This window comes from Miniopterus natalensis, chromosome 4 (assembly GCF_054644295.1).
Source record: "Miniopterus natalensis isolate mMinNat1 chromosome 4, mMinNat1.hap1, whole genome shotgun sequence".
Classification (NCBI taxonomy): Eukaryota; Metazoa; Chordata; class Mammalia; order Chiroptera; family Miniopteridae; genus Miniopterus; species Miniopterus natalensis.
Window position 1 is genome coordinate 29,072,991 of NC_142084.1, and position 288,358 is coordinate 29,361,348.

The 288,358-nt window shown below is 38.0% G+C and overlaps 1 long non-coding RNA gene across 1 annotated transcript; it reads right to left on the reverse strand.

The window, feature by feature from the left end:
* Positions 1 to 47,379: 47,379 nt before the first annotated feature.
* On the reverse strand, positions 47,380 to 219,854 carry LOC107529762 (uncharacterized). The gene is made up of 4 exons (XR_015714362.1): positions 219,773 to 219,854; positions 120,227 to 120,313; positions 86,380 to 86,445; positions 47,380 to 47,520 (listed from the first exon to the last, which is right to left on the reverse strand). It is a non-coding gene; the product is annotated as an uncharacterized LOC107529762 (long non-coding RNA).
* Between the last annotated feature and the right edge of the window lie 68,504 nt (positions 219,855 to 288,358).

Here is a 288,358-nt window from a genome sequence, read left to right on the forward strand (position 1 = left end):
TGCTTTATTAAACATGTTTTCTACTTTTGGTGTTCAATATTGTATGTACAGGGTGGGGTGAAAGTAGGCTTACAGTTGTCTGTATGGAAAACAATACAATTATTAATAAACAATAATACAAGAATGAACTGTTTCATGTACTCACAACTGTAAACCTACTTTTGCCCCGCCCTGTATTTATCTTAATACTCTTTCTTTCTTAACTTAATGGCCCAGCTTGGCTTGTTTCACTCTCTCTATTCTGTTTCCAATTGATTTCATTTCTCTTTGTGTAACATCCATTTTTCTGCCTAGTTATGTCTCTGAGGGGATGCTTGTCAGATTCCTCTGCAAAGGTTATAGAATCCTGTGACACCCCAAATTGGAGGTTTGGACTGTTTCTCTTTGAAAACACTTTTTACCTCTAATTTGCATGTGGGGTTTTGTGAACAGCTTTCCTTCTGGGATTCTTCAAAACCCACATTTTCTCTGTGGTAGAAAACAACTGTTTACCACTTGTGCATGCACTGAATGTAGAATGAGCACTAGAACTATTTGATTTTTGTTAACAGAGTCTGACTCCTTTCTTTTGCGAGATATAACTTGGGAAAATACCAGATAAAAGAGGTTTTGGGGAAAGTGATCTGTAAAACTGTAACACATCTAAGATCAGAAACAGGAAAATCTTTTGGTCTAGGGGTATTTTTGTTTTACGTGTCTTTCCCTTCAACATATCTTCTTTCCTTGTGGATGTGCACTGCTCCCTGGCAGCTATGGTTGTCCGCCTTTGCAGGGAACCCTTTGGAGGGCTCACAGAGCTTTGCAAAATAATCTAAGTTGCTACTGATTTTCTACCTTTAAGGGAAAATGCATTTTGGAAACAATTTAAAAACGTGCTTAGCAAGATTACCTGATTGGTACAAAAACAGCATTTTAAAATACTTTCCTTGAAGAACAGATTTGTGGGTTCTAAGTAAAATGCTATGTCAAATATGACAATAGAATGGCAAGCTTGGGAAAAAGCTGATAGAAGAATGAAATGCCATCTTTCCGATTACTAAATCAACACCGTGTGCTAACAAATGTATGTTTACTTAACTTTCAACTACATGTTCTTTAAGTAAAATGGTTCCATTTTGTGTGTACACTTCAGTGTCAGAGGTACAAATTAAGGCTAAAGGTAGGTAACTTCCCTTTATAAAAAAGGAAGACAGATTTTAAGGGAAGAGAATGAATCTAGAAAATAAAGGGTATAATTAAAGAGCCAAACATTTTCAGCTCAAAGATACCATTAGCTTTTCAGAAGACATCACCAAAGTTGAGGAGAGTAGTGAGGTTGAAAGCATAGGCTTATACTTAACTGTGCTCTTGTTCAAAGCGCTAAGTGGCTGAGAAATTGCAGATCAAATCAGAGATGTCAAGTGCTGTTGTTGCATCTTATTGGGAGTGAATCAATTTTATTGATTTTCAAAGAAAAATTAAATGACATTTGGAGAAGCAGTATAATTAGTGTTGGTGTTTCTTTCTAAGGTGTCATCAACCACTGATTTAGACCTAAATTTGAGGCATTGCATTAGTTAGGTATACAATTAGTGCCTTGCAGAAGAACATATATGAGGATGCTGGATTTTCCCTTTCTTTCTTTATATTGATTAGCTCCTCTATTCCTTTCCCTGTGACTTTAAATGATAAAAATGAAGCGATGGCAGGGACTGTTGGGAAACCCTAAGAACTCTGTGTCGGTGTGTGGTGAGACTGAGAGTAGGTGGTCTACAGTGTCATTTGACCTTCCCAAGGGCCAGTGAAAGGAAAACAGTGTGTGAGCCATTAATCTCCAGCGTGTTTACACAACTGTAATTTTGCATGTTTACTGCCACTCTGAAGACAGAAAGAGTGAGGCCTTGACTGAACAGTAGGCTTCTGGTCACCTGCCCTAAAAAATAGTTCGTGATCACATACATGATCATGTTTAATGAAACCGTTACATAGAATCTGATACTTTTAAATAAGAATGACCTTTGACTATTAAAGTATTGACAGGTTACTCTACCAGGTATTATTGTTTTACTGCTTAGTTTTATATAAAAACAATTTAAATTTAATAAAAATGATATGTTTCTGTAATCTAGAAGTATTTCTGAAGAATAAGCTTAGTATCATACCAGATTATTGACTTAATATATAGTTTAAAGATATTTTATATGCATTTTATTTCTTATCAGTGTTATAAGACCTTTGGGTATTATCTTCATAAGATTTCCATTAGCTAGGTATCTCTTATTAGTTCTGTTTTTAAAATATATAATTAGGTTAAGTAGTTCTCCTGGGAAAGTTCCCAGAATTTCTGCATAATAAATGATTATTTTATAATGTAAAAACACCAAAAAACACACAACAAAAACCTGCAAAACAGTCAAGATCTCTCTTTCACCCAAAAAACATCTTTCATTTGAAAATTTCATTGTCCACAAGCACTGTGCAGAAGATGAACCACAAAACATACATAATCCTGACTCCTCAAATACACACTCTATGGTGAAGACTGGTTTTGAGCAAACAAATCATTCTATGAGTATGGCATATTCTGTTGAGAAGATAATATAAAATGTTTCAAATTCTAACAAAGATAATTCACTACTAAATATTGTTTGAAATATCCATGTACATGAATTAGATGAATACCAAGTTTGACGAAGACTACTGTACACAAGAAAATGTGTAGCAAATACAGAAGAAAATACCTGAATATTTTACTTATTAATAGTTAAACAGATAAGTTTGACTTAACACCTTTTCCTGATTTTATGGGTAGTTCTCAGTTTTTAGCCATCTGGACAACCTGAGGAATGAAACCTATTTTTCATTAAAGTGACTCATTGAGATAGTGACTCTCAAGGTATCAGAACTTTATATCAGAATCATGTCACTGCGTTTAAAGGAGGCATTTGTAGTTTGAAAAAGAAAATGTTTTTCAGTTGATTTTGGCACATCCCACCAATGGGTAGAACATCTTTGTCCCTTCTCCCTCCCTGCCATCCCCTCCACTAACTAATGATAGTCTCATAATTTTAGAAAACCTAGTATACGTGGTGGAGATTTCAGAGAACTCCCAGCTAATTAGGAAAGGTCCTCAGTGAAGCTGGCATGAAAGTCACGCCAAAAACTTTATAGTACTGAAAACACAATATGTATAAAGAATTAAAAATATTTATTCACATAATATTTGTTCACCAGGAATAATCCCTACTGCTTAAAAGAGTTAAAAATGCTTTTTCTCTGAAATTAAGACTTTTTTATGGAGAAATAATCATGAGCATAGTGCTTATCTGCTCTTTCACTAGCTGTATTTTCATATATGTAAAGATCTTGAAACAATCTTAAATAAGAATACCTATTATTGGTGAAAACGGTATGAGTCACCACCTTCAGAATTTCCATAACCTCAGTCAATACCTTGACAACGCAGAATTATATGTTAAGAATATAAATATTCTTTAAAAAATAAATCAGCTTTAGGAAATTGGATCAGTGCTACTTGAAAGGCATAGTTTACTTTTTTAAAAGTCATATTTTCCAACTCACGTGGACTAGAAAATTAGGTCACATTAGATGACGTTTCCATATCATACATAGTGTCTTACTGCTGTGTCCTTGCGTTGACGTGGAAAGAAAGAGCCCTGTGCAGAAAGGTGGAAGAAGCGAGGGAAGAGGGGAGCCGTGGGATCCACAATGTCTTGGCAGCGTAACAGAATTTCAGCGTCTAAAACACAAGGCTGCTCTCCTCTGCCTCCAAAGGGATCTCATTGAAAAACAAGAGCTACTTGAAATAATAATTAGTTCTTGAGTTCAAAAGATCAAGCCTTACGCCCAGATGTGAAATGATTTCCCACTCACAGAGCAGCTATTGGGAACTGAATGGGAATGTCTGCGACAGTGACCCCAGAGGACGGAGGGCGGGCAGGCGGCTTCGCAGAGCACTAGAGTGATGCGGGGTTGGGTGCGCGAGCTTACGACCAGCACCCCAGTATCAGGATCTCTCCCTTTAATTTGTTCTTCTATATTCCACTTCCATTCTTCGACATCCTTAGGACTGGGAAAAGCTAAACAGCTTTCTGTGAAAATGATAGCTGCTAATTTAAGTCCCTGGAGTAAAATTAAAATAACAGATTCTTCCTATATCTCAGTGCTTCTTTTCCTCTTTTAAAAGTGTTTTAATTTATCTTTATTGTTGAAAGTATTACAGATGCCCCCCTTTTTTCCTCCATTGGTCTCCTCCAACCTGCACCTGTCTCCTTCCCTCCAGGCCTTCACCTTGTTTTTATTATTCAGTTTCTATATCTATTTTGTTGATGAAAAGAAAACATTGCAAATATATATATATATACACACATATATATATTTAAATATGTCTTTATTGATTTCAGAGAGAGAAAGGGAGAGGGAGAGAGAGAGATAGAAACATCAATGATGAGAGAGTCATTGCCTGGCTGCCTCCTGCACGCCCCCACTGGGGATGGAGCCCGCAACCTGGGCCTGTGCCCTGACCGGGAATCGAACTATCATCTCCTGGATCCTAGGTCGATGCTCAACTGCTGAGCCATGCTGGCCAGGCATTGCCTATATTTTTTAAAATCAAAGGGTCTGTTGGATGCTTACCCTGGTAAAGAACCCTTCTTGAATTTATGTGTTGTAACTGTAGTGAAAGTATTTTAAGATTACTCTGCTCAGACACTTTTGTTTTGCCCCCCTGATGGAGTGGTTAGTTCTATAGCCCTGTTTCCCTGTGTCCACAACAATAACACTGGGAACATGGCCAAGCTGGCCGGAGAACTACATTCTCTGGTTCAGAGGTAAGCATGAGGCCTGTGCCCAGCCAATTAGTGTAGTGTTTGTTCTCAATTAAAAATAGTCCTGGGATTGTGTATGCATGTTCATTTTCTCATTGGAGGAACATTCCTTATGCCATTTTAAGCCTTACTTTAGTGACGGTTTAAATACAAATAAGCATAAGACTAGATCCTGAAAGGAATCAAAGTTTAAATTAAAAATCCACAAACTTCTTCTCCAATTGTCATGTAAGGAGCTTGAAATTTGCCATTCAGTCCTAACAACAAGTGAAAAGCTGAATGAAATAGCTCTTCGTGGATTCATCAGATAAGTGAGGTCAAAGGGAAAATCACTGTCACCAAAAGCTGAGAGAGAGGTGAACACACAGAATCCCCACTAGCCATAGCAGAAGCTGAGAGAAACCTCCACAGGAGCCAGTTGTAAACTGTGATGAGCTAATTGTGGGTGACTCAGTGTGGACAAGTCTGGGAGTTACAAACTCCAGGGTGACCCAGTCACGCAGGGCAGTGCTAGGGGGTATTCATACATTTGTGGATTTTAATTCCAGGAACCTGACCAGGTTTTCACAGTAATTATTTGAGAAAAAGATCTCTTCTAGCAATAAAGGTGAAAAGAAGTCAAGGCATTCTATTCTTTCAAAAACATTTTAAAAAATGTTTCTATTGATTTCAGAGAGGAAGAGAGAGGGAGAGATAGAAACATCAATGATGAATCATTGATCGGCTGCCTCCTGCACACCCCCTACTGAGGACTGAGCCTGAAACCCGGGCATGTGCCCTGACCAGGAATCGAACTTTGACCTCCTGGTTCATGGGTGGACATTCAACCACTGAGCCACACCAGCCAGGGCATTCTATTCTTGATAAGGCCTTCCCTCAAGAGAAACTATTTTACCAGAGCATAAACTAGGTTAATTCAGAACCCAGCCTATCTGGGGGAAGGGAAATAACAAAACAATTTGCCTGAAGCAAATGTTCCAAAACAGGAGTGCAAGAGAGGCAGGTGGGTCCAGATAGTGCAGTCCAAAAGAGAACCCCAAACGCTTTTCTCTATGTAATATGGAGCTAGTAAAAGAGTTACAGAAAATGAACCACATGGTCATAATTGAATTTCTGTAATCATTTTGACGGCAATGCAGAAGATGGATTTGAGGGAGTATGGATAGTGACTGGAGGTCATAATATCAGCTCATCAGTTTGCAGAAAAATTTCTATTTCAAGCTCAAAATCAATGTGTTCTAAATGGAGATTTTCTTTCTACCTTGTACTCTTTTCACACTCTGTATCTCAGTTAAGAGAACTACCCAATCTTTCAAGCAAGTAGGTATACTTGAAAAGATTCTTTCCACAACTTTCATGTCTTAGTTTGTCATCAAATGCTAGGGAATCTGCCTCAGCATTGTCTTAAAATTGGCTCATTTTTTTCTGTTCTTATTTCTACCACCTTTAGGTCCGAAACGCATACCCCTTACAAGGCCTATTTCAAATGCCTCTCCTCTGCTCAATGTTTCACCACCTACATTTCATCTCCACATTACCAAAAGTCTTGCCTGTCTACAAAATAAATCTGATTAGGTCATTTCCCAGTTTTACCCCTCGCTAGATGTCCTGCTGTCCACACACGAATGAGTCCTGCCCTCCACAGTCTGACTGAGGGCTGCTCCCCGAACCTCCTCTGCCTGCTTGAGCCATTTCTCAGGTCCAGTCACAGAATCTGCCATTCCCTGAGCACAGCAGGTTTTGCCACGGCTTCCTGTCATTTTGCAAATGTTCCCTGCCTGAAAATCCTATGTCCTTCTTTATCTCCAAGAGCCAACTCTTTTTCTTAAAAGACAGAAATTGTCAGTTCTTCTTGGAGGATCACCTCCCAGCCAATGCAGGGCGATGGGCTCCAGGTGTCCTGTGATCACAATTTGTTCTTACTTACCTTATGATTCTGTCTTTGCTGTGCTATAACTTTTTGTGTGTCTGTGTCTATCTCCACTGGATCTCCAGGGCCTAGCCTATTACTCGACACATTTTAAGCACTGAATTTATTATTCTTGAATGAATAGTTAGCCAAGATTATATCTCTGCTATGAGAATATGCCTGTTATGAGTGAGATAAACATGCTTGTCCTATAGCTGGGGCTCACTAATGCCATATTTTCTGTGAGCAACTGAGGCAGTCATAAAACATTCTTTTAATAACTTTTTTTTAATAATATCTTTAGGGGAAAGGAGAGGGAGAGAGAGATAGAAACATCAATGATGAGAGAGTTGTCATTGATCAGCTGCCTCCTGCACACCCCCTACTGGGGATGGAGCCCGCAACCCGGGCATGTGCCCTGACCGGGAATCGAACCACAATCTCCTGGATCCCAGGTTGATGCTCAACCGCTGAGCCACGCCCGGCCGGGCAGCAATTTGTTTTAAAATCTGGTTTGGTTATGTATATTGTTTGAAGAATTGTCAACTTTGATTGAATTTTCTTTTAATTTAAATTTGCTCTTGGTGTCAGCAGAGGACCTACTGCTGTGTCTGCAGCACATGTAAGTTATTTTAAAAGAAACTTACAGTTCACATGGTGTTTGAATGAAATCCTGATCTGACACATTGCTGAGGTTGTTAATGAAATGTTAGTGAAATTAAACTGTATGAAAATTTAGAAAGCCTACGATTAGGTGGCTCTACTGTTAATTTTTAGAACTCAATATAAATTAGCAGAAAAATGTACTTACTAGAATGAACGGAGACTTCAGATACCGGAAAAAAGTCTATAGATGCCTAGTGATGACATAAACCGTGTCCTCCTTAACTTTAAAGTGACGGCTGAATTTGTGTAGCATTTTATGACTTCCCACAGCCTGATTAAAAAGGGTCATTATGCTTTCAAAACACAGTGTGGCATTGAAGTATAAATAATAACGTTTTTTTTCTTGTTTAAATGATGTTAGTTTTCCAAGTGTTTCCTGTCTTTATGCCCATTATGCTATATCCCTACAGACCTCCAGCACATTTCGACAGCACTATCCAAAAAAGATTACCTAACAACCACATAAATAGAGTCAAAGCACACTTAAAAGTTCAATGTGTGTTTCAACGGCTTACTCCACTTTTGCATTGAAGTCTGTTTCTTCTTTTCTGCAAACCCATATGTGTTGAGTACAGAGAACCTTGTGTGTAATAAATTTAGCTTCCTGCTCTTTACATTTTTATCTCTGCCTCTCTCTTCCACTAGAATATAAACTCTCCAAGAGCCAGATTCTGTGAATTGTTTTTCCTCAGAAGTTTTAGCCTATTGCCTTACACAAGGCCAACATTTAAACAACATTACTTGAATGAGTGAGTATTAATGAATCATTGTATATCCTGCCTGGAAATAAATTTAGTTAGGAGAGAATAGGGGAATTTTTTTCTACTCATATATTCTTTGTGGGGCTTGAAACATACAATTTGGGGGGGGGAAAGGTGCTCCGTTAAGATGCGTAACTCACAAGAATGAATATGAAATTGCTGGGGCCGCTCTCTGCTAAGGAAGGGGTTCGTACGAGTGAGGGTCTCTGAAGTCTCAGCTTCATTATCTGTGTGAGTTTTGCCCCTGTGTGTGGCACTTTAATAATGTACAGTAAAAACTAGAGCAGCACAGGAGTCTTCTCTGTTGGCTGGATTGGAAATCTGTTTCAGGCCACTGTTATCTGATTAACTCTCCTTGGGCCTGACCGACTCCAGGGAGATGAGATCACAGGGTTCCGCGGAGGAGGTGCCCCGAAGGAGTTCTGCTCCATTAAATGCAATAGGACTTCGTGTGAAGGGTAATTTTACAACTTTATGAGAACTATTGTCCTTTTTAGGTAGGCTTTTTTCGTTTTCTTACATAAAATACATCTAGTTATTTAAGAAAGATATACTGATTATTAAAGATAATCTGAGAGTCAACTTGATGGATATACAGAAATCCGGATAAAATGAGAAAAATAGATGCACGAATCTATGTTGTTGGTGTGAACCTGGGAGACGTCAAATGTATCTATGTATCATATTTGCTCAGTGGCAAAATTTTTTAAAATTTTCCCCCACCTTCACACAACATGAGCTTTCCTCCATTTATTTCAGGGCAGAATGCCGATTTGAACTCTAGGGCCCATGATTACGTCTGGGAAATCTGGGTTCTCTCCGGATGGTTTCATAGGAGGTCCGGACGGTCCATTCACTCTTCTTAGTTCCAGCCTTGTTTATATCCGATTTAATGACTGTCTGGCCTCTGTTACTGGCAGAGGGTGTTACAAATCCCAGCGGTCACTGGCGCAGGTTTTAGCCCCAGCTCCAGGGAGGAGAGGGATGAGGGGCTGGATCTGGCTGCTGCTCGCGCTGTTTATATCTTCACTGTCTCCTAAGGTCCGACGCGCGCAAGGGCTGCTTCTGTTCTCGGCGGGCGGCTGCGGGCCCCGCGCCGCACTGCTCTCGGGCGCGGGTCCTCAGGTTCCCTCAGCACTCGGGACGCGCTTCCCCCGGAGGCGAGCGAATCGGACTGTCAGGTCAGGGTCACCAGCCCTCGAGAAGGGTGCTCGAACGAAGCAAGTGCAAGGTAAAGAAAAGGCTTAGTGGCCACTTGGGTCAAATAATTTTAGTGTCAACTGAGATCTCTGCGGACGTTTTTACCCTCATTGTATCTCCTTCTCCAGATGGGTCCCTCTTGCCGACTCTGGGGATAACAGTTGTGTGTGAATCAGTCCCTCTGGATTAGCTGTGCCTTGTAGTGTGAACGTAATCCTCCCCGCAATCTTCACATAGATGTATTCTGGTACCAAGGTAAATACAAATATTCAAAACTGAACACGCATTCATGCTTCTCATCATTGATCCGCTGTTCTGAAACTGAATTGTCACAAGTCGTTTGGCACTGAGAGCTCGATCTGATCCTCTCTTTCTTTATTTTCATTGTTGCTGTTTATCAGTTTGTTTTCACTTTTACTCCACGTAGATAAAAGTGGTGCCTCGTTCAGATTTGCATTTAAACACCTAACGCAGTTGATGCATTATGAATGAAAATAAATGATATCAAAGGTGTAAATCCACTTTGGAGGTCTGGCACCATAATGGGACATTGTTTTTCTTTTACTTTTAGAAATCATTGACAAATAGACTTGTAAAGTGAGAAGCATCCTAGATTTTAAATCAGTGTTTAACAAAGAAAGTACGAGATGAGCCTGGGAGGTTTGTAGTGTCAATAGTGGCTCAAAAAATGATGAATTCCCTCCTCCCCCAGAAGCCTGAGTGTGTGGGGTCCTGATGGCAAAATAAAGAATAATTTGATCATTAAAATAAATATTGATAATAATGAATGTAATCCATTGAATAAAATAGCAAATGATAAAACAATACGAATACATATAAAATAGCTAATGGGTATATTGAAAGTTTGATGAGTAGTGGGATATTTATCATTTCCAACTATCTTGTCACCAAGTATGTATTAATGACAAAGGGGCAGAGTATAACTGGACAGTAGAAAAGCTTGGCTGACATTGCCTTAGTGGAATGATCAAAGTAAACACCATCAGTACTGGAAGAGATGAAAATTCTGTGCCACTTTATAAGATGCAGTGAGAAAAAGATGATGTCACTTATTGCCCCAAATCTATAAGCTGAGTCTAACCAAATCTACTCCAGATTGGAATACACTGTGCAAAATAATTAGCTTATGATTGTAAAAATACCAAGATCATGAAAGTCAAGGAAAGAACAAGGAAATATTCCAGACTAAAGTAATATAAAGCAACATGGCAATTAAATGCAGCATGTGATTGTAAGTTGGATTTTTTTTTATTACACAAGTCATTATTAAGACAACTGAAAAAATCTAAATGGGATCTGAGGACTAAATGATATTAGTGGTAAATGTTCATATCATGATTTTGGTGGTATCTTGTTATACAGGATAATGGCCCTGTTTGTAGGAAATACACACTAAAATATTTGGGGGTGATGAGTATAAAGTTGGCAACTTATTCTCAAAAATATTCTTAGAACTTTCCTCCCAATAGTTTAGTAGAGCTTAGTAATATTTATCAAAATAAAAAAAATAAATACTAAAAATTAAGTTTAAGGTTATGATATGTTTGTAAGAAATTGCACCGCATTGTTTACATCCTCAATGTGCAAAACACCCAAGATCAACCTTAAAAACAACATGAAATCAATAGCTCTTTCTTTCTAATGCTGAAGAAAACATTTTTAGAAAATGGACATAAATTATGGAAGGGAGCTACTGATTTAATTAGGATGCCTAAGAAAGAATTAAATATATAAAGATGTAACTCCATGCACGGCATTGTTAGTGCCATTGTTCCTTCTCAGTCTCATAAATTTTTGTTTTTGCTACTGCTTTTATATACTGGAATGTACTTTGTGGCACTTAAAGTACATATATTTCTCTGGAAAAAATACTATGCAAGGCCCATAACATCTATGTTTATCGACCTCAGTAAAAATCTAGACTATAATTGGAAAATAGAAAATCCATCTGTTTTACTAGAGTGTAATAGATTTTGACTCCCAGACAGGGTAACTGAGTTATGTTTGGTATTGATATACATTAGTACCCGCTTGTTCTTTCTTTTTTTTTATTAGGTAATCTTTTCAAAACAGTTTCCCCAGTGTGAGTTGTAAGCATCTTGTAAAAACATGATCTACTCACTCAGATGTGGACTATACTATATATATATTTATACACACACACATATATATGTATATATATATATATGTATGTATTTTGGTAAGATAATGGAAAATCTGTTACTCATTAAACAATATATTTACTTATTAAATCATGCAAGCTGAACTCTAAAATTTTGTATTGGTTCTAATTATTTGGTTTGAGCTTATATTGATTAAAATATTAAAGTATTAAATTATTACTTTATCATTATTTTTCTTAAATAACATTTTGCCTAATTTTCAGTCTCCTATGGAAGAGAGTATTTCATGTTTTAAGATACAGTAACTGCTTTACATAATTATCACGTGATTATTAATGTGATCTAAGTTGAGGATGCAGTTTTCAGAGAAGATTATAGTTTTAATCATTCATGAAGAGAGAGAAGATCTTAATACCATGACAACTGATGATTAAAATGACCAAATCAGGGGGAAAAAAAAGATATGATGACTGTCCACCAAAGGACGCTCAGATTATCTAACTATTTCCAAAGTTCATCTAGCCCATGCGGAGGCAAGAGAGAACAGCCTCTCCACGGGATGCAGAGGTCAGAGATATAACAACAGAGAAGTGCTGCCAATAACTACAGACATTGGGAGAAGGCCACATCACACTGAGTCCTCCCAGCACGCTGTGCCGGTTGCTTGCCAGTAGACTGTTGAGTATAAATGGACTCAATTATTCTAGGCTGAACTAGTGGAAATGTTTTTTTGCTAACAGTGCACATGGACACTGATTTAAACAAACCCATATTAAATGTACATGTTGGCAACTAAAACACTTTAAATAATCGGGTATGTTTTCCTGTGCATTAATGATGATGTGAGCGTATAATAGGGCCCTTCATGCAAAGGCTCCAAAATGAAGGCAAATATTGTTCCCTTTGCATTTTATAAAAGGCTAGCAATGTTCAGTGATTATTTTTCCAAACATGACATACCAAATAAAGTGGTGTCAGTATCCAGTGAGTAAATCAGCTATAGCACAGCTGATATAGTTATTTCTGCCACGTCCAGTCTCTTCCCTGGATTGTTTCTAACGCCCTCTACTATTTTCTTTGCCTAAAATCTTCCCCTTAGTCTAAAGTTTTCCCACGTGTACAATCAAGAGAAGTGCAAGTTTTCTTGACCCTCTATGTTTTCTGAAGCTTAGCCTTTTACTCTTTTTACCTTGTGATGCTTAAACAGTGGAAGGAAAAGTAACTTACAATGACCTGGAAAGTAACTGATTTTCATTCTGTGCAGTCGTATAGCAAAGAACTTGATCCCTTCTCCCCATCTAGAAAGCTAACATACCACCCCACCAACCCATCCCTAAAACAAAACCATCAGTCTGAAAACTCTCAACGGAATAAGAAAGGAGGAAAATGAAGGAAAGAAGAGTCTTAGGTCAGGTTCCAGGATCAGAACCACTGGAGAGTCAGTCTTGAATTGGAAAGGTTGTGATTTAGAAATGACACCAGCCTCTTGAAGAGACACAGGAACTTTAGGTGTTCCCACTGCAGGCAAAGATAGCGATGGTAATAATTCAAACTAAAATAAAAGCCAGGGAGAGTTAGCAAGAAGTTACAAAGAGACACTAGAAGCTCAGGTACTGCAGAAAGAGACTCAGTTATCAGAACTGGTGGGTAAGGTAAGAATTGTGATTTGAACAATTTTGGAATGTACTTTTTAGACCTAAACTCAATGTAGGGAGAATATCAGCACCATTGTTTAGACTGGGTCACGTAAGCTCTTAACTTGGACATTTTAACACTGTCCCTGGGATAGGATTCTCTCTGGGGAAGGATACGTTCTGATACTATGAATGAAATAGAGTCTGGAGTTTAAGACTATGTACACTCAAAGGGATGGAAGATAGCTGTAAAGACAAGGAAATATGCTGGTTATTATAGAGTTAATGTATTATCGCAATACGTTTCTTATCCTCTGAAAAGTGATGGAATTAGATTTAGCTCTTGTGACAATCAAATAAATCCATGGAATGAATTTCTATTTTAAGATTTATTCTCGCTATATTTCATCTGGATTGGGTAAATTTCCAGTTTCTATTTCCAAAAATAATACCATCTCTTCTTGTTTCAAAATTCTCCTAGTATTTCTGGTGGTTGCCCAAGTCACTCTATTTCATACACAGTCTTCTTAAAAGGTATGGTCGATAGTCTGATCTTTACTACCTAAACAACTTTTTGCAATCTAATTGATATCACATAACTTTAGTAAAGTTCCTCATACTGATCTAACCACAGCCAGAACAACAGACCCTTTCTTACTTCTCATCTTATGTGATCTCTCTGCAACCTGACACTGAGGTCTCCCACTTCTTAAATTGCATGGTTATTATGGCATCAGTTTCCAGTTCTCTTCCTAGCCTTTTCCTATCTCCAGTCTCTCTGATCTGTTCTTCTCAGCCTCCTTTCCTAAATCTGCTCTTACCCCCTAGACTTCCATCCTGAGCCCTCCTTTTGTATAGCAAGTTTTTCTCTTGATGATATCATTTACTTGGTAGCTTAATAACCCACTTGTTCATCAATGGCATTTTCTACCTTTGTTATCACCTAATTTTTTACCACTGTCCTCTCTATTGAGCTTATTAGTGATTGAGTTCCTAAAGGCCAAATTTATATCTCTAGTAAGATATTAGGCAGGAAATATACATATTTAGGTCCCCAATTTCTTTCCTTCTCAGAAAAAATTGCTCTCTATCATCTTCTTCCTCTGTTTCCCATTATTAGTTAAAGGCATCACCATATGTTCAGTCCCATCAAAATGCCCTCTGGTTTCCTCTTCTCGATGTCCCATGGGCATAAGTTAACATCCCCCAACTGCCTCTAAATTATATCAGCCTGCTTGTTAGTGTTACTACTATCTTAGGTTTTCAAAATTTCAGAGGTCTTTCCTGACATTCCTGAACAACAAATGCGATGCTTTGTCTCTGTCCAATATCGTGACCTGTCTAGTCAAAGTCACTTTTATCTTGAGGCCTAAATTGAAATCAGTACAATCTGCTATCTAATATTCAGGAAGTTAACCATTGCTCCAGGCCCACCCTCCCTCAGTCTACCCCCATTATATTTGAGAGTATTCAGAATGAAGTGCTCAGATGGGTCCAGAAATAAGTCTGCTTGGTCCCCCTGTCACCCAGCCCCTAAGCTCTCCATGACAATGCTACTGTTCTCACTCAGCCACAGCTGGATGCTGTGTCTCTGTGCACGAATGTCTGCCACTGGGTTGGGTGACAGAGAAATTCTGGTTTCAATTTGAAGATAAGTAAAGGTCTTTCTTCTCTAATTTAGTGAGATGCCCTGATATCTTGGTGTTGCAGCGTCGCTGCTTGTGTCCCGATTCGCACAAATTTCTGAACATTAGCTCCTTTTTTTCGTGAGTAAATGTTCAAACCACACAGAGATATGCTCTTACAAAACTCCACTGAGGCAAGGTAGCGAAATTTTATTTCTAAATTGCTTTATGATTTTCTCTTTTGTTTGGCTTCGGCTTCCTCCTGTTTAACAAGATAGCAGGCCCTGCATTTTCTTTCTGCACGTTATGTTCCTGGGATAATGGACTGTTAGTATTTTAAATCTTAAGCGCACTGATGAGATTAAGTGAGATGCTCCTTAAATAAATGTCAAGAGAAGAGAATGTGTGCGTTTGGGAAATGATACTTGTAGAATCTGGGTAGTTGTGGAGGTAGAGAGCAGGGCTTTCTTCTAGACAGAAGGAAAAGAAAAATCTCCTCAGTCTATAGAGAAACAATGAGAAAGATGCTTGTGGTTTTGCAGGAGAGGAGACCCTGGTCCGGCCTGTGAGCTGTTGGCAGGGAGGCAGAGATGTGCTGGAGGAAACAGCTGTATAGCATTCCTGGGCCCTGCGAAGCATTGCCTCGCTCCAGTGGTGGGATGAATTCAATTCCAAGCAGTGGGAACTTGAAGGATTAGTCACATCTCAGGGGAAGCCTCTGACCCACCGAGACTAATGATCACAGTATGAGCCCCTGGCATGTAGGAGCAGAGGCACAAGCCCAGCCGGACGCCGGGGGGCTGGGGGTGAAGCTTTGTATCGTTATGACAGGATGTGGTCTTGGAGTCCAAGAGTAAACGAAATAATAAAAAGCAAATATTTATCCTGTATGTGAGTTTTGGACCATGAATCATATTTAATAACATGTAGAGGCTCATTAAAGATTGTTAAGTCTCTTGGGGAAAGTCATTTCTGAATGGGGAATGGATATAAACCCCAGAAATGAAAAGTATTAACTTTGGGAAAATGTAATGAAAGCTTTTGGAGAATCAGGACATACTGAGAAACATGGCCTTTCCATAGTCACTGTTGGTTTCAGGTGCCAGGAGTCTATGAGGAGACTTAGCTAAGAGAACACAACAGCATGATTTTTAACCTCAGGCACAGAAATTGCAGCAGGAAGCAGGGGCAAGTGTCAGGGTGTTGGAGTTTACTCACAACATTCAATTTTCTGATTCTCTGTAGAATGCTTTGAAAAAAGACATCAAAGCTGACTCTCAGAGACCCTTTCTCTACCCTGAATTTATAATAGCCCTGGCCTCTTCTTAAAGCAGGAAATAAAATTTCCGTAGAATCAGCTTCGTTCCTTCTAACTGGCGTGATTGAAAGTGTTAACCCCTGCAATGGAGGCATTTTGCAAATTAGGGGGCCTCCCTTGCTGTGTTTCAAGTACCCAGGCAAAGGGATCTTAGCTCACTGACAGATGGTGGGCCCCTCAGCGTCGTTCCCAGGATCGCTTGCTCGGAGGAGACATGACCACGCAGGAAAGCTAGAGGAGGCTGTGCCTGCCTTCAGAAGGGGAGCACTTCTAACACGTTCCAAATAGGAGAGGGAAGTGGGCCCTTCTTTGTTTCACTCACGGGCCCTCTGCTTTTGTACGTCTGGACCGAGCTGGAGCCCGTTTTCTCTAACACACAGCTGAGGTTAATTTGAGTAGGAAAAAGAGGTGCGGAGACCCCACCTTGCAGGTAATGGCGGGGTGTAGAGTGGCATCCCCGGGTCTACTTCCTCATGATGATCACCACGGTCAGGAGGTCAGCTCCCAACCCAGTGTCTAGGGACACTGTCCTGTTTCCGCTCCTCTCTCATGCAGGTGACCCACCTCCCTCCCACCCCACAGGTGAGCCCCGGATATCAGCACTGACAAGGATCCCAGAAAGAAGCTCAGTGTTGGGGGGAAAGCTCAACCAGAAACCGAAATATAACATTCTGACCTTCCAGCCCTAAAAGTCTGAAATGAGTATGAGTCCCAAAAATTAAAAGAAAAATTTGGACTGAGATTCACACTTCTTAAAAAAGCAACAGGTGAACTGTAATCCATACTGAGACAAACGTGTTTCATGAATAACTTCTGCCTTCCACGCAGACAGGCCATTTTCCAGTGAAATGCTCCTTTGATCTACAAAGTAGCAAACAACTGCATGACAGTTTGTGGCCTTGGCTTTTCATTTGCAGAACTAATGGCCCGATTAATTGATTTTACCACAAAGGAACGATATGTTCTAAGGGTGGAGACGAGTCTCTTCTTTCAAGAAATAAAACCAAACCAAAACCCTCTCATAGTTTCAAAGAAGTATTTTGATTTCGACTTTTCTACATTTTCAGACATTTTAGGGTCTAGGTTCTGTGAACACTCAAACTCCAAAAGTAGATTTTCTTAGGTACAAAGGTGAGGGATGGAAGCCAGAACTTAAATTGATGGCAAGACAACAAATGCCTTCTTGTGTCTTTCACACTCCTTTTCTGGTCTGTGATCTCTGGTGCATTAGTAGCCTCTACCAAGAAGGGTAATAACGAGACGTGAGAGAGCAGAAATATCAACTATAGAGCAGGCAAAATTCCACAAGCAGAATGTTCCAGAAGGGGAGAGTGAAGTACAGAAAACAAAGGTCTTAGGCGCCCAGGTTTCTCTTTCTGATGTGAAAGTTGTGACAGGTGGCTGATGGCACTCACTGCAGAATGAGCCCCCGCGAGATGCAAGTTGCCTGCCCAAGACAGGCATTCATAGGTGTGTATCAAAGGATAATCACTCTGCAAAAGCCAGGGAATGTCCAACCAACCCCAGGAAAAATCATGACAATAGAAACTTCTCTAACAGAGGTTTACTAATGCAAAATCGGCCTTTGGGTCCACTGTAGTGAGAGCCTCTACTGTCATTGGTACTATATTCACCTGGAATCTCTTACCCTTGTTTTAATGGAATAGATTTGTTAAAGTGGAAAAAAAAAAAGGGTGCCTCATTTAACTTTTCTTTTCTTTACCATTGTCACCCCTGCAAGCTTCCTCTGCACCTCCCACCCATGCTAAACATATTCAACACCCCTTCACGAGCCCCCTCTTCCAGGCCGACGCCTTTCTGCTTCTGTGCCTCCCGCTGCCTCCGGCCTTTCGCACGCCCACACCAATGCTCTCCACCAGCAGGACCTCTCTTTAGGCCCGAGAACCTCCCAAGGCTCTCCTTACCGCCCCAGGCAAAACGTGTGACCCTGTCTGCTGGAGTTGGTAAAACTTTCCATTGTCTGCATTACGGCACTTACGGCGGGGGCTGTAATTATTTATGTGTCTGCCTCTCAACAAACCATACACTTCTTAAGGAAAAGGGAATCGTTTGTTTTTCTTTACATTTTTAAAGCTTGCACGTGCTTGGCATAAGATAGGTGCTCAGTGTTGATGAACAGACCTGGCTGCATGAACTAGTACAAACTGCCATCCATTGCCCCATGATTGTTCTGAAGCCATTGTATTAGCTCAAGTCTTTGAGCATTTTAAAGCTCTGTGAGAAAAGAGTCACAGATATATTCATCATGCTCCACTAAAGAAAACATCTATATTTTTTTTTGGAGTTTCAGTGAACCAGCTTTTATAACAGACACTGAGTATTTTATCCCATAGAGGTACATAAATATTGTGTTGTCTACCTTTGGATTGAAACACAGTATAAAACTGTGGCATCAGGGAGGTGATTACAAGGTATGAATGACTACCCCGAGTGATAGTGGGACATTTGTTTGGTGGTCTGTTAGGTAATCTGACATTTTTAATGCAGGGGGGAAAAAAAGTGTTAGGAGAGGTCTGCCACTCCTGGAAATTGTCGGCAGGACTGGCTTCATTCACGTTATTGAAAATCCCATGGTTCTGAGCATACAAATTAGAGCATTTAGGCAGTTTCTCCTTAAAGCTCTTCTTGAAGATGTAGTTTACAATTGCTCATTTCCTGAAAAAATGCCTGCTGTTATAAGACAGATAGGCAGTTTATGGTGTAAACTGGTTAACTCAAATGACTAGCAGAGGTTGTGACTTGCCTAATTTAGGTTACAGTTGAATTACCAACTTTTATGGATTGGAAATAAATATGTATGTAAAAGAGAAAAAAGTGACGTTTAACTTCTAGCCTTAAAAGCTAGAAGAAGAAATATATTAAAAAGAAAAAGACCATGCTGACATAAGACAGTGGGAGAAGAGAGAGGAATATTCCTCATGTAAGAGAGTACATAAGACACTTTAAATAGTCTTATTTGGTTTCTGGATGTTAGGGGAAAAGTTTTATAGAGTCTGGGCTTCCTAGCTCTAATGAGGGATAATTTAGGAGGCGAGGCTAACCCCAGCCATCTCCCAACTTCACACTCCAAGAGCTGCCAACGTCCGTGGTTAATGAGGTGGACTTGGAGCCATGCCCTTAATTAGCTTGACCCCGTGAAACCCTGTTTCTCATACGTTTTAAACCCATGACCTTCTAAAGCTTTCATGTTCTGTGTGTGTAGACCAGCCAATTAGATTCTCTCCTGTTTTTTCTTTATGTACTTTGAATTATAAAAAGTAATAAGTGTGTTGTAGACACTTTTTCCATATAGTTGGCCTATTGGTGATTTTGACATGTGTCTTTAGTGTGAAATTTGTACCATGGGCCACCCTCTCCCTGTTGAAAATTGGACAACTTGCAAGTTAGGGATCTATATGATCTGGTGTATGTTATTCTATGACCTTCATGATCAGAGTCACATCATGAATGTTAACTGAGGGATTTCAGTGACATCAAATATACAAAATGCAGAAGGGAAGCTTGTAATATTACCTTCATATTCAATTTTGTCTATTACTTATACATTCATTGTATGTATTTTTCAAGTATCTCTCATTGAAATTTTAATAAGCAAACTTGTTATTTTTGTAGGCCTATCTATAACGGGAGAGAGAGTGCCTCTATTTACTGTGGAATACAATAAAAATTTGGACGTATGCACCCCACACCCCACCTCCAGAATGTAGTACAATAGGACTGAGTGTTGTACAGATTAGTTGCTCCATTATTACTAAAAAAGTATGTAAAATTGAAGAGAAAAATTTTAACTTGCCTACTTGGGAAATAGCACAGAATAAACTTTTCTTTTTTTTTTTTTTTAACCATACTCTAGGTTTTGGCTTCTATGCCATTAGAAGAGTCACCGGGATATATAACACTTTTCTTTAAAAATATAACCAATTTAAATGAGACACACCCAATGGAAGGTCTGGTTACAAATTTTAAAATTGAATTAAATTTACTGAATGCCTAACAAATTTTCTGAGCACGACTGGGTCAATTTTGAGAAGGCCTGTGGTTGATTGATTATTCGAGGTGGAAGCTACATAACCTCATGGTTCCCAATGGATTCAACTGGAAAAAAAGACACAGCCTATCAAGTCTACAAGTGTTTAGTTTCACAACTGAGAGTAATAGCCATGAACTAAGGTAATTCTTAAGTGAAACAGAAAAAAAAAGAAGAAAAATTATTTAAAATCTCAACTTATTTCAAATTTTGGACATTTGTAAAGTAAGAAATTTGATTTCACTTTGTTTCTACTTTGGCATTGAATAGACTCATTCATATACATTTGAGGACACACATTCTGAAATTATAATTTTGCTACCATCCCTTGTATGCTAGATGCAGGCAGTTCCTACATGTATAATCACACTTTGGATAGATAATAACAAACGTTTGTTGTATCACTTAAGCTTGTATGGAGTACTTGGCCTGAAACGTGTCAGGAACCGGGAAATATCTTTAGACCTTTCTTGGGACAAGATTTTAAAGTGTGTAAGAATTATCTGGGGAATTATTAAAATACAGATTTCTTCAGTTCACCTTCAAAGGTTCTGATGCAGTATTTTTAGGGTAGGACAGAGGAATCTGCACACTTAACTACTAACCCAAGACACCCTGGAGTAGGTGGATCCTTTGAATACATTTGAGAAGCTCTGCCTTTAGGGAAATTCTAGGCGCCAGATGCTTCCAGCTAATGGAAGAACCTCATAGAGTGGATCATGCATGGTACTGATGGTAGTGAAATAATGACATGGTTACTTTGTAAAAATTCAAATATCAACCAAAAAGATGTCAATTTCTGTTTTTATAAAATGATGGTGTCTTCCTGTGGAACAGTTATTTGGAGGATTGATGACAAGATTGAAAAATCAGAGCATTGTCACACCTTAGGCAAATATTAAGAACACTATACAGTAAGAATAAATTTGTCTCAATGTTTCTGAATACTTTTTCCCCCAAACCAGTGACCCCGTTCTTTTATATTTCTAGTACCAAGTGTCTAATTCCCTTTTCTATTAATTCAGCTCTTTAGGGATAGTATTTCAAGTCCATGGTAACTGCCAATCCATAGACTTCAGAACCAGGAAGAATGAATGGAATCTAACAAAATGTGGTCAGGAACAGAAGGTCTGTCCTGGTGTCTGCCTGCTGAAGATGAGCCCTGTGGTATCTCAACTATGCTAGCACACCTAAGCTCAAGAGTTTTTTGTTTTTTGTTTGTTCCTCTTGTTTACTTTCCAATGAATCAACCTTTTTTATTCTTTGTCAAGATGAATTGCAGCCATGAATTACACTCTTCCACTAACATATCTGCATTTTGATTGATGTGTCCATAGCATAAACAACCAAAATAAAGCTTAACTTAAAGAAGATGCTCTACTTGTTCAAGTTTTGAGTATTGTGTTATGCCAATGGAAAGATATCTTAGGGTAGATACTATTATTAGGTTTTCTCTAGGAATTATTTACTGAAAAAATTTTATTCGCCTATTTTATGCCCTAAACTGTATTAGAGATATAAATGTAATTATGAGCAATTTTGTATAAGTTATTTTGAGTAAATAAAATTTTGTATAAACAAAAACCTGCCTTTACCTAGTTGAGCTAGATGTTATTTGAGCAGGGATTATTTTGGGGGGTAAAGGAGTGAAATAAAAATTTTATCTCAGTGTTGTACCACCAACCAAGGAAGTCAAGAAAATATTTTGTTTCAAGAATGAGTATCCTCATAAAAAAGCTGTGTTATATATATACAATGGAATATTACTCAGCCATAAAAAAGAATGAAATCTTACCATTTGTGACAGCACAGATGGACTCAAAGGGTATTACGCTCAGTGAAATAAGTCACTCAGAGAAAGGCAAATATCGTGTGATTTCACTTATATGTGGAATCTAATGAACAAAATAAAGTAACAAACAAAAGTGAAACAGATGCATAGATACAGAGAACAGACTGATGGTTGTCAGAGGGGAGGGGGGTTGGAGGGCTGGGTGAAAGAGGTGACGGGATTAAGAAGAACAAGTCAGTAGTTACAAAATAGTCATGGGGATGTAAGTAAAGCATAGAGAATATAGTCAATAATATTGTGATAACTATGTATGGTGCCAGGTGGGGTAATGGAAATATCAAGGGGAACACTCTGTAAAGTGTATAAAGTATATGATTGTCTAACCACTAAGCTGTGCACCCGAAACCAATACAAAGTAAAATTGAAAGTAAAAAAAAAAAAAAGCAAGAAGAAATGAATGGGTATCCTTAGAGTAAAAGGTGTTCCTGAGTTTCTACATATGCCCCACCGATAGCCTATGTATTCATCACCAGTCGTACAGCCTGGCGAGCTTTAAAGACACAGTAGGATGTGCCAACCCTCTCCCCCTAGTAAACGCAGTGCAAAATCCCGATGTCCCAGGGGGCAGGACATGTAGCCGTGCAAAATATAACATGATGGCATGTGAAATTAGGCACTTATTTGTGAAATGTAAGTCACAGTTCTTTTTGCTCTTTTCCATGATAAATATCCTCTATATTTTCTTAGGATAAAAACAAAAACAATGCATGATAACCTCTTTTCATATTCCAGGGAGAGATCTATTACACAGAATGTGCCTCTACCCTGCAGACGTCCTGAGCACACCAAGGTGGGTGAACTGAAGAGCCCTGGGGAAGGGGGCCGTGAGGACCCTGCCTCCCCTGGAGTCAGGAGGCTGGAGAAAGCAGGGAGCGGGCGTGGTCATCAGGAAAGTGTGGTGGGAACTGAGCCGTGTCTGGAAATTGTTTTCTATGCCTCTTTTCTATCATCTATCAATCTTTCATCTAGATCAGATTTTCTGGCAGTCAAAAAAAAAAAAAAAGTAATTTCCTTGACAGTGGTAAATAATAGGAAATTTTTACTATTAATCATTAATGGGGTGGGAAAAATTAGGACCAATGAGAATATGTGCATAAATTATAGTAGAATGTCTATATGCTCACAATTATTTATCTCTATGACTCCAGGTAGAATTATATACATATATATATATATATATATATATATATATATATATATATATACACACATATATAGAGATAAATAAGTCAAGGTAGAAGTAGTTGAAAAGTTTAGAAAATAGCTCACAAATCCTGAATTAAATGTAAAAGTAGAAAATGTATGTGGATCTCCTGAGGTTAGAAATCAGCTGGCATAGTATTTGCACCTGACAAGGGTACAGTTCTGCGATTATTTTTCAAATGTCTCTTTCCTAATTCCAAACTGGCATGTCCCTTATTCTTACATATCCTGCCATATGAGCCTGTGGCCTAATGAGATGCTAAGTCATCCATGGGTTGAAACCTCAGTAATACTTTTCTGGAAGATGGGATTTCTCTAACTAAAAAAACTAATTGCCTTGCTGCATTAATGACAGACATGTTGACTTATTTCCTATCAATTAATATGTAGTTATTACTTTCAGGGCTAGAAAGATTGATCAAAAGTGGACTTAATTTTCAGCAACCAATAAGAAAAACTGCTGATTTATATGAAGCTAATAACATTAAATTAATTAAATTATCTTGGGAGCTAAGGTTGAACAGGCACATGAAGAAGGTAAACATTTTAGCACTTGCATGTTTAAACTGGCATAATTTCAGGAAGCATTAATATCTCTGATATTACACCTATATTTATACTTGTACATTTTCAAATGCTTTTTCACAGGGCAGTAGTTTTACCTATTGTGCTTGAGCAAATACTAGTATTTTTTTAACACTTTAAATATTTTATGTCAGATAGTACTTCTTGGAGTAAAGCATTATTCATGGTTAATATTACATTAAACTCATCACTAATGTGAGAAAGAAGTTCAATTTTAATAGAAAACATACTTTTAAAAAAAACAACAGCAGAGCTGCCTGATCCGATCCTGCATTTTTTCCTCAGGTTTTTAAAAACTCTTCGCCCCACTCCCCCCATCCATGCCTCATCCCCGCTCCACACACATAAGTGGAGTCATTTTCTTCCTGATCTTGGGTTGCCTGACTCACTAGTTAGCTTCTTTAGCAGCCTTCAGAGATTTTAATGCTAGATAAATGATATTGCTAACCTCCCATTAAACACCTCTGGGGGTTGATAGACCGAGATCTTTATTGTATTAAGTTATCAATTCTGGGGAAGCACACTGTTTCAATTTTCTATTATTTTTTAATTTATTTCACAAACATCTACCTGTATAAGATTTATATTTATATGAAATGCTTTTCTTTAATTTACATTACCTGAACCATCCCCATCTTCATTTTCAGGGTTACGCTCTGTGTATATTCACATTATTATTAGCCTGGAATCAGAGACCACAGTTGCTCCTTTAGGAGTTGAGCAGGACTGACTAGATTTGAATTCCAGCTCTATCAGCTTTAACCTGGGTAATCATGGGGAAATTACTTAAATTCTTATGACTCAGTGTCCTCATTTTGAAAACCTGGATAATAGTAACATGCCACATTAGGTAGTTGAAACATATTAAGAGATTAATAAAAAAATATGATGCTTTAGAAGAGTGCCTGGTACATAATTACTGTTTTTGCAGAGTAAGAGTATTGCTCACCTCACTTTCTGTTTAAAAGTAAAACAATCTTTATGTCATCATTGAATTTCCAGTACATAGAAAAAGAGAAAAGATTGGCATGTACTATTGGTAATGATAAAGTCAATTTTATCATTTTAGTGATAAATTTAATACAAAATTGGTATAATTGACTTAGGCTGACCTTATAAAACCTTAAATACTAATTCACACATTACAGAAACATTTATATTTTCTTACGTAGTAAAATTTTGGTATATGAAAAAGCATGTGTGAAGTTCATTATCAGTGTGAATGAAGAGGACAAGTTTTGATTTAAGAAATGAGGGGACTGCCTGGCCAGGCGTGGTTCAGCGGTTGAGCGTCGACGTAGGATCCAGGCGATCGGGGTTTGATTCCTGGTCAGGGCACATGCCTGGGTTGCAGGCTCGATCAATGACTCTCTCATCATTGATGTTTCTAGCTCTCCCTCTCTTTTCCTCTCTCTGAAATCAATAAAGATATATTTTAAAAAAAAAGAAAAGAAAAGAAATGAGGGGACTAAATATCAGACTAAAAATTCTCAATTTAGTGTCCATTGGTTTAAATATTGCTATGTGATAATGTCTCCAAGGCAACAGCTCAGCCTTTAGGAGTCTAATAGTTTTAAAATGTGTAATTAAGACTTTGTCTATGGCTTTATAGACTTGGTGAGCTAGTTATCAAATTCAGAAAGCTCAGCAGGCCTGTGGGTCAGTTCCATGGAAATTTCTCTTGAAGATAATTCAGAAACTCATAGGAAGGAACCACTAGAGGTCATTGGATCTAACTTTTTGGCTCTCCACATACATACACTTAAATTATGCCCAATTAGAGCACTTAATGCATAAAAGATATCAAACTGCTCTTGTAAGTTTGAGGATAACTTATACATTTGTTACCTCTACACAGAATATGTGAACTACTATTATCAATGCATATAGAAAAAATGTGTCATTCGGCTCACGGAAATCATTCAGACATGTTTTTCTTAGTACAAGCATAAACTTTTCAAACTCACTCCCAAATTATTCACACTGTAGTATTATAGGTCAGACAACATGAGAGCAGCTTTGCAGTCTTTCAGCAACCCTATCATACGTGTCATTACCTTTAGCAGATGATAGCTGTGAGGATCAGAAAGGTAAGTGATTTGATGACATCTACATCACAAATTAAGGGAGGGAGAGTGACTTGAACAAAAAGCTGTCAAGTTCTACAGGTCAAGTTCCTATTTTATCATTATGCTATCTTTTGCAAACTGCATTCCAAGTACCCCCTCAAGGTGTGTTGCTAAAATTATACTGGGTGCTGTAAGATATTTTTCACCTCTTGTTAAATGTACAGATGTCCCTATATTTCACTTTTTTAAATAAATAAAAAGCATACTCCCTATTTTCCTCTGTCTTACAGATTAACCTAGTAACGGTATTTATTGAGGGTGTACTACAAGCCAAGTATTGTGAGCGACCATTTCAAGCATGATTACACTCGATCTTTGCAATGGAACTGTCGAGGATCATTATCTCAATTCAATAGATGAAGAAAACATCGTGTATGGTGGTTAAGTAAATTGCAGAATTGGTGAAGAGTAAGAGATTTGAACCACGTTAGTCAGCTCCAAATTCCCTGTTCTCAAACATGCTGTTAAACATCTGGAAAAATGAAAATGGAAAGAAAGAAGCGTAAGGAAAAGACATGGGAAGGTAGTCTCTAGACAAGTGAATGAAACTAGGAGGGCTAAAATACATATTTGAAATATATTTTCAGATAGCTCCTAAAGACCATAAATAGGACAGAAGAAAGAAAAAATGTTAAAATAATATGTAAATAAAAAAATAAAGTTGTATAAGCAACTAAGCTAAAAGGAGAACATAAGGGAGTTAAAACTAAAATGTTGAAATCTTTTAAGAGGCGTAGTAACGGTTTGGAGATTAAGGCATGGGATGGGACAATACTGGAACTAAAAGACCAGAGGGTTTCATCGGAACACACACATTTTCCACATGAAGGTAACAAAGATCCTGGAAGACCCCTCGGCTGCTGGGAGGACAGCCTGGCGCGACCCAAGACACAAAGGAAGAAAGAGAGAGAGAGAGAAAGTGCCAGTGGGTTCTTGTTTCTTTTGGCAATAAGAAGCTTCAGAATTACATCTGTTTTTCCATTTCCCTTTAGTTCTAGTGCTGCTGGATTTGAAACTCCAAACCTCCAGTAAATCTACCCTACGCCTTGGTATTCTTGCATAAAACATGGAAAAGTGAGGGCATGATTATTTGAAAATAAAGTCATTCTACCCAGTTCTCCAAAATGGAGAAATTGTGTTGTTAGCATTTCATCATTTGGAAGAGTACAATGTGTCACCTCTTTCTCAAAAAACGAGAAGTGGAGATTTAGGAGCCAAAGGCAACAACATTGATTTGAAGGCAAGAACCCTTTAAGCTGGAATGGGTTATTTTCTATGTGTGTGTGTATTTGCACCTGGGAGTCTTAGGTGATAAATTTGGCGAGTAGAACTATGACTTCTAGAGAAAATCCTGGGGCCCTCCTTCACAGCACAAATGGGCACTGGGACAGTCACACCTGCATTTCGGTCTTTATATGAATATCTTTGGGTCAAGAGAACAGTACTTTTGGCCACAGCCTTTTCAACATTCTCCTGCATGGATGTGAACATCATGTGCAGAGAAGGTCTGCCACTCTAGAACAAAATAAATTAGAAAGGCCTCCCCTTATAAACTCCATTTATTTAATGCAACCGGTGCTCACTACCCTTGTGACTTGGGTGCAGGTCTCTTTCCATGGCCCTCTCTATTTTCAGTCTGTAGATGTAGCATCTAGGGCAAGATAATTTATGAATTTTCTTTCAGTCCTGGTTGTTACAATCACTCATAACAGCATGGCTGAGATGAATGGCGAAGGAACAGACATGAAGTAAACAGTAATAACCATACTGTTTAAAGAATAGGTGTACTTCAACCATTTAATAACTAGGCCCATGGCAGTTAAGTGTTAAATTGATTATGTTCAGTTCTTAACATGACAACCAAAATAAGTTATGAAGGATTTGCTTGTCTTTCTCTGCTGAATCCGGAATGCCTCCGATGTTGGTTTCACGCTTTGGTGAAGGACTTGGGACCCAGGTGTTTCTCCCCTTTCTCTACCCTTTTTCAGTAACTGCTGCCCCAGAGGACAGAGGGGCATGATGCTTACCACATTGCAATGTTTCATTGCACCCTGGAGTTTCCTTGCAATTTACACCTCAGAAAGCACAGGGCTCTTGTAAATCTTGGGACTTGCAAGTGTCTCTCTCCCCACAGGAGCCACTGATCCTGCAGGAAGGGAAGGGGGTGGAGTCTCACACAGTTCAGAGATTTACAAGTCTGTGGTGAAATTTGGGGTGTAAATTGCTGGGAAACCCAAGAGTATATTTAAATATTTAAAGGTAAGGGACACCTAGATATTCCTCCTGTTTGAAACCTAATCAGACTGGGAGCTAGAACAAGGAGTTGGAAGATGCCTGGTCTGATCCCAAAATTTCAGCCTTCTGCCAAAAGGAAGGGGACTTTGATTGAACTGCCCAAGTCCCATTTTGTAGCAAGCATTTAAGTTAAAGAGCCAGAAGGACCCCAGAGCAGGTGGAAGTTCTAAATTAGATGGGTGATTAGTAAGCATAAGTTAATATCTAAGTGTGATGATTGTGGTTTCCATAAATTATAGAGAGAGCTATCTAACTTATCATCTGTATTGGAAAATTTTGAGAATAAATGGAGATACCATCAATCCTTATGCTGGGACATCAAAATCATTATGCCAGGTAACAATATTGCCAGCATAAGAGGAATAACCTGGAACTACCCAGTGAAAATTGGGACATAATCAAGTTACCCTATGAGGTTACACTTAGGGATAAATAGAAAGAATATTTATTAGTTATGTTTTCTCTTTTCTAAGACAAAGAATGGTAATTAGGTATTGTAGAATCTCATACTCAATATATAATATACACTTCTAGGATAACCATGTAGTGCTTTAAAATTGTCCATCTGTATTGCCTGTTAACTGGGAATATCCTACTGGATATTTTAAGGTAAACTCCCTCCCCTTTAACCTAGTTGGAATAGGACAAAACAGAGGAACGTTTCGTCACGTAACCCAATCAGAATCACTGGGTTCAGGGGCCTCAGACAAAAGTTTTGGCTCCACAGTACGGTACAGTCTACCAATTAACAGGATTTGGAAGCAGAAAGCCTTAGGTGCGAATCTCATCTTTGTCACTTAAGAGCTGTGTTATCTGTGCAAATTATTCTGGCTCCTCTATAAAATAGAGATGATAATAACATCACCTAGTCTTGGGATTGTTGTGTCAATGAGTACTGTTATTAATTGCTATTTTGTATGTTTCAATGAGATTTAAAAAATCTGTCAATATTATTCACCATTCTAGTTTGAAAGTTAATACTATATGAGTTATAATTGAAAAATAAATTTAAAACATAATGTAAAACAATTAAATTATACTAATCAGCATAAAATGAAAAACTGCTTATCCCTTCCTCACCCTTGAGTCACCTCTCTTATTCTTTTGTGTGTTTTTTTCCTAATATGCAACATTCTAAAAAATGTGCTTATATTTCTATTTCTTGATTTGTAAATTTTAGACATGGCCTGTTTTCAGTCCCATAACTCACCTTAGGATCTGTAGTTTCTAGTTGCCCTATCCCATGATTTCTGGGGTTTTATGGAATGGCTTGGCTTGCTTCTCATTGTCATCTTTTGCTGCATATATTATAATGCTGTTACATTATTATCTATTCTTTACTGTCATTTATGGGAGTCATGAGGGACAGGAAACAATACATATGTTCATTTCCACCACATTTAATTAAGGATATCTCTATTGATATTATTCATTATTCTTCTCTAATATTAACTTTCTTATTTCCACAGGTAGTTAATGGTGTATACGTTTTAGGACATTAAAAAATGGCATTGCCCAGTCAGCATGGCTTAGTGGTTTAGCATCAACCCATGAACCAGGAGATCATGGTTCGATTCCTGGTCAGGGCACATGCCCGGGCTGCAGGCTCCATCCCCAGTGGGGGGGTGTGCAGAAGGCAGCCGATCAATGACTCTCTCATCATTGATGTCTCTCTCTCTCCCTCTCCCTTCCTCTCTCTGAAATCAATAAAAACATATTTTGAAAAAAATGGCATTTTGTATATATATTGGTGTCAACAAGACATATTTATGACTAGGCTGTGTTCCACACTTCTACTTTTCCCCCAATCTTTGTCACAAGTTTAGGACACATTCTTTATTTTCTATAATGGGTCACTCATCTTCAATTCATGTCCACTGGAATCTCAGAATGTGACTTCATTTAGTAATAGGATCTTTGCAAATGTACTTAAGGTAAGGGTAAAGAAGAGAGCACACTGGATTAGGGTGGGTCCTGAATCCATAGGGAGTGTCCTTGTAAGACACAAAAAGAAGCACAGAAGACACAGGAAGAAGGCCGAGTGAAGACCTAGGCAGGGACTGGAATTATGCTGCTACAAACGGAGGAAGCTGGGTGCAGCCACCAGGAGCTGAGAAAGGAAAGAATTATCTCCTAGTACTTGTGAGAGAGGGAGTATGGCCCAACCCACCCTTGGATTTTGGGCTTCTGACCTCCAGAACTGTGAAAGAATACATTCCTGTCAAGTTTGTGATAATTAGTTATGGCAGCTCTAGGAAAATAATATACTGTTCAATCCACAAAAATAGCATTGGTTCAAATACGACATTTTTGCTACTTTGTCATCTGTCTTTCACTGACCAGGCTAACAACATTCATGCTGACCTTCTCTTTTGCTAGCAGTCATTTAAAGCTGCCTTAGATTTAGATACTTATTCAAAATGACCCGCCTTCTGAATTCCCTCTCCCTTGAATTAACTGTGTTCTTTCTATTAATTATACTTCTCTTGAAGTTGTTTGATGCCTTAAGAAGTTGACTCAAATTATTAATGAGAGGAGATGGTATGTATCCAGTCTAAACATGAAATTGCTTATCATATCATAAAAGTTATATTTGGCTTACTTTTACACATAAGACAGATGCTTGTGTATTTTTCCATGTTAATATCTCTAGTTACCTTATATTAGTGCAATAATATCTATATTGTAAATATCTAGAGTAAAATTATCAGCTCCACATTTAAAATTCTTTCTAATATGCTAATAATAAATCATATGATGACTTGCTTTACAGATGCTTATAAAGAAAACATTGGAAAAGTACATATACTTTTATAGATATGTCTCACTTCTGTTTTTGCTTGTGACACCACAGACTGTAGCTAATGGCACAGAATAATTAAAGCAAGCAATTATAAATCACTTTAACAATAAAAGTGCCATGCAAATGTTCAGAAATAATAGCTCTCTGGGTACAAAAAATGTTACCTATATTTCAAAACTTTATTTCAGTGAAGCAAAGAGACACTTTATATTACTGAGGTTTATACTAGATTATTTGTGATTGCGTAGAGCTAGAAATAACTGGAATCACATTCTTTAATTCTCTAATTACTTTCAAGAGTAAGAGTTCTGAAATATTCCTGATGCTACTGAACAAAGAGATAGAGTTTTTTATAAGTGAGATTTTTGGAGAGCAAAATCCATTACATTGGGAAAAAAATCAATGATTCATGTTTTAAAAAATAAAATTGGTAATTAATGGGTAGGTTTTGTTGATCCTCAATGTCCAGATTAAACAATATAAAACAAATCTCATGTTATCCATATTTTTCTGCTAAGTCCAATCCAAAATTCTAGAAACCTTCAAGTTGAGGGAATTCTGGAACATATTATTTAACAATGGAGCATCTTGTACATAGAAAAATATTGGCAGAAAAATTTAAAAACCTAGTGTCTTAAGAGTATATGCTTTTGATATGCTCCTGAATTACAATGGGTTTATTACATATGTAAGTATGCTGAAGGTCTATACCTTTAACGTGTTTAAGAGTATTGTAGCATTCTAAAAAAATAATATTTTAGGAGAAAGAAGATCTTTCATGCTCCAACTTATCTGGAGGAAAAATTCTGATCAGTTTGGTGACTATGTCTGTTATGAAGTGAGTCAGATATTTAGATCAGAATTGCTATGATGTAGATTCTTTCATAATTTCATATCTAGTATTTTCATTATTTCTCTTACTACAAACAACCACTCACTTTCTAATGTTTAAAGCTGTTTTAGCTCATACTCGCGAAGCTGCTCCTGACCACCCTATCCCAGCCCCATTCCCTCTGTCACTAGTACGAGTACGGCCATGAAATTAAATACAAAGCAAAATAAGATACAGATGTTTGAAAGAACATTTATCAAATTGGTAAGAGAGAAAGGAACTGTAGAGCAGGAAGATGCCAAATCTCTTGTCTAAATTCCCATGCATACCAGTCTCCTTTTATTTCTTTTACTTTTCATTCTTTTTTCATGTAAAATTAGCCACATTCCTTGAAGTCCTACCATTTGAATTTTAATTTGGGATCAATAAGCTCTGCTTTGGAAAACGCAAATAGCATTAAAAGGAGGAAGGTGTTGAAAACTTTTCCCAGATTAATGCGATCTAATTTAGCCAGTCCCCAGTGTAGTCATTGAATACATGCTGGTTTACCTCCTGCTCTGCTCGGAGCACCTGAAGCAGTTAAGAGGCTTGAGAAGGCCTTGGACCTAGTCAGGACTGTAGCAGGGCGATGCGGACCTACAACAACACCTTGGCGCTTTGCACGTGCAAATATTTTGTTTCTCGGTTGCAATTTTCCAATATATTTAGGTTTGTGTCCATCATCATTTAGTTAAGATAATTAATATAAGTACAATTTATAAAACATTTTCAAACTTAGTTTCCCACTTGTGCTTCATGCCTTTATTTACAGAATAGAAAATGTTTTAATATTCCCTGTATTTCATAAATGGGCACTCCATGGCTCAGGAAAATTGTACAGCTGACACATTTGCGAGCCAGGTTTTCTCATGTCAGTTATCATTTTTCTCCGAGCTCTTCCAGTTCTAAGCTATGCCCTCATATTCTGAGCCTGATCCTGTTCCTGGGCATAGAGAATAATGAGCTTCCAGAGATAGTAGCTCAATAATTCCAATGAGTTGGCCTTGCCTTGTCAGCATCTAGTTCCTCCAAAGTTGAGTTCTCTTCTCTGTTCTTTGGCTTTTTAATGACTTGTCCCTAATATTTACCTCAAGTCTTCTGGTGCCTGGACTCCTGCCACTCAAATATGGATTCTACTACCATATTGCTCAACATTAATAATGCCATATTCCCTGTTGATCTCTCAGTATTTAAGTTGATTTCTTGCTCTTTTGATTGCTGGTGATTGCCCACTACTTCAATGCCTGGGTAGTCATGTTCATCTTGAACAGATATGTTTGGGTCAGAGCACTCACACATTCTTTTAGCCTTGGATTTTTCTCCTGGTATCTCGTTTGATAATCTTTAAAAGAGGCAATCTCCATTTTTCTCTAGCCTGAGACTCTTCGGTGCAGGAACTGTTCTTGTTATCTTGTGTGCTCGGCCTCCAACATAGTGTTTGGCACAAAATTGCTGCTCCAATACCTATTTTTCAATTAACAGTAATGACAACACAACAAATAATAACAGCTAAATTTTTATACTGTTTATATTCTGTCAGTCACCTTTCTAAGAGCTTGACATACATCATTCAATCCACCTTCATAAAAACATCGTGAGATAGTTCCTGGTGCTGTCCTCATTTTGCAGCTAAGTAGATGAAGACAGTGCGATCTAGTAAACTGCCCAAGGTCACAAAACTCATTAGTGGCAGGACCAAGATGTGGGCTCTAGAATTCTGGTTCCAGAATCTGTGATCGTTTGCGAAGAAGGAAAAGGTGTTCACATTTTATTCTGTCCTAAGACCCTGCCCTCACTCAATGGACCACTCCTGTGCATGGGAAGAGGTGTGCACCGGGTTGAAAAGGAGCGCAGAAAACACAGATGTCAACCTGGAGGAAAATCCCACCTGCCCAAATATGTTGACTAGTGTACTTGACGCTTACTTTCCCTTTCTTCCTTCCTCTTGGTTCTCGGACCCTAGATTCCCTTACATAGATTACATATTTCTATAACCCAGGAGGTATGTATTAGGCTTATGTAGAAATATAATATTGTTTTAAGGAAAAAAACTGATTTTGAGTTCAAAACAAAAACACTCATAAATACTCTTTTCAATGTCACATGTTCTAAAGTTAAGGTCCTGCCTCCATATATATTCACACACACCCAAACACACACACCCAAATATATACACACCCAAACACATATAAACACACACACACACACACACACACACACACACAATCTTATTTTGTTTCTTCCGAATTAGAAGTCCCTTTTTGCAATTTACAAACACAACTTCCCTTTCCTAAACAATAATGGCTACTATATAGTTTCACTCTCAACGTCTACAGGTAATAAATGGATTGATTACTGAGCTATTTATTTAGCATGGCCTGACTAAAATCCATCAAGAAAAAAGGAAGCAAAGGCTCTGAAAGTGAAATGAGATCTTGAATGTCCCCTTCACAGCCATTAATGAGGACAGTGAATGGGAATACAATATTTGAGCCATCTGGTGAAACACTGAGGACTTGTTATTAGATTTTTTTTCTTTGCTATCGCAGAGTTAAAACAACGTATATTGGCCCAAGTCTACTGGGCTCTGGAGGCTAACCTGGTTTTGTTAATTCTTCTTTTTTAAAATATAGCGATAATGTTGGTAATAATTTAATTTTGGTTTTTAAATCCTCATGGATTTATGTCATTTTATGTCGGATCTGTTTATTTACAGCAATCTGCACTCGAGAGAATGATACCAGAAACAGACTGGCAGCTCTTCATGTGTAGACATTGTTCTCTAAAATATATCAGGAATTAAAACATATCATGCATTGTGTATATTAACAGAGTCGTCTGTAACCAGTATGTTTAAGGATATATGCCATTAAACATACCACATCAGATACAAAAGCGGGGATCTTCAAAGGTCTATAAATCAATTGCATAGCTAGGCATTTAATAAGGAAGAAAGGCCATTTGGAGAGGGGAAAAATGCAAAAGGGAAACAGCTCATTCGTAACCATACGGAGACATGAAATCAGTCATTACCATATGGTATCTAATGATATCTGCTTTGAAAGTAAAACAAGCAAAGCTACATAGTATCTTTTTCTGGAGCCAGACTGCCAAGGATCAAAATGTGACTCTTTCATTGATTATGTGTCATGCTATCAGCAAGTAATTCTCTCTCTGTGCCTTTGCTTTTCTGAAAATAATGAAATAGTAACTACCTTCTAGGAAGTGTGAGGATTAATCAAGATAATATCTGTAAAATGCATAGATAGAACAGTGCTTGGGACAAAATAAGTCCTCCATAAGTGTAGTTATTGGGATATTTTATCTTAGAATTAGACACGGTAGAATAATAAGGTATTTCTTTTTGGGGGGTTCTTGATCAGAAGGACTTGGGCCCCCTAATTATGAGATATTTCTAATCCATATTTAAAGACACAGTCCCCTTAATGAATTTAATATTTCATTCTGGTATAACCAATGTGTTTGAAATTAAGAACACTGCGGGAATAAATCTGAAAGTCCTAACATGAGCAATAATCATCTAAGATCCAATAGTTTCTTAATACTGTGAAATTCTCTTACAGCAGCAAATAATTAGTGAAATTTCACACCAGGGAAGTAGAAACAAAAACTGTCGTCTTGAGTAAAGCATTTTTTCACCTTGTAAAATTGCCAGGTGGCCTTACTCAATTCCCAGCTTACAGAAATGTCGAACAGTTCAACGTGACTTCAAGGAGGCATTGTCTTTCAGCCTTGTATTTGTACTAGCTGCTAAGTTTGTAGAATGTGAAAATGTATGGTTAAGCTGCTAAGTTTGTAGAATGTGAAAATGTATGGTTAAGCTGACTGTGTGCATTTGGTATCACTCATGCCCTATGTATCGCTATAGCTTCTTTTTAAATTAAATTTATTGGGGTGACCTTGGTTAATAGGATCATATAGATTCTAACCTGATTAGTCTTCATAGGATGCATTCCATCCAAAAGGGTGAAAGCCCAGAGCTGCTCAAAGATTGCCTTAATCTCTGGTTCATTGTGGGGGTAACACATCAAAAATCTTTTTTTTTTCTTCTTTTTTAGATCAGAGCTTTGAGAACCTTTTGTTTTCCTTGGACAGTCTAATCCTGTCTTCAAAAGGCACCTACACCTAACTTGTTCATTATTTTGAGTAGTGCTAAGGTTTAGTGGGCTGGGCCTTCTGAGCAATTTTTTATAACGCTCTCCATTTGGCTAAAATACTGCTAGTTTTTGTTTTTTTTTACTCTTCCTTGCACAACAAGCAGTTATGCTCCTGAAATATAATTTAGATATTGTCATTTCTCCTCTTCAAAATTCTTCTGACTTCCCAGAAATAATTCCAAAATTTTCAGGACAGCAAAAAAGTAGGCTGTGATCTGGCAGCAATCAATCTTTTTTTTTTTTTCTTTTCATTTCCTGCCGCATATTTCCACCACCATCACCACCACCACACACTCCAGACCGAACCAATTTCATTTACATAATTGAAAAAACTCCTCGATTTCATTCTTCCTGCGTAACCTCTATCAGAAAGTAGCCCAGATGCTCTCTTAGTCCATCTTCCACGAGCTTCCAGGACCTTGAAATCACACATATTTGTTCTAACTTGTAAATGATCTCCGATTTGAGGTGAGAGGTTATTTTTCTTCCCATTCATTCTGGGGAATTATACAGGTTTTACCTACAGCAGGAACAGAGAATTTAAACTGTTTTTAATAACACCTTCATCAGACCTCAATCCCTGAATAAATTGAGAAATAAAAGATGCCGCTTCCAACTTTTGTCGCTAAAAACATACAGGCTTTTCCAAGCCTTTAACAGCAGCCAGCCTAGCAGAGCTGTCTCCACGCAGCTGGGTTCCGAGCAGTGTCATCTGCTGGATCTTGTCACTATACAATCAGGGTCAGCTCTTGAACCCCACCAGCCACCGTGTCCTTTAGGGCGTCTCGTCCCAATCGTCCCAATCCGTGGCAGTCGCTGAGTCCTACCAGCCACGGAGCAACTGGCGTCAAGGCCGCTGCTTCACTGTACGCCCCTGGCCTCAGAGGCAGAGTCCAGGCCGGCCCCACAGGAGCACGCAGACAGACAGACTCCCCCGGACGGGGCCGGGCCGGCAGAGGTGGACTCAGTGGATCGCGTTTTCAGAGGAGCACGTGTTCTGCAGCTGAGCCTCACGGGCGGCTTTAATGAAACGGTAGTGGCCGCGTCGTCTACAGTCCCCCTGCAGCAGCAAAGTGGTGGCACCGAAGGGAGGAAAATGCAACCTTTCACACCTTTTTTCGTTTTTAATATAAATGTAGTACTTTTTTGGGGGAAAGAAAAAAATTAAAAAGGAGTTGAGGAAATTATAATTCCCAAAAACCACTGTAAAAGGAGAAACAAGTGGAGTAATAAAATTATAGCTTCTACTTAATTCTCGAACACAGTGTGTCTCCATGTGAAATATATGATTTTTCATGAAATAACATGTACGTTTAGGCACAGGCCCCTCCTGTCTATTCCTAATGGTACTTCAGCAGCCCCTATATAAATAATGTCTGATTTCCTTGGGGACTAATTGGGTTGTGTCTACTTGTCTGGCTGCTGGAGAGCAGGCTACAGGTTCTGCTTCGAGCCTTTCTTTTGTAGTCTTTTTCGTGGAGGAATTTCACATTTTACTCCGGGTTTACTTATAGCAAGGCTGTAGACCAGCTAGTGAGGTCCCAGAACTCACGGGCAGAACAGCTGACGGGTTTAAGGAGGTCAAATTAAACTCACTTCCTCTCCCAAATGTAGTTGGGTATTTCTTTGTCAATTTGAAAAAAACATAAATAAATAAAAGAAGTAAAGAAGACCAGCTAAATCAATGGCTATCACTGCTCCCACTGTGTTTTTGTCCTTTCAAGGGTAAGCGGAGGGCACGTCGGGTCAGTATTTGGATTTTCTCTCAGTTTTAGAGCATGGCCTGCATGGACCAGTGTGTCTCTCTCTGTACAAGCGACTATTGCTCACAGCCATGTGACTTTATGTGACTCCATATGACTGGTAAACTTCCCAAATCAATAATTCTTTAGGTTTACATTTCAAAATTCTCCTCAATCATTCTTCAGGGCAAGAATACAAAAGCAACCGCATAGAACACATTGTTCCCATAGGTACCCTGGGTTTTGCCCTTTGCAGGTTGTTATATTTTTGTCTCATTCCCCGGCTGATTCGACGTGATAGGGTAGATCTTTGATAATGCCCTGGACAATGGGGAGAGCAATTATATATATAAATAATTGAGGTTTCCCCAAGTCATGGTCCAATTTACTCAATAAATAGTCTCACTTATTTCTTTCAATGTTAAGATTTATTGCTTAGCTATAAATGAGAAAACCCTTTGTTTATATGAAGTAAATTTGAATGTTAAAGTGAAAACTTTCAAGGAGGCACAGTGAGAATATAGAAAAAGTCACGCAAACGTGGCAAATAAAATACCTTTCCTCAAGGCAATATGGCATCACTGTTTCATTGACTGCCAAAACATATAAAAATACAACACAAAAATGAGAACAGGTCAATAATAACCAAGCTTGTCACATGAGTTACATCTATTTCCTGCAGCATTCTATTTTTAAGGAAAGTTACCTGAAAGTCAGAAAAAAGACGAGAGGAGAGGAGAGCATTGGGATATTGGTCAGTGTCTTAAAAGCGTGTCCTCTGGAATTATTTCATTCTCTAGGAACATTTGCTTGTGTCTGACTCTGTATCCACATGTTAATTGGAGTCAGGATATTATATAGTTATATATCCACCTCAAGACTTTTGTTGAGAAGAAAAGATAATCCCAAAGGTTAAGCTTTTGTTGTCCATAACTGGTTTAGTATCTGACAGAATCTTATTTTTACATTCTGTTTATTTAATGTCTACACACTCTCAGATTCTAACTTGCCCTTGGAATCTTATAACATTCTCTCTCTCTTTTTAAAACCCCTATAAACTCTCTGTTTCTAAAATTCCCTTGAAACCATTTTTACTACATAGTTTACTATTCCCTCATTCATGAGTTAAGTACAGTTTTGACACATGCTAGTCTTCTATCTGTGTGAAAGTATTGTTGTTAACTATTGGAAAATTATACCTTGACGCTATTAACAAATCTAGGATTCCAAAAAATATTAGATGCTAGCCTAAAAAAAAAAAAAAATTCTCAGACACCTAGTATATCACAAAATACTTAGTCAAAAATAAAAAGTCTTTGAAGAATGGCATTAGGTCCCATACACTTTTCAAAAAGAGAAACCAGATGGATCATATCAAGTAGAAGTGAAACCATATCTTAATAAAACCATGATTTATATGTTTGTAACAGTTTCATCTGGGGTAAGAAGGTTGTGCCCGAGGGGGCGCAGCTCATAGCCAGTTTATCTGCGTGCTATTGTTTCATTCTTCAGGATACACCGCTAGTCAGCGTCCTGCGTGACGGCCCAAACTAGACATAATCTAGATAGATAAACAAAATGTGTGGAATTTTATTTGGTAACAATAAGCACTGTATTGTAGATACGTTCCACAACATGAATGAAGCCTCAGAAAACTTTATGCTAATTGAAAGAACCAAGTGGCAGAAGACTGCCTATTATAAGATCCCATTGATGAGAAACGTCCAGAAGAGACACATATACAGACAGAAAGAAGGTTAGTATTTGCTGGGGGGTTGAGTGGGGTAGGAATGGAAGTGTCAGTTAATGGGTGTGAGGCTTCTTTGTGGGGTAAAGAAAATGTTTTGATATTCAACTTTGGTTGCATAGTTCTGTGAATATATTAAGTCATTGTTCAGCTAAATAGGTGAATATTATGGTACATAAATATATCTCAATAAAATGTTTTAAAAAATTAGATACACTATTGCTTGAGAGTTTTCAATATTCTCTCTTATTCCCCACTATAAATTTACTGTAAATTTGAGTTGTTTTTAGTATCATAATTAGAGCATTAAAAGAATGAATGGAGTATATACATGTGGTAGGGTCATCTCTATAGTCCCATGGACATGGAATGAGACTGAAACTAGCAATATTTAGGCTATTCAAGATAGATTTAAATGGTATGTGGATGTATGTCATCAGATTTGATCTTCAGTATTACCCAAGTTACATGATAACAAACTACACATTCATAGCGTCTGGTTTTACTTGCTAATTCAAGACATATTCAGCTTTTTTAAGAATATTTCCTGAAGTTTCAGGATTACCAGGTTACCCAGAAGCTGGAATGACCAGCGTCTAAAACAAAAAGATTTGTTGTTGATAATCCTGAAGGAAAAGGACCTCGTGTCAGTGAAGTTTGTTAGATGGAGGCAAGTGGTCCCCTTCGTTTTTTACTTCTCTCATTTCCTTTACTCTCCCTCTTCAAATCTCACTTTTCCGCTCCTGTTTGCCTCCGCTCCCGTCGTCTGCCCGAATCATCAGGACCTACCGGGGCGGACTTTCAGAGGCTGGCGACCGGTCCCATCAACTGAATACATAAATACTTTGAGATGGGAGGAAGAGGGATGCAGTTTCAACTTCAGAAAGGTTTCGTTAATCATGTGGCTGAGCAGCCTTTATCTACCTCTTAATCTCTACTCTAATCCTGCAAGACTTGTGAGATGTGATTTTTATACTCACAGAACTGGGGCCACGAGAGTGGAGAGAGAAGTAGTGGGTATGCGTTTATAAACCTCTCCTTTCCGAGGGAAAACCCGGGCTGTAGTTCTTCCAATGAATTAATTACCGCAAAAGGAAATAAAATAGATTCTAAAATCACTTCTAGAATTATGTAATAAGTGCTCAATACATACTTTAATAGAATCGATATCTATTTATACAGGAGGACTCTCTTTCATGCGCTGCTTGCCTCAGAGTTACAAACGATCAAGTTTCATGATTCCCAATGTTGCTGTTTCATGCCTTTTTAAAATTGCCTCACCTTGGCAGAAAAAAGCAGAGCCTCAATCAACAATAAACACACATTCTCTAGGCTCCAGAACTCAGAGGCTGAGAGGTACCTTTTCAGAGGCACAGTTTAGAGTGAGAACTTGCAGCCTATCCTGTATTCAGGAGGCTGTGCGATTTCCATGCTGCAATGCATATTTTGGCTATTGAAGAGTGTATAATAATGAAAAACCTGCAACTGCAACTTCTTTGCAGACAACCCACTCCCTTTCCTGCCTGGCTTTTTTTTTTTTTTTTTACTTTTTGTTTTTATTTTTAATCCTTGTGAAATCTTAGGCAATATTTGTCTTTCGAACGTGATTTCTGTGTCTGCTGGCATTTCCTTCCTTTAACTTCATGGATCAAAAATAACATATGTACCTTCATTTGTTCGGGGGCTATTCTCATATGTTGGAGTGCTATTTATTTATTTACTTATTTATTTCACAAGAGATTCCAGAGTGTTTTCATCTTCACGACACCAGACGATCTATCACTTTCTCATTCAGAAATGATAGACTAATGAAATGTTAACAAGCCTTCCATGTAAGTTTGTTTGAAATCTATTTCTTATACAGCAAAAAGGTGTATACTACGCAACATCTAAAAATACTCTACTGCAATGTATTTATCTATACTGATCACGTATTCACAAGCTTTGCCCTTTCAGTTTGTTTGTAATAGTTTCGACTTTTTAAAAAAGATCATGGATGACTAAAGCTCAAAATAAAAGCTAGATATTATAGATAGCCTTCTTTATCCTAGAGAAACTGCTTAGTTTAATATTTTTGCCCTAGAGAAAGTGGCCTGGCTGACAGTCAGGCTGACAGGCGGGGCTGACCTCGGCCCTGCCTCCTGGAGGCCCAAGTCTCAGCTCCTGACCTGCAGCAAGTGTGTTACACCCTTTAAAGAGAGCGGCACCAGGCATTACTGTGGGGCTGTGGGGAGGGCTTTTCTCCCAGCTCTTTATCCAAGACCCGGCCAGAAGTTTCAGCACGTGACACGCTATCAATTCATCAGCCTATTGTACTTTTTGAAGATGGAACTCTTTCTGTTTATTGTTTTCTACATGTTTTCCTTGCTTTTTACTCACTATATTTTCACCTGCTAGAGTTATTAGGCACTTACCACTGTGTGACTTTTTTCCCCCTAAGATTCTATAGATTTTCATTGTCTTTTTCTCTCTTTTCCCCTTCCTTCCCCTCCCTCCCTCCCTCCCTCCCTCCCTCCCTCCCTCCCTCCCTCCCTCCCTTTCTTCAAGTTTTGATATTAGATTCCAGTAGCTGTTTAAAATAACCAGTACCATTACTTGTCAATGACTCCAATTTGTTTTTAAAGTCTTTTCAATGTTTCTGGAGTCATTGCTTCATTTGTAATTTGCTTGCCACAGGCACTGAGTAATTATGATAATTTGCATTGCCAGTCCATGTAAAAACCACTGAGAATTAGTTTTTTCTTATTGTGAACCTTATCAGAGTCCTCCATCGTCCTGGACTTTGATTCTTTCCCGTCTATTTCCCATCTCTTCTTCAAAAATCATTACCATTAGACATGGTTGGAAAACACAAGTGCTAGCAAAATGCCGAACAAAAGTTTACATCTATGCAATGGGAAACAAAACGACTTCAACTTTACCCTCCAGAATTTACGTGAGAGAATTCTTCTCTAATGTATACATTCCTCTAATACATCTATCCCACTGAGAAGCCTCTTGCCAATACCTTTATCAAGATCATGGTTATATCATATTTGGATCACTTGATTTTCTAATTGATCTACCCTTCATGTTGCTACTAATTCAATTACTCCCTGCAATATAAAACAAAGAATTTATCTTTTGAAAATACAGTGGATAATTAGGTCCCCATTCTCCCTACACTACAGATACTTATTTGCACACCTGCTTTAAAAAGCACAATATTTATATTACATATAAAAAAAACCATTCTAATAATAAACAAGTTGTATGATAGACATCTGTTCCTTTTCCTGGTTAACTTGCGTTCATACTTCTTAAGAAAATGATAGTGGAAACTATAGACGCCAAATAATTCCAGCAATTTACCCTTATAAAATATGAAAATATCATTACACTAGAGGATTCCTACAGGAATTGATCACACATCAAATCATGTTGGACACTTACAGTTGCAAGCAGAGGGAAAAGTTGGGGAAGAGGGGAGCTTTCCTGTTTCTACCTCTTGGTATCACAATGGTGCTATTAACTTATTTTATATTATTGTATTATATTGTACTGTATTATTGATATGATAAGATATGATATGATGATACGATACGATACGATACGATACGATACGATACGATACGATACGATACGATACGATATGATACGATACGATACAGGCCGTTTTTGCACTGTGTTGTCCAGAGTGCTCCATCCCTTTCAGGAGAGAACTCATTCACCTAGTGGTCCAGAAAGTTGCTGGTGGACAGGTTACTCCAGAGAATGCCCTAGTCTAGAGAGAACAACCTTGCCCCAAGGCACAGCCTCTTCTTTTTTAAATCCTCACTGGAGGACATGCTTAGAGAGAGGGAGGAAGGAGGGAGAGAGGGAGGGAGGGAGAGACGGAGAGAGAGAAACATCGATTTGTTGCCTTCAGGCCGCTCCCTGACCAGGGATCAAACCCGAAACCCAGGCACGTGCCCTGACCGGGAATCGAACCCGCAGCCTTTGGGAGCACAGGACAAAGCTCAACCAGCTGAGCTACTCTGGCCAGGCCGCATCCGCCGCTTGAAGGCGGTCCGAGCCCAGTGCCAGGTGATGCCCGGGCAAGCGGCTCAAGCCCCTCGCCCTGCGTCTGCACTAGGCCACTCCAGAGCTCCCTGTGGACTCAGCTGAGGCTCTTCTGACGACTGGGTTACAGCCCAGCTTATGTCATTCACTCTTCCTTTACCCCCACGATGCTGACCACAGTGCTGAGACCCAGAGGACGCCTCATAAACTCCTTCCTCAAACCCTGTCCCAGCATCTCTTAGTTTAGTTTTATATGTGTTGTGTTTAAGGGAAACCTGGAACTTAACATAGTGTCCTGAAAGAGAGAAAGAATTTGTCACAGGGCTGTGCAACCGATGTCTGCAGCTTCTAATACCCAGTGACATGTCTACATAATTCCAATACATTCTGTGCAAAAGACCGAATATTTAGGGAAGTTTTTAAAATGACTTAAAATAAATGCTTTACCTTGTTTAAACAAAAGGTTTAAATTATTCGATTGCAATAATGAAATCAATTTTTTTTCTCTAGGCACGATCTAAGGAATCTAAGAAATAAGATTTTCATTAGCTATGTCATCCCAATTTACATGCTTCATAGCAGAAAATCCTTTTTTGTCTTTATCTGTACTTTGATGTTGCCATTTTATTTCATCTTACTAAATTCTATAAAAAGTCTTATCAAATATAAGCCTTGGGAAATATTATAAAACCCATTTCCATTTTTATCCTATTACTGGGGTCTTTCTCATTGAAAAAATCCCTAAGGTGGTTCTCATTTTGTATGCAGTTTGAAGATACAGTTTAATGCCTGCAAAGACACTTATTCATTTTACCTTTGATCATAGCTGAGAACTTAATAGTATTTTTTAAACATATTTTCCCCTTAGGTAATAAAATCTTTTTTTAATATGTTTTTTTAACCAAAAGATAACCTAATTTTGATGCTACATGTATAAATGTATATTTTCTCCAATAAGAGTTAGAAATCTCTTTATCACCTAAATATATACCTTATAGCAATGTATTTCTGTTTTAAAATATGGATTGTTAGCTGCATCATAAAGAATTTCACAATATATAGACAGTGATTTATTAAGAAATAATAGCTCTCTGACCTTTTTCTAGCAATCTCATTTTTGGTGTTTTAATATAAAACACATAGGTACATTCACCTATTTTACCTAAATGTAACAGAAATTATGAATTCAAGCCAGAGTTGGGTAATTCAAATATTCTTAGTCTAATATCATTATCTCCCTTTTGATAAAGAAAAATGTATTTACTTTTAAAAAAATCAACTGAGAAACTAACATGGATGCATTTAGCAGTCATTTCACTGTGAATGGACTGAAATAATTTTGGTAGGTTGAAAATATTATTAGATTTGTAAACATATATTTTATTTGTTAACAATTATATACTACCATCAGCCAAGCCTACACTCAGGGCTAGGGCCAGCCCTAGCTGTCCACATACGAAAATTACCTAGGGAATACTGAAAAACTGTGTAAGTCTTGGCCTGGCCTCCTACTGAGACAAAATGGGGAGTCTGTTCTATAATTCAGAGAGTGATATGACCAAATATATATATAAAAAAAAGGTCATTGGGGCATCAGAATGTAAACGGATGGGTGACACAGGAAGGAAGTGTACCATTGGGGAAACCCCGCAGTGATTTAGGTGATGATGGAGCATTAATTAAGGTTGTGGATGTGGAGATCAAAAGAATCAAGAGACAGTTCAGAGGATCGCAAGGAAATAGAGTATAAAAGGAAGAGAGATTTCACTGTGGTGGGGAAAAGAATTGTTTAGGAATCTGAAACACCGACATGTGCTGTCCAATGTGGTAACCAACCGAGCACAAGCAGTTACTGAGCACATGAAATGTTGACTACTCTGAACTGAGATGCGTTTTATGTGTAAAGTACATAGTAGATTTTGAAGATTTAGTAAGGAAAAAAGAATATAAAATATATTATTAGTTGTTTTGTAATGATTTACATGTTTAAATAACAAAATTTTGGACCTGTGCAGAAAATGCTATTAAAATAAATTTCACCTGTTTCTTAGAGATACGAAAGTTGGATAGTGAAGAAGACTGACAAGAAATGAAAATCAATCATTTGGTTTACAGTGTGGGAGGGGAGCTCTACAGATACGCTGACTGCCAGAAAGATGAACCAGCTGGTCCTCGACCAAATTAAGCCTGAAAACATCACTGGAGACAAGAAAATTACAAAACAGAAGCTGTCCTACTTAGAGCACATCATGAAAAGTCAGGATTCTTTGGGGAGGACAACAATGCTGAGAAAAATGAAAGGCAGAAGGAAAAGAGGAAAACCAAATATGACATGGACTGACTCCATAAAAGAAGCCATGGGATGAGTCTACGGGAGCTGAGCAGTGCTGTTGAGGACAGGACACTGTGGGCATTACTCACTCATAAGGTCACCAGGAGTCAGAGCCGACTCATATAACACACACGAGAAAATTTAAAATTGTACACGTGACTCACCCTTTGACTTGCATTGTGTATCCATTTGACAGTACTACTCTAGACAGTCATCTGACTTTCATTTTAAATGTCATTTAATCGTGCTATCACTGTTTTCTCCTTAGTAGAATGTGAATAATTATGCTCCCTGAAAAGCTCACAGGACTATTTGGAAGCTCAGTTGAAGTACTATGTAAAAGAAGTGTAAATAACAAAACATTTATAAATTAATTCAAAGACATTAAGTGAATAAATGAGTTTAACCTAATTTACTTTGAAAATAATTTTTATATCAGTATAACTTTCATGATCAGACAGCTAATTGATTATTATAAATAAGCATAGACTATGACCCAAGGAATCTCTTTGGAGGGGGGCAAATTTTTCACTGACATTACCTGAAGAAATTCAGAAGTATCCCACAATAACACATGTCTTCTATCTAATAATTTTGTAAAATGCCAATGTTCTCCATAACGTATGATAGTTTATTCTATTTAGCTTAAAACTACCCTCCTCCACATATCATTAAAGCCAGCATTGTACAGTCAAGAAGTCATTGAATGAGCGGTTGCCCAACCTAGAAAAATTAATTTTCATTATATTATATTTAGCTTCCTTCTTTTGCTTGGACCTCAGTTCTGAATTAATAATTAATACATACATAAGTGTATTCCTTGCACAATCATTTATTTGAATACTGTGAAAGAGTCTGGGCTGCGCTGGTGGTGATTTTCAAAGCCATCTTCAGCTGAAAGTAACTGTTTGCACCTCTCCCATTTGGCAGGATTTTGTTATTACACACAACACTCATAACTTGCTTTAGAGAATCGCCAAAGTGATTTTTCATGAAAAAATAAGTGAACATTTTCTTTTGGTTTTGTTTTTAAAATTAAGTCACAGTGGGAGTCGATTTCACTTTAAACTGCCCTACATCAAAGACTTCAAGGTTTGCATTCGGAGCCCATGGCGAGAAGGGAGCATGAAGCACTGGGTGTAATGTAAAAGTTATAAATGAAGTGGAGAATGTAAGGCACACACGGCTTCCCCTTCATGTGTTTACACTGTTAATTGGGGTACGAAGAGGGTGAAGATCATTTCATAATATTTTCATAATATGTGAAGTGTGATATATTTATGTCCGTTACACATAGGATTACATTATATAATCCTATATAAATGGTTGACTGTAGAGATTTTTGAAAGCCAGAAAATATAATTTAATATTAACATGTAATAAAGAAAAAAATTAGGACTCACACCTTTCCTACTGAATTCATGATCGTTATAAGAAATGTGTTCTCTTCAACAACTTACCATGTGTTTCTTTAAAATACATGGCAAATCATTTGTAAATATTTCTTACCTGCATGTTACAGGATGCCAGCAGTCTTCAGAGTGTCTCCTTCTCTGTCCAGTCTCCTCCCCCAAGCTCACCAACAAGCATAGCAAAAGGCTGTCTTCAGTTCTGCAGTTTAAAGAAGAAAATTCAGTCACGGTCACCACCATCTCCTGAATATTATGAGATAGTGGGGTTATGTTGTCTTTATAAAGAATGAAATGATGGCTTATAAGAGCAGCAGAGGTCACCGTCACGGGTACCTTAGAGGTTGATGCCTGGCTCTGTCCATACCGTCTCTTACTGTCCTTTTGAAAATTTCCCTTTTGGTGTTACATACCCTGTGTTTTCCATCAACACCAAAATTCAATCTTACCTCTCTTATGGAAGATTTGGGGGTGAATTTACAGTGTGCTGCGGACCCTGGGAAGGGGAGGGAGAACTGGAATACAATATTAACTAGTGAAACATAATATTTAAGATGATCTAGGGATAGACACCACATATTTACTTTAAGGGGCCATGGATGTTACCGAGGAAACATGCTATGGCAGGTAAAACATAGTTAACATCATTTTGTGAACAAGGCATTTAGATAGCTCTGTATTTCATTTAGCTATCCACCAATCATACATGAGCTCTGAGCAAGGCAATGAGAGCTGCAGTAGTGAATAAAATATTCTTGCATTTATGGACTTGAAAGTCTCTCTGTGAGAAACAGGCATATTTTAAAGGAAGTCCTGTTAAGGACATACTTATGACTGTGATAAGTATATGGAGGGAAAAGTTAAGGAACTAAGAGGAGGAAAGATGATAAGGAACTTTGACATGACTATGCAATTATACACAGGGTGTCTCAAGAAATGTATACACACTTTGAATGATTATAAACTCAGTGTTTATTAACATACAGTTCATTTTCCAAAGTGAAAAGAATCTACAGAAATGAATAATTTTTTTTGTAAATGCAGGTTTTCAAGCTGATGACTGTTCTGGTCCAGACACTGCTGATAACACAAAGCAATGGAATCACAAACATCAAGAGTCATTTCGTCGACTGTCACTGTTTTGTACCATAAACTTTATCTTTTATGTATCCCCCACTAAAAAAAAGTCTAGTGGCACTTTAGGACAAATTTTCTTTGTTCAAAGCTTACTCTGGTTTCACCCATTATTTCAAATCAGTTAAACCTGAAAAGGAGTGACAATTAGATGAGTTATCAGCTGTTAAAATGTGTATACATTTTGGGGGGGGGCACCCTATATATTAGTGAAAAAGCTGATGGAATTAGCAGGGTATGACCAATGACTATTGTCTGTAAATTGCCTTAATTATATGCAATTTTTCTCATAAGAGGAAAAAAAAAGAAAAGATGGCATTTGTAGAAAATCTTTGTAGATCTTGCTTGCTTATTTTCTATATTTTGATTAATGATTCAGAAAATAAACAAACAAACTTCTCCCTAGTGCCTAAAATGAAAGAAAAGAGATGCAATTAGATGTTACAATTCAATTTAGTTTAGATTACATGCAGGAGTTATATCTGAAGAGCTCCTATGAATGACAATGGAGTGACATGGTTACAGAAACCCCCTGGTAAAATGTTTACCACGAGAAAAACATTTAAAGGTATTAGAAAGTGTTCTAAGTCAGACTGAGAGCAGAGGGAAATTTATTCTTAAGTAAAACTATACCTGGAAGGGGTAATATCAACGTAAAATAATCATACAAAGATCTATATTGGCTACTCGTAATAGCGTTGTGTCCTAAACTGGAAATGACCAAATGTCTATCAACAGTGGTGTTATAGTCATTTGATGCAATAATACTCAGCAATACAAAGGAATAAATTATTATTAGATACAACAAAAATAAATGTTAATACCATTACGCTGAATGAAAGGAGCAAAACACAACATAGCACGTACTATGTGATTCCATTTATATGAAGTTCTGACTGCGCACACTGATCTGCACTGTGGGTGGCAGATGAGTGGTGGCATGGTTACCGACGACAGGGAGTGGGAACTTTTGGGAGGGAAGGACATGGTTTTGGTGGTGCTGATGTGTGCATAGGTTTGTCCAAACTCATTGAACCTCACTGTAACATATGTCCTATAATTTGTTCACATATTTTCTTGAACAATACTGATTTTAAGACAAGAGAAAGGATTAGAGACAGAATAGACTTCTACTTCCCATCAAGATGTTGTAAAAGGTACTGTATTTAGCCTTCTCCTTAAAATAACTAAGAAGATGGGCAAAATACATAAAATTCGAGTTAGCGAGTATTGGACAACAAAAGACAATGATCCCTGAGAAATGGAGAACAAAGACGGTGAGCTCTGACGCTGGCCCACTTACTGTCTAGAGAAAGTGTGCGGGCCACAGCACCCTGAGGGAAGGAGCCAGCTGCGTGCAGACTATCAGGCAGAAGAGAACCGAGCAGAGAAAGCTCTGGAGATCTACAGAGGGCCCCCTTCAGTATTCCGTTGAGTCTGATCAGCATTTATATGTGAGGAAACCACCCGAGGGACTGTTCCTGAGAGTCAGAGCGAAAGCTTTGTAATTACAAGGCACCGGGGTAGTGCATTAAGACGGGCCTCGCTTCGCGGTAGGAAAACATTTACCTGAGATGAAACCCTGCTCTGATACTGACTGACAAAGCTTGAAAGCAAGACCCACATAATACAAACTGTTTCCAAATAACTAAATTGCACCCAGGTACAATGCTCAACAAGGTTTATGGAAATACAAAACTAGACAGCGTCTGACAAAGTAACATGCACAGTGTCAGACACCCAACAATTATCGGGCACACAAAGAAGCAGGAAAATACAACACCGAATAAGAATAAAAATCCATCAACTGAGAAATAACAAAATTGATGGAATTGTTAGACAAGCACTTTAATATAATTATAACTGTGTTTCACATGTTTAAGAAGTCGTCACTGGTCCTGGGGAGCCGTCTGTGCCCTGTCCTCCGCATCGCTCCCCACACTGCCGTGTGCACAGAAGTCTACTGTTTCATTGCACAGACTCTGGAGCCGCTGTTTACATGTGTTGCACTCGGAAGACTGTCATCTCCTTGTGTATAGTACACTACGCAGCATATTTTAGGTACTCAATACATGTTTGTTAGATTGAATGTTTTGGAGTTAATTAAGTTGTGTAGAATCCAATTAGTTGGAGTGATATTTGAACAGAAAAGTGCAAAATGAAAACCAGTGTTCAGAAATGCAGATGGAGACAAAATAGATGTCAGAGGTGTCGCATTTGAAAAAATGGCAGTATTTGATAATTCGGGAGATGCGGACCCTCAGAAATTGAACTTGAGTGACCGACAACACATATATAATGTTAACAGAACTAAGAAAATCAGAAAGAAGAGCTAGATGTGAAAGCAAATGATGAATTCTGATTTGACTGGTTCTCTTTGAAAAGCTAGCTCAACAATTAACTTTTGGAAGAAAGTCGCATTTTAGATTTCAGGCTAGTTATAAAACAGAGTTTGCTTAATTCATTTATCTCAACAATGCGATGGTTAAGGCAATGATTAAGAAATAAGTGAAAGACTTAAAAACCAGGCAAATAAAATGAGAAAATATATAAACTTATACAAAAATGACGTTTGTTTCCATCTGTTCTCCTTTGGGAAGCCGTTAAGAACTACTAAGCAAGTGCTCTGAGGATGTCACATACGTGTGTGTGCTTATTAAGGCAGCAACGGAGCAGTATAATGCTTTGCATTATGCATTTGCTTTTTATAAATTTTCTTTATGCTTATTTAATGCATATGTTTTTATTCTTTCAGTGATCAAAACACTTTTGTGGTAATTAAGATCACCCCAGACTTTAGGCAGCACAAAATGAGGAAAGCTCTCAAAGCATGCTGTGATATTTGCTAAAAGGTAATTTTTCTTTTTCTGTACTGTCTCCACAGTTAGTAATGCATCACAGGGACATAAGAGTCTTTCTGTGCAAACAATTAGGCCTAGGGAGAGAGAGATTTGCAAATAAAATATTAATGGTAATTTATATCTATTCTTGATCTCTCTCTCTCTCTCTCACACACACACTTTCACCACCATAGTTCCTTACTAAGTTTCCTATTTAAAATGTTTTTTATTCAACAATTAGAAATAACAGGCACAAATACAAGTATATGAGCACTGAAATCCAAGCTGTAAAATCACTAGCTGTCTGTCCAAGGAGAGAGCTCTTTAACCTTTCCAAACTGCAGTAATCTAATCTGAAAGGTGGAAGTATTTATGTCACGGGATAGGTATGAAGCTAACTGAAGCTATGCAGTTTTGAAGATAAATCAAGGACATTTTATCACAGTTTTAGGGACATATCAGCCACCCTGATAGCTATGTGTTAAAATGAATAAATACAAATATGTGGTTATGGTGATTTCAGTGTTGGTACATTACAATAAAAGTGTCTTCAGTAAATTTCAGTTTATTAGTCCTGCACCAATAATTCAGTTTATTAATTTGCTCCAATTTTGAAAAGAGCTGATCAGTGAAAAAAAGAGGCAAGTGAGCAAAGGATGGTAATATTTGTTTTAGAAGCTCAGTTTTATTATGCTAAAAAGGCTTTTAAAAAGTTATGTGGAGCCCAGCCAGCGTGGCCCAGCAGTTCAACATCAACCTAGGATTCAGGAGATGGAGGTTCGATTCCCAGTCTGGGCACATGCCTGGGTTTCAGGCTCTATCCCCAGCAGGGGGACCTACAGGAGGTAATTTAATCATTAATTTTTTTTTTTCTCTCTCTCTCTCTCTCTCAAATCAATAAAGACATATATTTTTTAAAAAGCTGTGTGGAAAAATACTATACTTGAAGCTTTATAATTTACTTAAAGAAATGAACAGGAACAGGAGGAGTCTTTTTGAGGTTAAAAAAATATATGGAAAAGGTAGGTATTCAGAATTCAACATAATTCTTGTTGACCCTTGTGGTGTTTTGTTGTTGTTGTTTGCTTGTTTATTTGTTTTTTAATCTTATTAGGGACAAAGAGAAGGTATGCACTGAGCTATTTAGTTTTACTTTGCTTGATTTACAAAATCTTTTGTGGTTTTCATTTAACGTGGAGGATTTCTTGTTACATTTTCCCATAGAAATCATTAAGATAATGCTGTGTACTTGGAGTGAAATGGCAAAGGTTGTTAATTGGTCAATGTCGATCGTTTATTTTCATAAATCATGACCCCATTAACTAAATATTCTCTTCCTAAATACCAGCAATTTTAGAACTAAATTATCTAAATAATTGACTTAATTTTTCATTTTAGCTTGCCATTGTACACTCAACCTTTGCCTTAAAGATGAATATGAGCTTTTGTAAATTTAGCTGACATCACTAAATTACTTATTTTCTTAATGATTTTTATCTAATTAGAGTCTTAATCTGAAATAACTTTCTTCCCTTAACCCCAGGCAAGTCATTGCTGACTTTATGCTTTAAATTCCAAAATATACACGAGATATCAGTGAGATGTTGGCTGCCTTACTAGAATTCAATTGGAAAATGCAAAATGACTTTTTTCAAAAATAAAATAAGGTGGCTGAGAATCGTGTTCTCTTTGAATGGACTGGAATGCAAGGAAATTTCAAGAGTTTGTTTTCAATGGCCTTGTGTCCATGAGTTGGTTTATTACTTCAACATCATTGGTTCTTTAATAAATAGTATAAGAGCAAACAACCAAAATTATGCTTTTTATTAATTTATTTTTCAGAAACACACACACACACACACACACAAATACATGATCTTAGAATTTGTTTGCTGATTTCAGTTGATTTTTTTAAGTCTCTGCCTTAAGTGTTTTTTTCATACTCCAGTGGCATGGGAGGGGAGTGCCCTTACCTGCTGTTTTATGGCTGCGAGCATTCCCACTGACACAGACAGCAGTAATTAGTCAGAACAATACTTATACTGACCTGGGCTCACAGTAATCTCGACTTATGGCCCAAGGCCCCACCTGGACTCACAAGTTTGGGAAAAGAAATCAGCTAAAACTCTGTGATTAAGCTCTGACCTTTACACAAGGGAATGTTTTTTAAACTGCCCCCAGTTCTGGGAATGGAAACTTAAAATGGTGCCTGAGATAAATTAACTAAAGCTTGTTTCTGCTTCTGTGCCCAACCGCTTTCACAAGGCCATTAAAACAGCTCATCCCCCTCCAGCCAAGGAGGAGATGGTTTTTTGCTTTAACTACTGCTAGTGTAGGGGATGGGGAACGGCAGATTTGGGTGTGGTGCGCCTGTTGTCTGCTAGCGCAATAAACTTTGCTCCTACATTTGACTCTGAGTGTGGCGATCTTTGTCGTTCTTGCTATTAAGCTATAACATTTGGAGGCCCCAGTGAGATCTGGTGTTCCGTGTCCCCAGACGACAGATGCCTCTGGCTGACAACAGCGGTCCCTCCGGCCTGACCCCTAGACCCAGGGGGACTCCAGGGGAGGCGCCCCCGGGGACGTTCCAGGGCCTGGGAGACTGGCCCCGGGGCTCGGGAGAAGGTCCACTGAGAGCACTATCATGTCACCCAAACTTTTTGGAGCAACAGCCTGGAAATCCTCCGGAGGTGAGCCTGGTTTCTGTTTCTGTTCCGGTTAGCAGAGGAGCCAGATGCAACTTAGGTCTCTGCTGAGGTTGCCTTCCTCCAAGACGCTGGAGTGAAGCCTGGATTTCTTGTCTGTCGGCCCTTCCTGCATGCAGCCACGGTGTTTAATGTGTTCTTTTTGTGGATTCGTTCGCTCGATACTAGGGGACATCAATTGGTTTTATCCGACTTCTGCGACAGTTGATGGCATTTGTGAGTGGATAACTGACCTTTTCTCTCAGGGCACTTGGAGGAATGATTCCCCTCTTGGGATCACCTTGTTCACCTCCTTCCTTCCTTTCTGTCAGTTCTCTCTGCGATAAATCCGGTTTTCTTTTATTCCAGGGTCCGGCCACGCTCCTCGGAAGACTTTGGACAATAAAACCCAAGTGGCTATCCCTTTTCTGTCTTTTGTCCCTTGTCTTCGTCTCCCTCACCCTCATCATGGGGGGAGGCCCTAGTTCCCAGAAACACCCCCCATGTCTCCTCAGGCACTTCAAAGAAGGGTTTGAGGGGGAAGGAGGGTATAGTATAAAATGGTCGAACCCTGTGTGAGTTGGAATGTGAGAAGGAGGGTATAGTATAAAATGGTGCGAACCCTGTGTGAGTTGGAATGGCCAAAATTTGGAGTAGGGCGGCCAGACACTGGGTCCTTTGGCCCCAGGTTATTTCGAGCCGTGTGGGACGTAGTAACAGGGGAGCCCGGTGACCCAGACCAGTTTTCTTACACTGCCCAGTGGCCTAACCTGGTAGGACATGCACCCCAGTGGCTGCAGGCCTATGCTTTACAAACTGGGGCCTGAGTCCTTGTTCTCAGGGCAAAGGCACCGAGGGCAAAGGCAAGGACAGAGCACCCTGTCTTGTCCACTCCCCTGGAGGAGGCTGATCCCCCTCCGCCATACAATCCTAGTCGCCAAGGGCCCGGAGAACAAGAACCTGGGGCCCAAGACCAGGGACCCCCACTCTCACCACCACACACCAGGAGCGGGTCTGAATATGGTGAAGACACAGGGCCACGGGGGACTCCCGCTGTCCTCCCTCTTAGAGAGGCGCCTCCCATGGGTGCAGATCCTGGGGGGGCAGCCCTTCATGGTTTATGTCCCCTTTTCCACCAGTGATTTGTATAATTGGAAGGTCCAGAATCCCCCTTTCTCAGAAAAACCTCAGGCTCTGATCAGCCTGCTTGAATCAGTGTTTTGAACCCATAGACCAACATGGGATGATTGTCAGCAGCTCCTCCCCACCTTGTTTACCTCAGAGGAAAGAGATAGAATAAAACAGGAGGCAAAAAAAGCAGTCGAGGGGCCGGAGGGGGCAGGGGGGGTTCATTAGAAGAGAATCAGGACCCGATTTAGGAGGTCTTCCCTTTCCTCCAATCCTGCTGGGAATCCCAACACTGCGGGTGGGGAAAGTTCCCTGGACGCTTTTCACCGGTTTCTGCCCTCAGGGCTTAAGGCAGTGGCCCGAAAGCCCACAGATCTGTCCAAAGTTTCTGAAATCGTTCAGGAGCCTCAGGAATCGCCTGCTGCTTTCCTGGAGCGTTGGTGTGAAGTATACCGGGTTTACACCCCTATAGATCCAGACGCCCAAGAAAACCAGAGGGCAGTAAATGCGGCCTTTGTCACTCAGTCTGCCACAGACATCAGAAAGAAGCTTCAGAAGTTAGAGTGTTTTGAGGGGATGAACCATTCTCAGTAAGTGGAGATAACCCTTTAATAATAAGGATACCCCAGGAGAAAAGCAAGACAGGAGAATAGCTAAGGTGGTAGTAGCTGCACTTAGGAAAGCAGGACCCCCCCAAAATAGAGAGACCCAGGAGAGAAGGCCCAGGAAGGAACAAAGAAGGCAGACTCAGGCCCCAACTAGGCAAGAATCAATGTGCTTATTGCAAGGAAGAAGGGCACTGGAAACGGGAATGTCCGAATCGTCGGGAAAAAGGAGGGAAAAAAGGAGAAAGAACACTGGCCGTCCTTAACCTTGAGGACTGATGGGACAGGGGCTCCTTCCCACGGAGCCCCCAGGAGCCCAGGGTGACTGTGCAAGTAGGGGGCAAGCCAGTGAGCTTCCTGATGGACACCGGGGCAGCTCACTCTGTCCTGACCGACCCCTTAGGCCCGCTAACAGGAAAACGAACCCCAATACAGGGAGCAACAGGTCAAACAGCCCACTACCCGTGGACTACTCGCAGGACTGTTAATCTTGGCAAGGGCACGGTGACACATTCCTTCCTAGTCATCCCTGAGTGTCCATATCCTCTCCTCGGACGGGACCTTCTCCAGAAATTGCAGGCAGTCATATCTTTTGAAGGAGAAGAGGCCCATCTCTCTGTTGGCCCCCCAGTTACCCAAAGGACTCCGCCAGCCACTCCTTTCCCCAGCTCACCTCTTACCCACCTGTCCCCTGTCAGGAGAGTATCTCCTACAGGAAAGGAATGCTGAACCTCAGAGCCCGGATTCTACTGAGTCGAAGTACTTAAGGCACCTCCAGGAGCAGTTCCCAAAGGTCTGGGCGGAGAACAACCCTCCGGGGCTGGCGAGCCATCGACCCCCAGTTATAGTCCAGCTGACGGCGACTGCCACTCCAGCCGGGGTAAGACAGAACCCCGTGAGCCTAGGAGCTAGGAAGGGAGTTGCTAAACACATCTCCCGTCTTTGGGCGGCAGGAATCTTAGTTCCTTGCCAATCTCCCTGGAACACTCCTTTATTGCCCATCCTGAAACCAGGAACTAAGGACTATAGGCCAGTGCAGGATTTAAGGGAAGTGAATAAGCGGGTTGAGACTATCCACCCAACGGTCCCAAATCCTTATACCCTGTTGAGTCTCCTGCCCCCTGAACACCAGTTTTATACTGTACTGGATTTAAAGGACGCCTTCTTCAGTATCCTTCTGGCTCCTGTCAGCCAACCCATCTTTGCATTTGAATGGAATGACCCTGAAGAAGGGTCCTCTGGCCAGTTAACCTGGACCAGGCTGCCTCAGGGTTTTAAGAACTCTCCCACCCTGTTTGACGAGGCCCTGAGCTCGGACCTGAGGGGCCACCGGCAGGGAACCCCCGGCTGCACCCTGTTCCAGTACGCAGATGACCTACTTGCTGCAAGCAGTGAGGAGAAGTGCCGAGAAGCTACCAAGGGCCTGCTGAACACCTTACAAGCCCTGGGTTACCGCGTCTCAGCTCAAAAGGCTCAGCTGTGTTCCCCCAGCATCACATACCTAGGGTGCAACATCAATAAGGGCAGAAGGACGCTCTCCCTTAGCTGGGTGGAGGCAATCCTCTGAACACCCACGTCCAGGACAAAAAGCCAAGGTCAGGAATTCCTAGGGGCAGCAGGGTAGCACCGCCTGTGGCCTCCGGGTTCGCGGACATCGCCAAGCCTTTGTTTGCCAGCATGGGGGGAACACAGCCCTAGAACGGGCTGAAACTGAACAGCAGGCTTTGAGGCACTAAAAAGGGCTCTAGCCTCGGCACCAGCCTTGGCACTGCCAGATGTCACAAAGCCCTCCCACCTGTACGTAAGCGAGGCAAGAGGCATCGCCAAGGGGGTCCTCGCCCAGGCCCGTGGGCCCTGGACAAGGCCAGTGGCCTACTTGTCCAAAAGGCTTGATCCCACGGCGGCCGATGGCCTGCCTGTCTCCGGGCAGTAGTGGCTACGGCACTACTGGTAAAGGAGGCAGATAAGCTGACTCTGGGACAGGAATTAGTTGTGACTGCGCCCCACGCGGTTGAGACCCTTCTCCGGAGTGCCCCGGAGCGCTGGGTGTCAAATACCCGAGTCGCCCAGTTCCAGGCGCTGCTGCTAGACCAGCCCCGCATCGAGTTTCACAAGACCCTGGCCACCAACCCCGCCAGTCTGTTGCCAGACGATAACCCTGAGGAGCCGGTGCACGACTGCCTAGAGGTAATTCACCGCGTGCAAACCGCCCGCCCGGACCTCACTGACGTCCCGCCGCCGTCGCCGGGCGAGGTGTTGTTCACAGACGGGAGAGCGACGCTCAGGAAGGCGTCGGTGTGCTGGGGCAGCAGGACTGACTCTGGGCCGGGATGTCTGGTCTCAGTCCCTGGACCTCGGCACAGAAGGTGGAGCTAGCGGCCTGAATCCAGGCTCTCCCTTGGAGTAGGGGCAAGTCAGTGACCACCCACACTGACAGCGGGTACGCCTTACCTGCTGCCCAGGTACGCAGTGCCATCTACAGGGGACAGGGGTTATTGACCTTGGCCGGGAAGGACCTTAAAAATAAGGAAGAGATCTTAATTTTGCCGGAGGCTATCTGGTTGCCTAAGGCGGTGGCAATAGTGCCCCGTAAAGGGCATCAAAAGGGAAACTCAGCAGAGGCGAGGGGAAACCGGGCGGCGGGCCAAGCAGCCCGGGAAGTGGCCCTAAAACCAGTGGGGCCACTTAAAATTCTAGTGACTGTGCCTGACCCAGATTTGCCCTTGTGCCCCACTTACCCTGAATTAGAACAGAAGTGGGCCGAACAGAAACAGGCCACTCAAGAGGAAAACAGGTGGTGGATCCGACCAGACAGGAGGCTGTTAGTACCAGAAACCCTAGGCCCGACTTTAGTAACTCGCCTGCATCAGGCCACCCCCCTAGGCGGTACCAAGCTCACTGAGTTGATTAGAGGCAAGTGCTATGTTCCTAACCTAGGCCGCAGAGCAGACGGCAGGTCACGGGGCAGCCCCTGCGCCCAAGTGAACGCGGGGCGAGGGAGAAAGACCCCCGAGGGAATCAGAAGCAGGGGGGCTGCACCCAGGGAGCATCGGGGAATAGACTACACAGAAGTGAAACCCCCAGGCTCAGGCTACAGGTACTTATTAGTCGGTGTAGACACCTTCTCAGGGTGGGTAGAAGCCTATCCCGTCAGGACAGAAACGGCTTCCGTAGTAGTAAAAAAATTACTCCAGGAAATAATCCCCAGGTTCGGACTGCCAGTGACTATGGCCCAGCTTTTGTAGCTAGAATATCTCATGACATAGCAAAGGTTCTGAATATTAATTGGAAACTTCATTGTGCTTACCAACCCCAAAGCTCGGGACAGGTAGAGCTCATGAATAGAACTCTAAAAGAAACCCTAACTAAATCTGTCTTAGAGACCGGTGAAAACTGGACTACATTACTGCCCTTCGCCCTTCTGAGGTCTAGGTGCACCCCTTGTCAGGAAGGGTTCTTCCCTATGAAATCGTGTATGGTGGGCCGCCTCCACTCCTCCCCAAGCCCCAGGAGGAGATGAAGGCCGAAATCGAAAACCATTCCTTGCTCAAGTCCTTACAGGCCCTGCAGTCCGTCCAGCAGGCCGTGCATAAGCTTATCCGTGACGCCGCACCCGTTCCCTCGTAGGAGCCTGTGCACCCTTTCCAGCCTGGTGACTCCGTGTGGGTAAAGAAGTTCACTACCCAGGGACTAACCTCTGCCTGGAAGGGACCCTACACTGTCATCCTCACCACACCCACGGCTGTTAAAGTCAATGGCATCCTGACTTGGTTACATCATTTGCGGCTAAAGACAGAGAAGACAGGATGGACAGTCCAGACTTCTTCGGATCCTTTAAAGACAAGACTCGTATGAGTGCAGGACTCTTGACCCTACTAATACTCTGTACAAAGGTTAAATACTGTGCCTGCCCATTTCTGAGAAAGGGAGTGCTCCCCACTCTGTTAATAGGGAGCCTCCTCAACCTAGGAACACTAGCCCCGGGGGTGCAGGGTCCATGCCCATGTGCTTCCACCCCAGCCTCAGATTGGCTTCTGAAAAAGCGGGCTCCTGCACCTACCTTTATTGCATATACTTATTAACCAGCGGCATGTTAGGAATCAGCAACTCCTTGCACTTGGGGAGGGAAACCTCATTGGACGGAACAGTAAAGCCAACTTACCAATGGGCAGGCCACACTTGCTCAGGTCAAGGGGGTAGAGTAGCCCCTTGCAAACCCATCAGGGGTACTCTGCAAGGCAAGAGTACCCATCAGGGGCAAACCCATCAGGGGTACTCTGATGGCGGAGGGAGTTCAGGACCAGGCACGTAAGGAAGATACAGCCAAAGCAGTAAGGGAAATAATCAAACTAGAACTTAAGCCAAAAAAAGGTACAACTGTCCAAAGGCAGAAAAAGTATAACTTAGACTCTCAGTTTGAAACACTCCTAGATTCCGCGTATAATCTCTTAAAGACTACTAACCCTGCCCTAGCTAAGGATTGTTGGCTCTGTGTATCCTTGGGACCCCCAATGCTGACAGCATCTCCCACTACTGAGGAAGCCGCGGGAATACTCAGTAACACAGACCAGAAGAGCACAGACTATAATATAGAAGTCATTTCAACACGTATTCAATTAGTCGACCTCGCTCCACTGTGCTATTATAGTCCCAAAGGATCTCTACTAGTCGGGTCCTTAGAAAATAATCAGTGTAACAGAACTCAGGAAACCAAAAATCCTACCCCTTCTTGGTGCTTGCCAATAGGGGGAATCTTCTGGTCATGTGGAAACACCGCCTAGATGTGCCTGCCTGCAAATTGGACGGGACTTTGTACCCTGGCATACCTAACCCCCGATGTATACATTGTCCCTAATAACCAGACCCTGAAGGTACCCTCAGAGACCCCAATCAGACCAAAAAGGGTCATCCAATTTATCCCACTCCGGATAGGGCTAGGAATAACTGGAGGTATAGCCACAGGAGTAGGGCGCCTAACCCACTCTATTGAAAGCAGTAATCAATTCAAAGGCCAGATTCAGGAGGTAGCCAACACCCTGGTCGCCCTCCAAGATCAGGCAGACTCCCTGGCAGAACCAAAGAGGGTTAGATTTGCTAACAGCCGAAAAAGGAGGAATTGGTCTATTTCTAGGAGAAAAATACTGTGTGTACGCTAATAAGTCTGGCCTGGTATGCCAAAAGGCCAAGGAATTAATAGAGCAGGCCACTGGGCATGAGTATCGTCTACTAGGAAACTGGGCGATCTGGGGAGGAATAGGGAAATGGATCATCCTCCTCATAGGACCCCTCCTAATGATTCTAATGGCCCTGATCTTCGGGCCTTGCATAATGAATTGGCTCCTCCAGTTCATTCAGAGACGCATTAATTCGGTCAAGTTATTAGTTATAAAAGGAAGTTATAACCCCCTCCCCCAGGAAGATGAGTCTACGATTTGACTCAAAAGTCACAAAAACCAGTGGGGAATGATCTGGGCTCATAGTAATCTCGACTTATGGCCCAGTGCCCCACCTGGACTCACAAGCTTGGGAAGAGAAATCAGCTGAAACCCTGTGATTAAGCTCTGACCTTTACACAAGGGAATGTTTTTTAAACTGCCCCCGGTTCAGGGAATGGAAACTTAAGATGGTGCCTGAGATAAATTCACTAATGCTTGTTTGGGCTTCTGTACCCACCCGCTTTTGCAAGGCCATTAAAACAGCTCATCCCCCCTCCAGCCAAGGAGAAGATGGTTTTTTGCTTTAACTACTGCTAGTGTAGGGGATGGGGGATGGCAGATTTGGGTGTGGTGCGCCTGCTATCTGCTAGCGCAATAAACTTTGCTCCTACATTTGACTCTGAGTGTGGGGATCTTTGTCATTCTAGCTGTTAAGCTATAACAAAACTATGATGTGGACTTTCCCAGCCAACAAAAGAGGATTTGGAATTCTCAGTTATCTGGAGCTTGAGCTTGAGTTTCTGATTTTTCCCCTCACTGATTTTTCCGTTGTGGATAGATCCCTAGAAAATAATTTCTTATTTGATTAATTGCATCATTTTTGCATTTTTGGTATATGCCATACATTTTATTCTTATTTTTAAGTTAACTGACCTTATCTTGGGCTCTTCAGTTTCTTTGTCGCTGGTGGTTTGTGGATCACCTACCTATCACACAACTCTCTGGGGTGGTTGGAAATATGCAGATTCTATCCTGCCAGCCCCACGCTGCAAATTAAATTGTGGGGCCAATGAGAAATTTTCATTTATGAAGGTAATAATTCTCATTACCTTCTTTCAGTTTCTAAAGATTAAGAAAAGTTATATAGTTATACATGTATACATGACTTGTAGTTGAAGTTCACTTTGCATTTGAATTAACATGTATTACATAAGAATTTCAGTAATGTTTGTCATTTTCAGTTAACTTTATGTTAATCAAGAGACCTGAGAAGATTTCTCCTAATCACTGAAGTTCAAAGCCATTCATGAAGGGTAGCTGGAGTCTATATTTGTATCCTAGGGCTGCTGTAACAAAGTACCACAAAGTAGGAAAACAGAATAAGACAGAACAGATCAAGGCGGCTTAAACAACAGAAATTTATGCTTTCAGTTTTGTTGGATGGAAGTCCAAAATACAGGTGTTGTGGTTCAACGTTTGTGGCTGCCCCCCACCGCCAAATTCATATGGACAAACCCTACCACCCAATATGATGGTATTATTTCTTTTGGCAAGTAATTAGAGGAAGATGAGATCATGAGGGTGGAAACTTCATGAACCGAATTAGTGCCCTTATAAAACTCCTGAGGAGGTTGCTTCCTCTCTCTCTCTCTCTTTACTTCCCACTGAGACAATAAATATGTGTTGTTTTAAGCCATCCAGTTTATTACAGCAGTCCCAGAAAGTGAATACACTATTTTTTTTTTTTTAATTCTCAAAGTACTGATTGCCATCTCCTATCTTCTCTTTTCTTTCCACCAAAATAAATTAATTTCAAACAGAAATGTAAAAAAAGTGGTAATACAACTGTGAAGCCCTAATATAAGAAGCCACTGGTTGTTTTCAAGTGGGTGTTGTCATGATAAACGTGGAGTTTTAGATATATATTTGAAACTGATCATACTTTAAAACTGGATTCTTTAAGTAAAAGCAGATACATTGTGAAAGGAATGAAGGGAAGGTGGGAGAAAGGAAGGAAGACACAAGTGACAAAAAAGTGAAGCTTCCCAAACAAATAGTAATAACATATAAAGCAATGATGATGATAAAATTAGAAATAAGAATGGCATGAAATTGATTTGAGAAACATTTTAAAAGAATTTACAAAATTTGATCACAAAACAGACACGTTTGCAATAATCTAGGAAATAGAAGGGGCAAAGTTAACCATGGTACCCCAAATTTGAGTGAGAGAAAACAGCTCGGCTAATAATGTATGGAGCCATCTGCAAGGCGCTTATTTGGATGAGATACAATGGAGAAAATAAAAAGTCATATTTTGATTTAGAGGACTTAATATAAGCTGGGTGTATCAACTAGATTTTAAATTCAGAAAGTAGTTACACAGACCTGAAAATCAGAGGTAGGAGTGGAGCAGGGGTTGGCAGTCCCAGGCCACCTTGCAGAGCACAAACACTGTCATCCTGTCTCAACCAGCCCTTGGCTCTGCATCTTAGACTCTGACTCCCAACCTCATGCTCTTAAGGTGGCTTCCAGAGCCCCAGTCCTCACATCCCAATTCCAGGCAGGAAGGGTAAAAAGGAGGAAGCATCCTGGGCACTCAACTGTGGCAATATTTAAAAAGTTTTTTTCCAGGGATGGCATCCAGCCACTCCCCTTCATCTGATCTACCTGCCAAGAAGGAGGGAAAGCCTAGGTGTCCATGGGGCAGAACGGAGGAAGTAACTGGCGGCCTCCACTGCGGGGACATCCCTGCTTGTTCAGTTTATTTAATCACTGAAATATGATCTACTTCTGATTCCTTGCCAATGGACTAGCTCCAGCGCTTTAAATGTTTTCCTTTTCAGACATTTAGAGGAAGCCTGTAGATTCAACCTAGTAAATCATGAAGTACAGTAATTTTTTGTCTAAACATTTGCTTGTTTATATGCCTTTGTGTATATTTCTGCTTTCTGAAGAGTGATAGAAATCATTTCTGTCATCTGTTGTCATAGTCAGTCTACATTTCTCTCTATCTTACATTAACATGGAAAATTAAAAGTTGACTTTATCCTAAAGCTGTGAATAGTTATTTTGCTTGTGAACACGACATCGTCCCTTTACCTTTTCTATTCTGCTTGTAACCACACAACAATACAAGCAGTGACTTTTCAAATTGTGCATCATTTGCTTGTCTTGCTCATATTATGTGAGAGTAGAATACCCTAAATAATATGGCGATCGCAGTCAACTATTTAATTTCCCATTATACAGAAATATTTTATCTTTTACACATTTTCAAATAAAAGGAAACAGAATAGTTTATTCGACATTCACTCAAAAAATATTTACTTAATTCTTTCTGGGTGCCAGACATTATGCTCAACTATAAAAATGGATTCAGTGATCAATAAAACAAATTTAAATTCAAGACTTTTCAAGAAGTTTGCACCAGGGCAAGTTATCCACTGGGTCCTAACATATATATATATATTTGTTCACAATATTCTCAGGGCAACGTAAGCAGGTAGGAAGGTGGAGATGGCGTGGTGTGGAGGTAAAAGGTGCCGAGTGGTGCTAGCCCTGGGCCTGGACCACCCATTTAGCTTGTGATTTCAGACTGGGTGGCTGTGTGTGTCGGGAAGAATGGACCCTCCCACAGAAAGTGACTAAAACTTAAAAAAAAATAATAATAATAACAGTCAATTTGGAGAGTACTTTCAGCACTACTTTCTAATGCGAGGTCAGTGGCTTGCCCTGAAACTCATAATTCTTGATCTGTTTAAAATAACGTCCTGTCTGTTATCCCTCACATTGCCTCCCAGGAGCACTTTTAACTCTCATTCAGTTTTACTTGGTGTCATGGAGTTTCAAGGGGCATGTCAGCAAATGCTCGGAAACGTTACAACCGCGTGTGGGACCGACTGGGTTGGCGCAGGGGGCCGGGTAATCAGGCAAGCGCAGCGTCACGGCCCTCCGCCTCCGACCTCGGGCTCCTTGCGACTGAATTCAAGAGGGTAGTCTTGACATACCCATGTGTACAAATGTTCCTTTGTCAGAAGGTGAAGTCCTTAAAAATACATTTAAAATTTAAGCAATGAGGAGATCTATGTGAATGAAATGTAATGTATATGTCTTATACAGGGGAGGGCAAAATATATGTTTTATGTAAGTAAAAGGACAAGGGGATGCTAAGATTGTAACGTAGTTTCAATTCTTAAAAAACACTGACTGAAATCTTATTAAAGTTTCCAAATATAGGAAATATTGTTTTATCAGTTTTATAGTTAATGTCCTCATGTATTATAAGAGCACAGATTCAATGTGATAATATATATATATATAACAAAATGTTGTAATTCAAAGGTCCAGAACTTCTATTTCTAATCTGTCCACATGTAACAATTTGGATGCTTCAGTATATTAAATTGTAGGATTAGCAGTGTCCAATAGAGGCAGAACGTTTTCATGGATTATGTGTAACAAGGTCAGCCACTTAAGAAATTCCCAGAACACCAAAAGGCTTTGATGACACTGAATCATGTCAATCATCATCATCATGGGTGGGTAAACACAGGAGATATTATCAGATAGTAAAAATCAAAACAAAACAAAAAAAAACACAAACCAAAACCAAACATATAAAATGAAACTACAGTCTGGCCGGGCGTGGCTCAGCGGTTGAGCATCGACCTAGGATCCAGGCGACCCAGGTTCGATTCCCGGTCAGGGCACATGCCCGGGTTGTGGGCTCGATCCCCAGTCGGGGGCGTGCAGGAGGCAGCCGATCAATGACTCTCTCATCATTGATGTTTCTCTCTCTCCCTCTCCTTTCCTCTCTCTGAAATCAATAAAGATATATTTAAAAAAATAAAAAATAAATAAAATGAAGCTAGAGTGTTTCACTTAAGTTATAATTCAAAGAATTCTATCACTGTCACCACTAAATCAAATTAAACATTTGTCCTATTAATCAATTTATAGGCATGGCCAATATGAGGTATGGGTCAAGAAAACATGAATAAGACTAGAGGGTTTTCAAAGAGGTTCAAAGATTTCTCTTGTTCTCAACTGATTTTCATGACAAGATGTCACACTTTACATTCTGACCTAATGTGAACCAAAGTAAAATGAAAATTGCTCTTTCCAGGCAGCATGTGGAACACAACAGCTACATATGCCTTCGGTTATAAGACAAAGACCAAAAATATATACATTGCAAGTTTAAATTAATTGATAGAATATTGATTGATGGCAATTTCTCTTTCTTCCAGAAGAGCAGTGGTTATAGCATCTCAAAGGGTGAACATTAGGGATAAGAGCTTGGAGAAGCACAGCTCATATATCTTCCATGGGAAAAGGCTATGTGCTGATTAATATGCATAATCCACAGGATGAAATTTAGATTTAACAATAAAATAAAAGAGTACATTGCAACCCTTTGATTGTTTCTGTTCTAATATAAGCTCTAATGATAAAGACATTAGTTTGCAAATCTTATTGTTTTGCAAGATGTGAAAGAATCAGTCTTATTTGTTTGGTCAAAGTCTATCTAAATTCAGGGTCAATATTGTTTCCCACCATCTATTATGATCTTGTATAAAGACAACTATAAATAATTTCCTAGTCAATAACTAAAATTACAAAAATATATCCAAATAAATAGTTGTTATATAGTTTATATGAGGAAAAACTAGTTTATTTTAACTATTAAGTGTATTTGGTTTTTTGTGTGTGTGTGTGTGCTAAGTATTTAAAATACAGCAGGAAACATATATAATTATTGGGAATGACAAGCAAAAAACTCTGGAGAGAGAATGTAAGGTACAGAGTGGTAAAAAATGGGAAACAATAAGAAGACACAAGAGAGCATATTCCAGGTGAATTCAAAATAGACCTGCCAAATAAAAGAATAGATGCCCAGTTATATTTGAATTTCAGATAAACAAAAATACTTTTTATTATAAGAATGTCCCATGCAATATTTACGACACCCTTATACTGAAAAAACATTTTTTTTCCTGAAATGCAAATTTAATTAGGCATCTTGTATATTTCTTTTTATTAAAAAAGTTTAATGTTGACATTTTGTAGGCCTCCTGTATTTTTATTTGCTAAGTTGGACATTCATTCTAAAAACAATTTTAGAAATAAACAAAAATGAAAGTTAAACATGTTAAATAAATTAACAAACACAGGATGAATACTATGTGGGCAATTCAAATGCAATCATTTAAATTCATACTGTTATTTAAAAAAGAAAACTGTTTTCAAGGCAGAAACACAAGTGAGAAATAGTTATATTTTTAGTTCACCAAGAGATTATCATGATGTTGTATACAGAAAGATTTCTATATTTCCTGAATATTTCCTCATGTCAACCATTTATTTTATCAACAGTTTTAATGATGATGCAACAGGATTAATTGATTGGTAAAGTACAGGTGGGTTTTTTACTAAGAAGTTGTTTTCTAGAGAAGTCATTTTGCTTACAAATCGTAGGAGTCTCTTTTCCATTCAAATATTCTTTATGTAGTCACAGACCATTTTTCTCTATCGATTATGGCATTTGGAAATATGAATTGAATTGTTGTTTATCAATACAGATGCAAAAGCATGCCAAAGACTCCGAAATCGCTGACAGAGTTCACAAGTAATTATAAATATTTAAACAAAAGCGAAAAATACAGCTGCTATGTTTATTTGCTAATGCTCAAAAGGAAATATTTATATCAATTTTGTTGTAATCTAAAGCCACTGTACTCAGAAAGATATACAGAAAATTGGCTGTATTTTTTCAAAATTTAGGTATATTACTTTATTTGCAGTAGGCAACTTCTCTGGAATAAGTATGTAATGCATCTTAAAGCATTAAAAAGTTACAAATTAACATTTTTATTCAAACGCCCAAATGCCTTCTAAGGCTAATACACACACACAAAGAGACAAGATGGGGGGGAGAGGGGATGCTACTTCATTTACTTATGGTCTAAAGAAGGGTTTCACAAACTTGGTACTTGTGACATCCGGGGCCAGATAATTTGGGGGTGTAGAGGGTGGTTATGCCAAAAGGGTGGGGCAAAGTAGGTTTACATTTGTGAGTATTGAAAAACAAAACAATAATTAATAAATAATAATTCAAGAATAAACTCTGTGTTTCATTTACTCACAAATGTAAACCTGCTTTTGCCCCATCCTGTATACTATAGAATATTTCAGAGCATCCCTGGGTTCCACCCACGAGAGGTCAATAGCACCCTCCCAGCTATAAGGGTCAGAGATGTCAAGAACAAAAGTAGAATGTTGCCTGGCGCGGTCAAGTGTAGAAGACAAAATTGCCCATGGGGCCTAATATACCATTTTGACCATTTATTTAATCATTTCTAACACTGATAAATAACAACCCTATTTATTCAGGGCTCCTTATGTGCTAGTTATACACCATGTCTAATCATCATAATCACACTACATAAATGCCACTCGTCTTTTTTAAATGACTTCAGTTTTTAGAACATTTTAAGATTCACAACAAAACTGAGGGAAGATGCAGAGATGTCCCATATCCCCCCGCCCTCACACACGCATAGCCGTCCCCATTAGCAGCATCGCCCACCAGAGTGTCATTCGTTACAACTGAGGAACCGACATTGACGCATCATCATCACCCAGACTCAGTTGATACACTTTAAGGTTCCTTTGGTGTCTGAAAAATTTATAATGACATGTGTCCATCATTACGGAATCACACCGCCCTAAACATCCTCTGTGCTCTGCCTGCCCCAACCTCCAATCCCTGGCAACCACTGATCTTACTATATTTGTTTTTTCTTTTCGACAATGTTATGTAGTTGGAATCATACATTATGTAGCTTTTCATATTGGCTTCTTTCACTTAGCAATATGCATTTAAGGTTCCTTCGTGTCTTTTCATGGCTTGATAGCTTCTTTCTTTTTAGCACTGATAATATTCTGGTGTCTGATGTACCAGTTTTTATTCATTCACCTCCTGAGGGACATCTTAGTTACCTCCAAGTTTACGCAATTGTGAATAAAGTTCCTAGAAACTTCCATTTTAGTATGGGCATGTTTTTTGTACGGGCATGTTTTCTACTTCTCTAGGTAAAGAACAAGGATTGCAATTGCTGGATCATATGCTAAGAGTATGTTTAGTTTTGGAAGAAGTTGGTAAGACATTTTGTCAATTCTAAATGAACACTTGGAGTCCTTTTAAAATATTTTGTTTCATCAGGCAGTCATCCTCTTTAGATTTAATTCTCAGATCCTGGCCTTCTTTTGTGGGCTGTTTTAAGGGCAGCTAAAATTTTGGAAGTTTTGCAGTCGGATTTTGGTCTGCTTGGTCCCTCTGGTGCTGCTGGGATTCCCATTGTCCTCTGCCAGGGCTGGCTCAGGGGCATTCCTGTGCCTCAGTATCCCCTCCAATCAACATCTTGCAGAAAGGCATTCACACAAGGTACCCATAGAAGAGGTAAATGACATCATCTGCGGGTGGTGTGGGGGAGCAAAATGTGGTTTAAGGGGAAAATGTGTTTAAGTTTCTGTTTATATGATTAGAAAATATCATGATAAATTATATTCTGAAGACAAATATGTTACCAATTTTCTTTGGTTGTTAGGAATGGTGATGCTTAAGGGGACTTACTTTTTTTTATTACAAAATTGCACACAGGAAGAAGCTCAGTCACCAGTAATGGATCAACTAAAACCTGTCAGACAAATTTCTTGGGATTTTAAAAGCTTGTAGTTAGTGCATCAAATTACTATCACCCAATTACATGACTTTTTATTGCTTCATCAAAAGGAAAACTGATACTAAATAGTATAAAGGACATAGTAAGCCAAGTATAATGGTAATGGAATCTAAACACAAAACACAACTGCTTGGGTCTTTAAATTTCAAAACCAGAAAACTCCTCCATCTGCCTCTTTACCTCCTCTGCACAGAAATAAATAGCTCACATAATAAGTGGAGTCAAGTTATAATGTCATCTGTTAATTAGCATTTGTCTTTAGGTTAATTGTGCATTAAAAAAACAAATGAGTACGCTAATCTTCATAAGGTTTTAAAACATATTGACTAAATAATTTTCAAATTAAATTTTTAAACCACGTTAATCTAGAAAAGACCATTTCTTAATAGCACATATGTACTTGAAAGAATTTAATTAATATTGAATAGTATCTCAGGATAAGTTAATTGCTGTCTCTGAGGTCTTGAAACATAAAAGAAAAAACAGGAAATCCTTTGTCTAAAATTATATTTTAAAAATGCAGTGTTTTTTTTGTTGTTTAGAAATTGCCCGATTTAAAGGGTCCAGGAGAGTTTCTTCAGGTTAAATTACATGTTTGAACTTCTTTACATCACCCAGACTGAACTTATTCATATGAGATTTATTTGCAAAAGACTGATTAGGTAAAGTTGTTGTTAAAGGCAGCATTTACTTGTTACTCTCAGTTCATTTGAAGAAATTCAGCAGTGATGAGGTAAAACGGACAGTGCAGGAAACTCTCTGGGGATCTTCAGGCAATGAGCATGGGGAAGGAGCAGGTCAACACGGGGCCCGCAGGTCTGTGGTGAGAGGACTTCATGGCCTCAACAAAGGGGAGGGAGTGGGGGATGGGAAAACACAGAAACACACAAACACACACTCGGGGGAAACAACAGTATTGTGCAAAGCTTTCAGAAACAAAAATAATAAGTAAAATATACTTTAAAAATATGATAGGGCAATAGTTTTCTGTAATAGAAGAGAAAAGATCAGTGTAAAGATGAGAACAGGAAACACAGGGAGATGCAATCAGTTCAGTGGGAGTCAAACCAGGCAGCATTTATCCTGCTTGTCTGGAGCACAAAGACTGTTCTACAGGCACTGGCTTTGCGTCATGGGCCACGTGAAGTCCTAGAAGTGTAAAGTAAGATGATTTTTCCTTATTATATTTATCCAGGAGGTTCCATAGGCATCCTATTTTGGTCTACTTTTTAGGAACATATGTAATACATGGTACAAGATAAAAACAAAACAAAAAGAAATGAACAAGATGAAAAAGATCAGAGTTTCTTTTTTTGTTTTGTTTTTTTGCGTGTGAGCTTGTGCCATAATATAGCTGCCTCCCTCCAGGGTTACTTCCCAAATAAGGGGCAATAGTCAGAAACGTATCAAGAATATTGCAGACTGGCCGGGTGTGGCTCAGTGTCGGCCTAGGATCCAGGAGATCGGGGTTCGATTCCCGGTCAGGGCACATGCCCCGGCTGTGGACTCGATCAATGACTCTCTCATCATTGATGTTTCTCTCTCTCCCTCCTTCTCCCTTCCTCTCTCTGAAATCAATAAAGATATATTAAAAATAAAAGGAATACTGGAGAATAAACACTGCAGATAATGACCACTTAGTTGATAAATCTAATTACTAAGATGGATGGATGTAGGACTAAGAAATTGAGATTTATGTTTTAATAGAAGTAGGGGGTGTAAAGGATAAGCCAGACCCAAATGAAGTGACACGTTTATGCCTCAGGCACCTTATTCTCTGTGACTGGTTTTAGTTATGATTTCTTTGCTTCTTAAACTTCAAATAGAAAACCTGTTTCATTCAGAAAACAATTCTTAGAGCCTAACTGTCATGGGAGTTATATGTAAGATGACAAAAGGCAGTCAGAGAGAGCCATGATTGATACATGTCATTATAGATGAAGATGACAATGTCACGAAGAATGAAGTTTGCAGCACCTGACTTATTTAATACTAAATTATAAGTATAATTAACAGCTTCTAAGGAAGTAGGGGCCAGGAGATAAATCTTAATAATCTATTTTTCAAGTTATTGTTGGAACTTTCAAATTTTAGGAAACACTGATCTCTACAAATACTAAGGTGTAGATTTTAACTATTTTAAAGACACATTTTACTTTCAGTGAGAACTCTTTGTTAGTTGAAGTCACATCTATACAATAAAGGTAAAATTGAGATTTAGTAAATAATAGCTAACATCTATCAAATGTGCACTTGGTACCTGGTAGGGTTCTAAGTGTTTTAAATGTATTAACTCATTTAATCCTCATGACAAACATATGCATTTTAGGCTGAGGAAACCAGACAGACGGAGCAAGACAAAGTAACATACCTGAATCAGATAGTTAGAAAGACCTACTGTTGAGAAGGATGTAGCCAGAATGGCCCCAGGGTACTGCCATTAGAGGCAACATCAGTGTTAGACATTGCCTGATGTTGCCTCTCAAGTAATTAATTAATCTGATTTTTGTAGATAACCAGTTTATTTTCCACATCCATTTTTTATCACTGAAAAGCAGATGGATTTCCATTTTATAATGTTAAAGATATGTTTGAATCTAATGTAATCATTTTATTACTACAAGCTCAGTAATACAACATTTCCTAATTTCACTCATTTCACCTCTTCTATTTTACCAACTTTGTGACACGTGGTGATTAAATACAAGTCTTTTGTAGCTTTTCTCCCTTCTCTGTCCACTTAACAACATTCACTGGTACATTACTGAGAAAAATATTTTCCTAGTCTTGAGTTAGAGATATGGGTAGTTAAAACAGTTCCCCCTTGATTCTGATATTTTCCACCTCTTTACCTTTTGAGAAGCATTGGATTAATTCAACCATCTGCCTGCTCTGCTTCTGAACCTGCACCCTTGCTATTGTGCATCACTAGAGAAAACCAGATAATCCTGCAGATTAGCCTTGTAGCTAATTTACAACATCCAACTGCTTGGCAAGCCCATTACATTTTTCTTATCTTCCCTATTTCCCATTCCCCTCAGCAGTTATTCCCATTCTGTGCTCTATTTTTAACTTTCGCTAAGCACACGTATTCCACACAAGCACACCTACACCCATACAAACATATATCAAAAGTTGAATTCATACACATATACATAAGATGATGGGCTATTGTTCTGAAACTCGTTGCCTCTGCATTTTCATCTTGGCCTGTTCTAATCACTGCTGGCGTGTTGATGACTTCTAAATTTATTTTCCAACATGTACTTCTGTCCTGAGCTACACCTGTGGCAACTAAATATCTTCATCTCTACATCTCTTAGACACCTTAAACTGAGCAAGCCCCAAACTAAAGTTATTAATTTTATTAATGGACTTAGGAAGCGCTATACTCCTGGCTACTGAGTCACAAGATCGACTTGCCTTCACCTTGGGAGTGGGCAACAATGGACCTCTGACGTGCTTCCCCAAGGCCACCTGCACAGCCCCACCTTATGCCGTGGGGTGGTCGCCCTGCTCCTGCTTTCCTTCCCCACCCCGATGGAACGATGTTCACATATGAAGACCCCTCTGCTGCAGGGCATTCTACACAGGCTTTGCTGAAGACCTTCAAGAGAGGGGATGGGCAGTACACCCACAGGAAATTCAAGGCCCAGGCTCTACAGTTTCCGGGAGTCCTTTGGGTGTGTGGGGGGTAAGACGCCTGTCTCAGAAGCTGGGATTGATAAGGTTGCAAGCCTACCTAACCTGCAAGAACATGAAAGATGTACAAGCCTTTGTAGGGATTTGGGGGTTTGGGAAGACTTTTATTCTTCACCTGGCACAGTGCCTCTGTCCCTTATACCCCCTGGTAAAGAAAAGGCATATGTGGGACTGGGAATCAGAGCAGAAGGTGCCTTTGAAAAGGCAATATTACTAGCGAAGCAGATTAAAGCTCTGGGCATCTCCCAAGCAAAGCTACCATTTGAGTTAGATGTGTCTGTGATTCTGGAAGGTATGGTTTGGGCACTTGGCAGAGACAACAGAGGGAAAGTATCCAAAGGATTTTGGCCCCCGGACCCCCCATAAAGCAACAGCTCCTAGCCGTGTACACAGCACTCCTCCAGGTAGGGCCTCTCACAAAGGAACAGCATATGCTTGTATCACCAGGTGGATTGAGAATATATTCCTCTGCCAGACTCAAAGCCCACACTGCCCAAGTGGCATGCTTATCTGCTGCAGAGAAGCACCCTGTCCACCAGCCACAGTCTCTAAAATAGGGGTGCTACGACGTCCTGTAGAGAATGTGGATCCTCCAAATGCTCACACCCCTTATTCTGTGGTAGCCCCCGAGGCCTGCGGAGAGGGAGCAGGGGGAATTCCTGCAGATGTCTGGTATGTAGATGGGTCTAGTCCTGTAAATCCATCCACATGGACTACAGCCACTATTCAGCCCAACACTGACACCATCTGGATGGAAACAGGAAGGGACCACAGCAGCCAGTGGGCTGCACTCTGCAGTTCGGCTAGTGACCCACTCATGAGCCCCGGCCATGAATTCCTTACACAGACAGCAGAGCTGTCCGACGGGGATTGACCCTACAGCCTGGACAACGGGAAGCCAAGAAATGTATGACCATGAATAAGCCCTTCCATGGAGGCAGGATATGTGGGAAGACGTTCAGGTCCACCTGCAAGTACCCGAGACAGTCCTCACGGATTTCCATATCCCTGCTCACAAGGCGCTGACACCCCCGGCAATCAGGAAGCTCACGCCCTAGCCTGGGTACGGGACCTAGCAGCTGACCCTTCGGTAGATGCAGCTGGTTGGGCGCACAAAAGGAGTGGCCACCATGGCACCTGGATGGAACTGTGTATTACCAAGGATGCTGAAGTGCCCTTGAAATATAGTGACTTGCTAATGCCGAACAGCATGTCCTGTGTGTGCTAAACAATGCCCAAGGCAACTGCCAAAGGAGCCTGGGACCATCCACCAGAGTTCCCAGCAGGTGAGGGGTTGGCAGGTTCATTACACTGGTGCCTCCCTGCAAGTGAGGGTTCCAAGTATGCCGTGGTTTGTGCAGACCCCATGTCTGCTCAACCCAAGCTTTCCTGCTGCCATGCAAACCCGGCTGTCACCATTAGGGGTTAGAAAGACTGAGTGTATGGATATGGGGGGGGGGGTACACTTCATTGGTAATGATATGAAAGACTGGGCAGAAGAACATGACACTGGATGGAGGTTCCATCTTCTCTAAAACCCATCGGCAGCAAGGTTAGTAGAAAGAAAGAATAGAATATTAAAACCGCAGATTAATTTACTAACAAGTAAAACCATCTTAGCCTGGTGGACTAAAGTAGTGTCCCAGGATTTAATACATTTGAATGATCAACCAGTAGGGCCTACTGTCCCATAGTCCAGTCTAGGAACCCCTGCCGAGACACCCAAACTATGAAAGCATGGAAGTCACAGGAGACTGTCCCGATTCTCACTGTGGATCAACGTACTATACTGCCGAGAACACTGAGCCCTGGGGGAGTTATGCACTGGAATCTGCAATGGGATGTCCCACTGGGATGGTGAGTTACTTTGAACCCCGGGGTGAGGGGGAACTACTCAGTTTCCACTGGGATCCCACTTTCCTGATGCAAACTAATCCCTTTGAAACACACTACGCCTGGGGAACAAACATGCACCATTAAAAGAGGGGAAAAGGTAGGGGTCCTGGTCTGGCATATCCCATTCTCAGCCCATCTCCCCACATCTGACAGTGCTGCCAACATATATGGTACCCTAGACCTGGTCAGATTCTTAAAGTGCAGGAACATTCATATCTAAGGATCAGGCCACATGTGTAATTCTTACAGAAGGGAAAGAAAGACATTCCCATACTAGTTCCTAGTATATATCTGTTTTTTCAACTTCAGACTAACAATTAATGTTTATTCTATTGACAGTACATCAGAAACTTGTTACTAGATCTGTTCAATCACAGATTCAGCAATTATTTGACCATTGCATAGTAGAATGGATTCCAGCGTTGGCTAATTGGTAAAACTAAAAGACTGTCCCCTTACAAAACTAAAATTCTACATATCAAGCATTTCACATAAGAATGAAATTTAAGATTCTTTTTTTGGGGGGGGAATATGATTCAATTACCTTTCTTATATGTCTTTAATAAAAAAGAATTAATATGCACAATTAAAGGTACAGTGAATACTATTATTTTTGGGTTAGCATAATAAAAATTAGTAAAAAGACTTGTCCAAAGGTTCTTTTGTGTTTTTTTCTTTCTACTCCTGCCTTAACTACAGATTGAGAGAAGCCTCTGGCCCATTCACTAGGCAAACTAAAGCCATTTTAGAGGCAGTGTAAGTGCCAATTCAAACCAGAATTTGAGATCAATTTAAATGTATTTTCATCATTTTATTTTATCTTTCTCCTGTGAATTTTCAAGCTGTTACTTAACAGTTTCTTGAGTTTCACTAGCCTGTTTTAAAGTCTGAGGTAATACAGAAGACTAAAATTTTTAGAAGGGCCATGTGGGATGTTCCTTTTACTCTAAAGGGCTTTAATACTGTATCATATTTCACTTGAGATTTTTTTCCTTAAAAAACTGATAATCGACAATCAGAAAGTGGGGAAAAACTAATTTCCGTATCTATTTTGTTCAGGCACAGAATAAGAACAAGCTTCCTATGTCTAAGACATATAAACAAACAGGTCAATGATGGATTGTTAGTTTTAACTCTGTTTTCAGGTGATTTTACTAAGGATTTTCCAGGGTTTACTACAAATTTCTGATACAACATTTTTTGAATAAATACGATGCACCGAATCAATGGCTCGGGATTTAACAACCAAGTATCCTTTGGACAAACGCCATTCCTCCCTGGCCTGAGCCGTGTGGGTGCCTGGCTGCGGCGAGCGGGGGCGCGAGCAAGGCCGCGGGCAGCTGGGCCAGATGACCAAGGGCGGGCCTGGCCCAGAGGCCAGAGGCCAGGTTGCGGGTGGAGCTAAGGCAAACCGAGAGGCTATTGAGCTTCTATTTATGCTTCAGTCTCCTTTAGACTCTCTGAGAAGAAAACCTCTATTTAGAATGGTGGTTAAGAGCACAGATTTTGGTGTCCTAAAGACTCTTGTTACTTTTCTCTGTTTCTTGTCGCTGCTGCACAGTCCGGGGAGGTGCGGGTTCAAACGCAGCAATGCCTGTCTTCCGGTGATGTCTGATGGACTGCCTCCAGTGCCCAGGCACCAGGCACCGGTCACCTTTACCTGGGCATCTTCGCCTGCCTTCAGGGGACACTCTGTGCTCCTGTTCCCTTTCACTTCTTGCTGGGGCCACTGGGGACAAGCTGTTTTGATTTCCCATGTCCTCTTTGCCATCATGCAAACTTGGGTCTCACAGCAGTACTATTTGTGCTCTGGTAGCCTACCCGACATTGTTGCTAGTCATCTTTTTAATGTTTTTATTATCAGAAAAGTCTAAAGGGGACTGAACTCGAGGGTAAACGTGAGCCCAGAGAGTATGCTGGCCTAGCAGTCGCCTTGTTCTTTGAAACCGATGCAGCTGTGATGTTTGGCTACCAGGAGACATGTGAAACAGTCTGGAAATGCCGGTGGCTGCCACAGCTGGAAGAGAGATGCCACACTTTTCTAATGGGTGGAGTTTAGGGATGCTGCTGAGCACCTAACCATGCACAGGACAGCCCCCCACAACAACCAACGATGGTCGCACAACGTCAACGGCGCTGAGAGCCACAGACCCTGTTGTACAGGCACGTTTGCCTCATAAGCCTCTGGTTTCCCTCTATTTGTAAATGCTGTCACCGAAGGGAATTGAAGCCCAAGCTAGTGATGACTTTGAATCCGCTCCCATTCCAGCCAGATTCAGATACAGGCAGCCACTTATTATACAAACACAAACACAAACACGCACAGTAAAGTCACATACTATGCAGGTTCAGTTAACATGACTTTTAGAACAAATCAATTGACTCAGAGTAAATTGAACATTGAGGATTTGGACCTACTGAATACAAAAGGGTAATTACTAACAGAGAAAAAAAAACAATCCTTAAAATTTTCTTGGATACTCATTTCTACAGTGGGGTCCACTAGTGAACATGGCTTTCTTGCTGTTTTTAATACATTTGTGATTTTTATGTGAAACACCTTCTAATTTGGAAGTAAAAACAGTAGTGATAAGTCCCAAAATTTCAAAATTTAAAGTGTTATGTGGATTCTATAGTATATTCAATCATAGCTGAGTATATTTTCAGACTTATCAAAATAAGACACGAGTAAAATGTGGTAAAAAATGCTAAAACATCTACTTATCTAAAACAGTTTTCAGCAAGTGTTAATCCAAAGTCAACTTTTTTTATTGTAAGTAAGAATTTCAGTGAAAAAAGCTGAAATCTATTAAGTAAATTTAATGAACCATGTCACAATAACAACTCCTCATTAACCTTTTCACAGTCAGTGGGTAAGATGTGAAATGATTATATCTGATTATTAAAATATAATTAAAGAATTGGAGACATTCATTAAATGCAATTAAGAAAAATTGGGCTAATGCCTAAAATGAATTCAACATTTAAGTTACTTTCTAGGGAGTGACTGATCTATTTTCAAAGATTAATTTTCTTTATCACAAGGCAAATAGCTGAAGAACGTAGAATATGTGTTGGCCTCAGTAAATCGGTGACACTTTTTGAAAAATATTAATGGTTAAAAGGATGAATGGTCTGCTACAGCAGTTTCAGTGTCTACTTTCATTTTTCTTCTTTCTCATTAGTAATTGATAAAAATTCTCAAATAGCAGGAAATAACATAAAGCTCGAAAGACAAGGCATGTTGTCAAAAATAAGCAACAGCTTAAATGTCTGCATATTTTGCGGGATTTTTGTAATGACTCTGTGATAACATTAAAAAATAATTTTTCACTAGCTAATGATATAACTAGTAGATATAGAATAAATGGTAATATATCTAGGGAACACAATATATCTCCAGTATATTTTAGTGACTAAATAAATTTACATACATCCATATATATGAATGAATATTTACAGAGGTGTCTAAAAATACCATTATGCTCACTGATCATTTATAAATCTATAACATAAAACAATATAAATTTCCAAGGTGTGTATTCTGGCCCACTATGTGTTTTAGCTTGGTGAACACTGCCCGTGAGTTTCAGAAGACTGTGTATCCTGCTGGTGTTGGATGGTGTCATCTCTAACATTAACTAGATCAGGTTGATTGATTGGGCTGCTCATGTCATCTACATTTTAACTGACAGACAGGCTTTGAGGTCTTCAACTATACTAGTGGATTTGTCTACTTTTTGTCCTTCTTTCAGTTATAACTCATATATTTTGACACATTCTGACTAGGTATATACTCATTTAACATCTTTATTTTTCTTGGAGAATTGACTCCGATCATTGTGTAATTTCCCCTCTTTCCCTCATAATTTTCTTGTCCTGAACTGTGCTTTGTCTGGAATTAATGTAGCTACTCCAGCTTTCTTTTGATTAGAGATAGCACAGTTTATCTTTCCCCATCCCATTCTTTTTAATCTATGTGAGTTTAATATTTAAAGTGGGTTTGTTGAAAGTAAATATCATTTGTTCTTATTTTTTTCTTTACCCACTATGACACCCTGTCTTTTAATTCATGTATTTTGACCATTAACTCTTAAACTGGTTATTGACATAGTTAAATTAACACTATATTTGTAACTGTTTTCTACTCATTACATTTGTTCTTTGTCTCTTGGTTATTATTTTTTTCACCCTCTTATTTTGGGTTTTAATTGAGCATTTTATACGAGTTCATTTTCTTTCCACTGTCAGTATATCAATTACACTTGTCTTTAATTTCTTTAAGCGGTTTCCCTACAGTGTGCGATATACATACACAATTAATCCAAGTTCACCTTTATATAAACCGTACCCCTTCCTAGTTGTGCAGGTAACCTGGAGTATTCTCACTTCTCCCCTCACATTCTTTGTAACACTCCTGGCCTTCACTGTACTTTGCTATGTACTATAATCCCCTAATATATTCTCGCTACTATCGTTTTGAATAAATAGTCTATTAGAGCAGATAAGAATGAGAACAATAAAGATTTTATTTTCCCTTCATTTATTCCTTCTTTGGTGATCTTTTCTTCTGTAGATCAGAATTACTGAGCTATATTATTTTATATCAATATAATAACTACTGCAGCCAAGTTATATACCAAATATTATAGAAATACACTACAGTTTAACTTTGCATCAAAGAGTCAATGAAAGGTTTTCAAGAGAGAATCAATTTTATTGGAGCTCATCATCCTGAAATGACTTTTGCCTTATTTGTTTCCTACCCAAATCCTGCCTAGTCCCATGTTAATAATTATTTTTCGGGAAAACCAGCCTGTATTGAACTTCTCCCATCTTTGGGATATTATCATGTTTTCTGTTTATATCATCAATATGAATCCTTGCTCCTTGCTGATTATTTACTGTTTTACGGTCTACACCCAACATCTCTGGTAAATTTCAGTGTCCTAAGAGTAAGGGGTAGTAAATACAGATAACTTGGCAAGACCTATAAGTGCCTATCATCAAAATGTTCTTTCAAAGCAAAAACTCATAAAATTCTTTTTGAGAAAAAAATAAGTAAAATACTGCCTTTCTCATATCCTTTGAGGCAGGCGTATTTGGTGGTGGATTGAGAAAATCCTCTCTTAAAATTTATAAATATAGACAGGTTATATTCACATCAGGCATTCACCAGAAAAACATATTAATGAGAAAAATACCTGTGGTGAACTCCTCACTAGTTAATGTCCTCCTGGTTTTAATACGCCACAATTTAAAAGAACTTCAGTTCTGCAAACAAACCAGGGACAAAAATCCATTTCAGCTGTCGTTGGCTACAAAATCCAAATAGCAGCTCCAGCCATCAGGGTGTTTTTCTTAAGCTTTTATATTAACGAGCAATATCAGGCTATGTCTACATGAAAAATATTCTTGGAAAACGAAAGTAATCCTATAAGGAATATATCCATGCTGATTTATAACCCTTCAATCCCTCTCCCCACCACACATATATCAAAATCTCACATAAACCTAATTAAAGAAAGAAAAGGGAATACGTGAAATGTTACTCATATAGCTGGTGTTAATAAATTTCACCAGATTATTGGCCCCTACTAAGGCACTTGGAATTGCATTCCAAACATTTAGGGGTTATGTGTATGTTACATACAGGCTATATTTCTAAGTCAACTAGTACCAACTCTAAAGTAAAAAGCTAATGTTTACCCTCAATAAGTCACATGGGATTCTTATAACTTAGGCCTTTACCTGGAAATCGGTTCTCAAAAGACTAATTGAGATGAACGGAATTTCCATAAATTGAGGGCTGATTGAATAAGCCCAGGGCTATTTCCATGTATTAACCACAAGAAGCCCATGTCGCCGGGGTCGTCCTTCATAACACACTGTATATCCTGTTTTTGGAACCCTACTCTCAGGCTTGTTCAATTTCTGAGCCCTTCCACTGGGCTCCTCACCCAGCAACATCTCCCAGAGCCTGATCTTCTACCTGCACGCTCTCTTCTTCCATTTGCTCTAACTCAAACCTGGAGCTCCTCTAAAGGCCCTTACACAAAAGACACTCCTGTAGCTTTCTAGAGTGGGTTCTGTGTTACTCCCCATGCTTCTTCCTTTTCATTGCTGCTTTCAGACTATTCTTCTTTGCTTCTCACTAAAACCCTTAAATATTGGGTCTCTTCTCATCAGACAACACTCTTCACTGGTGCTCTTACTGTAATCATCAACTGAGCTTCACACCTCTTCCTGTAATTTCTTTCTTTTCTTTTTTAAAATATATCTTTATTGATTTCAGAGAGAGGAAAGGAGAGGGACAGAGAGATAGAAACATCAATGATGAGAGAGTCATTGATCGAGCCCGCAACCCGGGCATGTGCCCTGACCGGGAATCGAACTTCGATCGCCTGGATCCTAGGCCGAAGCTCAACTGCTGAGCCACGCCCGGCCGGGCTCTTCCTGTAATTTCTTAATTTTTGCTCCTGACTCACAATAACTCTCACCAAATTGTTCCTCAGGATTACTGGTGATTTCAAAATCCTGCCTGGGCCATGTTCTTCCCAACGCCCTTGCTTTTTAGTTGTCAACCTCAACTCTTCCATGGATATCAACTTCCAGACTCCTCAGTGACTCACTCACAGAACCCCTCCCCAGACCTTATCGTTACCAGTTAGTGTATCCGCTTCATCACCACCGTTTCTACGCTCCCATTCTCAGGTCATCTCCTCCTGTCTTCCCAGCTCAGTCCCTTTGGTGCTTCTCCTTCCATTTCACAGGGAGCATTAAGCCTCTCACCCATTTCATATGTTTACTTCCCTTTTCCCTGATGTTCAGTCCCATATTAATTTGGTTGTATCTTATTTACAACCTTCACTAGTGTTTTCTCAGTTCAAGCATTCTTATGGCAAAATAAAAGACCTGGTTATATTCAAACTACCATCTACTTTGTGCCTTCACCCTCACAACTTAGCGTTTTTAAAGAGAAATAAAAATAATTCTGATTTGCCTTACTTTAAGGTCATAATGACTAAATTCAGGCAGGCATATCACAGGTGCCCAGCTTTCAGCCTGACTTCCCTGGACAATCCACATGCTCAGTCTTTGACTATCTGGCACCCTCTCTCTCATCACACCTTTAAAACTTCCTCCCTTATCCTCTCTCTTAGTGGATCGCTTTGCTTTCTGTTTCACTGATTAATGGAAGCGAGCCAAGGTCATGTTCACAAGCACCCCCCTCACACCCACACACCTGTGAGCATCTGAGCCAAACATTAGGGCTCCATTCTTGTTACTTGTCCCTCTCACCTCTCTAGGTCACTGCTGCAGCAGTTTCCCCCTCTGTCCTTCACATTGAATAATTTTCCTCTAGTGGATCTTTTCGGTCAAAATAAAAACATCTGCCTCTTTTTTAAGAGAAACCCCTTTTAGTTTTAATCTCTCTTCTGCCTACTGCCCATTTTCTTCATATCTTTGGCAGCAAACCCCTCCAACAGTATATTCATTCTACTTCTAATCTATGTCATTATATTAGCCTAGTCTAACTGGGCTTCCACCCACACCATTCCACTGAAAGTGCTCAGTTCTCATTCTATTGAACATACCAGCAGTAGGTGTGATAGGGCTAATTTTTCTCCCTAAAATATTTTTTTTGCACAAGTACACACTATATTCTAGTTCTACTCCTATTTCATTTGCTGCTGCTGCTGCTGAGTCTTCACTGGACCCGTCTCATCTCATTGCTCAGACTTTTGACATTGGAATGTCTCCATGCTCAGTTCTTTCACCTCTTCTTGTTTTTATCTGAATTTCTTTCCTTGACTTTATTTAAAATCCTGGTTGTAAATGCCTGTTAGAGACTGACAAGAGAAGAATGTCTATCCCTCGCTTAGATCACTTCCCTAAATTCTGATTCCTATATTCATCTCCCTTTTTATATATGATAGATACGTCAAAATTAAGATGTCATTAAATCAGTTTGTCAACTTGTTTTGCTAAACTGGCTTCTCACAAGACTTCTTGATTTCAGTTTAAATCAGTATCATCTTTCTAATAAATACTAATGGTTCAAAAATAAGTTAATAAAAATAGAAAGCAAACATGCCATAGGATAGGAAAAGTCAAAATCTGGTCCTTTAAAAAGCACATATATTAATACATATAAATATGTGAGATTTATGTATGTAAAATAGTGTGTATACATGTAGATACATACACACTCAAATATCCAAAAATACATGAATACAATACCCTTGAATTAAAAAGAGGTGATCACAAAAGGCCCATAAGGCATTAAGCTCTTAATACAAAGATATTAAAAGAAACTTTATTCCAATTGGTTTAAAAAATGTACTATAGGTGCCTTTTTTTTTTTTTAAGAAAACCCAATTTAGAAAAACAGACACAAAATGAAGTGAAAACTCTGAACAGTGTTAAAACTATTAGAATGAATAAGAAAAAGTTCCAACCCCAATGCCAGAGGACTTTTCCTGAAATATACATTATCGCGGAATACCTGGTGACAGGAAGCGCCACAGACCATGTGAGAGAACAAATCATAGCACCACAGGCTTGTTTGTTTTCACTCTGCTCTATTTTCATTGATTTTTATCTCATTTAAATTTTTAGCAGATATGCACTATTTTTTTTATCATAGCCTAACTTTCTTTTTAACATTATTGATATTCTCAGAAGGAAGAAGATGATTGTACTGAATGGTAGGAGTGTTTCACATTTCAAAATAAGATGAAGAAGCATAAACTTAGAAATTCATTTCTCTTATGGAGCTATTACAGAGCAAGACGAATGTCTTTCCTTGTATTAATGTAAACCATACATATTGTGAGATAAACCTTTCCACATTTCAAGTTATTTTGTGGATAATCATTTATGTGAACTCTAATTAGGCAAGGAGTTTTAGGAAATTTGGAAATGAAACATATGTCAAGGTCTACATGATTACACAGATATAGCACTGCCTGCGTGTATTTCTATTACTATGTGCATATACATCTCTACATCCGTGGCAGCAAAGCATTTAATTTACTATCTTGATTTGTATTTTACTACAATGATCTGAATGGTGGCTGGGGGGAGAATCAAAAGGTAAGTCTCTTGGTCCAAAGGAAAAAAAATTCTTTATATCCCCACGTTATGTTGACCCAAGTTAGGATAACTTCAGTGAGAATATGTGGTCAAAAACCTGCAGTACTGTTGGTATGACTGGAAGTCATAAGTACTCTACGTGTTAGTATGACCTGCAATCTTTCTCTTCCACCTTCAGAAATGAAACATGATCAGATCTGGCTCAGTCTACTCTCAAATTCCAGATGTTCACAGAGTTAGTTTACTATCACCTTCTTAATCACCTTTCACTGGAGAAAGAAGTCAGAGATTGGTCACTTCAGGCAATTGCTGTCACCAAGGGTTACTTTCTCATGTAAGAAACTGGGTGTTTTTGACTGGTTGAAAGCTTGTCCCCTGTTTATATGGCATTGAAATCCTATGCAATGTCATCCATTCAAAGTTCTGACATTTGAAACAGCTTATACCACTCTGTTGGATTATGTTTTATTTTTGAATCAGCTGTAGAAAATATGTTATTTGTCTTCATTTTATAAGACAAATTCCAAGGGCCAAAAATGTAGGCCCCATCTGTTATCAACTATCCCACTATATCTGGATAATGGCTGAGAATAAATTTATACTGTGATCTGGTCAGAAAGGATGTCAAATAATCCAGTAAAGTGTGTGTGTGTGAGTGTGTGTAAAAGGAAACTATTTTTGTTTATGTTATTGATTATGTAATTCATTTCAAGTAGACAAATATGTTTGAATGAATACATCACCATCAAATATTTAGTACTTTGTCCCATACGTTGTTTGTACAGACTACAGTTTGTATATAATTGGCAAGAGTATAGCCTTTCTTTTGGCAATATGATAGTTTGGATGATCACAAAATATGAAAAAAAACTGTTGAATTTGAAATCATAAATTAAAGAAGGACATTATTACGAATTCTACAGAAATAGAAATGATTATACATGAGAACTATGAACAAGTGTAACCAAACAAATTGGTTACATTAATAATGAACAATCCAAAAAGAAAATTAGGAGAATAATTCCATTTACAATAGCATTAAAAAAAAAAAAAAAGACGTACGAATTAACCAATGAGGTGAAAGATTTGTATAATAAAAACTGAAAAACACTGTTAGTAGATTACAAATATATAGAAATTCATCATGTTTATGGATTGGAAGACAATATCATTAAGATGGGAATACTACTCAAGAGATCCAGAACCTAAATCTAATATCTATAAAAATCTGAATATATTTGGCAGAAATTAAAATATATATGTGCTAAAATGTATATGGAATCTCAAGAGAACCCAAACAAGATTTGAAAAAGATTTTAAAACAATCTTGAAAAAGATTGGAACTTTTTGACTTCTGACTTCAAACCTCACCACAAAGCTACAGTAATCAAAAGGATGTACTGGCATGAAGATAGACATACAGACCAATAGAATATAAAAATAACAGCCTAGAAATAAACTTTTATTTTTATGTTCAAATTATTTTTAACAAGGGAGCAAAGAACATTCAACGTGCAAAGGACAATCTCTTCAGTAAGTGGTGTTGGAAAAACTGGACATCAAAATGCAAAAGAATGAAGCTGGACTCTTACCCATTACTATACATAAATTAATTCAAAATGGAGCAAAGACTTAAATGTAATATCTAAAACTATAAAGCTCTTAGAAGAAAACAGTGCAAAGTCTTCACTACATTGGATTTGGCAATAATTTCTTGGATATAATACCAAAGAAACAAAAGACACAAGATTCAAAAATAAACAATTTGGACTTCATGAAATTTTTCCAATTGTGCACATAAAGAAAGCACTATCAACAAATTAAAAAGGCAACGCAGAATGAGAAAAAATTGCATATAAGTCTTATAAGGTATTAATATCCAGAATACATAAAGAACTTCAAAAAATCAAAAATAAAAACACATGGTATGATTTAAGGTTGGAGAATCAGTCAACATTTGTAAATAAACACAACTAAATTGAATTTCTCAGAAATTACTGCTCATATAAAATACAGTATTATACCACAGCAGGTGTCAGGAAATGCAAAGAGTTTGAGATTTTATCTTACCTGCAAACTAACAGGCAAGTTAGTGTGCCACTCTCTCATGGTTGTTGTTGACAGGACATGAGACTCCTGGAAAAGAGACAAAGGTCTTTATTACTTACAGCAATACCAGCAGTTAAGGTATGAGCATTTTCTTGTACTAGCTCCTTGAGCCTGAATCCCACAGCATGCCTGCCCTGTTGCTCAGAGGGTGACACCATTTCTATATCCCAAGGTTATACCAACATCCTTGAAAAGTTTGTTCAAAACAAAGGCAATCAGCACCTCTACTCATAAGAGGTGCAGAAATATGAGGCCCACAGAACACTGTCTCCCAACACATTATAGAACATAGGATCTCTCACTTGCTAACTCTGTGACCTTAGACAATTCTATTAACCTCTCCAAACCTGTGTTTCATCATCTCTAATCTAGTCATAATCACAGCTGGATGGAGTGGTTGTGAGGATTACATGGAGTCTACAATCTACATAACAGTGGAAAACAAGCGTGTGGCACAGTGGAAGCACTCAATGAAGTTTATCTAGTAGAATCACCAGGCCTAGAAAAACAGCTAAGTCTTTTGCATGCTGTGAGGTGTTTGGGCTTAGCCTCCAGGACCTAAATTTGAGAGAAATTTAAAGCTAACAATGCAGGAGGACCTCAACTGACAACAACTGCCAATTGCTAAATGAGTAGTGTGAAACAAACATCGCTGGAAATGTGGGAAAGTTGGTCATAATCAAGGGCATGAAAAGAAGACACTAGGCTTACATGAGTCCATTGACTGCATTATAACACCTGAAAGAGTGAAAAGGCTAGACAGAGGATGGATAAATGAATGGTAGAGACAGACAAACTGAGAAATTGCCACACAATAGATCATCGAAAAGTGATGGCTAGCCTAACCTGCATGGCTCAGCCGTTGAGCATCAACCTGGGATCCAGGAGATCATGGTTCAATTCCTGGTCAGGGCACATGCCCGGGGCACAGGCTCGATCCCCAGTAGGGGACGCAGCCGATCACTGATGTTTCTATCTCTCCCTTTCCCTTTCTTTCTCTAAAATCAATAAAAGATATATTTTTAAAAATAAATAAAGAAGAAAAAAGTGATGGATAGAATGCTGTTTAGTGGAAAATCAAGGAGAGACTTAGGATTTGTCTTTCACAATAAATCTTCTCTGGCTTCTCCCACACATATGGCTTGTCCCACTTTACTGGGGCATCTAGCATCTTTGTCCTGGGTTAAAATGCATTACTAAGTACAACTTTAACCTCCTGATGCAGGAGAAAATATCTAGGATGCATCAGGCTGAATGGCATGCACTTTTTCAGAGCAAGAGTGGTCTGAGTACCAAAGTCTCATGTCGTTAAGATATTCTCAGAAACAGATAGCCGGTGTCAAATCATTACATTTTAATTTCAGCAGGCAGAAACTGATCTTTACTACAGTGAACTGTATAGTTCACGTAGGAACCGCTACGTGAATTTGTAAACTGATTCAATCTTCCCCTTGTGTAATAATTTGATCTCATATATCTGTTTTCAGTATCTTAGCCTTTTCTCAATATAATTTTGGGCTTGAGCAGAGCACCTATAATTAGTAATCTTATTCTTAATTATAGGTTTCAATCAAAGTCCCAATTGTGTTCTAAGAACTGAACTCAGTATTTCACATATGTTTCATATATGTTAGCTCATAAAACTAAACTATTTAAAAAAATAACTCTATTGTACAGCTTTGGAAACCAAAATCTACAGAAGTGAATGAAGTAGCTCTGGTCACATTAGTAAAGCTGAATCTCAAAGCCATTTTTGCATGACAGTGAAGTCCATGATCTTATCTGTATAGTATGAGTGGCTGCTCAGAATTGGCTGGTAAGTAACCTTGACATGGCCATTCTTTGGGCAAATATTAGGAAGTTGATAATCTAGAAGAGAAGCTAGCTCACTTGCTAACCTCCTGAAGGTTCACTCGTAGCAGAGCCACTCCCTACAGTCCGGTTTTCAGTGGTGGCAGCCTGCTGAGACTTTCCATTGACTTTCTGGATGACTAGCCTTTAATTCTTCAGCTCAGAGATTTCCTCATCACTGCTAAAAGCATATTCTGGCAATATCTATCCATCTGTTGGTCTCTTCTGACATAAAGCTACAATAGGTCTTCACCTAATGGCATCAACAACTTAAAGTGAAATGACACATAATGAAGCTAGATATAAACAAGATTTAAGTACCTATGGTATCTAACTGACATAATGAAGAAAAGACATCAAACAAAATGAGCTATGTGAGGATCTGTTGCATTTTTAAAGCTTAAAAGAAAAGTTACTATGTGTTGCTCATTTAAAATATGTATTTTTTAATATTTGCAACTTGATATACCAACATTGATCTTTCCCCACATCATCACACACACAGGAAGCAGGTGAATTGTCTGAAGCTCTCTACTTTAAGAGACACTCTCTAAAGGCAAGAGAAAGGACACCTGCATGCTTGGTAGCCTCAGGAAGTACTCTGAAATTTGTGGGAGTTGATCCTATATTTCATATTTTTTATGGCCTTCAAGGGTCTTACAGAGTTGGTCTAAAGGTAGGCCTTAAAGAAACTCTTGTGCTGATTATATATGTAAGCAAAGTATTTTAATAGATCTGAGCCTCACCGCAAAATAATAAATAAAACATGTAATGCTGTCGAACTTCACTGTTGATAAGAAGCAGCTGAAGAAATGAGAAATATGAAAGCAGACAGAATTTTTGCTCCTTCTATATTTTTTTATATGCTCCATACAGCTCCTCATATCACAGGCTCATTTATTTGTTGAGAAGTTTTAAACCTATGTTAAACATGAACATGTGCCATATTAGAATTACGAGGGGGCTTCATGGATGCAGAATATTTCCATGAAACAGAAACGTTGCGGTTGAAGAAAAAGAAGAGAAGGGTACTTTTATGTAGTAAATTTAGATCTACTAACTAACGTTAAAGACATAAGTGTGCTAAACTGAAGTACATTGCTTTACATTTAGGAAGGAAAAAGAAATGAGTGAAAGTAGTGATGCAAAATAAGCATTTACTCAGAATAAAAATGAATCACTTGAGGTACTCAAAGGTTAGAATATTAGAGAGCATAAAGTACTTGTAAAATCCTCCTAAATTGTTGTTGTACTTCACTTCACAATGCTCACATAAAACTGATTATTTTATACATCCACAAATCCCCATCCCACTACACTTCATGACATTTCTAATTCCTCAATTCCTGTAAAAAAAAAAAAAGATATACTTAACATTTCCTATTCACTTGACTCAGAGGTTTTTATTCAAATTTGCTACCCTTGTCCAATTAATGCATTGGAAAATTTAGTTTTAAAAATATTTATTAACTCAGCTAATTCAGACTGCAGAATTAAAGAGAAAAACAATTTAAATGAGATAAATTGTAGGTGATAATTTGACAATTAAGTTTTAAAAACAGAAGTGGACTAGATAGCTCCCGAAATTTCCTGCGTCAGTCTCAGGTTGGCCGCGACCTGAGTAGACATTAACATCACGTGGTCACCTTCTGGGTCACAGGCAGACTGCCATCACCACAAAGCACTGGTCCATGTTTGAGAATTGCATTCATTCTGCCATTAAAACTAACTTTATTGCTAAAGGTGAACAGGTCTTAAAATCTTAGTGATTCTGAACTGTTCATAGGTTTAATTATGGCACTTCATATAGGCTATAATTAGCAAAGAGCCCTAAATTAATAGGAAAAATTTCTACACAAGTGTCTAGTTTTACATTGTAAACCATTTAGCAGTTACCTGGAGCCCTTTTAAAGGCAGCTTTAAATGATCCATGGCTGGTTTCCAAAATAAATAAATTAAATTTGGCTGTTAGAGAATGTTAAGAGTTAAAAACAATTTTAATGAAAAACAGTGGCGAACTCAGCATGGCTGTGGGCTTTTTGTTTGTTTGTTTGTTTATTAACTTTCTTTAGTGGCTTTGAATGGGACAATGCCTCGGTAATAATTGGAATGCTAGAAGCTGACAATTCTGGACGTGATTTAATTCCCATTTTTCCATCCCTTTATGTTCCTACGACTTTACAAAATCATAATCCAACAATAATATTACTGGGAACACAGATGGCAACAAAGAACCATTAGTGTCTCCGTTCTCCCGTTTCATTCCCTTTGGTTCCTTTTTCCCGTTTGCTTTGACCGATGTTCCTATTCCTGAGAGCTAAACGATGACAACTTTCTGTCATCTTGATTTACAACAAGGAATTGTTGAAAACATTAGAGTACCCAGCGAGTCGGTGGTAACAGAAAGCCATCAGAGCTCAGATGTTCTTGTCGCCCCGGCTCTGAGAGACAACCTATCTGAACCCGGCCAAAGTGTGTCCTTGAGGAAACTGGGGCCCTAAAATGTGCACAGGACCTGGGTTCAGCCCTGAAGTTACTGCTGCTTCCCCAGGAAGCTGTTTGCATGGTGGCTGCCGGCTTGTCTTCCATTGTATGGAAAATCAAGCAGCCCTGAGCCCTAATTTACTGCCAGGGCATTCAAGTTTCATAAAGAAATGGGTGTCTAAGAAAATGTGAAACACAAATTGATGTTTGAGCAGCTTACTGTGGAATATAAATTACTACTTTTGTGTGCTTCTTTATAATTGCTACCTAATTTTAAAAACCTAGATTATTCACATTTTACTATAGTTTTTATTTAATGTAAAACCAAAATTAACCGTATTAATTAAAATCCCGAATTCATCAATTTTACTATAAAAATAAATTAAGCACATTTCAATATAATTTAAAATATATTTATAATAACTATTACAAATATTTATTGACTGGAGAGGGTTGTTCAGAAAGTATGTACAAATTATTTTAAAATTGTGATTATTATTATCCAATATTAATGTAAAAGGATATTTTCTTTAATATGCAGAAAAACTTTGTATTGTAAATTAGAACCAGCCTAGATTTAGTCATTATATTAATTATTGGATATTCAATCTTGTCTTTTACTCACTTTTTAAAAAACTGGGTCACAGAAAATTACGGTAGTTTGACTGATACAGTTTTAAATAATGTCTTAATCAAACACCGCTCACTTTTGCATGTGGGATTGGGGGTGGGAAATCTTTGTTCAAAAACAGATGAATGACCTCATTTAAACCCTCACCAAATGTTTTTGGCTCTGCATTTCTTCATTAGATCCAGATGTTACAGTATTAACTGCCTGTAGCCATTTACACCAAGAATCCATGAATTGACATTTTTGCTAATAATATAGCAAGCTAAGGTTTTTCTTTGTCACTTTTACTTAAAATGGTGGGAGAGATGGATAGTGATGGCAATTCTCCATCCTCATAGTAGCCTATTTCCAAACCGCCCTTTTTGAATGATACTATCAATTAGGAAGTAATGGGCAACATGTTCTTTCAAAACTCCACCGAGTAATGGTCACATGATTTTAAATAAAGAATGAAGGACCTATTTTACTATGGATGCAATTGATCAACATGAGAGCAAATGACCAATGATTTATTACTTAGTCACAAGATTAAACAAAGCTTACATTATAATAGAGAACACTATTCATAGATATATTTATATATTTTCCATACATATATTTATGAGGAATTGTGGTATGACTTCTTACAGAAGACTGAAGTTACTATACTTCCTATGTTTGTATGGCTATTTAGATGACATTAGATGGAAAAAATACTCATTTATCAAAATCAGTAGTGTCTTATTTTTTAATACACGCTTTTTAAAAACGACAGCCACCTGTGGTCTCTACCATGATCTTTCCAAATCAAAAGCTACAATTTTTCTGAGACCTGCTGTTTCTATGGAGACTTTAATTGGCTAAGATATTTTCCGATTTCATATTAGTCTTAGTAATATTTATTTTTCTTTATTTTTGTTTTATTTTAATGACTAACATTCTTTAGTTTCTGGCTCGCTTATTCTTTTTGGAAGTTTGGCGCCAACTGTTCGCTCCACTTTTTTTATCCAAGTCAGAATGCACCAGTAATGAAAAGGCCTACATAGAAATTTTACCTTAAATAAAGTTATTAGTTTTGATGTTTATTTCCATGTGGGAAGACACTTCTTTAGAAATTCTGTAATGTTTACCTCAACAATCTATCCGCAGTACAGTAAAAAATACTATTATGTATGATAGAGTATTCGACATTCATATCTGGCCAGGATCATACCAGCGATACATTTTTAAAGACAGAAAGTGAATTATTGAGAAAGTTAAACATTAACATAGGGAGAAGGCTTAACAGAGAGCGCTGGGCAGCGGCAATGCGTTACATGAGAGGCTTTGCGGAGTAACAGACTCGGCTTCTGACCTGCTCTTCACAATGAATGGGTCCCGGCTTTATAACAGAAAGAGAGAAGTTTGAGATTGGGGATCGACTTCAAAAGTTTTGTGATTTAGTTACTTAAAAAACTCTTAACAATTTAAGAGAGAATGTAAAATAGTACAAGGTAACAAGTTCTCTAAGATTCATCACAAAGGAGATTACAATATACTAAAGTTGAAGAAGAGTCCATAAATTTTAAGTGCTGACCTAAGTAATATTTTGGAAATCAAAATAAAAATCTTCAAAGATGACAAATTGTTTTAAGAAAGCACAGAAAACACATGGCATGAGAAGAACCAGCGCATATATTCTCTAAAATGCTACTCCTTGTATTACCTTGAAATAATCAAAGGAAAGGGTCCAGCCGGGCGTGGCTCAGTGGTTGAGCGTCAACCTAGGATCTGGGAGATCGCGGTTCGATTCCCGGTCAGGGCACATGCCCGGGTTGTGGGCTGCAGCGATCAACGACTCTCTCATCATGGGTGTTTCTATCTCCCTTCCTCTCTCTGAATCAATAAAGATATATTTAAAAAAAAAAGGGAATGGTGTACATGGAAAGTATTGTTAAAAAGAAAAGACTCTTCCCAACAACTCATTTCTTTTAGGCTGACATTTATCAAGGTCTTACTATATGACCTTTATCAAGGCCTTACTATATGCTGTTCTAAGCATGTTAATGTACTAGCTGAATTAATATGCACCATAATTTATGAGGTAGGCATTATTTATATTCCCATTTTACAGATGAGAAAACTGAGCCATAAAAAGTTTAAGTACCTGGCCATAAACTATCCAGATAATTCTATCCCAGAAATGGTGACTCAGGAGCCCAGGCTCTTATTCACTGTGCTGCACTCACCCCATAGCCCTACTTCTGACCTCCCAACCACTGATTTTGGAATATTTCAGCTGGTTGGAATGAAATAACAATTTCTTATTAGAATACAACGTGAATGAGCGACAATACCCCAATTTCCATCTCTCTGCTTCATTTATTCCAGTTCATTTTATAGGTGGTAATATTTCTCAGTCTCACTTATATTAAACTTTGTTGGAACATTTGTTTGCTCACCTCTTTCTCTGAACTGGGTGACTTTTAGCCTCAAAATTAGTTTTGAAACATTCAGATATGTGTTTATCTTTCTAGTTATAAAATAAAAACATTCTTTTTTACCCGTTAGCCTCTTCTGTTTTATTATAAGTAGATCTACATGCACATCAGAAACCCTCACGTTTCAATTTATAATTCCCACACCTTGCATGTAAGGGTCTCAGCCGTATACCCCTCCTCACCAAATTACACACATGTCTGGCTACTGTCACCAATTGTATTTATTACTGGAGGCCTTAACATTGGCACAGAGTTTTAAAATTGATTATTCCCCAAAACTATATATTTAAGATTTTTAAAAATTCACAATCGCCTGGCCGGGCGTGGCTCAGTGGTTGAGCGTCGACCTAGGATCCAGGCGATCGGGGTTCGATTCCCGGTCAGGGCACATGCCCAGGTTGCGGGCTCGATCCCCAGTTGGGGGAGTGCAGGAGGCAGCCGATCAATGACTCTCTCATCATTGATGTTTCTCTCTCTCTCTCCCTCTCCTTTCCTCTCTGAAATCAATAAAGATATATTTAAAAAAAATAAAATGAATAAAAATTCACAATAATAAACTGGCAAGTTAAAAACACTTTAATTAATAGAATGTCACATATCGACATTAATAAAATTGTTAATTATAATTTGAGCTATAAATAAATATATTTTAATTTGAATTTCTATTGGAATATCTTATCACTTCTAAGTTTCTTTAAGGAAGAAAGTGTTTGACTTCCAAAGGGACAACATTTTATAATATAAGGGAATAGGTGTAAAAATCATGGAAAGGAAATCTTTTACTGTGAACATTTGGTTTTCTTTATGCATAATCAATGTAAATGTATACTGTTAAAAAAATTACATTAGTTAATTTGATATCAACAGTAAAAGAGGGAAGCTGCTTATTTAAAACCATGTTTTAAAAATGTATTATGTTAGTCATTAATAATAAAATATGTTGAGATCACTAACACTGGCTATTTTTGAAAGTACGAGTGTATATATACTATGTAGGCTCTAGGAGCATATATACTACGTGAGTTTAATATTTATTGTGGAAGCCTAATAATCACTTCCCCAATCTCAATCAACTAAAAAGAAAATAATGTACTAATGAAAGAAAAATAAATGTGTAAAAAGAAGATGAAAGGAAAAATTTATATGCATTTATTGTGCATCTACTTTATTTACAGCACCACGGTTGTAAAAAATAGGTATATATTTACATTATTTATACATTCATGTAGATCTCTCTATTTTTTCTAGCCCTAAACTGTCTACCAAATACAAGAGCTGTGTTTCTAAATTAGTTCCTGGTTGATATTTTCACCCAGGTTTCCTTTTGACCTACAACTAAATATTAAAATGATCTCCATAGTTTAGTTTAAAAATAAATAAATAAATAAAATAAAATGTTAAAAATAAGAATGATGAACTTGACCCTCTACTTCACTTTTCTGTGTCTTCTTCTTGTCACTAGTATTCTCCCATTCACTGTCTTTGTAAACATCCGATCCTCAGAATCACCCTTAATTTTTACTTTTCCTTCACTTCTTTCTGCTCATCAATTTTCAAGGCCTGCAAAGGCCTTGTCAGTTCCAGTTCCAATGTCATCACCCTAGTTAGAACTAAAACATATTAATGCCTAGATTGTTAGAATAGCATTCTAACAGGGTACCCTAAATTCAGCTTCTCTTTGCTTTGATTGATATGTCATAACACTCCCAAATTAGTTTTATAATCCAGGCATTTTTCTGCTCAAAAACTCTTTGTGCCTCCCCAAAGTCAAAATGATTAAATTTTCAGGCCCAGGGGCAAGTTTATCCCAAAGCTACTGAAAATTGAGCATCAGGGCCCCGTACTTGCAAGGTGTTCCCCCAAGGCTCTGTACTCAATTTCATAATTTTGTATTAGATTATATTTCATCTATTGGACTAACTGAAGTTCAAATATAGTTGCTTGACTACAAGAATGTGTTAACAGACAAACAACGGTTTAAATAGTATGGGGCATCCTATGGGCTGAGGAGTAAGCATGAGAGAAGTGCCTAAGTCTGCCCTTTCCTCAGTCTCATCCCTCTAGGCTGTCTTAATGTGAAACAGCTCAGCCTGGGAGTCTCTGTGTTATGGCTCAGTCTATGGAAATGACAAGGGGATAATTTTGTGATCACTGACAAAGCAGCAAAATGCATTACTCACAGGGTCAAGTATAAGGAATGATTCCATCTGTACTCTTTAGTACTACTGAATAGTTAATTGAGGGCCATGAGGAAACTGGAAAAAATTATCCTTATAAGACAACAATATCCAAAAGTTGGCTTACTGTCTTCCAAACTGGAAAATTCTTGAATGTTTCAATTTCTGAATCCTGTGTCTATGGTGAAAACAAAGGATTTCCAGGTGCAATTTTGACTGTACAGCAATTTTGTCTGACACGCTGACTGTGGAATTTGATGAGAGATTCCTACACTATAACACCTTAATTTCATTTCCAGGTATATATCCTATTGGTCTTAAACTTGAAGTATATGATACAAATAGGGTTTTGTAAAAATATTATCAAAACTTTGATGACCAAAATACGTTTCCGTAATTTTTCTGCCTTTGGTGTCAAGAAGACTAAGAGACTAAAGCTAACTATCCACAAAACTTAACAGAAGTCTGTTTAAATATCCTGTGAAATCACTGCTGTGACTACATCTCCCAGCTTCTTCCTTCAAGCCGGGTCCTGCCAAAGAGGTCTCCCCTGAACATTGAAGGGTTGGCATCAATTTCATGTGTAATTGCCTCCCCCTTCCTATTAGGTAACTCTCAAATGCCTGCCATGAGGTGTATTTTGTATTCTCTCTTTCCTGTACCTTATCAGTGGAGAATATCTGAAGTGCAGAAACAGGCAACCTGTGGGGTCAGCTTTTAAACATGGCCTCAGGGGAAAGTATAACTCATCATATACAATCTCTCTGGTCAGTTCCCTAGAACTGAATTTGTTTATGTTGTATTTAGTTCGTTAAGGGTATAGTTTGGCTAATTCTTATTGTATTTGGTTACTTTCAATGTGTATGGGACATTGCTGATACCATGCTTATGTCCCCTAAGCACTCACCATTCCAGTTTATGCCAGGTGCATCTTACTAAAAATACCTGCAACTCTCCAACTCAGGGCTTTCTGTTGACTAACAGGTGAGGGTGGGGGAGTCAGAAAGTGCTAAGAAGATACTTCCCTGAAACCAGCTTCTAGTCAATGAGAAATGTGAGTTAAAAGATAAATTGCCAAGTTTTCCAACTGTTACAAAACAAATAAATGCTTTTCAAAGCCAAAGAAAGATTTCTGAGTGAAGATGTTTTACTGTTAGCAGGGCATCCCTCTTGGGGTAGGGTGAATAATGGACTCTGAGATGTTCACATCCTAATCCCCAGAAACTGGGAATTTTACCTGATATGACAAAAGGGACTTTGTGGATGTGATCAAATTAAGGATCTTAATTTGCATGAGCACAGTATAATCCCAAAGGTCTCTATAAGAGGAACGCAGGGGGAGTCCAAATCAGAGAGGGTGATGTGATGATGGAAACCGAGACTTGAGTGATGCACTTTGGAGGTGGAGTAAAGGACTATAAGCCAAGGGACACAGGAGGCATATTAGATAGATGACAGATAAGTAAATGATAGATAGATGATAGATAGATAGATAGATAGATAGATAGATAGATAGATAGATGATAGATGATGATAGATAGATAGATGATATAGATAGATAGATAGATAGATAGATAGATAGATAGATAGATAGATGATAGATAGATAGATAGATAGATAGATAGATAGATAGATAGATATAGATGATAGATAGGTAGATAGATGATAGATAGGTAGATAGATGATAGAGATAGATAGATGATAGATAGATAGATAGATAGATAGATAGATAGATAGATAGATGATAGATGATAGATAGATAGATAGATAGATAGATAGATAGATATAGATGATAGATAGATAGATGATAGGTAGATAGATGATGATAGATAGATAGATAGATAGATAGATGATAGATAGACGATAGATAGATAGATAGATAGATAGATAGATAGATAGATAGATGATAGATAGATAGATAGATGATAGATAGATAGATAGATAGATAGATGATAGATAGACAGATAGATAGATAGATAGATAGATAGATAGATAGATGATAGATAGATAGATAGATAGATGATAGATAGATAGATAGATAGATAGATAGATAGATGATAGATAGACGATAGATAGATAGATGATAGATAGATAGATAGATAGATAGATAGATAGATAGATAGATGATAGATAGACGATAGATAGATAGATGATGATAGATAGATGATAGATAGATGATAGATAGATAGATAGATAGATAGATAGATAGATAGATAGATAGATAGATATAGATGATAGATAGATAGATGATAGATAGGTAGATAGATGATAGATAGATAGATAGATAGATAGATAGATAGATAGATAGATAGATAGATGATAGATAGATAGATAGATGATAGATAGATGATAGATAGATGATAGATAAGTATGTAGATAGATATAAGGAAAGAGATTTATTATGCAGGATTGATTTACATGATCATAGAGGCTAAGAAATATCATGATAAGCTGTCTGCAAGCTGGAGACCCAGGAAAATCCATTGCAAGCCTGAAAGCCTGAGAACCTGGGGAGCCAAGAGTGCAACCCCAGGCTGAGTCCAAAGTCCCAAGAACCAGGAGCACTGAAGTTTAAGGGCAGAAGATGATGAATGCTTCAGCTTAAGCAAAGATCAGATTTTCCCTTCCCCTGTCTTTTTGTTCTATTTGGGCCCTCAATAGATTGGATGAAGCCCACCCCTATTGGTGAGGGCGATCTGTACTTGGTCCACTGGTTCAAAAGCTCATCTCTTCTGGAAACACTCTCACAGACACACCCAGAATATATTTTGCCAGCCTTCCAGGCATCTTTTAGGCCAGTCAAGCTGACACAAGATAACCATCACAGGAAGCCACTAGAAGCGGAAAAGGCAAAGGAAACAGATTCTACCCTTGGACCTTCCATGGGAACCAGTACAATTGACACCTAGAAACTGTGGTGACATTGACTTTGGACTTCTGACCTCCAGATTTATAAGAGGATAAATGTGGCCCGGCCGGGCGTGGCTCAGCGGTTGAGCATCGACCTAGGATCCAGGAGATCAGGGTTCGATTCCCGGTCAGGGCACATGCTTGGGTTGCAGGCTAGGCAGCCGATCAATGACTCATCATTGATGTTTCTATCTCTCTCTCTCTCACCCTCCTTTCCTCTCTCTGAAATCAATAAAGGTATGTTTAAAAAAAAAAAAAAGGATAAATGTGTATTATTTTAAGCTACTAAATGTCTGGAAATTTGTTACAGTAGAAATTGCAAACTAATACACCATCCAAGTACAGAATCCCTACAGGCTCCTGAGAGTAAAGTCCAAGGAAGAAAAGGGGTACATCTCTGAATATGTTGATTAGGTATCAATATCTGGGCATACTGATTAGGTAAGGGCTAGGCTGGGTGGAGGGGAGCTGCTCTGCAGGTGTGCTGTCCCTCTTGGGACCCAGCTGTCTCTGCTGCACACATGAGCTTCCTGCCCCAGATGAGAAGAGGCTGATTGGCTGTATTAGGACTCATCACCTCCCCATGGGTGAAGAGGTGTGTTGTACGCATTCTCCCAGAGCTGTTGAAAACAATAATCTGCTCAATATGCACGATTTATTGGCTCTCCCCTTTCCTTCATTTCCCTACTCCCAAATTGGTGTTTCCTGGGATCACTTCCTAAATAAAATACTTGCTCAAATCTTTGTCTCTGGGTTTGCTTTTTGTAAACGCAATCTAAAACATCACAGTTTAAAAGAATATTCATATTAACTAGATATTTTGTCAGGCATGGTTATTAGTTTCTAGTAGAATAAACCAATTCTGGCTGAATGAATGAAGTAAGGAATTTATTAAATAGATACATAGGCACTCACAGAATCTTTGGAAGAACGAGAGAAGAAAGTTTTCAGTTAAGCACTCAGGAACAATTCCCCAAAACTGAACTACAGAACTGGTTTAGTCACAGAACACCTGAAATTTCCATTAGACAGTTTAACTGCTGTCCCTTGTGCCATTTCTTTGCCCTAGAAATTTAATTGAACTCTAACTACTAATGCTGCTAATATAAAAGCTATTTCTGTACTGAGAACATAATGTTACTTATCCAGATGCAACCCCCATGCTACCCAAGAGGAAAAGTATTCTACTATTTCCTGCTCTTTGTGACACTAGCTCTGGAGTCAAGTACGAAGCCAGTGCATATGATTTGTAGGACACAGACAACGTGTCTACTTTCTTGCTGCAAGGGAGGCTGGGAAAATGAGTATCTGCCATTCTTGACTCTTTAATAGTAAGAGGCAATTTCTACTTCCCACCAAAATTCAAAGGTGGAGGATTCCTCAACTACGAAAAGGATCCTGACACTGTTTGACCAAAAATAGTTAAATATAATGATCATTTTTATTTTGAAAATTCATATGACAGTTTCTGTCACCCTTCAAATTTTATAATTCTCAGAAACCAAACTCAAAGTTATTAGACACAATAGAAATTTTAATCAAAATACTAGACCTGGTCAGGGCTGCATCATCTTCCATAAAAGTAAATAGCTCCAACTTCATACGGCAGAGCTGGTGGTCCTACCACGCTTCCTACGAATGCCTCCTGAATCTACAAAGTTGGTCCAAGAACAACTTTCAGAGGGACTTTGGTTGGGCTCACTGAATCCTGACCCTTGCACATATAGAAACTTTAATTATCTGACCATTAAATAGGCTGCCATAGGTTGATTAATATACAAATTCCTAGAGCGTTAAGAGGCAGACATTTAGAACCCACCTCAGATTCCATTGCAAGTACACTCAGAAAGGCCGTGCTTCTAGAAACCACAGAGAATTCTGGCGAGTTTTTGCCAGGGGCACAGTCCCAAAAGACCAGATTTAAGGAAGTTTGGGAATAGTCAGCAGTCCCCAACCTAAGTCCAGACTAAACCCATGCCATGTAAAATCCAGATTTATATTTCATAGGAATCTTCAAGGAGGACATAGTTATTTTATTGATTTGTAATTTCCTCTTTTTTGTAGATTGACTGCTGGGAGCTCTGTGGCACCAAATTTTAATTCTCCTTATTTTTCTTTCAAACCTGAGAGTTTATTTTTCTTTTTAAAAATTTTTTATTAAATTTATTAGAGAGCCATGAGTTAATAAAGTTAAATAGGTTTCAGGTGTACAATTCTATAACACATCATCTGTTTATTGTATTGTGTGTTCACCACCTAAAGTCAAGCCTCCTGTCACCATGTAGACCCCACCCTCATTTATATGAGTAAAATCCAATGTTATTACAGAGATTTTGTAAATCAGTAAGAAACCCCTGAATTCAATTATTTCTTACTTCTTTAATCTTTATTTGTCTTTCATGTTCAACACCTCTTCTGCCTATATTAGGTAACCCAAATTAAAACCAGAGAAGTTATTACCATCTTATCGTATCTTACTGTTATCTCTTATCTTATTAGCACAGGATATGAGATGCACTTAGCACAAGTCCTTATAGGCTTTTGGAGCTGGTGTTTAAGTAGACGTTCAAAGGCAAGTGTTAGCTTTTCCATCTGACTTCTGGCCAGATTGCATTCCCAAATCTAGATGAGTGTCTTGCTGTTCCTCAAAGTGCCATTGTTTCCTGTCTTTATGTATTTGGGCACCCCATTTCCTTTACTTGTCATTCTTGTTACCTCTGTCTCTGTGCACTGCCCACACTCAAGGCCATCTCAAACCTCTCTGTTCCAGTATACCTTTGGTTCTCTCAACCTCTTTTAAGTCATCATAATACTTCATTGACCAACTTACTACATTCTGCCTTGAATTGTAGCTGCTTTGTACTTTTTATAGCCTCATTGCTGATCTGTGGATTACCTGAGGCCTGACACTTTGGGTTTATCTGAGCAGCAAATATCAAGTGAACCACATATTCAAAAGATATTTGCTGAAGAGATTTGAATTGTATGGATACTGAATCAGATACTAATAATAACAATTACATATTTTAAAAAGGAAATCCCACTTTCTATAGGATTCTATAGGGTAGTAATAAAAAAAATACTTTGGAATAAGGCATATAAGATTGAAATTTTGGCTCTAAAACTTACCACCTGTGTGATAAAACACCAATTATTAAAGTTCATTAGGCTTCAATTTCCTAATGTATAAAGCAAAAGTGGGAATGCCTGCTTTTCAGGGCTCCTGTTCCCCAAGTTAGGAGCTAGTATGAGGTAATATATGTCAATCACCAGTCATTTAATCTGGGTAGCTCAGAGATTATAACTATTATTTACATTAATATAAATTACATCCAATAGTTATTTGTGTAAATCCAGCTCAGCTTCCCTCTTCATTATTTAGAAAAGTGGACATAGTAAAAATGAAGTCAATTATTTGACCATTCAACATGCATCACACTGTTTTTGTTTGAAAACTATATAATGATAAACACGTTGTTTAATATAACATATATAATCAGTACAAAGGGTAACTAGACCATTAATTATTAGGTAACTGAAGCATATTTGAAATATGGGCAATTGCACTGTTCTTTAATCAAACACCTAGTTACTAAAGCTGTGCATCTATCTTTATTTTGTATGCCGCTGCTGATTAATGAAAGACAAAAAGCTGAAAAGACACAACAATTTTGCATAAGATTCCTAGAAGTATTCTTCCTTTATTTGGTTATCTCTGTGCTTCTGGAAGGGAAAAATTTTGGATATTACAGTGCCTTCAAATAGGCAAAGGACGGTCATTATACATGGAGAAAGTCAAGGTGAAGTAGCCTAATCCTGTTGGAGGAGAGCCAAAATTCTAAATCACTCCTGGCATTCACGACTCTGCTGTTCTCAGAGGCACCCACATGTGGTGAGTTGGTAAGGCTGCTGAAGACCAGTGGAGGGTGCCTCTGTGAGTGCCAGAAATATTTTTGTTTATGTTTTTAGAAATGTGTTTCCCAAAGCCCCCTGACTTGCCTGGCATATAGTAGAAACTTTAGAAGTATTGAATGTTTGTAGCACAATATTTTAAATATAAACAGTACTCATAAAACTAAAGTTATTGTGATTAAATCACCAGGTAGCTACTTACATACTTAGTTTAGATATTTTGCTACATATTAGTAAAAAGCACAATCAAAATAAATTAAAAACTGCTTATAAATGATACAATTAAACAATAACAGAGTCCTTTCCATTTATTTCTTTTTTGTCCTATACAGCTATTTGTGTTTGTTTGTTTTTAATTTGGTGGTATTAACATGGACTGACTAATCCAAAGAAGCAATTAATACAGCGGACTATCCTTAAGAAGCTTAGGCTGTCCGGCAGGCTAGCTTGGGTTAGAGCTGTGTGTCCTGTGATTTTAATCTGCATTAACGTCTGTGCATGACCATGATAACACTTGTATTACGTACTAATGCAAATTTTTTTGTTTGCCAATGTCTCCATATTTAGTCTTCAACAACCTATGCTCACATATTTAAAAATTCTTTTTCCTTCCTTAAAAGGTTAACAGAACAAAACAGTTCTCTGAAATGCCCTTTACGATTTGGGAAATGTGTTCTTGCTGCTCTGGTTTTCCAGGATGGATTTTTCCATCAGCTCAGATCATTACCACCGGTGTTTTCATTGTTACAGTTTAACAGCTTGTGACATTTGTGAGAAGGCATTTAGCAGTGAGCGGCTATAGTCTATTGCCTCTGATAGTTCCTAATTTGTTCATCTCTGGTCCCCTTCTCGTTGACATTGCTGCACACTACAGGGTTATTTGAAGTCTGTTGTAGAGTTTGTTGTACAAGTAAAATACTAATATGCTCTATGTATGTACAGGGTGTCCCAAAAAATGTATACACATTTTGAATGATTATAAAGTCAGTGTTTATTAACATACAGTTCACTTTCAAAACTGAAAAGAAACTACAGAAATGAATAATTATTCTTGTCAACGCCTGTTTTCAAACTGATGGCCGTTTCTGGTCCAGGCACTGCTGACAACTCGAAGCAATGGAATCGCAAACATCAAGAATCATTTAGCTTTTCTGTATCCCCATAAAAAAGTCTAATGGATAAATTTTCTTTGTTCAAAGCTTAGTCTGGCTTCACCCATTATTTCAAATCAGTTAAATCTGAAGAGTGAAAATTCAGTGAGTTGCCAGCTGTTAAAGTGTGTATACATATTTTGGAGAATACACATACACACACACACACACACACACACACACACACACACACACACAATGGTGACACTAATCTGGCTAGAGTTACTACCTTAGTCAGACTAGACTAGTTCTCATTTTGCAAATGAATACTTAAAGTATAATAGTATTGTTTCTGAAACTTGGTATATTTCCCAAGGTCCCCTGTAATGGTAAGATCTCTATTATGTGCCCAATATCCAAGTTTCCAAACGACAAAGGGTGGATTTATTTGAAAGTGGTTGGGGGTAGTTTTTCTGCCGTTGCTCTTTCTTTGATATCCACCTCATTAGTTACATACATTTCTATCTTCTTAAATTGCTCTTTAGTCTCATCTACATTTAAATTGGACACAGGAGAAATTATGGCAGCAACATCTGGCTTCAATGGCACAGAAACAGTTATATAACCAAAGGTCATAAATCACACTGCGTTTTGTTTTATTACACGTGCTATTTGAAGCGGTCGCACCAGATACACCCAACAGAAGGAACAGCAGTAGCAAACAAATTAGTCCACGCTGCAAAGAATTAGAACCAGAAATCCAAATAGCTTATCACGTTCACTTCAGTTACAGTCTGGCTGATTGAGAATTTAAACTACGAATTTATAATGATATGGGAGATCTCAACTGTTTTTCCTTTTTTAAAAAAAATACAGAAATAATATATGTACATGGCAAAAACATAATTCAAACAGTAAGAAAGGCTCAAAATGAAAAGTCTCTTCCTCTACCCTTGTCTCTTCCTAGAAAATACACCTGTGAGTTTCCAGGTTACTTTTAAAAAGACTGTGGTATGCACATACCTTTAATTATTGATGGGTCGTTTTTGACATACGATTATTTCCCCACTGTAAAGGAAGATACGTTTAACTCTTACTACCTCTGCCTCCCTTGTTTGCTCTAAAGGCTTCTGTCTTTCCTTTGCAGGGAACATTTCTCCTCAAGATGTGTTTGGAAGGCCTAACTCTATTATTTGACTCTTTATTGCAATTTATAAGGTAAGTCTGTAGGAAAATTTCCCCAACATCTATTAGACATGCACTTGATAGAATAACAAAATCATCAACATGCGTCGCATACAAACCAGTTCCTCATTTACTTGTCCCTCCGCCCTCAGTGGAGGGTGCAGATGTTGTGACTAAAGCAATGGGCAGCCTAAGTGATTACGTGAGTAATCCTTGGATATCAATTTATTCATATTACAAATAATTATAATAGGCTGAGTGATCTCTAAAATATCTAATCGCTTTCATGTTGAATTAGTGAAAATAAATTCATATGATAGACTTTGGTTTTCTAGCACTATTTTTAGGAATAAATACCCTAACCAGCTGTTCTATAAATCTGATTGAGTTAGACTGTATATTTCTCCAATGAAGTTAATTAATACTAGAGTTTATAGAGCAATGACAGTTGCCAGATTATCTAAACAATTTCTGTTTTTTCTCCCTTTCCCCGCCCCCTTACGAAGTTAACTTCTGGTCACAATTTAGCTTCTCATTAAGATTTTTTCACAGGAAATTGATATTGAAGAGACAATATTTTTTCCATAAGTAATAATAAAGTCAACAAATATTTTTTCAGGATCTATATTATCCAGGTATTGTACTAGATGATGGAGTTACAAAAATATAAATTAAAAAATTGAGAAAAGCTAACTTATTCCAAGGAATTATAATATAAAATGGCAAATACAAATAAAAATATGCACAGAGTTCTCTGGGACTGAAGAAAATGGACCTTGATCCAGACAATAGGAACAGAGTGAGCAAAAATGTGAAAAGGAAAGAATATTTTGCATTTGATTAGCTGCACGCTATTTGGTGTTGTTGGAACATACAGTTTGGCGTTGGGGATTAACATTGAGGCTAAAGGGCATGAGAAAGCATTCCAGTGCTTACAAAAAACCGTATGCTAGACATAAATGATTTTCCTACAACTTCTAATTTATAAAAAAGGTCTTGCTATTGATGTTTGGACAGGAGAAATGGTGATTGTGATTGGCATTTTCAAAGCAGTCTATGATAAATCCAGTAAAGATTTTACTCATTCAAAAAACTCAGCAATGTAAAATTTCCATAAGTTTTGGGTAGATGTTCAAATATGTAAAAATGACATCATGAGAAAGACATTTAAAAACCTCGCACACACAATAATTGATTCAAGAATAACTGAAGCTGTGCGAGCCAGCACAGCCATCATTTTTCTCTCTGAACTGCAAGATAGCAGTCGCAGCTGACCACCCACAAGTTTGATCAAGCTAACAACTGCCTCTAAATGTTTCCTGGAGTCCATGACTTTTCACGGGTAAACCTCGATCTTAATTTCTTGTCTGCAAAAATGGTCATTTGCATTTGATCAGACATTAAAAAGCAGTAAAAAAAAAAAAAAAAAAAAAAAAAAAAAAAGTCTCACCAGATTTAAAGTGGGCTTTAGCTCTATTCTAAAACTGGAAAAACTATGTTGTTTATTAAAACCATATTTTCCAATTAAGTTCTTGCAAGGGTTCAGATTGCATCCAGCCCTGTTGTGTAGGGTTATTTCAGGAGGTGCTATAACTTTAAGAAGTGGTGCATGCTCAGCTCCAGACATGAGTCTCTATGACAAATTCACATTTTCATTTGATCATGTAGTAAATAAGAACATAAAATCCTCCACAAATGGCTAGAATTAGAGTTATATAATCCTCTGGGTACTCTTAATTTGGAGAAGTGTGTCTTTTGATCATTTCTGGGGAATGAGTATATGATTTTTTTTGTGGTATTACTTATGAAAATATTTAGGACAAACCTCAGCTATATACATTTTCGATGTATGTAATATATATTTAGTGGGTTGTGCTCCACATTTAATTTTTGTTTTTCAGACTATACTATAAAAGCATCTATTGTTCTAAAGATGAAATTGGAATTTGGAAATATGATAATTCAGCAAAATTGAATAATATTCTTTTTCTGTTTCCAAATCTCCATCTTCTCTGCTATGCATTCTCATTTTTATAATGTAACCTCTCAATGACATAAACTGGGGTGATTACAATCCTTTTCTACGCCATTTTAAAGGATGTTTTTTCCTTCCTTGAGTGAGCTAACACAAGGATCTTTTGGCTTTCCTTCTACCTTTCTTACAATTTCTTCTGGTTTCCTCTTTTTCTCTAAGGACATGCTGGCATTCTTGACAGCTCAGTCCTGGGCCCTTAGCTATCTTATTTTCATGTGTGGTGTTAACGGCCACCTGGAGATAGATCATCTGTCTCTATGGAGACCTTCCCATACACCTCTTCACTTAACCTCCAATCTGCCTCCCAATCTGCTGCATGGTCTTCTTCCAATGTTTACTGTCTTAATGAGTAGTATCGCTATTAACTCCACTGCAAGAACAAAACATAGACATTTTTCTTGACGTGTTTCAAGTACGATCCATTAATCCAGTCCATCAAAAGTCCTACTGTAGTTGCTGCTTAGACATTTTCATTTTACTTCTGCATATTTGAAATTCCCAGTTACAATCATCTCCCTCTTGCCTTTCTTTATCTTCAGTCTGTCTGGTACACTTTTGGTTTCCAAATCACAAATGCATTCTCTGCATTTCTGCCAGAACAATATCGCCAAAATGTAAATCTGAATATCCTTCTTTGCTTAAAACCCTCCGATCAGTTCTCTCTGTCTTTTTGATAAGGGCAGACTTCTTCAACATGTCCTAAGAGTCCTCACCTGCTCTCCTCTCCACCTACTAATTTGGTCTCTTCTTAACTATATTTTCTGTAACCATTTTCTCTTCATACTTCATGACTCTGTTTCATTCTTCATAGCTGTGATGCTTCTATCCACCATGGGTATACTAAAAATGCTATTCCCTCTCCTTTATCAAAGTGCATTGGCTACAAGTAATGGACAAATCCAACTCTATTTGCTTATTCAACGGCAATTTATTATATTCTGTAACAAGTCAGGGGACATTCAGAAAGGGTTAATATTAAAGCTTGAGACTCTTCCAGGCTTTCTCCACTATCATTCTCACTTAATATGTCTCCTCTTGGGTAATCATCTCTCAGGAGTTAATGATGGATGTAGCAGCTCTGGGATTCATAATCTTACCACAGTACTAAAGATAAAAGTAGGTTTTTCTCTTCCCTGTGTCTCATTTTAAGATTCTGAAGTCTCCTGTATAATTTACCCACAAATGTAACTCGTCCAAAATTATCTTATATACCTATGAATGAAACATCAATACAAGTAATATGGGGTAGTCCAGGACCTTCCTTGATACTCCCAATCCAATAAAACTATATTACATTGTGTAAATGTACCACATCACACATACTGGAATACTATGAAGCTGTAAAAAAGAAGGATTTCTTACCCTTTGAGACAGCATGGAGGGACCTGGAGAGTATTATGTTAAGTGAAATAAGCCAGTCAGAGAAAGACAAACATCACATGATCTCACTTATATGTGAAATCTGATGAATAAAATTAAGTGATAAACAAAATAGATCCAAAGACATGGAAGCATGGAATAGGCTGAAGAAAGTCAGGGGGAAGCAGGGAGGCAAGAGATTAACCCAAGAATTTATATGCATATATGCATAACCCACGGACACAGACAATAATGCGGTGAAGGCCTGGGGAGGGGGCAGGTGCAGGGTGGAGGGGGTCAATGGAGGGGGAAAAGGGGACATGGGTAATATTTTCAACAATAAAGATAAATTTAAAAATAAAAACTAAAAAACCTCTATTACAGGTTCTGTGAAGCCTATTCCTATGTACTGAATTCAGTACGCTGTCCCTTGTACTGCCACTTACAATACTGGAGAAATGATCACTGCATTTAATTATACATATATAAAGCTATTAGAACACATCAAGTGAGGTTCTTAATGACTAATAAAAAAATAACATAAATATTATAGTTAGAGATCTAGGTTTAAATTCAGTTTCATAATCTTCAAATTGGCAAGAATCATGACTTCCAGGATAGCAGGTTCAGGGGGTCTACAAACCCACTCCCCAATCAAGCTGACTAAAACTGTGAAAGAATAATTTAAAGCATCTGATATTATACTAAGGGAACAATTATTCAAGAAAATTATTAACATTCAGTAAGAACACCAAGAGTCTGGGGTATCTGAGCCACAAATGATTCACAATTCCCCTTCCCCTCAACTCAACTTGATGGAAGCTATCCTCAGGGTTTGTGTGGCAAATAGATAGGCTCTCCTTCCTCTCGGCTCTCAGCTAAGGGCTACCTCATCTCAACCCTTCTAACTCCCATTTGAAGAAGCTAATTTCCTGGAGATCTTGGCTGATAGTCCAGGGGCTCCCTTACTCAACCTACCCCTATCCAGAGTATAGAGACTCTATCCTATTTGTCTATAGTGTATAGAGGCTATGCCATATCTATAAAAACTCCACCTGAGGCCCTACACAGATCCTTGGCATCCCAGGTATAATAAACCTTGATTGCCTTGTTCTAGATGGCTTAGGGTAGAGGTTCTATGCTGGGAGAGGCAAGAAAAAGATACCAGAGGCTACCACCCCACCCAATACCCAAAATAGTGGCTAAGAGATTTTGGTTAGTAAGGAGAGGCAGTCCATAAGAAAAGAAAGATCAAAACTCTCCTCAAAGAAACTGATTTCATGGAAAGTTCAAGCTTAAGGGTGCTCTCAAAAATAATAGCTCCTCCTAATTAAAATCCACAAGTGTAATCAAGTGGGTCACTCTTTCCATTTCCAGGTCAGGAGCAGTGGTTCAGACATTTTTCCCTGTGGGAAAGACAGTCCATAAGAACATAGGACTCTGAAACTCTCCACAAAGGAAATAACTTTATTTGTAACAGTGCGGAGAAGTTCAAGCCTAACAGTGCTCTTGAAAATAATAGAGATTTTGGTTGTAAGCAATTAAGAGGAAGGTGGCAGCATCATGAGAAAAACAAGCTAACCTCTAAGCAGGCTGGTTTACAAAAAGAGAACCAGGGAGCGGGTTTTGCTCAGTAGTTAGACCGTCAGCCTGCAGACAGAACGGTCTCGGGTTTGATTCTGGTCAAGGGCAACATACCTCGGTTGCAGGCTCGATCCCTGGCACTGGTAGGGGCGAGTGTGGGAGGCAACCAATGGATGTGTCTCTCTCACACTTATGTTTCTCTCTCTCTCTCTTCAACTCTCTCTGAAAAGCAATGGAAAAATATCCTCTGGTAAGGATTAAAAAAAGAGACAGGGAAAGGGACAGCTAAGTTGAGCCCATCTGGTATCAGAATAAACCTCTAAGACTGTCCTCAAAAACTACTCCTGCAAAGGGGCCAAATTTTAAATGGATCAATTTATGCTCCAAGGCATTGTCAAAAGCAGTAAAACAATCAACTCTTAAATAGAGGAGTTGGGTGTAACACCAAATGGGACAGACAGCTTAACAGAGAGAACAGAGAAAGAGACAGTAAAAATTAGCCCTGCTAAAACCATTGCCATCCTAAAGTGAATGTGCACATGCCTAAGACTTTGAGGATTAACACCAAATGATTCATTCAGCTAACTTTGAAGAAATTGACAACCTGATTTTAAAATTTCTATGGAAATTCAAGGAACCCAGAATAGTCAAAACAATCTTGAAGGGGAAAAGCAAAAACTCATACTTCCTAATTTCAAAACTGGTACAGTAATGATACAATAATCAAAACAGTATGGTGCTGGCATACTAGTCATATAGATCAGTGAAATAAAACTGAGAGCCCAGAAATAAACTATCATAGTTACATAATGCACATTCTGCTCAGGCACACAAGATAGATTATATGTTGTGCCACAAAACAAGTCTTAACAAATTTAAGAAGATTGAAATCATATCAAGTATCTTTTCTGGCCACAATGTAGTATAAAGCTAGATAGATATCAATAACAGAAGGAAAACTAGAATATTTACAAATATGTGAAAATTAAACAGCATATTCCGGAACAACCAATGGGTCAAAGGAGAAATGAAAAGTGAAATAAGGAAGTATCTTGAGATGGAGTTAAATGAAAACACAGTGTACTAAAACTTATGGGATGTATCAGAAGCATTTCTAAGAGGAAAGTTTATAGCAATAATGCCCACATTTAGACAAAAGAAATAGTTCAAATAAACAACATTACTTTACACCTCAGGGAACTGGAAAAAGAACATACTAGCATCAATAAGAATCAATATTTAGAAATAAATTTAACAAGGGAGATGAAAGATCTGTACACTGAAAAATATAAGACATTGTTGAAAGAAATTAAAGACACAAATGAAGTGAAAGATATTCCATGATCATGGATTAGAAGAATTAAAATTGTTAAAATGTCCTTACAACCCAAGAGTTACAGATTTTCAACAAATAGAAGAAAAAAAATCCTAAAATTCATAGGGCACCACAAAAGATTCCAAATAGCCAAATGAATCTTGAGAAAGAAGAACAACACTGGAGGAATTATATTATCTGATGTTAAGATATATTACAAAGAAATAGTAATCAAAACAGTACAGTACTGGCATAAAAATAGAATCACAGACCAGTGGCACAGAATAGAGAGCCTAGATATAAACACATGTATATTTAGTCAACTAATCTTAAAGTGTGTGCCAAGAATTCACAATGGGAAAGGACAGTCAAAGCTTCCACAGAGCTAAAGAAACAACAAAATGAAAGGGCAACCCACAAAGTGGGCAAAAATATATGCAAACCATGTACCTGATAAAGGGTTATCACCCAAAATACAGGAAAAAAAACCCCACAAACCCCCACAAGTAACTAATTAAAAAATGGGCAAAGGAACTGAATAATTTCTTTAAAGAAGACATACAAATGGCCAACAGGTACATGAAAAGGTGCTCAACATAACTAATAATCAAAGACATGCAAATGAAAACCACAATGATGTATCACCTCACTCATATTAATAAGGAGGATGGCTATTGTCAAAAAGACAAGAGAGAAGTGCTAACAAGGATATATAGGAAAGGGAATCCTTGAACACTCTTGGTGGGGAGGTAAATTGGCACAGACATATTGGAAACAGTACAGAGGTTCCTCACAAAATTAAAAATAGAACTATTGTATGATCCAGCAATCCCACTCTGAGTATACATCCAAAGGATATGAAATCAGTGTCCTGAAGAAATACCTGCACTTCCATATTCCTTGAAGCATTACCCACAGTAGCCAAGATATGGAAATAGTCTACATGTATGTTGATGGATAAATAAATAAATAAATTGTGAAATTAGATGTACGTATAGATATAGGTATATACACATATATGTATTACCCATATATTACAGATGTTATACAAAATTCTCTCTATATAATAAAATATTATTCAGCTTTAAAAAAGAAGGAAATTCTTCCATTTGGGAAATGTGGGTGAACTTGGAGAAGAGTATGCTAAAATGAAATAAGCCAGACACAGAAAGACAAATTTTCATGATATCACTTATATGTGGAATCCACAAAAGTCAAACACATAACATTAAAGACTAGAATGGTGGTTACCAGGTTGGAGAGGGGAAAATGGGGAGATGTTGGGCAAAGGTGCAAACTTTCAGTTAGAAAATAAATTCTAGAGGTATAACGTACAGCATGGTAACTATATTAATAATACTGTACTGTATACTTGAAATTTGCTAAGAGTAAATCTTGTGTCTTCATCACACACCCACACAAATACATACACACTAGCGGTAACTATGTGAGATAATACATATGTTAATTAGCTTGATTGTGGTAATCATTACACAAGTTATAATTTATCAAAACACACTGCACACCTTACATATATACAACTTTTCATTTGTTAATCACACCTCAATAAAACTTGGAAAAAATTAAGAAAAAACAAAATACAAAGTACAGTAACTGTACGCATTTTTAAAAAAGGGTTATAAATAGTGGGGAGTGCGGGCTAATATTAAATGACATTTGGGAGAAGTTCAACAACCAAATCCTGTCTGCCCTTACTCCCTACTCCTGAGGAGGTTCCTAAAAGCAGCTTCAATAAATGGAGAACAAATTCTGATAATCAGATATCTCCTGTGAAGTGTGTGGCCAAAGCCAAAGGTCTTAGTGGGACTGTCACCCTCTAATAAGCCCAAGCTAAAATCTTACCATCAGTCAACCTCGATTAGAGAAGCAAGGAACAGGCTGTGGCTGGGTGTGAGGAGAGGCAAAGAGAGGACCAGATGTCTGGCACTGCTCTTGGGGACTCATGAACCACACTGAACATTTTAGCACATCGTCATCTGCCATCTAATAAATGTAGACTCCCTCCTCTGAGCACAGAGCAAGCAGGGTGGTATACGATGGGAGTGAAGTCTTCTTCCCCTCTAAAATGGGACCTTGTTTGTAGTCCCAGGCTTGGGGACATCTGGGCCGCATATTATTTATTTGTATGTTTTATTTGTTTTTATTTGTTTGTCTTATGAATGTTCACACCCTTAAACTTGGGAACCAGTAAGTAGCGTGGTTAACAGTGTGTGTTTTAAAGAGAGAGTTCTGAATTCAAATCCTGACACTTCCATTCATTTGCTATATGAGCCAGGCCATGATCTAAACCTGCAAAAGCCACAGTTGCCTCCCCAGTAAAACAATGCTAATTCTTAGGAAAGTTCTATTGTTATCATTATTAACTATTATGACAGAAGGTGTTTATCACAATGTTTGGCACAAGAGTTCTCAGTACATTTAATAAATATTCAGAGAGAAATAAAATGAACTCATTCCCACTGAGAACTCACTTCCCACTGGTAACAATAGAAGGTTCCATGTGCTACAAAAGACCTAAACCCTTTTTAAAACTATGGGAAAAGGACAGCAATTCCTCAAAGGGAGGAAGCAGAGAAGCTGCAGATGCACTGAACTGGGTCAAGGGGAAAGTGCCCAGGGCAAAGATGTGAATGGGAGGAAAGTTAGCTGAGAACCAAACTGAACCTTAGATGAGGAGTTTGTATGCTACAGGAATGGTACATGGCAATGGCAGGCAGCAACGCTCCTGAGATCTCATTTTTTATGATATCTAATCTAGTAGATAGCAAGTCAATACTTGCAGTAAACTGTTAGTAAGAACATGACCTTAGGCAAACCTGAGAATATGGTTTAGTCTATCAGTGTATATACACAAGCTCTGCCTACAAACTGTTGTTCTAGGGAACAAATGACATTATGACCCATAAAATACAAAATGTAATACGGAGGAATATTTTATTGCGATTATTTGCTTTACTCTAATAATAAGAAAATATAGATATTTTTCAAGGGACATTTCATTCAAGGTAGATGAGCAAAGCTGAGAAGAGAATTAAGTTTTATTGGTCACAAAGAATTCATATGGTCTTATTTTCACCTTTCATCTATTTTCATTCTAGTTGTAATATTCCATATTTGCACATTCTAATGGCCAACAAGGGAGGAATGCACGGGAGACATGAAGTCTGATTCTACCTGATTTATATTCTAACCCTGGAAGTCAGGTTGGTCTGAGCAGATCGCAGATAAACATCTGAACCTGTGGACCTGGTTAAATGAATCAAATGTCCTGAGTTCTAAACGTAAGACAGATGTTTATTTTATGAATAGGCCAGATGCTCAATGAATAATGTTCCTGCACTTGCTGATATATTTGATAACCAAACACTAAATTCTTTCTCAAAATTAAAGATAGAGAACATGTTCAATAATAATGAATTAATCATAACAAAGCTAATGTAAATAATGTAGGTTTTAAAATAGAATGCAATTATTTTTACCTAAGTGATCCCTTTGTACTGAAATGAAATGTATGCTGCTAGTTTTCCCCACTTACAGTTTACACTCATCTAAGGAAAGACATAGTAGAGCAAATGATAAACTGAACATTTGCATGTGTCCAGCTCACACTGTTACTAGGCCAGATAGGGAGGTCTTTCTTTGTGTATACAAATAAAGACTATTTATTCTACAAAATGAGATCTATTCTGTCTAGTTTATTCTTATAAATGGAGAGAAATTCTATTTTTATTTATTTATTTAAGTATATCTTTATTGATTTCAGAGAGAGGAAGGGAAAGGGAGAGAGAGATAGAATCATCAATGATGAGAGTCATTGATTGGCTGCCTCCTGCATGCCCCCGATTGGGGATGGAGCCTGCAAACCGGGGCATGTGCCCTGATCGGGAATCGAATCTCGATCTCCCAGATCCTAGGTCAATAATGTTCAACCGCTGAGCCACGCCCAGCCAGGTGAGAAATTCTATTTTTGAAACTATGAAAAGCAGTTCATAGAACTGCTAAGAATAAGTAATCTAAATATTCCTATTCACTCAATTTATTAAGTAGGCCACTCTTAAGTGAATCGCATATCTATTATTCTTTACTTACTTCCTATTGCACTTAGTTTTCTAGTTGCATTAAATCTGTAAGGAAGCAACTTACAGACTCCATGATTACAAGTGTGATGGCCAGCTGTACTGAAGGAAGAGCTCTAGAATTATGCATTTTCATGCCAGTCTTTCATGCACGCATTACCTCAAAATCTAGTTTTTGTTTTTGCCATACTTTGTACTACAAGGTAGTTGACTCAAAGAGAGAAAAACTAATGTCTCCTTGCCTTCAAGAAACACAGTCACTTAGGCTGCAGACAGGCAATCTGACACATTATTGAGATCAAGCACATTAAATAGAGATGAACCCTGATGCTGTAGGGGGTGAGCTGAGGAAACTCTCCAGAGGTTCCAGCTCAACTGAGAATTTAAGAATGAAAAGGAATTACCCAGGAACTGACTTCGAGCCCTAATATCAAAGTTGTGACACCACTTCCATTGTTTTAGTTGTTTCAGTTGTTTCAGTCCTGGCTGCCTGAAAAATCTCTTATGCAGCTTCAAAAAACAAAGAAAACAAAACAAAAACAAAACCCAGAAAGAATTAATGTATTACCCCCAAATCCCAAGAGATTCTTACTGTTCTGGCTATGGTGGGCCCAGATATTGGAAATTCTTTCAAATTTCTCCAGATAAGTATAATTTGCACCAAGGGTTTAGAGTCACTGCCTATGAAATCAAAATAGAACAGAATAATATTTTTAAGTCTAATTTTTGCACTCCTTTGACTTATTTTTGAGCCGGTAGTATAAAATTAATTATTTTTAGATTCTGATGCCTGTTTGTGTTGGTTGTAAGAAATTGTCATCAAAATCGCTTAGCTGTGTTATTTTCTCTCCTCAGTCTCTTGTCAAATTGAGACTTAAAACTAGATCTTATGTCAGCCTCTAGGAAATAATGCTTGGGTATGAGCCAATAAGATGATTCTACTATTAGGGAAAAGGGTACCAGTAAAATTGTTTTTGTTCTTTCAATTGTAATGGTAATTTTTCAAAAGTTTCTTAACATTTTTTTTCGAGCTAATCCAAAATGGAATTTTATTTTATTTGAAATGTTTTGTAATTGAAACAAGTCAGAGAAAATACGTGCCTTGTTAAGTCAATATCCAGTGAATCTATATGCAGACAATTTTTATAACCACATGTGATTACATAAATAAATGCTATATAAATAATATAAATAAATAATCTAAAAATATATAAATGCTTAGTAGAAATAATAAATAATATATATATAAATATATAAATAATAACTAATATACTTCTGTTTTTCTGGTATTAGAAGGTATAAGCATAAATATCAACTACACTAATAGTTCTCCATCTTTCATGTTACTTCTCTCAAATATTCTATTAAATTACCAAGTTTCCAAATTATTATAAATAAAATAAATACTATTTCATAGAGATAATTATGGCAGTTAGAATGTATTCAAAAATATTTGTTGGGAATTTAGAAATCCCATTGATTTTACTTAAAATATTCATAAAGCCTAAACTAGAATGTGATTTAAGGGAAAGACAACTTGATATCACTTGTAATATAGGAGTAAATGGGGACCCTGGTTAAAAACAAGTGACCTTTTTCGTACCATCAACTGAAATACAGTGAAATACAGTGGAAAAGAGTGTTTAAAATTAATATATATTTCAAGTTATGCACATATATGTTGTATTTACACATATATATGTACAAGTATAATTATATATACACTATATACTATCCATATATGTTGTCATTGAAGAGAAGTTAGATTCTGACTTTGGACAATCAATGGAGTATTTGAGGAAGACACTTTTATCATCTAGTTGTAGAGAGTTACATAACATGAAAAAGGCTTGGTGCTAAGCATTATTCAGAGGGAAACTATTTTAGTCATCCTATTTTCAGTAGGCTGTTGGTAACAATGACAATGATATTCTCAAGCTCAGAAGCTAAAATGCTCACAGAATGAACAAAACGATGTTTTAAATGAATGTTGAGTCTTTCAGGCTTTGAAAAATGAAGGACATTATTATTATATTTCTACTTCATAGATCCAATTTTTAGTTCTTCCAATTTGTTTTCTTTCAAATTTATAATTTGAATTTTTTCATAGCATTCTTACTGTCTTTCACGACAATACTAGGTCCTGTATAGCTGTCATACGCATGTTTTCTCATCTGGGTGGTAAAATTCTCTTTCTCAACTACTTTATTCTCTTCATGACCCCTCATATCAGAATTACCCCCAACCTCCTGTTGAATAACAGTCAAATTATATGAATATCACAGTAGCTAATAAACACATTAGCCCTTATTCTGTGGGCAGCGTGATTGGAAATGGAGTTTGGAATGAGGCAGATTTTAGGGAAGTTCATCATGTAAGTATCTACTGACCTCAAAATGGTAGGTATAGATGATTAATAATTCAAATTGTACTGGTGGCTGGTTCCCTGATGCATTAATAAAGAACCTCTAACCCTCAACCCCAACTTCTACAATCTCTAGAAATTTCCTAAAGTGCCTACTATTTGTTTATGATACTTCTGCCCACAAGCCTGTCCCGACAGCCCAGGGTCTGTACGACTGACGTCCTGCTCTTGCTCGCAAGGCACTGAGGCCTCTCAGTCTTTCCTCCAGGCCCAAGCAGTGTTGGGCTGGTGGACAAAGGGAGCGTCTCTTCCTCCACTTTGTGCTTTGTTAGAACTTTTGCAATGATTTACCAAAAGTTACCTATAATCCTGTTCGCTCTCGTTGTGTCTGCATAATTATCAACAGCTGTTTGTTTTACTCGCAAAGTAGCATAGTTGAGATGAGAAATTACATGGTCACCCAGTTAATCAAGTCTGTTTCACTCCCTCCTCCTCCCTTCCTCCCCTTGCCACCCCCTCAAAGAAGAAAATACTCCCTGTAGTTCTTAAAAAGGAATCCAAAGATTTGAGACCAAAGAGAAAGTGGCTGGGAACCAAATTCCAGTTTTAGCCATCACAACACTAGCCTACCCTTGGGAGAGAACTACACCTTTCTTCCTGGGTTTTTCATCTATTATTTCATTTAGATTTGTTCTTCTAAGAAGGTTTTTCAGTGTCATATGGAAAAAGACTTCTGGCAGGGGCAGCCTCTCAGCAATCCTCTAGGTATGTATAAATTATACTCAAGCTGCCACACTGTCCCCTGCTTCTAAACACCACGCAGCCACTCCTCTATAAATCTGAACTTCTTGTCCGGCTCTCGCCAGTGCTACAGCCCGCGGTCTCATTCTCCCACTGCATTGTTAGCTCTTGATTCCTTTTTAGCATCGATATGGTACCCTTCCTAAGCCGAATTAATTTGCTGACTACCCCACCATCTTTATTTTCTTTTTCCAATTAGAATGCCCCTTGTACAATGTCATTCCTTCAGTGTAGAGAACATTTTCTCCTCAATTGTGCCAGTGCATGACCATTGATTCAACTGATGTCTACTGAAAGTCCAAAATGCCAAAGGCCCAGGGCTGTGTGACATTTCTCAACCCCTTACCAATTGCACTGCACATGTTTTCAGGACTTTCTCATCTAATGTTTTTGTTACACTTGACCATGGCTTCAATTCCAGCTCCAGCCTCCTGACTTATGTATCAATTTCCTATAACATAACTTGGCATAAATACTGACTAATAAATATTTCTCCAATTTTCCATGTCTGCTTATAAATTAAATGAGATAATACATACTAATTAAATTGCATTATCTCATAGTGCCTAGTACAGTGTTCTCCTCAAATCCACAAGGCAAGTATTATTGACAATAGTTCAAATTACATGTATTTCAGGTTAGCTAATACATATAGTTATAAGTATATAATTATATATAAGATCTCTCTCTCTATATATATACACACATATACATATATATAAATCTCCCTTTCCCCAATATCAATCTAGTCAGTGTATTGTGCTTAAGAGTGCATGCATTAACTGTTGACACCAGATCTGGGACAGGGAATATAGAGATGAGCCTGTTACATCTTGTAGTGTTAGAAAGTAAGGAAATGCTGAAACAAACAGAACATGCACATGCACCACACACCCAGTGATCAGTGTATGCTAAAGGGACACAGGAACAAATGAGACAGCTCCCAGTGGCCAAAGTTTGAACAGTTTGAGCAGCAAAATAAAGAACTATTGGGTTATAACCCAAAGTATAAAATAAATAATTCATGAGTTCACACTGATATACATAAATGATTTCATAAGTATCTAAAGCGGGGAAACTAGATACATTTCCTATGAAGAAGAATTCCAGATAATTTACATAGATAGTGCCCCCTTGTATCAGTCAAGGAGTCTCTTTCAGAGAAACAGAAAACAGAGCCAACAAAATTGTGTGTGTGTGTGTGTGTGTTGAGAGAGAGAGAGAGAGAGAGAGATTTATTGATATTGTTTTATGCTCTAATGGAGACTCTCATTCCAAAATCTGCAGGGAGGATAGGCTGGCAGGCTGAAGACTTAGAGAAGAGCTTCAGTTAAGTCCAAAGACAGTTTGCTGGCAGAATTCCTTCTTGCTCAGGGTAAGTCAGTCTTTGAATGAGGCCCACCCACATTATGGAAAGCGATCCGCTTTACTTAAAGTACAGCAAGCTAAATGTTAATCTTATCCAAAAAACACCTTCACTGAAATAGCCATAATAATGTTTGACCAACTATGTGGGCACTATGGTCAAGCCAAGTTGATACATAAAACTTACCATCACACCCCTCAAGAGCCTGGGGAGGTTAACTCTTCATTCCTCAAATGTGGGCTGTTTATTGAGACTTCCTTCCAATAGTATAGTCTGGAAAGAGAGGGAAAAGAAACTTGAAACATACTACCTATTGGGCGAGTTGATCAAGGACAACCTCGGTAATGATAAGCCACACTAATCTATGTACCCTGATATGATGTGATGAATTACGCCCTTTACCTCCATCGTCTTCCTCTCCAAAACTCGGAATCTCAGTCTAATCATGAGTGAAACACAGACAAACTCCAACTGATGAGCATTCTACAAAAACACTGGATCAGCACGCCTCAAAACTGCCAAGGTCATGATGAAGAGAACATCGTATGCCCGGCTGGCCTGGCTCAGTGGTTGAGTGTCGACCCATGAACCAAGAGATCGAGGTTTGATTCTGGTCAGGGCACGTGCCTGGGTTTGGGGCTCGATCCCCAGTAGGGGGGTGCAGCCAATGAATGACTCTCTCTCATCATTGATGTTTCCATGTCTCTCTCCTTCTCCCTTCCTCTCTCTGAAATTAACAAAAACATATTAAAAAAAAAAAAAAAGAAAGAAAGAAAACAGAGCGTCCTAGAAATGGTCACACTCTAGGAACCCTAAGGAGACATGATGACTAACTGCACTGTGGTGTCCTGGGTGGGATTCTGGTACAGAAAAGGAACGTTAGGTTAAAAACTAAGAAATCTAAAGAGTTTATTTTTTTTTTCATAACAATATTATAATATTGATTCATTTGTTGTGGTAAATGTACTTGCAAAGTTACTGTAAACCTAGAAATATTTTAAAAGAAAATGTTCATTACAAAGAAATAAAAAACAAGCAAAAAGATATGTACATTTTTACATCAGGCAGAACTTTAAACAAGGAAGCCTGAACCCTCATCATATTATTTTTCTCATTTCCAAAGATTGTAGAGAGAATAACTTTAAAAAATGAATATGTAGAGTCACTAACAAATTACCTGGCACATAGCATGGGCTCCATTACCTTAATTTCCTCACTCTGCTCACACCTCTTCAACAAATAATATTAGGTTTATTATTATTGATATTTTAAGTAAAAAGGCTGACAACCGTGATTGATTCCTTGAGAAAATTAATCTTATTCAAGCCTACAGCTCTAGTGTACATTCTTATTAAAAAATCTCCATTAAATGTATATGATCACTGGTGGGACGGAAACAATAAATTTCTCCGTGGAAAGAAGGAATTTTCAAGGCAGGTAATCAATATTCTTGGAACATGTCAAAAGAAAAGGCTAAAAGGAAAAGAAATCAAATAACCTACTGCTGGCAGAAGGTGCTGCTACATCCTTAAACTGATGTATGTTGAATCTGGCCGTCTCTGCGGTGTTGAGCAGATAAATCTCTTTACCAGAGCTCTCAGGTCAGCTTGAATGCACAGCAGACACGTTGAAGCCAGACGGCTTTGGCGGAGGAAACTCTGTTGGTGGTCACAGACACCACGGACCCAGGTATGGGAAATTCTGAATTAGGCAGTCTCCGATTTAATTCTCCTCTGTACTGACACCCTCCCGGCACTCTACCCCCTGCAAGACACAGATTATCACACGACTCTCTCCCCCCCTCTCTCAGAGTCCGCGACTACCAGTTTGGATTTCAGGTTGATTAGGCTGTACCTATACACTCGTAAATCTAAAAACAAACACAGAGTAAGTGTGTATGTCTAAGCTGGAAGTGCTCTTACCTTTCAGACAGATGGTCATGAATTCAAAGAAAGTGCTTTGGGAAATCTAAACATATTTTATCTGCTTGCATCCCAGGCAACACGAAGCGCTGCCTACAGCTGGAGTCAATGCCTGCCCTGCAAGCCATTAGCTACCCCGCGGTCCTTGTTAAAGGAAATTATTTCCAACTCGGGGTCACGTGACTCACCCCCACAATTCATCAGATGGCCTAAATGATGTGTGAGGAGAGGAGTTTGTATATACAACAATACACACATGTACGAATAAAATCTTAAATGTGTGTAAGCAATAAAAAACATCCTAAAAAACCTTAAGGAGGAATTTTTAAAAGTATTAGGAGAAACATATGTGGATGTCTTTACATTTTAGTATCTTCATTCCTGGTCTTGCATCAGAAAAGTTGAACATAATTTATTATAAAATTTATTTTTCAAAGCTAGGAAATAATTTCTATATTACCCAGCTTCAAGGCAGTCAATTTTAAAGTTTCTTAAATATTTATTTAAAAGAGCTATATTGAACATTCCCAGTTTAGTACTTACATGTTATCTGTACTTAAATGCATATCCAATCAAATTTATATCATTCACCACTGGCATATAAATGTAAGCTACACATATAATCATATCTTAAATTAATAAAACATTTTCTATTACATGAGGAGCATTTGCAACCACTAGCTCACTCATTTTTCTCTCCACGATTCTGAGTTAAATGAAAATAGGCATTATTGTTTACATTTTATAGATAATCATAACTTATGCTTCTAAAATTCTTACTGTGTTCCAAAAACTGTTTTAAGGATTTTAAATATATTAAATCTTTGATTCTCACACACTTTCATGAAGTAGTATATTATTTATTTTTATTTTTTTAATTTCTTTATTGTTGTTAAATATTATAGACGTCCCCTTTTTTTCCTCCATTGACCCCCCCCACCCCTACTCCCCACCTCCCCAGGCCTCACCACACTATTGTCTGTGCCTGTGGGTTATGCATATATGCATATAAATTCTTTGGTTAACCTCTCCCCACCCACCCACCCCCATATTCCCTCTGAGATTCATCAGTCTGTATATTATTAATATCCTCATTTAATAAATGAGGAAACTGAGGAATAGAGAGTGTTTAAGTATTTCATTCATAGTCATTCATATAATAACCACAAGTTCTGAGATTCAGATACAAGCTATGTGTATCTAGAGTTTGAGTAGGAACAATTATTATATTGTCTTTATGGGATAAGATACAAAAACCAACCAACCAGTGAAACAAACACTAAACAATGTAATTGAATAAGTTGCTTAAAATCACAAAGCCAATTATAATCATGCACAATATTACAAGACTCAAATGACAAACTGCCTGTATGAGCATGGTCCCATCAAATTATCATGGAGCTGAGAAAGTCCTACTAACCAGTGACGCGATAGTCGTCGTAACATAATGTCATAACCCAACAATTCCTCACGCGTTTGTGGTGACACTGGTGTGAGCAAACCTACTGCCCTGCCAGTCCTATCAAAGCATAGCGTAGACAATTGTGTACGGTAATGATAATAAATGACTGTTACTGCTTGATGTATTTACTATACTTTTAATCATTACAGTGTACTTTTTCTACTTATAAGAAAGTTTGCCGTAAAACAGTCACCCCAATAAATTTAAGAAATAGCCAGTATACCCTGTTATGTCCACAGCAGCCTCATACATCTCACATTTACCAGGCCTTGTGGTTGCACCATTTTCTCTTGTGTTTGATTTAATCTCCTGTTGTTTTGTATGGCAACGTGCTGTGCAGGCTTGTAGCCTGGAACAATAGGCTAGGCCATGCAGCCTAGGTGTGTAGGAGGCTATGTCATCCGCACAGAGTGCAAATACACTCTGTGATGTTCATACAATGATGAAATTGCCTAAGGACACATTGCTCAGAAATTCAGCACCATTGTTAAGTGGCTCATGGCTGTAGTGATGATTCTGGGATTTTGTGCAACTGAAAGAAGAGGTATATTCTTTGACATCAGCCCCTACCATTTGATGGCTCTTTAAACCATGGCAAAGTTATGTAATCTCTCTGAACCCTAGCCCTTATCTTCAAAATAAGAGTGCTGACACTTATTCAATACACTATTTCAATAATTAAATTTTTATCACATGTGAAACACTTGGCACAAAATAGATTTTCAACATATAACTAAATATATTCTTCTGTGTTGGCAAGACTTTTGATTTAAGAATTGACATATTTCATGGTGAGTATCGTTTTTTGCTAGACCTACGTATAGTGACAGTGGATTCATCCTTGACAATTCCAAGGGCTCTCATTTGTATAAAGCACATTAAATATTTACATTTTCATAAACTGTCTTCATTTTGTCTTTTGAACATACGAGCATTTTAAGTTTTTGGAAATACAGGTTGAAAGTAGTAAAGATCCAAAGGCATTCCCACAAAATGGAAGAGTTTGTGATTGTATTTATGATGCTTCAGAGCAGTGAGATCACGGGCCACAGTTTTCAATATGAATGGGAGGTGGAGCGGCAAAATGACACAGAGAACTGGGGCACCGTGAACCTGACCTTAATTTCCCTGCCTTATATTTGGTTTACTTCTCAGTGGTCCCATGTCCATACTCCAACTTATTGAAAAGGGTCTCATGTGAAAAACAAAATCCAAGAGACGTTATTCAGAAGGTATGAAAATGGTCTTGGTTTTTATACCAGGAATATGTCTGTTCCTCTACCTGCCTCAAGGAAAAGTTGTATATATATGTTTAAAACAAAACGAGACTGTTTTGCTGATTTTATTGTAGCCACTTTTATTGTATTTTCTACTTTCTTCCTTTAGTTATTGTCTATGAGTAACATCCATAACACCTTCGTTATGGATGCCCAGTCCACAGTTTTACTTCCAAACGTTACGCAGCCTGTTGGTGTTTATTGAGCACTCCTTATGCATTTGCTATAATGGAAACAGAGTATGAAATGTGGACCCTATACTCAAGGACCTGTAATATACTTGGGGATATAACAACACACATGAAACACTCACCAACAAGCCAAGGCAATGTGTGCATATTATTCAAAATGAAAGGGTTCGGAGAGAAATAACAGTGTCGTAATAAAAAGACACTAACCTTTATTAATGTTTTACTCTATGCCATACGCTTATGTCCTCTCTCACCTGATACTCTCAACAACTGTTAGGAGAGTTAAGTATTATTAGCATGCTCATTTCATCATGAAAACAACTGAGACACAGAAAAGTTAAGTAGCTTGCCCTGGTGAAATGGTGCAGCTGGGACTGGAAGTCAGGCAGACAGACTCGGTTGCTAATGCTGTAGCTGCCTTATGACCAGATAAGAGCAGTAAGAAAACAGAAAAGGAGAGAATTTATAATAGAGGAAGGAAGGGGAGGGAAAAGTATGGTGGAAGAGAGGACAAGGGAGGAAGAGTTTGAAAAATATAAACATATGAAATATTCTTAAAATAGAATAATGGGACAAACCCTCCTCCGCCCCCCAAAAAAACAACAGATAGAAGTGCCTATGTTTTATGAAGCATTTGGAGAGTTTGTGGAAATAAATCACTTAATGAAATAGGTACTAAAGCGAGAGTCATCTACAAGGTATTAAAGATGTACCATATAAGAAACCAGAATTAGGAAAAACTTAGGTGACTATTTCAGCAATCATTTAGAGCTGAATTTTGATAATGGCAGTGGAAATGAAGGTGGGAAGGAAGCAAGAGCTATTTGAAATAATGTCAACAATTTTTATATAAACATCTGTTTGTGACATAGCATAGGAAACCACCTCTACCTCAATTAAAAATATAATAATCTGTGCACCTTGACCCTTACCACCAGCACTGATTTTTCTTCTAACCATCCTCATCTCACTCAGTGGCATATTCATGAAGTCTTCCCATGTAGCACATACTCTCAGAAGATCCAAGTCTTCTTCACTTCTTTATATACACAACATTTCCATGTCTAGAGCATTCCCTTGAGCCTTTCAACACTTTCAAGGAGCAATAGCTGTAGTAATAATCTTGGGCAAGATGTTGCTTCTCTTTATTTACAATCTACTTTTGAACTATCTCTAGATGTTTCTGCATAAATATTCCATTTAATGTTTCACTGTTCTGTTTAATGACACCTAAGAGGTTTCCTCCACATAATTCCACATGGTATCCATAGAATTTCCTCAATAATATTCACTTTGTATACTTAATACTACAATACTGTCAGAGAGGTCATGATTTGTCATATGAAATGTACTATTTTAGGTCAGAAACCAGGTTTTAATTTGAGTTGTGCTAGAATTATTTAGGGGAGATAATAACTATAGAATTTCTACTGAAGTCAGGATATTAAGGTTTGTACTACAGAAGATACAAAACAATAAGAAATTTTAGTCCTCAAAACTTTATAATCTAGCAGATATAATATATACTATATATATGTATAAATATGCATGTATGTATATATTTCCAAATGTCCATAATACGTAGAAGAGCAGGGGTAATAGTAATACTTCAAAGTTGAAAAAACACACCACATTATCCCTTCAGGAAATAGAAATTTTTATAGAGAAAAGAGAATTTGGTTGGACCTTACAAATAGATAAGACTTAGACAAGAGTTCAAGGCTGAGCTGAGGAAAGGCCTATAGTGGAATTTTAGGGTGCACATTCATGACATTTGATCACTGTGAAGGAAAGTTGGGGAGAACAGATGCAAAAGATAATAGCAGCTCACATTTGTTAGATACATTCTATGTCCAAGACATCTTGTAAAGGACTTGGCATGAAATATCTCATCCTCTTTTAAGCATCCTATTGAGGTAGTCAGCATTATTATTAATAATTTGTAATTAAGAAAATTGGAATTAGACAAGTGAAAAAAAGCACTAAGTCATCAAAGCAGACTCTGCCAGTGCCCTACCACATTGTCCTGGCCTATTTGGATGCAACCTACAGACAATTCCATAGTCAGGGAAATCTTTCTTAATTTCTCTGCATAGGGCTGCTCTTCGGCTATAAGATGTGCTTGGCTCACTCTGGAGCAATGCTCAATCAAGTGTTGGCACAACCTCCCAGCAGATCTCTAGAGAGATTAATATCCCACTACCTCTAAGTATAACCCACTCATTAACACAGCCTTTATGCTTTTCTCCCTAACCCTAACCCTAACCCTAACCCTAACCCTAACCCTAACCCTAACCCTGGGTGCCATTTTCCCACTCCCCTAAAATGCTCCCTGAGTTTACCTTCCAAATAAACTACCTTGGATTCTGACTTCAGGTTCTGCCTTTAGAGTAACCCAACACAAGTCACTGGAACCTAGAATGTACTTAGAGATTATATCTTCAGACTGGAATTCTGGAATTGGACAAGTTGTCAGTCAGGTGGCTACGAGGATCATCATATAGACAATACATGGGACAGTGACACTTCCGGTATCCTGCAGTATCACAGTAATATTTAGACTGTCGCCTATGGTGAATTGGAATGATACATAAACAGAAAGAGAAGCAGAAGCTATTGAAAGCTACTGAGGGAATGCAATTATTGGGATTGTTGAGTTCATTGGCTTTTGTGAAGTGTTATAGAAACCATTAAGAGAAAGAGACACCAAGGTCAGCCAACTGTAACTCTGTGAAAGCTAGAAAGTCTCCATGAAAACATTTAATGAATCTATCATCTCATATTCAGAAAGCAGACTGTGCTGAAACTCAGGAGTAAGATTGATCCTAAGAGTAGATTTTCAAAGGAAAATTAACTCACAACCTTAGCAAGCTCTTATGTTAGGGTCAGGAGCCATGCAGGGATAGAGACCCTGAAGCAGAGAGGGTGTCATTGGATGCGCTTGAAAAACTGGATTCCCCGGGTTCCCTTCCTCCCTTGCTAGTGACCAGCTAGTCTCAACTTCCTGGAGATTATGCAAAGAGTCATCTAAGGTGATGTAACAGGGTGATGCTTCTCCTCTTTAAGAGCTGCCTCTGCCTCCTTCCATTACTCTCCCCAGTGATAACTAAAGTCAGAGCTCAGAGTAAGCTGAGAAAAGAAATGCTGTTCCCCTTTGGGGGGGAAAGTGATAATTTACCAAGAGAGTTGCAGAACCCAGCTAATATATACTAAAACAGGAACTGGGATCACACACATGGAAGTGGAACATTAGTTGGATCAGTTCAGAGGCAGAAGTTAAGGTTAGATAGGGGAATGTTTATTGACATGCTGGCAATCTCCATGTCAACATTCTGGCAAGAATGCCTGGATTGAGTTCTAATACACTTCAGGAATGACTTCTTGAATTTTGTAGATGACAGAGTTAGTGATATTACACTGTTGAAAATGCTTTGGCAAATACTGAGGAAGAATATAGAAGGCTCAGAAAGATGGACATGCTAGAATGGAGTGATTCTGTGAAGCTAGATAACCAGCTTCTGTTTATTTTTCCCAAGAGAACACAGAAGACACTCCCTTCCGTAAAGTGTAGAGAAGGTGGACCCATACATATACCATTGGGAAACTCAGTGGTAGATGCCCACTGTGGGCAAAATTAATGGTAAGAGACACTGTTATTGATCTTGACTACCTAGTGTCAATAGGGATACAATGATTTTGAAAAATCAAAAGTCATGTGGCTGGACTTAATCATCAGAGGTAAGGTGTCATACTTAACCATAATAGACTGCAAGGCAATAATGTGGATTAGGAAACTTGATCTTTCAGGACCTCTGGCAATGACTAACAGATCTCAATATTCATAAAGCTAGACATAATAGCCAAGGATGTTATTGTTTGACCTACATAACAAAAAATGATTAAGATGTGAAAAACAAGAAATATAAACCACAGTAATGAAACATTACTATCCCTCACATGCTTTCCAGACCTGAACCCATTCTCAGATCCAGACACTGTTGATTGAAGGGGAGACCAGACCCACTTGAGAAAGAACTCTGCAATGCTGCAGAAGGAGAACAAAATACATATTTTCACTATCTTTTTCCCTAAGGGACTCTTGACATTTACCTAGGTAACTGTGCACTGGGGTAAAAGGCATATAGATATTTCAAGGGCTCTTGGACACATGATCTGAGCTGACACTGAAGCCAAGACAGCCAAAACACCATCATGTCCTCCCTGTTAGCACAGGGTATCTGTGGTCAGGGGACAAATGGATTCCTGAGCCATGTCTGTGTTGCAGTGAATTCAGTGTGGCTACTGGACCCACAGTCTGCACTGTAGGTAGCTTCCACCCTTCCAGAGTGCATATCTGAGATGGACTTGCTCAGCTGTAGAGAGACCTCTCAGATCGTTTACAGGATATGTAACTAAGAGTCGCGTGAGGATAAGACAAAACATGAGCAGTCTGTAACCTGGAAAAGGGCTCTTGCCAGAACCCAACCATACTGGCATCCTTGTCTCAGACTTCCAGCTACCATAAATGTGGTTATATTTCTGTTGTTCATAAGCCTCCTAGTTTATGGTACTTAGTTACGACCCAGCATGATGACAACATCAACCTTTTCAGAATTGTCTGCAGGTCTAAACCAATGTCTTATTTTCCACTCCATTTCTGAGACTCTCATTCAGTTCTGCTCCACATCCCTGACCCTAGTTACACAAAGTACGATCCATGGACACGCAGAACTGGTATCAATGAACTGGCATCACCTGGTGGTTTGTTAGAAATGCAGAATCTCAGCCTCTATCCTAGACCAATTGACCCAGAATCCACATTTTAACAAGATCCCAGTTGATATTTGAACACTACTGTTTGAGAAGCACTGACCTAGCTTGTCAACGGAATGAACAACATGCCAACTGTCAGAAGAAGCAGTTGCCTGCTGAGCACTGAGTCTGTAGATCCACAGGGGAATGCTTTCAGTGCGTGAACCTGGGGCATGCTACCATGGGGCCTATGCCTACCAAATCCTAGTCTAGCAAATTTCTATTTAGTTGCTGCTAGAAGATTTCTGTCCCATGGCAGTTAACTAAATGCTGACCAAATTTAAGGTTTTTATTGAAGAGAAGTTATAATCAGCTGAAGAGGCTATCTTTTTAAGGGTGTGTTAATGGTTTCAGAGTTCCCTTGGATTTGATTAAGAATGTGTCAATGGCCTGTTCAGAAGTCCTCACCATGTCAATTATCCTAGAACTGAGATCTCTAGAGAATGATTATGGGTTGGCTATGCCTTCTGCCAACATAATTTTAATAGTTTTTGATTTGTCTTATTTAATTAAAACCCATGCTCATGTATGTCTTTAGAGAGTTTTTTCTTGGTTGTTCTATGTGAAATAGAATGCATCCTTTATCTTCTTAGGTTTTAAAAAAATTCTTCATAATGGATAATACTCCTGGACATTATATTACATATTTTTAAAAGCTATGTTATGTCTCTGTTACTAGATTGTAAGCTGCATGAGTGCAAGAAGTTGGTTGAATTCACCACTAAACTCTAGTGCCAAAAGTAATGTGTGGCACATTATTTGCACTTAATACATACATGTTGAATTAACAATCAGTGTTATTCTGTAGCTTGTACAACTGATAAGGAGCCAGAAGGTTAGAAGCCTCCCTACGCATGAATAGTTTTCAGGCTCAATGCCAGTTTAGATCAAGATAATTCTCAACCCAAGAATTTTTAAGGCCTAATTTAAGTCTATAGAGGATATCCAAAGCAATCCCCAGTAGGCACAACTGTAGAATGGTGAACCAATGCTGGGTACCATTCTTCAAAGTATCGTTTACTAGGTTTTCCCTCATCTGCTCTCACTGAATATCTTCACTCATGTTGCAGTGGCCTCCACTCTTCCATATCCTTATGGGGAAATATGCCAGTAAGAAGCCAAAAAAATGACAATGAAAATATTTGACTATTAATTGTTACATTTACAACTCTAAGTGAATGAAAAAACATAATGCACATCTATGAAGTATTTAAATCCTATCATAGACTCAATAAAATAAAATTAAAAGTCTGGTGAGGGCAGAGAGAAGAGTTAGAGATAGAGGAGCCAAGAAGATAATTGAGACTCAAGATCAATAGGCAGCATGTAAGCTGGTGGGACTGCTGTTCACTAGGGCAGTAATAAGGAGGGCAACTGGGTGCTGATTTGGATTCCATGGGACGCCCAGGCGGTGAAATAATTTAAAGAATGATACCATATGTCTTTCTATCAGTTTTTCCAAAGCATAGCTGTTTATGCATACTTTGTTTTCTATCACTCCATCATTTCAAGTTCTGGACTTATTATTCATGCTTGCTATTCTCATTTATCATCATTTGAGCTGAGTTTGCAAATGGTCTGTTATCTCTTTGTATGAATTCTTGTTTGCATGCTTTCTAAGTAAATTAATCAGCACCTGCATAACTTTCTTCCTATTTATTCCAGCTTCTAAAGTTAAAAGGTTCCCAGAGGATGAGATTAATCATAAGCAACATGTGTTTACAAGCTACCTTGTTGTGACAAATACCATCGCGTCAAATACAGGTATATAAAGTCAGCTGATTAGAACTTGATTTAACATAGATTACTTTTCATTCTGCCAAGGAAAAGGGCTTTGACAAGTTGAGCAATATTACCAACGAATGGATTTAATTTTAATGTGATTCTTAAATCAGTCATTTACAGAGATCAGATTTACTCATTTTTAAAACACTTAAAAAAATCAGATTTATCACCATTGAAAAAGTTAACTCGTGTGGTTAGAATTGGTCATTGGCACTGTCAGAATAATGGTGCCCTTGTGCTCTTGCTCACACTCACATCTTCAGTGCCCTCGCTTGCACTGTCTCACTGACCCGAAAGATTAATAGAGGCTTCATGTGTTTCAGATGTGCGGAATACTGCTTTATCGAGGACAGTCAGCTTCTTTCTTTCAATCAAGTTGAATAGTTCACTCATCTAGCTCTCCCTTTACTTTCCTTAAACACATAACTAGAAACAGAAACTTTACCTTTTGTTTATGGAAAGAACGTCAAGGTCTTGGTTTTCTGCACCACCAGTATAATACATGAGTTGGAACAGAAGGCAGACAAAACCATCAGGAGAAAATCTTGCCCAATTTAAAATCCTGCCTAAGGTTGGCTCTGTTTTTCAATGCAAAAACTATAATTGCAATCTCTTTGTTCTTGAATATTTTGAGTTGAAAGAATCATTCCCGCCGCTTTAGACTGGAGACAAAAACGCATTCGACCTCAGGAGATTTCAGATGATTTGATGAAATAAAGTTCAGCAATTCTCTGGAAATTAAATTATTGGTACTGTTGGGCAATCAGAAGTCTCAGAATTTTCTATATTTAATCCATTTTCCACCTTAATGTCATAGTAATTACTGTATCAATTTGAAATCATTTTGACATCTTTTCAAACTCCACTTATTAAATAAAAATCCCTGTAACTACGTGAGGAGTTATTCCCCATGTCCGCATGGCAATCAGAACAAATACCATTGTGTCAAAGACTTTACCATCTAATATGATTTTAACTCATGATCGTGTCCCTAAAGAATTTAAACACTTCCACTTTTTTGAATATTTGTAGTTTTTTCCTTCTATGGAAGATTTGTCTAAAATATTTTAAAATAAATTCAGGTGATCAGTAAAGAATTCTGTGTGTTTTCTAAGAAACTCTTTCTTAGAAATGGTATCCAGGCTCTGGATGAAGTCCATTCCTCAGTATCATGGCATTCGGTAAGTAGGAGACCTCTGGTGAGAGGCAAGAGTCTGCAAAGAGCTGGACTAAGCACCCTGTCTACAGATCAAATGTATTCTACACAATTATCAAAAAGTACGAGTGACTTTAACTTGAAAGCCCCACTGAAAAGAGGATGTGAAAAATAAAAAACATGGGGACCATTCAGAGTTCTGTTACCACAAAAGGTGACGGCATATGTCATAATGAGGTGGCGTGTTCAGTGCTCCGCAATGCCAAAGACAAGGTACAGTGAACTTCGATGAGGCTACTGCAGCTCTTACCACACACTCAGAAATCTACGTATTTAAATATGTTTGTTCATTCTGACGCCTTAAAGTCCAAATAAAATCTTCATTGGGGCAGGTTTGAATTTTAACTTCTATCTATATATCTTATATTATTTCTTTGACACTTTTGTTTAAAATTTATTTAAAAATTACTGTGGGTATATTAATAGTCAATCATTAGAGCTAGCTGCTGGTTAGTAATTCCCTCATTCAAAATCCATTATTGTTGCCTTTTTTTAAAAACTTATAAAATGTAGAAATCATTTTGTGTTTGCAATATTTGAAAAGATTTAGCTTTTTTTCTTTAAATGCACTACTAAAATACCCCCTACTATATGATGTGGTTCTTGCAAACCATACTGTAAGCAAATAATGCAACTGTACTTTTTATATTATGCGGCCTAACAAAAAAAACATTATGGAATGAAATGAGAAGTAGTATGTTTCAGGTTTTTAAAATCCTCTCCCAAGGGGGGGCGGGGGTGGAGAGAGAGAGAAAAATTGATTGGTTGCCTCCCATACCCACCCCGACCAGGGGTCAAACCTGCAACCTAGGTATGTGCCCTGACCGGGAATCCAACCCACAACCTTTCGGTGCACAGGACAATGCCCCAATCAACTGAGCCACCCGGACAGGGCAAGAAACAGTATGTGTTTAATTAAAACCATTAGCAAAAAAGAAGGCAACTGGATCTAGTGCAATGTCTGTAGCTTGAATATTCAATAAAAATTTATTTATTTCATTTTTCAGAAATATCTTTAAAGAGAAGCTTCTACAGACACACACAAAAAAGCTCCACAAATAATATCCCTAGATTTTAAATCATAAACTAGTAAATTAACACTGCCAAATCCATAGAACATTTTCTGTTTACCTGACCCTTGCTTGACAGATTTTAACTGAAAATACAAACACATTTTTGTTTTTAGTTATCCAGAAGATACTGACCTACTTCTGATATTGGGTTTAAAGTAAAATGAACTCAAAACTCTAATGTGCTATTTTCACTGCCAAGAATTATATAATTTAAGCATGTAAAATTAAGCAATGTTGTAGTAAATATCAAAATAAGTCCACTCAAAACTGCCCCCAGAAAGAGTAATTTGCCAAAGTAGCTTCTGCTGTAAACAACCAGGCAATGCTGGGAAATATAAAGAAAAGAGCAGATAATTTTCCTCTTGAGAAAATACTTGATTTCATCCTAAAAAGTCTGTTCAACTTTTTGTGCATTGTCTTCTCCAACTGCTTTATATTTTCCCTCTTGGCCAGCACTACAGATGTCTTCTTAATAACTCTAATGATTTCACACTGAAATGTTGAAAGTTGAAGAAATGGTATGAAGAATAATGGTGTGTGTCTTTTTTAAAGTAATTTATAAATTACGAATATGCCCTAAAATGTTAGTTGACAGGATAATATTTTTTTGGATCCCTTGCTGTCGAATAAGTTAGTAATCGCTCTGACACATTTCTGAGGATTGGCCATCCAAGAATTTCATGCCCCTCACCCCCACAATATAAGCATCTCCACTCTGCAAAGACATTGCTCGATATTCTCAAAGCCATTCATTCTCTCTTAAACCATTGTCATGGTTAGGAAATCCGCTCTTCTGAAATATCCTACCTTGTGTTCTAACGTAATCATATTAGCATCAGAAAGTCTGAGCAGTAATCGTCAATATGACAGCTTTTAAAATTATTAGAAAAACTGTCACCATTCTCATCCTAGGTGTTCCTATTTCAAATGAAAATTAGTTTTATTTTTATTCAGCTGGTTTATTTTTTTAATAGGCTCTTTTTTTAAAGAAGTTTTAGTTTCACAGCAATTCTGAGCAGAGGTTTCCCACATACCCCTCTCCCCTTCGCTACAGTCTTCCTTATGATCAACATCTCTCACCAGGTGGTGCAGTTGTTACCACTGGTGACCGTGCATTGACCCATCACTGTCACCCAAAGTGCACAGCTCACATTAGAGTGTGTACATTCACTTTGGTGTTGTACATTCCACGGCTTGGGAAAAATGTGTAATGACAGGTATCCACCATTATAGTATCATACAGGTCAGTCTCACTGCCCTCAAATTTTCTGTGCTCCACCTACTTCTCTCTCCCTGCTCCCCACCCCTGGCAACCACTGGCCCTTTTATTGTCTCCACAGTCTTCCCTTTTCCAAGATGTCACATACTTGAAATCACATAGGACATAGCCCTTTCATATCGGCTTCTTTTATTTACTAATATGTATCTGTTTCCTCCATGTCTTTTCATGGCTTGGTAACTCATTTCTTTTTAGTGCTGAATAATATTCCATTGCTTGGATGTACCAAAGTTTAGTTATCCATTCAGTTACTGAAGGATGTGTTGGCAATTATGAATAAAGCTGCTATAAACATCCATGTCCGGACTTTTGTAGACCTAAGTTTTCAATTCCTTTGAGTAAATACCAAGAGGCACATTTGATTGATCATATGGTAATAACATGTTAAATTATGTAAGAAATTGCCAAAGTATCTTCCAAAGTGACCTAACATTCTGCATTCTGACCACCAACAAAGGAGAGTTTCTGTTGCTCCATATCCTTGTCAGCATTTGGGGTTGTTAATGTTCTGGATTTTGGCCGTTCTAATAGGTGTGTAATGATGTCTTACTCGTATTTTAATTTGCATTTCTGTAATGACACATGATGTGGAACATCTTTTCATAGGCTTATTTGCCATCTGTATATCTTTGGTTAGGCATCTGTTTGGTGTTTGGCCCATTTTAAAATCTGGTTGGTTGTTTTCTTATTGTTGAGTTTTAAGAGGCCTTTGTCTCCAGCTGTTTTTCATGTATAAAGGTTTCCAGCACCTTTGCAACTCTGTCTACTCTCTCATACTTAATCCAGTTTGTTAGTTCTATGATCAAAAATTGGACTATTTTCTGTTGACAGAGTCTGACAGGTTGACAGTTTGAAGCGTATTTCTATTTATGTAAACACTATGAGTTTATTGGAAAGCAATAGTGGAAAAACTTGGGAAACCACTAAAGTATGATGATAACTTTTTCCTTTAAAGTACATTATACTATTGATTTTTTCCTTTTATCTTGTAGTCAAGTGAAAACCATCTTTAAAAAAGTGAATTTATATTAATCTAGTTCTATTACACTCTATTTGAACCTGAGGATAAAAGTGTACAATCATCCCATTAAATATAATCTTAATTTTCAATTTTTGAATGTGTTGCTGCAGTTATTATTGGTGTTCTAGCTTTTTCTTTTATCACCCACATTTGATAACTATGTTTTGTTTTGTTTTTTCTCTACCTTTTTTGTTGAAGAGCACAGACTATTATTTTTGAATGTAGGCTTTCCTGAAAAATAGCTGCTTATAATACTTGCATTTACTGACTGTTTTTGTGAAAGGTCATGTGAACAGTAAATGACAAAAAAAGTAGTAGTACAAAATGAGGTCTACGCTAAGTCCACAAAATGGATTAAATAATTTAGTAGAAGTGTATAAACTTTATGAAATATTTAGTAGAAGTAAAACCTGCAGAGGTACACCAATATCATTTTCTAAATACATGCCAACCATTCACATGAAATTTATTTTCCTCAAGATTATAAAAATAATCACAGAGTGGAATCTAAATAAGTTCATAAAAAGCATCATGTTGCAGTCCTCAGAATCATTTTTGTCTAAAGTTCTCCAGTCTTACCTGAACTATGTATAATCCCAAGTACATGAACAACTGGGCTTTCATTTGCATTTCTCTTCAAACCATAGCAACCAAAAAGAAATAAAATATAAAATAATAAAATTTAAAACACATTTTCACATGGATTTTTATATAAATATTCTTCTTACACAAATGGTAGATATGTCTACAACTAACCAATTACATAGTATTATGATATAACTTCTATGTAGTGAAATAAAATAAACCAGGCAAAGAAAGACAAGTACCATATGATTTCACTCGTATGTAGAATCTAATGAATAAAATGAACTAACAAGCAAAACAGAGAGAGACTCATAGATAAAGAGAAGGCTGACAGCTGTTGGGGGAGTCTTTTCTTAGGGAGGCGAGTAGAAAGGGTTGAGGGATTGAAGGGGAAAAAACAGAGAAAGCACAATTTTTTTAATTTTTAGAATCTTTTTTCACATATATATTTTTAATCATTTTTCTACAATGAAATTGTATTTCCCAAAATAGTTCAATAAATATTTTAATCTAAATTTTTCAGCTGCCCTTTTTTCTACTATATTAATATCATTGATACAGAATTTTGGAAAATCATTAGTGATAACTCAGTAATTTATTCATGATGGACTTGCCCATAGATTAAAATAAAATGGAACAGTGAGGTAATTAGTATTTTGGTCATTCAATACAACCTTAAAATAATAAATTCAGATCAATTATTCAAAAGTAATGATGACTTTCATTCTTTATATTGCTAGTTGCTATAGACTTGGATCTTATATTCTTCCCCTCCCCCCTTTTTCCTTAATCAGTCATCATGAGTAAAATTTAAAAAATATATATATTTTTATTGTTGGAAGTATTACAGATGTCCCCCTTTTTTGGATCTTATATTCTTATTCCTAGGAAAGAAAATCTGTTTCATTTTTTTCCTTAAATGTAAAAACTTAATCTAACTTTTAGATCTGTTACCTTGGATCTGCCATAAAGAATGATTAGTAACTAAGTCTGTTAATTATTTCAAAATATTTTACAAAATTATATTTCCATATTTTATACACAATTCTATTTTTAGTGGTCCATAGTTACATGTGGGATGTATGAAAACCAATCATCAGCTAACAGCACATGCATAAAAGACAGAAAAGAAATCAAACTACGTGGTTGTTTCCCTAGCTTGGCCAACAGTGAAAATCTATACAAATTTAAATAGCACTGTATATTCATTAAATATGATAAATTGATCACATAGGTAGAGATTAATTACCCCAAATTCTTTTTAGACATATTGCCATTGTCAAGGTATATTAATCTCCATAACATAACAGACAGGGAAAAGAACAAGTCTTCATTCCTAGTAATTAGAATTCACCATTTTCTTGGTTAAATCCATGGATGTATAATTCAAAATAAAATTATAATTTTTATAAATGAAAATCAAACAGAATAATATTATTGTGTGCATAAAAGCATATAAATTCTAATATAATCTGTGACTTTTTAAAAATAAATTTTTAAGGCAGTGTTGTACTGTGCTTGACACACAGAAAAAAATCTATATTTTAAATCATGAAACAACCTCATGCTATTAGAAATAAAAGTGTCCTCCGAACTAATGGAAACTGGCATTCTTGTCTGAACAGAAACAGTCAGGAGAAAAAAAAAGTTCTTGTTTTAGAATCATTTCAGCATACGCATGATATTTAGAAACATCTGGTTTTAATGATGTCCAGAGGACATTCCAGAATGGTGGGGTCTAGATGTGCAGATACGTAAAAAAGTACTTCTTGTTAATTTTAATAAGTGGAATACATAAAATAGATAAATGCAGGCTAAAGAAAGATGGAAGTCATTATTTTTCAAGGTACTTTGAAAAATTAATTTAAATACCTGGGTTATATACTTTCTGATGAGCAATTGCTTGACTTGCTGATCTAAAATCAAAGTCACAGTTGATTTTTCCCCAAGGTTCTTGACAGGCTGAAATAAATGGCACCAATTCAGACCATTCTGGCTCACATAATTGAGAATCAGTCTCTGGAACAATAGCCTGCTAATCCACCATCACAGGGGAGAAAAATTAAACTTTGCCTTGCCTCCAATGACCTTAGGGTTTTTATTTTTTAAGCCTCAATTGAATAAGTTCAATATCTTTTGCCCCCAACCCCTTCTTCAAGTAAATTCTTGCTTGAAAGCTAAGCACGGCGAACATATGAAACAGCTCCTGCGGTTGAAGCGCATGTGGAGAGGTAAGGCTGTCGCGTACAAGCAATGCCACCCCTCAGCTGACCTCCCGAGAAGCTGAGCAGGACCGTGGCTGGAGCAGAGAGTGAGAACCACGGGCAGAGACCCAGCGCCAGGGCTGTAAAGTGACAGAAAGGTCAGCTGGTAGAAAAGAAATGCCAGGCCAACCCCATAGTGCTGAGTTTCCATAAGAACTACACAGTAAATGCAGAATTTAGGTAGATGTCTTTACTCATTCAATCGTATATTTTTATATTCAGACAAAATGGTGAAGACACAACGCAAATTATTCAGTCTGGTAATTATTTATAATTTCCAATGTGAAATCTGTCTTTCTTTTAAAAAATTAACATTTTACAAATTCATTCATTCTGCTGTGCTCAAGAAATTTAGTAAAGGTACTTAAGGAGTAAAACGTTTAAGCAAATAAAAAAATATTTTCTTGATGTGTTTTTTTCCCAAAAATAGTTATATGCATTTTTCATAAAGAAAGAGTTAAAAAACAAACAAACAAAAACTATGGGAAGCAAAACTGTACTGGTATTTTTCATTTTTTAAAATGAAAGCATTGTAAATACAGATATTTAATAATATGACATGGTTTAAATTGAAAGCTGATGAAAATAACTAAATTATTACCACAAACTAAAATCAATTTTAATCAATGTAATTAAAATAGAATGGGAAACTTAATCTTTGCAATTTGGCATAGTTCTTCCAATAATAAAACAACTTTATTTATAACAAAGATGTTACTCATTTATTTCCAGACTACATCTTAGAGAAACTATATTGGGAAAAATAAAATCATAATGCTAGAAAGAAATAAAATAAAATGCTACATCTTTAAAAATTTTATATTTTTTTAGTTTTTAAAAGACTGCAAGATGCAGATGATGTAATATACAATTATACACCTGAAATTTATATAATGATATTAACCAATGTTACCATGCTAAATTTAAAAATAAATATAGTAACTAGTATTTATCAAACTTAGATTGCACATATTTTAAGATTATGCATCTTAAAGTAGAAGCAGCTATTATTGAGAATTTACAAAGATCCAGGCATTCTGGTAAGTCTGGTGCTAAACTTGTTCCATAGATATTGCTGCCTTGTGTTAATATTTAAAACAACATTTTGAAAAACTGAGCCTTGCCCTGGCCAGTGTGGCTCAGTGTTCAGAGCATCAGCCTGTAAACTGAAGGGTTGCGGGTTTGATTCCTGGTCAAGGGCATGTACCTGGGCTACAGGTTCGATCCTCGGCCCTGGTCAGGGTACATGAAAGAGGCAACGAATTGATGTGTCTCTTTCACATTGATGTTTCTCCCTCTCTCACCTCTTCCTCCCTTCCATTCTCTCTAAAAATCAATGGAAAAAATATCCTCCAGTGAGGATTAACAACAACAAAAAACACAAAAAACTGAGTTTAGCAAGACTAAGAAACTTGTTCTAACTTACAGAATTAAAAAATGGGGAAGGTTACTTTACAAACTCAGTCTCTCTGGCCTTAAATCTCATGCTGTTAAACAATCCCCAGTCCATATCCTGGAACTTTAAAGAGTGGCCCTTAAAGAAAATGCCTTGAAACTACTAATTTTCACTGAAAATAATTAATAAGTAAATAATAAATATCTTCTTCATAGAATTCATCTATTACCTACCACTTGATTAAAAACAAAACATTCATAGCTCTTTAGATCAATCTGAATGTTTCTTACAGATGGGTATGTGCAGGTGGAATGAAATAAAAATGACTAGAATACATTAACCCAAGATTGAAATTAATAAATTGATTAAAGATTTATGGTGATTGTCACCCGTACTTATATAAATATATAATTGTACAAATATTTTCTTCTATCTGATTAGGTTATACTTGTGTAATAATTATTTTCTACTGCATACAATTTACCTTTTTTATTCTTATCCAAATTATAATAGAATGGAACGGAACGGAACGGAACGGAACAGAACAGAACAGAACAGAACAGAACAGAACAGAACAGAACAGAACAGAATAGAATAGAATAGAATAGAATAGAATAGAATCTTCCATTATTATTCACATTTTAAAGATATTCCATGGAGGTAAATTAATATGAAAAACAGCACTCAAGGAGCAAACAGCAGGATTAGGAAGCACACTGAGCCTTTGATTCCACACTTCTCATCACAGCTGGCAGGCCTGCTGTACTTTTCTAGATCTAATATGCTGTGAAGAGCTTAACCATGTATTTATGTGTATGCTGTTATCATTTTATTCAAAAATTAAGTTTACCCACAAAGATTAATCACACACACATTTTTGATAAAACATTTGGATTACTTAATGTCAAATTGCCTATCTATTTTGGTGAGTAATTTCAGCATTTCAGTGGGGGTAGAAACAATGACCAAACTCTTTTATTTTGTTTAAAATAGTAAATATTTCACTTATAAAATTTTTCGTATAGTAATAATTCAATTTAGTTCTATGTATACACTGAGAAATATTAAGAAAATTTTATAGTAATAATTTTAGACAATGTGACTAATGCAATATCCACATGAAAGATGTTCATTAACATTTATACATATCTAGGCAAATATTCATATTGATATTTACTTGAGAAAATGTTGGGACTCACAAACCACAAAAGTTCAAAAGGTCTGTCCATACATAATGAAACTGTCACTTACTATATAGTTAACCTGTCTCAGGTATACAATTCCTACTGACCATAGTAGAAAAACTCAACATTTGAGTCGTGTATTTGTTCTCTAACAAGAACACCTCCATAATTTAGTAATTCAAAGAAGAACAGAAGTTGATTTCTTTCTCATACGCAGTTTTTTCAGTACGTATTGGTGCCGTAAATCTATTTGAATAGGCCACCAGCTTCTACTATTTTGTTTCAACATTTTGAAGAAATGTTGTTGGACAAATCTTTTTTTTTTCAATTGTCAAATCTGTGTCACTGTATCCTTGCCAGGCTCTGTATTCCAAAGGGCAGGGGGAAGAGCATGACTGAGCATGTATCTAGATCCATGTGAGCAGGCGACACATCTGCTCACATTCTGTGGGTCAGAGCTTAGCCACATGGCCGCACTGCGCTGCAGGGGGGGTTCACGGCTGCTGGTGGCAGTTCTGCTGCCTTAATCCAGGCCAGAATGATTTGGCGTATGCAACTAGTCTGCCTGGGTCCACCTTTTGCTCACTCTTTCTTCCACAAGCAGACGTAGCACTCCCTCTCCAGGGGAGATGGTCACTAATACACTCAGGTACCACCTCTAAGATTTGGGATGTTGGGGTAACATACGGTATGCCCCATCAATTCCGGATGAGGTTCCTTTCTAACTAAAATACGTGTTATCTAATTCCTCCGTCCCCCAACACATAAATGCATACCTCTTAAATGCAAGTTCAGCAGCAGGAAGGGCTAATCACAGTAAAATCTCCCTTTCAGAAATGAAAATAATTAGATATACCAAGTAGGTTCATGGGAATGCTAGAATTCTGCAGGGCTACAATTCCCCTGCCCTGACATCAAAGACTTTCCTTGACTCTTGGAAGAACTACCTTCACTGTTTCAAGAAGGAATGGAAACAAGTCAGTGTGTCTACAGCCTTGAAATTGAAGGCAATGAAAAGATGAGATAGACACAAAGACACAGAACGTTAGAGAATCCAGCTATAAAGGAATAATTAAGGTGATCATACATGTTGTCATTACATAGAGATACATTTAAGAGTAAAAAGTCATACTAAAAATGATTAACAACCCTTAAAAGATCTACGAGGAGCATAAGTCAAGGCTTTATAGCAAATTGCAATGCATGCTGATTCTAGAAAAGAAATTGTAACTATGGGAGGAGGCCTGTCTAGAGGGGGCTGTGGCCACAGACAAGTCCTTCCTGGGAGGGTGGAGTATGATCACACAGGGAATAACCACTTCCATACACAGGCCTCTCTCTCATCCAGCCCTCCTTCTCTTGCAACTACCTTCCAGAACATAGCTGGAGACAGAGGAGAATGGATCATGGTGGGAATGGAAGCAGGGCAGGAGAGATGGTGGAGAATTATCTACAAAATACCTTCTACTACAAACAAAAAAGCAGGTGCTGCTTTGGCAGCATCCTCACATCCATCTGTCGTGTATTCACTCAACTACAGCAGCTATCTGGCTGCATTCACCCTGTGTGAAGAGCAGATGACTTCTCTAATTCACAGCAGTTTTGTAGTCTCCACAAAAACCCCTTCATTTATTCTGGTTACCTGCCTATCAGTGACTATATCAGCACCTATAGACAGCTGATATTGTGACCCTGAAGTTGAAGTCAGCAGAAGAGAGTGATCAGCACAGGAAGGTGGTGAGACAATGGGTGTTAGAACAAAATCTGGCAGTGCCTACTCAGCACATTTTAGAAAAGTCATCTAACCAGCAGACTCACATGCTTGTGAACCTATCCCTAATAGAAAGATGGGTGCATTAGATAAACTTAGCCTAACAGCACTAAATATTGAATTACGTGACTCTTTTTTGCCATGTGAGAAATGACCAAGCAACTTAGTTTCTACAAGGAGGGTCTGCACTATTCAAACTGATAAAATTGTCTCTTCAGCACTATCCAATAGAAACATAATGAGAGTTACATGTGAAAAAAAATAGAAACAGGTAAAATTAGTTATAATTATACATTTTATCCCAATATGTAAAAATAATTTTATGTAATCAATGGAAAAAATTAAGGAGATATTTGAATTATATTGCACTAAGTATTTGAAATTCAGTGAGTAGTTTTTGCTTACAGCACATCTCAATTGGGACTAGGCACATTTCAAGTGCTCAATAGGCATGTGTGGCTAGTGGCTACCATATTGGATAACGCAGGTATAATCCGCTTAAAGCCTGTTTCTCATTATAAAATTTAAACTGTGTACCTGCCCAAGTCTTGCACATTTAGTAGTTGTTACTCTCTCTGAGTTTAATGTAACATGGATAATGTAGCACAGATAATACGGAAATCTCTGTAAGAGCTAACGGCTATATTTTTTTACCTAATAACTCCCTCTGTAGATCTACCTGAATTACCAGCTAATTAGATAGTAATTAGTACTGTCTAAGAAGCTATTCCTCTCTCACCAGCAATTACTACATCTCATCATCTAAAATATGGGAATTATGATTGTAAATTTAATCGTTAGGTATTTGTGAAATTATATTTGACCATGATTTTGTTTATTTGAATTATTAATCAAATAGGGTAAGATAACTGCTATTTTCTCCAAATCCCATGAAAACTACTCTGGGCTCTTCTTTACACAGCCTTTCTTTGCCATGATAGACCCTTAAAAAACAGGGATGGAGTTCTTCCAGCTGCTTTTTTGACCATCACAGTTTGTTCTAAAGCTCAAGACACAAGTTTAACCCCCTCCTGTCATTGGTCCAAAGCATGCCCCACAGCATTGCCTCACTGCTTTCCCTATTGAACATTACCATGAAAGGGAAAAGACAGCCTCTTCCCCACCGGCCTTCTGTTCCTTGTCTTGAAGTACTTTGCTTTATGTCACTGACCCTCAACAAAATCCAGCCTGTTTAAATTAAAGTACATGGCATTATCTACATTCTTCTGGTAATAGCCTGCATTTTACATGCTGAAATGTCATTCATCTTGCTTATTTACTGCTTGTATAAATGAACTAGTTTCCAACATGCTGTTGAAACAAAAACAATAAAAAAAAATTCTATTAAGAAAAGGAGCCCTCTAGCAATTCTTGCTTCACAGCCCATTGCTTCCCACAATCAGTAAACTGTGGAGTTTGCTAAAAGTAATTTAGACTAATGGTTTGGTAAAAGGCAATCCAAATAAAGTGCCATTATGGAATAATGCAAACTGCGTTTATTTCCTGGCCAGTCACTGGAAGAAACCTTGCAGAGATCTTGAAAGGAAACTTGTCGCCACTTTTCACAGGCTTTCCTCAAACAGGCAGCCTGTTGTCCAGTGGAGGGGATTGAGTTTCTAGGAGATGCTTTTGCTACATGGGAAGAATGGCCACACAGTAGGGATCACCAGATCTGGGGACCTAAAGGGTTTTATAGAGCCCACTTTGGAGATTCAGTAAATTCTTAATGATAATGCAAGTCAGTGAATGTGGTTATGTGAAAAACTGGGCCGAATATCCAGTGAAAGATAACGTTATAATAAACAGGAACCCAGACTAAGTAAGATTGTCAAAAGTAGTGGGAAGATAAACACAAATATCACGATATGAATACAAAATCAATGCTGAAGTATGCTAGAAAGCCATGATTTCAGAGGAGACAAGATTATAAACAACAGATCATGTAAGTAGAATTATTTACTGAATTTTGAGGAATGTATTTATATGGAGTAAATCCAATTTAATGTCTGCTTGCTTTTTTTACTAAGGTGAAAGATAGCTTTTATTTTCATGATTTAAACAAGATCATCTGTTTATGCAAACAAGAATAAAGCACTCTGATATATCCTATGCCATTCAACAATAAAAGAAAAGTTCCTCAAAGTAGTCCCAGACATGTAATACAACACAAAATTCAATCAATTCAAATACAGGGTGTCCTACAAAAATGTATACACACTCTCAATAATTATAAAGGCAGTGTTTATTAAAATACATTTCACCTTCAAAATGTAATAGAATCCACAGACATTGTGTGAATACATTTTGGGGGGACACTCTATATATTATTAAAAGAGATTCAATCATTTTCAGATGAAAACATAGACAATATTATATTGTCATGTTGACATGTGTTTTTCTATCATAAGAATAAAACCTGAACCACTATCAAGTCCATGACCTTTGTCCTGGTAATTAATAGCTTCCACCTATGGATGGTCCCTCCTGTGTTTATTTTTATTTTATTTTATCTTTATTGTTGAAAGTATTACAAATGTTCCCTTTTCCCCCCATTGATCCTCTCCAACCTGTACCCCTCCCCCAGGCCTTCACCCCACTATTGTCTGTGTCTGTGGGGGATGCATATTTGCATGTAAATTCTTATGTTAATCTCTCCCCACCCACCACCCACCCACCCTTCCTTTCCCTCTGAGATTCATCAGTCTGTTCCATGCTTCTGTGTCTCTGGATCTATTTTGTTCATCAGTTTATTTTGCTCATTAGATGACACATATGAGTAAGATTATGTGATACTTGTCTTTCTCTGACTGGCTTATTTCACTTAGCATAATACTCTCCAGGTCCTACCATGCTGTCTGAAAGGGTAAGAGATCCTTCATTTTTACAGCTGCATATTATTCCATGGTGTGAATATCTGAGAAGATGCTTGATATGATTTCCATCTTCTAAACTTGTAGAGACTTGATTTTTGTCCTAACATGTGGTATATCTTTGAGAATGTCCCATGTGCACCTGAGGAGAAGGCCTATTCTGCAGCTTTGGAGTGGAATGTTCTATAAATGTAAATTAAATCCATCTGATCTACTGTGTCATCTAGAGTCACTGTTTCTTTGTTGATTTTTTGTGTGGAAGACCTATCCAGTAAAGCCAGTGAGGTGTTAAAGTCTTTAACACCCTAATATGTCTGTATTGCTATCAATATCTCCTTTAAAGTCCTCCAGAAGTTTTCTGGGTTTTTTTCTCCAGCCTGTGTGAGTCTTTTGTTCTGAGGTGGGTCTCTTGTAAATAGCATATATTTGGGTCTTGTTTTCTTATCCATTCAGCTACCCTATGTCTTTTGATTGGGCCACTTAAAACATTTATATTTAAGGTTACTACTGATAGGAACTTATCTATTGCCATTTTATTTCTTTATGCCTATGTTTCTAATTCTATTTCAACTTCTTATTACAGCAGTCCCTTTAACATTTCCCACAATGCTGGTGTGGTGGTGATAAATTCCTTTAGCCTTTTTTTGTCTGGAAAGCTCTTTATTTCACCATCTCTTTTGAATGATAGCCTTGCTGGATACAGTAGTCTTGGTTTCAGATCCTTGTTTTGCATTACCTTGAATACTTTATGACATTCCTTTCTGGCCTGTAGAATTTCTGATGAGAAATCATCCGACAGTCTTATGGGAGCTCCTTTGTAGGTAACAGCTTGCTTTTCTCTTGCTACCTTTAAGGTTCTCTTTGTCTTGGATTTTTGGCATTTTAATTATGGTGTATCTGGTCCTGGGCCTCTTTGGATTCTTCTTGCTTGGGACTCCCTCTGCCTCCTGAACTTGTGTGACTTTTTCCTTGACCAAGTTAGGGAAGTTTTCTGCCATTATTTCATCAAACAGTTTCTCTAGCACTTGCTTACTTTCAACCTCTTCTGGCACTCCTGTGATGCAAATATTGTTACATTTCATGTTGTCCTACAGCTCCCTTAAACTGTCCTCCTGTTTTTTAACTGTGTTTTCTTTTTGGTTCGGATTGGTTTTTTCTACCTTGTCTTCTAAATTGCTGGTCTGATCCTCAGCTTCCCCTAATCTACTGTTCATTCCTCCCAATGCTTTTTTTATTTCTACTATGTCATGCTTAATTTCCTTCATAGTTTCTATCTTTTTTCATGCTATTGAGCATCTTTATGGTCAGTATTCTAAACTCTATATCTGATAGATTGCTTATCTCCATTTCATTTAGCTCTTCTTCTGGAGAATTATTTTGTTCTTTCATTTGAGGCTTGTTTTTTTGTCTCTCCATTTTGGTTGCCTGTTTTGGATTTGTTTCTATGTATTAGGTAGATCTGCTATGACTCGCAGTCTTTTGGATGGACTCTGGTGCAAGCCAATGTCAATGCTATTTGTGACTGGTTTTGAGTACCCTATTTGAAGTTTTCCACACTCCACAGCTTCTGGTTTCCTCTGCTGGGCTGGGCGCATTTGGATAGGACCAAGATACTCACTAAGGTCTGCTTTTCCAAGCCCTGGGTCCAGAAGCAAATCAGGCAAAGATTCAAAGCACTCAGAGGTTGTTATTCAGTCTCTTAATGAACCTCAGACTATAGAAGCTCCATGGAGTGGGGCCAGAGGTTTTTCAGCAGGGTGGGGCAATTGCTTCCCCTCTAGGTAAAAGCTGTTTAGAATGTAAATGTCTGCCTGAGAAAGATGTTCTCTGTGGTATGGGGGAATGACTCAGCACTGGGGTCCAGATGGATGCCCTTTGAGATCTATTCTCCCAGCCAGCCTCCCTGGATTATCCTCACACTGCTCTAGTTCACCCTGCCTTCCCTCTGCTGGAGCCCAAGGTGAGTAGCTGTACATGAAACTTTGTGCATTGGCCCTTTAAGAAGGTCCCTGCATTTCCAGACATCTCTCCCTGGGAGACAGAAAACCCAGCAGCTTTTCACACCCAGATGTTATGTGGGCACTTTTCTCAGTCCTGGTGCTCTTGGCTGGGAAGCCCAGCTTGGGATTTAAACTCAAGAGTTCTCAGTGGGAACCCCCCACAGCTGAGATATCCCTCTGGACCTTCAGCTGCTGCCTGTGGGAGCCCAGCCAGCCCTCTCGTGCCTCTGTACTTCCTACCAGCCTCTATGTGGTCTCCACTTTTCCTGCTTGGTTATGAGAGTGCTCTCCAGCTCATCTTCAGTTGCAGTTGGTTATTCAGGGTGGTTTTTCTATATTTTATTCGTAATTCCAATTTGGTCCCGGGAGAGTGTCAGTGTAGCTTCCACTTAGTCCGCCACCATCTTCGGTAACTTTCATTCCCGCTTTTTTGTCTCTCTGAGCCCTGATTGGGTAGCAGTGAGTCTCTCATTTCATTAGCTCTGCTGTTTACATAGCTGATTGGCTGTAGTGCACTCCTTAGATTTCCGTCCTTCCTTTGTCCCTCACCCTCTCTTCTTCTGTTCCTTTCCCTGCCTCCCTCCCCACCCAGCTACTTATTGTTATGTTCACCTCGAACATACGAAAGACATTTCTTCCTCTACTACTGCCCCCTCTTTTCCAAAGCAGAATCTACATAAAAGGGGTTTGAGTTATAGGTTTAATTAATATTTTCTTAGTCATGTTGGTTCCTTGCTCAGTTTTATTTGCTTCTTTTAATAATTTTCCAGCTATTTTTTTCCTGTCAACCTTTCTAGGTAAAGCTAATCTACATATATTGTTCAGTTGAGAAGAAATGCTGCTTTCTCTCTTTTGTGATATTTTAAGATATATTTCAAGGTGAGGTCTAGTGTTAATTGTATGACAGTGTTTGAAAATAACAAGCTTAAGATTGTGTTTGGTTATGTGTAAACCATTCAATATAAATCCTGAAAACAAGTGAAATATCTTAAAATGTTAAAAGATGTGGACATTTGTGCATTTATGCAACTAGAATCTGAGAAGTGCCATTTAATTCTTTGGAAACATTAAACCCAGAGTCCTCCTCAGTTTCCTCAGTGGCTTTTACTGTATCTTGCTGTGGCACTTGATGTGGTGGGTACAATAATAAAGCAAAGTTTTTGCACGTGGACCATATTAAAAGTACTGGAGGGAGTGCCTACTTAGTCTCTAATTAGAATTTTTCACCAACCTTAGCAGAAAATAGAAGTTCATAAATTTCAGGGTCTTTAATGTTTTGTAATATTTGCACACGGAAATGATCACATGAAGAACTATGCCACCCAAGCAGCAGCTGTAAAAAATAATGTTTTCCAAGGAAGTTTGAAATTGAAATTAAAACGTGGGGCAAAATTCAAAGGTAAAATTTAATAAATAGAAAAAAAATCCACCTTTATCATGTGTTTTTAGAATAAACAAAAGTATGGAAAAAGTTATATGTAATGAACTTTCCTAAAGTATTCAGTATGGTGCTTCTAGATTGGCGTGTAAACAACACAAGTCCAGAAGGGCTGTATGTGAAGTTGGGGTTTTATTTGTACCATTAATTCTGGCTGTCCACCAAAACACTAATAGCTCCTAGTACCCTAAACCTTTTGTTTTCTTCTATCATTTTCAGCAAATCTATCTTTAGTCAGTGATTTAAATAAAAATTATCTCAGGTGTTTAATTTCATCCATTAATGTGGGCTCTCTGTCAGCTTCTTTCTTCCCAATTCCCTTTATTATTCTGAAGCGGCCCTTTCTAAGGGCTAGCTCTCCCTTCCCCATTACTCTATCATATGCCAGAAATCTACAAGTATGCCATGAAGTAATAATACTTTAAACACTACTGCAACCTCTCAATGAACAAGAGTATACTGCCTTGACCCTCGCAGGCAACACATTGATTAGAAATTAATATCACTTTCAGTCATTCAGAAAAATAGTTATCAAATATTCATCATCTATTGATTATGTGCCATATTCCCTACATAATACTATTTATTTGGCCATACGAATTTGGTCCATTTCAGAATTCAAAATGATTCTGCCCCTCCTTGGAGCATCTGTAAGCCTTCAGATTAAAACAAATGATCCTTGTGTACTGTACCCCTTCTTCTTCTGTCACAGTGGATGCCATTGCTTATCTTCAAAGTTCACATTTCTAATTTAACTTAAATTTCAAGAAACTATAAGGCCCTTCTATAGTCAGGGACTGGACAAGGTGCTAAATATATAGTGGGGGTTCAATGGGCATGACTCTAGTTTCTAAGAAAAATTAGCAACTATACTGTTTTATATATTAAAATTTTGAAAAATTCTTTCGAGTAAGGGAAAAACTGGTAATATTTGAAAAATATTAATGTTGGCCCAACTATAGTTTTTAATTGTTAAATATCTGGTTATATATAAGAGTTGCATAATCTTTTAAAATGTGTTAAAGTTAAATATTTATATCAATAAATTTACATGAAGATGATAGCAAAATGATTATTTATTTCTGAAATAAATGGTTAGTTGCATCATCTTTCATGCCCACAGTCTTAGATAGAAGGCTTGGGTAACCAATTGAGTTTGTTCTTCATGAGTTTTTATGAATATTTGTTAAATTGGTCATTATGCAGATGGTTATTTAGGAAAAGTTATTCAATACAAGTTTTACATCCTTTCATTTTCATTTGAATTACTGACGTTAATCTGCTGTTTTTCTTAGAGTTCTGATGGGATAGCTATTTGAGAGAGTTTTGATGGTTTTTGTTTTTTGAGAGAATCACCAGCATGCAAAAGAAACAGTGATTAGAATACGTCTGTTTGTATTAGAAAGTGCCAAGCCCTTCAGATCTACACACCTTCCGGATACAGAGGGGGGAAAAATGGAAAGCAAGAAAAATATACAAATATATTTGCATTCTGTAAAAATGCAGGTGTTATTTGTTGCCAAAACTTACGTCACTGGATGTGGTTCTAAGGTACCCAGAATCATGTTATGATTGCTGCATTCTCAGACAGTTAGCTAGGCTTTAAACAGCTTTGAAGTTTCTCAGAGGAGTGGAAGCAAGGACAACTATTAGTTCATGTTTATAGTTTATATTGCAGAGGAAAATACTATCAAATAAATATGCTTAATGACTTTTCAGTAATTTTGAAAGTCAGCAGGGTATGTTTACAACCATGAAATGATTTGCAAGTCGTGGTTTATTTATTTATTTATTTATTTATTTTTTTTACCTAATTAACAGTTTTTAAACCAAGTGTGCTTTATAAAATATTGCAATCTTTAGAGGAATATATATACACACACATCAGTAAATACAGTGGAATAGAAGTAGGTAAATTATAAAATATATTTCCATTGATCTTATCAGTTTTGGGGATATGTTTATATAGTATATATTAAATATATATATTGTATTATAATGTTATATTATAAAGATGTACGTTGTATTACATATTATTAAATATTTGAAATATTTTAATTGTAGTGGATAAATGATCATTTATGAACAGAAGAAATATTACTGAATTTGGTGTCATAAGACATAAGTTCCAGTCCTAACAATCATAATATCCCTTACCAGCTGTGTTCCTTTACCTTAGGTGGTCTTTCAGTCTAAAGTAATAATTTTTAATAAACTATCTTCATATTCTGCACAGTGCTTTGCATGGAGTCAATTCTCAATAAAATGGAAATGAATTAAAGGCACTGCATTTAGATAGCTGGAGGTTGTACAACTGCCATGATTGTGCAGATAAAAAAGAAAAAACACCGCAAAATATTTCTTGTGAAAATTCTTAACCATTTTTTGATGAAACTCTGTCCTTTTGTTTTACTTTACTCAGATTGCTTGAAGAACATTACAGATAGAGCTTTGAGAACAAGTATCATCTATTACAGACAATGGCTAGTTGTATGTTAACTATATAGTTAATTCAGTAGTGATTTCTTTCTTATAAAAACATTTTGACATTTATTAATATGCCATCACATGGGTCATTTTTGGTAGGATTAAATGAGCTACCACAGTGATTCCCTGAGTTCTTATTAAATATCCTACAGGGGTACAGGATAAAGGGAATGCATGTATTAACTATGTTTTCTATTTATTCACACTTCCTTCCTTTGCCTCCTCTCCAGTCTCCTAAATTTTCTTGTTCTTTTTTCGATTGTCCCATGATTTTTACTAAATAGAAATGTGGTGTATTTTTTTGGGGGGGGGGGGGGATCTGAACACATAACTTATTTATGAAAACATGAAAAAATAATTTCCTCTATTTTAGTGGACATATATAAGAGAAGTTGAATAGTAATATTTTCTTCTTTGGAGTCCACTCCATGTTTTAAGCTTTATTTGCTGTTTTTGATCAAGTGAATTATCCAATAACAGTTTTAGTACAACAAGCAGATAAAGTAAAAATACATATGAAATCCTCAGGAATCTTTTTTTGATTTACAGATACCATAGAAAAGATGCAACACATTTAAATGAATTTCAAAGACCTTATGTAACTTGGGTTATCTTTTGACCTTGGTTTTCCAGAATTTTATTATCCCATTGCTAGGTTCCTAGTTCATACCCTTGTCATCCAGGCCAGTCCTAACTGGTACATATTGCTTGGTATCCTATCTATCCTATGTAAAGTACTGAATGAGAAATTAAATTTGACTTTGAAATATGTCACTATGGTAAGTGGAGTGGTGTGAAATTAACTTTTTTCCAGTGGTAATTATATTCTTTCTTTAAAGAATTTATATTCACTAATGAAGACCAGAACGGGTATAAAAATGCTTAGGTAGTCAGAGATAAACAGGAACTTTAAGCTATTTCTCTCCTTTCCCCTTGGTAGAGATTACTTCAGTATTTGAGTGCAGTTGACTTCTTCCAGCTTTCTGTTCCTGGTTGGCTTGAGGTATTGCTTATGGCTGTCACATCTCCTACTGTGGCTTTAAAAGTGATTTAAAAAGCCTGTTGTTTAAAACTCTCAGGCAGATGTTACTTTTACCACCACAGTCAAGCATGGCTCCTGTGTGTTTGACTTTCAAAATCCCTGCTAAGTTCCTTGCTGAGATCAGAAATGGTTTGTTTATTAAATCTATATCTTTACATAGTGTGGGGGGTCTAGAAAGAAATACCAGCTCTGAGACAGAATCCCAGGAGAAATATACCTACTTAATCTTTCATCCAACACCATTTTCCAGCAACAAAGACTTATGTATGTCTAGCGTAATAAAACGAACAACCAGTGTTTTGGCTTTCATCAGTATCGAGTTGGTTTATACACTATCAGGAATTTCCAGGATACAGTATACGCTGTAGCTGTTGCATGTACGGGGCTAGACCATCACAAAAGCCTGCATTTGTTCAATATGTGCCCTGCAGTCTATTCACTATTGAGTTTTTGTCACAAATAATTTTTAGATCTCCAAACAGCTCAGGGATATAGTCTATAATTAACCTAAGACTTTGTGCATTTAATTTAAACAGTGATTTCAATAAAAATTAATGACATGGATAATTAGTGTTATTAAGATATTAATTTACCAGCCTTGAACTACATTAATGTAATTCAATGACCTGACCCTGAACATAGAGAAAGTAAAAACCAGATTCCATGATACGATTTCTGCTGACAAACACATTGTAATCAGTGGAAATCAACATTGAGAAAAAGCTAATTACATTAGGAATCTACATTCATATATAATTGGTAATAGAGATATCATTCTTTCATTCATATTTCCTTTAAGAAAATAGGCAAGACATTTTCATGATAAGAAATATGAAGAGAGAGGTAAGTAAAAATTAAAAAAAAATATTACAATGGCAATCACTCAGAATTTCACGCCTCAGAGATACCAGACTTTATTTGTGGTTAATTTCTCTTCCTCTTAAAAAAAAAAACCACATTTAAAAAAAGTGATGTAGGTCTTCTTTGAATATACTAGCTATCCAAATTAATTATCAAGTTTATAATTAGCACAATTAATTAATGCAATTAACACATAGCATTATCACTTTTTAAAATATGGGTGTGGTGTTTTTATTTAAAAGGAGGGGGAAAGAGAGATAGAAACATCAATGAGAGAGAAACATCGATCTGCTGCCTGCTGGGGACCGAACCTGCAACCCCAGCATGCGCCCTGACTGGGAATCAAACTGGCGACCTCCTGACGCATAGGACAAAGCTCAACCAGCTGAGCCACACAGGCCAGGTACATTATCACTTTTTTAAGAGCAACAAGAACACCTTAGCTGTAATTATAGCATATGGCCTAGATTTCAGCAAGAACACTTACATTGCTGATGCTTAATTTGCTCACCTAAATGCAGATAACATTTATGTTACAATGCTTCCTTGGAATACAGGTTGTCTGATGTATAGTGCCTCAAACCATGCTAACAGGGAAAAGTATCAGGAAATATTTTTTAGCCCTAAATTATCTTTGTAAATTAAAAATTAAAATCAGGGGAGGGAATCAAGATAGCGGCATAGGTAACAGCTGTACCCGCCGCCTCCCGCAGCCACATCAAAATTTCAACTAAAATACAGAACCACCATCATTAAGAGCCTCCTGAGATCTGGCTGCACAGAAGCCCCGCAACCAGGGAACGGAAGAAGCACCGAGACCAGGAGGAGGAGCGGGGACGCGGGCAGATGGGGGCTGGGTCGGAGGCAGGGCCTCGGGCCCACACCCGGTTTAGACCCAGGAGGGACATCTCGGCGGTGGAGGTTTCCCCCGACATCTCCGGCCCACACCCAGTGCGAGGGGTCCCAACCCCACAGCAGGCCCCCAGCCCAGGGCTCCAGGGCCAGGAAGAGACGTCCCCACAACTCCGGGCTATGAAACCAGCGAGGACTGTGCCTGAGGGTCGCGGAGGCTGCGGGAGCCCCAGCAGCTCCTCTAAAGGGCCCGGCGCGGACTCACTCGGACACTCCCTCTGAGCCCAGCGCCGGGCAGCAGCTGGAAAGGACCTGGGACACTTGGGGAGGAACTAACCTGCCTGAAGTTGGGGCGAGAGCTGGAGGGGCGGCTTCCTCCCAGGCAGAGGGGCTGGCAGAGGCCATGGCTCCTTTGGCGAGTCCTCCCCGCACACAGCCGGCAGGCAGGCGCCATATTTGAATCGCCAGCACCTGACTCACCTTTGCCCCGCCCCGTGATTCCCGGAGGCCCCGCCCCTCCCCACCTGCAGCTCATCCAGGCCATTCCCAGGGGCTTTTCTATGCAAGTGGCCTCTCGAGCCTCATGCTTAGGACTTTCCTAAAATCTCTCAAACAAGCAGCAGCGGGCCCCATCCGGCTTGATAAGCGGCCCCAGGCTTAGCACTAGAGACAGCCTGCATTGGCTCAGAGCTTGGCCTCTCCTGGACACCGCCAAGCCCAGCACAAGTAGCAGCCAACTACGGTTTGCTGAGTAGCTCATGCTGGGTGGCCCTGGGCAAGGCACAGTCACAGGCTGACTTTGCACCTCCCAGGAGGCCCCAGAGACAGACCACGCTGGATTACAATCCTACCACATCCACGAGTGACACACTCAAGGGGTGCATTTGGTGAACACCAAAGCTCCACTGAAGTAAATCCTGCTCCATAGGGGTGTCTCCAGCACAGCAGGTCTCTGGCAATAGTAGCAGCTGGTCCTCACAGCTGATTGGCCTGGGGGTCAATTCCTCCCAGTGACGCCAACAGCAACTAAGGCTCAACTACAACAGGACAGTGCACACAGCCCACACAGGGGAGCACCTAGAAGGCCCAGCTCAGGTGACTGGGAGGCTGAGCCACTGGACCCTACAGGACACCTACTACACAAAGCCACTCTACAAATTCCAGGAGACATAGCAGCTCTACCGAATACATAGAAACAAACACCAGGAAGCAGCCAAAATGTGGAGGCAAAGAAACATGTCACAAAGGAAAGAACAGAAGAAATCTCTAGAAGAGGAACTAAATGAAATAGAACCAAGCAAGCTAACAGATACAAAGTTCAGAATTATGGATATAAGGATGCTCAACCATATTAGTAAGAGTTTTATGAAAATAACTGAGAAAATCAATGACATAACAAAGTACCAATTTGAAATGAAGGCTACATGAACTGAAATGAAGAATAATTTACAAGGAGCCTCTAGGACAACTTCAAGAGGCCCAACATTCATATTATTGGGGTACCAGAAGGAGAAGAGAGCAAGAAATTAAAAACTTATTTGAAAAAATAATTACAGAAAACTTCCCCTACCTGGGGAAAGAAATTGACTTACAAGTCCAGAAGCACAGAGGGTCCCAAACAAGAGGAACCCAAAGAGACCCACAGCAAGACACATCGTAATTAAAATGCCAAAGTTTAAAGACAAAGAGAGAATCTTAAAAGCAGCAAGAGAAAAGCAATTAGTTACCTACAAGGGAGCACCCATATGACTGTCAGCTGATTTCTCAACAGAAATTTTGCAGGCCAGAAGGGAGTGGCAAGAAATATTCAAAGTGATGAAAAACATGGAACTACAACCAAGATTGCTCTACCCAGCAAAGCTATCATTTAGAACTGAAGGTCAGATAAAGAGCTTCACAGATAAGAAAAAGCTAAAGGAGTTCATCACCACCGGACCAGCACTATAGGAAATGCTGAAGGGTCTTCTTTAAGAAGAAGCTAATGAACAAAAGAATTTGACGAACTAAATAGATCCAGAGACATTGACACACGCAACAGATGAACATATTTCAGAGGGAAGGGGGGTGGAGTGTGGAAAGAGATTAACCAAAGAAATTATATGCATATATGCATAACCCATGGACACAGTCAATAACGGGGTGAAGGCCTGGGGAGGGCTTGGGAGCGAGGTGGAAGGTGTCAACTGGGGGGGGGGGGGGGAAATGGGACACCTGTAATACTTTCAACAATAAAGATAAATTTAAAAAAATAAAATTAGTCATTTAATTCTGATACTACATTATTTTTTATTCTCAGCTGGGAAAGTCACCATAACACTTTATTCTTAACTAAATATTACCCCTCCTCTAAGAACAAGGTGATAATTTTCTCTCATAAATTTTTCCCTAATGTCCCTGGGGTAGGTGTGGCCTTTAATCCATTTGACTGACATCTTTGTAAAAAAGGAAAGAGAGACACACAGCAAAGATGGCCATGCAAAGACAAATATAGAAATTCCAATTATTCTGCCATAAGCCATGGAAAGCTTGGGGATAGCAGAGCTTAGGAGACAAGGAAGGATCCTCAACTAGAATCCTCAGAAGCAGTGTGACCCTGACAATATTTGGATATTAGACATTCAACCTCCAGGATTGTGAGAAAACACATTCCTGTTGTTTTAAAGCCACTCAGTTAGAGGTACTTGGCTACGGCGCTTCTCAAAAACTAATACAAATAGCTAATTTAGAAAAGGAAGTTTAATAGCAATGTTCTAGAATTTCAATTTAGGAAACTAAAACAAAGATACCATCCAGTGATCCTACCCAAATAATAAGATGAAACAAAATAATAAAAGATATAGCAGATATCAATGGAATAGAAAAAAAATATTAACAAAGTCAAAAATTAGTGCTTTAAAACTATTTTTAAAATTAAATAATAACTGATAGGAATAACTCATAATGAAAAAGAGGAAAGCACAAATTACCATTATAAGAAAAGCCTAAGGATATCACAGACATTTTAAAGAATATAAGGGATTTCATACAGAATTGTATGCCAACCGAATTGAAATCCTAGATGAAATATGGAAATTTCTTAATAAACACAACTTGCTAAAACAGACACAAGGTGAAATAGAGCATATGAATAACCTTGTATCTATGTAAGAAGTTATGTATGCTAACAATTTTCCACAGAGAATCTTTAAGCCCATATGATATACCTGTGACTTTTATCAAACATATAAATAATAAATAGCTCTAAAATTACATAAAATATTTTGGGAAGTAGAAAAGAGGGTTAAACCTTGTATCAAGGATGCAAGATGTGAGAAAAATCTAACATCAAAATCTGATGGAGACCATTGAAAAAAATGTCAGAGCTGGAGCCCTAATGAGCATATACACAAAAATCTTTGATAAAATGTTAGTAAGTCAAAGCCAGAAATATATAAAAAGGCACAAAGATACTGCCCCCAAATGGGGTTTACCTCAGTAATAGAAGACTGTTTTGCCATTTGAAAATTTCTCAATATATTCCACCACATTAATAAAATAAAGCGGAAAATCCACATATGACCATTTTAATAGTGTCTTTCCACTGGTAAATGGTGATCTATAGAGCACGAAAACTACTGCTAGTTACAGATATGAAACATCTTGCTCTTCTTGTGTGCCCTGGTTGAAGTTGCATTTATATACCTTGTAAAAGATAATTTTAAATAACACAATCCATTACGTACCAGACACTGTGGTAGGACCTATAAACACTAAGATGTCTCAAAATTACTCCAGAGAAACCTGATTTGATGTAAAACAAAGAGGACTCATTATCACATGAATCATCTCATTTCATCGCTGCAGAACTCTCACGTGGCTTATCTCAACTGGTAACTTCCCAAATCCTTACAGACCAGTTGCAGAATCATGATGCAAACTGAGACCCTAAAGCTAAACTATCAAAGTTATAATATTGATGATTTTTAGGTGACCAGAGTTCGGAAGAAAATTTATTGTTTATTTGCTTGTTTGTTTTTAAATTCTACAAATATTTACGGAGAAGTCAAAGATGAGAAAGTAACAACAATAAACATAGGATGTGACAGTTCACAGAAAGTAGAAGCTGGCATTTGGGTGACCCCATAAATATTGAAGGAAGAAAGGAAATGGGAATTACATTCTATTTGTTATTATGTTCTTACTCTACTCTGTGTTACTCAAATATTCTAACCATTAGTTTTATAGTCTCTCTACCAACAGGTATGTAAATGTACTATATTTAAAAGTCTTGTGTCTTGGTAATCATTTATTATTATTATTTTTAAATCTCATATCTATTAGCTGTTTATTCCTTTAGGAATTAGTTCTGAGCAAAAGGAGCAGAAAAGTTTGTTAAGTGTCTGCTGTTTCAAGGAGCAGAAATATAGAATTTCCTGAGAAGGCAACGGGAAGTTCAAGGGAAACAAGGCTTGTGTGGTTTTGGTGATGAGGAACCAGGAGTCAGTGCTTCTCAGGATGGGAAACGGTGACTCACTGTGTCTGATCTTAACACTGTCTCTCTCCTACTTGAGTCTCCAGTCTGGGGATCTGATTTCTCTGTTGATTTGTAGTCTCTGTCCTTTACTTAGATTTATCATGGTGCTATTTCAGGCTTCAACTTATTTTATTTTATTTATTTTTTTAAAAATATCTTTATTGATTTCAGAGAGAGGAAGGGAGAGGGGGAGAGAGAGATAGAAACATCCATGATGAGAGAGTCATTGACTAGCTGCCTCCTGCAGCCCCCGCTGGGGATCGAGCCCGCAACCTGGGCCTGTGCCCTGACCGGGAATCGAACCTCAGTCTCCTGGATCCCAGGTCGATGCACAACTGCTGAGTTATGCCAGGCCGGGCAGGCCTCAACTTTTAAGTGAAACTGTAGCTCCAAAACCTACAGTACGGGTCTCTGAGTTTAGTTTTTGTTGTTGTTGTTCTAAAGATCAGTGTGCTCCTTGGCTAATTCATTGAGTCTGTTGTTCAGGTCAAATTTATACTCTGGCCTAACCTGATATGGCCAGAAGGATGGATCCAATAATACAAATATAACACAGACATGGGTGTCCCAGAATAACTATTACAAGGAATTTGCGCAGGGACAGTTATATGAAGAGCTATGAAATTTTGTTAGAGTTCAGAAAAATTTACTTCGGCCCTTTATTTTCCCTGAGGGGATGCGTTATCTGCGTACCTACTTGAATGCCTGTCTTCACTTTTGCCTCAGTAGACACAGGAGATATTCCAAGCCTTCCAGATGAAGGGAATCAGAAAATGTTTAGTGAATGTGTTCTGGATAAGGTCAAATTATTTTGCAACTAAGGAATTTCTAATAAAATCAATAGCCAGAATAAAATTTTATAGATGCAAAAACATGTGAACCATGCCTGACAAAACTATGTGAGGTGTGACTGACAAAAACATTAGTCAAGATATCTTAGGAGCAAATCAGCAGAGTCTGGGCAAAACTACGATAGTAGTTTTATAGCAGGTTTAAAAATATGGATCATTCAGAACTGACCAGCAACTTCTAATTGTCACAGATTTTGAAACTATCTCTTTATGATCTTAACATCTCATTTAGAAGTAATACCAGACTTGTAGAAACATTATAAAATAGTACAAAGAATTCCTGCATAAAATTCGCAGCCAGATTTTCCCAATGTGAATAGTTTACTAAGGAAAATATATAGCCTATGAAATTTCTGAACCATTTGAAAATAAATGATAGGCATGATTCCTTCTGCCCCTAAATAACTTCCTATAAACAAAGACTCTCTTACATAACCACAGAACAATTATAAAATATCAGGAAGTCATCACTGACATAATAAAATTACCTAATCTGTAGATCTTATCAATGTCTTTGCTAATGTCCTTTATCTGGTCAAGGATTCAATCCTATTGCCTATTGCATTTAGCTCTGGTGCTCTTTAATCTTCTTTAATTTAGAAAAGGTCTTCACTCTTTCTTTGTCTTCCAAGTCCTTGACACTTACAAGGAATACCTAATCTCTCTCAGTGTAGGTCCGTTTGATATTTCCTCATGCTTATATTCAGATTTTGTGCTTTGGTGGAATGTCACAGAAGTGAATTTTTATTCTCAGTATATCCTATCAGGAAACACATGATGTTGATTTGTCCTATTACTAATAATATTAAATTGATCACTTGGCATCTGCAAGATTTCTCTATGATAAAGTTTGTGCATTTGCTTTCTGATTCATAAGTGTTTGTATTGCGGGAAGACACTTTGAGACTATATCTGGCTTCTAAAGCTTTCATTTCCTAGTTTCAAGAACCCATTAGTGTGAATTGATTATGGCTATGATGGTCACCAACAGTGATGATGCTGATTTTATTAGTCAGCCTCTTATTTGTTCAGCTTTAAGCCCTTAAAGGTTCTGAAGTAGTCCTAAAACCACAACAGAATGAATGTTTTCAAATTTAAAATAATCAATTCATAAGTTTGTTTCTTAGCAACCTGCCACTCTACTTTGCAGTGAGGTGTGCTGCTCTAGTAGTTGTAAGCAAGTTTCAGAGTATGGATGAAAGTGAACAGAGTAACGCAACTGGGATCTACAATACTTTTGCATTCCTCCCAAGCCAATTGATTAATTTGAAAAATCAATACATTTGGCATTTTCTTTAAAGTTTACTTAGTTTTTGTTTATTTGCTTTAGTTTGGTTTTAGGGTTTTTTGGTTCATTTATTTCTCCGCTGCAATTCTTTCACTCCAAGTGCCAATTCCGGCGTTAGATTTTATCCATTTATTCAGCAATGTTACACCAAGCAGTGCTTCAATCACCAATTCTGAATAGAGCCAAGACTCGTCTAATGTGATTAATTACTTTTCCCTGAAAACTGTTGTGGCTTTTGCCTTTATGGGCTCCATCCTTGCTTTTGGTCTGAGATTGTCTTTTCATGGGGCCCTTCACTCATCTACAGCTCCATATAAGCAGATGCTTTAAACAAACTCCCTGAGTTCTTCTTTGACATTAATCTGAGGTTCTCATTCTCTACAGCATAATTCATCAGTGTTAAATCAAGACTTCCTGTAATTCAACAGTAAACTCCTCTTAATCTCATTATGTCTGAGTCTTTCTATTTCTTTTATCAATTATATGTCCAAATCTATAAAGATAGATGTGAATAATGTTTTAAAACTAATATATGGAAACATTTATTTAAAGAAAAAATATTGACTAATCTGAGAATAAAAGTGATGATTTAAGGAAATGTGCACAATTTTATGCTATGGTTTCACATTTCCTAGGCCTATCAACAATCCCTGTTTATAAAAGTCAGCTACAGGATATTAAAAAGGTTGGCCAACCTGCTCAGCCAGCATGTTTCTGGTTGACCTAGGGTTGGCGTAGGGGAACCTGGGGGCAGGGTGGAGGAGTTCCCCAATCTTGCTGGACTCTAAAGGGATCCAAGACTGGAAAACATACAGGACAGCCAGAGTAGGGTTAATCAAGTAAGGACTTAGAGATGAGAAGACTGCATGTTTTGAATCTGCTCATTTCTAAGTTTCACTTGAGAAGAGAGATGAGTGGTCTATCCCTACCCTATATGAATAAACTGTGGTTTGTTTAAAAAAATAAAGCTTAAGCAAAGACTATTAACCCCCTAGTGTTTTTTGTATTAGTCCAAAGAGAACTGAAATAAAACAAAACAAAAACTGTATCAAATTTAGTATGTGGTAGATATATTAGTATTTTTATTTGGCACAAAAAAAACCTGATATCCTTTATGTTCTCCACCTGTTTTTGGAATCTAAATAGTCCATTAAAATCTGGAATGATTGGGATGAGTAACAGAAGTACTCCAGTAATGAAGTTTCCTGAAAATTGACAGTTGTCAACTAAATGTAGAGATTTCATTGACTTAAACTTTCAGGGTGTAATGAGGAAGTATGTCTCTTGGACAAGAGAATAAAATACCTCAGTGCATATAGCATCGTGGTAGAATTGAGCTGATCTCTATTTCTTTGGTTTTATTGTTTCCTTATTAATAAATAGACCCTCACTGTTATGAAAATAAAATCATAAAAATACTAAAAGACTATAAAATTCTTGACATCCTGATATCAAAATGTGGAAAATTTTATCTGCAGTCATTAAATCTCATAATCACAGATGTTCAGCACTCAAAGAGACATTGAAGAATATCTTGTCCTACCCCTGTGGTGATTTAGTTCAGTGCCATCAACCCTATACAGCTGGTCTCTGAATTACAATGGTTCAATTATGAGCTTCGAATGTTATGATGGTGTAAAAGTGATACGCATTCAGTAGAAACCCTACTTTGAATTTTGATCTTTTCCTGGGCTAGCAATCTGCAATACCATATGCTCTTATGATTCTGGGAAGCCACAGGGAGCTGCAGGTCCTCAATCATGAGGGTAAACAGCCAATACTCTGCAGTGTATTGTGTTGCTAGAGTTTTTTGGATACCGTATAGTATTCTGAGACAGTTAAAGTAGGCTAGGCTAAGCTACAGTGTTTGATAAGTTTTGTGTATTCAGTGTATTTTTTTAAAAATATGTCTTTATTGATTTCAGAGAGAGGAAGGGAGAAGGAGAGAGAGAGATAGAAACATCAATAATGAGAGAGAGCCATTGATCCACTCCCTCCTGCATGCCCCCTGCTGGGGATCAAGCCCACAACCTGGGCCTGTGCCCTGACTGGGAATCGAACCTTGATCTCCTGGATCCTAGGTCAATGCTCAACCACTGAGCCACACTGGCTAGGCTATTCAATGTATTTTTGATTTACAATATTTTAAATGTAGGAAGTGTTTATCTAGATGTAAGTCGAGAAGCATCTTTTTATTATTTTCTTAGTGAGTTTGTATGTTCTTTTCTTAGCACACGTTCATATCTAATTCAGAATAATGCTTTAAAGCTTCTAAGTAGATTTTTATGATGTAATGATTTTTCTATGCAGTAACAATGGAATATTTCATATCAATTTATAGTTCACCAAAATGTCATTAAGAATCTCTTTTGGCCTGGCCGGTATGGCTCAGTGGTTGAGCCAGGAGCCCATGGTTTGATTCCCACTTAGGGCACATGCCTGGTATTGGGCTCCAACCCCATTAGGGTGGGTGAGGGAGGCAGCCGATCAATGACTCTCTCATCATTGATGTTTCTACGTCTTTCTCCCTTTCCCTCCCTCTCTGAAATAAATAAAAACATATATATTTTTTAAAAAATCTCCTTTGTCCCGGTGGGACAAACCCCAGGTTTAATTGCCTTTGTTGAATAAGCTAGCATCATCGCTTTCTTGCACTGCTTTAATTCTGCTCTTTATGGGTCTGCTCATGTAAACCCATAAAAACCAAAGAGAAGAATCAGTCCCTAGCATATCTATACTCCGATTATTAGCATGACTCCACAGGTGCATCTGTCTATAAAGGAGCTCAGCCCTCAGGAGGCGGCATTTCAGTTCGCGGCGCTCGGAAATACGGTTGGGCGGCCAAAGGAGAATAAAAGCAAACTGAAGTTGTATCCCGGTACCGTAACATCCTAATAACTGCAGGCGCTAAAGTGAGCTCAGACACGACATTCCCCGCACCGAGGAAGGCAACACATTAAACCCAAAGAGGCTGATGTCAAAGTGGTACAACAAGTGCGACGGGCTGTGATAATTAATAGTAACTTTCTGGCTGCTGTGCCTGAAGGAAACCTTTAACGACCACACTGGACTCCCTGTCTTTTTCAACATTCTCAAACTGCTAAATTTGACAAGGCCCTGCTCTGCTGGACGTGCACAGTAAATAATCCAAAGCATGGAATGTATCATTGCAGGACCTACTGTTGGTGAAATCATCGTGGTTTTTATAGCCTAACTCACTTTTACAAGCAGAAGTGCTGTGAGGGGTCACAGCCCTGTTTCATGTCAAATGGCAACTGAACGGAGCTGAACACCCACCGTGCGGCCCTGGCCCTGAGGTGGCCAGCTGGCACGGCGGGGCCCTGCGTGCGATACTGTTTTGCCCACCCACACAGTGTGTGCTCAGCCAGTAAATAAAGAACACAACAGTAGTTTTACAAATTACCAACTGTAAACAATTAACTCATTAGATAAAAATACTGATAATAAAGAAAAGAGAAAGAAATCGCCCATGAATCTTAAACATACTGGAGGAATAAACCCTTTCCAAATGCAATGAACAGGCCTGAAAAAAAACACAAAAACAAACTTAAAATGCTACATGAGACAATGCAGTCTGCTACTTCCAAAGTTCAGCCGAGAAACTCCAGATCAGAACTAGGTTTAACTACCACTTTGGGCCATAATATTAACATGCAATACACTGTAGGATGCATTCAGTATCTTCCTTGGCATTTTGAAAAGCAAGGATCCTGTGAGGTAAAACAGGCTGTGTATTAACTGATCTCACACACAACACCTAGGGCATGCTCCAATTTCAGAAACTAACACAAAAAGCTGACATTCTGGTACATGAAAACTAGTGGGGAGGCTAGCATGACTTAAATAGCTTGGACCTTTCTTGTTGACAGTTTTACTTGTTTAAATCAAAATTTTAATTTTGATTGCGAACTGACTTTATTGTGTTTTCTAAATTGATTAATAGATGCATTAGGAATTGTTTTTATTCTTTGAATAGTAAAATAACTAAATTTTTAAAAATTACTTTAACCAAAATTATAAACATGGGTTCAAAAAAAATCTTGCTTTGGTTTAGATCAGGGGTAGGTCAAATATTTCCATACAGAGACTGCTCACTTTCCATGAATACAGTTTCTAGATAATTTCACAGGTAAGGGATAATTTTTATTTTTACATAAGGAACTCTGGTACTCTACGACTTTAAGTTCCATTTAATATGTTGTTCTTTTCCTGCAGCCTCTGTTTATTTTTCATTTGTGGAGTTTCTCGTACACATCTCTGTGTGATGCTTCTGCTGGCTCACTTTGTAAACTCTCAGCAAGTTTTTTCAAAGCTCGACTGTGATTCCTATTAATGCATGTGATCACCAAGGAAAAAGATATCAGAGAAAATATTGTTTTAAAATGGGCCAGATTCTGATGTTAGAGCAATTTATAATTAACTCTTCTATCCCTTTGTTTTGAGATTTGATAGCGAGCCATAAGGCCCAATGAAATTTAAAAGTTTTCAATGATTCACTTGATCATATATTATTTTTTCACCAGCCCTCTTCACCTGAGCCTTCCTTCAGGGCCTCAAACAATCAGCTTTAGATTTTATTTTAAGGCACCAGGAACCATGCAAAAATGCAAGCTGTGAAGATTGAAGGAGGATTAAAAAAAAAAAAGACCGAGCAAATCTGTCTTCCATTAGCACATTTTGACTAATACTAGCATGTTAACATGATTTCTTTCTATCAAATTCCCTTCTAAACACTTACAAAATGCTCCCCCCTCCCCCCGCAAGTGTGGCCTAGATTGTGGGTTAGAATCTAGACTACAACTCACAGGATAAAACCTTCTGATTCCTCTTCGGCTATAGAGACAAAGGAGACCATAAAATGGAATTCTCGGGGATGCAACTGCAAGGTTATTGCCAATGTTTGTGGGAAAAAGGCACGTGTGCACCTAGAAAATTTTCCAGAGAAAAGTTTCACAGGGAAATAAAGATTTTAAGCTACTTAAGGGCTTAGAGAGTTCATCTGTAAATATACAAAATTTGGACTGATAATCAAAGGCAAAACAAAAGGACTGAGATATTGACTAATTTGGGAAGGTGGAAAGAAAAAAGACTACAAGCTGAGGTGAAAAGAGGACTTGAGGCAGGGGGGTGCATGCCGGCGGTGAGCCCCCCTGCACTGGCCCTCGCAGCTGAGTGGCCTGCAGCCGGGCCACTGAGGACGGGCACCCTGGAGGGGCTGGAAATCTGAATTTTAACCCTGCTTTGTTAATTATCTAGAAAAGAATTTTGGAAAAACTACTTGATATTACTGGGTTGAGGTATCAGCATCTGGAAATGTTACATTAAAAGATATAGTCTAAGGAATATTACATTTCTAAATTCAGTGTCCATACACTGGGTGGAGTGAAGGAGGGGATCCCCAATATGAGTGTCATCAGTTCCACAAAACTGCTGAGGTGAAGTGCAAATTGTGTACATGCTTTTCACTTTTAAATTACTTCATCAAGGATGTCATATATGGATTGGATTACTGTAAAATTTTCTACCACCCCTGTGGAAGCAAAGAGCACATTTTTTAACTGTGTAACATTTGGAACTGGGCATTTTTTTCTTCTTTTTTGTGATACATAACCTTAAGTGGTTTAAAACAATCATTAGTCCTGATTTATGTCTTGTATATAAAGAGAGTAAACTATTCTCTCACTGTAGTAGTTTCCAAGATACCATTTAATAAATGACAAAGTATCAAGTTAACAAAAGAAACTGAAGTCATTAATAAGGAAAACTGCTTTTCTGGAAACCCAAACATCTGAACAGTTAAGCTCTGAATAGAAATAAGCAGTTTAAACTTTTATGATAAGACAAATCTGTTACTATGACACCACGGAAGGTACATATGTTGAACTTAATTTTTCCCCTGGGAGGGGGGACCGCCTGCAGCAGGAATCCATCAGTCTGGGGCGTAGACTGGGAAGGAGGGAAGACAGAAAGAATGTTCTCTCTCGTTTAGGGGTGGGATTTGGGAGCAGATCCCATAACCATTACAGAAAGCTCTTGCTTCTAAATAAAAATCCTGCTATTCTGCAATCTGTGTTCTCTGAATTCCTTAAGCAAGGCCTTCTTTTGAGAGTACACTTGCAGGATTTGTTTTTCCCCAGGAAGTAATAGCCTGCAAGTATACGGCGTGGCTTCCCATAGGTGGGTTTATGTGACTGCGAATGAGCTCATCAAAATCTTAGAAGTACAAAAATATCTATAAAAATAAACTTAGGGAAGTCATCTCCTCCTCCATTTACTTCCTGACAGCCTCTAACAATCATATTGAATCAGGAGATTAAGCTGTTATTAAGTAGGCTTAAGAAATATTTGCAGAAAAATTAAGCTGTTATGTATAGTCTATAAAGCAATGCATCACAGAGCAGTGTTCTTAGTTATAAGAACACTGACTTTAAAAATAATTTGGTTATCTGAGAAGCTATAATTGCAACTGTGTATTGCTCATCCGGTGAACTGACTAAAACAATAGAATAAAAAACACATTTAATTGATAACATGCTTTCCCTAAATCATTTATATTTTGCCACAATTGTAAATAAAAGGTGTTCATAATAATAAAAAAAATAAGTTAAGGAGATATTTAAAGAATATTTTTTAAAGCCACAAAAGTGATTATAATTCTGTTGTTTTTATCTGTGAATTTTAGCTCTTTAACCCCCAATTTAGAAAATGCTTATACTTCAAAGAATTTCTTTCATATTCTCCTGTTCTAGATGTAGTTAGTCTTCCTCTCTGGCATGGCAGTACTTTAAAAAAATAGCTACAGGAAATAAAAGTTTTAGATTTTCAGATAAGAAGGAAGTGGTTAACTATTTAATTTGGCAGTTTATTTCCAGAAGTCTAATCCCAGCAGGTTTCAGTTGCAATATTTTGCAAGGAAAGAAAATTTACTAAACAAATAATTTTAGGAACAATGTTAAAGAATTAATGCAAGTAAAGATACCTGGAAAATTAATTTTCAAACTAAGAACCCTTTCACAAAACCAACACCCTACGTCTTTCTATTGCTTTCTCCAAAGACAGCTTTCAAAACTGTCACAGTTAAGGCTTCTAGGGAAGGTACTGGCAGTAATACTTCTATTAGCTGTGATAACTAACAGGATTCTTCAAATAATAGAGGTTAAAATGTCACTAAAATAACATTAGCACCTTGCTATACCCTTGTCTACCGGTGGACAGAACTCTCAGAAGTCTGTAATATACAGAGTCATAACTATCATTAAAATTTGGATAATTCAAAGCACATTATCAGTGAGCACCTCCCATTTCATCAGTCGTCATTCTTTGCAGAATCTTACTGATACTGCCCCGAAGTATATATACATCAGAGCATCCTGCTTTGAGATGACAAGGCCAAACCACTGGGCTTTAAACCTTGGCTCCCTCCACTCAGCCGCCTGGTGAAAGGAGCGCTGCCCTGGGGACAGTGTGTCCTCAGGGGGTGGCTCCCTGCAGCTGAGGCCCATCTTGAAGTTGCCCACAGGTACAGGCTGTCTGCTGACTGTCTTCTTTGCCATTAAGCAAATAATCCTCCTTTGAATTGGGATACAGGCAGTGGATTTACACTTCTTTCCCCCGTATTTCACGAGGGGGTAATTTGGGGGTGTAGGAAGTGGTCACATTCTGGATATGCTTTGAAGGCAGGGTTCAGAGTACTTCCTGATGGATTTGATGTTGCAGTGTGAAAAGGAGCTGCTGGGAAGAGTCCTAGATTAGTCTTTTTCTTAGGAGAGTAAATGCATGAAAGGTGAACAATTTTTTTAAATTTTTTTTTCCTGAAATAAGCAAAGGGCAGATTTGGAGGGTAAAGAAATAGAAAATTTTGTTAGGTGCAAATTAAGTTTGAGCTCTGGATTAAACATGTCATGTAGCTGTGACGTGTAGATGTAGATGTCTGAGGTTAGTGGGGAGATCGGGGTGGATAACTGAATTTGGGCATCTTTACAGTCATAGGATCGGACCAGAACCAGGGTTAAGATAAGACAAGAAAGTCAAGCATGGAGCTAATACTTAGAGCTAATCCAACATTTAGACATTGGAATAATGAGGAAGATCCAGAAAGAAGACTAAGGAAAACATCGTGGGGTGCCTGAGAATGAAAGAAGGAGCCCCTGAAGATGTTTCAGGTTTGGAAGAGGGAGATCAAGGTGTTTCTACAGCACTGAACCTGAATGTTTTCATGTTATAATAGAAAAACTCTCCCTTGAGTTAAAAGAAATACCGGCAACTTTTGAATAGTACAGTGTTGCTGAAGAATGAATGACATTTTCTCTATAAAAACAAATGACTAAGCACTGTCCATTGGCTTTCACAAAGTCTATTTGACTATAAAGATGCTTTTGGATTAACTATAAGTTACCTGTGACAAAGAGGTGAAGGGTTTTAATATGCCTCACTATAATGATTGCCCACAAAAACATTCCAAATTCTGTCTAAATGTATTCTTTTACACAAAAGGTGTGGTTTTTGCATAAGTTTCAGCTTGGTCAGTAGCTAATTTTACATGGGTATCTTGATTAAGATACATGGGTGTTTTTTTTGGATTGGCTTAACTGAAAAATAGCATTAGCGTAGGTTTTTCTCTGGTGAATTTCTTTTGTTGTGTTAAATGTATTAAACTGAATATCAAAATATACTTATAGATATATTTAAATAAATGTTCAAATAAAGAATATTGTAAAGCTTCTTTACATAAAAAATGAAAATGACCATGAAACCCATTGGAGACACATTTAGAAAAGCTAAGTGTTCTGCATATTAAATATATTGTCCATTCAGCACTTGGGCAAATGTTATAATACAGTTTTATCACACCAAACAATTAGTATTGTCAGTTAGTATTATCTTAAAAAGACTCAAAGTACAACAGCAGGCAACATTTGGACCTAATAACTTTAAATATAGAGTAGTATTAGATAAAAGAAAAATAATATAAAACTGTTTAAGAAAATTTCACCTGTACAGTGCTAATTGGCCACTACCTTGGTTTCCTTTAATGAGTAACATCAGGGATATAATTAAAGTTAATAAATTTTACTCTTCCAGTGCTGATATGTGAATTCAATACTCTTGAAATTTATTTTTAAAAATCTCTATATAAAATTAGATTTCTGATTCTTACTCTTTCAGTAACACAATACTTTTGAAAAGAAGTCTTCATTATGAAGAACCGTGTTATATGTTAATTACTATATGACCACATGTGCCTTGGAAAAAATTTTCAAATTAAAATATTTATTTAACTAAACCAAAATTACAATTGGGTACATTCAATCAGACTAAAGTTTGTTTCTGGGGGAAATACTTGTTTAAGTTTCAATTTGTTAAAGGTTGTTTCAATCATAGTATTGTTTACTTTTAAGACAGTGAGGATAATATGAAATTTTTGTAATTTGCAAAGACATATTGCAAGTTTAAATGCAGTTTACCCATGAAATAATCTCGGCATGACTGGAATTTATTTTAAATTATGTAAAAGGTGAAACCCTGCCATAACTCAGTAAGGTCCAAAAATTTAACTATACAAAATGTGAGGTTGTGGTAATACAAGGTTAACAAAAACAATGTATTTTTTCAGTTGGTATTCTAGGTACTCTGCGGTAAAAGACAAAAAAAAAAAAAAGTCATCATTTCTTAAGTTTATTTATTAGGCCAAACGGGAAAATGATGGATGGTTACAAAAAGTATACACGAGAAAGACTGAAGTGATGCAAAACAGTCATTTCCCCACAAAGAGCACAGCAGCTTTCACCCACCCTGCGCCTTCCTGAGAGCTTGGGCTGGCCAGAGGTTGCTGTTATTCAGCAATACCGCATAATCCGGATTTGGATGCGGTGGGGATTTTACTGTAATTTGAAATGCTATCTACCCAACAGTCTTTATTTGTTGGTACGTTCATCATCTTGCCTGTAGCCGAGGTTCATGTAGCTGAGCTGATCGTGTAGCTGAGTGTAATGTCCCCTTGCTCACTGCCTTCCAGAGCAGGTATTTAATCGACGAGAATGACCTTTCCAGCTAAAGAACAGCCTTTTTAGCAAGAATGTAAAGGGAGGAGTTGCGCTTCTCTAAGGGAAATTCCAAACACATTGTGTGTGTTTGTTTTTTAAACATTCTTAGGGTCTGTAAAACTGTATGTTTTATTAAAACTGTGCTTCATGAAAGAGCAAATGTTGTCTGCATCATTTTCTGTAAGAAACAGAGCTCTACCTCAGCCCACAATTTATTCCTACATTTACATTTTCTTCAGACTATATGGGGGCTCATGGTAGCTCATGAAGATAAAAATATGAATAATTCACAGCCTTGTGCCCAAGCTGTTCCTGGTCAGGTGACAGTGAAAAACAAATAAAGGAAAATTGTAATACATATGATACAGGCTCTAAAGGAATAATCTCGGGACTCAGTAGGGCCACCAAGGAGCAAGTAGGTTTGAAGGTAGAATAGGCCTAAATATAATGTTGGAAAGAGGTTTCAAAATTAAAACCTGAGAAGTAATAAAATAGATTAAGAACTGGATGTTCTTTTCAAAGACTGGTAAAAAGGGAATCCTTACTATCCTACTGAAAGGAAATTAAGGCGGGGGGCGGATCTCATGAGCAGAAATATTCCAGTTACTACCCTTTGATACAAAGGGCTCTAGAATACTTACACTAGGGATTCATAAGACACACAGCCTGCAATCTCATAATGAAAAGATGATTATATTTCATCTATGTCTCCCTTAGGGAAGAAAAATATTATTTAAAATAAGGTTAGCCAGCAGATAAAATTGTTTAATTTCATCCTGGGTTTGGATCCTGGGTGTAGGTTTATAGCCATGTTAGCAAGCTATTAGTTTTGTTTTTTTCTACCAAATCCCCAAACATTTCTCTGGGGAGATAAAACTGGAGATTATCAGAGTTCTTTTAATGCCTTTTTCCATTGTTTCTACAGCTAATTTCAAGATGAAAATGCCAGAGAGATATTACAATAAATCCCACTGCAGTGCTCTGGAATATTACACAATTTGAACTATAAAGCATCAACTTCAGAGCAGCTCCACCTTTTGTTGTTATAATTCTACCAGCTTCTAGCAGTTAAGACAACAGAGGTGGATAAGAGTCTCCAAAGGCCTAGCACTATAGATAATATTGTTTTCATTATAATTAGCTAGTTATTAATATTAATAATAGAAAGAGAACAAAGGGAAGGCAGACATTATAAGCATGGTCATCTGGGCAGCTTCACCAGAAAGATAGTTTCATGGTTCCCGGGGAACCACCGGTCCACTCCCTGCAGATCACTGGGGGAAGGGATCGAACAAAGGGGGAGATGGGTGCATGCACAGTGAATTGAGGGTGACGTAGGGAAGGTGCTTGCCTCTTGGTCTAACCTGGGGGACAATGGATTGGCTAGGGGGTGAACTCCATCAGGAGTGCATGAAATCTTAGGAAAGCCTAGTTAAAATCCCCCAAGTGTTCCCTCTGTCTTGCTCTTTCTCGCTGTTGCTCACTTGTTCTCTTGCCCTCTCTTGTTCTGTGATCCACACTTGCCTGTGTGCTCGTCTGTTCTCTCTCCATAGCCATGTGGCCTTAAGCAACCATATGGCCCATGTCCATGAAGACTCCACACACAGGATGCTGGACTGGGTTGTACTTTAATATGGAGCAGAAACTCTGGACAGTGACCTTAATTCTGGCCCTGCTGAAGACAAGACTGGATTTCTTCCCTGGCGAGTCAGACAAGGATAGGACATTAGAGGGAAACCCCCTTAACTTTACGTCATCAATAAAACTTTCCACAAAACCCCACCCTTCCGCGGGGGCCTCAGGAAATTATTTTCTATCCGGCACCCCAAGAATTCCACTTCCACTGATAACAATACTACCCTCTTCAGGATTTCCCTATGTCTCAGGGTTCAAATTGGGATGTATTTGTTCAAGAAAAATAATCTTGAGAAAAGTATTCAACTTGCACGCCTTTTAAGTCATTTTGATCACAATGCTCTTTCATTATCTACATTTTCTCCTGTTTCATATCTACATTCTTTTTCAAAACAATTTATTTGTATTCTATCTTAATTTGTTCCACTTAAATTATTAAATTGTACCATATGGCACACCACAACTCCTAATATGATTTTAGTAAAGTCTACTGATAAAGCTTTTTAATTATTATGTGACCAGTTCTTGTGGGTGTGCTTTTGTTTTTGTTTCTGGTGGGAGGTGGAATTTGCCTTTTTAATCCATAACACTTTATAATTCCTCCTTACTACTCTCTTACCAATTTACATATAATTAACCACCCTCTTCAGGTGTTTTTCCTACCTTCTTGACTGCCTTTTCTCATTGTCTTTATTGATGTCCTGTCTTTTCTCACCTTGTACACATTAGTGTTCCCCATAGTTCTGTGCTTCTACTCAGTTCTCTGCTTTGTTCCAGAGCCTTTTTTCCCCCCTGCTCCTATATTTTCAATATATTGCAAATATGTAGAGCTATCAAATCTATCATCTTAACTCAACTTCCTCCCCTAAAATCTTGAAACACCGACTACCTCTATTGGATGTTCAAAAATTATATCTTATAACATGAATTTGAAAAGACTTCAGTTTTCAATTGACTTGCAAACTGTCTTGTTTATGTTTTATTCCTCCTCAATATTAACTAAAACATGTTCTCCAGAGATAGAATTAGGAGTGTAGCACGGAAGGAGGAAAATCTTTTCTCAAAGAGAATGAATGGGTTTTGTTGCATACTTGACTCAAACCCAGGAAAATATCATCCATCCTGACCATCAAAACAATTTCTTTGGTAGTCAGGTTTGGAGGATTTTTTTTTCTGTTGTGTTCCTTATTGTATATTTGAGATATCTAACTGATATAAAGTTGTAAAATGTTCTACATAGTTCATTTTTCCTAATAGATGTTTAAGGAACTATCACAAATTAATACATATATTTATTCAGTTTATAACTTGATGTTGCTGTAAGTTTTTCAAAACATGAGTATCTTTTAAGACAAATTGGTAAATAACAAATCACAAATAAATACACTTTTAGAACTATTTAATTTTATACTTCTTTGAGGTATTCTTTATGAGCAGATAAACTATCATTGCTCTGTGGAAGACTTAGATCTCTGAGTATAGATGCTTACTAACTGAAAACTACTAATGCATTAACCCAGTTAATGCAATGAAACAGAGTTGGCTTTGAAAGAGCTGAAGACTGAGTTCTCTGTTAGAGTGAACATGGGAACGTTTTGAACTTCATTATTTGTGCCACAGTTTTATTATTTTGACTGGTTCAGAATAAGCTTTTGGATTTTTTTAAAGATGATAAAGATTCCTCTGTCAATTTTTTGTTTGTTTATTTCTGTGCTTCTAAGTTTAATTAAGTCCTTTGGGTCAACACTGGAAGATTTATTTTCATGTAGTTTGATCTAGGAAAAAGGATAATCTAATTTCAAAGTTTATTAAACCCAGTTTGTTTCAAAGGCAATGCATCTGAGATACTAATAGCACTATATATTTTACATATGCCATTTTTTTTTTTATTAACCTAAATTTCTGTTTCTTGAGAGTGGATTTTCAGAAACAACGTATTAGTTATATTTCGGTATATAGCTGTATAATGGAATTGGCATCTGCAATATTTATACTGTGGAATATAGTAAAATTATAAAATACCAGTTAATTTAGATACCTACTATGAGAAGACATACTGTTTCATTATTTATAATTATTATCAATAGAATAGATGAAATAACTTGCAGCAGAGGTGTTTACAATAGCTCATAATCTTAAAATAGATATAACCTACATAGACTAGAATGCAACAAAAATTACATAAAGTCCCATTAAGTAGGAAATCAGAAAAGCATTACCTCTGTTCTTCAGTTTGTCTATTCTTTTACAATAGATTTTTATTATAATATCTTAAAGACACATTCAGTAAAATCCATAAAGAGATAGAGAGGACTACAGCAAAGCACCTGTGTCAGTCAGAGTCCAGTCAAGAGACATCAACCACACCAGCTCTTTTAACAACTTAATATAAAAACACTTCTTAAAACTTAATATAAAGGATGGTTAACTAACTATTAAAATTGAAACACAATAAAATGTGAAGTAAGGCGTTATGTTGCAAACAACTGTAGAAAACAGATGTCACCCCTATAACTAGCAGAACAAATGGAAGAGGCTGGGATGTCTAGACCTCTGAAGTTTGGAAGAGGGAGTCTCCCAACTTTGACTCCGGTCTCCCAGGGATGCTATTTGTCTGGCAGTAACATGTTGGAGCTTAAAAGAGAGGCTCTCAGACCATCATTATATCCACACACCACCCCATTAGGGGACACACACAAAGATGTTCATTTCAGTATGTTCTGTCATGGGGAGAAGTTTAGACGATTTAGGTGTCTAGTAACGGAGGAAAAACAAACAAAATGTGGTGACTACACAGTAAGCAATACCAAGTAGCCATTAGAAGCATCAAATTAGATACAGATACAGTAAGGTGGACTAATATGAATATTATGTAACCACAGTGTTGCCACTGACTTAACAAATATTACACACACACACACAATCAGCCCTGAAAACTGACAAGGTTACATGCAATTAACGCAATACGCATCTAACCCATTAAAGGGCTTCAAATGCAGGGAGGAGATAAGGAATGTGTTTTAGAGGCTTAAATAATAAATAAAATAATATGATTGAAAAATTGAATATTTTCCTAATAATATAGTGGGCCATTCCTTAGATATTTACCTCCTGCTCCAGAAATGGTGACCAGGGTCTAAAACCAAAAACAAAGAAGTCTTAATACCTAGTATTCTACGAAGACCTACCAACAGCGGAGCCCAGACTCTTCCCTCAGGGCTTAGGACCCGCGGACAGGTTGCTGAAATAGCTGGACTACCTCCAGTCATCACCCCACCCCGGCAAACACTTATCCCTCAATTCACAGCCCCTAAAGTATCCAAAAAAGACCAGAGAGAGGGAAGTCCTCTTCCTAGGAGGGCTGTGAGAACTATTCCTTGATTTCCCCCATGGAAAGAGATTTCCACCCCATTAGCCAAGCGAATAAGGAAAATCCCAAGAGAAGCACTTGCAGTGCTTGAGAGAGCTGAGATAGCCTCACTGTATAATCTGCAGGATTCTTTTACTTGGAAAATTAGGCTGCAGAGACAGAACTAGAGTGGAGGCCAGGACAAGAGATGCCTTTAGGCCCAATCACTGAATCTGCCCGGATGCTTAGAGAAATAACTCTATGCATTTCTGAACTCAACACGCTGTATAAATAAAAATCAGGACTGAGCCACACATCCCGTTACATAAAGTCCAGGAATCCTGAGTGCAAGGTCATGTGCATCGAGATGCTTTGAGCATCTGCCTGATTCTTCTTTGTTGGATGACACTTTATTGGGATAATTCCATCCAAAGAGAATCAGGATAACATAAAATTACAACAAGGTACACTCGATTTAAAAAAGACTAGGCAAGGAAAGCTACACTGCATAGATTTATCATCAGTGTTTCCAAAGTGATACTCTTTACCCTAAATTTATAGAAAAAACAAAATTATAAAAAAATAAGGATTATGTTAAGTGAGAAATCTAGGATCCATCTTTGGTACCTTACTGCCACTCACCTTCCTATTTGATATTTCAATATGCCCTATATATTTCATGGACCATTTAATGCTTGAACCCATCCATTTCTTGCCATATCAACTGCCATCATCCTAGGCTAAGTTACCATCATTTCTAAACCTCACTAGTCTAATTGCCTCTGGACTTCTAGTTTTCATGCTGGCTCTTTCCAATCAGTTTACTACATTGAAGCCACAGTGATAATCTAAAAATACAATTATAGTCACACTGTCACCCTAATGCCACCCTCCACCCCTCACTTAAAATATTCCAAGAGTTTTATATTGTATACAGTTTAGAACTTCACATGGACTACAAGTCCCTACATATTCTAATTCCTATTTTAAAAAGACCATAACGTTGCCTGTTAATCCATCAAAATTAAAGGTACTAGATATCCTGAAATAAGGGGAGAGTCGCCTGGACAGAGACTTAGTCGAGTCTCAGAAAAAGGACATGGGAGAATATTTATGAAATTTTGAAATTTGGACTCACATACTATAAGGAAAATCTTTAAAGGCAGAGCACTTATTAGGGTTGGGAACACTTTGTGTCACAAGTTTACGATTTGGTGACCCAGCTTAGAAGTGAGTTTTAAGTAAACTGTTGGTTGATAAATGAGCTGGTTGTTTAGGAGAGCAATGTATCCTTCTGATCAATGAACAATTTTCCCAGATTAGCAGCTGTTCATTCAGATAAACTGGTTTGTGGGAATTTTCCAAAGGAATCAGAGAGGTATTTATTCGTTTACAGCCTATTTTCCAGGACAAGAGTTTCTTGAAGCCAATGGGAAATTCTTGTTGACTCAGGTGGCCTCAGTTCTCAGTCCTTGATGGTTAAACTATGTGCAGGGGGGAAGGTCTCCATTTCCATTCTTCCGTTTGAGTTTATACTAATTTTTCTCTTTCTCCTCCAGCCATAGTCCCTTGCATATAATCAGGGACTTGTTTGTACATACCATGATCCCCCTTTCAACAGTGTTCTCTAGTCTGCATTTCCTCCTGCGCAGAATGTCCTTCCTTTCCCTTTTCACATCTTCAACTCCTATTTCTTCTTCAGAGCTCAGTAATTACTTCCATGAAGAAGTCTTTCCTGGCACCTCTGATATGGTTAAATCAGTCTATTTTGTGCTTTCATAGTTCCATGAATTTCTCATTTGTAGCACTTATGGTTATAATTTTGTCTTGTTTGTTTGATTATTTGGTTAAAGGATAACTCTCCTACTAGACTAAGCTTTACGAGGTAGGTTTCATATTGCTTTGGCTCACTCTTATACTCAGCATCTATTACACTATCAGTTACATTTTAGTTACTCACATATTTGGATGAATAAGTGAATGAAAAACATTCCCCTACCTAAACAACACTAATGATTTTATCTTCCATAAAAATATATATATATATATATATATATACATATATATATACACACACACAGAATGAAACCCTTGAGCCATGCAATTATCACCAGAAATCTTGAACTCATCACTAGAGAGAAGGTTCTATAGAGTGAAGACAAGTAGAGTGGGGAATCAACATCATTTAATTTCAGTGTTTAAAGAGTATGAGCCCCTTTTTAAAATCTGAAATTGCTGAATTGGGACTTACCAGTATGGAAAATGTTAACCAAAGTGATTCCTGATAATTAAGATTACTCAAAAACACTTTCTTATATAAGAAAAAAACTATTCAAAATAAGAACAATTTTCTCACTTCATTTCACAGTATTTTCTCAGAAGATATTGGACAACAAAATATAAATATGGAAATGCAAGTGTAGTATCTGTGAATAAGAAAATGCTTTATTCATTATAATGAGAGATGCTAAGAAAATTGAAATATGAGACATATTTTAAAAGCATGTATTTCTTTTCATACTTTTCCCTCAAATTTAGTTTAGTTTTATTCATGGGGAAATTTTCGATTGAGCATATTTAAACTTAAACACACATATACTATCATGATATATGAGAAAAAGCAATAAAATATTAAAACATTTTTAAAACTAAGCCATTTAATAAAACAAACCATAGACTAAACCTAAGTGAATTGAAATTAAATAACATACATTAAACATCTACCAAGGTATAGCACTGAACTTTGTACTGTAGTTATAGAAACAGAGCATGAAGGAGATAAAGTCCCTTTCCTAACTGGTTCTAAACTAGAGGAGATAGATAAGTAAACAAAATATATATGGAGATGAGCATGAATGACATGCCAATACTAGACAAATTTATAAAAAGCTTGGATGTTAAGGGAGAATTAGAAAGAAAAGACTAAACACAATAGGAGACTTTATAACAAGAGAGTCTAAGAAGACATAACACATTTGTTTGCACTCATCTTAAGCATTTTCTTTCCAGGTTAATTAGTTCAGATGCAGTCTCCTAGAACTCTGAGTGTTTATCATATAGTTTATAGGGATATGCTGCTTGTGAGGACTTACTTCATATAATTAAAGGAACAGAGCACACAAATAAGGACACACTAAAGTGCATTGGCACGATAAAATAGTGTTAATCTCATAATTACAAAAGGTAGTCCCATGAGAAACCCAAGTACCAAAATTTGGAAGCATTTCTTCATGGACCCCTCTTATTTCCACATATCTTATGAGAAACAGCACTAATAGTACTGGGCTTTTAATTATCTTCCAGGATATTTGTAAAAAGAACATCCTGTAATAATGCCTCCCTTTAGATCAAAGGGAAGACATGCTTACTGTCCATTATAAAAATTGGGGTTCCTTGAGTTGGAGGCTCCTCTCTAACGCATTCCTCAGCATGTGCAGGCATCCATCTGTGTTCTTCTGTACTATCCCATAGGATGTGGAACAAGGAAAACTGATGCACATTTGAACATGTTTATGTGGCTTGTGCTCTGAACCAGGAATCTTGTATCTTCTTGTCTTCTAATAATATTCATAAAACTTGCTAGTTTGCAAATGGGGTAACATTTCAGACCCTTCCTATTTCTTGACAGTTGTTTTAGTTAGTTTGCACTGCTATTACAAAAATGACACAAACTGGGTGGCTTAAACAACACACATTTATTTTTCACATTTTGGAGCCTAAGAAATCCAAGACCATGGCACCAGCAGATCCCGTGTCTGACGAGGGCCTGCTTCCTGGTTCACTGTGTCCTGTGACCTCACACGGTGAAAAGAGTGAGACAGCTCTCAGGTGTTTCTTTTATCAGGGCACTAATTCCATTAATGAGACCTCCACCCTCATGACCTAATCACCAATAGGGAAATGAGGTAAGCATGATGGTGCCGTAGAAAATCCTATTGTGTTAATTCAATGCACTATTGTTGCTTCTGCATCTGAATGTTCTTCAGGAATTTGTGTGTTATATGCTTGAACTTCTACAACACATAAGCACCAGACAGAGTTCTCCTGATTAAGAAAGTCCAGCAACAGAGAAGTCCTAATGGGGCAAACTCTCCTCCCATTTGCTACCAGTTGGTGAATTAAAATTTAGTGTGGCTGCTTCTAGCCTCTGATGCCTAAAACTTTCACCCTTTACTGAATGTTCTCCATGTCATCTTTTGAATTGTCTTGACAAGTCAAGCATCTCAATGGTCCTGACCATGATATTACAACTCTGCCAGGAGAGGTGACAGATAAACATTTACATAATTCAGATTGCTATTCACCAAACAAAGTTTCTAGGGATTACAGGGACAGGATCGTGATGCTTAACTCTACCGGCAGTCAAGGAAAATTAGTTATTTCTTTGGACAACTGCCTGACCAACAAGAAGAAGGCATTACACCTTACTGGAATTTTGGGGTGTTAGAGACACACAAGCCTCATCAGTGCATTCTTCTTCACCTGCTATCCTGGCTGATCCACAAAGAAGCATCCTTTTAGTGAGGTCCAGACTGATATACTGTTTGGAGGCTGTCCATCTAGTTGAGGCATGTTCTCTGTGGTGCCTCAACATAAATGACTTTTTTGGACTACAAGTCTGACTGATTGCCTTGAACAAAGGGAGGCAGCCTACTCCCAAAAGCACTCCCTAGGGTTTTGGATTTGTCACCTCCCTGACATGGCTCTCAAGTACTGTACACTCTTTACAAAAGTAGCTGTTAGATTGTTAGTCGGATCTTGTCAAAACTGAATGCCTGATCAAGGGTACATTGTGACTCTCTTGCCTGATAGTCCCATGATGGAGTAGATCAAGTTGTACTCAATAACAAACAAAGTAAAAAGAATCCAGAAGCCGTACTTGTCCATTGGAAATAGTATATGAAATGGCATTACATGAGAAAGTGGCAGTAATTCTCTACTCTGCAGCTGGAGCAGAGCTGCAGACATTGGGGCACTTCGAGTCACTGAGGCTCCCTTACATGCCTGGGCTAGATTCAGCCATGACTCAGCTAAGCTAAAATTACTACTGTCACTAGGCCAGTGAGGTTGTTCAGCCTTAGAATCAGCTACGTACAGCTGAAGGCAAACAAGTCACTCTGCTTAGTGGGCAGAACTCAAGGCCATTCTCATCTCTCTGGCCAATTCCTTGATGAACCTTGTTATATTTTACTGACTCGATGCCAATGGCCTGGGTTTTTCATCTGCCACTTTGAAAACTGCAGAGTGGCACATTAAAGACACCCCTTTTGGAGACAATGAACCCTGGGAACAAATTTTGGCTGCTTATCAAACCATCTAGGTCACTTATGCAGATGCTCAGAGCAAGGGCCCATTCTGTGAGAAGTCCAACTGGAAATAAGCTGCTGCCCAAGGTTACCCCACTCTAACTGTCACCCTTATTGCCTGAACCCATTAATGCAGCAGACGTGCAACATATTCAATATTATATCTGGCTGCAATGTGAAGGTCTCCAGGCTATTTTTTGGTCTATAGCCAAGGAGTGTCTTCTAACCTTGTGTTTCCTACTAGCAGACCAACTTGTTCACAAGCAAATAGCATAAAATCTCAGACCCTTCATAGCTCTTGATGCCTGTAGATAAGGATTTTTTTAAATATGTGACTTTACAGATTTGACAATTTTCATATACAATGTTTGGATTGTGGAATATGTATGCGTGCATGTGCATGTGCACATGTCTTGGTGTTTTGGTTAAAAGAGTCTATTTATAAATTTCATTGAATGTGCATAAAAATGGGAACTGCTGAATTATTCAAAGAGTAGTTTTTAAGATGTGCTTTGTAGAGACAATGCTAATTGAAGCACCCGTGAAAATATTTCCCCAAGTAAGAGTTTTGTCTGAATAAACGCTAAATCTTTAAGATTATAATTACTTAACAAAAATATTTCAATCAGTATTCAAATCAGCAGCAAGTAGTCATGGTTTAAAAGTTGTGTTATTATATAAATAGCACCTTGTTACTGCTGTTTTTCTACCTTTCGATGTCTTACTTATTTTTAGGAATTATCAACTTGGTAGTTGTATGATTCACTACATTTTTTTTTTCAAGAAATTAAGTCTATGAAATATTATAAGTGAATTAGTGAAAGTAAAATATCAAATTCCAAGGATGGGTGGTAGGATTTGAAAATCTATGATTTAAATTATTGTTTGTTTTTTTTGTTTTTTTTTTGTTTTGTTTTTTAAATATATCTTTATTGATTTCAGAGAAAGGAAAGGAGAGGGAGAGAGAGCTAGAAACATCAATGATGAGAGAGTCACTGATTGGAGCCCGCAACCTGGGCATGTGCCCTGACCAGGAATCGAACCCTGATCACCTGGATCCTAGATCGACACTCAACCACTGAGCCACGCCTGGCCAGGCTTAAATTATTGTTAATAACAGAGTTTTTCCCAAAATTGTATTTCTTTTTCCATGAGAAAGTAGATTTATTAGATAATCCGCCATGCCAGCGAATGCATTGCCTTCCACCAGAACAGATGACAACTGTGGGCTGGTTTTCATTGCCATAGAAAACAGATGAAAATGTCAAGGTTAGCTCTTTTGGACTGTTTCCTACATGTACAGTACCAGCTGAATGACTGCCCCACCCTGAAGAGTGGGGAGGTCAAGTCCCTTCAGCATTTGGTGATGCCTCTTCATCAGTAAATACGGTCATGGGTAAGGGAATAAATGTTCTAAAGACATGGGTGGGGCTTTATCCCTGCAAGAGGATCCGAATAGCCCCAGACAATCATCTATTCTGAGATTCAGTGTTGGACAAAGCATTTGATGGAAAAGTTTCCACCAATAGGGTTTAATGAGAAGAAAGTGTCTTTTGATTTTTTTCTTCAAATGCTTGGAAATAATTTTATTTTTGGCCCCTTTTCTCTCCCAGGAGTTAGTTACACGGAAAATTATTTTTACACATATAGTGATTCTCTAGCATTGCCACTTAAAAGTGTTTTGGCATGATGTGGTGCCCGGTTATTGAGTTCTAGCAACGGCCCTGTGAGGTTGGGCAACGTAATGAAATCCTTTTAGGAAAAAACGCAGTAATGGTTTACTAAATGTCTATTTCACTTTTGTATGAGAGGGTAGACAGCAGACTTCTCTGAAGGTGTTAATCCATTAGTTTGTTATCATCTATATACAATATGCTAAGTAAAATGTCAAAACTCTAATTGCTTTTTATATTATAATTAATTCCTATCCAAGATACAGTAAATGTTGACCAAGTGGAATGGTTACCATTTTGAGAAGTCAGAATCCTATTGCAAAATGGCTATTAAGATATATATCGATTCCTTTTTATTTCAGAAGTGAGAGAATTACTGAGGAATATTGCTCCTACCTTTATGCAATAAAACGTTTCACCTTTGGTTTCTAAAGAACATAAGCTTAATTAATTAAATAAGCTTAATAAAGTTCTATGAATGAGGCTACTTTTTCCACAAGCTTTCAGTTGTGAGTGTCACAAAAAATCGGTTGAAGAGTAATGATACTGAAAATAAAGGAAACAACCACAATCCACTTAATCAATTTCTTTCTTTCTTGATCCTAAAATAATAGATTTTTCTCCTGAATGCCCAAATAACAATAATTGTAACTTCCCCATAGTGAGGATTCCTTTTTCTTTCATTTTGGGATAAAGGCGCCAAAAAAAACCCCTCCCTTTGCTTGAATTCTGTATTCACTGAGGATTGATCCAAAAGCATGAAATAGACGGGAGATCAAATGTACTATTAATTGTACTATTTATTCCTAAATAAAAAGCGTGGCTCTACAGGGTGTGTCTGTATCCGTGGCAGAGCGGCCTCCTCATTATTAGCATAACTATACTATTTAGTATCCAAACCCGGGCACTTTTGAAAGGAAAAAAGAGCAAGTTAATAATGATATTAAACATAAATTGAGACCATCCCCGACAAACTGAGACTTATGTTTACACCATTTGTAATGCACCACAGACTTCAGCAGACGCCCCCGCCCACCCTGCGCCAGGCTGCGCTGAGTGATCCCAGGCCTCCCCTGTGGAAACAGACCCTTTCTGCTTGATGCTGGAAGCAGAGCCTGAGCATATATTCTCCACAGGGCGGTTTTCTCCCAAGAAGGAAAGAACTGAGCCAAGCGTTGCCAATTTAGTCTCCCCAAATTTATTGTGCTGAGCCTCTACTATTGGAGGGGGCAGACAGGGAGAGACAGCAAGAGGTCAGAGGTTTCACCCCAGTGGACATCTATCCATATGGACAAAAACAACAGCAGTGAGTCTGAAGTGCCCCTCCCCTTCCCTCCCCCCCCAAAGTCTTGCATTACTTTCTAAGCATCAGTCCTTCCACATTTGAGACAAATGCACTCAGGGCTTCACATAAGGTATGTTTTAACAGAAAAATCAATTTGAGTACGTTCTAGCTCTTGTTCCTCCAAAGACGAACCTTAAAAAGAAACTATAAAAAGTTTAGTCTATAAAAAATCTAAAAGAACAGATGACCATTTAGAGCTTGTTTTCATAGCCCCTGGCCATGGAGAGGAGAGGAGACAGAGACTGATGGAAACAACATGGTTGGATGTTGACACGGGCCTGTAAGAGAAGTTTTTGCTTCATGCCCTGCTGAGCATGATCCTGGGGTAATGGTGGAAGGATGGGCAGGGGAAGAAATCCCAGACAGCATTAGGCCCCTGAGGACAGATAAAGCAGCACCTTGCTTCTTAAATGGGAACCTGGTGATCCCTGTGCCCAGGAGGTAAGGTACGGCTGTGGCATCAATGAAATAAACCTAACGTAAGAGATACAATGATCCTTTATTCCCCCTGACCTACAAGGATGTCACAGAGAACCAAAGGACCTTTTGACCTTTTGGGGGAAAATAAAGTGGGGACAGCAGCAGGGACACAGAAGAAAGTTCTGTCATCTTATTCCTCCCAAAGATGACAACATGATACATAAATCCCCATAATTTATAGCAATTCCAAAAAAAAAAAAAAAGGAAGAGAAAATTCTAAGTTATGGAGATAACCATTCTGGCTCTTATTAAAAATAGAGTAGAGGAGAAATTGAGTCATTAAAAAAACAAAGTTATGTTTATATATATTCATATATATGTACATATATAATGTTGACTTTTTTATTTTAAATATGTGTTTTTGATTTCAGAGAGAGGAAGGGAGAGGGAGAGAGAGATAGAAACATCAGTGATGAGAGAGAGTCATTGATCAGCTGGCCTCCTGCACCTCTTGCCCCCAGGGGATCGAGCCTGCAACCCGGGCACGTACCCTGATCGGGAATCGAACTGCGATCTCCTGGATCCTAGGTTGATGCTCAACCTCTGAGCCACACCGGCCGGGAATATAATGTTGGCTTTTGAGTTTATGAATGTGTGACCTTTTTGAACACTCTTTTATATTTGGATAATGTGTTTCCGGTATCTTTTCTAGTTCAGTTTCCCCTGACATTTCCCCCCCCATGTTTAAATTCTGCTTTTACTTTATTCGAGTGATGCACTTCTATTTAAAATATTGGTCAGTTTTGCTTATTTTCTATAATTGTTTCATTTTAAACTAAGTCAGCTTAGTTCATTAATTGGATAATAGGAAGTTTACTCATTTATATAGTAAGACTGGTTTGCAGTCCTAGTCCAAGAAACATGATTATGATGATGAAGTAAATAATGCATTTGAATTAAAGAATGTCGCTCGGCAGGGCATGGTTCAGCGGTTGAGCGTCAACCTAGGATCCAGGCGATCGGGGTTCGATTCCCAGTCAGGGCACATTCCCGGGTTGCAGGCTCTATCCCCAGGCGGGGGCGTGCAGGAGGCAGCTGATCAATGACTCTCTCATCATTGATGTTTCTATCTCTCTCTCCCTCTCCTTTCCTCTCTCTGAAATCAATAAAGATATATTAAAAAAAAAAAAAATGTCTATAGCTGATATAAAGCATGTTACTAGAGAGCTGGGATTTCCAATGGAAGCATATCAGTTTAAAAAGAGGTTATATTTATAATCTAACCATATATTCAATCCATATATCCACCTCACCAGGATATCAATTAACGTGATTAAACTGAAATATTTGGCATTATATAAACAGCATCCCTATCTAAGAAAACTACATTAGGAGTCTTTTCATAATCTTACTACTTAAAAATATGTATAAAAGTTTCTTCAACTTAAGTAGTGTTAAACTATACATTGAGAAAATAAAGCAGAGAAATATCATGGGCACAAAAAATGCCCACTTTTTTGGGCATTTGTGTATAATATTCGTTAAGCAAGTAAGGAAGGCAATTACAGCTCAAGATAGTAAATAGAACACAAGGGTAAATCATTTCTGAATGGGACATCATACAGAAAGTTCAGAGGTGATGTCTCCTTACTTAAATTGCACATAAGTGGTAGAGGTTGGTTAACCTGAAATAAAACATACTTTGACTTTTTAAAAAATTTATCTTTATTGTTGAAAGTATTATAGATGTCCCCTTTTTTCCCCCATCAAATTCCTCCCCTCAGGCCTTCACCACACTATTCTCTGTGTCCATGGGTTATGCATATATGCATACATGTTCTTTGGTTAATCTCTCCCCACCCATCCACTCCCCCACCCCCACCTTCGCTCTCAGATTCCTCAGTCTGTTCCATGCTTCTATGTCTCTGGATCTATTCTGTTTGTCAGTTTATTTTTGTCTTTAGATTCCACATATTAGTAAGATCATGTGATACTTGTCTTTCTCTGAGCAGCTTATTACTCTCCAGGTCCCTCCATGCTGTCTCAAAGGGTAAGGGAGCCTTCTTTTTCACAGCTGCGTAGTATTCCATGGAATAAATGTACTACAGCCTTTTTATCCACTCATCTACGGTACTTTGACTTTGACCATTATCTGGACTATGTAAATGAGCTGAGAAATTGAAGCATCTTTCAGATTTGAAACGTCAATCTCCCATAAATTCCACCAGGGGGCACTAGCTTTGAAATAGGAAAACCACTGTGCTGGTCCGGACGGGGTAAAGCTGACAAATTAGGAATATGAATGACTGTAATGCCCTCCATCAGACGCCACAGGACTAATTCTAAGGCAGAATCTAGAGTTTGTTCTGAGACATAAAACCAACTTAAACATCCTATTAGAGAACATGCTTAAGACAGGTTTTTAAAAAATGACTGCTATATAAAGTAATAACAATAAAAATAATAATAATAACAACAACAGCAATTGAATGCCTCAGGATAGAGTGTCGCTTCTTAAATTTTAACATGTATTAGAATCACTGGAGGGCTTGTTAAAACACAAATTGTTGGCAACACTCCCAGAGTTTCTAATTAGTCCTGGGGCAAGGCCAGGGATTTGCATTTCTAACAAGTCTCCAGGTAAGCTTGGTGATGCTGCTGGCCTGGGGGTGTGCTTTGAAAGCCACTGAGATAGAACAATTATTAGGCCTCTGTCCCCAGCTCTACTTCACATATTCATGTCTCCTTTTTTGGTTCCCTACGGCACTGAAAATGCCTTCCACTTGCTTAGGTACAGGAAACAGTACAGAGAAAAACAGGCTGGAGTTGAGAGTAGTCACTCTAGGAGAAAGACTGCCAAGGCCACAAGAATGATACGATCTGGGAAGATGCTGAAAGCCACTCTGCGGGAAGGGGAGGCACTTGGGAGCAGAGAGGGATGGTGCCTTTCCTTTGTGGACCTCAGATCCCGACCCGTCTGACTGGAGGTCGGGCACGCGAGAGAACCAGAGGAAAGAGGGCCGAAGGAAGCTGTGCACGTGCCTGGGTGTTACCTCGCACCCAGGGTGCCAACCTGGGGCGGGCTGCAGGGCCCTGCAGGGTTAAGGGAAAGGAACCAAAGCCGGTAAGTCCTTAAAAGCTGGCCAGACAAGTCAGTCTGGGGCTGAGACTAGGGCTACCTTCAGAGAAGAGGAGCTGCACATAAACTTAATCTGTGTCTAAATTCCATATTTTATTTGTCTTCATTTTCCCCTTCTTAATACACTTATTTTGGGATGTTTGTCCGCATTAAGCCAAGACATCGGAGGAAGGAGAGTGCCCCCAGAGACTCACTGTGGTGCCAGCCTTAACATGCATCTGCCAAGTGGAAGAGGGCCTGGGTGGAGCTGGGGCCCTTCACTCTGGTGAAACTTGGGAACCTGGACAGTGGTGGCCAACTTGATAGCTCCTCTCTTCACTTATGACAATTCAGAGTGAAGAAAAAAAAAATAAACCAGAAAAACAACCGTGCATCTTATTTTCCAGAAGCAGCTTCACAGGATCCACGAGATACTAATGACACTGTATAGATACATCTTTGCAAAAGATGGCAATACTCAAATGTGCCCGTTTCCATAAGGAGGGCTGCCAGGCTGCGGAAATACTCGTGATCTAAGGCCTCGTTTATCAGATGCAAGGAGGGAAAAATATTTGAGACATCAGTTTGCATTTTGTATATGCATAGAAGAGAGGGGCAAAGAGAGCCCCGAAGAGCTGTTAAAATACATCCTGAAATTTTAAAAACTTCAGGTAATTTGAAGAAGAAAATGCTTCTTAGCAAACAATTTAAGCCATCATTTGTGGAATGTTTTTCTACAGAACGAGACGTATGGTAAAAGGGCAAATAAAGAAAATCATGAAAGATGGCTTTGTGAAATGCCAGTGATATGTGTCTGTTCTTCTGCCTTACAGGCTAATAAAATGCATACCAGTTGCTTTAGAAACGGGGTGCTATTTGCTTGTTGGAGAGATTAATGCACTGCAGGGACTTTCTACCACACGCAGAAAACACTCTTAAGAATTTGGAGTCATCCAAGCCACCCAGAGTGAGCGCTTTCTGGCACCTGAGGTGCTAAGATTGCCACGGCCCTGTCACATGATGCTGTTTTCTCAAGTCAATGTCGTTTTTTAAATGCCATAAAGAACTTTGCCCAAATGCTTCGGCTACCAGCCAAGACTTTCCTCCCAGCTTGAGAAAGACAGCATCTGCCATTAAATAAAATAAAATATTTCCACAACCTCACAATTAGAAATATAAAAGTCGTTGCTACCATACACTACTATTCAAGGTTGTAATAAAAACCATGGTGAACAGAACGGGGGACTCATGTTTTCCATAGAGTCAGTTTTGCCATTAGATTGACACTGGATGGGGAGGAGGCAAAAGATGGGCAAATAGCTTCTGCAGGATTCCGCCTCCTGCCTCCTGCACTGGCATGAGGGGGGCAGAGAGCTAGTCAAGTAAAGAAATGAGGAGGATTCAGAATGAGCTTTCATTCACCGAGTTGTGACATCAAAGCCCTCTGGACACTAAAGTTTCCTAATTATCTTCCCGACATCAGTTCCAGGAGGGCAGTGGAGGCAAGAGGGACATAGAGCTAACACTTTATAAATGTGGATAGATGATAGATACACACATAGATATACATACATAGAGATATATATAATATATGACATATCATATTATAACTATATCGACACATAACAACATAGGACATAGATTATTTTTTCCAAACAGGTGTGTGTATATATATAAGTATAGTGTTTGCTCTTAGAATGCTCAAGGCAGGAGGATTTGAGAAATAATACAGGTAAAGGTAGAAAAAGTGATGTTCGCTTATGTTCACTCAGGTTAGAGCAGTGTCCCTCACAGCATCTTATTTGCTTAACATGATCCTCTCAGGATTCCACCCCAGGCGCACAATATTGAAGTGCGCGCTGACCAAGTTCATGGCAGAAAAGCAGCAGCACAGGTCTGCGCGCACCTGCAGGTCGCTCCGGGTCGCTGGTCAGCCAGTAACAGTGCCCGCTGGAACAATGGACGTTTCACATCAGTGGTTGAAATGCTCTTGATAAAACAGCTCTGTGTTGGAACAGTGTGCTAGCAAATTCCTGAGCATTCGTGGGTTGCTTCACCACCCGGGCAGCTGTGTCTAAGGTCACTCAGGTGGCACATCCTACCTCCCGACAGAGAGGAGCCCTGGTCCCCCGCCGTTACCATCAGAGCCAGACTCTTCGGAGGAAGATGTGTGTCGCCTGCTTGGGCTGACTCCCCGGCGCTGAAGCCGCTGGACTCGGCCCAGCTCGGCTCGCCTGCTTCGGGGAGGCCTCCTGATAACGCCTGCTCCCTGCAGAAAGGCAGGGCCTGTACAGCTCCCGGGCCGGAGGGGCAGTTCCTGTGGCTTCTCAGAAAACTGACCTTTCTAACTTGAAACCTGCAGTAGCTGAACACCCCTGACTGCTGGGTGGTATTGGGGGGCTGCTGGAGACACGGAGGCAGCCACGGGGCTCGCTTTGGGAGACGCTGGGGGCAGACTCCACCGTGGGGCTTACTGGACAGACAGGCCTGGGACTTCCCAAACGGACGGGGGACAGACAGGCCTGGGACTTCCCAAACGGACGGGGGACAGACAGGCCTGGGACTTCCCAAACAGGCGGGGGACAGACAGGCCTGGGACTTCCCCAACGGGCGGTGGGCGATGCCCCAGGACTGGCTGTGCTTAGAGCAGACGGAAACCTGTAAAGTGGAATAACTGAGGGGACACCAATCAAAGCTGAAGTCTGTGCCTATAGGGTTCAACAAGCGATCGGATCGCCCTGGGATCTGGGTCCTAGTTGTACCTTCATCAGATGATTTGAGGGCAAAAGACTTTCTCCGTTTTTTTCTCTCTTTACTTTTCCCATTTATTTGTGGAAAACAAAATGAGGAAAATATAAGTGGCAAAGATAATGACTTTTGGACCACATATAAAACTTCTTTGATCTCTGGGGGGGAAATGATTTGTTTCACACAAAAGTATGATTTTAAAAATAGTGCTCATATTTTTAAATCTAGGGATATTACATGAACAATTATTTGTCCCGTGTGTTATACGAAAGCCCTGGACATTGAGATCATTATCATTTTGTGTTAAGTTTCAATAAATAATAATATATTTCCAGGTCCCTTATTTATGCGAATCGTACTTATATAATGTTTAATATATTTTCAAAGGAAATGCTTAATAAAATAAAGCATTTTTTTTAAATTGTTTTTTAGGCTCCTTGATTCTCTAACAGAAATCTGTAATACTCACAAATGGGTAAATACTCTGCACTATTCTCTATAATAGAGTCCATGCGAGGGTATGGACAAATGAAGACAGTTTATGTATTGTTGCTTAGTATATCTTTTCTCTAATGCTTCAGTAAACCCTAAATGCAATGAAAAATATTCTTTAAGAATAGGCAGTTTATTAAGAAGTTCCCCTCAATAACAACAAAACCCAAAACTAAAGAACAAAACAGACAACAAAGAGTTCGGGGGGGGGGGGGGGAAGGAAAATCGTGGGAAACCAAAAACATAAGAACAATGTGACTTCCAAGCAAGTTTTTAGCCAGATAGGAAATATAAGCCAGGAGCTAGAGTTTTAAGACCTTTATAAAATTATATAATATTTTCATATTATTTATTTTTGATGACTCAGACTGTTTTAGCCGAATGATTAATGATACATTGCTTAAAAAGAAACTGCTTAGAAGGGCTAGTTTCCAGGGAAGTGTCCACTAACAGTTCTGTGTTGTTTTTTTTCTGTAGGAGAAAACTCCAGTCCACAAAAGAATAGAGCAGGTAGTAATATTTAGAAAGAAAGAGAAAAGACGCGCGCACACACACACACACACACACAAATGACAGAGGGAGAGAGAGGGAGAGGGCGAGGAATATCTATGCATTTAATTTTACTATACAGATCTTTGTAAAAGATTGCAAATAATCATGTGCCTATTCTCCATAAAGAATATGTCCTGTCAAGATTACAGAATGACTTCTGATTTAAGACCTTACATGTTAGATGCAAGAAGGGAGAAATATTGCCTCCTTGCATCTGGAAGGGCGGGATATCTGTGCACAGGGTTTATTTGTTCTTAAAAATTGTTTTAAGGTAACTAGGAGAAAGGTCCTATATTTTTCTACATTTCAATAGAAGCTAAAATGTATTTTGCTCAACACAGTTCCCTTGATTTAAAACAAAACCACCACCACAACAAAACTTTTAAAGGAAAATAGAAGTTGTTTCTGGTTTGTTGCACTTAAATCATTAAAATGTTGCTTTCTTAGACTCCGTGAGGTATGCAAAGTCATTTTCAACAATTTCAATAATCATCGTAGCTGCATTTCTTTAAAACGCAGGCCTATGTTCTAAGTGCAAATACATTTGACCAAAATATTTTATGTCAGTGAGAAATTTCTCCAGATGTGAATTCTGAAATAAGGCCCATGTGATTATCCTGGGTTGGGATAAAGCATGGATTAAGGCAAACATTTAGAAAAAATAAAGAAGGGCAAAATGCTTGGTAAGTAAATAGATAATTAAACTTTGTCTACCATTCCATCCAAAAATTTTGATGTTTGCCAGAATATAATATTGGCTTGAGAAATGGGGTGTTGGTTAACTGGAAGCCAAACAATTCAATATTTAGGGAAATAATAACTGAATTTAGTTGAAAAAACAAGTTACTTGCCCACTCTACTTAATTCACATGGCCTCCATTTCGTATTTGTGCATGACCTAGCTTAGCGTGAGCAATGACGCTGAGCTGAACTGTGTTATCTTAGCCCTGTGACTGTCCCTTGAGTAATCTTCAGTCACAGGCAATCAGTAGGACCAAATGTGCCAAACAGTTCAAATTAAAATAAATAAAACAGTTCAAATGAAAAACATTTTTTTTCATCATTTCATATTTTCATCATAACTTTATATTGCCGGAGAGAGTCACAATTTATAAACCCACTTTTTGTGTTATCGCCGTTCAAAATACACCTAATTTTACATTTGTTGGTGAGATAGAAGTACAGGGTAGGGCCAAGGTAGGTTGACATCTGTGAGTACTCAAAACAGAGTTTATTCTTGTATTGTTACTTATCAGTTGCTCTATAGAGAACTGTAAACCTACGTTTGCCCCACCCTGTATATATGTAAGCAATATTTTATCTATCATCTATCTATCATCTATCTATCTATCTATCTATCTATCTATCTATCTATCTATCTATCTATCATCTATCTATCATCTATCTATCTATCATCTATCTATCTATCATCACCTATCATCTATCTATCTATCTATCTATCTATCTATCTATCTATCTATCTATCTATCTATCATCTATCATCTATCTATCATCTATCTATCATCATCTATCTATCTATCATCTATCTATCATCTCTCATGATTGTTTCATCTTTTTTTTTTAAATATATTTTTATTGATTTCACAGAGAGGAAAGGAGAGGGAGAGAGAGAGAGAAACATCAATGATGAGAGAGTCATTGATCGGCTGCAGCCCGCAACCCGGGCATGTGCCCTGACCGGGAATCGAACCCCAATGGTCTGGATCCTAGGTCGATGCTCAACCGCTGAGACACGCCCGGCCGGGCGATTGTTTCATCTTTGACACACTCCTGTCCCTGCAATGCGGAGTTTCATAGAAACGCATCACGTCAGTAGCATTTTCACTGTCGTCCTGGCAAACAGTTTGGAGATCTCTCCCATTCTTTGAGGAGACGAGGGAGACGAGGCACTCACATGTTCACGGCGAGTGTGACATTTGGAAAAGTCTTGTGGAGGGTAATTTGCCAGTGTACGTTAAATTTTAATTGTGCACAGGAAGCTGTTTTGCAGAGATTGCATCATACCACAGATGTTCATGGAAGCATTTCACTAGCAGTGGACACCACTTACTTTTCCATCGGTAAGGGAATAGTTAAAATAGGATAGGTTCATGAAAGAGAATGCAGAGCTGCCATGGAAAGAAAGGGGGGATCTATACTGAGTGCTCTGAAAAGATGCGCAGGGCAGGTTCAGTTATTAAGAAAAATACAGGGTACTATTCTATCGCCCTAGAAATAAAAATAGCTGAATATATTTCAGCACATCAGTAAAAAAGATGCCTGGGAGACATGCACCAAACTAAAATGAAGGATGGTAGGCGACAATGGATTGGGGCGGGGACTCCATGCCTTTTACGTTTACACCTATGTAGCCCCGGAGCAAACCTAGTTTACTTAACAGACTTTCCTGATCTTTTCTGCTAACATCCAGCCCTGAAACCAGCACGATTCCTCCTGATCAGCATTTCCTTTTTCCCTGAAAACCACTCTCCATCCAAAATAAATATTTCTACTGTGCCACAAAACAAATTATTCAGCATTAAAATTGCAAAGCCTTTGCCATTATAGTAAATTCCGCTGAGCCGTGGCAAAGCTCCATCTTCTTCTATTCAGAAAATGTTTATGTTTGACCAGTGGGAATGATGATAAATGGTTTGTGTTGCTCTTTGTCTTCTGGGAAATTGTTTCCATTAAGTCTGAACGCTATCTAATGATGGAGACAGGAAAGTTCGAGAAAAGCTACTACTGCTGTTCAATCGCTAAACACAGAACATGTGATTAAGACAGAGCGAGGAGGGGAAATGGCCATGATGTGCGCCCTGGCTCACCTTGCTACCCAGCCTCCTCCTGGACAAGGTGGGAGTGAAGCATCTTTCTCACTCACAGGAGGCTTTTCTTTCTCTCTTGCAGGAAAATGTTACCCTCCATTATTGAGTATTTCCTTAGTGTTATGTGTATGTGTGTGTATTAATTCACAAGGAACTGTAATGATTATATAAGTGTCTGACAAATATGTGCTTTTTGCCATCTCTAATGTTGCCCTATCTCAAATTAACTGAAATAATTTCATTGCTGCATAATATATCAATAAGCTCCATAACCTGTAGGGCCTCATCTTTTTTAAGCATTCTAACAAATTAAAATATGAAGAAGTTATGAAATAGACATGGAATTCCATATTCTGCTTTTTCAGTTAACATATTAATCACTTCCCATGTTTCTCTATAAATATGGCTGAATAATATTAAATAAGAAAATCTGTTCTTATATATTTGATCACAAACAACCCTTCAACATTTGGTATATTTTACTTTTTGATATTTTTTTCTATGATGTTGTGATGAATACATTTATATGTCTGAATTTCCCCTATTTTAATTTATTGCCTTTGGAGATATTCCTGAAAGTAAAATTACTGAATCGAACAATAAGGCTTTATTTAGATGCATGGCTAAATTGCCTTCAAATTTAGCACTGTACATTTAGCAAAACATTAACAATATTGTCAACTAGGTTTTACTAAATTCGGTAATAATTTAGAATATTTATATAAATTAGAAAACAAGTATAACACTGAATAAACAGTATTAATTGATTTGAATTTGCTTTATATGTTTAAATAAGACATATATATTTTTTCATAACAGCCTTGAGGTCCTATCTACCTAATGAAAAATCCAGTTTAGTTCTATTTTGAGGACATTCTCCCTTCCTACTTTCTACAGTTTTACACAGTGCAGTAATTTGAAATAAATATCCCTGGTCTTTACTTCGTGATGATCTCCACTGCAATGCCTATTATCTAAGCCAATTTGGTCCATTCAGATTTGCTGACCTCAGCACCTGCACTTCTGCCTCAGCTTCGGAGGCCACCGTTTTTAGTGTGATGCCCCTCATGTATGTGTGCCTCCCCCAGCAGAGCCCAGCTGTCTTCTGCAATGCTTAATTTTGTTATGTTATGACATCCGGGTCCCAAAGACCACATTCAAATTCAATGATTCATTGGAGGGACTTAAGAGGAAAACCATTATACGTACAGTTAAAATCGACTGAAGCAAAAGCTACAGGTTAAAATCAGCAGAGGTAAAGCGACATAGGGCAGAGTCCCTTTAGGGACCGGCACACACTTCCATGTGTCCTCTCTTGCTTTTGGTAGAATCTTAAAGACAGTGCTTACCCTCCCAGCAATGACATGTGGTGCCATGCATGATGTATTGCCAACCAGGGAAGCTCATCTGGATGGGCAGGGCTCTTACTGGGGGGTCAGTCACTTAGCCATGACTGAGCACTCGCATGGCTAAGTGACCACGCATTCAGTTTCCAGCCTCTACAGAGAACGAAGTGATACCATGCTGTGACCCAAGGCCTCAAGAACAGAGAAGCACTCTTTCTTATCAGGTGGGTAGTCCAAAAGCTTAGAGGTTACCTCCTGAAGGCTTCCGAGGGGCGAAGCTCTCTTTGGCATGTGTAGGACGTGGACAACCTGGGCACTGCGAGTTGATCTTCTACTGCACAGGTACTTACTCTACCGGTCCCACTTGATCCCTTCAATAAAGGAGACTTCCATGCTTTCTTAGGGTGTGGCTACTCCCAAATTCTCAAAGGCCAGCCTGGATTTAATAAGCTGGAGCTTTGCTTTGGAAAAAAGAAAAGTAATCCTCTCCACTCTCCATAGTGCAGGGAATTAAAGACCTTCAAAAACAAATGATCACAATGACTTTCTTGTCTTATTTTAGGGGATAAAAAAAAGCCTCTCCTTCTCCCAAGATATACTTAGAAGAAAAAATATTAATCCTTTATGAGGCTATTCTGCCACAGACATGGTATGCTCCCAGAGTCACTGTGGCTGTTTGAGGACGCTAAGCTAGGATGTCAATTTGTTACATGGCAATAGCGATCAGAACAGTTAGATTTACGCATATAATTAGCAAATTATATGTGAATCCTTTTGTGACTGCGCTGGATTTCCGTTGGAAAGTCAAATTCTTCTACATCAACTAAAATTTGTGTTGTTTAAAAAAAATTAGAAATAATAAACAGCGTTGAAACCATGTTACTTAATGTAGATACAGTTATGAATATTCTACTGATACATTCCTTTGGGCTTCTCTTTTTGGCTTTTAAAAAATGTAAATATATCACAAAAAATTGATTATTTTTTGGACACAAAATTTATGCAAATATACCATCACATATAAAACATACAGGATGTGACAAAAGTAGGCTCACAGTTGTTCATATGGAAAACAGTACAATAATTAATAAATAATAACATAAGAATAAACTCTGTGCTTCGTGTACTCACAACTGTAAACCTACGTTTGCCTCACCCTGCGTTTTGTTGGGTACGATACGCACTGAACAAGGATGAGTGTAGCGGGGAACCCCACCTGTTTGGTGACTGGACGACCAAACTTCCATGGGGAGAGGACTGCGAGCTATACAACTGCTAACCCTAAGCCCTTCATAATCCAACATTTTCTGACATGGAACTTAAATTGGTTACCAGTCGTATTCTTTAAAGTAATTTTTTAGGGATATTTTTCTGAGCGCTAACTATGAGTGAGTACTTTAGAGTAAACAGAAAAGCATGAAGATCCACTTCTACAATGGAGGTTTGAGGAGATGTGCAGGCTAGCTTCCCGGCAAAACAATCACAATGGTGAAAAATATTTTTAAAAATAAAACATTTAAATCTATGTGTATAGTCCTAAAGCCATACAGCAAATGAAGAAACAAAATCTCCATTTTGGTAAGAACAGCTATAGTCAGCAGCACTTGAGCCATGATCTGCTCCCTCTCCCCCAGCTCCAGAGATTAGCAGGACAGCATTTCTATTCTTGGAAGGCGTGGCAAAGCGTATGGGGTTTCCTCTGCCTTTAGCAACCAGTCAAGTGCAACCCTATCTCCTTGAGAGAAGCAAGCAACCAGCATTTATCATTCCTCCCAGTTCCACACTACAGAACCTAAATTCCAACTAGTGCGGCTGAGAGGTTGGGGCTTCCTTCCTCTGCCTGGCTTTCCTTCTTCCACCCAGGAGAGGAAGACTGAGAATACTGGCACCTATTTATCCTGCCCCAGCTTGCTTGTGGGGTAGAGGTTCTCTGCAGGAAAAGGCAAGCTGAGAAGACCAGAGGCAACTGGTCCACATGGTATCTTGCTGATAAAGCAGGAGTGCACTGTCTGAGAGAAGGGGGCCACTCTCTCAGCTCCCAGTTCAGGATCACTGGCTCAGGGATTTTGCCCAAAGGGTAAAGACAGGCCCTAAGAACACAGAGCCTCAAAGCTCTCTCCAAAGGAACTAACTGAATTTAGAACCACGGTTAGGGAAATTAAAGCCTAAGATATTTTGGAAAACAACCAAGATTTTGGTGGTAAGCAATTTATAGGAGGCTGATCACACCCTGAGAACCACAAACTAAACCACAGGCCAGCTACTCTTTCAGAAAGAACCAGGGAAAAACAGGTGAGAAAGCCATATTGGGGTCAAAACAACCTTAAAGACTGACCTCAAAAACTATTTCTGCAGGGACTCAGACTGAGTTGGATTCAAGTGGGGATCATTTTACACTCCTCAGCACAGTCAAAACCAGTAGTGCAATCGGCTGACATGCAGCGGAGCCTAACTGCTGGATGTGATACCAGCAGAGGCAGACAGCCAAACAGAGAGACAAGTGAGAAAGTCGAAGAGAGCCCTGCTGAAACCAATGATGTACAAGGGTTTCTGTTCACACTCGCAAGGCTGGCTACACACTCTGTGCAGCAACAGTAGAGGCCTCACGCAACAGGGGGAACAGACTTTACTGAAATAGTCGAGACAAATCTCAAAATAAGCAGGCAAACAAATAAAGAAACAACAATAAGAAGCTCTAGAGATGGAAGATCAGTATCTGGAGTTGCTATACTGCATTATAAAAAATCCAGTTTGTAACAAAAAATTATAAAACATGAAAAAAAACCCCAAAAAACCCATGAAGGTGTTACTCATACATAGAAAAAAAAAGCAAGCCACAGAACCTTTCTCTGAGTGGGCTCAGGTGTCAGACTTAACAAAAAAACATGTAACATAACCATATAACCATTAAAATATGTTCAAAGAAATAAAGGAAGCCACAGATGTTTTAATAAATAAAGAACAGTACGATAACAATGTCTCATCAAATAAAAAATATCAATAAAGAAATAGAATCCTTGCTGGTTTTGCTCATCGGCCCACAGACTGAAGGGTCCAGTGTTTGATTCCTGCCAAAGGCACGTAAAAAAATAAAATAAAATAAAGAAATAGAAATAATGAAAGAAGAGTCAGAGAAGTATGGGACACTAACATACACATGATAAGAGTAGCAGAAAAAAGAAGAAAAAGAGAAAGAAACAGAAAAAAAGTACTTGCAAAAATGATGGCTGAAAACTTGCCAAAAATGGTGAAGATATACAAACGGTCATTAAGCACAGAAAAAATATTCAGTATTATTAAACACTGGGAAATGTAAATTAAAACAGTAATGTGATATATCTCACTAAGATAGTTATAATAAAAAAGATAAGTATTGGCATGGACGTGGAGAGTTTGGAGGCCTCACACATTGCTGATGGAATGTAAACTGGTGTGGTCACTTTGAAAACAGTCTGTCAGTTCCTCAAAAGTTTAATCTTGGAGTTATCATATGACCCACAAATCCCATTCTAAAGTATACAATTAAGAGAAGCAAAAACATATATCCAGACAAAAACTTGTATGTAGATGTTCACAGCAATATTATTTATAATGGCCCCCAAACTCAAAATCACTCAAATGTCCATCAACTGATAAACAGAAAAATAAAAGACTATATCTATGCAATGGAACTTAATAGAAGATAATAAAGTATTGATACATGCTACAACAAGAATGAACCTCTCAAAGAAGATGTTGGGTGAAAGAATCCAGCCATAAATGGCCACTTGTTCTATGGTTCCATTTATTTAAAAATTATGAGGCTAGGCAAGTCTAGAAAGAGAAAGTATATCAGTGGTTGCCTAGGACTGAGGGTGTTTAAGGAGAAACAACGGTGACTATTAATGGATATAAGGCTTGTTTTAGGGTGAGGCCAACATTCTGAAATTGGTTGTAGTGATGGATGTACAACTCTGAGAATATACTAAAGACTGTTAAATGTTCCACTTTAGTCGTGTGACCTGCATGAAATGCAAACATGTGAGTCATAATCTCAATAAAGATGTTATGATTTAAGAAAAATAATCATAGGCCTCAAGAGGCTTATACTCTATTGAGGAAAATAACTATATTAATAGGACCAATCAGAATTTGATCAGAGCCATGAAACCTTTCTGAACAAACTAATTGTTTTGCTAAGTCAGTTGCAGAGAAGTTTCATTTGGGAGAAACAGACAATGAATATAAAAGGTGAAATTTGGGCTTCAGTGTTATATCCATAGGCATGGACTATGCACTGTGAGAAAATAAACAAAAATGGGAAAGATATAGCATCTCAAATGGAGTAAATGCATAGAAGTGGATTGGCTTTGAAGAATGCAACTTCTGACATGAGAAGGAAATAAAATCACTGCTGGCCTTGGAGGCCAGGCTAGAAAGTTTGTACAATATTCTAGCTTGAGAAAGATTCCCGAAGGTTTGAGAAGGTAGTCAAAATGCTGTATCAGTTGATTCCAGTATCATGGTAATATACATTTTCTTAGTTTTTAATAATAATTATTAAAAACTTTGGATCTTTAGAGGTACACAATTTCTTGAGGTTGACTTGGTTGTAAGGCTTGCATTTGTTTGGGCTCAATAAATACTACTTTAAAACATGACAAAGTTGTTCATCTTTCCTGGTCAACTAGAAGACATTTTAGGGGGTAGTCTTAAATGACAGACAAAAAGACTAGCAGATAATATATCGCTAACATGTTCATTTGTATTCTCCATTGGTCTTGTGGAATCTTAATTATCAAGATTAAATTAATTAAGTGATGTTATAGAAAGTTCAGAGACTTTGATCACTTCTTGATTTTTACTTAATATCAGCTTCATGCTTTGGAACACTAGACATCTTTCATATATTCGAATGAAGGAGCCTGCATTTTCTTTTTTATTTGAAACTGAGGAAATGTCATCCTAATGGAATATTAGCAGCAATAATTTCAAACCTAAGAAAATACATAATATGAATTTCTCTGATGCAATGTCACACACTCTCCAAAGTGAATCTTATAATTTCAATATTTAACTTCAAAATAATGTTCTTGTCATTATCACTTATTATAATAGCATGATTTAATGATGTTTCAAAAATATTTTTATGGCTATGTGGGTGTTTTAAATAAAAATAGCCATAGAACTGAAAGTTATTTTAAATATATGATCTACCACACCCATATCTGTCATTTTATAGACGAAACTGAGTCCAAGAGAGACTGGCGGGGGGGGGGGGGGGGGGACAAACAGGCTTAGGACAATTTAATGCCAAATCTGGGATACAGTTCAAACATCTTAATTTCAAATTCAATGAGTGCTCTTATATATCGCCCAATAGATTAGCCAACAATAGTTTGGATAATCATATAGGAAACCTAATAAAAATATGTGACATGGTAATAAATGATTTCTATTTCTGGCTTGTCAAGGATTTGGACTGTAGAGACTATAGCCAGCCCTAAAGCCATTTATTATATCCTGCTACATAACACTCCATCAAGAGGTCCAGCCTGAACTCGGATCTCCTGGATGCCAAGGGGTCAGTTAAGTCAGGCCAGCCCAGCCCCGAGTCCTCTCGCTTGGCCTCAGAGCTGCTGGCCTTTGCCTGCCTCCTAGTGACCACAGAGTCTTGTGAGCGCTCTCGTATCTTAAGAGAGACAGAAACTGCAATAGGCTTGCACAATAAAGATGCAGTTGCCTCCGCTTTCTCCAGATTTCCTGTGTGACAAACGTCAGAATTAAACTGTTGCAACATTCAGCACATTTTTATCCAGATCAATATTGAAAACATATTTAATGCAATATTGAAGGGATTAGAGCATTCAGGAAAGGGAAAGTCTGACTAATGCAGCAGCTGCACCGCATTCCAAGGCACCCGAGCCATTGCCAGCATGTATTAGGCAGTCAAGGCTCTGACAATGAGCAATCTGCCGTCGGGCGCAGGCTCTCGGGCGGATGCTCGCTGGAAGCTGGCTTTCTGGACAGTATTATCGGCTCTTGTTTCTGCAGGTTGCCTATTGTTAACTGCTTAATTAACATCAGAAGGCGTTTAATCAAGCTTTAAGCGCACTTTTAATTGCACTCTAACAGATGATATTTTTATGATAATGATCCAGTTTGGAAAAGTTAAATAAATTAATATATATCAAAAAGAGGAATTCTAACAGAAAATAGGGTATCTGTTAACTACCAAAAAATGAGCTAGTTATTTCTTAATGTTTTATTCCAAATACTTTGTATCTAAAAATAAAATAAAACAAAAGATATGTCATTCTCTTCAGTCTTCTTCCACATGCAAGTCCCTGTTTACATCTCGTTATAAGTTACATTATTTCATGATAATGTTAGAATCAGGCAGGTTCACATGGAAAGGCCACGGTGGTTACGGAAATGGTTTCTTTCCTGATTGGATGGGATTTGCTCTGAGTGATCTGTTTCCAGGTCATACTAGCTGTTGGATATTTTGAATATCACTTTTGGATAGAATGGATCGTTAATGTAGCCAAAAATCATTTTTGGTAGTTAAAAGGTATCCAAATGATATGCCAAATAAATAATTGAAACAAGGAGATCACAGGCTATGCAGGATGGAACCAATAGCAGTAACAAAGAACATATTCTTTGTCTAGTCTCATTTTGATCAATAACAGATATTTATGGGCTACACAGCAAAGGCTGGGGAATAGAGTTTGTGTTTGTTGAATGGAGTGAAGATAAGTGAGTCAATAAATTATTAAAAATACATATATATTCATCTTCCTCCCTTCAGGGTGCGACGTATCGGAACAGACTGGGTGACTTATAAACAAGAAACATTTATTTTTCACAGTTCTGGAGGCTGGGAAGTCCAAGAAAGGGCACCAATATGGTTTTACTCTGGCGAGAGCCGGTTTCCTTGCTCCTAGATGGTAGCGCTCACTCTGTCCTCACCTAGTGGGAGGGGCGAGGGACCTCCTTGGGGCTTCTTTTCTAAGAACACTAATCCCAGTCCTGAGGGCTACGCCCTCCTTACCTAATAAGCACTTTGCAAAGACCCCACCGACTAATACCATCATATTTGTGGGGAAGTGAAATAAGCCAGTCAGAGAAAGACAAGTATCACAGAATGGCACTTACGTGTGGAATCTAATGAACAAAATAAACTGACGAACAGAACAGACCCAGAGACAGAGCAGCATGGAACAGACTGATATACATCAGAGGGAAGGGGGCTGGGGTGGGAAAAGATTAACCAAAGAACTTATATGCGAATATGCATAACCCATGGACACAGACCATAGTGAGGTAAAAGCCTGCGAAGGGGGTTGGGGTAGAGTGTAAAGAAATTACACTCCTGTAAAGAAATTATATTTATATGAAACAACCTCTTATAGTAACTCTCTGTTAGGGCAAATGAAGTATTATGTCTTCCCCCTTCTCCTATTCCTTATTCTTAGACCTTGTGTTATCAAAATAATGTTAACCCAGGAACCTCAACCTACATACATAAAGGCTGGATGGAGAGCTGTCTTTTTAGGGAAGGGAGAAAATCCCTACAAGTTTGAAGGTTTGTTTGGTAGATTAATTTAAATGGTTGGCTGATATCAGATATGCAAGAAAAGCTTCTTTGGGCTTAAGCTTGTAGTTAGTTACTTCAACCTGTACTTTATTTTTTATTTTTTTATTATTATTTTTAAATCTATCCTTTTTGATTTCAGAGAGAGGAAAGGAGAGGGGCAGAGAGAGAGAAACATCAATGATGAGAGAGTCATTGATCGGCTGCCTCCTGCACGCCCCCGACTGCGGATGGAGCCCGCAACCCGGGCATGTGCCCTGACCGGGAATCGAAACCCAATGGCCTGGATCCTAGGTCGACGCTCAACTGCTGAGCCACGCCCGGCCGGGCTAATCTGTATTTTAAATTTTATCTATAGCCCTGTAAAGTATCCTACAATACTGGTTTAATTAAAATAATTCTGTTCATTGAATACATTTGTTTTCCAAGGGACTAAATCATATTCTACCCTAATTCTTCCATTACATTCATCTCAAAAGTTTAACTGACTGAAAGTTTCATAACCTTTTCACAAATGTGATGTAGAGGCTCTTACAATTTAATTTAAGTTGTAGAGGTTATGTTTACATTATTCAAATTTAATTTGGTGACCCAATTGACTATATATATATATATATATATATATATATACACACACACACACACACACACACACACACACACATTGTAAACTCCTAGAAACCAAAAGCAGAACAAAATATGCTACATTAAATGTCTAAAGGTTACATCATTATGTTATGTAAATGTCAATGGTAAGATGGAATTTCACTTTTATGATGTTCATATTTTTGGAGGCAGGAATAATATTGCTTACATTCTTGTTGTTGAAACAATTGCAAAACACCTTTTTAGATGAAATCTATTAACGGTAGAAAAATAAGAGTAGCCAAGGTTTAAATTTTCATAGCAAAGTACATAAGTCTCTGTATGCATATTATAAATATGGAGCATTAATTGTTAGTAAAATGCTATGTGTGAATAAAATATTACTGAGTCTTTATCTTTTTACTTTAACTTGTACCTTTATGTCTGCAGTTTTATAAACAAAGTCCTGGAGATATTTTCATTTAATTTCCTGAATTTAGATTTCCATATTACCTCAAAATATTTATTATAGATTAATTCCTAAGGCAAAAGAAGTTAAGCCTTTTGATTCCTTTATAACTTAAAATATCTGAAAATTAATTGTACTATTTTTGGGGGGTGTGGGGAGTACATACTGTCTTACAGATTAAATCCATGAATGAAATACTTTAATCAGTCAAGTTGCTATTTTTAGAAAATTACACAATTTGTAAATGCAGTTGAAATGGAAATCTGTGTGTGATTTAAGTGATCAAATAATATTATAATTATGATTTGTGGAAGAAAAACATTCCCTCAATTCATAACACATTTACCTGAGCTCTATTACATTTTCTTGTGTGTGTTCATGAAGAGTCTCAGAAAGTTCTCAAAAAAATAAAATAAAGAAAGGAAACTGTCACTACCGGCAACTGGCAAATAGGATGTCAGCCAATTATAAGAGTTCACCGTTCCCTCTCCATGAGGACATTCTTGTGGTAAAGCACACCACTTCCTTCCCTGGCATAACCATTCATTAACCTATGCTTTCATAAAATTGCTTTTAATTTACATCAAAGTAAATTCAATAGCTATGCTAATTTTTTCACTATTCTGTATGTCTGAAATCATTAAAGTAAAAATTTAAATAATTAAAAAAAAAGAAATGAACCAGAGGTACATGTTCAAATATGGGTAACTCTTAAAAACATAATGTTGATGTTATATATGAACATTTTTAAAACATCAAAACATTTGCATGTATTAGTTTTACAGTATATACATCACAAGAGGAAACGTGTGGAAAGGAAACCCACTGATTTCCTTTAGAGTTGACCCACAGGGTTCTAACAGAGCGGTGAACATATGGCAGAAAAGAGAAAGATCATTTGAAATTTTGCTTCAGAAATATATAGATGTCCCCTACTTTCTAAAGATGACCCTCCCATGTCCTAGCAGGTTTATTCCACAGAGAGCACAAAACAGTATCTCTGGGAAGACAAGAAATAAGCAGAAGATAGGAATACTATAAAGAAGGTTGAAGATTAAGTGGAAGTTTACCATTATAATATCAAGATGCCATCCCCCCTCCAGCGTTTTCTCAGACCCAGCTTCCAAAGTGGAGGCATTCGGCATGACATTCTAGAATCAGGAGACGTCTGTCACGGGGAGGGTTTGGGACTTCTGAGTCCTAAAAGACTTCAGTAAGTGCTCAGCAACAACGAAGACACACACTTCAGAAGACCTACTTATACAGGCAGAATTTCAAATCAGATTGAAATGCCCTATTTTAAATGATTAGTGGACAACCATAATCAAGAAACATCTGGGGAGGCCTGCAATATGAAAAAAAAAAATAGTTCAAAACATAAGCAAAAAAGAAACTTGTAAGAAACACGCTAGACAGGAAGAAAAAAATGACTATCATTAATATTCTCAGAAAGATAAAAGAAAGAAATATATCCATGCGGGAAGACCAGGATGTAAGAAAAAAGAGATACTAAAGGAACAAAAAAGGACTTTTGGAAGTGTATGTATAAGCAGATATATTGACTGGAAAATTAAATTAAGGAAGCTTCCCATAAAGTAGACAAAAAAGACACATTTATGAGTAACAGGGAAGAAAAGACCAGAAAATCAGAGGGTCGGGTCTGTAGTCTCAACATCTGAATAAAAAGAGTCCCTACAGGAGAGAACAGAGGGAAAAAAGATTCACAAAACAAATTAATTCAATAAATTATTCTTGGAATAGAAGGATTTGTTTTTTTGAAATTACAGACCCACCAAGTGCCTAGAACAGTGGAAGAAAATGGATCTACCTCAGCACACGATCCTACCATTTCTGAAAGTTACCGATGAGAACAGCATAATTTTCAGAGAAGAAAAAATAAAAGTTTTTAACACAAGGAATCACAAATCATATTGGAAGCTAGAGGATAATGGAGGTAATGCCTTCAAGACTGAGGAAAATCCCCCCCCATCTCGAATTCTGTTTTTAAAACAACTGTCAGCTAAATGCGATTGCAGATGTTCTGATTGGCAAAACGCTGAAAAACTATTTACCTCCCTGCACTCATTCTGGAAAAGCTAGTAGTGGATAGGCTTAAAAAACGAATGATTAATAAATAATTAACTAATTAAAGCTACAGGGGCTGAATGCATAAGAAAGCGGGAAAGAGAATCCTAAGGTGATAAAGACGGAATGTCTAGAGGGCAAACAATCCAGATGAGAGCAAGTCAGAAACCACTGCGGGGTACAGATCCAAAATGATGACATTCAAATATATTTAGAAAAGAATTTGATTTCTAGAGGTAAAGTCGGGATTGGTGATTAAATAGAATTAATGATTAAAACCATAAAAAAACCAAACACCTAAGCAATTAGGGATAATTAGCAACTCCAAAGAAAACAATGTTGTTTACGAATAGAAAAATACCAGTAACATTCCACTTGACTTAAACGTAAATCCTGTGTACACAGTCAGAATAATATAAATGCAGAGTTCTCTGAGGGTTAGTCACAAATGCGCTGCAGTTGACTGTGTAGACTACTGTCCTGAGTAAAACTCTAACTAGGTCAGGAAGGGACAGAAGAAAAGTGTGTTTCTTGGCTGTGGTGGGAAAGGGAGCTAAATCCCCAAACGCAGAGAGAAATGACAAATGCAACAAGGAACATAATGAAAAGTAATTGTTTCTGGGAAGCAGTGAATGATGAGAGTTTTTTGAGGAGGGGTTAGAAGACCGCATTTTCATAAAGAAAAGTTTGATTCTTTATTATTTTTTTAAATATGTTTTATTGATTTTTAGAGAGCAAGGAAGGGAGAGGGTGAGAGAGAGAGAAACATCAATGAGAGAGAAACATCGATCGGCTGCCTCCTGCACCCCCCCACCGTGGATGGACCCCGAAACCCCGGCATGTGCCCTGACGCGGAATCGAACCCGGTGACCTCCTCCGGGCCGACACTCAACCACGGGGCCACACCGGTCAGGCAAGGTTTGATGTTTTTAAACAACATATCTTTGAGAAAAATATAAGTTTGATCAAAAATAAATCATTAAAAAAAGAGGTTGTATGAAATGGAAGAATAAAACACAATTTTGTCCAAGAGAGAAAACACTATTTTTCCATGGATAATGGAAAAATATGTGGAGAAGAACCATACTGGCAGCAAAAGCAACTGGGAAGCGCTGCACGGTGCTCATTCTGTGTGACCTGTCTGTGCAAGCGCAGGTCTTTCTTGGCTCCTCGATTCCACCGAGGCTGCCTGCAAATGACTGGCAATCCTCTCTCAATGCTCACCAGATGGAATGCGTATCCTATATTCCATTCTTTTCTTTGATCTTATAGAATAGAGTTTACATTTCAATCTAAACCAATTTTATGAAGAAAATGTCTAATGTTAAAAAAATAAAAAAATGCTAAGAGAACATTTACAGTACAATAAAACGCATGATTATAAACAGGGTTACAAATCATAGCATGCATAAAACCACTCTAACTTTTAACCAGATTATCATCTGGAAGGCAATATACACATTCTGAGATCTAGTCATGGCTCCGATGTTTTGAATTAAAATGGAATTCTGCCAGAAGGGGGAAAAACACCACAAATAAACAAGAGCATGGGCACACAGAGAGTAAACAGAAAAAACCTAAAAACATCAAGTCAAATTCAGTGTGTTCTAAGAGAGTTGTAATTTGAAATCAAGTATCACCAAATTATTTTGAAATCATAGTACTAAATGATCAACACATTAGTGGATTCATTTTGAAGTTTCCCTGCAGAAAGGATCAGATAAGAATTGTATTACAGTGGCCCAGAGAATGACATCACAAATAAGTATATCCATTTTGCAGGCTGCTGGCCAAATAACAACATATTTGGCAGCATAAACAAGAAAGGGAGAAAGAATATGCTTTTTAAACTTCTCCAAAACACTCTTGTTAAACCCAGCTCATGATTGCAGATTATGTACAGCCCAAGGTTAAAAGGAACAAGGATCACGTTGGACTCAGACTAAATTTGTGCTGAATTGGTAAAAGCAAATGTTACCAGTGTTAATAGTCAGCATGACTGATTATAAAGACAATTATTTTCCAAAGTGCATATTTCATTGTTTTTCTCAAGGACACTTTTATTAATAAAATGGAAACTGTTTATTAAGGGTATCTAGTGTGTTAATGCAAAACTAATCATTAAATCCAAACTGCTAAACGACTCACTTTATCAAGCAGAACACTGATTCATGTTTATACTTTCAAAGTTGTGTGTGTGTTTTAAGGTATAGGGTGGTGCTCTTTTGTTCTTAGAAGTTTTCCACACTTTCTCCCTCACTCACGTCCAATTCTGTTATGAAATGGAGTTCATTTTAAGCGGAGATTGAAAAAATACAATGGTATACCATAAGAAGCTGACTATAACCAAATAAATTTATTTTAGTTTAGGGGAGATTATCAAATAGTTAGAAGCTTCTAGAGGCTCACACACTCCAATCCATGACAAGACATGGAGATACGATTCAGCCAACACGAAACCCAGAGCAGAAAGTTAAGCCTGAACCTGAAGGAATGCATTTCTCATTTACGAGGTCAGTAATGCTTTTATATCCTAATACAATTTTTACCAAAAATATTCTTGCTTTTTGCCTGTGCTTACGTTACGATTCTCTTGATTCTCTCCTCTCAAAGATCTGGAAGGATATGAACTGCCTGAAGTGATAGTCAAAGTGCGTAAATTCTAAGTTCCATGGCGTCAGAATAGTCCAGTATGTACACTGTTGAATCCACTTTGGGGAAGGTGAGACATGGTTGCTAAAGTTTCCAGACTTGATGTGCTGTGACTGTTTTCTGAGATTGCTTTCCCTGGGGCAAATGTCCGCTTTGTTTCCATTTGTGGGCCTGTGCAAGTGCATTGTTTAAATCAGATTAATTAAAATTAGCATGCTGAGTTCAGCTTCACCCTTTCCTACTGTTAGCTTCACAACTATTTCAGCAAACCTTTAGATTCAAAAATTGACCAATTCAATCAATCGAATAGTTGATTCAGACAAAAGGCTAAGCAGATTTTTTTTTATTAAAGTAGGTAATACTGTGTGAATAATAAGAACATTGACTCCTTATACATAAGGAATTAAAAAAAAAAAAAAGAATAAAGCATGGGGGGGAATCCATAAATTTAGCATTTTTTTAACTTATTTTTGAAAGCATAAATGTTGGCGCCGGATAGATTTGGGGTCATTACCAGTTTGGCAAGTATGTTGACTGTGCAGCTCTTTTACCTGTGACATGGAAGTGAAAATACCTATAGACGTGTTTTTCACAGCCTGGCCTTCCACAAACCCATCTGCATCAGAATCATCGGAGACTTGGATAAAACACATATTTTTGGGCCCTTCCTCCCATCCTGATGTTGAACTCAGGATCTGCCTTACTAACCAGTATCCCAGGTCATTTTTTTGCTCCTTAAAATTGAAGAGCCGCCTGGTTGGCGTGGCTCAGTAGTTGAGTGTCAACCTATGAACCAGGAGATCACGGTTCGATTCCCGGTGGGGGCACATGCCCAGGTTGTGGGCTCCACCCCCAGTAGGGGGCGTGCAGGAGGCAGCCGATCAATGGCTCTCATCATTGATGTTTCTATCTCTCTCTCTCCATGCCTCTCTCTGAAATCAATAAAAACATATTTTTTCAAAAATCAATAAAAACATATTTTTTCAAAAATTTGAAGAGCCACACTGCACCTCAGGGTTAGTGTGTAGATGAACATTAGCCAGCAAGACATTTAAGGTTTTCACAAGCTGAACTAATTCTGAGCCTGCTTTTAATGGGGGAAACCATGAATTTAAATGTCATGTTGCCCAGGTGTTTGTTGCAAGGGAGGCAGGTTCTGGAGAGAGGAGGCTGGGCGGGGGGCTGCACAGGCCCCGGCTTGTAAGGGCCTGAGCGCGAGGGCTGCCTGAAGCCCAGCCTGGGCGGCGTGGGTAAGGCTGACCAGACGCGATCTTGTGGGCTGCGTGGCTGCGTGAGTGGGCCACAGCAGGAATGACACGGGACAGCACTTTAACCAGCACTCCCCCCAGGGTCACGCCTCCCCCCTGATTAGGTCATCACCACTATTAGAGCACCGCCGTATAATACTCTATCTACTAAGTGCAGTAGAAAACCGAAGTTGATTAATTCACACAAAAAAGAAAACCAAGACAAATGACAGAGCTAAAATGAGGGCACGGTTGCTCAACCACCACCAACAAACAAGTGCAAATCCTGCTCCTCCTTTGCAGCCTTTGAGGTGCAGGGTGATGGAGCTTGCTCCGTTCATACGCACCTACCCAATGGAAACTGGAGAGCAATTTTACAGGACATGAAGGCTCATTTAAGGAAGAGCAATTTTACAGGACACGAAGGCTCATTTAAGGAAATCACCAAACAACACTGCAAATGAAGTATTCCATACTTAGGTTCTAGCTCTTTTAACAAGATACTAGAATCAGAAAAGAAGTAATCTTTTTTCAGCAAATGCTAGGTAGAAATGTAATTTTTCTTAAGTATCTAATTAAGAATAAGCACACAGAGCCCCAGATTTAAAGCGCCGAGTGAGAAGAGTGATTCTGTAGATTTCGTAGTAATCTAGGAGTCTGATCCTGCCACCAGAATTCAGTTGGAAATGAAATGGATTAATAAGTTAAATGATTCCTCCTTCCTTTGTCAAATAGGATTGGATTTAAAAAAGGAACGCTAAGTGGTATTAAAAATTAAATCTAGAAACATTTCAAGGAACCCCTGTAGTTGTAAAATAAGCTTCCACACGGAGGAGAAAAAAAATTAGAAGGAAAATAGCATACGACATATAACTTATTTTTCAGTGTTACGACACTAGGAAAAAAGTCTGACAATAAAGATCACATACTAAGAGCTAAGCAATCCTTAGAATATGACTACAGTATTTTAAATCCTAAACTGTCTATAGAACATTTGTTCCGTAGGACTTTATAGCTACTTGGTTTATATACGGCAGGAACCGAAGGTCGATATTTATATTAGTTCAGTCTGTGAAATATTTTTGATAGGCCTATTTATGATTCAGAACTGGTTAGGATTTAGGTTCCCTACAGCTCAGCTTTCATGCTAGGTCTGGCGGTTTTTTTCCTTCACGTAACAAAAATATTTCATCTTGAACACATAGCCTCACAAAATGGTAGGAGGAGAAAATGTTGACACATAAAGAGCCATAAAACAAAAGAAAACGCTCAAAACCCCAGGGATCTGTTGTGCTGTTTCCTGTGCTTTCTCCAAGTATATTGGTGGTGGGTTTTGGTACCTGCAGGCCTGAGGACTATATGAGACCTTACACATCAATTTCTCAGAAAATCTTGTGAAGTAGAGTGCAGAAAAGTTGATGAAATGTTTTTTTGTTTTGTTTTAAGTCATTCTCTTAAGTCACACACACAGACACAGAAAATTCCTAACTTGTCCTGCTTAATGGTGAAGGTAAACTCTTCTTAAACTTTATAACATGGTAGAGTTACGGTGAGAGAGCCAATGTCACTAGATGGGATCAAATTGCTACAGATGTCAACCTCGTAATAGATTCTTAGGCAGTGGAGAAACTGGAGAGAACTTCCTCTGCCACGACTCATTTTAGAGTTCAATGAACTGAAGCAAAGGGAAGTGAAAGATCTGTAATCACACAGCATGCTGGTAAGAACGCTGGTTCCTAATGCAGTCTAATGTCATTTTGCTTTCTTTCTTTTCATTTGTGACAAAAGAAAATAACTATTAGAATTAAGATGTATACAGATAAGTTAAATCCAAACAGTGCATTTTCAATTCACTGACGTTGGAAAGTACTTTGGGCAGATTTGGGTCTCGGGGCAGTCCCATAAATGGAACCAGTTGGAATGACTTGCTTTCATTTACTGCAACTGAGAACGGAAGTCATGCTGCACTCATAGTAAGAACCTAAAATTCAACATTTACTGAGTAATATTAAAAACTAAATTTAGAAAAATGTCAAGAACTCCTGTAGTTGTAAAACAAGCTTCATCATTGAGGAGGAAACCATTAAAACAGAAAAGGAAACTAGCATACAGTGTATAACTTGTTCGGTCATCTTCCCGGGTCGGTAGTGTTGGAAATGTGGGGAGTGGGCAAAGGGGAAGGCAGGGCTCTGCTCCACCGCACACGCAGCCCCCTGGGGTAGAATATCCTCTAGAGTCACAGTCTTTTAAAGGATGAACACTCCCCGGGAAATATGGTCAATATTTCATAATTAGTTTGCTTCTATTAAAATAAACAACATAGTCTTCAATCTAGAACTTTGCATATTTTGTACAATGAAATCAGCGTTTCACAAAATTTGGTTGAGTTCATTACTAGTACAACAGATTAAAAGTGCCCATTTCTCTACTGAGCTCTTTGAAGGGTGTAACATCTAACTCTTTGGATCCTCTAGCAAGGGGAAAGTGTAATTCTCGAAAAGGTAAAATCATGACTCAGGAAAATATGAAATGACCAACTATCAAAGATCTTTACTTAACACATTAACAAGTGAACTAGTAAAAATGTTAAAATCAACCCAAAAAACAACTGAGAAACAAAAGAAGTAATTTAATAAAGGAGTGTCAGGGTAAGAAATTTGGGTTAAATAACAAGACTTGGTTAATATCCAAGAGAGCACTAAACCATAACCTCTGAGGTTATCCTTTCCATAGGACAAAAACTATTTGCATACCCATTAGGAAAAAGAAGATACAAGTTGAGCTCTGCCCCTGAAGAGTTGTAAAATAGCCTAACTAACCAATGGCAAATCGATAAAAAAAATGCAAGCCCAGCACTGCCCTGAAAGACAGTCAGTACTCTCTTTTGCCCATTTTGAAGTTTGGAAATGTTTTCTCACACAAGGGTTGTTTACATATTAAGAGCCCCAAATAATTTTTCTTTTCAATCTTCCAAGTCACTCACAGAATTTATTTGACCTGAGTTAGTTTTATTGTATTTTTTAAAAAATAATCCCATTAGCCAGCTGCCCAACAGACAACATAGAAAAGAAAATGTCTGAATGGGAGACTTTACTTCAGTTATTTGGAGAAGAACACCTTCTACTGGCTAGAATAGGTCAGGCTGAAAGTTTGTTTAAATGTCTGAAGTCCAGAAAATTTAAAGTACCTCCATACTTCAGTGGGTATATGGAAACTACATTTAGCAGTTGAAGTTAAATACACTGAAAAGGAGGAATTTAGGGGATTTGAGTCAGTTGATCTAGAGTGTTCCGGAAACATTTAATCTGTCTGTTAAATCCTTCAAAGGCAATGTTTTTAGAAACTGCTTTGCTTTAGGGCTTTTTGTCAGAAGATCTAATAATTTCCTTGTTTGTGTAGGACAGCGATACAGAGGCGCGTAGCTGCTGTTATTACACCAGTTTTGATTCTCTTATCCACTGCTACTTAAGTAACAGTAAGAAGGTCCTCTAACCCAGTTGGAGAAATGAAAAAAAGAAAGAGAGAGAGAGAGAGAGAAAGAAAGAGAAAGAAAGAGAAAGAAAGAAAGAGAGAGAGAGAGAGAGAGAGAGAGAGAGAGAGAAAGAAAGAAAGAAAGAAAGAAGAAAGAAAGAAAGAAAGAAAGAAAGAAAGAAAGAAAGAAAGAAAGAAAGAAAGAAAGAAAGAAAGAAAGAAAAGAAAGAAAGAAAGAAGAAAGAGAGAGAGAGAGAGAAAGAAAGAAAGAAAGAAAGGAAGGAAGGAAGGAAGGAAGGAAGGAAGGAAGGAAGGAAGGAAGGAAGGAAGGAAGGAAGGAAGGAAGGAAGGAAGGAAGAAAGAAAGAAAGAAAGAAAGAAAGAAAGAAAGAAAGAAAGAAAGAAAGAAAGAAAGAAAGAAAGAAAGAAAGAAAGAAAGAAAGAGAATTTCCAAGTTTGGAGTATAGAAAAGAAGGAAATTTTGAATTTGTGAAGTAAAAGAGGCTCATGCTGTATGATAGAAATTTAAATTCAGCATTAAAATATTACTACAATTATACAATATGATAGCAAGCTATACAATCTGCTTTAAATGATTTTAAAATAATATAAAGAAAAGACATTTTAAAGCACAAGCTACCCAGTAAGAACCTTAGCTATGGACAAGCTACCCTTGGCCGTGTTGTTACCCTTTTATCCACATTAACGTTCGAGCGCAGTTCTAATGGGAAACGTTGACTGACACGCTGAGCAATGAGAACAACCTCTTCATGGTGAATTGTACTGAAAGATTTCTTTTGTGCAGCCTCTGACTTATATTTTTTAGAAGTTAAGTAAATTTGCAGTGTAATAAGGCAAGTTTTCAGCAAAGAACAAAAATGCCTACTTGTTGAAGTTAGGCTTTAAATAACATCAACCTCGTAAGCTATGGAAAAACATTTATAAATGCTATTTATTTACCTCCAACTTTTATTTTAACTTTTCTCATTATTTAACAGTAGAATAAGCCACTTAGTTTTTCCAGAAATGTAACCCCCATATATTATAATGTTCCAAAGGGGAATTAGGCTTTGAATAATGCTGTTTTGAATCAAGTTCAGATTACCAGGTATGTACCATGAGAATTTTTTAAATGCCTATTATATGAGATATTAAGTTTCTGAACAAAATCTTGAATTTAAAAATTGCAGAAGTAATGGAAAATATATATAAGCTGATGTGATTTTAAAATAATTTGAAATTTGATTTTCTTTAATTGCATTTTCACAAATCATTCAGGTTTGTGTGTGTGTGTGTTTTAGCTTATTAAGAATTGTATTTCTCATTCACCCAAAGCATCATTTAATGACATTGTAAGTTTTCATTCTTTCCATAATCTACTTTGGCAAATTTAATTTCATTGTTATTTCAGATTGCTTACGATGATCAGGATTACTCTTATCTTTTTATCTGAAGTATATAAGTATATAAGTTCATGAAGGCCTGGACTATGTTTTGCTCACTGCTGTGTGGCAAGGTCATAGAAAAAAAGCCTGATCTACAGTAGATAGGTTTTGTTGACTAAATGAATTAATGAATATTTAAAATGTAATGATATTGAATTTGCATCAATTTAGAATTATGTTAAAACACACAGAATGCATTTTTGTAACATTGTGGAGTTTTTTCAAAGAACATTTAAAAAACTGACAATTTTAGCTGTTGTGTACCCATTGTGACGGATATAATTTAGGCCAACTATTACCCCAAGAAAATATCTACTATATACAATACAGCCAATCAATCTCCATACAATTGTTGATCTAGAGCAGCAATTTTCAACCTTTTTCATCTCATGGCACACATGAACTAATTTCCAAAATTCTGCGGCACACCAAGAAATATATTTTTTGCCAATCTGACAAAAATAAATAGGTATAATTTTGATTCATTCATACCGGATGGTAATTGTTGTGTTGGCTGTTGTCATTTTTATTTTTATTTTTTTGACAATCTAAGGGGAAAGAGGTCAGTGCTCTGACTAAATAGTCAGGTACTGCATTTTTAAAAATTCTCGTGGCACACTGGTTGAAAATCGCTCATCTAAAGTAAAAAAAAAAAAAGAATCTCAACATTAAAAATCACTCATTTCTATGCATGGCCAATTAAACTTGGTATTTTTATATAATCTTGCTCATAAATTTATCTTACCATCTGTCTGGGCCAATCCCACAGCTTCCCTTATTTTGGCAACCCTGAAGGGATGCATTTCTACAGGAAGCCTTGACATATTTATTTTATGCTCTTTCATGAGGGTTACAAAACTCGTGCTACGTGATCGAGAAAAACATGTGCTAGCAACGAAAAACGTAACTGTAAAAAGCCTTTAAAATCACTTGAAAACCTCATATTTGATTTTCTTAGTGCCTTTCCAGATAACAGAAAGCAAGACAATTCGGCTGTGACAACAAGCACAATTTCTTCTAATATCAAACAGTTGTCTTTACAAAGGATCCACTCCTTCTGCAGCCACAGGTATTGTTTTTGGAAATCAAGATCCTATTACGGGCACAGCGTGGGTGATTAAGGATCTCCTTTCTTACCGTAGAAAAACTTGAAAGAATAAAAAAGGCAGAGGGAGCCTAAATTGTTTTAGTCTGTGTGACATGTCCTTGCAAAGAGGATAATTTAGCCAGAAACAACAAACATCCAGCTACCATGAATTTCTAACTCTCAGGTTGAGTGAAAAAGGCCCATTAATTCAGCCTCGTCAAGGCTGCTGGTGCAATTGAAAAAAAAATACTGTCCTTTGTGCGGTGCAATGGCCATATCCTTTAGTAGATGCGTGTTGGGGAGTATCTCTGCGAGCTCTCTAAGCCTTTTGTAAGACAAAGGAAAGGGCAGAGGGGATGGACTCACGCTGTCTGAAGCACACATCCACTCATTCAGAATCCCAACAACGCCAGCAACTCTGGCTGCTAGGAGAAAAATAGAAGCAAGCGTTTCCTGGGAATTGTTAAGCCAACACACTATTAAATATACCACCTAACATTGTTCTTTTCCTCTCCTTTTTCACTCTGCAGCTACCACATGTGATGGAAGAAATCCAAGTTAAACACTCTCACCAGAGCATGCTCCAAGACAGATGACGGGGCCTCGGGCTTGGCCAATACAATGCACTTCTATTCTCTATTTATTTTTGTAGTTCAAAGACCTGGCAGGAAGGGCCCTGATGCCTGCCATAAGGACCAGTGCACTCGCGATTACTGCCCAGTGACTTTTATATCTGTATGCCAGCTACTCAGATAGACCATGTATAGAGAGTAGGGGGGCTTTTTGGAAAGGAAAAGAAACCCCAGCTTCCACTTAAGCTTTGAAATTTCAGATGACATGCTGCCAACTTACAGACCTTGCTTTAACCAGAGCAGCCACATAAAAAGGCTGTTTCTAAATACCCCAGGTCATTTTGAAACCAGCGATAAGCAGGCCGTGCAAAATTTCAGCTTCTCTGAAAGTTGGCATGTTCTCCTCAACTAGAGTTGAGTCTTGATTTCATTCTCTGAGTAGAAATATTTACAGCCCTGTCATACACGAGTTTGTGCCTTCCTCTGTCTACCAACTAATGGGCTTTTTAAAGAATGCTTAGGATTAATTGGAAGTTTTTTTTTTTTTTTTTTTAAAGGGTGGGCCTCTAGGCATTCAAATGACTACACTGCTTTAAGGGTCTAATTAAAATTTCCTCAGAGATTGACTTTAGCTAGAAAAAAATACTGCATTTTAGTTCTAAATTGTGTATTTATGTAATGAAAACTAATCTTACAGAACATATAAAGTAACAACTACAATTCAAGAACTCTTGAATATTAGGAAGAGGGGAAAAAACAGCGTACTGATGTATTCTTTGGTGCACAATGAATCTCTCTTTTAAAATTTTGATTTATCTGTATCATGAATGGATTTTAGAAAGTCCTTGCTATTGTGATCAAGTATTACATTTTGAGTTATCAAATATAAAATAAAAAAGTTCCCTTCTTTTATTGAGAGTCCCCTGTCCCACAGCACACTTCCTACCATAAGTCTGCCCTTCACACCTGATGCTTGTAACAACCTCACAACAGTAAAATTCCACACATACCCTTACCGTCTCTCCAATCTTTTGTGCTATTGTTGTCATGTTTAATTTTTAACCTAACCCCACCTAATAATTTTGTTTTTTTAAAGACAGTTTTATTTTAAGGAAATTACGACAGAAAAAATAACCTTTTATACTTACCCCCTCCCCCTTTCCTGTTACCATTTCTAGGATCTTCATTCTCAACTCTAGAACAAAGTTCCAATTTGATGGCATTTCCCATCAACCCAAAGGGCATTTTTTTAGCATTTCTTACAGCACAAATCTGGTTGCAAAAGTTTTCTCAGTTTTCATTTTTCTGAAGGTGCCTTTATTTCATCCTATATGTTTTGGAAGGGTTCTCTCACTGAACGTAGAATTCTGGGTGGACTGCTTTTTCAGCACTTTAAAGAAGTCTGTCTAATGCTCTAGACCCCATGGTTTTAGGTGAGAAATCAGTGTCATCTGTATCAGTTTCCCTGAATAGAATTTGTCTTTTTTTCTTGAACTAAGTTCTTGGTTTTCCCTTTACTTTGATTTTGGAAACTATGGATTTTCTTGGCCTTTGAATGGATGGTAAATATTACTCATCAAATTTTGGGAAAATCTAGCCATTATATCTTCCAATGTTTTCCAACCATATTCTCACTGTCTTTTACTCCTTAAAAATATTAGATTGTTTGATATTACCCCTCAATCCTCTGAGACTCTGATGATTTTTCTTCAATTTTCTTTTCTTGTCTTTACATTGTTTTATTTCTATTTCTATTCAGGTTCACTGATCCCCTTTTTTCTGTCACCCTCAAGCCCATCAGATAGCTGGAGTCCCAGCTGGATACTTACGGTGGTACTAAGCAGGTTTCTCTCCTGTGTTGGGACCAGAACTCCAAAGAATAGCCACTGTGTCTCTACCTTTAGTACCTTGGATTTGTTCTTAAACCCACAGCCAATGCTCTCGAGTAGGCCTAGTACAATCTCTTCTAACACATGTACAACTGAGCCCTCAGCCAAGACCCCCAGGATCTTCTGTTCCGACTCCAAACAGCTCTGCGCTCGATGTTGTTTCAGCTCCCTGCACTGCAATCAAGGAATTGTATGCAAGCAGAGACATAGAGCTAAAATCTTCACAAACAACCGCTTTACCAGCATGAGGTAAAGAATGAAGTCAAGTTCCTTTTAATTCTCAACAAAGTTACTGTTCTCATATTATTTACGTAATATGAATACCTTCTTCCTTACCTGGCAGTTTTACTTCCTGCGAACTCCCAGGATTGTTGGAGGATACGGAGCCCAGGGGATCAAACCTTCTTACTCTCACCTGCAGAAAATAAAAAAAGGAATGCTTTCTTTAGCAATGAAGGACCTCTTCCCGCTCCTTTTAAAATACGTGTTTTTTTTCAAATTGATTTCAAAGAAAGGAAGGGAGAGGGAGAGAGAGAGAGAGACAGAAACATCAAGGATGACAGAGTCATTGATCAGCTGACTCCTGCACATGCCACACTGAGGATCCAGCCGGCAACCCCGGCATGTGCCCTGACCAGGGACTGAACAGCCATCTCCTGGATCGTATGTCAATGCTCAACCACCACTGAGCCACACCAGCCGGGCTCTTTCTGCTCTTGGGTCTGCGTGGTGCTGTTGGCCACACTGAAGTGAGATGCTAGTATTGTCTGCTGCAATCCACATAAGCAGAATTATCTCAGGCATAAGCAGGCTGGAGGGAAGCTGAAAATCTCACACACCCTCTTTGCCAGTGGGCCCTGCTAGTGGCACTGCTTCTAGCCCCGATGTATCCCCACAGTGCTGCAGTCAGGGAGCAGCCAGTGGTGCCGTCCTCGCTGGCCCGCCTCCCTGCGGCCAGCAGGGGCACGCCCTCATCACCCAGCGGACTTTGCCCTTCACCTGCACACCCCAGGCTAGCTCTAAGGCCTGAGGGATTTTTCACCTCTAGTTCCCAAACTCCAATTCTTTCCTTTAATGACAACATGCTTTGCCCCTAGAGTTCCCCAAATAAATAACTGAAGCAGTCTCACTTTGATGAACTTTCTTCATTTTAGCTGCTCAGTTTTCTTCCCAGAGACAACGTTAGTTCAGATATTTGGATAACTGTATGCAGTTAGCCAACAGCTTGACTTTGCGCTGCTCATCTCCTTTCCTGAGGTTCGTGCATTCAAGCTACGCTGGTCTCTGGCAATCTCTCTCTCCACCGCCAGTGTAAACGAGAATCTGAAACCCACGGCCACACACTTGGGACGTTACTGCGTCCGACTGCCCTCCACTACGATCTCTCTTGTGAGCACTTTCTATTCTGCAGTGGATATTATGGTTCCCTGCCCAGGTCCACCCTTTAGGACTGAGGCATTCAGTTTCCTAGATGCTGGGAATGTCGCCTCATGATGGTTCTCATCTGAGTCTATACTAACAAAAACAGCAGTGTTCCAGTTAACCGCATGGTGTCTGCTTTTTTGCTGTTCTGCATAGGAACTTCTACTCAGAAAAGCAGCCCATGAAGAAAGAGGGAACTTTCAGTTGATTCTCTGATAAAACAGGCAAAGAAACAAACACACATACACATAAAACAAAAAACAAGCAAACAAACTCAGAGACTTTTATAGCTATCTATAGTCCAGAGCCACTAGTTTCATTAACAAGGTAAAGATCGTGGTCAGGTGGGCAGCAAGGCTCCGTCCCCTGGTTCTGCAGAGTCTGCCCTGCACAACGCTAAGTGGCGAAAGTCTCACTGCAGTCTCTCGCTGACTAGTGCCCCTCAGAATCGTGATCTGCACAAACTACACAAATGCATGTGAAGCCCTACCAGGCAGGGTTACATTTCCCCCCTCAAAACTGCATTATATATTCCCTGAACATGATTTCTCTAATGCAGAACTACTTCTGACATTAACTAGTAACCATAAGCAGGCAGGGCGATGTACCTGTAGGCCGTAACAGCGGTAAGGAGTGTTGTTGCAAAGCTCTCTAGCGTGCCTACGGTATCTTGTTTGAATTTAGAATGAACATTCTCTTGGAAATTGTACTATAGCAGTGATCACATTGCTTATTCACCAAGGCCTATGAAATCTTTAATTTAACCTAAGTGAAAAAAATAATAGTTAAGAAACTAATCATTATTTATTCCATTATGGTGCCTGGCTCAGGGTTAGTAGTACACTGGAATTCTACACTGAATGATGAAATACATTAATAAATGTACTGATTCTATTTGTGTCATAGCTACCAGGAAACTAGTGTTCTTTTTGCTCCAGCCTCAGTCCCAGCAGCTGGATCAATATTCTACACACTTCCAAGCATCAGTGCAAAGGAAGATAAAATATAGGGATTTCTAGAACTTCTGTTCTTATAGGGACCTACAGATACTAACATGGGATGATCAATTGATGGCGGGTGACCTGTGATGATGTGATGACGGTGTCTTGGGAAAGAGGAGCGTGCTGGGTAGAGCTTGGGATAAGGACGGGGACAGGGGCTCTGCACAGTGACAATCCACACAGACTTTCAGTGGACGGTTTCTGGGATGTCAGTTCCAACAGCAGCAGCATTTCCAATTCATGGTTGTCATGATGCCAAGGGAACGTGGATGCCCTCGTGGGGCAATGGGAAAAATGGTCATTTTGCTGACCACAGTTATGCATACTGTTTAAGTGTCCTAAAATTGCCATCTTAAAAGGGGGATGGCATTCCGAAACTGGATCCAGCTGAATATTCAAATGCAGCAAGTCTTTGGAGACAGATAAACCGCAGGTGGGAATTGGATCCGACAGGCAGAACACAGTATTTAAAACAAATGGTGTCGGAATGTGGCATCTGAGGACTAGCATGGGTCTCCACAGCACTGCCTGGAAGTCCAAGCCCAGGTGGTATCAGAGCTGCAGACAGACAGACAGACAGGAGGCATGAAACAGGCAGGAGTCAGCCAGAGGGGCAGAAAAAATGCTGGTTCTTAGGCTATGTAAGTGACTAAGGTTAGAGGGACAAGTAGAGAACGCCTGTCACATACAGGGGAAAAATACAAGGACTAGGGCTTAGGAATCTGGCAGAAGTCCTTCAGCAGAATGGGAACAAAAATTAGAGTTAGACAGGTCTTCTGATTGCTTATGTTTGACAATTTTCCAGCAAATTAACATAATTTACTCTATTCCAATAAATTTTTTCAATAAAACAAAATAGAAGTTTCATATTTTGAATAAAGCACCAGTGCGATCTCACAATTATCAAGGAGGGAAACATAGCGGGCGGCTCCATTCTACTATGTAAAACTCACTGTAGTTTGTACCTGAGGCTGCAGCGCACAGTGCCACCTACCGAGATTTATCACCAACTTCAAAAACAGAATCAGATCAAACTTGCAGATCTAACCACTAATTTATAGGACATAAAAGACACAGCATACAAGTTAGCCAACACCAAGAGATGGGATTAGCAAATTTCATACTTCAGGAAAAATGGCCTGGTCTCTTCAGCCAATAAACTTCAAGGGAGGAAAAAAAGCTTTAGGAAAGGAGGGCCTGAGAACTGGAAGAAAAATTTCATTTAAACCAATTGTAAAGTATGGATCTTAATTGTATCTTAATTCTAACAAATATTCTATAAAACAAATTTTGAGACCATAGGGGAATTTGAACACTAACTGGATATTTCATAATACTAAAAATTATTCCTAATAATTTAAGTATGATAATAGAAATATTATATTTCAGGATGAGTGCTTATTATTTACAGATATGTACTGAAATATTAAAGATGAAATAGTATGATTATTGAGATTCAAGATAAATCAGAAGTGGCAGGAATGTGAGAGAGCTGTAAGCAAAGCAAGATTGGCCATAAGTTCATAAGGACAGATGATAAATAGATAAAGATATATATTTAAACTTTTCTATAATAAGTAACTTAAAAAATAGTACTCTCAGACATTACCTTTATTAAACATTTATTGCTCAGTATATAATAAACTCCAAGTTTCAAAAACTGAAGAACTTACTGGAGCATGACACTCAGTGTACATGCTGGCAACAAATAAGGCTGGGAAATGAGTCGATTTTATCGCATGGAGGGTTTTACGTGCGTGCCAAGGACATGCATGCTTGACCTTCCCTGCCTACAGCTGGCTTCTCTTACATGCATAAGCATCTCTTTTTTCAATCAGCACTCCATTGCTTCAAACCACTGTCTACTCCTGGTACCCACACCTCTTGTCACCAGATGTGTGATGAGTGACCAGTGGCTTTTCATAACCCCTTGCTTCCTTGCTCACCTCTTGCCAGGTCTTTGCTATGGGGGATTTTGTTTTGAATTTAATAAGAAAATTAAGTTGAAAATCTATTAGAAATTAACGAAAAAAGATAGCATGAGACCAGGTAATTGAGGATCCTGAAAATCAGCATAGTTCAGATTTTATGGATAGTTAAGTGGGTTTGTTGGTTAAACTATAGCATGATTAATATTGTAGTTGAAGAGGTTTAACGTAGCATCAGTGTCAAACAGATTGGACCCGAAGAAGAATGACACTAGAATATGACGGGCAATATGAGACAGACTGGCAGAGGCCACGCCAAGGGACACCCAATCTCTTCTCCCATTTCTGATTTAGATTTAATGGGATACTATCCAATGACAACATTTAACAACATCTCTTCAGTTACCAAAAAGAACATTTCGAATCATTTTTCTTCTCCCAATCCGATACCCGATTGCTTCCCATGAACTATATGTCCCAGGTTTTTAGTGTTTTGCTTTAACTCTCTCTTCTTTCTGCTACTTCTGCCCAAGTGGAGGAAATCACTGTTTTGTCACTTCAGTGTTATAAGCAAATAAGTGGTCATGTCATTCAACTCTGAAGAACACTAATGGTTCTTCTTTAGTGGGCGGGGACTGTTAACTGTTTGTTTAGTACACATTCTCTTTATTTTCCTGTTTGTAATAAAACTCTGAATTTTTGCTGCCTGTACATTAATCCCACGAGTGATTACATTTCCTAACCTGACTTGGAAGCGGGTGGCGTGGCCTTGTGTGGACATTTGGCTGATAATATGCGAGAGGAAACTTGTGGATAACACAGGGCATCACTTTAAAGACAAAGGTGCCTCTTGGGTGCCTTTCTCCTTTCTCACTCCTTGGGGAAAGACATTCTCAAAACAACATTGGAATTCTTGTAGTAAAGGTGGCATAATTTCTTCAAGTTAGACTGTTATAGGGCAGAGAAAAATCTTTCCTCCATATTTTAACGCAATATTTTGGATTCTCTTTGTTATAGCAGCTTAACTTGTACTCAACCTAATAGAGTATTCAAATTCTATTATTAATGGGAAAAAAGTCACAAATATTTAGTGTAGATGGTGGCATAATACAGAAGGATATTAATTTTTATTTTTTTCCCATCTATTGAATTTATTGAGGGGACACTAATTAATAAAATTATACAGGTTTCAGGTGCACAATTCTCCAACACATCATCTGTACACTGTATTGTGTGTTCACCATCCCAAGTCAAGTAAATTACAAATATCTTGCAAGTTACTAAACCCTACGCATATTAGTATAATGCTAATGCTTTGTCTGCATCTCAAATATCAGTTGCCTTTTATTATATTTGAAGCCAGGCCAGGAAAGAAAAGGAAAGAAGGGATGGAAATAACGAAGGGGACAGAAAATCAATGAGAAAAGAAAGAAGGCTAGAGGACATAAAATTTTGAAATTTCACTAAATTAAGGAAGGCAATATAAAATGTTGGCATGTGGCTAAATAACAGTCCAAATAAAAATTATTTCAATAAAAAGCCTTTTATATACTTCTAAACTCTCTCATAATCTTTTTCTTTATATAATCAAAAAAGTGCCTCCTTATAATCCAGGAAAAAACACTGTACTACCTTATATAATTAAATTAATAGTTGCTGAAGAAATCTATGTGGAAGGCAGGCATAAATCAACTGGCTTTCAAGAATCAATGTGTATTTGTTCTTTGAAAATATTTAAAAATTTAATCTAATATCAAAATAATATAAACATGTATCTTTTACTGAATGTTTGAAATGCTGATTAACTAAATGGGTAAGCTTCTGTGAACTCTTTTTAGTATGTCAAAATTTAAATGAACCTGAAACTACTAATTTCATCTATAAATAAGGGGTTCAACTAAGAATCTACAGGCATTTTCGGTAACAGTATTCCTATCAGCCAGCACTGAACTGTCACCTATTAAAATGCAACACAGAGATGCGGTCTTTAAAATCTATCACTCTCTTCTCTAGTGCTAAAGCAAAAATTAAAAATAATCTTACTCCCCTTCTTTGGGGCTCAACTTACCATCAGATATTTTTTTTCCTGAATAATGGCAAATTTTACAGCTCTGATTTTCTTTTTATTTTTCTTGCAAAAAAATTCATAAAATAAAACCACATTGCTTTAAAGAAGAACACATGGTTAGTTTTTAGCAGAGAAGTGAAAAATCTCTAGTTTGTCTACCACTGTAATTATTGGCAGCCGTTAAATTCTATATACAACATACGGCATAAATTAGCTGATCACCAGCATGTGTGTAGCCACAAGGTAACATATATTAAACCTGGGGAAAATGGGGGAAATGAAATAGCTTAATAGATGATGACAAAGAGATAAGATGTTTAGTTATATGTTTATTAGGGTTCGTCACATGTCATTTGTTTTCGTCTTCAATGCCAGTTGCTAGCCCACCTTTTTAGGAAAAGGGGCATTTTATGATATCAATTTTCATTTTAGTGGTCTTATTGCGACATAAGCTTCTATATTTGGGCAACAATAAAGAAAACGGCAACAAATGCAAATGGGGCTGCATTTTTCTAAGGACATAAAACTGATGTTAAGTCACCCTGTCAACATAGACTCAGAGCCAAAAGGAGGGGGAAAGAGTCAAGTGCTGTAAGCGGTTTGTTCCACTGTCCAATTTCCTGAGGACTCTAGGTCTACAATTAGAAACTGATGACAGCTCACCGTATTAACTGAAATGTGTAGGTTCTTTTTAAAAAATGTGTAGGGGAAAAAAAAAAATCACTGAATTTTTTCACATATTACACATAACAATGCCCGGATACTAAAGTTTCAGAATTATTAAAGGGCACTTGAGATGAAAATATAAAAGGAATAATAGTAAAGCAACCAACTGGAGACCAAACAGAAAAACGGAAAAGCAAAAAGTACTGGTCATGACAAAGAACCCAAAGAGTTGAATTTTAACTCATAAAACCTGACATTTGTTTCGCATTTGCAGCTTGCAAATGATTTTTATATCAGCTTTCTTATTCAAAACTTAATGCCAGTCCCAATAAGCAGGACTTGTAATCACACCATGTTCTAGATGTTACATTTTGAGGAGTTACAATGAAAAGTCACATTCAGGAGACAGAATTACCTGGTGGCTAAGACCTGAATTCAGCTTCCAGGGGGTACCTGCTAAGCAGCTTCATGACCTGTAAGGTCAGCTCTGTTCTCAGCCTAGATGTGTTGCATGCCACCGAGTCGGCTCTGACTCCTGGCGACACCATGAATGAGGGACGTCCACCGTGTCCTCTCCTCAACAGCCCTGCTCAGCTCCTGCAGACTCATGCCCATGGCTTCTTTTATGGAGCCAGTCCATCTCATGTTTGGTCTTCCTCTTTTCCTGCTGCCTTCTGCTTCTCCCAGGGTTACTGTCTTTTCCAGAGAACCCTGCTTCCTCATGATGTGCCTGAAGTAGGACAGCTTCGGTTTTGTCATTTTTGCCCCCAACAACGCTTCAGGCCTATTTTGCTCAGAGACCCACTAGTTCATCTTCCTGGTGGCCCAGGGTGTCTGGAAAGCTCTCCGCCGACACCACACGGGGGTAGACAAAATAGGTTTACAGGTGTGCGTATGAGAAACAGAGTTTATTCTTGTATTATTATTTATTATTTAGTGCATTACTTTCCATACACACAACTGTAAACCTACTTTTGCCCACCCCTGTATTCATTGGTGTTACCTAAATATCTAAATACCTTTATCTATAAAACTGAGATAACAACAGCTTCTACCTTATGAGGATGTTGAGAAAACTACAGAGGATAATCACCTAAAGAGCTTAGCATTGTATCTGGTCTCAAAAAATGTTAATTTTATGATCACTATTACTTTTATTATTATTATAATTACTTAAATATCCATGATTGTCTCAGTGCATCCTGCTTGAAACTGTGATGAAAGCATTTATTTTAAATGAGTACTTTATATAATAAAATGATATAAAAGTTCAGGTGCATGGGATTCGATGATAAATATCCTTATCTTTGTAAGTCAAAGAACTGGATTCTAAAAGTGGGTTTGACACTTTTTAATGTGATGTGGACTTCATCAATTAGCTTCTTTGAGTCTCCATTTCCACATCTGTAATACTGAGGCTAATAAAATCTGCTCTGTCATAGATACAGGGCTTTGAGGATCAAATGCAAAAGGACATCGAAGACTGGGAAGTGCTACACATGTGCAAAGTATTATTAGTACTTAGGAAATAATTGTTGTTGAAGTCGAATCCTATTATGGGACTCCCCTAGCTTCTCACCATCTGGTACTATCTTACTGATCTTCAACTGAATTGTGCCTTAGCACCAATTTCAAAAGACGGCTCAAGAAAATGGCTTTCAGTCTTGGTAAGCTGTGTTTGCAAACATTTTCCTCTCAGAGTAATTTAACAAAATTAGACACACTGCTAGGTAACCAACCATCAAGCAAGGCACTGAAGTATCCCAATCACTCACTTCATGTTCAATGTGATCATAGGAGTTAAAATGATGAGACAAAATGGGACCTTTTAGCCAGCACATATGTTTCATTGCATGTTGAGTTGTAAAATCCTGATCCCTGATTTTTAAAGTAACTTCTCTTTTGACTCTTTTCAACAAAAGTAGTTTTGAACATGTGTTAAAGTGCAAAACAATACAGCTTTAGGGGGCTGCGATGAACTCCAGTCTACCTTGTGATCTGTTAACAAATACGTTGGCTCCAATTTTGATTTGGATCTTTTCAATTGATAAAAACTAAAAAGAAATGGCTTTGATTTTTTATTACCTGCACAAGAAATTAAAGCTTTAATGAGAAAATAAAATTGACCTGCAAATAGATTGAGTTTCTTTGGAAGAGATATTCAAGAATATAGAATTTATAGAGAGAAGCCACCTAAGCACGTAACATCATTTCATTGAACCACATTTCCTTCAAACACATAATCTCTAGGTACTGTGGAGACAAATGAGCAAAACAACAGAAATCGGTGTCGCTATCAAGTTTACATCCCCAACATATTATGCAAGGTAACACAAAAGACAGGAAAGCATGTTTTCATGGTTATTTATGAATTTAGTGGAATACTTTAACCTTAAAGTCACCCCCTCTGTATGTGTGTTCTCAGGGATGTGTCTATAATACTGAAAGATGGATGAAGACCTTTGGGTTTATTCGAAGATTGCTGAAGGAGATGCTGATCTCTTAGATTAGACAGAATTAATACACTTCCAGTAATTTAGTAAGTCAAGGTATGACACATGGATAAGCCTAAGTTCTCCTGTCTTCTGTGGGCCCCCATTACTTTAATATCAGAATGAAGTAGCTCTGGTCTCCACACCACATTCCATGGTGTGTCCCCACCTCTCTGTAAAGTCTGCTGGCATTCACATGTGGGGAGTTACCCTGCATTCAGGTCTCAGAACCTGATGAATTCCTGATCCTGACATTACTCCCTTTCCTATGACCTCTACTTAGGGTCAATTAGATCCATTCTGGACCACACCCAGATTGTTCCATTCACACAGAACTGGCCCACTCAACTCTCATCTCTGTTCTGGATCCTTTATCATTCTTCCAGATATTGATGACTGAAAAAACAAAATATCTGATTTTTTTTTTTTTTTTTATGCAATCTATTTCAACTTTATCCATTTTTTCCACAGGGGCCTTATTTTCTTCCAACACATACATACATACATAAAAATAGATGCCAATTAAAGAACTTGTTTCAAGGAAGAGACAAGAATATTGCTTTTCCTCTCCTAGAGATAAGATATGTAATCCACACATAATTCCAGTACTCATGTACGTACGTGTACACACACACATTTCTTACTAGTAAATAAATCCCCTGTCATCCACTTAGAATATCATCTACATTTATATGGCTGTTACTAGGTGACAGAAGGACATACCTAAGTTCTGTCTTCACGGCTCATTACTTAGGTGGTACTGAACAAGTTAATGAATATTAGTCTTAGTTTAATCAACTAAGAAATCAGAAATATACTAGGTTGGAGGATTATTGAATTATATGAGATACTCTACATGGAATACAGATATTATACATTATTTGTAATGACTCTTCATTTGCAGGAAAGTAAATTTTCTTTCATGATCCCTGAATTCTCTAGTCTGTCTTTGGTCCCGCTCTTTCAGGGACCCGGCTCTTCACTCTAACTGGAGCTGCCTGAGGTGCTTCCAGCCCTCCTGCTTTTTGTTTTTAATTTAATAGGCTTTTGGGGCACAGTTTTAAGTTAACATAAAATTGAACAGAGAGGTCACAGTTCACATGTCCTCCCTCTGTCTCTCCCTCTCCCTCCCACAGCATCTTGCATCACTGCTGTGTATTTGCTACAGGTGAGGAACCAATATTGACCCATTATTACCTAAAGCTCATAGTTTCATCAGGGTTTTGACAAATCCATAGTGTTCATTTGCATACAAAATCGTTCTTTTGAATGGATGCTTGCATAGACTTTGAGGCAGGATTCCCAAACTGAGCAGAGGCTTAAATTAGTGGTCAAACACCAGTGACGGTTGGTTTCTTAAGGAGGGGCCAGTGAACACTATGGAAAGATGGGCAACAGAATTACACAATGGCATCCCATGAGGAATTCTGGTAAAACCAGAAATAGTGATGGTAATAGTCTCTGACATATTTTTTTTTAACAACAATCCATTTCCTATATTATTCTATTGATACTCCTAAGCACGCTGTATTAAAAATTGGGCATAAATGATCAGTCCCATATGAGGACAAGGAAAATGAAGTCACACGCTGCCAAGGGACTTACTCAAAAATTTAAAAATAGTAACCAAATTAAGGATTTAAACTGAAGTTTCTGAGTAGTTCTGTAACTGTCTGTTGCACTGTGTGGAGTCTGCATAAAGAAAATAAGAGAGAGAGAGAGAGAGAGAGAGAGAGAGAGAGAGAGAGAGAGAGAGGGAGAGGGAGAGGGAGAGGGAGAGGGAGAAAGAAAGAAAGAAAGAAAGAAAGAAAGAAAGAAAGAAAGAAAGAAAGAAAGAAAGAAAGAAAGAAAGAAAGAAAGAAAGAAAGAAAGAAGGAGGGAGGGAGGGAGGGAGGGAGGGAGGGAGGGAGGGAGGGAGGGAGGGAGGGAGGGAGGAAGGGGATCATATTTATGAATGAAGCTTTGCAAGTGTAGGTATTTGAGATAGACTCATCTGCATAGGGACATCTAAGAATGCATTTTTCTGCTTTGCAAATATTCATTGGAACAAAGCATTTAGCACAGCGTGTGGTGGTGACATCATAGATGTGACTTAGTATTTCCCTGAAGGCCATCACTGAGGATGATTTCCACCCAAAAATCTTGACAATTCTGGGATGCACAGTGGAAATTCTGTTGGAACACCAGTCACAAAGGAATTGTGGCAAGGTTCCGATGACAGAGACTCCTCCTACAAGAAATTTCACATGGGCACAACCCAAATAATAAAAACTAGACTTAAAATAACCTTCATATGAACAGTGTATGAATGCTAAATTTCCATTATTTTCATTTCCTCCAGAGTGGATATAAGGAGAGTAGACAGAGGTGCTGGCCTAGGTCTTTTACAAGAGATCTTGCATTTTACCTTTGATTATTCAGTCAACATTCAAACCCCCATGTTCTCCTATTTTTTTATACTAGATACTGTATCACATACCTGTGCTTTTTAACAGTGACATTGCAGGGATTAAAAAAACCCATTCACCACATTCTCAGTGAGTGAAACCAGCACGATCCCAGGTTACTGTGTAAATCTACATGAAATATAAGAGTACTTACCACTCTTCATCTTTATCCTGTATCTAGTGTGGGCCAACTGCTGCCCACAGCCTAATACTGCCCCCCTGCCCCCCACACTTAGAAGGTTTTTTGCAGACAGAATTCCGCTCATCCATTTAGGCAATGGCCTGGCTGCCTTCCTGCTACAATACAGAGTCAGGAGTTGTGATAGAAACTTTATGGCTCACAAAGCCTCAAATATTTACTATTGGGTCCTTTACAGAACCAGTTTTCCATTACCCATCCCATGGAATATTCCCCACCCCTTTTACTACCTTTTACCACTTCAGATCTTCATTATATTTAAAATGGTCTCACCCTTTCTTAATAATAAATACTTAAAGAAGCAATCTCCCCAAAATAGAAAAGAGACCATTGTATATTGCCTTTCCGTCATTTTCTACTAGTCACACGACCAGTCATTTCATAGGGTCTGTCTTTTATTAAGCATTAGTTATATGGCAGAGCCAATGATAGGTATTTTTTATACATATTCTTTCTAATACTCAAACCAAAATAAAACAGCTAAATAAAAGACCTCCCTTTAAGCAACAGTGAAAAATAATGCCTGCCCAACCAGGAAAAGTTTCTTTTTTTTCTGTATCAGCCTCTAAGACCATTGTTATATATTTTATATGTGTAAGAATCACTCTTAGATATAAATCAAGTAGAAGGTGGAGGGATTAGCCAAAGAACATACAGGCATAACCCAAAGATACAGACAATGGTATGGTGAGGGCCAGAGGGAAGGGGCTGGCTGGATGGAGGTGGGCAAAGGAGTGGGGGGGTGGGGACATCTATTACAGTGTCAACAATAAAAAAAGTCTACCAACCAGATAAATTATAAAATACATTTTGGTACATTGTCAAAGATTATCACAGGTCTTCTGGTCGGGTGTTAGCTATAACACAGAATTTAAAAAGAATTTAATAGTGCATCATCCAAAAATTCAGAGTAAGCACATATGATATTGAAGGCACAGAAATAACCTAGAAAGCACACGCTGATATATTTCTGAAGCAGACCGCTATGGATGGGGGCTGGTAATTACACCCCTAAAATATCCTCTTAGGTCTGGTCTGGTCCAGATTGATCCAGAGAAGACAATCTTCTAGAGTAAGATAATCCACAGGTAAGAAAATACTTTAGAATTCACATAGGCTTTGATTCAAATATGAGCTCTGAGAGTTATTCGACGATTAATTAACCTCCTTAGACTTTTCCCAACTGAAAGTAATTTCTGTCTTTCACTGTCCTTGTGAGCATCACATATAACATGTAAAGCACGTACCACGAAGGCTTGCAAAAACTAGACACATCGGAGACAGTAGGAACTCTAGCTTTCTTTTTTCTAGCCTCATGATCCAAGGTATATTATCCTGTTTTTATCTACCAAAATTAAGAAATGGAATAATTATTATAAGTATCTTTAAGACCAAATTTACCAGAATTCAGTTAATTTTTAGAGTCACAGATGACCTTAATATAATTCTAGCTGTTTCCCTTTGGTCTTCTGTGAGCTATAGACTAGCTTATTAGAAGGGCAGCTGGGCCGTCAGGCCTGAAAGTTACCCTGTGACCCAGCCGTCTCCCTTCAGGTGTTGTTTGCATTATAGCTGTGCCGCGGCAGGCCCACAACAACCTGATCTCAGGCTAAAAGCCACAGTAAAAAGCCAAAATCAAACAACAAATAACAATGTTGACACCTCTCAAGAGCCTTCTTGTGCCTTCATATAACTATCTTGTTCTTTTTTGTTTTTGTAATTTGTCCAGAATTTCTTGCTATTGTCTACAGGAGATAGGGTCTGATAAGATTTTACTCAGCGGAAGTGCAAGCTGAACTCCATGCAGTTACCGGTAACCTCAAAGGCACTCAGGTTGTTTGGAGAAACTCATTAATGTTGTCTGACAAACAGCATTAAAACCGCTGATGCATCTGGTGAGAACAGAGCATTCGCATCTCTCCTCAAATTTCAAGTGAAAAATAAAAAGATAAATGAAATGCATGTTGGCAAAGGTAAGAACTGTCTGCATCTTAATTCAATTACTGATGCTATTATGAACTAATTTTTTTAAATAAATTTCTTGGAAAATATCAAAGTTGTGTGTTAAAAAGCTGCTAACGTGAGCCCTAGCCGGGTTGCTCAGTGGTTAGAGTGTCAGCCCGTAGGACTGAAGGGTCTCGGGTTCGATTCCCAGTCAGGGCGCGCGGCTCCGCCGCAGGCTCGATCCCCAGCACAGGCCCAGCCCCAGTCGGGGCTCGTGCGGGAGGCAACCAACTGATGCAGCGTGTTTCTCTCTCTCTGTCTCTCTCTCTCCCCTCCATTCTCTCCAAAAAGCAATGGAAAAATAGAAAGTCAATGGAAAAAATATCCTCAGGTGAAGATGAACAACAACAAAAAAGCTGCATGTTACACCACTGTTTAGGATCTTTTATTTCTCTTTATACAACGTGCTACGTATTTTGGACTGTTGGCAAATAGCATGGCTCTCTCCATTGACTGTCAGTGAACATTATTTGGAAGTCTTTGATAACAGCAATTAAAATACCACAAAATTCTTAGCTAGTTAACAGATCATGAAGGTTTCTGCTTGTTGTTATTCTCATTTTAGCTACCTTTTATTTTAACATCTAGTCCATTATTTGCAGCTCAGTGTTTTATTTTAACTCCTCTCTAAAAGATGGAATGGTTCAGTAAGGTGTTTTTGTATAAGAAGTTATGTTTTTTATTATTTTTAGATCCCCTCTGCTAGCACTCCAGATTATTATGGCCAGATTTAGAACCAGACATAAAAATAATTTGCCATTTGTACGAAATTCAGCAATTTCATGGGTAAAATAACATAAAAATCTTAAAGAAAATATTGTAACGGAATACTTCCAGAACATTCTGTTAATAGTATAAGCTATCAAAAACATAAAACTTAAATAATTTGGAGGTATGCCAAAAATATAGTCTCTAACATTATATTTTGTGAATATTAGGCACCTGCCTGTTCAACTAACAGCTAAGAGCCTGTGAGTTTCATTAGATTCTTTTTAATATCTTTGGTGTAGCCGAGTAATTAAACATAAATGTGCTTAAGGACTCTATTGGCTGCAAGTCACTCTACAAAATTTTTCTTTACTACATTAATTGACCCTATATTTTATATTCTTTATGTGATTAACATTGAACCAAGCATTCTATCTAATGAAGACTACACTGATGAGTTGTATCTCTTTTCTGCATCTTGATAGAGTTTGATGCTTTGGTAATTGTGGGAGTAAATGCCAACATTCAATTGCCTGTTTCAAAGGTTTAGATAAATACACCATTTGTCTTTAGTAATATAGTAGTAATTAAGTTTTCCCAAGACAATACTAACTCATAACTTGCAATCCTATCAAGAAATGTCTAATTATGTCAAAACTGTCTGCTAGGATGATGTTCCTTCTTCTTACATAAACATCAGTTTTGTGTAATAAGAAATTTCTAGCATTGGTCTTTCAAAATGGAAGCACAGTTAGCAATTTCATTTGACATTGTTTAAGTCATCTTCATTTCAGATTAACAGTTCAAAGACATTTTCACTTTTTTATTGTAAAGAATCATGTATGTATAAATAGTAATATCTTAATAAGCTTTACAATATGATAAATATATTTCAAAAATCTCAGCGACATTCTCAGAAAAAAATATTCCCAGATTTCTGGTTTGGGTTGGTGGGTTATTGTTCTGTTTCGTTTAGCACAGAACTTCATCAGTACAGTTTCTTGTCGTATTAGGAAGTTAGTGTAGTTTGTGAAGCCTTTGATATTTTGCCAGTTAAAAAAAAAAAAAGAGGAAATTTCATGTATATGAAATGAGACTAATTTAACTACAGTAATCTTTAATACTAAATGATGCTTTACAAATCTTCACTGTTTAAAATTTAATTGGAGTGTTGACATGATTTATGTATTTGATATTAACAATCAGGTTACTACGGACTCTTAAATCTCTAGTAAAGGTAAAAACAGTGGTAGTTCACACGATTGTTTTGGGTACATGAACTCTGATCCATGAGAACAGCATATGCATTTTAGCTTCAACTGTTTTTCATGATTGGGTATGTGGGTTAAAGTCTGCATTATAATGTCCTGTCAGTGCCTCGGGAGCCTCAGGGTCACGCAGCTTTGCTTGCTCACAAGTACAGTGTGTGCCTGTCAGGGGACAGGGTTGTCATCAGAGCAGGTCCACACTGAAGGAGAAAACAATGGGCAAAGAAAGGGCCCTGGCGGCGGCGGGCTGGAAGGATCTGAGGGGCCGCGGCGGGAAGCCTATGCACTGCTCGTTAACAGCAGCCTCACAGCCAAAACTGCGTGTTTCCCCACCACTTACTATCCAATGTCTCAGATGTGTGAAGTCTATGTATTATTTGTTTATATAAGATGCCTTTGGTAGAATACACTGTACAGAGATATGAGGCCACTGATCATAGATAGATATGAAAGTATCATTGTTTACCATCGCAATATCCTATCAACTCCACAAGTACATGATACCGTAGATGGCAGTAACTGAAACTTTGTACTCGACGAGATTTACACCAATTTCTTCTAAGGCCAACTAGACCATGCTTTAACTTGCTCCTACTTGATCCAATAAGCTTTGCTTTAAAATACTGGTGTGTTAGTATGAAAATGAACTTTCTGTTTAGCAATGTGTACTTAAACTTATTATTTTATTTAATTCATGAATATTTTGGCTTAAAATTAGGAGCATTATATACCAAATTTTGAAGAATTTGGGGAAGTCTCTACAGAAAGATTCCAGATTGATTCCAGATTGTGCCGATTGGCCTTCTTAGCTCTGTAAATGGTAGCCAAGGAGTATTTGAGTAAGACATTTTCTTTAGTAGAGTGCAGTGGATAATTTCAAGCAAAAGATCTGATCAAAAGTTTCTGCTAGGGAGATCAATCCTTTAACCAGACATTACCACCTACAACCATATGCAACAAGTTTGTCTTTGCCAAAAGGATGTTTACAGTAACTGTGGCATAAGTTACATGTACTATTCTGAAACAATGGGCTTGTTTAAAACCATAAATCAGTGAAACAAATCAAACAAAGTGTTTTGGAGATATGTAGACATAGCTGCAGACATAGCCAAAGAATGAGGTCAATATGTGGTTACATTGCCTTCATGATAAAATATTTAACGTTGCTCTACACCATCTACTTCAAAGGAATATAAACTCATGTTTTACGCTAGTTATTAAAACAAACAGTAAATTAGGTTCTAGTTGTTTCTTATCTCCTAATCTAATTTCCAAAACAAGTTCGAATTTCTTCATTTCTATGGCTTAAAAGGAATTTATCTCTGGGGAGCTATAGCTAGAAATGTCTGAAACAAAAGCCTGTGTGGATATGCAAGAAAAAATGAGTACCAGGCTGATGACTGCTTTCTGTATAATGTCTTCAGGTATGGACATAATGCTAATGTTTCTGGAAACAAAATCTAAATACAACTGAATCCTCAATGTCATCCTTTAAAAAGAAAAAACAAATTATTTAGAAAGTGCAAAGCGAAGTAACATTTAAGATGCTTTATCCAAGTTAAATGGCCTGAGCCAGAGAACACTCTGTTCAAGAAGTTGTTTCTATTGACATAGAAAATACTTTGGTTTCCTTAGATTATTTTCCATTAAACAATCAGAAACTAAAAAAAAAAAAAAAAAAAAAAAAAAAAAAGTTTGCCACTTTTCTCTTTGTTAGACTCCAGAGTCACAGATAAAAAATAGTTTTCACAGCTCTTTTCCAATAATATTTTCTTGGAGAAGAATAATAAATGCACATCTTTATCCACAGAATTTCTGTCCGATCATTGAAAAGTTTGTTTTAAAAATTTACTTCTCAAAGACATGTAAATGTTTGGATCTGGGGGCAAATTTTTACATGTTCTTGGTAATATCTAATCTCCATAGATGGATATTTTTCTAGATACACCAGTGATAATCAACATCATAATTTTCAATAATGAAGTATTTAATAATTTAAATTGAAATATTAATATAGTAATTGATTCCTAACAGATGTGAAGTGTTTTGCTTTTTTAAAATATGGTTTTATTGATTTCAGAGAGAGGAAGGGAGAGGGAGGGAGAGAAAGATAGAAACACCAATGATGAGTCATTGATCGGCTGCCTCCTGCACGCCCCCCGCCGGGTCTGTGCCCTGACCAGGAATTGCACCGTGACCTCCTGGTTCATGGGTCGACACTCAACCACTGAGCCATGCTGGCCAGGTGTGAAGTGGTTTTTTTAATTATGATTTGATTTGAGGTCATATCTCATTTAGTTATGATTTTGAATTTGATGATTAGTGGTGTTGAGCACTTTTTCATATACATGTTGGTCATTTGTATGTTTTTGGGAAAATATCTATTCAAGTTCTTAGCCCATTTCATAATTGGCTTATTTCTTTTTTGGCTGCTGAATTGAAGGAACTCCTTATATGTTTTGAATATTAACCCCTTTAAAAATGTATGGCTTGTAAATATTTTCTCCCAGTCCAGAAATTGCTATTACATTCTGTTGATTGTTTGCTTTGCAGATGCTTTTTAGTCTGATGGAATCGCATTTGTCTAATTTTGCTTTGGTTGCCTGTGCTTCTGGTGTCATATTCAAGAAAGCAATGTCCAGAAGTTTTCCCCTGTTTTCTTTTAGGCGTTTTACAGCTCCATGTCTTATGTTCAGGTATGTAACGCACTTTGAGTTGACCTTTGTGTATGGTGCAAGGTAGGAGTCCAGTTTTGTTTTTTTCATACGGCTCTCCAGTTTTCCCAGCACCAATAGTTGAAGGAACTCCTCTTTCCGCACATGCATTCTTACACTTTTGTTGAAATTAGGTGATGCTTTATGTGTGGGTTTAATTTCTGGTTTATTTCATTTGGACTAAATGACTGTCTATGCCAGTGCCATACTGTTTTAATTACTGTAGTTTGGTAATAATTTTTTGAAAACAGGAAATTTGCCATGAAATTTTTATTTTAACTAATTTATCCATGATCACTCAAAGCAATTTTTCACTTGTGTCTTTAGTGATGCCATACTGTTGAGAGGTGTTATGATGAATGGCAAAATTCTGCAGCCACTTAAATCAAAATTTAATTTTACAGTTCCTTACTTACTATGTGACATTTAAGAGGTGTTCAGCATCCCTGTGCTCAGTTTCTTCAAGAAATTATTTGGAAGTACTAATAATTCCTACTCAGAGACTGTTCTCGGTTATTCATCCTACTAGACACAGGGACCAGTGTGTTTACAAAGCTCAAACTGTAACAAATAAAGTTAATCAACTATGCTACCTATTATGTATAAAGTAATTTCTCCTAATTTACTAACAGAATTGGATTTAAATTTTTTTTTTCTTTTTATAAATTAATTTGATAATTGGCCATGTGTATATTCAGATGGTGTGGTGGAGACTGCTAATATCATGCTATATGCAGTTCCTTTATTTCAAGGAAAATATGATTTATACTTGGCATACGATTGTCCAAAATAAAGACTTCATTTGCCGCCTCTTTGAAGGTAGCTGTTGGCATGGACTATTTCTGGGTAATGAAATGTGAAGAGATGTGAGAAGACATCTGTTCAAATTTCAGTCATACCTTTCAAAGATAGGGTCCTGCCATGCCCTTCTTTTGTCTCTGGAGTTTCCTATATCAGAGATTGTCCCCCGGAGATAGGGTGACATATGCACATGGCTTGCCTTATGGTTCTGACACAATCGTTAGTAGTATCTACTCTCTCTCTCTCAAGGAATTTAAGTAATTCTGTATTTTTATTTAATTTACATATTTGTCTCAACTGTCCAGCTAGAATCTTATAGAGGGCAGTGATCAAAAGCACAAACTACCTGAGTTCAAATCCGAACTTGTATCACTCACTAGTCTGTGGTCTTGGGCAACTCTGGTAATTTCTATGCATTTCAGTTTTCTTTCTATAAAATAAGAACAATATTAGTCTTCCTACTTCACAGGATTGTTGTGAGGCCTAAATAAGATGCTTCATGTAAAGAACTTCATGTCCCAGAGCAATCACTCTATAAGTATTGTCTCCTTCCTTGTCTTTTTTAAATATGATTTTATTGATTTCAGAGAGAGAAAAGGAGAGGGAGAGAGAGATAGAAGCATCAGCAATGATGGAGTCATCCATCAGCTGCCTCCTGCACGCCCCCTCCTGGGGATTAAGCCCACAACCCAGGCATGTGCCCTGACTGGGAATCAAACCACGATCTCCTGGATGATAAATTGATGCTCAACTGCAAGAGCCAGGCCAGCTGGGTCTCCTGCTCCTCCACCTCTCCTCCTCCTCCATCATCATCATCATTATCATCATCATCATCATCATCATTGCCATCATATCTCTAGATCACTTTGGACCATACCTTGTTATATAGATAAATAAATATCAACTGGTTGAATTAAATTTTTTGGTCAATCACACTGGTCAAACCTGATTTATAACCTATGTCATTTCTTGGCATTATCTTGTGTCTCACCTCTGCATCACACTACATCTTGCATTTAATAGTCAAATGACAGCCCTCTAGCTTGCCTTCCACCAGACCACCAAATAAGTTGATGGCATCTAATTCCCTATGTTAAATATTTTTTTCTGCTTGAGATATCTTGAATATTTTTGTTTTCCGCAATGAAACTGATGGACTAACACGTATACCCCAACTACAGTCTAAAAATCAGCATTATTAGAAATGCCAAATGCTTCTTCTGCCTCCTTCTTGTAGGATGCAAACCCTGGAATGGAAAATGCATTTCCTTCACACACACCGTCTTAACATTTAAATTATATGTAGGTATTTTCATCATTCTACTATTCTTTGGAATTCTTTGCTGGAAATATACTTTGATGTTAGGTTAATAAAATTAATGGGTAGATGAAAAGTACATTTTGTTTCACTTATAGATACTTATTACCTGACTAGTAAATAAATGGTTCCACGTTACTAATTTATAAATGTTTTGCAAAGTTTGGTATTGTAATATTTTAAAACGTATAGTCATTGATAAAAATATATTTAAGTTCTGTACTAACAATGCAATTGCTTCTATTAAGAAATTTTAAAAGATAATTATTTTGTATTAGAGACAATGAGTCCAGTTTATATTAAAGCTGTTCTTCCTTATAAAAAGACTTTGTTGCAAATTTCATTACGTAAATACTATTTTCAAGAAATGTCATGTATCCTGATTAAAATATAACAAATTAGCTTACAACTGCATGAATGCAATCAAGGCTCTCTGTAAAAATAAAATCTGTTTAAGCAAAGAGAGATTCTATGTTACTGTTTTGTAATAACTCATCACATAGGACTTACAAAAGGTTGTATAAAAATTTATATAAAAGAATACTACTATTCAGAAGTCTTGGGAGTAATTTCTAACCAAACACACACACGACATGTCCCAGACACACATAAGGGAAAACGACGCTGGTAAAGCCGTGAATGTCAGTTGCTCGTGCATTGTACCACGCTGCGTGAAGGTAATTGCGAGCTATGAGCTGTATTTCCCCAGCTCCACCTGTGTGAGGAGAGAACTGTAGTGCCTGGGTTTACTCTCCCAAATCCAACAACACTGTTATGGGCTACAGATCTCAGTTCCCCCAAATTCATATGTCAAAACCCTACGCTCCCTGGAATGGTGTTAGGAGGTGGGGCTTTTGGGAGGTAATGATGCAGGGAGGGTGTGGCCCTCCTGAGTGAGATTTGTGCCCTTAGAAAGAGACTCCAGGGCGCTCCCTTGCCCTTTTCCACCCGATGAAGACGCAGCAAGAAGACAGCCTCCTATGAACCAGGCAGCGGGCCCTGACCAGGCACACGGTCTGCTGGTGCCTTGATCTTGGACTTCCAAGTCTCTAGAACTGTCAGAAACAAGTTTCTGGTGCTTATCAACTTCTTAGTCTATGGTAGTTTGTTACAGCACCTCAAACTCATGAAGACAAACACTATCTATGTGATTTTGGACAAATTACTTGAACTTTCTGTGTGCCTCATTTCTCCCATCTTTAAAAAGGGATAATAACAGTATCAATTTATGCAGTTGTGAAGAATAAATTATCAATTAATATTTATAAATCTTAGTCATTCTTTTTTCATGGTCTGTCTACTTCTCCCAAGAAGCCTTCCTAGATTACCTCAGCTCACACTGATTTCTCTTTTATTGCCAGTAAGATGTATTTATATTAAATAGATAGCACCTGGTATTTTAACTCAACTCTCCCTTAGATTGATAGAACATTGCTAATGAAGGCAGATACCTAATAAGGTACAGACTGCATAAAATATATATGTGTATTTCTTTGGCTTAATATATAGAAGGTCTAGGCATTCAGTTACTTTTCTTGGATAAAATCAAAGAACTAAATCTCTATTAGGGCTAAATTTACACTGGAAATGTCACTGGGTCCCTATCAGAAAGCCATATAGCAGCATAAAATGACGATGAGTGAAACTATTTATATTTTCCTGTCTAACGCAGTGACATTTAAGGGAAAGCGAACCCTTTTCACTTTTCTATTTCTTAATTCAAGTAGTAAATGCAGAGTGGTATGAGTTAGTCATGTAGTATGAGAAATGAAGCATTGTTGGTTCATTACAATCAATGAGCCAATTCTTTGACTTTAGTATTTATATTTGAATTGAATGCAAAATATAAAAAGGAATTATATGTATCAGAATGAAGAATGTCGTTTCCATGAATACTAATTAAACTTATGTAACAGTATAAAAAACATGTTATTATATCATCACATAGAAAATAACCTTCTAATGTTTACACTCACTATTCGTATGTGATGTCCAATTCCCTGTAAGATAGCAGTTGTCTCTCATTAGATCATTAGCTTGCAAACATATTGTTACATAAAGAAAATGACTATTTACGTCATTTCAAAGGGCATCAGGATTGCATACATTGACTTTGTTCTTAAATTAGATATAAATCATTTAGTGATGCTATGGAATAAATGTGTACTTATTGAAAATAGAAAGAAATAAGAAACTTTTGTTAAACTGCAGAAAAATTGTTTCATGCTCTGGCAGTTTTTTAAAAACTCTATTTAATGTTTAAACCACAATCAACCGTAGTAGTTTAATATCACATTGAGTTCTTATTTGTGTGTAAGATCTAATGCTTACCATTTGTGGTTTATTTTCCCTGCCTGTGGTCTTCCTGCAGGAAAAAAAGGTGATCTAGAGCTAAATATAATAACCATTTTTATAGTTAATATCCATACACTGCTCAGGTCATGAATGAAAATATGTCACCATACGCTGACCTTAATAAAATTTCAAAGTCCCATTATGAAGCCCCAACCATTAACATCTTAATCTTTTGCCAAGTCAATATAGTGGACTATTTTTTAGATCACACAGAAATGACATTTGAGTGCCAGAAATAAAATTTCTGGGAAACACATTTTCATCTGGAGAAAAATGGCTATTAAGTAAAGCTTTAGGACTTTTACCATGTGAAAATAAGCTTTACAGTAAGCAACAGACATAAAATGGTATATTGGAGATGTTTCATTCAGACCATAGGCAACTATGGGTGGCGACAAGAATTTAAAACATTTGCACCTTACAAAAGTTTATGGTCAAATTAAGACAAGTTTAAATATCCCTAGTGTTATTGAGAGTCATCTAACTGTGAGCTGACAAATCATTTACACAAAAGCTCTGGAGAAAATGCACTCCTGGGCCAATCAGGTCTACTTTATGGGGAAAAAGAATGCCCATGATTCCGGTGACCTAATTTAAAACGTTACATATGGCATGCCAGCTTCCTATAAAACATAAATCATCAATTCTAGAAAAGGAAAGAAACAGCAACATATTAACAGCGTATCTTGCCATTTCGATAATTAAAGGTAGTACAATGTTTATTAAAAAACATTTCCCCATCACTTTCTTCTGATTTTTGGAAGATCCTAATGTAGGAATATTACTATAATGAATCCACTTCAGTGAAACAATCGGAAAATAAGTTGCATTTTAAGAGATGCTGACATAAGTGACTTCTTCCAATGTGAATTGCTATAGGTAAGAGTATTTGTTTTTATAGCCAGTCTTCAAGTACATGCTTAGGAGTCAAGCAAAACGACTTTGTGTAAATAGTGTTTTATAAGGAAAGAGGTAGAACAGGGTACAAATGTATGTAATTTAATGGAAATAGTATCACTAATGGTATAGATTGCCAAATAGAGTTCTCTAGTCTCCAGAACCTGTGTTTACTGCCTTTTTCCGAAGTAACTTAATGGATTTTTAAAACCATGTCTTCAGTTACATTGTTCATGTTAAACAGAAAGTTTAACGTTAAGCTTCTCCTGATTCCATTTAGTGGAAAATCTCTTTTGCATGATCCCACAGCTTTTCTTTATTGGACATATCTTGTGTAAAACTTCATTGTGTAAATTTCTCTGTATTTAGAGTTGATGGAAGAATTTTACAAGATTAAAATACATCTTTTGACCTTAAGGCCTCCACCTGATTTAGGTTCATCACTGGAATTACATCTATTTAACAGGTCCAGACTTCTCAGACTGTATAAGGGAAGATAATGTACTGTAACAAGGGATTTTAAAAAGCATATCTTCAAAATAATACTTTCATAAAATTTCACTTATCCAATAAATATTTGGTGCCTACTCTCTGTTAGGAATTAGAATTAAATATATCCATGATATAGGATTCCTAGCTTATTCCTGTATAAACAATTTTGTGTTCCATGCTTTGAGAAATGTCGCATACAGAAACTACAACTTTGTTTTCTGAGGTTTAGTAATTTCATTATAATTGACTCAGTTTTTTAAATAATGAAAAATAAACAACAAATAATGACAATAAATATATCCTGAATGTCTCTGATTCAAAACAACATACACACTAACTTTTCTCTTATATGAAACTCAATTAAAATGATAGAAATGAATAAAAGTTGTAACTATGTAAGTTAAACAGAAATAAAACTGAATTTGAGTCATTTGTTGAGGGAGAGGTTTTGCTTTTTCTATTAACATTAAAAAACAACAACGCAGGCATAAAGAGAGTTTAGACCATGACTTAGACGTCAACGATCTGTGCAGGCAAAGCTCCAAATGATTATTTTCTCTGAATGGGCCTTAAAACAGAAATGGTAAATATGATGGATGGTTGAAGAGAACGAAGGGGTCTGAAAGCACAGGGATTAATTTGAGGTTTGTAAATGAACAGTGACACTCCTCACTATCCGCCCCAAACTTAACTGTCATTCTTAACCAGCAACAAGTATCAACTCCCCAGAACTACACCCCCTCACAGAAAGCACAGATCTTCTAGGGAGAGCTAGGGTTTCTCATGTGGACTTGATGTGCTAGACTGGAACATCTACATTTTGCTACTTTTGAGCTAAACATGAAAGTTTCTTTTTCATTTACTCTAAAATGAAGACTACCAGTCAAGAAACCTAACCCACAGAAAGTTCACGGTCAGCGCTTCTGTTGCATTCTTCACAAATATAAAGGCCGATCAAAGCCACCAAACGTAGGAGAAAAGCTTGAAGACTCTGTTGAGCAAGTTACCAAAATGTGACTGCAGAGGGAACAAAAGTAATTCAGAAAACAGAAAGATTTTTACAAAGAATGCTAATGGATAACTTCAGAGAAATGCGGACTGATATTACATTTATTATCACCCCTCCAAAAAAAAATCGTTAAGAGCTAAAAATGATTCCCACTAGGAGTGTTAGTGGGGCTGAGGGCAGATCAGGGCCAGAGACAGTATTGTCCATTTTAGTCCTGTGTGTACTATTTATTTTTTCTCATATGAAAGTATAAATTGATTTAGAGTTAAGCGATTAATAATACTCCCATCACAAGTCCTTACAAGTTTCAAATTATTCTTCATACTGATTGAAATAACTGCAGCGCTGCAGACATGCTAGATTCATGATGAGGATTGTCCTGGTGCCTGTTAAACGCCTCCGTAAAGGCTGTTTCAAAGGCAGGCGTTGTGACCATCTATCACTCTCCCCTCTCCCCAGCCTGGTCTTTCCAGGGTGTCGTGTCACGGGGACCGCCTCCACCGCCAACTCAGGGTCCAAATGGCCCACCAGAAGCCCAGGGCACGTCCTTGGCAGACGCGCGCACACCCTTTGCCGCCCGCCCGCCGCCAGGGAGCAGCGTCGCCGCTGCAACAACTTACCCACCTGCGTATCGCTGCCTGAGCAAAGGCCACCCTGTCTCAGAGACGGTTAGCGTGGCCTCCTACTTGGCTTTTCAGCATCCTCCTTTTCATACGTCGCTCCTGAGGCATCCCCACTGCAGCCAGCATCATCTTCCCAAAATACAAAACGCTTACTTACGTCGTCTCTCTCTGCGACCACTTAAATGTTTCCTGAGCCCCGAGGACAAAGGCTCACCCCTTCGACTGGGCTCACAAAACGCTTCCTCCCCTCGCTCCCGGCCTGTCTCACCTGAGTTCTGGGGCTCACCCTCCAGCTCCCACGGAGGCCCCTCCAGCGCCCATCTGCCCGACCTGGAGGGAATGCGTAAGGGCCTCCCTGGAAAGCCCTGTCCTCCCGTCCCACCTGGTTCATGCTCACACCTCAGACCGGGGCGGGCAACGCCCACACGGCCCAGGAAACCACTCGGTCCGGCTGCCAGGGCGACCCCAGGCAGGACTCGAAATTCTATAAATTCGACTAAATGTTTGACCAAATATAGCAGACTAATTTTTAAGTTGACAATTTTGCATGGCCCACGAATGATGTGATAAATACCCAAATGGCCCTTGGCAGGAAAAGGTTCCCACGCCTTTCCCATTAATCCCACTTCGGCCCTGCAGCCGTGCCCGGCGCCCTCCCCAGCGCCACGGGGCTCCTTGAACCCGCCGCTCCACGGGCACAGGCGACCAGGCGACCCTTCCTCACTGCAGCCTCAGCTTTTCGGGCGCGCTGCTTTGAATGAGTGCTGAAGAAATATTGTTGAGTAAGCTGACTATTCAGGAAGCCCTTGGGTGGCCATTCAGGACGCACAAACACCACCAGCCACGGCTGCGGCCCTCAGTTTTCTCCATGGGGGACACGATCCTTCTCTATCTCACACCTTTCTGAGAAGGAGGCACATTTTTATTTTTATACGACATCGTCTTTTACGGTTTTCTCGAGAACATTTAAATTTGTTGGTGAGAAATGAGTATGCATTAGTTTTCTTTGTTTCTATGGTTGTGATTTTACATCTTTGTCTCTCCTCCTGTCCCTTAAGTTGTAGGAGTGAATTATAAAATTGTAGTTAAGAGAATTTTGCTGATTATACCTATCACCAATTATGTCTTTCATTCCGCATCTTCACTTCTTTTTTCCTATTCCTTTGTAAATAAAAATTGTATGTATTCCAGGTGTACAGCATATTGATGTGATATACACATGCACATGAACATGCACATGCACATACATCTACATCTACATAGTGAGATGATTACCACAGTCCAACTCAATAGTATATCTTCTCCTGACAGTTACCATTTGTGTGTGTGTGATAAGAGCACCCGAAGTCTACTCTCAGCAAATTTCCAGTATTCAATGAAGTATTATTATGAACTCTGGTCTCACACAGTCCATTAAATCTCTAAACTTATGTATCCTACATAATTTCACTTATTAGTCTCTTTGAGACAGAGGAGTTTTTCATATCAGGATAGGCAGATATAGCAATCTTTTTTTGTTTCCTTTATTGTTTTTAGTGTTTAGTGTCCTGTCTGAGAGCGCTGTGCAGTCCCCAAACCATGGTAATATTTTGTTTTATTCTAGAAACGTTATTGTATTACCATTCTCACTTAGAGACGCAATCCATTTGGTAAGGAATATTTTTTAATAGGTGTATGTTTATGTATGCAGAACATTTTCTAGAAAAAGTGTATGGTCTCACATTCCTGTAACAAACCTTTGACAGTTCCAGTTGCCCCATGTCCTGGACAACAGATGATACTGTCAGCCTTTTAGTTTTAATTATTCTGGGCAATATACAGTGGTATGTTATTATGATTTTAAGTTGCATCTCTCTGATGACTAATGAAATTAAACATATTTCCATGTACTTATTTTCCTATGTAAAGTAACATCCTTTGTAAAAGTATTTAGTTAAATATTTGTTCATTTTATTTGGGGGCTGTTTTGATTTTTTACTGTTAAATTATCAGATTCTTTATATATCCTAGAGATCAGTCCTTTGTCAGATATTTGTTCAGTGAATATTTCCCTGGTGTCTTGCCTACTCCAAAAACAAAGTGTTTTGTTGACCAGAAGGGTTTATTTTTTGTCTGATACCTATGTATTTTTAGTATTAGGTCTATTTTATTATTGGTAATTGCTTAATTTTTCCTGTCTTAGAAACCTTTATTTATTGCCGAGTCAATCAGTATTTACTTATACATTCTTTTAGAAAATTTATAGTTCTATCTATTATGTTTAGTTCTATGATCCAAATGAAGGTATTTTTTGGTTATGATGTAAAAAATAGTGATTGATGTACTTTTTTGTTTTCAGGTAATATCCAGGGACTTTTTGTAAAACTTTTATAATATTGAAAAACCCCATTTCATTACATATTTGATGAGAATTTTTAACATAAATGGGAGTGTTGTAAAATCCTTTTCCTGCATCTATTGAAATAATTATGGCTTTTCTCTTTTAGTCAATTAATATGAAAAATTCAACAAGTTGATTTCTGAATAATTAACTTAACATTCCTAAAATAAAATATGCTTGGACATGATGTATTAACTCTTCTTCTATTGCTAGATTCTCCCTATTAACATTTTACTAAGGAGTTTTATGTATATGTTCATGAAAAAAAATAGTCTGTACTTTTCCCTTTTGTAATGTTTTTTGTCACATTTGAATATCATAGTTTTTCTGGCCTCATATAATGAGTTGAAAAATATTGTCTCTATTTTCTGGAAGTGTTTGTGTAAGAATCCCGTTATTTGCTCCTTAAATATTTGGTAGAATTCACAAGTAAAACCACATGAAACCATTTATGCTTCTTTCTTACTATTTTCCCTAATAAGCTTTTTAAAAACCAATCTTTGTTTTAGCATATGCTTCCCAGAGAAAATGACACATCCAGTGATTCAATTTTTAATAGATAAAGCAATATTCAGATGTTCTATTTCTTGTTTGTTATTTAAAGATGTGTATTTATAAGAATGTGTCATTTTAATCTGTTTTTATATTTCTTGACTTAATATTGTTAATATCCGTAACAGTCCCTTCATAGAATCTGAGCTAATATTATATTTTTATTAATTTTTCTCTCGATCTGTCAATCTTGCCAGATGTCTATCAATTTTATTTGTCTTTTAGCAAACAAGCAATTTTTTATTTTGCTCATTTTCTTTGACATTTTTCTTTATCAATGTTTTTGATATGTACATATTTTTTTTTCATGCAACTTCATTGGATTTAATATGTTTTTCTTGATTCTATATAATGAATTATCAGTGTACATGCAGATGAGGTTATGTGTGTCTCTATAAGCACAGCCTCAGCTTTATACCACAAAATGTTGATATGTTTTACTTGTGTTATCCTTCACTTTAAAATATTTTCTTACCTTTTAATTTATTATTTTTCTATCATTTATTTAGGGGTTTATAAATGTCCAAATATTTAGGCCTTCTTAAAAAAAGTTCTAGTTCATTCTACTCTAGTCCGAAAAAAATAGTTGAATAATTTCAATCCTTTGAAATGTGTTGACAGTTGACTTAAGCCAAAGCACATAATCAGCTCTGTTCAAGGTTTCCTGAGCACTCGAGAGGAGTGTGAGCTGGGCCATGGCCGGGTGCGGTGCTGTGGCGCGCCCACGAGGCCGGATGCGTTCCCTGCCTTTCAAACCTCAGTGCTTACGCAGAACACCGCGGGCCCCGTAACCGGCCAGCTCCCCCGGCCGAGCACTCGTGAAGGGCTCCTGAACGCAGCCCCGGGGGGGTTGTAATCCTGTGTCGCTTGGGTTTGAATCTGGTAACCTTTGCCTTTGAGTGTTATTGGTTCTGTTTATATGTAATGCTCATGTTGATCATTAAGGGTCTATAACTGATACCTTCCTATTTTGGCCAACACAATGATGCATTTAAAATATTTAAACAACATTCTGTCCAGTTGCTTTTTCTTGTAATCAAGAGAGTGATGAGAATTCTGTTTTATCACATAGGCAACCAGCTTCCCGCTGGGCTCTTCCTGATTACTTTTAAAATAGGATTCCTTCTGGAGGCAGCATTTCTTTTTTGACAAGTAATATGTAGGCTGGCCACAGAAGTTAGCTGGGATTAGGCCTCGCGTTTGGAGTCCTAATAATCTCTTACGGGGTCTTAGTCATATTTTCTATGCAGTCCTTCCAATGAGCAAATTTTCCATAACCTCCCTGCTTTGGGGTGAGCAGGAAACGGGCTTATCTCACAAAGTCGGAAAACCAAAGCTGTGTGTGTGTGTGTGTGTGTGTGTGTAACCAAAGCACTGTGTGTGTGTGTGTGTGTGTGTGTGTGTGTGTGTGTGTGTGTGTGTGTGTGTGTGTGTGTGTGTGTGTGTGTGTGTGAGATGACTTAGCAATGATTTATTCCCCTTCAGCTCCCTGTGATCGGCAGCTCAGCAGCTCGTCGCCACCCGCTCTGCCCCGCTCCGCCTGTGCCAGGGCCGCTGCATCTCCTCCGTAGTCGCTTATTCCGTCCTCCGGGCCGTGTCTGTTTGGTGGCCTGACACCTCAGGCCGCTTCCGCAGCTGCTCCCTGCACCCAGGTTATGGTTCCAAGTAACATATATATTTGAGGACTCTGGGGTCATGAGATGCGCTTTTGGAAAACTAGTTCTGCCAAAGATAGGTTGAGATATATATATGTTCTCTTCGAATTGTCCCTCTACTGATCTCCTTTTCATATATTTGGCAGCTATTCTTTGTAGTTTGTGGTTTGAATTGTGAAATTATTTCTTTCCCTTTTGATTGATTTCAGGGAAGAAAATGAGGTAGAAATACTTCTGCTCATCTTGTTTTAAACATAAAAATCCAGAACAATTTTGAGCAATGCAACTAAACTTTCTCCATGCCTAAAGAGGAAAATGTAACTTCTGTTTTTGGAAGGAAAATGTGAGTAAGTGGGAGAGGGAGGGAGGGATAGAGAAAAAAGGAGAGTAGAGGAGAGGAGGGGAGGGGAGGGGAGGAGAGGGTGGGGGAGGGGAGGGGAGGGTGGGGGAGGGGAGGGGAGGGCGGGGGAGGGGAGAGGGAAAGAGAGGAGATGAGACAGAGATGTTGCTTTGTCTGGGCATATATTTATGCAGCAAAGGGGCCTAGCTGTCTTTCACTTGTGAATTGTGTGTTTGCACTTAATTATTGTTGAAATATTGAAGCATAAATGAAAACTAAATATGAATCAATTTGGTCACTTACTAAAATTATGGGAAGACAAAATAAGTCTGTAGATAAGAAGATGTAGCACAGAACTAAAAGTTTTTCAAGTATTCTGATTCCTTAAAAGCATTCCTTTCAGTGACGTTTGATGTGACAAATTATATAAACAAAGTAAGGCCACCATGTTCTTTCAGAGACTGGCAGACAGAGACTCAGACCAAACTGGCATTAAATTCAAACCCACATGAAAGTTCCCCAAACCAGTGACCATGTCGAACATTAAATAAATGGATTTTCACAACCTGAACTAACACAGATGGCACATCTGGCATCTTGAGAAGCTCCATCAGTTACACATGAGCCACTGCAGATGCTAGGCAACAAGATACAATCATTAAGGGCAACCCCGGGAACGCCCAACAGGAGCATATGGCAATTGTCTTTACCATACACAAATTTGGGTTGAGATATATGCAAGGAATCCAACACATTTATACATAAGACTGCCTTAGAAACATTTTTTTTCCGGCCACCCTGCTCTTGGTTTATTCCAAGGTTCTACTGAAACTAACACGCAAAAATGTGCTGGGAAACTGCAGAAGAGACGCACAAGTTGGGCGCAAGGTGATGACCCATATTTGGATGTTGTTTACATTCCATTAAAAACCATTTATGTCTTATTTTAAATGACTTAACATGATGTAAAGTGGATTTTAGGGCTATATAATAATCTATCAGAATTAGAATGCAAATAAGAAACAACAGAAATAAAATTAAAACTAGTAGCTGAGGAAAGATAGTGTATGCCATGATGTCCTTTACATAAATATAGCAAATGTGGTGAAGTTAGACTTCTTAAGAAAGCCAAGGCCTGAAATTTTGCTTCCAGGTTGGGACACCTGAGCAGAAACAGAGGATGTGGGGTTTACAAATATCAAGGGGAAGAGTGTGAGAAATGCCCAGACTAAGACATGAGGAGCTCAAGGCAAGTTTTCCTTCATTACTGAGGGCAGTAAACTTCCAGGTGACATAAGGTTCACTTGATCGAGAGGTATTTCACTGTCTCTCAGTCTACATTTGCTTATAGTTGAATTTAAAGTACAATGTTTTCCTAAACAATATTTCTAAGTTTTCCTCTAACACGCTGTGCAGCATATCTTGCCCTAGGTACTTATTAATGTTAATAGCACCTTTTTCCATTTGCTCAGTGCTTTGTCTCCTCAAAAACTGAGACTTATATTCTGCTCCTTGAAACTTGTTAATCTGTTATTTTTTTGTTTAACAGTGAAATGCCAGCTGAAGCACTGTGTTTTGCCACATGTCACTTGCCTCAGACCCCTGCTCATATTATAAGGGAGGGGAGCGGTTATACCCAACTTGTTATAAGGAGAATAGAGTTTTAGAAAGCCAATTACAAAAGAATCTATTACTAAGTAGAAACAGACTCATTAAATGTCACTCTATGGTGACCAATAAATATTTGTTGCATGACATTTGAGTTGCAGGAATAGGCTTTTCTACATTAAATCAAGTCTGGCTGAACCTATATTTACCAGGGTTGGCTGGGAATTAATCCAAAGTCATTGTGGAGTAGAGAGACCCTGTCCCTCTCTTACAAAGAAATGCAAATCTTAAAAATATTGGGGCAATTCATCAGGACTTGAGCCATCTGTAGTTATCTTGGAATTGCTTACTTTCGAAAATACATAGCTTATTTGAAGGCACAGTTTTCTGTCATTGGATCCATTTTCTTCCTGCCAGGATCTCCCCCTCAGCTCTTAAGATTTCTTCATGTAGTTTATTTTCCTATTTTGAGAAACCACTTCTCCAAATATTTGGGGCAATCATGTTCTTAGGACCCTTCCTGGGTGCAGAACACAGGTGTCCATACCTCTCCAAGCCTACCAGCTTTCTATCCCTTGGGTCTCAAGACATATAACCATCTAGTTCTGCCCTTTTCCTTCAGACACTTCCCTTCCCTTTTGGACAAACTATCTGCTATTGTGATGCCAGCTTTTGATGTAACACAAGCCTATCAATCCTCCCCTAGAAAAACAAAGCCCAGACTTGAAAAACAAGGCTGAACTTAAGGTACCATGTTTCCTTCAGATTCTACGAATGACGACCATTGTTCTGGTTGATTTTCCTGTTGCACAATTTATCACCATTCACTGACTATAGTAGTTGGGTTTTCTTCTTTAGTCTTCTCTCTCTCCTTCACTACCCCTAACCCCTAACAGCACCATGTCCCTGTAAGGTGGCCTGCTAATGGTCTCTTGAATCTATCCACTTGCCTCCATCGCTCAGGGAACTATCCTCGATTGAAACATCTCATCTCTCACCAGGACAAATGCAGGGGACCTACCCATCTCCACTCCTGTCCTGCTCAAATTCCTTCTTCAGAGAGGAGAAGAATTTTAAAATACCATTTTGATTATGCCCACATCCCCACCTTCCCACACACCCCTTGCTCGTAGACTTTGAATGGATTCTCATTTCTCTAAGAATCAAGTCCAACACTCAGCCTATAACACCCTGGGGGGTCTGCACCTTCTCTCTAACACTCCAACTGGTTTTACACCAAACAGCACCTCAGTGTCCACATTCAGCAGCCTTGCCATCATCTCCTCTCTCCTTGTCCATGGTCCTGTGCCTGCCCACCCTCCTGTGTTCCTCCCCTCAGCACCCCCACAGAGTGCTCCTTGCCTTGTCTTTCGTCTTCTGGGAAGGCCAGTTCCCCCATCACCATGTACCTGCCATTCCTTCTTCAGATCTCAGTTCACTCAAGACTTCATAGAAAACTTTCCCTGCTTTTTATTTTCACAATTAAATACTCCCTATTCTAACCACTCCTCCGTAGACTATATCAGCATCACTCTAAAAATTATTTTTAATGTGTGGGTTTATATCTGTCTTCAGATAGACTATAACCTCCATGAAAACAGGGCTCTGTAAGTTTTTGTTTATGTTACAGCTACACTATAAAATACAGTTTCTGGCATTTTGTAGGTGGTGAATAAATATTTGTTAAAGGAAATAATACAACTATGTAGAGTACCATAACTATGTGAGTGATTATTTTCAGTAACTGTTGTATTTTTTTTTTTTTTCTTTTCTTTTTGTGGGGCTGGAGTGTACAGCGTTTGGAGTAAGTAAAAGGAAAGCAAGTATTCACACATTATGGGGAAAATCCTAAAGAGTGACTACTGTTAAGACAGTCTTCTCTCAGAAACCAGGAAATAAACCTAATTCTAAATATACTTTATCTGTATATTTGAAATATGTATTGGTTAAAATAAAAAATAAATAAGATGTTTGTGGCTTCTGTTACCAAAAAACACGTTAATATTACTTAAGTCATTTTCCACTAAGGAACATAAGAACTTACTTATGTTCTAAACTCCCTCATTAAATATTGAGAATAAATACACTAATGAAGAAGCCACTCTTGTTTCCCAGGTAATGATACTGGAAGACAGGCACCTTGAAAGAGAATCTGTCCTGATTCTGACTCATTTTAACTTAAAACAACTGTGTACTAAACAAATTCAGAACGGTGCTGAAGCTTCAGCTCTTCTTACTGGCATGGGACAGCTACGCTGTTCAAGCTATACTTGGGCACCCTCAACTTAATGGGGGAAGAAAAGCTGAGGACCACACAGCCGAGCCTCGGTTTTGTAAAAGGCCACTGATGAAGAAGTCATTCCCACTGCCATGGGTCACACCCAAGAAGGTGGATGCTGAGGCCATGAATGCATTCTGATATAGGAAACTGGGTGCAGTTACTAAGAGTTGATAATTGGTGACAATCCCTCCACTGTTCAGAAAGTGACAGTAAATATGTTCAATTTCCTGTAAGAGAGTGCACTATTGGTTGGATCCATATGGGCAGCTAAGGGTATTGGTAGTAAGTGGTGCAGCACAGTATTCAGTTGTGCAAAGTCTAGAGTCAGACAACCTGGGTTGAAATAATGGCTCTTCCTCTAAACTATGTCATCTGGGACAATCTAAGCATCCTTAACAATCCTCAGTTTCTCTTCCACAAGTGGGTAAAGTTGCATTTCTTATCTCATATGGAAATAAGAAAAATAAATGTTGAGTGCTTAGCATAATGCTTGGCCCAGAGTATATATTCAATAAATTGTAATTCCTATGTATTACTGATTATCATACCACTAATATAATTGGGTTAATCTATAAATCATTTTACAACAGCAGAATAAACAATTTTAAAACATGTTTCTGTTGTATTTATGAGTAGTTGTCTATAAGAAAGATGGATTTTACAGAATAAAGAAAACTAAGTAATAAAATACTTAATATTAAATCAGCACTTGTTTAATAGTTTACCTATAAATATTATTCATATATAATAGCTCCCAAAAATTGTGTTTAGAAAAATGAGTCATATTTTTGGAAGTTATAAATAGTTAGAATAGGAAATATTAAAAGGTTGATCAAAACATAAAGATAATAGTAAACTACCCCTTATCACACCTTGTTTTAAATTCTGTTGATAAAATTCCTAGCTTGTTTGGGTTAAATTATTTTTGGATACTACAACTTTCCACAGTTTTTATTTTACTACTAGTTTTTCAGTCCAACAAAGGAAAGGGACTTTAAATAAAAATCATTAATTTCATTCTTTCATAAAACATAAGAGTGAAGTTTAAAAGAAAAAAGTAGTTTTATACACTTGTAAGAATATATATGTAGTTTAATATATATCATATTTTCAGTTACTCCGAAGTTCACTGTAAGCTCTTCGATGGCTGGGTTATGAGTAGCTCATTCAGCAACATGCAGTGGGTGACATAAATTATGTGTTGAATGAGTAAGCACACAATAAATGGCTAATGAGTGAATTAACAAGTCCATCATCTTGTTTTAGCTTATTTGGTAGTTTGTGTTTATTTGATAAACTTCATTACCAATTGCTGGACTTGGTGACTCACAATGGAAAACTAGGTGACCCTAAAGCAGATTAAATGGGTTGGGCAGGTCTCATTTAATCTGATTCGGCACTTCCAGGCAGAATTTTCTAAATAAAACAGATGCATTGGCTCTTTAATCACATTATAATGTAAAATCCACTGCCAACTTACGAAGAGGCAGCGAGGTCTGATAACCTCAGCCCACATTTTGACACTGATTTGTAGCTGGTAATGAACCAATCTAAAAAAATCTTTATGTTAGTGAAAAAAATTATAATTTGCTGGTTCTTAAATGCTGGAAATACTATTAGTTCTTTATTTGTGTTCCCAAAATCTTTTCCTGCCTTTTGTTTAGGGGGGGTGGGGAATCAGATAAGATAGATAAGATGATAAGACAAAATAAAATAAAATGAAAATTGGAATCTCAACTCCTTCCATTTTCATATAATCATTAGTCAGTGAATACCAATCTGAGACTCCCAGTATGAATATGGCCGTGGAACCTTTGTCATTCTCTATCTTTTTCCATAGAAATAATCTAAACGAAAGAAGGTAACAAGAATTCAAACTCCATTTTCAGCAAAACTAGAAAACATGTCTAGATCATTAGTAAGGGCTGGTGAAAGCAAGTAAGTTCATGCAAACATCATCCAGTAGAAATATAAGTGGAGGAAAGCAGAGACTAATGGGAGATGGTGCCAAAATTCAAACATACTTCTGAAGTTATGAGAAGCAAATGGGATGAAAAATAAGGCAAATGGGTGATGTCAGATAACCTTTTGACCCTCTGACTAGTTTTAGAGAAACAAAAAGTGCCAGAGGTAGCACACACACACAAAAATCATTCATACCGCAATATTTGTAAGAAACAGCTTTGTGGCAGCTAAGAGAGAAGATTTTAAGTTAAGAAAAACAATTGCCTTACAATACTACACAGACCACTCCCCATGATAGAAATATATTAAAATAGCTGGTTTCAAGACATCAAAATACACTTTAACTAGAAATAAAAAGCACAGCACCTGAAAGTATATGCATTAAAAAAAGAGAAGGAATGAAGAAAAAAGTTATCAAATTAAGAATCTTAATTAGAACAATATATAAATCTATTAAATAATTAAGTAAAAGTCTGTAGGAAGAAAATTCCTAAGACAAAAATGGAAAAATTAGGGAAGTCATTGAGATATGAGAACGTAAACACACCCTAGCAGAACCCAGAAAGATTGTTTTAAAACCACAGTTCTCCAATATATTACCTATTCTAGACCTACAGTGCTTTTAGAAATTAGTTGTATCACAAGAGTCAGCACTTTATTTCTCTCACCAACATTTAAATGTATAGCTTCAACATTACAAAAAACAAAGCAACAAATGACCCTAAGAATTCTAATGTAATTGCTCCCTACATGTAGAAATCAGGCTAATATCATAGATGCTCCTATGTCAGGACTACGCGAGTAGCCTCTTTGGGCATATTGTAAATTCTCAATACATCAAACAAAACCATATTAAATATTAAATATATAAAGAGTATCATAAAACCAATTTTAATGAGCTTTATTTATATAACTTTAGGGATTTATGGAACCACTCATTTCTTTTAACGAGTTGGAAGAACGAAGATTTCACCATACTCAAGTTAAAAATAAGGGGAAAACCAATCAGATAAGAACAAAAGTAGAGGTCTTCTTGAGTTTGTCTCTCAGATATATGCCATCTAATTCAAATAGATTTAAGAGTCATTTGAACTCAAGTCAAGATGTAAAGGAGAATTTATCAAGTACTGGTCTTCTCATTCTAAGTGCAGAGACCTATCAATGTCTGTCTCTTGGCTACCCTCTTTGTAATAAACGTAGGCTTGATGTATAATGAAAACCAGCTGAGTAGTTTAAGGTACAGATGCCTTCTTTTCTTCTTATTCCAACTAAGATTGGTCTTACCCTTCATAATCTCTCACAGCTGCCAAAAATTCATTTTATCTTTGCACGAGGTGAGGTTTCCATTAGCAACTATTAGAATTGCAGAGGTCAGACATCCAGTGTCAGATGTGCCACTAAAAAAGAAGTGCTAAGCAAAGAAAGTGTCTACCAAGAGGGGATAAAAATCATTTCAGAATCTTTGGAACTTATAAATATGCTCTGTTCTTCCATATTTTCATTGCCTTTATTGTTGATAATCTTTTTTGGGGGGGTAAGGGGCATTTATGAGAGAACTCAATTATGGTGAATAAAGGGAGATTAACTGAGTTAGGACTTGCTTCACAACATTTCGCCAATTGGAAAGCTGACATCTTCAGGTTACAGCTGTAATGATGATGTCTCTGAATGTGAAGAGTGTTGGTAATTTCCACACTTGGTCATATTGGAAGATTCTTTGGTTCAACTCATAACACATACATCAAAGAAAGCAATAACAACCTTATTTTTACTGAATAAAAGACTAAAATACATCTGTAAAAAATAGCTTAGTGTATATACCTATATTAAGGAACAATTATCCATAAGAGTATGAATACATATGTAGATACTATGTCATTTCATTCATTCATTTATTCTTCCATTCATCCAGTACATTCCATTCCATCTATTTATTAATATTTATTGAGTGCTTGCTATGTATCAGTCCTACCAAAACAGAATATCTGGGGAGAGGTCCAGAATTATATTTTAAAATTAAATTCCAGTTGATTATGATTTGTGGACAGATTTCAAAAGCAATAATCTTGAAAGCATGGCCCAAGCTTTAATCAGGGCAGGTTGAATATAATGCATTTTAAAATGGATCTAAAGAAAAATGGAACTTCAAACCCATAGGATCTAAAACTGGCTGTGAGGCCCTGAAAACATTCATTATTGGTTCTGCCTGGATGTCTTTCCACTGCTATTTCATAGCCATATCAGTCTCAATATATGCATATGTGAACTATGTACTTATTTATTTAGGCTGAAACTTACTCTTCCTTCTATATTTACTATCATGGAAAATCAGCAAATAATGGTGAATCACTGATTATTAGGTGACTGATTTTCACATGTGAAGAGACAGCTTCCACAGGAATCTCATTAATTTCCCTAATGGTCACTGCAGAGCTCCTGAAGTCTAAGCTATAATTCTGCAGCTTTACTGCCTTCTACTTCCAACCCCATTCACTTTTTATTTTCTATAAATTCACCAAAATTTCAGATACATTGAAAGAAAAGCCCTTCTTACTATATATAAATCAAGGTAAATATATGGGCTCTCTCTGCAATCCTGAAACAGTTGTCTACATAATCACGTTCTGGTTTGCAGCCATTCAAGGACAACCAAAGTATAACCCAATATAACTCACGTTGCAAATTCAACATGTGCAGTTTTTCTTGTTTTATGATTTTATGGAAAATCTATGTTTCAGAAAAGTTTGCTTTTTAAACTAGAATTTTGATATAAAATTTACTATCTTATCATGGGGAAATATCTTAGGGAACAGAAAGTGAAATATTTGGTTTAGGGTAAACATACTGGCTATCTTTATTGTTGCACACGTGAAACAATGATGACTATTAAATTGCTGTGTAGTAGTTCATATTTTCCCATGCCGTATTATCTTTTTTTAAATCAACACTTAATGTTTTGCCTTTCTCCAGGCCAAACGAGTATTTATTTATTCAAAAAAACTCTGTGCTTTCATATATGTGAATGTAACTTTGCAATAAGCCATAACGATTCACACTCTCACTAAATACACGCAAAGGACACGTCTATCAAGCGAGGGTAAAATCAGCTCTTACTGACCTTTCCCAACGACGGACAACGGGTGCTCAATCCGATACTATGAGGTGGACAGATCAACAAAACTGAATTTAATTCATCTTTGAGCTGTTAGTGTTCTCCGTATGAACTTATCCCTAAGTTTTCTGAACTCAATATATGAATGTAAAATCATTAGTATTTTAAAGGTGATTATTTTTGTTACAATGATTATTAGATAAGCTTCCTTATGTTCTGCAAAATAATATACCCCCAATTAATGGTCATCTAAATTAATATATCTGTGCTCCATAAAATGAAGTTAATATTTATACTCAACATTATATATGGCACTGATTCAATGATAAAGCAACTTTACTTTAACAATGATTATTTTATATTAAGTATTGTTTCCTTTTGCCCTAATATGATATTTATGTAATATTTATTACCTATGTAATTAAGATAAAAATGAAATGGCATACTCAATAATTGCCTAGTCTTTGGAAAATTATATTTCTTAAGTCATACTACTTTTGATTGTTTTGCGATACCTCATCTTGAACTCGTATTTTAATGAGGTGAGAGAATGGAGTAGAATTCAAATTGAATATTCTGTGAGAAGCTTGCTTGTATTAAGATCATGTTTCTCCAAATACTTATTTGAAATTTCAATTAAATCTTAATGTATCACATATTTATCAGTTAACTAAGGTTAATTTTCTATACTTCATACCTTGGCATTTCATATGTCGTATGAACTTTCTTTCACTTAACTTTCAAGTAATTTGACTAAATTTTGAGAAAAGTTAAGGTTACCAAAATATTTGGGCAGTTCAATTTGTGATTTCAACGGTCAGAAGAAGAAAAAAAAGTAAAACATCTAATTAAATGTGATCATTAATTTTATTACTTTCAGTAATTCAATATAATTAGCAATTAATATAAATATTGCTGCAAGTGAAATAAAATTCTATCTCACCTAGAATGAACAATAAGGACAAATGACCATCTTATGTAACAAGAATCCTCAGCAGTGGGGGACTGGTGATTCGGCAATGTAATATCATCAAGATGCAATTTCTTTGAATCTCTTTATTCTGCCATTCTGAGTACATGACCTTGGCCTCAGGCTGGTATACCTCATCTTGGGGTGACTGTCATCATTCCAGAAGTGATGTGGCAAAGGCAAAACCCTCTACCTCATGTAAAAGGACTCTATTTTTCTAATTAAGAGCATGAAATCTTTCTCAGAAACTCCCCAGGAGACATTACCTCATCTTGCCTAGACCTCTAAATAAATCACTGACATAGAAAATGGAATTGCACAATTGGCTTAGAGTGATGGGAATTTAGTCTAAACCATGTGGAAGAAGTTGGGCACCTACATAAAACTGAGGTGAGCCAACCTGGGTGAAATGGTGAATGGCCCCTGGGTAGGCAAAAGCCAGTCCCTCCTATAAGAAGCTCAGTTTCTTCCAATCTCCCCCTCATGAATCATGTAATCTAAATATGAATCTAACACCTCCTCTAATGCTTGACTATTCTTTCAAATAGTCTAAGAAGTGGTCATCAAGGATCTAATGGATGCCTCCTGGGTGAAATAGCCTGGACTGCATGCACACCTCTACACCTAGAAACGAAGGACAGTGATTTGCAACTCCAGCAAGACCATGGCCAATGGGGCGAAGTTAGGTCCCCAGAGGAAGGGTTCCAGGCAAACAAATAAATAAAAAAAATCCACTTTCATCTCTTTTTTTTCTCACTGATTCTTTCATTAATATTTAAGAAGCTTCATATTTACTATGTATAGATAATAGACAATAAGCTCTAGGCATAAAAGCTAAATAAAAATTCTGATATGACAATGCTATCAAGTTAATTATGACAACCAAGTGAAAAACAATAAATGGGCAAAGAGGTAAGTGCTATGGCAGATATGTAAAGTGTGCTGTGGAGACACAGAGGAGGAGCATATGAGTTAGGCATGGGTTTCAGAGGTCAGATAGAGCTTCCACCTGCCAGAAAAAGGGCTGTCTAGGACAAATGAGGAAATCTTAAAAAAAGAGTCAGTGAAGTGAAATTATGGTGTTCTGGGTCAATGAACTATGGAGAGAGAGAGAGAGAGAGAGCGTGCTCTCTGGATGTAGATAGCAAAAAGTCGAGTGCGAAAGACATGAAGTTGGGGTCAAGTCATGAATGGCCTTTCCTAGAATATAAAAGTGTTTGAAACGGAGCCTTGAAGGCATTAGGAAGTCATTAAAGGATCTTGAGTAGGATAATGGCACAGTTATATTTGCAATTTAAAGTTCATTCTGGCTCAAATGCAGAAGATAAATTGTGGCTGGAAGTGGATTAAAGACCGAGAGACTGATTAACAGGCTGTTTTAAGGAACACTAACAAGGAATTAGAACTGTCTGAGGCTAGGTCATGGCAGAGAGTGAGGTTTAAAAAGGAAGGGATAAATTGGACAAATATTTAAAGATAAAATTGACAGGGTTTAGTGACAGAAAATTTTGTGGGAAAACAATTTAAAATGAGAAATAAAGGAGGCCTGTCAACTCTGTGACTTGGGAAGATTCCTCAGGGATGCTATCATTCCTGAGGCCAGGATGTCCAGGAGGCAGAGTCTGGTAAGTAATCAAAGCTCAGTCATGGGCTCAGACAGATTCACTTGCTTGACTGCACGTTTCCTCTCTGTTTTCTACTATTTAAAATGTAACTTGTTAGTGGAAGCATCCCTGAAATCTTCTCACCCACATTTTCGACATGACTCGCTTGCCTCTATCATATCACTCACCCTGGTGTGACGTGCGGCTCTGCTGGTGGCATATGCTTGTCGGGGCAACCAGATCTTCAGCTTTTCTTATAGATGTAGCACTGATATACTCATGTTTGAAACTCCCCAATGCCTGGCCAAAAAAATGCTTGCATATAATAAGCCCTCAATAAATGTTTTTCAAATTGAGCCAAAAAAATAATATTCTTCATTGAATTCCTTTAAAATGAAAACAATAGATACTTTTGGTCCCACTGTTGAGTTGAAGGTAAGGTCATTTCTTGTCAGCAGGCTATGACTGACTTTAATTAAACCTTTTGTACCATTCATCTGCTGCTGGGTAACATGTCTTTTAAAACACAGGAAACATTAATCTGTAGATAAATAGTATAAAAGCTTTTTACAATATTTTTCTCAGTTACAAGGAGATTGTATCCTAACCACAATATTTCTGCTGCATTCTAGAATCAGAGAAGAATGCATACTATCAATAGACACCTACAGTGAGGGTAATAATGTACATATGGTGCATTATGACATCCTTATGCTAGTTTCAAAACTGAGAAAAGAAAGAGCTAAAGAGTGGAGAATGTTATGACTTAAACAATACAAGCATGTGCATTAAGTCAGGTCTTTAAAGGACGGGTCTCACATGTGGGAAACATAAGCGAGAGCGTTATGCGTTTCTCTGTGTGGTAACCCCTCACCCTCCTTCACTTGGGTGACCTGCGCCGCTGCACTGTGGGTGTCCCCTAGCGCTCTGTCGGGGTGATGGGGAGAAGGCAAGGCAGGCGATGTGCCCCTCTGGCAGCGGCCTGGACCAGGGCAGGGGAAAGGGGGGTGCAGCTTTTATCCTGAGGTGTAAGCATGCCCTTGCCCATGTTCATAGAATTGGTCCTAGACCCAGCTCTGTGGGAGAACCACCAGGCTGAAGCTATGGGAAACCCGAAGGCAGATAGAGCTCAGCTTGAAACAAGCCTGAAAGGGTGTCGGCCGGAGAATGAGCGATGTCTGCAGTTTCTCCCGGCGGCCAGACGGGCTGGGAAGAGTCTGCGGCGAGTGCTCCCCGGCTTCATCGGCCCGCGCTCACCTGCCCGGGAACGCTCATCTGGGAGCAACTTCCCTGTTCTTTGTTTTAGTGAGAAGGGGGTGATATGTTTGTATTTTATGATCTGGTCTTGATTTAAGCTTTTGCAGATAATTTCAAGCCGGACAGTGCCGAGGTTTCCAGATTTACCGTACTGAAGATCACAGCGCTCGAGATCTCGGAGCCCTTTCTTGTTCTGAACAGATTCTTCTCTTGTCCCGCAAAGTTGTGCAGTTTCTCTTTGTAACATCCTGGACCCTTTGCTAAGGAATCTGACACATGTACACCTTATACTTTTCTTTGAGATTTCCCTTTGTACACAAACTAAATACTTGATCTCCCTACTTAAAAATCCGCAGGAATATCTATCTTAAATTTTATATACCTCTGTCTTTTATCTCTCTCCTCCACATCCAGTCACAACCACATTTTTTTATCTCCCTCAACTGAACCATTTCCACATTTTCAATGGTTAAACTCCAAATGCACCCTGAATTCCTCCATATTTTTCCATCTGCACTCTTCTCGCTCAAACCCAAACCAACGCCATTTCTCACCTAAACTACTCGAAAAGCCCCCACTGGTCCCCAAGCTGCTTCTTTCATACAAGTTTACCCACCTACCCATTTTCCTCCTAGCACCAAAAATAGAATTTTAAAATAATAATATACAGTCACCATCTGTTTAAAATCTTTTAGTATCTTTATATCTCTTTTTACAATTATATTCAGTCATACACTCAGAACCACTCTTCTGCTTGCTCATTGACTACCTACCACACTGGTCTTGAATCAGTTCTCAGGACACTCCAAACTCTTTTAGCTCACAGACTTTGAATATGCTTTTTGCACATGCTCTTTATCCTGCCTGGAATGTTCTTGCCCCTCTCCCCAATCTTTTCTTTACTGACTTTTACTCATTCCATGAGTTGTCATTAAAACATCATTTCCTCAGAGACAGCTTCTAGGTAGTGATCATGAAAAATTAATGCCACTCCCCACTAGTATTTCCTCTCAGAACACTATTTTACTTCATCTAAATTATGTAATATGTTTATTTATAATTTATTTGTTTACTCTCAGTCTCTTCTCCTAAGCTGCAGACTCAGTAATGATAGGGGTGTCTGCTTGGATCTCAGAACTTTGCCCAGTGCCTTGAAGAGTGTAAGAAACCAGTACTCACTTGTGGAATAACGGCCTCATTTTATGACTTTGTAATATGTCCAAGAGTTATCAGTTTCCTTAGTGACTTGATAAAATACTAAAACTAAGATTATAAGGCACAGAACGGTTTGGAAATTGTTGTAAAGTATATTATTTTTGTTTAATTATTTGTATTTTCTTTTATATATTACTGATGGGTAGAAATAATTTGGTTTTGTTTCCTTGCTTAATGTTTAATCTCCATGTGCACTCAGGCAGGCATTGTAAATTATGCTGTAAGTGTGTCCCAGAAAAACACTTTTTTTTTTCTTTTAAAAAGCAATGGGGAACATTTTAAAAAGTATATGTCTTCATTGATTTGAGAGGGGGGAAGGGAGACGGAGAGAGAGAAATAGAAATATCAATGATAAGACAGTCACTGATGGGCTGGGGATCGAGCCCACAACCCTGGCATGTGCCCTGACTGGAAATTGAACAGAGATCTCCTGGATCATAGGTCGATGCTCAACTGCTGAGCCATACCAGATGGGCCAGAAAAACATTTCTAAAAGCAAGACTTTTATCAGGATTATGTTAATTATACATTAATTACTCTAAGTGTTGGATTGTTGTGAGGACACAAAAGATGCAAACAGTTTTACCTGCAGATCTCTTTTGTTATTGGCAAAGGGTAAAGAACAGCAACAACCAAGGTTATGCTTTGGGAAGGCTCCAGAAGTCTCAGGTGCAGGTGGCACTCCCACCACTGGGCCAGGTCAAAAAGGATGCAGACTGCTATCTGCCTTCAACCATTAGCAAAAGACAGTGTGAGAAAGCCCAAATTTCACTTGTGCTGAGGATCTCTGGTGAGCTGGTTATGTGGGCACATTCTGTCCATGTCACCAACTCTAACTGTTGAACTCCTCCCATTCCTCCCATCCATGGAAACAAGATACTAATCATAAATTTTACTATTACTGCTAAACAATGTTGACAGACTAGGAACTATTTGTTCCATAGTTATATGATTTGGCCAAGAGTCAATCACACAATCGATCCAGGCCATATTTCACAAGTGAGAATGGAACTTAGACTATGCATAATATTTTATAAATTTCTTCCCTACAATCTTACATTTAAATTTCACACTGATAATAGGAAGGTTCCATACTTTCTTTTATGATACAGAAGTGAATATTGGGCGCAGAAGGGTTAAGATGTCTCCTACTCAGAATAAAATAATTAGCGAACAGAAGTACTGGTATTTAACTACATATTGTTAGGTGTCAAGTCCAGTTTTGTTTTGTTTTTTGTTTTTCTAGTTCACCAAAACTGTCTCCCAAGCAATCTTCTTTCTTCATATTTCTCTGCAATACTTTTAACATAGTTGATAAATAGCACATTGACTATTATCTACATTTACATTCTCTACGCATCTTTCTTTCATCTATTCCCGGTACCTTGTGACAATTTATCCTGTAAATTCTGGAAATTCTGTATATTTACTATTTCTTTCCCCCTTATATAAAATGTGAATAATGAATTTCAGGCCATCCATCAGCTCATGACCTTCACATCTCTCCAAGCCTCATTATCTTACATGCTTTTGTTGTTCCCTTGAAGAGCAACTTTGGGGGAGTTGAGAGAGCGTGTGGAGTTGCCTTATCTAATAATTTACATCTCGAAGAATAGATTAAATGTATACCATATTGTGGAAATAGCGATGAGCCAGATTTAGATCCTGCAAAACATACTTGCAGTGAGTGTGTGTGTATGTGTGTTTGTGTGTGTGTTTCCAATTATTTTATTGATTTCTCTTACTCTAGTCTCCTACTCCTAAGCAGGCACTTCTTTCAAGGCCTTCTATGCTTACAGCTTTTAGCGTGGAAATCTTCATGAGTTCTTCTCTGATTACTTAGCCTCAGAGAATCAATATTGAGCCTTCACATCTAATTTAAATTAATTCAGCCACTATTTATTGTCCCCTCTAGGAACTTAGAGAGATGGTAAAATTAGAAAGTTATTTTGCTTATTTGTTTTGAAACATTAAACATCACCAACTAGAAGAAATGGCACCAGATTTAGAATTAGAAGCCCTGGGTTTGAGTCCTTAACTCATTTATATAGGATGATCTACTTGGGAGAATTAGTTGGAGAAAGTTGGTTGTGCAAGTACAAGTTTTTCTATAAACTAAATTACACTGCTAATTTTTAGTTATATTGCTTAATTATAAATGTTTTTCTTTTGGCCTAAAACAAAATATCACTATTTTAAGATGACAGACATGAGAGACTAAATGCTTCATTTTTCTTCTTCCTTTTAATAACCAATTGAAAAGATGGTAAAGAAATGCAAAAGCCATAATCCCTAACCATAAAGAAAATGGGAGAAAGGGCACCAACAAATGTGAGATTTGCATAAATTTCTGGAAAGCATAAATCACATGTTGGGGTGTTTAATGGGTAAAATACAATAGTAGAAAAATAGTCTGGAATATGGACACAGGAGAAAACAGTCAAATAGCAAAATCATCTCACACAAGTCTGATAATTCAAAGGCATTGGCTGTTATTTGCAGGCTGAAAGAGAAGTGAAGCTGAGGACTGTCTTATAAAAGGGAAAGTCAAGCCTTACCATCTTTCTCACCATAATTTCTAACTTCTAGCTATTTATCCATGCTCTTCTATAAAGAGATTGAACAAATAATTTTCTGACAACAAAGTTTTTTGAGGGCATTAGTACCTCAGGATAAAGCCTTCTCATTTAGAAATTCCAAAGGCTACTCCTGTACCCACACATGATCTCCTGGTGGTTCTCCTATCTTGTTCTCAAATGTAAATATGTGTGTGTGTGTGTGTTATGTGCCGTTGAGTCAGTTCTGACTCCTGATGACCACATGAATGAGTGACGTCCACAATGTCCTGTCCTCAACAGCCCTGCTCGGCTCCTGTAGATTCATGCCCATGGCTTCTTCAATGGAGCCAATTCACCTAGTTGGTCTTCCCCTTTTCCCATTGCCCTCTATTTTTCCCAGCATTATTGTCTTTTCCTAAGAACCCTGCCTTCTCATGATGTGCCTGAAGTAGGACAGCTCTGTACACAGTAAATTCATAGAGAGGTCTTAATTTTCCTACTTTATTCAAACAATGGTCATTTTCCCAAGATTTCATTAGCTTCTTACTGCAATATGAATTCCTCTATGGCCTTTATTTATAGTCATGTTACCTTCTGTTTTCTTTATAGGCAAATTTACATCTTTGGGAGTAGACAGGGAGAATTTCAGAATGATTTAGGAACCAGCTGCATACAGTAACATGTCGTGTTTTTTCTCTGCCTATGAAGAGAACATGTGCTATGTACCCTGGGGTAGAGTGTGCTTTTGTTTTTAGAATGAATCAAACATCTTCCTGCATTCCCATTCTATAGGGAAAATGTTGCTATGGTTCACTACAAAAATCCAACCTGTAAGTAACAATTTGCTGAAACATCATAGCAGTTTTCTCCATTGTACAGTCTTGGATGGAATGAATGCGTGGTCACTGCACAAAGGGTGTGGAGATAAGCAAGCTGAGACCATGTCTGCCACAGCCTTCTTTAGGGTGTTAAATCTCTTGCTAGGAAAACACAGGAACTATTAATAATCTGAAAAGAACTGTCAGGGTTCACACAGTGGTCTTATGCCAGTGGGCCTTGTAATACTTGAAAGAAAATAATCCTAAACAATCTGGAGAAAAATCTGACTATAAAACTACTATCATTTTATGGCTATTCTTTTTTTAAAAAAGATTTTAAAAGAATTGATTTTAGAGAGACAAGAAGGGAAAGGGAGAGAGAGAGAAACAGATGTGATAGCAAAACATAGATGGGCTGCCTCCTGCACGCCCCCTACCGGGGATGGAGCATGCAACCAGCCAGGCATGTATCCCAACCGGGGATTGAACCAGCAGCCCTTCATTGCACGGGAAGATGCCCAACTGAGCCACACTGGCCAGGGCCATGGTTGTTCTTTTAACATTAAAAAACAGTACACCAGTTGGCAGCTAAGATAATAATTCCCAATCTTTTTGATTATAGCATATCATTGATAATTGACTGACTCATTCACTAACTTTCAATTCTGCCAGATAGTATATAAGGTTGGACACATTTAAACACATATATATGACATACACAGAATTTTTATTTTATAATTTTAAAAATTGATCTTGATTGGGACTAGTTACTGGTAGCAGCGTTACATCACTTCTACAGACTCCTCCCTTTCTACCCCTCATATATCAGCACCATAAATGGCCAAATGCTCCTGAAAATTAAAGATATTCTGTAGATGGGAAAAACTATTATTTATACATTTGATTCTCTAGATACTTCCTGGCAGTTGTAAAATAGAGAAATTATGTCTTGTCTAATACATGCAAGTACTCATCCAAAAATATTTTTCCTTTGGATGATCCCTACATTTCACTCAAGTGGTAACATAATAAAATTATATACAAATAAAATTTATGCAATAAATAAATATTATCTTTATTTCTCCCACCTGTCCTTAATACAAACCACCATCATCCCTTCTTTGATCTACTGAAATAACCTTCTAAGTAAGCCTTCCAAATATACTCTTGCCATTCTTTGATCACTCATACACATAGCATACTCTTTGACCTTTAAAAGTACCTATCTGACCTTGACACCCCCAAGACACACATTGCTTTTTCATCGCTCTTTTCATAAAGATCTACAGGGCTCTGCATGTCCTAGTCCCGGCCCAAATCTCCAGCTTGCTATGCTCAATGTCGCTCTGCTTCTTTCTTCACTTGTTACATTTAGGCTTACACCACCAGAGGCTTACACCACCAGAGGCTTACACCACCACACTGTTCCCATTGTTTGGGGCCCACTTTTCTCCACTCTACGTCCTTAGTCAACTCCTACTCATCCCTCAAAGGAGAATTTCCAGCCGCACTTCCTCACCCTCACATCAAGTCAGACCTCCCATGAGACACTGTCATTTCCCGTCCCTCTCCTTCCCCAGCACGCATCACTAGTGAGCATCACACCACGACACGAACCTGCACCAAACAGATCCATTCGAGTCTCGCCCGATGTTGCATTATGAAGGGCATCGTGTGCTGGGGAAATAGAATCCTGGTGCATCTGCACACGAGTGAAGACGCATGGGCGCGCTTTAAAGAGGGAGGAAAAGAGGGGTTGAGGAAAAGGAAAGAGTAAAGCGGACACATTTTCAACAAGTTAAAATATTTACTTGAGTTTGTGCTTGAATGCAGATGACGTTTATCACTGTATTAACACGGGAGACAATAAAATGATTATGCATCTTGCTTTATATTTGTTCTAAAAGTTAATGCAATTGATCTTTAGTCTTCTCAGATTCCTTTTTTGAAATTCACCTACTTGCTAAAACTTACTTGTGACCCCCAAGTCAACAATCGCTGCACTTTCATGCCATTTCTGGACATGGGCAGAGCTGCAAAAAAGCTGAGTCTCTCAAACATGCCAGTTCCCAGCGGATGCCAAAAAAGGAGACTGTCTGCTTGTCTCAGCGGCTTCAGAGGTGACTGAGGACGGGAGGGAGGGCAGTGCAGGGAGCGGACGAAGCTCTTACCCTGGGCCTGCTGGGGGGTGTGAGTCCCACCTCGGGCCTCTGTTAGTGGGGCGGCCTCCGCTGAGCGCATGTCTGCCTGCAGGAAAGGTTATGTTCCCTTACAGCTGGCTGTAACCTTGTATCAAAGTTCTGGCCACTGGGACTGAATCAAAGTGTTAGGTGACCATTTCTGGGAAATCTCCTTCAAAGAGAACTGATGCAGGTTCTTTGCCCCCTTTCCTCTCCTTCCTCCAATTTTAAATGAGAACATGTGGTTATGCTGACCTGATGCTCAGAAGGGACGCACACCTAACTGCTTTGCTGTAGTACCCCAGAAACCCTTAATTTTATCTTTGAGCTCGTGTCCTGTACGTGAAGTCCTGTGGGTCCGTGGGTCCGTGTTGGACCCAAGGAGACGCACGCAGTGTGTGTTTCCGATGTGCACTGCTTCCTCCTTGTAGCATCTCGAGGCCCTGGGAGGTGACGGGCCAGTGGACAACGTGTGAAAGTTCAGTGAGATGCAGAGGGGCACGAGGCAAACAGCACAGGTTTGACTGAAAAAGCCTGCAATGTTGGCAGCTCCAAGAGGCCACGCTTTGCATTTCAAGAGCTTGCTTTAAATTTAGGGTGAAGGGAATAGCATTCTAAGACACAAAGGACAAGGGAACCCTGTCATAGTCTTTTTTAGTTGTGTCACTTCCTTGTATTAGCCAAATACTTATGCTGAAAACAATGACCTGGAAGGGCCCGGAACGAAGGCAATCCATCGTCCTTTCTCCTTTCAGAGTCCCCTCACTCATCAGCAAGGTGAAGAGGAGAGTGTTAGTAGACTGTGCACACACGAAAAATGAACACAGTCCTTCAGTTAGTTTTGCGTTTCCACCATTCTGGATATATGAATCACAAAATAGGAATTGTGTCTTTGGTGACTACATATATGAGAGAAATACTTTTATATTTGCACTTAAAATTAGCATTGTACAATATCAAGGTGAGTGATAAAACTAATGCTAATTATTTAAATTTTAACTGGACTTAGAAGAACATTAATAACAAATAAAAAATTTCTTAACAAGCTGAAAAACTGCATAAGAAAGAAGAGGCTTTATATTCTAGCACCTTTATCTGCATCTTTTGCCTGTTTTTGAAAAAGGAAGTCCCATATTTTCATTTTGCACTGCGCCCCAGAAATTATCTAGCTGGCCCTGCATAGAGATGGTGGCTGGAAATCATTCTCAGTCCATGAGACTGAAGGCCAATTCCTAGCAGTGGCAGAACAGAGAGCTGGAAGCAAGCTGGGTTCCATGTGCCTGCCAAGAATTATAAACCAGCCATGGCTGTTCACATCCAGATTCCCCAGAATGAGAAGTAAACTTCTATCGTGTTTAACCAACCATTTAGGAGAGGCTCTGCTATTCACAGCCCTACCTAACCTTCATTCACACAAGCCCTGAATCCAAGTAAAAGAGTTCTAAAAGAAGTAGATCTCATTGCCATGCATTTGCATTACAGACACTCTTGGAGTTAAGACACAAAACATTTTGAGAAGAAAAATGGTCATAGAGATGACTGGCTAGGATCATAAAGACTCAAGTGACTAATGTATGTTTATTTATTTCTTGATTTACAACATATAAATGTCCCTCCATAAGATGATTTACTTCAATAGAGATGCTTGAATTAGAATAAATTAGAATTGTCTTCTCTTCATCAGAAACACATTTTCTGTTTATATTAGTTGAATACATTCACAACACAGCGAAAAACCACTATGAAAAAGTGGCATCTGAGGCACTTCCCTGATGCTAAAAAGAAAATTTTCTAATGAGGGACAGGCTGGAGAACATCGAGTCATCCATGCTAAGCAAAAAACACAAGAATTTGTTAGTTTAGTGATACAAACCATGCCATGGGAATAACTGCTTACAAGTAAGAAGACCTGGAAAATAAAGTACCTTAGAAGCATTAGATCTGTAAATTGTACGGTGAGAAACTACAAGAAGAGAAAAGGAACAGAATTTCCAAATGAGTCACACGATGGTGTATAGATTGATGCCCATCAGAGCAAGTTCTAGTCAATTTTATGCAAGTGAGCTTGCTCTGATGGATGTACGGGGCCGGCAAAAGTAGGATACAGTTGTGACTATGAGAAAAAGTTTGTTCTTGGATTATTATCTATTAATTATTGCATAATGTGTTAACACTACAACTGTAAACCTACTTTTGCCCATCCCTCCATTTAGTGTTTTCTATAAACCTTTATAGGTAGATTACTAACTGACCTTGGAATGTGAAGTCAGGGTATATGGAAACTGAAAGGCTTAGGAAAGGTTAAATATCTGTCTGGAAATAAAATTTAAACTAATAGCTAAATATTGTGGATATTATTTTGTTCACAAGGAAATGCTCTTTTGTTAAAATAAAGCAAGTAAGGACAACACTGAATGAGGTAGAGAGGTGCCTAGCAGTGCTCGCCCCTAATCTTTTAAAGAAAGAGCTGCCAGGATATTTCTCAAATACCACTGCAAATAGTTTAAAGGAGAAATGGGAATTAATTGGACCAATTAAGCATGAACATTCAGTAGCCCAGATGAATGATGATAGGGTTGGCTGGGAAGAGTACAATGGAAATGAAATTGAGAGAATTTAAAGTAACAGAATATATTTTAAAAGGAATTTGTTAGGGAACTCAATATATTCATGTATTGAATGCAATATCCTCTCTCCTGGAAATATATTGTGAATACTACTATATACTGAGTGATCAAAATTCTTCTCTAAGGAAATAAAAAAATAATAAATAATAATGAGCACTTCAGCTCCTCAATATCAATTTCTTTTTTCCTGGGGTAATTCTTCACAAGTGTCATTTATGCTCTTAGATCAAAGTGGACTGCCCAAAATGAGATGTAGGTACAAGTCCATGCTTGTGAGTCAGGACTTTATTTTGCCATTAAGTGAATGAAAATAAAACTTGTGCTCCATGTTTCAATCAAAATATCAATCAGTCCACTTCTAAGGAAATTAATGGCTAGACTCAATGTTTGCTTTTGCAATAATGATATGAGCGGGAAGGTCAATCACTGACATTTGTTGAGTTCCTACTATGTGTCAGGTTTTACCTCACAAAAGCACTGTGAGGTAAATAGTACCATCCATTTATAGGCCAGAAAACAGTAGCTCGGTGCAGTCAGGTAAGTTGCCCAAGGTCACATGGCTAGGAAATATATTTACATCTAAGTCTGTCTACTACAGTAGAAAGAGAAGCTGTGGAAACACACTGCTATTCAGGCAGAGCAAGTGGCATTAATCATCTGCGGAAGAGCTTGTGAAGTCTTATAGGGATCAAGTTCGTGAGGACTAAAAAGGTCTTGCTATTTCATCTACAACTTTAATCAAGTTTCAGTATGCACTACCGAGCCTAGCAACCGTTAAGTTCCACATGAAGCCAATGGAAAAAGAGATCATGAAGACAGATGGGGCCTTTGGATCCATGCACGATTATTGCCTTATGTTCTTTTACATGATCCCTGTAAAAATAGGTCAGCTTAGCTGTCTTACTCAGATGAAAATGTAATAAATGTTTACACAATTCATCACTTAAAGAATCTAAATTTAATTTCCTTCTTGGACTCCTGTCTGTAATAAAAATATGGAAGAAACAGCCTGTGTTATTTACCTCTTGAGAATGACAAGTTATAAAGTGGGATCTTTAAGATAGTACACCTAAGTGTTTCCATAGTTTTTTGCTCAATTCAGTGCAGCTGTCATAGTCATCAAAATGGACTGATTTGAGTACATAATCAATGTTGCCCATTTATCAACAAGCTTCACTTGACAAGGTCATCAAAATCACACACTTTGTTATTATAGTGACTAGGTGTGGAATAATTCTTATTATTATCACATCTCATTAAGATAACATTTAATTGATCTTTAAAGAGACAGCACGTTTTGAAAATGGGTGACTATGTTTTCAACTATTTAAAAAAGAAGATAATGCTTAAATCAGAGGTTTCATAGTAATTTTTTAAAATATATTTTTGATTTTTAGAGAGAAAAAGGGAGAGGGGGAGAGAGAGAGAGAATGTGAGAGTGAAACATCAATCCACTGTCTCCTGTAACCCCAGCAGGTGCCCTGACAGGGAATCAAACAGGCAACTGGGTGAAGCCCAACCAACTGAGCCACACCAGCCAGGCCTCATAGTTAAATCGTAAATTGCTTAAAGCTTCATTCATTGACAATATACTATGATGGATTTCGAGGTTTTCATACCTTTCAGAGGTCCTTATATATCTCCTTACTAAAATTTCACTGTTTAAAGATATTTTCTTATTTTTTACTATGATTTAACTTTTATCCATTGAGAAATCCTTGACTGTTAAGATATTTATATTCACATGTAATTTACCATGTTAAAGTCGCCCCTTTGAAAGCCCTGAGTGCAGAGGGCACTAGGAATGAGTGTTTTGATAAAGAGGTAGGAAGAGCATCTAGAACTTGTGTAGACTAGAATAAAGTTAGAGAAGTAGCACATAAAAGAATTCTGAAATAATATCAATGGACGAATTTGTCTATTTTATAATTTTACTATGGATCCTTTGCCTTCTTTTATTAAAAGAATACAAATCCGTTTAGGTATTCATAGATTTATTTTATTTCATTTTACTTTATTTTACCAAAGTTAATGTCCTGAAAGTATAAGAGAACTGACCCCTGTGCGTACAAAATGTGATTATAAGTGGCATTCCTGAAGGAAGTATGTTTTCTTATGCTTAGATACTTTTGGTGTGGTAAATATACATATTAGCAGCTAAATGTATGTGCATGTTTTAAGCATTACAGAGATTCACTTAAAAAGAAAGTAAGGAAATGTTAGTTATACAATGAACTGAAGAGGAAGGAGGGAAAAATGGGCACTTCCCAGTCTTCCCAGAAAGGGGTCTGGCTGCATAAGTCACAAGCTACCGATGGCAACTTCTGTGTGTAGCTTGCTCCCTCTGGGGGCTCCCTGCCTTTCTTTAAAGCTGAATGGTTGCCTCAAGCGTGGTGTGGCGCATTTTCGCCCCTGAATCCCAGTTCATCTCTCTGCCATGTTGATCATTAAGCCCTCTACCAGTTACTGGGGAAGAGACTTTTTTGCCCCGGAGGTCCCCGGGCCCCGCTGCACCTGGGGCTGGGAGCACCGGGGACAGCGCTTTGCTCCCCCAGCTCCCGCGCTGCAGCGTGGCCTGGCCGCCTGAGCCCCCGAGCCTGTCTCCACGGTGTTCCCCAAATAGGGGCCCGAGAGGCCTCGCTGGGCCAGATGCCCCCCGCAAACCGCCGCCTGAAGAGGGCCTGGGCTCCTCTTCCTGTGTTTCTCACGGTGAAAGGCGGCCCCCAACAGTCACTCCCAGCTGTCCCTCACTGAGCCAAAGTGCTCGCCTCTTTGTGACCGGCTGTGGCATTACTGACCTACAGGTCTGATTTTCTCTCCCTTCTCTGTTTCTTTTTCTTTCTTAGGAATTATGCTCGCCCCTTGTGGAGTTATTCACTCTATAAAGGTCTTTCCTATCACTTACTATGCTCTTAAGTAGAAAGGAGAATTGATAAAGATGCACTATGTTCAGATTCTTATCTAAGTCATTTGAAAAAAAAAAAAATAACATCATGAAGGGTATTAAAGGTTCTTTACAGCACCAGGGTCTCAAACTTCTGCTCTTATTCACATTTGGTTTCCTTTAATCTTAATCTCATTTCCAGCTCTTCCTCTACATTTTAAAACTGGCAAACAGTTAAGGGGACTAACAGGTTTAAAATCTCTTTAACTGTGCTTTCTCATACCTTCATATGAATTTTTCATAACACATTACCTCATGAGGCAAAAATGTATTTTATGTAGAGTTGATTCTAATATAACCTTGAGAATAGATTATTATGTCTATCAAATTGTAAATAAAATCAACTTGAACAGATTACAATTAGGAATTTATTATCTCTTAATATAATAATCGTAATCACAAAAGAAGGATTCATTTGGCTTAGTTGGGGTTCAGAGGTACCGCCTACGTCCTAGGAGCTGCTTCTAATCCCGACACCCCCCCGTTTCTGATGTTGCCCTTAGTCATACGCACACAATCCCATTTTATTCTCAGGGTTAGCACAGTGTTTTGCAGACAGTAGGTTCTCTATCAATGTATGAGAAAGGATAGATGCTATATTAACATACAAAAAAAAAAAGGAAAGGCAAAAGGAATATAAAAATTTTAAAGGAAAACGTCTCACAGAATTATAACTAACGAAAGTAATGTCGATGTGCCTATATTTTTAAGTGCCTGATAACAGGGAAACCTATAGTTTTCACATGAATGATGTTGCGTTCCTGCAACAGATTCTCTGATTGCTTTATTATCAATTGCCCTGATTCCAGATGCATGCAAACTTGCTCCAAGTTTTCACTGGGGAAGAGAGAAATAAACAGAGACAAAAACTATAATAGCATTTATTATCAAAAGCATTTTTTGAGTACTCGTCTCTGCAAGACACTGACTAGGTGGTTGCCCTGATTCTTGTGGTCAGTGAGCCCACAATGAACTGAGTTAGGAGCAAATAAAAAATTGGTGGTTTATTATACACCTTTGGAATTTGTATGAAAACTAATTACAGGGTTTAATAATATATTTCCCTATTTACTCAGGAACACTAACATTCCTTTTAAAACAACAATAGTGTCCTTAGCCAGACAATGATCATTAGTCATGACTGTGACCTTGGGTGTTCGGCCAACTAGAGACATTCTTACCTGGTACAATGAACTAAATGAATTAAAGGAAGGACAGGGGAGGTCAAATCAGGCAATATTTTAGTTAACCCTTTCTGGCCTAGTTCACAGTATATGTATAAGGTCCCTATGGTCCCCAAAATGGGCAGCTCAAAGTGTGAAACTGCCAGGTGTAGCTCAAAAGAAAACCTAAATTTCCTACAAATGGATTTTATTTACATCTCTAGTATTTACCAGGATTGGTTGTAAATAAAGGAAAGCGATTTATAAACTCTTTTGTCTGATTTTCCTAGTGTCATTATAATCTCCCTCTAAAACCTGAGGTTCCATGTTATGAACTGAAAACATTTACTCTCAGTAAAACTGACTGTCAGTGTGTAAGAGCGATAGAAGAACACTGTATATAAGTTACATAATTTTAAGAAAAATGCCATAAAGATATAGTTTTGCTTGGCTTTCAGACCTACATATATCATGTGTTTCCCCTAAAATTAGAAAGCAAATAAAAGCTGTTCTATTCACAAAGCAACTCAATTTTACCCAGGCAGGGCATAACTGAATCTATGTCAGAGGGTCTCATCTATCACGTAGATTGCTTTTAAATCTTTTTTGTTTGCTTTTAAAATTTAACCATAGAAATGCTAAATTTCCATTTCATAAGGAGGAATAAATCAGAGTTTCTGAGTGGAGAGCAGGAATGAGAAAAGAAGAACTTTGGTGAGAGGGAATTTCCCCTCTTCTGGCTCCCCTCTTGCTTCAGCATATTTTGTCTCGGTCTCTAGGCATTAATTGTACATTATCCTCTTTTGTGCTCTTTCACTGAGTTCTGGGTTTTTCTTCCTTTGTTCTGCCTATTGCACCCTGACCCGAATATAAGCAAAGTAAAATTCAAATCACCTCAATTCATGGTTTGCTAAGAGCTGTATTCCATAATTTAACAGAACATTCATGGACATCTGGATAAAATAATGTCAGCCAAGTGTCCTAGTGTAGAGATTAGTGTTGGGATTAGGAAAAGGGACGGGGGAATCACTGACTTGAGTCCGAAACTTGGCTCTACAGCTCCCCGAATTATATGGACTTGGGGAGTGTGCGTATCTTCCCCGCACCTGTTTCTTCTTTTAGACGGCGAGAGCAACATTTCCTAAGGTGTGGCATCATTGTGGGGATCTCACCAGGTATTACAAATAAAGAGAGTCCTTAGCCAGTGACCAAATAGAAACCCAATGATTCTTAGCAATTTTTACAATTTCAATTATCTATCATCTTACACCGTGTCATAGAATGAGCTGAAGTTAGTCACATAAATAAATGCCCAGTATATGCACAGGCACATGTTTAAGATATTTAAGAATTTCTCCATGAATATAGCACTTTCCATTTAAGCTGTAATCTCTGGTTATAAAGACCAAGAGCCCTGTTTCACTCTGGGAAGTAGAGCATCCTATGCATACAACATTCTCAACAGGAGGAAAAAACGGAATATTTTAGAATGTGACCCTCTGCAATGGACCCAGAGGTACTAATTCCCTCTCTCACACTCATTAGTTTCTATTTGCTTCTTTCGATCCTGTTTCCTGCCTGAGAATTAAAACTAACTCTCTTTTTTGTGTTCATTTCAGTTTTACGTTATGTCTACAGAGTTGTTCTTTTTCTGTCCCATTTGATCGGAAACCCTGGACCCTGGCTTAGATTTCTCGCCAAGTATGACGACAGTCCCTTGGTCTACAGATGCTAATGGGATTTGGGGTCCTACCCTCAGCCCCATCTGTTACACCCTGCCTGGTAAATCTGGTTTCCAGATTCAGGACAGTCCATCCTGCTGCAGCCCAAGACTTAACATGAGTTTACATCAGTAGACACACACATTCCACATTATGTATAAGTCACCACAGATTAAAATGGAACTTTGTCAAATGGCATGCTGTGACAATTTAATTCTCTATGGCTTTTTGGTTCTAATCTTGATTTTAAAAGTGAGGCTATTGCCTGGCCGGTGTTGCTCATTGGTTGAGCATCGACCTATGATCCAGGGCACATGCCCGGGTTTCAGGGTCAATCCCCAGTGGGGGGCATGCAGGAGGCGGCTGATCAATGACTCTCTCATCATTGATGCTTCTATTTCTTTCTCTCCCTCTCCCTTCCTCTCTCTGAAATCAATAAAGATATGTTTAAAATAAAAAGTAAAAGATAAAAGGCCATCTATCTTCAATAGAGTTAATAATGAATGATACCATTTAAATACTTTTTCTTTATTTTTTCCCTATCACCATTTATCTCCCCATACCCTCTTCTACCTCCACCCACCTCCCTCACCCCCAACAATCACCACACTATTGTCCGTGTCCACGAGTTCTTTCTCTTTTTTTTTATCACTCATTCTCTCTCCACACCAGAGCTGTTTGCCTGCTATCTATGAGTCTGTCTCTATTTTGCTTGTTAGTTCAGTTTGCCCATTATATTCCACATGTGCGTGAAATTATATGGTATCTGACTGGCTTATTTCACTTAGCATAATGTTCTTCAGGTCCATCATGCTGTTGCAAAGGGTAAAAGTTCCTTCCTTTTTATGGCTGAGTAGTATTCCATTGTATAAATGTACCATTCCATTGCATAAATGTTTTAACTACTCATCTATTGATGGACACTTGGGTTGCTTCCAAATCTTGGCTATTGCAAATAATGCTGCAATGAACATAGGGGAGTATATATTCTTTCGAATTAGTATTTTGGGTTTCCTCAGATAAATTTCCAGAAGTGGAACTGCTGGGTCATAAGGCAGTTCCATTTTTTTAAAAAAATATGTCTTTATTGATTTCAGAGAGAGGAAGGTAGAGGGAGAGAGAGAGATAGGAACATCAGTGATGAGAGAGTCATTGATCAGCTGCCTCCTGGATGCGGCCCCCACTGGGAATAGAGACCGAAACCTAGGCATGTGCCCTGACCGGGAATCAAACCAGGATCCCCTGGATCCTAGGTCAATGCTCAGCTGCTGAGCCACACCGGCCAGGCTAGGCAGCTCCATTTTTAATTTTTGAGGGAAACTCCATACTGCTTTGCACAGTGGCTGCGCTAGTCCGCATTCCCACCAACAGTGCACATGGTTCCCTTTCCGCCACACCCTCGCCTGCACTTGTTTGCTGACTTATTAATGGCAGCCAACCTCACAGGTGTGAGGTGGTATCTCACTGGGGTTTTAAATACTCATTTCTTGACTAATGAAGTTGAGCATCTTTTCATACGTCTATTGGTCATCTGTGTGTTCTCTTTGGAGAAGTATCTATTAGGTCCTTTGCCCAATTTTTAATTGGATCGTTTGTTTATTTCAATGTTGAATTTTATAAACTTTGTTTATAAATTTTGGATATTAACCCCTTATCAGATGAATTGGCAAATATGTTCTCCCATTCACTGGGTTGTTTTTTCATTTTATTGATGGCTTCCTTTGCTGTGAAAAATATTTTTAGTTTGATGCAGTGTCATTTGTTTATTTTTTCTTTTGTTTCCTTTGCCTGAGGAGATATATGAGAAAAAAATATTGCTATGAGAAATGTCCGAGATTTTATTGCCTTTGTTTTCTTCTAGGATTTTTCTGGTTTCGAGTCTAACATTTAAGTCTTTAATTTTTTAAGAATTATATACTAGCCAGTATAGCATATTGTTATAAACTATTATTATTTAGGAAATGGGATAAGCTGCCGTTTGTTTTTACATTTCCACCTTGGGAATTAACCATAATTCGGAGTACCAATAATATATAGACTGTCGTATCAGCTATAGTTTAATTTGAATGAAGTGCTCTAAAATGGCATCAATTTTATATCATAAAATCTTAGGTATGAAGTCAGTTAGAGATAATAATTTGCAAATAAAGAATCAGAGGCCATTGGTGATTGGCTAATTTTATCATGATCAATCCCATAATCAATGTTAAATTGTTGTCTTAAACTCGGGCCTCCTCAATCCTAGTCTGGAAGTGTTTCTCTCTCGTGTACTCACTAGGTGAATAATGTATCTTGTTTTCTGTGATTTTGATAATAAAAGGGAAGTAGTGGATTTTAATAAGGGACAGACGGACTTCATTGACGGGCTTGCTTTTCGTTTGTTTGAGTGGTTCTGTGGTGTAACCAGTCCTGTTTTGCTTTTAAGTGCTGAGTGTATAAATACTGTAAACTGTGCATAAAAAAAAAAAGCGAAATAATTTGAGCCTTAATTTTAAAGAAATTGAATCATAACTGAATGATCTTTTACTAAAACAAATTCTTTTTGGGGGGAGGATTTTCAAAAATGTTGCTTACTGATAGACATGGTATCAGAGTTATTTAGTAACTGTTCCGACAAAATAATATTAACTCATCTGAAAACATTCAAGGAGACTGTGCCTGGAACTGAATGGATTACCCAGGCTTGTCTAGGCCCTTAATTGAACTTTCAAGAAACCCATGCAATGAGTGGTTTCACACGAAGCGTCCAGATGCCTAATGATAACTAAAGAAGTAAACCACCTGTGGCACCAGGCCTCACACATCTGTCACTTTGCAGTATTCCAGCTGGAATTCATTACTGGCAGGTTCCCCATTTTGCTGTCCCTTGCTTCCTGCTGGAACTTTACCCCACTTGTTGGCATTTACTCTGGAGCTGACATTTCTCTCCCAAGTTTCCTTCCCTTGACTCTGGGTTTTGTTTAGGTCTGATTCCCCAGTCTGTACACAATGACAGCCTTCCCTTCCTCATGTAGTCATGTTACCAGCTGGAATCCATTTTCCAGACATTCTCACTGACCTGGAATTCAAAGAACAGACATTCCCCCACCACTACCACCACCAAAACTTAAAAAAAAAAAAATGCCCCTTAGCCCTCACCACCTTCCTTATGTTCTCAGAGTCAGCCACTTTGGCTGATGTTTCTGGGACCAGCCCCAATAAACAGAACCTATCCAGGGGCTCAGAATCTGGTCAACAGATGGGGGTCTGCGTCCCTCTCAAATGAGAACTACTTAGGGCATGTTTCCCTTCTGTTCCTCCTAGGGCCTTTTCTCTGTACCTTCTCTTTTGCACATTTGTTAGGGTAGAATCCATGATATTCATAGGTGCAGGGAGAAGCATAAAAACATTTTTTAATTGATGAGAGAGAGAGAGAAAGAGAGAGAGAGAGGACACTTTGTTGTTCCACTTACTTATGCATTCATTGGTTTCTTCTTGTATGTGCCCTGACCAGGGATCCAACCCAAAACCTTGATGTATCGAGACAATGCTCTAACCAACTGAGCTACCCGGCCAGGGCTAGAAACATTAATTTAAATAGAGAGCACTACTCTCTGTACAAAATCCCACTCTTAATTATTTTGAGAGAGGAAAAAAGCACAGAGAAATACAAGCATAATGGAAGACTTAAATGTGTTTAAGTACTGTGTCTAGCATTATACATACATTTTACCTAACATAAGCTTCATAGTTTATTCACTCTCCTATTATGTAGCGTTAACTGAGCTGGAGACAGTTTAAAAAGATTTTATTTACCAAGTGTCATTTAATACAAAATGATGGATGAGTATAATTTGGACTTCTGTTGCATTTCATGTCCATCTGTATATCTCCACTATAGAAAAATGTATTATCAATATTGCTCAGTGTATTCCGCTATGAGAACAATCACAGTCAAGGTAGCCCAGATACGAATTTAATAAAAGGCGGCTCATCATCTGTATGTTTCAAGTTATTCCTAAGCATCCCATTGCTAAAGTACTTGCTTTTCCCAATTTATCCTTGGCCTTAATATCTGGGGATAGTAAAATAATATGTCTATTTTCAACGAAGCATTTATTATTCAGAGCCTAACATTTTTGGATGGTCTCTTTTTAAAAATGCTAAAAAATAATGTGTAAGATTGCACAACAATTCAAACATTCGGAACTGTTCCAAATCCAGGTGAACTTCAATCATTTTCTCCATAATCCAAAACAGATGATTACGCTGGAACATATGAATTATGATGTATAGGTTAGTGCAAAAGAGGCAAAAGGACTAACCAAATCGTTATGACTTAATGCATGAAATTTTAACAGTATTTTATATATAATGTGCAATTGAAATATGAAAAACTGGTGCGATACATTATTTAAAAAAATAAAGATCACCAGAACATAAACAAACAATGAAACAGGTAAATAACAAACCCATCCACCTTGAGTCTAGTTTCCTATCAGTCAAGGAAACACTGACCAGTAAAGAAATTCTTTAAGTCCAATGGGAAAGGAGCTCACAATGCAGCTCAACATATTTGACTATATTTCCCAGATAACTTAATTCTGTCCTCAAAAGATACTTATTGTTACTTTAAAGAATTATTTATACTTAGCCCAAAACTACCATCTTATAGTTTTTAACTATGGTTTCCTGGGTTACAACGTCCAAACTGCTCTCTTTATCATCTGGGTTCCTCACTCTGGAATATTCACCAGTGTGTTTCCTCCCTCTTGAGGTGTGGGGCCCAGGACACAGCACAGTATTTGAATGTGTTCTAACAAACAAACAGTAAGACAAGCATATCATCTTTCTTAATCGCTACACTATAATTCTACCACTAAATTATACAGCTTATTCATCTTAAGTTTATTGTAAACTAAAATCCCTATGTTTTTATTAAATCAACATCTATGTCTATCATTTCCTCCTATCCTAAGAAGATCTGGGGGTTTTACCTTGTAACTTTGTTTTCCATCACTCCAGGCTATCAAGCACTATGAGATGCATACTATTCCTCCATTCAACCCACCCACAATGTTATTATCAAAACCTTAGTAAATACCTTAAAGAAATCCAGATACACCATAAACTCTGATTTTGATTACTCTAAATTTATTTAAGTCTACCCATATAGATGGATGGTTCTTACTACTTATCTTTCTTTCTTGTAGGATTTAGGAAAATTATTCTTTTTTAAAATGTGTTTCTATTGATTTTTAGAGAGAGAAGAAGGGAGAGAGATAGAAACATCAATGAGGGAGAAACATCAACACCGATAGGCTGCGTCCTGCATGCCCCCTGCCTGAAACCTGGGCATGTGCCCTGATGGGGAATTGAACCAGCAACCCCTTGGTGCATGGGTTGGTGCTCAACCACTGAGTAACAATGGCCAGGCAGAAAAGTTATTTTAGTTCACTGTTGATAAGGCAAACCTCCAGTTGTGTGGAATGCACTTTCTTAATAATTTTCAAGGTCTACTTGGCCATTCCTCCCCTTTCACTTTAAAGTCTCTTCAGGTTTTCTAGAAACCTTAGTAATTGAGAAATTGTTCTTGAAAAATGACTGTCTAAAAACTTTTCCTCTTAAGTAAACACAGTTTTGAAAAGTAAGCATAGTAATAAACAACACAATCATTTCAAAGCACAATAAAATTATATTTAAAGAAAATGTACTTATACACGTATTTTTGTTCTATTTTTAATGATATAAATATTTGCCTTCCTTTCTTATCCAACTTGAACTTAAAACTATTATTCTTGTCTTAGTATAGAAAACTACAATTTTTTCATGAAACTATAAATCTGCTGTTGGAGACAGAACTTGTGATTTCCTGACACAGATTTTTCTTTGATCTCATACCTTCTTTTTCAGTGAAAATACTTGTAGAAAACATTACCAGGAAAACTGAAATTACTGTATCTTCTTAGGTTTCTCTGATCTAAAATAACCTTTTCTTCATATTTCTCTTCACGCAGGATTAATAGGGAGAGACAGGAGAATGACATGTCAACTTCTGTGATTGTGTTTTCAAACAACAGTGAGTTATTTTCTATTTTTCCTTTAAAGGTGATAAACTTTTCTCCTCTCAGTTGTTTCCTTCTAGCTAGGAATTTTCTAATACTTTAAGTTAAGCTACAGTCTTTTTCACATATCTATTAAAAAACCAGTAGATTTTACATGCATTTGCCTCTGATACAACTGCCCTCGGAAGGAAGTTGATTTTTGCCAGAGACTTCCATTGACTACTTCATATTATAAAAATCTCTGACCAGGGAACACACTCAAATATGGCTAAATTCTCCTTCACTCTATTCCAGTTAACAAAAAAGCTAAGGGGAATATTTAGGGGTTCACTCACTTGATTTGCAGGCCAAATAGTCACCTACTTATATATGTATTACTCATTTCACACCAATCCCCTGTCTAGGCAATTATGGGGTATTAAGTGAAATAGCTCTATTTACAGGCGTTCAGTCTCCCTCCCCAATACACAGCCTTACGGCTTTGTTTTCCCTGGGTGTCTCTGTGCCATCAAACCTAGTGTAACACCCCAAGCTGGCTTACTTGTCTGGCCCCACACATTTCTTGGCCTCTTCCTTCCAAAACAGAACACAGATCTTATGCAGAATCTATACTGTAAACTGTTTTTATCAGTTTCCAAGCCCCTTTGCAGTAATGTCCCTCCTGTTTTGTCATCACTTCACTTTCCACCAGTATTCAAGTGTATTTTCCAATACTATTGATAACTGTTGACTCTCCACAAAATGCCAAAGGGGTGGGCGGAAGCTGTTGCCAAGGCTTACCTTAACTGATCTTTATAATGTTTCAAAGTTGGAAATTGGGGCAGAATATATATAGGGATTTGGTTTTTCGTGCCCTTTCTGGGAGATTTTTAAGGTAGGTATTGTTAGGTGAGAAACTGATTGGGACTGAGCAGAGTTTATAATACAACAGCTTCATACAGGGGTCACAGTGAGGCAAGGATTTTGGGTGCGTATGAGCAAGCTCAGAGTCTTGAAAATAAGTTGTATACTTTGCAGTCTCATTTTCTTTTTTTCTTTTTTTTTTAATATACCTTTTACTGATTTCAGAGAGAGGAAGGGAGAGGGAGACAGAAAGATGGAAACATCAATAATGAGAGAGTCATTGGTGATCGAGCCCGCAACCCGGGCCTGTGCCCTGACCGGGAATCGAACCGTGACCTCCTGGATCCCAGGTCGATGCTCAGCCACGCCCGGCTGGGCTGCAATCTCACTTTTCAGAAACAAGTATTTTTTGAAGCTAGGGCTAAAATAAATTATTTCCACTTGGTGCCAGCATTGTTTAACCTATGGACAGAAATTATGTTGTCTCACTATTGCTTAATATACTAGGTCGGTGTGAGTTCTCAGTGTGTACACTCCCAGAGCCATTTTAACATCTATTCATTTCTCATTGTGTTCTCTTCCGTACGTATACTCAATAAATGTGGATCCTTGGATCTAGGACCTATGAATACCACTGTATTGCTCACAGTTTAATATGCAGTACCCAGAGATTTTGCTGGTACATGGCATGTGTTCAATTCAATATTCTGCTGAACAGCTGAATCAACCACAATATCTGAAATTTATAGAAATATTTTACTTACTAGTTTTAGAGTAAGTGGCATAAGCATCAAATAAAAATATGTGTGCTAAAAATAACTCAAGCCTTTGTTCAGATCAACTCCTCTTTAGGTTTCAGTTCAACATGTACATTTTCCTTACTAAGTAAGTCAGTAAGATAGAAACCCTAGTTCGGTGTGTGTGTATTAACAAAGGAATAGCCTAGAGCACATTTAATTGGGAGTGGGGAATATTCAAGAATGATTTCCCTGAGGAATTGAAATACTGGAGCTACGACTTGAAATATGAGAGGAAATTATCTAGGCAATGGGGAATGCACAGCAGGCAAAAACCAAAAAACCAAAACCCAATATAATATGGTAAAATTTATGTTGTAAGTTGAATCATATCATGTTCGACAAATCAAAGAAAGTCACTGTGCCCAGCTGGGTGTGGCTCAGCGGTTGAGCATTGACCTAGGATGCAGGAGATCACAATTTGATTCCCAGTCAGGGCACATGCCCGGGTATAGGCTCGATCCCCAGTCAGGGGCATGTAGGAGGCAGCTGATCAATGATGACTCTCTCATCATTGATGTTTCTCTCTCTCTCCCCCTTTCTCTCCCTGAAATCAATATACATTTAAAAAAAAAAAAAAGGTATTGTTTCTAAACATTGAAAGCAAGTGGTTTAAAATAATGCAGAAGATGTGGGTAGTGGCCAAGCCATGCAAGGTTGTGTAGGCTGAGTTGAAGAATCATCAGACTTTATCCTAAACGCAATGCGAAGCCATTGATGTGTTATTAGTAGGGGAGTGATGATCGGATTTGGGTTTTGAGGAAGTTACTCTGGCTGCTACACTGAGAATGGGTTGGTCAGGAGCAACTGTTAATATAGGGAGACCACTTGGAGCCTCCAAGGGTGATCAAGGTCCGAGGATGGCAATGGACTTGGGTGATCACAACAGTAAGCCCAGAAACTTGAGAAATATTTAAGGGATAACATAAAAATTAAGTAATTGCTAGTGTCATTATCTGAGTATAAAGACAATGCTCAGTATTGGTGTTGGGGTGATTATCCCAAGTTTAGCCTTGTACATGTTACATCTGGAGAGATTTTAGAAACACCCAAGTAGAAACGACAAAAAAGTCATATATATATGTAAATATTTGGATTTTCCACTAAAGAATTGTGAGGGGATATATATTTGTCAGTAATGACCCTCTATAACAAGCTATAAAAGTGAGTAAAATCACGTAGGTAAAATAAATATTAGAAAAACCTTACAGAACTTTCAACATTAAGGGCCAGAGAAGTGTGAGCCAGCAAAACAGGCACAGAAGGAGGCCCATAAATATAAAGATAAAACCAAGAGAACATTATGTCCTAGAAGCCAGCAAAAAAAAAAAAAGAAAAGAAAAGAAAAAAAAGAAAGACATTCAAGAAGTCCATACTGTGAAAGGCTGATGAAAATCAGATAAGGTGAGTTAGAACTGAAAATGTCATTAGATATAAAAATATGGAAGTTATTGGTGACATCTGCTCTTCTTTAATAAACTGATCTTAAATGTGATCATTATTGAAAAAGTAGAATAAAATGTACAGTCTGAGGGAAAAAGTCTTCTTTAAGTTACATCTAATAGATACCGTAATGTAGAAAATTAAATCACAGAAGATAATTATATAAATCGCAGTGCTGTTATTAGAGACAGGTTGTGGTTCGACCATATGAAGCAATACTTATAGTTTTAGACAGCTGGCTCTTACATATGAACCTCAAATAAATCACTTTTGTACTCTCTTAATGTGTTAAAAATATGTTTCTTTATCTGTTTGTGAATCAATAGCTCAAAATAATATAGGCTGGATTCTCTATGCTTGGAGTCACTTTAAATACACAAGAACTGGAACTTGCATGTTTTTAGGAAAGTCAGTGGAGCTCAGGGGATTGCAT